The sequence below is a fragment of the Coregonus lavaretus genome, assembly GCF_964263955.1.
Source record: "Coregonus lavaretus genome assembly, chromosome: 8".
In the NCBI taxonomy this organism is placed as follows: domain Eukaryota; kingdom Metazoa; phylum Chordata; class Actinopteri; order Salmoniformes; family Salmonidae; genus Coregonus; species Coregonus lavaretus.
The window spans coordinates 62,939,552-63,186,017 of record NC_139995.1 but is presented as its reverse complement, the minus strand read 5'-3'; the positions used below and the strand labels follow the sequence as shown (position 1 = coordinate 63,186,017).

The window sequence follows — 246,466 nt, the reverse complement described above, 5'->3', positions numbered from 1 at the left end:
TTTTGTGTAGTCTTTAAATGAAAATGATTACATCCTAAATCCACCAGATGGCAGTGAGAGTTTACTCCTTGAGAGTTCACCTGTAAAAGTGAGTGTTTGTTAGATTGAGTGTGGTTTCTAGTTCTCTTCCCAGTCCGGTCATTAATCATTGTGTGTTTTATGTAAACCCCTTTTTTTTTTTTAAACCTACCCTACCCTTCCTCTTTTTCTATGCTTGTTTTAGATAGGGATCTTTAAATGCTTACCTTACCTGTTTACATTGTTTTTAGCCATCAGCCTTAGAGACAACAGATGCCAATATGTCTGTCCCTCTCCACAATAGCTATGGGAGTTTGGCTCGGAATATTGACTTGGGTGAGTGCACCCCAGCCCTTACCATGAACATAAGGGAGAGACAGATTATTAATAGACCTATGGCCCCTGTAGATCTGGTACTTACCAAAAAGTACTTTAAGTTACTGCAGGCTCTACACCATTCAGAGATTTTGGCCAACTCTGTTACTATGGGTTCTTGCCCCCCTGGGATGCTTAGACAGGTTGCTAAGCTATCTGCTTTTATTAAACCCTCTTCACCTACTATAGACACTTTAGAGAAGGTTAAGCAGAATACTGCACAGTGGATGGAGGTTAACATGAGTATATTACGGGAACATTATGATATGGTGATAGCGCTGGGTTTAGAGGAACTTCATGATTTTCACCTGGAGGCCTTTAATAAGGCAGTAGTTTGGGGAAAAGCCAGATATAGGCACAAGTTTACTATAACTTCAGTGGATACATTGAGATCCATGCTACAGGCCCGTCGAGTAGCTCCATCTACTCAGACACCTTTAACATTGTGTCCTATGGAGTTTCCACCTTTGCCTAAGATTTCCCAACCTTTGAGGCCCAAATCGATGGACATCTACGGCCTCCCAGGAGTACAACAAAACAAACCCCAGCTCCCCACGACATTACCTTCTCCACATACAGAATTGGACAGGGGTGTCCAATTGAGTTTTTATCCCTGTACCCTATGTGCAAAAAACATAACCAAATTTTGAAATCCACCTAGCCCCCTCCAAAGCACATCGATTGACATCTACGGCCTCCCAGGAGTACAGCAAAACAAACCCCAGCTCCCCACGACATTACCTTCTCCACATACAGAATTGGACAGGGGTGTCCAATTGAGTTTTTATCCCTGTACCCTATGTGCTAAAAACATAACCACATTTTGAAATCCACCTAGCCCCCTCCAAAGCACATCAATGGACATCTACGGCCTCCCAGGAGTACAACAAAACAAACCCCAGCTCCCCACGACATTACCTTCTCCACATACAGAATTGGACAGGGGTGTCCAATTTAGTTTTTATCCCTGTACCCTAACCCTAACCCTAACCCTAACCCCTAAACCCTAAACCCTAACCCTAACCCTAACCCTAACCCTAACCCTAACCCTAACCCCTAACCCTAACCCTAACCCCTAACCCTAACCCTAACCCCTAACCCTAACCCTAACCCCTAACCCTAACCCTAACCCCTAACCCCTAACCCTAACCCCTAACCCTAACCCTAACCCTAACCCCTAAACCCTAACCCTAACCCGTGCCATTGTTGTGGTGACCCTCCACCGTTGTAAATGCTTTTCACATTGGATGTTCGCTGCCTACTGGGGACCCAGGTTTGTGCCCACCGAGAAAACAATTATGTTTCCACTGTGATTAACAACTCTTTCCACAACAGAACCACACCAAAGGAGTCCAACACCAAAACAATATGGAACCCCAATCACAATGCCCATTTCCTCTGTCATTTAATTTGGTTTATTTCTTTGATTTTGTCTCAAAAAAACTCATTTCCAGGATCACCCCATCACTTACCTCAATATATCCGGCTTACAGTCATATTCTGGGTGGACCAGTGGGCGGCGAAAAGCAGTGGAACGTGGGTAGATAAGAGATCTTCAAACAATTACACCCACCGGTCTGAATGAGAGTTTTTAACCAGTTAGATGGGATCAATCGAAAGGGATAGCACTTGTTTACAGGGATCTCAAGGAGGTGAAAGAAGGATGCACTATTCAAACAAAAAATAAAGTTTAAGTGGGTTTGTCTAATATTTAATATTTGCATGCTTATCTTAAATAGTTTTATTCCTTCCTTTTTTAGGTATTTGATTTTGTTTTGACATTTTAGCACTTTATCTCTTAGCACTTTGTCTTCTAGCGCTTATATATGTGTATATCATTTTATATATGTATTATTAAAGCATCTATCCCCTGATCCCTTGTATATTTTAATATCTCAGTCCCTTCATGGTCCTAGATAACCACTCAGACTATCATTTAGAAACAATAATAACCTACTTACTTTTGGTAAGGTTTGTAGGGGGTAATCTAGATAATTTTAACAGTTGAATGGTTTATAGCATTATATTGGAGGGGCACACAACAATAGGCCTGCGCACCACAAGACAAACCAGTCTCTTTTTAACCCTACCCTAATTCAAAACCTAACCCTAACCCTAACCCTAACCCTCCTCTGGTCATCCTGGTATTGGTCGGACAGTGCACTGCCTTAGTGGGAAGTGCTGGTGGCCCACTTTAGCTAAGGACGTGAGGGTTTATGTTTCCTCCTGCTCGGTGTGTGCCCAGTGTATGGCGCCTAGACACCTGCCCAGAGGGAAGTTACAACCCCTACCCGTTCCACAACGGCCGTGGTCTCACCTATCGGTGGATTTTGTCACGGACCTTTCCCCCTCCCAGGGGAACACGACGATCTTGGTCGTTGTGGATCGGTTTTCGAAGGCCTGCCGTCTCATTCCTATGCCAGGTCTCTCTACTGCCCTACAAACTGCTGACGCCCTATTCACACATGTCTTCCGGCACTACGGTGTGCCTGAGGATATATTGTCTGATCGGGGTCCCCAGTTCACCTCTAGAGTCTGGAGGGTGTTTATGGAACGTCTGGGGGTCTCGATTAGCCTTACCTCAGGTTTTCACCCCGAGAGTAATGGGCAGGTGGAGAGACTGAACCAGGATGTGGGTAGGTTTCTGAGGTCCTATTGCCAGGACCGGCAGGAGGAGTGGTCGGGGTATATTCCCTGGGCAGAGATAGCCCAAAACTCACTCCGTCACTCCTCCACTAACCTTACACCTTTTCAGTGTGTGCTAGGTTATCAGCCGGTCCTGGCACCTTGGCATCAGAGCCAGATCGAAGCCCCTGCAGTGGACGAGTGATTTCGGCGCTCGGAAGAAACCTGGAACGCTGTGCATGTCCATCTGCAGCGGGCTATCAGGCGGCAAAAGGCGAGCGCCGATCGCCACCGCAGTGAGGCTCCGGTGTATGCACCGGGAGATCGGGTCTGGCTCTCGACCTGAAACCTGCCCCTTCGCCTGCCCTGCCAGAAGCTGGGTCGGCGGTTTGTGGGGCCATTTAAAGTCCTGAGGATATTGAACGAGGTATGTTATAGGTTACAACTGCCCATTAATTACCGCATTAACCCCTTGTTCATCTCCGTAGAACAGCGCCGGAGAAGATGGCTGCCGTTTTACAGCCCTCTAACCAATTGTACTATTATGTGTGTTTTTCTGCGTTATTTGTAATTTATTTTGTACATAATGTTTCTGCCATCGTCTCTTATAACCAAAAAGAGCTTCTGGATATCAGGACAGCGATTACTCACCTCGCATTGGACGAAGATTTTTTCTTCAACGAGGCGGCCGCGAAGGATATCCTACAAACACCCGACAAGGCCCAAATCCCCGTCATTCGCGTGAGGAAGAGACGGAGATATCGCGGACGCAGATCCGGGTGCCTTGTAAGGATCCGACGGCGAGCGAGTAAACTGCCTCTCCCATCAATCCTATTAGCCAACGTTCAAGCTTTTGAGAATAAAATGGACGATTTAAGATTACGGTTATCCTACCAACGAGACATTAAAAACTGTAATATCTTATGTTTCACGGAGTCGTGGCTGAACGACAACAATGATAACATTCAGCTAGCAGGCTATACGCTACATCGACAGGACAGAACGGCAGACTCCGGTAAGACAAGGGGTGGCGGTCTGTGTATATTTGTAAACAACAGCTGGTGCACAAAATCAAATACTAAGGAAGTCTCGAGGTTTTGCTCGCCTGAGGTAGAGTATCTTATGATAAGCTGTAGACCACACTATTTACCAAGAGAGTTTTCATCTATATTTTTCATAGCTGTCTATTTACCACCACAAACCAATGCTGGCATTAAGATTGCACTGAATGAGTTGTACAAGGCCATTAATCAACAGGAAAACGCTCATCCAGATGCAGCGCTCCTAGTGGCCGGGGACTTTAATGCAGGGAAACTTAAATCCGTTCTACCTAATTTCTACCAGCATGTTAAATGTGCAACCAGAGGGAAAAAAACTCTAGACCACCTTTACTCCACACACAGAGACGCATACAAAGCTCTCCCTCGCCCTCCATTTGGCAAATCTGACCATAACTCTATCCTCCTGATTCCTGCTTATAAGCAAAAACTGAAGCAGGAAGCACCAGTGATTCGGTTAATAAAAAAGTGGTCAGATGACGCAGATGCTAAGCTACAGGACTGTTTTGCTAGCACAGACTGGAACATGTTCCGGGATTCTTCAGACAGCATTGAGGAGTACACCACATCAGTCACTGGCTTCATCAATAAGTGCATCGATGATGTCGTCCCCACAGTGACCGTACGTACATACCCCAACCAGAAGCCATGGATTACAGGAAACATCCGCACTGAGCTAAAGGGTAGAGCTGCCGCTTTCAAGGAACGGGACTCTAACCCGGACGCTTATAAGAAATCCCGCTATGACCTCCGACGAACCATCAAACAGGCAAAGAGTCAATATAGGTCTAAGATTGAATCATACTACACTGGCTCTGACGCTCGTCGGATGTGGCAGGGCTTGAAAACTATTACAGACTACAAAGGGAAGCACAGCCGCGAGCTGCCCAGTGACACAAGCCTACCAGACGAGCTAAACCACTTCTATGCTCGCTTCGAGGCAAGCAACACTGAAGCATGCATGAGAGCACCAGCTGTTCCGGATGACTATGTGATCACGCTCTCCGTAGCCGATGTGAGTAAGACTTTTAAGCAGGTCAACATTCACAAGGCCGCAGGGCCAGACGGACTACCAGGACGTGTACTCCGAGCATGTGCTGACCAACTGGCAAGTGTCTTCACTGACATTTTCAACATGTCCCTGACTGAGTCTGTAATACCAACATGTTTCAAGCAGACCACCATAGTCCCTGTGCCCAAGAACTCTAAGATAACCTGCCTAAATGACTACCGACCCGTAGCACTGACGTCTGTAGCCATGAAGTGCTTTGAAAGACTGGTCATGGCTCACATCAACAGCATAATCCCAGAAACCCTAGACCCACTCCAATTTGCATACCGCCCCAACAGATCCACAGATGATGCAATCTCTATCGCACTCCACACTGCCCTTTCCCACCTGGACAAGAGGAACACCTACGTGAGAATGCTATTCATTGACTACAGCTCAGCATTCAACACCATAGTGCCCTCTAAGCTCATCACTAAGCTAAGGATCCTGGGACTAAACACCTCCCTCTGCAACTGGATCCTGGACTTCCTGACGGGCCGCCCCCAGGTGGTAAGGGTAGGTAACAACACATCTGCCACACTGACCCTCAACACGGGGGCCCCTCAGGGGTGCGTGCTCAGTCCCCTCCTGTACTCTCTGTTCACCCATGACTGCATGGCCAGGCACGACTCCAACACCATCATTAAGTTTGCCGACGACACAACAGTGGTAGGCCTGATCACCGACAACGATGAGACAGCCTATAGGGAGGAGGTCAGAGATCTGGCCGTGTGGTGCCAGGACAACAACCTCTCCCTCAACGTGACCAAGACAAAGGAGATGATTGTGGACTACAGGAAAAAAAAGAGGACTGAGCACGCCCCCATTCTCATCGACGGGGCTGTAGTGGAACAGGTTGAGAGCTTCAAGTTCCTTGGTGTCCACATCACCAACGAACTATCATGGTCCAAACACACCAAGACAGTCGTGAAGAGGGCACGACAAAGCCTATTCCCCCTCAGGAGACTAAAAAGATTTGGCATGGGTCCTCAGATCCTCAAAAAATTCTACAGCTGCACCATCGAGAGCATCCTGACTGGTTGCATCACCGCCTGGTATGGCAACTGCTTGGCCTCTGACCGCAAGGCACTACAGAGGGTAATGCGTACGGCCCAGTACATCACTGGGGCAAAGCTTCCTGCCATCCAGGACCTCTATACCAGGCGGTGTCAGAGGAAGGCCCTCAAAATTGTCAAAGACTCCAGCCACCCTAGTCATAGACTGTTCTCTCTGCTACCGCACGGCAAGCGGTACCGGAGTGCCAAGTCTAGGTCCAAAAGACTTCTCAACAGCTTCTACCCCCAAGCCATAAGACTCCTGAACAGCTAATCATGGCTACCCAGACTATTTGCACTGCCCCCCCACCCCATCCTTTTTACGCTGCTGCTACTCTGTTAAATATTTATGCATAGTCACTTTAACTCTACCCACATGTACATATTACCTCAACTACCTCAACTAGCCGGTGCCCCCGCACATTGACTCTGCAACGGTACCCCCCTGTATATATAGCCTCCCTACTGTCACTTTATTTTACTTCTGCTCTTTTTTTTCTCAACACTTTTTTTGTTGTTGCTTTATTCTTACTTTTTTGTTTAAAATAAATGCACTGTTGGTTAAGGGCTGTAAGTAAGCATTTCACTGTAATGTCTGCACCTGTTGTATTCGGCGCATGTGACCAATAAAATTGGATTTGATTTGATTTGATTTGATTTGTTCCATGTGTCTCTCCTCAGGCCGGTGGTGGCTGGTCCACTCCAGGAGAATGAGGTATGAGAGGCTCCTCCGCTCCCATTGGACATCGAGGGGGCACCGGCGTACTCAGTCCGTTCCATCTTGGCTTCGAGGCGTCGGATGGGGGGCCTGCAGTATCTCGTGGAGTGGGAGGGGTACGGTCCGGAGGAGCGGTGCTGGGTCCCTAGGAGGGACATCCTAGATCCCTCCCTCTTGACGGAGTTCCACCGGAGTCATCCGACTCGCCCTGCTCCGCATCCTCCTGGCCGTCCCAGAGGCCAGGGTCGGCGCACGGCTGGAGCCGCGCGTCAAGGGGGGTTACTGTCACGGAATCAGCCGAGGCTGCTCCTCCTCCTTGCTCGGGCAGGCTTCGGCGTTCGTCGTCCCCGGAGTACTAGCTGCCACCGATCTATGTTTCGGTGTTTGTCTTGATTGTTTTCACCTGTTTCCCATTATGTTACATTGTATTCCCTTTATAACCCCCTGTCTCTCATTGGTTATTGTGTGTGATTGTTTTCCGTGAGATCGGCAGTGTTCGGGTGTATGCGTATTTTGTTCCTTCCTGTTTGGAGGTTTTGTTTGTATTTTTGATTACTGTGCAAGTAAAGTTTGTCTGCCAGTAGCTCTGTGTCCTGCGCTTGACTTCGCTCACAGCATACACATCGCCCTGACACTTTATTAAGAAATTCTTCACACTTTTTTTGTCATGTTCTAATTCTGAACTATAAAGTTCAATATAAAAGGTACGAAATACTTAATTAATTTGAGTGGGATCAGATAAAACAACACCTGCTTTAGATGTAATGGTGTATATATCAGCAAACTGCTAATTTAATCTGTGTGTCATTGCTAGCAGGTGACTGGGTCCAGAGCTATGGAAATAAGACCTTTGCCTAGTCGTGTGTATTTGAATTTGTGGTAGATTTCGCTGTTATTTATTGTGGTAGATTTATCTGATTTATTGTGCTAGATTTCTCTAACTGATTTATTGTGCTAGATTTCTCTAACTGATTTATTGTGCTAGATTTCTCTCTAACTGATTTATTGTGCTAGATTTCTCTAACTGATTTGTGGTTGATTTCTCTAACTGATTTATTGTGCTAGATTTCTCTAACTGATTTATTGTGCTAGATTTCTCTAACTGATTTATTGTGGAAGATGCAACAGCTACAAAGTATAGACTAATAGCATAGCCATAACAGCTTGTGCATGTTCCCCAAATAATGTAATTATTTTGACTTTAATTCTCACTTTTAATCAATTTATCACAAAGTCATCAGTGATCACCTCATGATAATGTCACTCTAATCATGATGTGCAATCAAGTCATTTTCTGCACTCACAAGCGCATGTTAGAAACTATAGGATAATTGTTCAGTAATTACTATCAACAGGTCTGAAGGCAGATTGACTCTTCCTTCCGCGTTGTTCCATGTGATCCCAGTAGGTGTTCCAGAGAGGGAGGGGAAACTAATCGCGATTTATCTACAACACGAGTTGGTAGGGCATGACTACTGTCATTATCCCTGTTCCTCCGGCAATACTACATGTTATCATCCTGCATACCAAGCAGTGTAGCCCGGTCCTGTCGTTGCTGATTGACTGCCTGCTGAGACAAATAAAGACAACGAGAGGCTCCAGAGCGGGACCCGCTGCGCGGAGAGTGAACAAAGAAGAGACGAACAGGTAGCAGCGACTAAAGAAGGAAACGGCATCGCACCTTATTTGATCTCTTATTCAGGTCAGTCGTTTTTAAATTTCTTAACCTACGGAGAGGAGGGGGATCAATTACGCTGCCTGTCAACACATTGGCAAGGGTAGGCCTACTTTCATTTAAAACATTACAGTGGATGCCTATTGGTGGGGAAATGAATAAAAGTGTATAGGACATGCACATGATGAACCTACCCGCTGGGGTACAGGTCAGTTTTTAAAAGTGTATAGGACATGCACATGATGAACCTACCCGCTGGGGTACAGGTCAGTTTTTATTCAATTCACCAAATTAATTCTGAAAAACGTTTTCCAAATTTGCAGCATGTGCGGATAATTTCAGGGGCTCACACATTGGCAGATTTGCAATTATAAAAAATGTTTTGACATTGTAATAATTTATCATAATAACCCTTCATCATCAGGAATAGCTATGAAACTTGTTACATTTGAGTTTAAATTATAGACTGGTAGTATTGCACTGAATTAGCGGGTAAATCTCAGTCCTGCGCGGCAGCAGCGCTGGGTAGGAACTAGTGGTGCGCTGGTTAGCTGTTCTTCACCTACACCCGCCCGCAATTGCTAATAACCCATCAGCAATTACCCAACTACATGTGATAAAGTGACAATCCCAGGCCAACACCCGACCCTAACCCTAACCCGCTTATATAGAACATGCATCTAGGCTACATGGGGCGCAGGATTTTTTTTGTTGCCCGATTTGCATATGTTTCTGTTTATAATCTCCGACGTTTTGGTAGGCTATTTGTTAGTCAACTTGTCTATAATTAGATATATGCAGCTTCTCTTCTGTCATTATATGTTGCCCTAGTAGACTAAATAAACCCTTGCTCACCAGAATAATGTCATAAATCGATAGAATGAATGTTTTAATATAGTTGAGGTCAGTAAAGCTCTCTCATCTTTGCTTCTTTCAGGGAGCAAATCCGTTTAGAGACCTGAGAGAAAATGCAATAACTGACAAAAAAAAGTGATGTGCAACATTTCCAAATTACATCAGTTTGACCAGTTGTAAGTAAAGGAATGCTGTGAAAATGACCCAACATGTTTCTGATAAGATTTCAGTCTTGCATATTTTATGTGGTTTACATACTATCAGCTTGTATGATGCTGATAGAGAAGCACCTTTACAGAAGGTATCTGTAGAGGTGCATTCGCATTATCTCAAGATGCTGAAAGAAATCAATCATATTTCTCCCCTCATGTTCCCGGGTCAACATTTAGCCTACATTTGGTGTATCATTTTACTGGAAGAAGTGCTTAATTCTGCAGGAGTTATTATTAAGGCTACGTGAGAGGTTATAGACCTACAGTCAGTGTCCAGATTTCAGTTTCCATTTAACCATCTGAACAGTTCCCTTGATGTGCCATCGGCTTATTTGAAGTCCCGTCTTGTGACAGTCTAATTTGTATAGCGCCTCACATCATCACACATAACATAGCAGCACTGCTATCATCCTCTTTTACCATAAAATCTTTCCAAACATAACTTTTCTGTCCCTCCCTTCTCTTTATTTTCAACTATCCATCACACAACTTTTCTCTTAATGAATTCAACTCCAACATTGTCCTTTTTGCCTTCAAATGAATTCATCTCTGATATTGTCCTTTTTGCCTCTGTGGATCAACTTGAACTTTTTCTGCCCCTTCCATTGAGCATTTGGCTATTTGGTGTGCGTATACAGTTAGGCCCTAACGTTTAGGCTTAAGCACTAATGAAACAGCCTAAAATAATAAAAGAAAAACCTCAATGTAGCCCATAGATATAAATTGCACAATAATGATGCATTTATGGATTTTTTAAAGGTAAGCCTATTGGTTTTATCTTTGTTCAACCCGTCCGCCACACACCCGCCCGATATCCACACAATATTTAATGACCCTAAATCTGAAATGTGTATTCTTGATCGAAATAGGGTGTATAAGGTCATAGCATCATCTGAGGCCTACAGTGGTAGTCATGACAGGTCAGCATGATATGTCCTCATGTAATGACTTAAAATAAACCACTTATTTAAGGACATGACTGAATAACTTATGATAAAACATTTGTAAAGCTATTTTTGGAAAATGGTTGTGACATGAACAGTATTTTGAAGAAGCGAGAACTAGTCTGTGTTTACTGAAAGTGATACTTCAGGTTCAGTTTCACAACATTTCCCTCACAAAGACAGAGAACACAGTTTTCACCAGTGGTGTAAAGTATTTTAGAAAAAATACTTTAAAGTACTACTTAAGTAGTTTCTTAGGTTATCTGTACTTTACTTTACTATTTCTCTTTTTGACAACTTCTACTCCACTACATTACTGAAGAAAATAATTTACTTTTTACTACATACATCTTCCCTGACACCCAAAAGTACTCGTTACATTTTGAATGCTTAACAAGACAGGAAAATGGTCCAACTCACATACTTGAGTATATTTAAAACCAAATACTTTTAATCAAGTAGTATTTTACTGGATGACTTTCACTTTTACTTGAGTCATTTTCTATTAAGGTATCGTTACTTTTACTCAAGTATGACAATTTAGTACTTTTTGCACCACTGGTTTTCACTAGACTACAGTATAAGGAGAGGGTAGTGGGCCTACACCGTTTATTCCTCATTATAGTCTCATGTTTAGCATTTCTCCCTCCATGGGCTACATTAGAACCTTCTATAAGGTCAATCTAGCAGGAACTATCAAGGCTGTATCTACAGTAGGACTCTTTATAACCTGATATAACAGTGATGTAATGGGTGGATATTAGAGCAAAAGGACTGAATTAAAAAGAGGGAGACTTTACTTCAGAGTTTCATATTGGGTTATATAATTCCTAAAGAGCTGTGTGTGTGTGTGTATGTTGGACTTTGCTCTGTTGTCATAAATGGAAGGAGTGTCTACAGAGACAAAGCTGAGTTTACATTGGGCCTTTATATTGGGCCTAACCTGGCCTCAAATACATCTACATAGTACTACCTATACAATACCTCAAATACATCTACATAGTACTACCTATACAATACAGCAAATACATCTACATAGTACTACCTATACAATACAGCAAATACATCTACATAGTACTACCTATACAATACAGCAAATACATCTACATACAGTGCATTCAGAAAGTATTCAGACCCCTTGACTTTTTCCACATTTTGTTACGCTACAGCCATATTCTAAAATTGATGAAATTATTTTTTCCCCTCATCAATCTACACACAATACTCCATAATGATTAAGCAAATGTTTTAGACATTTTTTCTAATTTATATTGAAAAAAACAACGAAATATTAAATTTACATAAGTATTCAGACCCTTTGTCAGCGATTACAGCCTCAAGTCTTCTTGGGTATGACGCTACAAGCTTGGCACACCTGTATTTGGGGAGTTTCTCCCATTCTTCTCTGCAGATCCTCTCAAGCTCTGTCAGGTTGGATGGGGAGCGTTGCTGCACAGCTATTTTCAGGTCTCTCCAGAGATGTTTGATCGGGTTCAAGTCCGGGCTCTGGCTGGGCCACTCAAGGATATTCAGAGACTTGTCCTGAAGCCACTCCTGAGTTGTCTTGGCTGTGTGCTTAGGGTCGTTGTCCTGTTGGAAGGTGAACCTTCGCCCCAGTGAGGTCCTGAGCACTCTGGAGCAGGTTTTCATCAAAGATCTCTCTGTACTTTGCTCCGTTCATCTTTCCCTCGATCCAGACTAGTCTCCCAGTCCCTGCCGCTGAAAAACATCCCCACAGCCTGATGCTGCCACCACCATGCTTCACCGTAGGGATGGATTTTAATATATTTGCAAACATTTCTAATCAACTGTTTTCACTTTGTCATTATGGGGTATTGTGTGTAGATTGATGAGGGGGAAAACAACTATTTAATCAATTTTAGAATAAGGCTGTAACGTAACAAAATGTGGAAAAAGTAAAGGGGTCTGAAAACTTTCAGAATGCACTGTAGTACTATCTATACAATACATCAAATACACCTACATAGTACTACCTAGAAAATACATCAAATACATCTACAGAGTACTACCTCCGCATAACCCCTAACCCTAACCCTAACCCATCTACAGAGTACTACCTCCGCATAGCAATAAAGCATATTCTTTATCAGAGACTGCTGTGTTCTGATTGTGATTTACATGAACTCATTCCCCACACTGAGAGATTACATGAACTCATTCCCCACACTGAGAGATTACATGAACTCATTCCCCACACTGAGAGATTACATGAACTCATTCCCCACACTGAGAGATTACATGAACTCATTCCCCACACTGAGAGATTACATGAACTCATTCCCCACACTGAGAGATTACATGAACTCATTCCCCACACTGAGAGATTACATGAACTCATTCCCCACACTGAGAGATTACATGAACTCATTCCCCACACTGAGAGATTACATGAACTCATTCCCCACACTGAGAGATTACATGAACTCATTCCCCACACTGAGAGATTACATGAACTCATTCCCCACACTGAGAGATTACATGAACTCATTCCCCACACTGAGAGATTACATGAACTCATTCCCCACACTGAGAGATTACATGAACTCATTCCCCACACTGAGAGATTACATGAACTCATTCCCCACACTGAGAGATTACATGAACTCATTCCCCACACTGAGAGATTACATGAACTCATTCCCCACACTGAGAGATTACATGAACTCATTCCCCACACTGAGAGAGGCTATGAGGGGTGGCCAGTCCTCTTCTGGGTGTGCCGGGTGGAGATTATAACAGAACCATGCCAAGATGGGACAGGTAGGGGTTTCGTACATGAACTCATTCCCCACACTGAGAGATTACATGAACTCATTCCCCACACTGAGAGATTACATGAACTCATTCCCCACACTGAGAGATTACATGAACTCATTCCCCACACTGAGAGATTACATGAACTCATTCCCCACACTGAGAGATTACATGAACTCATTCCCCACACTGAGAGATTACATGAACTCATTCCCCACACTGAGAGATTACATGAACTCATTCCCCACACTGAGAGATTACATGAACTCATTCCCCACACTGAGAGATTACATGAACTCATTCCCCACACTGAGAGATTACATGAACTCATTCCCCACACTGAGAGATTACATGAACTCATTCCCCACACTGAGAGATTACATGAACTCATTCCCCACACTGAGAGATTACATGAACTCATTCCCCACACTGAGAGATTACATGAACTCATTCCCCACACTGAGAGATTACATGAACTCATTCCCCACACTGAGAGATTACATGAACTCATTCCCCACACTGAGAGATTACATGAACTCATTCCCCACACTGAGAGATTACATGAACTCATTCCCCACACTGAGAGATTACATGAACTCATTCCCCACACTGAGAGATTACATGAACTCATTCCCCACACTGAGAGAGTGTTTCTAATGCTCTGGTCAGACTGACCAACACAGGGATGTTCCGGTCATTTCCATTGATTTCCACTGTTGTCCAGTGATGCTTTATTCTTTTTTGTATTGATTTCCAGTGATTTCTAGTGTTTTTCCAGTGATTTCGTAGTGCTTTTCCAGTGATTTCTAGTGTTTTTTCAGTGCTATTCTGATTTCCAATGCGTTAGAGCAGAACTCATTGGTAGTGAATAAACAAGAAGATTCCTAACATATTGTTACCTTAACCAGCTGAAAGGAAAATAATAGGATTCAGCCTCAATAAAAAGACAGTCCTGTTTTATTGCAACAGCAGTACCTCCCCTCTGTCTCTATAACTAGGACAGAATTACACTTTTGTTCTGGTGTTATACTTTGTTATAATTCCATGTTATAGAGAAGCTTCTCATTAACACAGAACACTTTATTTCATGAGGATAGGACTTACCATTGTTGAGATCTTATTTTCAAGTGGTCGGAAAAGGTCGTGGACTGGTCAATGTTAATTCCTAGTCAATTGCACCAAATCACCTGTCTGGGTTAGGGTTAGGGTTAGGGTTAGGGTTATAAAGGAGTTATAAAGTTTTGTCCAATAAAGGAAGGGTGGTCATATTGTTATGACATTTTCAGGGTTGATGTAGAACACAGAGATGATTACAATAAAATGTAATTAATGAAATTAAATTGCGCTATTATACAAATGTGGTACTTAATATGCAAATGATACAGTACGGAAAACATCATTCCAGTAACTTAAGACCAATACTGTAAGGTAGGGTGGTCATATTATTAAGACCAATACTGTAAGGTAGGGTGGTCATATTATTAAGACCAATACTGTAAGGTAGGGTGGTCATATTATTAAGACCATTATTAGAGTTAGCAGCAGCTAGTGGGGTTAGGGTTAGTAGCAGCTAGAGGGGTTAGGGTTAGTAGCAGCTAGAGGGGTTAGGGTTAGCAGCAGCTAGAGGGGTTATGGTTATCAGTAGCTAGAGGGGTTAGTAGCAGCTAGAGGGGTTAGGGTTATCAGTAGCTAGAGGGGTTAGGGTTAGTAGCAGCTAGAGGGGTTAGGGTTAGCTGTAGCTAGAGGGGTTAGGGTTAGCAGCAGCTAGAGGGGTTAGGGTTAGTAGCAGCTTGTGGGGTTAGGGTTAGTAGCAGCTAGAGGGGTTAGGGTTAGTAGCAGCTAGAGGGGTTAGGGTTAGTAGCAGCTAGAGGGGTTAGGGTTAGCTGTAGCTAGAGGGGTTAGGGTTAGTAGCAGCTAGAGGGGTTAGGGTTAGTAGCAGCTAGAGGGGTTAGGGTTAGTAGCAGCTAGAGGGGTTAGGGTTAGTAGCAGCTAGAGGGGTTAGGGTTAGGGTTAGGGTTAGGGTTAGCAGCAGCTAGAGGGGTTAGCAGCAGCTAGTGGGGTTAGGGTTAGTAGCAGCTAGAGGGGTTAGGGTTAGTAGCAGCTAGAGGGGTTAGGGCTAGTAGCAGCTAGAGGGGTTAGGGTTAGTAGTAGCTAGAGGGGTTAGGGTTAGCTGTAGCTAGAGGGGTTAGGGTTAGCAGCAGCTAGAGGGGTTAGGGTTAGTAGCAGCTTGTGGGGTTAGGGTTAGTAGCAGCTAGAGGGGTTAGGGTTAGCTGTAGCTAGAGGGGTTAGGGTTAGTAGCAGCTAGAGGGGTTAGGGTTAGTAGCAGCTAGAGGGGTTAGGGTTAGTAGCAGCTAGAGGGGTTAGGGTTAGTAGCAGCTAGAGGGGTTAGGGTTAGTAGCAGCTAGAGGGGTTAGGGTTAGGGTTAGGGTTAGGGTTAGGGTTAGCAGCAGCTAGAGGGGTTAGGGTTAGCAGCAGCTAGAGGGGTTAGCAGCAGCTAGCGGGGTTAGGGTTAGCAGCAGCTAGAGGGGTTAGGGTTAGTAGCAGCTAGAGGGGTTAGGGTTAGTAGCAGCTAGAGGGGTTAGGGTTAGCTGTAGCTAGAGGGGTTAGGGTTAGCAGCAGCTAGAGGGGTTAGGGTTAGTAGCAGCTTGTGGGGTTAGGGTTAGTAGCAGCTAGAGGGGTTAGGGTTAGTAGCAGCTAGAGGGGTTAGGGTTAGCTGTAGCTAGAGGGGTTAGGGTTAGTAGCAGCTAGAGGGGTTAGGGTTAGTAGCAGCTAGAGGGGTTAGGGTTAGCTGTAGCTAGAGGGGTTAGGGTTAGTAGCAGCTAGAGGGGTTAGGGTTAGCAGCAGCTAGAGGGGTTAGGGTTAGCAGCAGCTAGAGGGGTTAGGGTTAGCAGCAGCTAGAGGGGTTAGGGTTAGTAGCAGCTAGAGGGGTTAGGGTTAGTAGCAGCTAGAGGGGTTAGGGTTAGTAGCAGCTAGAGGGGTTAGGGTTAGTAGCAGCTAGAGGGGTTAGGGTTAGGGTTAGCAGCAGCTAGAGGGGTTAGGGTTAGCAGCAGCTAGAGGGGTTAGCAGCAGCTAGTGGGGTTAGGGTTAGCAGCAGCTAGAGGGGTTAGGGTTAGTAGCAGCTAGAGGGGTTAGGGTTAGCAGCAGCTAGAGGGGTTAGGGTTAGTAGCAGCTAGAGGGGTTAGGGTTAGCAGCAGCTAGAGGGGTTAGGGTTAGTAGCAGCTAGAGGGGTTAGGGTTAGCAGCAGCTAGAGGGGTTAGGGTTAGTAGCAGCTAGAGGGGTTAGGGTTAGCAGCAGCTAGAGGGGTTAGGGTTAGTAGCAGCTAGAGGGGTTAGGGTTAGTAGCAGCTAGAGGGGTTAGGGTTAGCAGTAGCTAGAGGGGTTAGGGTTAGCTGTAGCTAGAGGGGTTAGGGTTAGTAGCAGCTAGAGGGGTTAGGGTTAGCTGTAGCTAGAGGGGTTAGGGTTAGCAGCAGCTAGAGGGGTTAGGGTTAGTAGCAGCTAGAGGGGTTAGGGTTAGCAGCAGCTAGAGGGGTTAGGGTTAGTAGCAGCTAGAGGGGTTAGGGTTAGTAGCAGCTAGAGGGGTTAGGGTTAGTAGCAGCTAGAGGGGTTAGCAGCAGCTAGAGGGGTTAGGGTTAGTAGCAGCTAGTGGGGTTAGGGTTAGTAGCAGCTAGTGGGGTTAGGGTTAGTAGCAGCTAGTGGGGTTAGGGTTAGTAGCAGCTAGAGGGGTTAGGGTTAGCTGTAGCTAGAGGGGTTAGGGTTAGTAGCAGCTAGAGGGGTTAGGGTTAGCAGCAGCTAGAGGGGTTAGTAGCAGCTAGAGGGGTTAGGGTTAGTAGCAGCTAGAGGGGTTAGGGTTAGTAGCAGCTAGAGGGGTTAGGGTTAGTAGCAGCTAGAGGGGTTAGGGTTAGCAGCAGCTAGAGGGGTTAGGGTTAGTAGCAGCTAGAGGGGTTAGGGTTAGTAGCAGCTAGAGGGGTTAGGGTTAGCAGCAGCTAGAGGGGTTAGGGTTAGTAGCAGCTAGAGGGGTTAGGGTTAGCAGCAGCTAGAGGGGTTAGTAGCAGCTAGAGGGGTTAGGGTTAGTAGCAGCTAGAGGGGTTAGTAGCAGCTAGAGGGGTTAGGGTTAGCAGCAGCTAGAGGGGTTAGTAGCAGCTAGAGGGGTTAGGGTTAGTAGCAGCTAGAGGGGTTAGGGTTAGCAGCAGCTAGAGGGGTTAGGGTTAGCAGCAGCTAGAGGGGTTAGGGTTAGCTGTAGCTAGAGGGGTTAGGGTTAGCTGTAGCTAGAGGGGTTAGGGTTAGCAGCAGCTAGAGGGGTTAGCAGCAGCTAGTGGGGTTAGGGTTAGCAGCAGCTAGAGGGGTTAGGGTTAGTAGCAGCTAGAGGGGTTAGGGCTAGTAGCAGCTAGAGGGGTTAGGGTTAGCAGCAGCTAGAGGGGTTAGGGTTAGTAGCAGCTAGAGGGGTTAGGGTTAGTAGCAGCTAGAGGGGTTAGGGTTAGCAGCAGCTAGAGGGGTTAGGGTTAGTAGCAGCTAGAGGGGTTAGGGTTAGCAGCAGCTAGAGGGGTTAGGGTTAGTAGCAGCTAGAGGGGTTAGGGTTAGTAGCAGCTAGAGGGGTTAGGGTTAGCAGCAGCTAGAGGGGTTAGGGTTAGCAGCAGCTAGAGGGGTTAGGGTTAGTAGCAGCTAGAGGGGTTAGGGTTAGTAGCAGCTAGAGGGGTTAGGGTTAGTAGCAGCTAGAGGGGTCAGGGCTAGTAGCAGCTAGAGGGGTTAGGGTTAGCAGCAGCTAGAGGGGTTAGGGTTAGCAGCAGCTAGAGGGGTTAGGGTTAGCTGCAGCTAGAGGGGTTAGGGTTAGCAGCAGCTAGAGGGGTTAGGGTTAGTAGCAGCTTGTGGGGTTAGGGTTAGTAGCAGCTAGAGGGGTTAGGGTTAGGGTTAGGGTTAGGGTTAGGGTTAGGGTTAGGGTTAGCAGCAGCTAGAGGGGTTAGGGTTAGCAGCAGCTAGAGGGGTTAGGGTTAGCAGTAGCTAGAGGGGTTAGGGTTAGTAGCAGCTTGTGGGGTTAGGGTTAGCAGCAGCTAGAGGGGTTAGTAGCAGCTAGATAGGGTTAGTAGCAGCTAGAGGGGTTAGTAGCAGCTAGAGGGGTTAGGGTTATCAGTAGCTAGAGGGGTTAGGGTTAGCAGCAGCTAGAGGGGTTAGTAGCAGCTAGATAGGGTTAGTAGCAGCTAGAGGGGTTAGTAGCAGCTAGAGGGGTTAGGGTTATCAGTAGCTAGAGGGGTTAGGGTTAGTAGCAGCTTGTGGGGTTAGGGTTAGTAGCAGCTAGAGGGGTTAGGGTTAGCAGCAGCTAGAGGGGTTAGGGTTATTGGCAGCTAGAGGGGTTAGGGTTAGTAGCAGCTAGAGGGGTTAGGGTTAGCAGCTAGTGGGGTTAGGGTTAGCAGCAGCTAGAGGGGTTAGCAGCAGCTAGAGGGGTTAGGGTTAGCTGTAGCTAGAGGGGTTAGGGTTAGCAGCAGCTAGAGGGGTTAGCAGCAGCTAGTGGGGTTAGGGTTAGCAGCAGCTAGAGGGGTTAGGGTTAGTAGCAGCTAGAGGGGTTAGGGTTAGCAGCAGCTAGAGGGGTTAGCAGCAGCTAGTGGGGTTAGGGTTAGCAGCAGCTAGAGGGGTTAGGGTTAGTAGCAGCTAGAGGGGTTAGGGTTAGTAGCAGCTAGAGGGGTTAGGGCTAGTAGCAGCTAGAGGGGTTAGGGTTAGGGTTAGCAGCAGCTAGAGGGGTTAGGGTTAGTAGCAGCTAGAGGGGTTAGGGTTAGCAGCAGCTAGAGGGGTTAGCAGCAGCTAGAGGGGTTAGGGTTAGGGTTAGGGTTAGGGTTAGGGTTAGGGTTAGTAGCAGCTAGAGGGGTTAGGGTTAGTAGCAGCTAGAGGGGTTAGGGTTAGGGTTAGGGTTAGGGTTAGGGTTAGGGTTAGTAGCAGCTAGAGGGGTTAGGGTTAGTAGCAGCTAGAGGGGTTAGGGTTAGTAGCAGCTAGAGGGGTTAGGGTTAGCTGTAGCTAGAGGGTTTAGGGTTAGCTGTAGCTAGAGGGGTTAGGGTTAGTAGCAGCTAGAGGGGTTAGGGTTAGCAGCAGCTAGAGGGGTTAGCAGCAGCTAGAGGGGTTAGGGTTAGTAGCAGCTAGAGGGGTTAGGGTTAGTAGCAGCTAGAGGGGTTAGGGTTAGTAGCAGCTAGAGGGGTTAGGGTTAGCAGCAGCTAGAGGGGTTAGGGTTAGTAGCAGCTAGAGGGGTTAGGGCTAGTAGCAGCTAGAGGGGTTAGGGTTAGCAGTAGCTAGAGGGGTTAGGGTTAGCAGCAGCTAGATAGGTTAGGGTTAGGGTTATGGTTATCAGCAGCTATAGGGGTTAGGTTTAACAGCAGCTAGAGGGTTTAGGGTTAGCTGTAGCTAGAGGGGTTAGGGTTAGTAGCAGCTAGAGGGGTTAGCAGCAGCTAGAGGGGTTAGGGTTAGCAGCAGCTAGAGGGGTTAGCAGCAGCTAGAGGGGTTAGGGTTAGTAGCAGCTAGAGGGGTTAGCTGTAGCTAGAGGGGTTAGGGTTAGTAGCAGCTAGAGGGGTTAGGGTTAGCAGCAGCTAGAGGGGTTAGGGTTAGTAGCAGCTAGAGGGGTTAGGGTTAGTAGCAGCTAGAGGGGTTAGGGTTAGTAGCAGCTAGAGGGGTTAGGGTTAGTAGCAGCTAGAGGGGTTAGGGTTAGCTGTAGCTAGAGGGGTTAGGGTTAGTAGCAGCTAGAGGGGTTAGCAGCAGCTAGAGGGGTTAGGGTTAGTAGCAGCTAGAGGGGTTAGGGTTAGTAGCAGCTAGAGGGGTTAGGGTTAGTAGCAGCTAGAGGGGTTAGCAGCAGCTAGAGGGGTTAGGGTTAGCAGCAGCTAGAGGGGTTAGTAGCAGCTAGAGGGGTTAGGGTTAGTAGCAGCTAGAGGGGTTAGGGTTAGCAGCAACTAGAGGGGTTAGGGTTAGTAGCAGCTAGAGGGGTTAGGGTTAGTAGCAGCTTGTGGGGTTAGGGTTAGTAGCAGCTAGAGGGGTTAGGGTTAACAGCAGCAGGTAGCGGGGTTAGGGTTAGTAGCAGCTAGAGGGGTTAGTAGCAGCTAGAGGGGTTAGGGTTAGTAGCAGCTAGAGGGGTTAGCAGCAGCTAGAGGGGTTAGGGTTAGCAGCAGCTAGAGGGGTTAGGGTTAGTAGCAGCTAGAGGGGTTAGGGTTAGTAGCAGCTAGAGGGGTTAGGGTTAGTAGCAGCTAGAGGGGTTAGGGTTAGTAGCAGCTAGAGGGGTTAGGGTTAGTAGCAGCTAGAGGGGTTAGCAGCAGCTAGAGGGGTTAGGGTTAGCAGTAGCTAGAGGGGTTAGGGTTAGTAGCAGCTAGAGGGGTTAGTAGCAGCTAGAGGGGTTAGGGTTAGTAGCAGCTAGAGGGGTTAGGGTTAGTAGCAGCTAGAGGGGTTAGTAGCAGCTAGAGGGGTTAGGGTTAGTAGCAGCTTGTGGGGTTAGGGTTAGTAGCAGCTAGAGGGGTTAGGGTTAGCTGTAGCTAGAGGGGTTAGGGTTAGTAGCAGCTAGAGGGGTTAGGGTTAGTAGCAGCTAGAGGGGTTAGGGTTAGCTGTAGCTAGAGGGGTTAGGGTTAGTAGCAGCTAGAGGGGTTAGTAGCAGCTAGAGGGGTTAGGGTTAGCAGTAGCTAGAGGGGTTAGGGTTAGTAGCAGCTAGAGGGGTTAGGGTTAGTAGCAGCTAGAGGGGTTAGGGTTAGCAGTAGCTAGAGGGGTTAGGGTTAGTAGCAGCTTGTGGGGTTAGGGTTAGTAGCAGCTAGAGGGGTTAGGGTTAGCAGCAGCTAGAGGGGTTAGGGTTAGTAGCAGCTAGAGGGGTTAGGGTTAGCAGCAGCTAGAGGGGTTAGGGTTAGCAGCAGCTAGAGGGGTTAGGGTTAGCAGCAGATAGCGGGGTTAGAGTTATCAGTAGCTAGAGGGGTTAGGGTTATCAGTAGCTAGAGGGGTTAGTAGCAGCTAGAGGGGTTAGGGTTATCAGTAGCTAGAGGGGTTAGTAGCAGCTAGAGGGGTTAGGGTTATCAGTAGCTAGAGGGGTTAGGGTTATCAGTAGCTAGAGGGGTTAGTAGCAGCTAGAGGGGTTAGGGTTAGTAGCAGCTAGAGGGGTTAGGGTTAGTAGCAGCTAGAGGGGTTAGGGTTAGTAGCAGCTAGAGGGGTTAGCAGCAGCTAGAGGGGTTAGGGTTAGCAGCAGCTAGAGGGGTTAGGGTTAGGGTTAGGGTTAGGGTTAGGGTTAGGGTTAGCAGCAGCTAGAGGGGTTAGGGTTAGCAGCAGCTAGAGGGGTTAGGGTTAGCAGCAGCTAGAGGGGTTAGGGTTAGTAGCAGCTAGAGGGGTTAGGGTTAGCAGCAGCTAGAGGGGTTAGGGTTAGTAGCAGCTAGAGGGGTTAGGGTTAGTAGCAGCTAGAGGGGTTAGGGTTAGTAGCAGCTAGAGGGGTTAGGGTTAGTAGCAGCTAGAGGGGTTAGGGTTAGCAGCAGATAACGGGGTTAGAGTTAGCAGCAGCTAGAGGGCTTAGCAGCAGCTAGCAGTGTTAGAGTTAGCATCAGCAGCAGCAGGAAGTGGGCTTAGCAGCAGCTAACGGGGTGAAGATTATAATATATTCAATTATATTTGTTTATATTAGGTATTATGTTAGGTTATATTAGGGTTAGTCCTGCAGAGGGTTGGGGTTAGAGTTATGGTTAAAATGAAGGGTTAGGGTTAAGGTAATGGTTAGACCTGAGGAGGCTGTGGCCTTTACCCCAGGCCTGGAGAGGACTATAGGACTAAAATAAAACCTTTAGGGGACAGAAACCCAAACAGACTCTCAGGTCAAAACTTCACCTCTCTAGTGAGAATGGTGGAGGGATGTTACTATAACACAATGTACATGTTTTATCCGTTTAGCACACTTCCGTCTTTTCCTGTGTGTGTGTTTTCCTTTCTGCCTCGAGGAACATCCCCCTGCCTCCCCAGTAGGACAGCTAGAGCAGAGGAGACCTTGACATCGTGTGTGTGTGTGTAGCTCCTTCCTTCTCCTTGGAGGAAGCTCTGCTTAAAGCCCATGGGAGCAATCAACCATTAACTCACTCCTATTCAAATAAATTGGGGAAAAGTTCACGTCCTAAAAAATTGTGCAAACTCTTATTCCCAGGGAGCTGCTGGAGGTGGGGGCAGGAGAGTGGGGAGCGGGCTGCTGGGGGGGCAGGAGACTGGGGAGGGGGCCGCTGGGGGGGCAGGAGACTGGGGAGCGGGCCGCTGGAGGGGCAGGAGAGTGGGGAGGGGGCCGCTGGGGGGGCAGGAGAGTGAGGAGCGGGCTGCTGGGGGGGCAGGAGACTGGGGAGCGGACCGCTGGGGGGGCAGGAGACTGGGGAGCGGGCCGCTGGGGGGGCAGGAGAGTCGGGAGGGTGCCGCTGGGGGGGCAGGAGAGCGGGGAGCGGGCTGCTGGGGGGGCAGGAGACTGGGGAGCGGGCCGCTGGGGGGGCAGGAGACTGGGGAGCGGGCCGCTGGGGGGGCAGGAGAGCGGGGAGCGGGCCGCTGGGGGGGCAGGAGACTGGGGAGCGGGCCGCTGGGGGGGCAGGAGAGCGGGGAGCGGGCCGCTGGGGGGGCAGGAGAGCGGGGAGCGGGCCCCTGGGGGGGCAGGAGAGCGGGGAGCGGGGAGCGGGCCCCTGGCCAGGAGCGTGTTGTTGTAACGGGTCTAGTATGTTCTTAATGTTTCTCCCTAGAGGGTCTTAATAGGAGAATGAGTCCCTACAGCAAAATCATCCTCCCATAGACAAGACTCAACTCAGGTCTCTACAGCAACATCAAATACACTGGATAGCCTGAACACAGAAAACACAACATGTATGACCAAATCTAACAGCGAGATTATCTTGTTTATATAAACACTATATTGAGCATGTCATATATTCTATATTGAGCATGTCATATATTCTATATTGAACATGTCATACATTCTATATTGAACATGTCATACATTCTATATTGAACATGTCATACATTCTATATTGAACATGTCATACATTCTATATTGAACATGTCATACATTCTATATTGAGCATGTCTTACGTTGTTAAAGCTGTGTTGGGGTATGTTAAACACTGTTCTAAAGCTGTGTTGGGGTATGTTAAACACTGTTCTAAAGCTGTGTTGGGGTATGTTAAACACTGTTCTAAAGCTGTGTTGGGGTATATTAAACACTGTTCTAAAGCTGTGTTGGGGTATGTTAAACACTGTTCTAAAGCTGTGTTGGGGTATATTAAACACTGTTCTAAAGCTGTGTTGGGGTATATTAAACACTGTTCTAAAGCTGTGTTGGGGTATATTAAACACTGTTCTAAAGCTGTGTTGGGGTATATTAAACACTGTTCTAAAGCTGTGTTGGGGTATATTAAACACTGTCCTAAAGCTGTGTTGGGGTATGTTAAACACTGTTCTAAAGCTGTGTTGGGGTATATTAAACACTGTTCTAAAGCTGTGTTGGGGTATGTTAAACACTGTTCTAAAGCTGTGTTGGGGTATGTTAAACACTGTTCTAAAGCTGTGTTGGGGTATGTTAAACACTGTTCTAAAGCTGTGTTGGGGTATGTTAAACACTGTTCTAAAGCTGTGTTGGGGTATGTTAAACACTGTTCTAAAGCTGTGTTGGGGTATATTAAACACTGTTCTAAAGCTGTGTTGGGGTATATTAAACACTGTCCTAAAGCTGGGTTGGGGTATATTAAACACTGTTCTAAAGCTGTGTTGGGGTATGTTAAACACTGTTCTAAAGCTGTGTTGGGGTATGTTAAACACTGTTCTAAAGCTGTGCTGGGGTATATTAAACACTGTTCTAAAGCTGTGTTGGGGTATATTAAACACTGTTCTAAAGCTGTGTTGGGGTATATTAAACACTGTCCTAAAGCTGTGTTGGGGTATATTAAACACTGTTCTAAAGCTGTGTTGGGGTATGTTAAACACTGTTCTAAAGCTGTGTTGGGGTATGTTAAACACTGTTCTAAAGCTGTGTTGGGGTATGTTAAACACTGTTCTAAAGCTGTGTTGGGGTATATTAAACACTGTTCTAAAGCTGTGTTGGGGTATATTAAACACTGTCCTAAAGCTGTGTTGGGGTATATTAAACACTGTTCTAAAGCTGTGTTGGGGTATGTTAAACACTGTTCTAAAGCTGTGTTGGGGTATATTAAACACTGTTCTAAAGCTGTGTTGGGGTATATTAAACACTGTTCTAAAGCTGTGTTGGGGTATATTAAACACTGTCCTAAAGCTGTGTTGGGGTATATTAAACACTGTTCTAAAGCTGTGTTGGGGTATGTTAAACACTGTTCTAAAGCTGTGTTGGGGTATATTAAACACTGTTCTAAAGCTGTGTTGGGGTATATTAAACACTGTTCTAAAGCTGTGTTGGGGTATATTAAACACTGTCCTAAAGCTGGGTTGGGGTATATTAAACACTGTCCTAAAGCTGGGTTGGGGTATATTAAACACTGTTCTAAAGCTGTGTTGGGGTATATTAAACACTCTTTACTTCTACACATGATAACGTTGCTGTGTGTGTGTGTGTGTGTGTGTGTGTCTTTGTACACGTGTGCATGCCCTAAAGTACTCTCATGCCTGCATGTATTTTGAAAGCGTCTTGAGAAAACGTGTTATTGGTTTGGCCCCTGACCCTGACCCCTGACCCCTGACCCTGACGCTCACCTGTAGGATGGAGAGGCCCTAATCAGTACCATTATAATATGACAGGTCCAGTACCATTATAATATGACAGGCCCAGTACCATTATAATATGACAGGCCCAGTACCATTATAATATGACAGGTCCAGTACCATTATAATATGACAGGCCCAGTACCATTATAATATGGCAGGCCCAGTACCATTATAATGTGACAGGCCCAGTACCATTATAATGTGACAGGCCCAGTACCATTATAATGTGACAGGCCCAGTACCATTATAATATGACAGGCCCAGTACCATTATAATATGACAGGCCCAGTACCATTATAATATGACAGGCCCAGTACCATTATAATATGACAGGCCCAGTACCATTATAATGTGACAGGCCCAGTACCATTATAATATGACAGGCCCAGTACCATTATAATATGACAGGCCCAGTACCATTATAATGTGACAGGCCCAGTACCATTATAATATGACAGGCCCAGTACCATTATAATGTGACAGGCCCAGTACCATTATAATGTGACAGGCCCAGTACCATTATAATATGACAGGCCCAGTACCATTATAATGTGACAGGCCCAGTACCATTATAATATGACAGGCCCAGTACCATTATAATATGACAGGCCCAGTACCATTATAATATGACAGGTCCAGTACCATTATAATATGACAGGCCCAGTACCATTATAATATGACAGGTCCAGTACCATTATAATATGACAGGCCCAGTACCATTATAATGTGACAGGCCCAGTACCATTATAATGTGACAGGCCCAGTACCATTATAATATGACAGGCCCAGTACCATTATAATATGACAGGCCCAGTACCATTATAATATGACAGGTCCAGTACCATTATAATATGACAGGCCCAGTACCATTTATAATATGACAGGTCCAGTGTGATTATAGAACAATAATCAGTACCATTATAATATGACAGGTCCAGTGTGATTATAGAACAATCATCAGTACCATTATAATATGATGCTACCACACCCACAACAGAAGCCCAATCATGGCCTCGGTTTCGCAGGTGGAGGAATTCTGTGAGAGGTTGCTGTTATGCCTGAATTCCACCCAAAACCAAGGAGGAAGTATGCTGCAGTGCTGAGTGTGGTTGTATGAAACCAGTACATAAATACATAAATAAACAGATTTACCATACATAAATCAGTACATCAAGCAAAGTTGTTAACCATGCCAGTCCGCTCTTAATTTCTATTCAGTTCGACTCACCATAATTTCAGCGCAGTGATAATATTGGCTCTATTTTAGTCACTCTTTTTGTTGAAGAAATGTACACTGGTTCAGCGTCTGAACTGTGTGTTAGTTAATAGACAGACAGTGAGAGACGCAGATAGAAAGACCGAGACAGAGAGAGACAGAGAGAAAGACAGAGAGACGCAGAGAGAAAGACCGAGACAGAGACAGAGAGACGCAGAGAGAAAGACTGAGACAGAGAGAGACAGAGTGACAGAGAGAAAGACTGAGACAGAGAGAGACAGAGACGCAGAGAGAAAGACAGAGACAGAGAGACGCAGAGAGAAAGACTGAGACAGAGAGACGCAGAGAGAAAGACTGAGACAGAGAGACGCAGAGAGAAAGACTGAGACAGAGAGACGCAGAGAGAAAGACTGAGACAGAGAGACGCAGAGAGAAAGACAGAGACAGAGAGACGCAGAGAGAAAGACAGAGACAGAGAGACGCAGAGAGAAAGACAGAGACAGAGAGACGCAGAGAGAAAGACAGAGACAGAGAGACGCAGAGAGAAAGACAGAGACAGAGAGACGCAGAGAGAAAGACAGAGACAGAGAGACGCAGAGAGAAAGACAGAGACAGAGAGACGCAGAGAGAAAGACAGAGACAGAGAGACGCAGAGAGAAAGACAGAGACAGAGAGACGCAGAGAGAAAGACAGAGACAGAGAGACGCAGAGAGAAAGACAGAGACAGAGAGACGCAGAGAGAAAGACAGAGACAGAGAGACGCAGAGAGAAAGACAGAGACAGAGAGACGCAGAGAGAAAGACAGAGACAGAGAGACGCAGAGAGAAAGACAGAGACAGAGAGACGCAGAGAGAAAGACAGAGACAGAGAGACGCAGAGAGAAAGACAGAGACAGAGAGACGCAGAGAGAAAGACAGAGACAGAGAGACGCAGAGAGAAAGACAGAGACAGAGAGACGCAGAGAGAAAGACAGAGACAGAGAGACGCAGAGAGAAAGACAGAGACAGAGAGACGCAGAGAGAAAGACAGAGACAGAGAGACGCAGAGAGAAAGACAGAGACAGAGAGACGCAGAGAGAAAGACAGAGACAGAGAGACGCAGAGAGAAAGACAGAGACAGAGAGACGCAGAGAGAAAGACAGAGACAGAGAGACGCAGAGAGAAAGACAGAGACAGAGAGACGCAGAGAGAAAGACAGAGACAGAGAGACGCAGAGAGAAAGACAGAGACAGAGAGACGCAGAGAGAAAGACAGAGACAGAGAGACGCAGAGAGAAAGACAGAGACAGAGAGACGCAGAGAGAAAGACAGAGACAGAGAGACGCAGAGAGAAAGACAGAGACAGAGAGACGCAGAGAGAAAGACAGAGACAGAGAGACGCAGAGAGAAAGACAGAGACAGAGAGACGCAGAGAGAAAGACAGAGACAGAGAGACGCAGAGAGAAAGACAGAGACAGAGAGACGCAGAGAGAAAGACAGAGACAGAGAGACGCAGAGAGAAAGACAGAGACAGAGAGACGCAGAGAGAAAGACAGAGACAGAGAGACGCAGAGAGAAAGACAGAGACAGAGAGACGCAGAGAGAAAGACAGAGACAGAGAGACGCAGAGAGAAAGACAGAGACAGAGAGACGCAGAGAGAAAGACAGAGACAGAGAGACGCAGAGAGAAAGACAGAGACAGAGAGACGCAGAGAGAAAGACAGAGACAGAGAGACGCAGAGAGAAAGACAGAGACAGAGAGAGGCAGAGAGAAAGACAGAGACAGAGAGAGGCAGAGAGAAAGACAGAGACAGAGAGAGGCAGAGAGAAAGACAGAGACAGAGAGACGCAGAGAGAAAGACAGAGACAGAGAGACGCAGAGAGAAAGACAGAGACAGAGAGACGCAGAGAGAAAGACAGAGACAGAGAGACGCAGAGAGAAAGACAGAGACAGAGAGACGCAGAGAGAAAGACAGAGACAGAGAGAGACAGAGAGACGCAGAGAGAAAGACAGAGACAGAGAGACGCAGAGAGAAAGACAGAGACAGAGAGAGACAGAGAGAAAGACAGAGACAGAGAGAGACAGAGAGAAAGACAGAGACAGAGAGAGACAGAGAGACGCAGAGAGAAAGACAGAGACAGAGAGACGCAGAGAAAGACAGAGACAGAGAGAGACAGAGAGACGCAGAGAGAAAGACAGAGACAGAGAGACGCAGAGAGAAAGACAGAGACAGAGAGAGACAGAGAGAAAGACAGAGACAGAGAGAGACAGAGAGAAAGACAGAGACAGAGAGAGACAGAGAGACGCAGAGAGAAAGACAGAGACAGAGACAGAGAGACGCAGAGAGAAAGACAGAGACAGAGAGACGCAGAGAGAAAGACTGAGACAGAGAGACGCAGAGTGAAAGACTGAGACAGAGAGAGACAGAGAGAAAGACTGAGACAGAGAGACGCAGAGAGAAAGACAGAGACAGAGACAGAGAGACGCAGAGAGAAAGACAGAGACAGAGAGACGCAGAGAGAAAGACTGAGAGAGACAGTGACAGAGAGAAAGACTGAGACAGAGAGACGCAGAGAGAAAGACTGAGACAGAGAGACGCAGAGAGAAAGACTGAGACAGAGAGACGCAGAGAGAAAGACAGAGACAGAGAGACGCAGAGAGAAAGACTGAGACAGAGAGACGCGGAGAGAAAGACTGAGACAGAGAGAGACAGAGAGACGCAGAGAGAAAGACAGAGACAGAGAGACGCAGAGAGAAAGACAGAGACAGAGAGAGAGAGAAAGACAGAGACCGAGAGACGCAGAGAGAAAGACAGAGAGAGACAGAGAGACGCAGAGAGAAAGACAGAGACAGAGACAGAGAGACGCAGAGAGAAAGACAGACAGAGAGAGACAGAGAGACGCAGAGAGAAAGACAGACAGAGAGACGCAGAGAGAGACAGAGACAGAGAGAGAGAGAGAGAGAGACAGAGACACGCAGAGAGAAAGACAGAGACAGAGAGAGACAGAGAGACGCAGAGAGAAAGACAGAGACAGAGACAGAGAGACGCAGAGAGAAAGACTGAGACAGAGAGACGCAAAGAGAAAGACCGAGACAGAGAGAGACAGAGAGACGCAGAGAGAAAGACAGAGAGAGACAGAGAGACGCAGAGAGAAAGACTGAGAGAGACAGTGACAGAGAGAAAGACTGAGACAGAGAGACGCAGAGAGAAAGACTGAGACAGAGAGACGCAGAGAGAAAGACTGAGACAGAGAGACGCAGAGAGAAAGACAGAGACAGAGAGACGCAGAGAGAAAGACTGAGACAGAGAGACGCGGAGAGAAAGACTGAGACAGAGAGAGACAGAGAGACGCAGAGAGAAAGACAGAGAGAGACAGAGAGACGCAGAGAGAAAGACTGAGAGAGACAGTGACAGAGAGAAAGACTGAGACAGAGAGACGCAGAGAGAAAGACTGAGACAGAGAGACGCAGAGAGAAAGACTGAGACAGAGAGACGCAGAGAGAAAGACAGAGACAGAGAGACGCAGAGAGAAAGACTGAGACAGAGAGACGCGGAGAGAAAGACTGAGACAGAGAGAGACAGAGAGACGCAGAGAGAAAGACAGAGACAGAGAGACGCAGAGAGAAAGACAGAGACAGAGAGAGAGAGAGAAAGACAGAGACAGAGAGACGCAAAGAGAAAGACCGAGACAGAGAGAGACAGAGAGACGCAGAGAGAAAGACAGACAGAGACAGAGAGACGCAGAGAGACAGAGAGAGAGAGAGAAAGACAGAGACAGAGAGACGCAGAGAGAAAGACTGAGACAGAGAGAGACAGAGAGACGCAGAGAGAAAGACAGAGACAGAGAGAGACAGAGACAGAGAGACGCAGAGAGAAAGACTGAGACAGAGAGAGACAGAGAGACGCAGAGAGAAAGACTGAGACAGAGAGAGACGCAGAGAAAAAGACTGAGACAGAGAGAGACAGAGTGACAGAGAGACAGACCAAGACAGAGAGAGACAGAGAGACGCAGAGAGAAAGACCGAGACAGAGAGAGACAGAGTGACAGAGAGACAGAGGCCGTGGTCATATAGTTCTGATCATGGAATTCCAAACATGTCATGCATCTACACCTACATTTAAATGTGTCTACCATGTCCACAGTGTGTCCGGATTCCCTTTTCCCGCGCTATATTCAAATGCCAATAGTATGCATTCTACAAACTGTGAAATAAGCAAAATATGATAACACAACAACTGATGGCTATCCAACAACTACCCCATCCAACTACCTCATCCCCATATTGTTATTTATTTTGCTAATTTGCACCCCAGTATCTCTATTTGCACATCATCTTTTGCACATCTATCATTCCAGTGTTAATACGAAATTGTAACTATTTTGCACTATGGCCTATTTATTGCCTTACCTCCATAATTTACTACATTTGCACACACTGTATATATATTTTCTGTGGTATGTTTTACTTTATGTTTGTTTACCCCATATGTAACTCTGTGTTGTTGTTTTTATCGCACTGCTTTGCTTTATCTTGGCCAGGTCACAGTTGTAAATGAGAACTTGTTCTCAACTGGCTTACCTGGTTAAATAAAAGTTAAATAAATAAAATAAAATGGCAGTAGCTAACTACCATAGCTAACTAGCCAGCTAACCTCTGTAGCTAGCAAGCAACGCTAAAGGGATTGCAAACGGGTTAACATAACTCTAGCCAAACCATTTTTTTTTAATTTTTTATATTAGCTAGCTGGCTAGCATTTGAGACCAGCAAACACGTTCCTCACATGCTAGGAACGTATTTCTTCCAATGTTATAATGAAAAGTTGCCTCTCGCTCCCAAAACACTTGTGGGAGGAGTGCTGATGACGTCGCCAAGTGTATGCATTTTTGGTAGCCTGATTGCGTCCAGACTGAGGAGAAATCCGCACACAATGCATCCCTGACCACCACCTGAAGTGGTCAGCCAGATCTGAACACAATGCATCCCTGACCACCTCCTGAAGTGGTCAGCCAGATCTGAACACAATGCATCCCTGACCACCTCCTGAAGTGGTCAGCCAGATCTGAACACAATGCATCCCTGACCACCTCCTGAAGTGGTCAGCCAGATCTGAACACAATGCATCCCTGACCACCTCCTGAAGTGGTCAGCCAGATCTGAACACAATGCATCCCTGACCACCTCCTGAAGTGGTCAGACAGATCTGACCACAATGCATCCCTGACCACCTCCTGAAGTGGTCAGCCAGATCTGAACACAATGCATCCCTGACCACCTCCTGAAGTGGTCAGCCAGATCTGAACACAATGCATCCCTGACCACCTCCTGAAGTGGTGAGGCAGATCTGAACACAATGCATCCCTGACCACCTCCTGAAGTGGTCAGCCAGATCTGAACACAATGCATCCCTGACCACCTCCTGAAGTGGTGAGGCAGATCTGACCACAATGCATCCCTGACCACCTCCTGAAGTGGTCAGCCAGATCTGAACACAATGCATCCCTGACCACCTCCTGAAGTGGTCAGCCAGATCTGAACACAATGCATCCCTGACCACCTCCTGAAGTGGTGAGGCAGATCTGACCACAATGCATCCCTGACCACCTCCTGAAGTGGTCAGCCAGATCTGAACACAATGCATCCCTGACCACCTCCTGAAGTGGTCAGCCAGATCTGAACACAATGCATCCCTGACCACCTCCTGAAGTGGTGAGGCAGATCTGAACACAATGCATCCCTGACCACCTCCTGAAGTGGTCAGCCAGATCTGAACACAATGCATCCCTGACCACCTCCTGAAGTGGTGAGGCAGATCTGAACACAATGCATCCCTGACCACCTCCTGAAGTGGTCAGCCAGATCTGAACACAATGCATCCCTGACCACCTCCTGAAGTGGTCAGCCAGATCTGAACACAATGCATCCCTGACCACCTCCTGAAGTGGTCAGCCAGATCTGAACACAATGCATCCCTGACCACCTCCTGAAGTGGTCAGCCAGATCTGAACACAATGCATCCCTGACCACCTCCTGAAGTGGTCAGCCAGATCTGAACACAATGCATCCCTGACCACCTCCTGAAGTGGTCAGCCAGATCTGAACACAATGCATCCCTGACCACCTCCTGAAGTGGTCAGCCAGATCTGAACACAATGCATCCCTGACCACCTCCTGAAGTGGTCAGCCAGATCTGAACACAATGCATCCCTGACCACCTCCTGAAGTGGTCAGCCAGATCTGAACACAATGCATCCCTGACCACCTCCTGAAGTGGTCAGCCAGATCTGAACACAATGCATCCCTGACCACCTCCTGAAGTGGTCAGCCAGATCTGAACACAATGCATCCCTGACCACCTCCTGAAGTGGTCAGCCAGATCTGAACACAATGCATCCCTGACCACCTCCTGAAGTGGTCAGCCAGATCTGAACACAATGCATCCCTGACCACCTCCTGAAGTGGTCAGACAGATCTGAACACAATGCATCCCTGACCACCTCCTGAAGTGGTCAGCCAGATCTGAATACGATCAGACCACAAAGCAACTTTTGTGCATCTAGACCCGTCTTTTCAATGCGATCTTCATATTCTGATAGCAGAAGACACTTACATGCGACAAGTGTAGACATGACCAGAGACACAAAGAGACAGAGAGACATTGGGGATGTCAGTCTTCATGAATCAGACTGCTGACCTCAGCACGATGCAGTAAAAGTAGAAAAATGCTGGACTCTGTGAAAGTCTGCTGTAGCTTTGAAGAATAGTGATTTCCAAGACCTTCTCATTATGATACTATAAGACCCATGACTTCTAAATCTAGAATTACTTAGTATTACTTCATACAATATATCGGGACTTCAAATAATATCAACTGTATATTTTTAGATACATTTAAACAGTCTAATAAGAAGCCAAGCTGCCTACATGATATTCCTTAGAATAAGGAGTGAGCTCAGTGTCTCTTAGCGTAGAGAAGTGGAACCAGAAACAGCGTCAGAACAGAATGTAGCAACAGGAAGTCATAAGGCTGCTCTAACACACACAACACTACACCAGACCACCTTATTACCACATGACCCTGAGCTGTCTTCTCTGTCTGGCTGCTCTCCGAAGTGAAACTATCTGCTGTCAGAGGAAAATGAATCCTCTAGGTTCTTTTAAACCAGTCACATCCCCAGGAAAAGGCATGATCCAACCTCTTAACCACAAGGTCCTCATGACTAGTTCATCTCTCCTGACTAGTAGTTCATCCCTTCTGACTAATTAATCCTTCCTGACTAGTAGTTCATCCCTCCTGACTAGTTCAGCTCTACTGACTAGTTCATTCCTAATGACGAGTAGTTGATCCCTCCTGACTAGTAGTTCATCCCTCCTTACTAGTAGTTGATCCTTCCTGACGAGTAGTTCATCCCTCCTGACTAGTAGTTTATCCCTCCTGACTAGTAGTTTATCCCTCCTGACTAGTAGTTCATCCCTCCTGACTAGTAGTTCATCCTTCCTGACTAGTTCATCCCTCCTGACTAGTAGTTCATCCATCCTGACTAGTAGTTCATCCCTCCTGACTAGTAGTTGATCCCTCCTGACTAGTAGTTGATCCCTCCTGACTAGTAGTTCATCCTTCCTGACTAGTAGTTCATCCCTCCTGACTAGTAGTTCATCCCTCCTGACTAGTAGTTCATCCTTCCTGACTAGTAGTTCATCCTTCCTGACTAGTAGTTCATCCTTCCTGACTAGTAGTTCATCCCTCCTGACTAGTAGTTCATCCTTCCTGACTAGTAGTTCATCCCTCCTGACTAGTAGTTCATCCTTCCTGACTAGTAGTTGATCCCTCCTGACTAGTAGTTCATCCCTCCTGACTAGTAGTTCATCCTTCCTGACTAGTAGTTCATCCTTCATGACTAGTAGTTGATCCCTCCTGACTAGTAGTTGATCCCTCCTGACTAGTAGTTGATCCCTCCTGACTAGTAGTTGATCCCTCCTGACTAGTAGTTGATCCCTCCTGACTAGTAGTTGATCCCTCCTGACTAGTAGTTGATCCCTCCTGACTAGTAGTTCATCCTTCCTGACTAGTAGTTCATCCCTCCTGACTAGTAGTTCATCCTTCCTGACTAGTAGTTCATCCCTCCTGACTAGTAGTTCATCCCTCCTGACTAGTAGTTGATCCCTCCTGACTAGTAGTTGATCCCTCCTGACTAGTAGTTGATCCCTCCTGACTAGTAGTTGATCCCTCCTGACTAGTAGTTGATCCCTCCTGACTAGTAGTTCATCCTTCCTGACTAGTAGTTCATCCTTCCTGACGAGTAGTTCATCCCTACTGACTAGTAGTTCATTCCTCCTGACTAGTAGTTCAACCCTCCTGACTAGTAGTTCATCCCTAATGACTAGTAGTTCATCCCTCCTGACTAGTAGTTCATCCTTCCTGACTAGTAGTTCATCCCTCCTGACTAGTAGTTCATCCCTCCTGACTAGTAGTTCATCCATCCTGACTAGTTCATCCCTCCTGACTAGTAGTTCATCCATCCTGACTAGTAGTTCATCCCTCTTGACTAGTAGTTGATCCCTCCTGACTAGTAGTTGATCCCTCATGACTAGTAGTTGATCCCTCCTGACTAGTAGTTCATCCTTCCTGACTAGTAGTTCATCCCTCCTGACTAGTAGTTCAGCCCTCCTGACTAGTAGTTCATCCCTCCTGACTAGTAGTTCATCCTTCCTGACTAGTAGTTGATCCCTCCTGACTAGTAGTTCATCCCTCCTGACTAGTAGTTGATCCCTCCTGACTAGTAGTTCATCCCTCCTGACTAGTAGTTCATCCCTCCTGACTAGTAGTTCATCCCTCCTGACTAGTAGTTCATCCTTCCAGACTAGTAGTTCATCCTTCCTGACTAGTAGTTCATCCCTCCTGACTAGTAGTTCATCCCTCCTGACTAGTAGTTCATCCCTCCTGACTAGTAGTTGATCCCTCCTGACTAGTAGTTGATCCCTCCTGACTAGTAGTTCATCCCTCCTGACTAGTAGTTGATCCCTCCTGACTAGTAGTTGATCCCTCCTGACTAGTAGTTCATCCCTCCTGACTAGTAGTTCATCCCTCCTGACTAGTAGTTCATCCCTCCTGACTAGTAGTTCATCCCTCCTGACTAGTAGTTCATCCCTCCTGACTAGTAGTTGATCCCTCCTGACTAGTAGTTGATCCCTCCTGACTAGTAGTTCATCCCTTCTGACTAGTAGTTCATCCCTCCTGACTAGTAGTTCATCCCTCCTGACTAGTAGTTGATCCCTCCTGACTAGTAGTTCATCCTTCCTGACTAGTAGTTCATCCCTCCTGACTAGTAGTTCATCCCTCCTGACTAGTAGTTGATCCCTCCTGACTAGTAGTTGATCCCTCCTGACTAGTAGTTCATCCCTCCTGACTAGTAGTTCATCCCTCCTGACTAGTAGTTCATCCCTCCTGACTAGTAGTTGATCCCTCCTGACTAGTAGTTCATCCTTCCTGACTAGTAGTTCATCCTTCCTGACGAGTAGTTCATCCCTACTGACTGGTAGTTCATCCCTCCTGACTAGTAGTTCATCCCTCCTGACTAGTAGTTCATCCCTCCTGACTAGTAGTTGATCCCTCCTGACTAGTAGTTCATCCCTCCTGACTAGTAGTTCATCCTTCCTGACTAGTAGTTCATCCCTCCTGACTAGTAGTTCATCCTTCCTGACTAGTAGTTCATCCCTCCTGACTAGTAGTTCATCCCTCCTGACTAGTAGTTCATCCTTCCTGACTAGTAGTTCATCCCTCCTGACTAGTAGTTCATCCTTCCTCACTAGTAGTTCATCCCTCCTGACTAGTAGTTCATCCTTCCTGACTAGTAGTTCATCCCTCCTGACTAGTAGTTCATCCTTCCTGACTAGTAGTTCATCCCTCCTGACTAGTAGTTCATCCCTCCTGACTAGTAGTTGATCCCTCCTGACTAGTAGTTGATCCCTCCTGACTAGTAGTTGATCCCTCCTGACTAGTAGTTGATCCCTCCTGACTAGTAGTTCATCCTTCCTGACTAGTAGTTCATCCCTCCTGACTAGTAGTTCATCCTTCCTGACGAGTAGTTCATCCCTACTGACTAGTAGTTCATTCCTCCTGACTAGTAGTTCAACCCTCCTGACTAGTAGTTCATCCCTCCTGACTAGTAGTTCATCCCTCCTGACTAGTAGTTCATCCTTCCTGACTAGTAGTTCATCCCTCCTGACTAGTAGTTCATCCCTCCTGACTAGTAGTTCATCCATCCTGACTAGTTCATCCCTCCTGACTAGTAGTTCATCCATCCTGACTAGTAGTTCATCCCTCTTGACTAGTAGTTGATCCCTCCTGACTAGTAGTTGATCCCTCATGACTAGTAGTTGATCCCTCCTGACTAGTAGTTCATCCTTCCTGACTAGTAGTTCATCCCTCCTGACTAGTAGTTCAGCCCTCCTGACTAGTAGTTCATCCCTCCTGACTAGTAGTTCATCCTTCCTGACTAGTAGTTGATCCCTCCTGACTAGTAGTTCATCCCTCCTGACTAGTAGTTCATCCCTCCTGACTAGTAGTTCATCCCTCCTGACTAGTAGTTCATCCCTCCTGACTAGTAGTTCATCCCTCCTGACTAGTAGTTCATCCTTCCAGACTAGTAGTTCATCCTTCCTGACTAGTAGTTCATCCTTCCTGACTAGTAGTTCATCCCTCCTGACTAGTAGTTCATCCCTCCTGACTAGTAGTTCATCCCTCCTGACTAGTAGTTGATCCCTCCTGACTAGTAGTTGATCCCTCCTGACTAGTAGTTCATCCCTCCTGACTAGTAGTTCATCCCTCCTGACTAGTAGTTCATCCCTCCTGACTAGTAGTTGATCCCTCCTGACTAGTAGTTGATCCCTCCTGACTAGTAGTTCATCCTTCCTGACTAGTAGTTCATCCTTCCTGACGAGTAGTTCATCCCTCCTGACTAGTAGTTCATCCCTCCTGACTAGTAGTTCATCCCTCCTGACTAGTAGTTGATCCCTCCTGACTAGTAGTTCATCCCTCCTGACTAGTAGTTCATCCCTCCTGACTAGTAGTTCATCCTTCCTGACTAGTAGTTCATCCTTCCTGACTAGTAGTTCATCCCTCCTGACTAGTAGTTCATCCCTCCTGACTAGTAGTTCATCCCTCCTGACTAGTAGTTCATCCCTCCTGACTAGTAGTTCAGCCCTCCTGACTAGTAGTTCATCCTTCCTGACTAGTAGTTCATCCTTCCTGACTAGTAGTTCATCCATCCTGACTAGTTCATCCCTCCTGACTAGTAGTTCATCCCTCTTGACTAGTAGTTGATCCCTCCTGACTAGTAGTTGATCCCTCATGACTAGTAGTTGATCCCTCCTGACTAGTAGTTGATCCCTCCTGACTAGTAGTTCATCCCTCCTGACTAGTAGTTCATCCCTCCTGACTAGTAGTTGATCCCTCCTGACTAGTAGTTCATCCCTCCTGACTAGTAGTTCATCCCTCCTGACTAGTAGTTCATCCCTCCTGACTAGTAGTTCATCCTTCCTGACTAGTAGTTCATCCCTCCTGACTAGTAGTTCATCCCTCCTGACTAGTAGTTCATCCCTCCTGACTAGTAGTTGATCCCTCCTGACTAGTAGTTGATCCCTCCTGACTAGTAGTTCATCCCTCCTGACTAGTAGTTCATCCTTCCTGACTAGTAGTTCATCCCTCCTGACTAGTAGTTGATCCCTCCTGACTAGTAGTTTATCCCTCCTGACTAGTAGTTCATCCCTCCTGACTAGTAGTTCATCCTTCCTGACTAGTAGTTCATCCCTCCTGACTAGTAGTTAATCCTTCCTGACTAGTAGTTTATCCCTCCTGACTAGTAGTTCATCCCTCCTGACTAGTAGTTCATCCTTCCTGACTAGTAGTTCATCCCTCCTGACTAGTAGTTCATCCCTCCTGACTAGTAGTTCATCCTTCCTGACTAGTAGTTCATCCTTCCTGACTAGTAGTTCATCCCTCCTGACTAGTAGTTCATCCCTCCTGACTAGTAGTTCATCCCTCCTGACTAGTAGTTGATCCCTCCTGACTAGTAGTTGATCCCTCCTGACTAGTAGTTGATCCCTCCTGACTAGTAGTTGATCCCTCCTGACTAGTAGTTCATCCCTCCTGACTAGTAGTTTATCCTTCCTGACTAGTAGTTCATCCCTCCTGACTAGTAGTTCATCCTTCCTGACTAGTAGTTCATCCCTCCTGACTAGTAGTTAATCCCTCCTGACTAGTAGTTGATCCCTCCTGACTAGTAGTTCATCCCTCCTGACTAGTAGTTCATCCTTCCTGACTAGTAGTTCATCCCTCCTGACTAGTAGTTCATCCTTCCTGACTAGTAGTTCATCCTTCCTGACGAGTAGTTCATCCCTACTGACTAGTAGTTCATCCCTACTGACTAGTAGTTCATCCCTCCTGACTAGTAGTTCATCCCTCCTGACTAGTAGTTGATCCCTCCTGACTAGTAGTTGATCCCTCCTGACTAGTAGTTCATCCTTCCTGACTAGTAGTTCATCCCTCCTGACTAGTAGTTCATCCTTCCTGACTAGTAGTTCATCCCTCCTGACTAGTAGTTCATCCCTCCTGACTAGTAGTTCATCCCTCCTGACTAGTAGTTCATCCCTCCTGACTAGTAGTTCATCCCTCCTGACTAGTAGTTCAGCCCTCCTGACTAGTAGTTCATCCTTCCTGACTAGTAGTTCATCCTTCCTGACTAGTAGTTCATCCATCCTGACTAGTTCATCCCTCCTGACTAGTAGTTCATCCCTCTTGACTAGTAGTTGATCCCTCCTGACTAGTAGTTGATCCCTCATGACTAGTAGTTGATCCCTCCTGACTAGTAGTTCATCCTTCCTGACTAGTAGTTCATCCCTCCTGACTAGTAGTTCATCCCTCCTGACTAGTAGTTCATCCCTCCTGACTAGTAGTTAATCCTTCCTGACTAGTAGTTTATCCCTCCTGACTAGTAGTTCATCCCTCCTGACTAGTAGTTCATCCCTCCTGACTAGTAGTTCATCCCTCCTGACTAGTAGTTCATCCTTCCTGACTAGTAGTTCATCCTTCCTGACTAGTAGTTCATCCCTCCTGACTAGTAGTTCATCCCTCCTGACTAGTAGTTCATCCCTCCTGACTAGTAGTTGATCCCTCCTGACTAGTAGTTGATCCCTCCTGACTAGTAGTTGATCCCTCCTGACTAGTAGTTGATCCCTCCTGACTAGTAGTTGATCCCTCCTGACTAGTAGTTTATCCTTCCTGACTAGTAGTTCATCCCTCCTGACTAGTAGTTCATCCTTCCTGACTAGTAATTCATCCCTCCTGACTAGTAGTTAATCCCTCCTTCTGCAGCAACCAGGCCAGTAGGCTTCTGAACCACAGAGAGAGAGGACAGGGTCAGTCCTGGACTTTAGATATCTCACTGCTTCTTTATTAGTTGGGTGTATATGTTCTAGAAAAATAAAAAGAGCTCAGATGCAATCTGGCTACATAGGCTTACAAACATTTACAATGAATAGCAAAATCACAATAATCACAAGAATGGCTTCAGATCAAAGTCTACGTTGAGACCGAAGGGAGCAAGGGTCTTAAGCCATTCTTGTATGCCATCCATCTGTGAATTAACCAATGATATCAGGCCACACCCGGCCATGATTACAGACACCTGTGTGTGTCCTACTCTGCTAGCCAGCACCTCTCCTAAACAGGTGTTCTACTCTGCTAGCCAGCACCTCTCCTAAACAGGTGTTCTACTCTGCTAGCCAGCACCTCTCCTAAACAGGTGTTCTACTCTGCTAGCCAGCACCTCTCCTAAACAGGTGTTCTACTCTGCTAGCCAGCACCTCTCCTAAACAGGTGTTCTACTCTGCTAGCCAGCACCTCTCCTAAACAGGTGTTCTACTCCGCTAGCAGCACCTCTCCTAAACAGGTGTTCTACTCTGTTAGCCAGCACCTCTCCTAAACAGGTGTTCTACTCTGCTAGCCAGCACCTCTCCTAAACAGGTGTTCTACTCTGCTAGCCAGCACCTCTCCTAAACAGGTGTTCTACTCTGTTAGCCAGCACCTCTCCTAAACAGGTGTTCTACTCTGCTAGCCAGCACCTCTCCTAAACAGGTGTTCTACTCTGCTAGCCAGCACCTCTCCTAAACAGGTGTTCTACTCTGCTAGCCAGCACCTCTCCTAAACAGGTGTTCTACTCTGCTAGCCAGCACCTCTCCTAAACAGGTGTTCTACTCTGCTAGCCAGCACCTCTCCTAAACAGGTGTTCTACTCTGCTAGCCAGCACCTCTCCTAAACAGGTGTTCTACTCTGCTAGCCAGCACCTCTCCTAAACAGGTGTTCTACTCTGCTAGCCAGCACCTCTCCTAAACAGGTGTTCTACTCTGCTAGCCAGCACCTCTCCTAAACAGGTGTTCTACTCTGCTAGCCAGCACCTCTCCTAAACAGGTGTTCTACTCTGCTAGCCAGCACCTCTCCTAAATAGGTGTTCTACTCTGCTAGCCAGCACCTCTCCTAAACAGGTGTTCTACTCTGCTAGCCAGCACCTCTCCTAAACAGGTGTTCTACTCTGCTAGCCAGCACCTCTCCTAAACAGGTGTTCTACTCTGCTAGCCAGCACCTATCCTAAACAGGTGTTCTACTCTGCTAGCCAGCACCTCTCCTAAACAGGTGTTCTACTCTGTTAGCCAGCACCTCTCCTAAACAGGTGTTCTACTCTGCTAGCCAGCACCTCTCCTAAACAGGTGTTCTACTCTGCTAGCCAGCACCTCTCCTAAACAGGTGTTCTACTCTGCTAGCCAGCACCTCTCCTAAACAGGTGTTCTACTCTGCTAGCCAGCACCTCTCCTAAACAGGTGTTCTACTCTGCTAGCCAGCACCTCTCCTAAACAGGTGTTCTACTCTGCTAGCCAGCACCTCTCCTAAATAGGTGTTCTACTCCGCTAGCCAGCACCTCTCCTAAACAGGTGTTCTACTCTGCTAGCCAGCACCTCTCCTAAACAGGTGTTCTACTCTGCTAGCCAGCACCTCTCCTAAACAGGTGTTCTACTCCGCTAGCCAGCACCTCTCCTAAACAGGTGTTCTACTCCACTAGACAGCACCTCGCCTAAATAGGGGTGTGTTTCTTTTCGCTTCCAACTGAATCTGTATATGTTCTAGAACACTCAGCATCTGTAAATCAGCTTTCTTGGGTATCAATGTTCTAGAACACTCAGCATCTGTAAATCAGCTTTCTTGGGTATCAATGTTCTAGAACACTCAGCATCTGTAAATCAGCTTTCTTGGGTATCAATGTTCTAGAACACTCAGCATCTGTAAATCAGCTTTCTTGGGTATCAATGTTTTAGAACACTCGGCATCTGTAAATCAGCTTTCTTGGGTAACAATGTTCTAGAACACTCAGCATCTGTAAATCAGCTTTCTTGGGTATCAATGTTCTAGAACACTCAGCATCTTTAAATCAGCTTTCTTGGGTATCGATGTTCTAGAACACTCAGCATCTGTAAATTAGCATTCTCCTTTCCCGTATGTAAAGTAGATAAGATAAGAATTTACTCAAGTAAGTCAGAGCAATCTGAAGTGGTTTTGATTCTGGTTTGAGTCAGAATGATGCCAGCCTGCTGAGGTTGTGGTCGCCAGCCTCGCCTGTATAATGCTTTGATCTGTTTCTGTCCTGCTTCTGCCCTGTATCTACCCCGGCTGGCTGCATTGTTTCTGCCCTGTCTGTCTGGAGTGATGACTGAGCTGTGTACCAGCTACCGGGTGAGTGGGCCGTCTCTCAGACTCTCAGGTCTATAGAGAGGCCACTGGAATGACCTTGGGTATCCTGGTGTTGTTCTTGAGACTGACTGACTGACTGACTGACTGACTCAGTTAGCATCAGGAAAAAAACACTCTGAAACCTCTGGTCTCAGAGGACTCCTTCTCAAAAACATGTTAGTCTCTGATGTGTTTTTTGGGGGCAGCCAGCCTATCACTTACATTTCAGCATGAATTGTAGTGCTCAGTGTGTGCAGTTAAAGTTCATTTGGAGCAGGGCTTCTGTTTTAGTTGTGAATCTGTGAAGATAAGCATGGAGTTGTTGATGAATGCAGTGAGGCAGGTTTATGTTTTGTTTACCCCATATGTAACTCTGTGTTGTTGTTTTTATCGCACTGCTTTGCTTTATCTTGGCCAGGTCGCAGTTGTAAATGAGAACTTGTTCTCAACTGGCTTACCTGGTTAAATAAAGGTGAAATAAAATAAATAAAAAGGTTATTCTGCTGTTGTCATGGCTTCTTTCTGGTGTTTCCATAGCTACTGCAGCAGTGATGAACTGTCTGGATTGCCTGTAACATTGTGCTACCGTCTCTGGAATGACACCAAGTCTGGTCCGAGCACACACTGTCTACATGACTGACATCAAGTCAGGTCCAAACACACACAGAGAGAACTGTAATGAAATGTTAGACCAAGCAGGAAACATCTTCAGAATGTTTTATTTTGTCTGTCCTATGTAAATAAATCCACAAGTGCATTTGAGCATATACAGCATTACTCTTAAATGTAAATAATTCAAGATGAACTAGAATATAGAATGTTGAGGGTAAACTCTAGAAAACAGATGTTATAGCGGGTGTAGGTAAATGCTTGTGTTCCTAGCTCCAACAGTGCAGTAATATCTAACAATTCACAACAATACACAAATCTAAAAGTAAAAGAATGGAATTAAGAAATATATAAATATTAGGAAGAGAAATGTCGGAGTGGCATTGACTAAAATACAGTAGAATAGAATACAGTATGTACAGTGGGGAGAACAAGTATTTGATACACTGCCGATTTTGCAGTTTTCCTACTTACAAAGCATGTAGAGGTCTGTCATTTTTATCATAGGTACACATCAACTGTGAGAGACAGAATCTAAAACAAAAATCCAGAAAATCACATTGTATGATTTTTGTAATTCATTTGCATTTTATTGCATGACATAAGTATTTGATACATCAGAAAAGCAGAACTTAATATTTGGTACAGAAACCTTTGTTTGCAATTACAGAGATCATACGTTTCCTGTAGGTCTTGACCAGGTTTGCACACACTGCAGCAGGGATTTTGGCCCACTCCTCCATACAGACCTTCTCCAGATCCTTCAGGTTTCGGGGCTGTTGCTGGGTAATACGGACTTTCAGCTCCCTCCAAAGATTTTCTATTGGGTTCAGGTCTGGAGACTGGCTAGGTCACTCCAGAACCTTGAAATGCTTCTTACGGAGCCACTCCTTAGTTGCCCTGGCTGTGTGTTTCGGGTCGTTGTCATGCTGGAAGACCCAGCCACGACCCATCTTCAATGCTCTTACTGAGGGAAGGAGGTTGTTGGCCAAAACCTCGCGATACATGGCCCCATCCATCCTCCCCTCAATACGGTGCAGTCATCCTGTCCCCTTTGCAGAAAAGCATCCCTAAAGAATTATGTTTCCACCTCCATGCTTCACGGTTGGGATGGTGTTCTTGGGGTTGTACTCATCCTTCTTCTTCCTCCAAACACGGCGAGTGGAGTTTAGACCAAAAAGCTATATTTTTGTCTCATCAGACCACATGACCTTCTCCCATTCCTCCTCTGGATCATCCAGATGGTCATTGGCAAACTTCAGACGGGCCTGGACATGCGCTGGCATGAGCAGGGGGACCTTGCGTGCGTTGCAGGATTTTAATCCATGATGGCGTAGTGTGTTACTAATGGTTTTCTTTGAGACTGTGGTCCCAGCTCTCTTCGGGTCATTGACCAGGTCCTGTCGTGTAGTTCTGGGCTGATCCCTCACGTTCCTCATGATCATTGATGCCCCACGAGGTGAGATCTTGCATGGAGCCCCAGACCGAGGGTGATTGACCGTCATCTTGAACTTCTTCAATTTTCTAATAATTGTGCCAACATTTGTTGCCTTCTCACCAAGCTGCTTGCCTATTGTCCTGTAGCCCATCCCAGCCTTGTACAGGTCTACAATTTTATCCCTGATGTCCTTACACAGCTCTCTGGTCTTGGCCATGTGGAGAGGTTGGAGTCTGTTTGATTGAGTGTGTGGACAGGTGTCTTTTATACAGGTAACGAGTTCAAACAGGTGCAGTTAATACAGGTAATGAGTGGAGAACAGGAGGGCTTCTTAAAGAAAAACAAACAGGTCTGTGAGAGCCGGAATTCTTACTGGTTGGTAGGTGATCAAATACTTATGTCATGCAATAAAATGCAAATTAATTACTTAAAAATCATACAATGTGATTTTCTGGATTTTTGTTTTAGATTCTGTCTCTCACAGTTGATGTGTACCTATGATAAAAATTACAGACCTATACATGCTTTGTAAGTAGGAAAACCTGCAAAATCGGCAGTGTATCAAATACTTGTTCTCCCCACTGTACATATGAGATGAGTAAAACAGTATGTAAACATTATTAAAGTGACTAGTGTTCCATTATTAAAGTGACCAGTGTTCCATTATTAAAGTGACTAGTGTTCCATTATTAAAGTGACCAGTGATTCCATGTCTATCTATATAGGGCAGCAGCCTCTAAGGTGCAGGGTTGAGTAACCGGGTGGTAGCCTGCTAGTGATGGCTATTTAACAGTCTGATGGCCTTGAGATAGAAGCTGTTTTTCAGTCTCTCTGTCCCAGCTTTGATGCACCTGTACTGACCTCGCCTTCTGGATGAAACAGGGGGGGGAACAGGCCGTGGCTCGGGTGGTTGATGTCCTTGATGATCTTTTTGGCCTTCCTGTGACATCGAGTGCTGTAGGTGTCCTGGAGGGCAGGCAGCGTGCCCCCGGTGATGCGTTGGGCAGACCGCACCACCTTCTGGACAGCCCTGCGGTTGCGGGCGGTGCAGTTACCGTACTAGACGGTGATACAGCCCGACAGGATGCTCTGAATTGTGCATCTGTAAAGGTTTGTGAGGTTCTTAGGGGCCAAGCCAAATGTCTTCAGCCTCCTGAGGTTGAAGAGGCGCTGTTGCGTTGTTGGTGTTATCCTCAAAGCAGGCGAAGAAGGTGTTTAACTTGTCCGGGAGCAAGACATCGGTGTTTGCGACGTGACTGGTTTTCCCTTTGTAATCCATGATTTTCTGTAGACCCTGCCACATACGTCTCGTGTCTGAGCCGTTGAATTGTGATTCCACTTTGTCTCTGTACTGACGTTTTGCCTGTTTGATTGCCTTACGGAGGGAATAACTACACTGTTTGTATTCAACCATGTTCCCAGTCACCTTGCCATGGTTAAATGCGGTGGTTCGTCTTTTCAGAACGCTGCCATCTAACCACTTGTTCTGGTTTGGGTAAGTTTTAATAATCAACCTCTAAACACTTCCTGATGAACTCAGTCACCGTGTCCGTGTATACGTCAATGTTATTCTCAGCGGCTACCCGGAACATATCCCAGTCCACGTGATCAAAACAATATTGAAGCATGGATTCCGATTGGCCAGACCAGCGCTGAATAGACCTTAGCATGGGTACTTCCTGTTTGAGTTTCTGCCTATAGGAAGGGAGGAGCAAAATGGAGTCGTGATCTGATTTGCCGAAGGGAGGGCGGGGGAGGGCCTTGTAGACTTCTCGGAGAGGCAAGTAGCAGTGATCTAGTGTTTTCCCTAAGCGAGTACTACAGTGAATGTGTTGATAGAACTTTGGTAGCGTTTTCCTCAAATTTGCTTTGTTAAAATCTCCAGCTACAATAAATGCGGCCTCAGGATATGTGGTTTCCAGTTTGCATAAACTCCAGTGTATTTCCTTGAGGGCCGTCGTGGTATCGGCTTGAGGGGGAATGTACATGGCTGTACACTATAACCGAAGAGAATTCTCTTGGGAGGTAATACGGTCAGCATTTGATTGTGAGGTATTCTAGGTCGGGTGAACAAAAGGACTTGAGTTTCTTATGTTATCACAATTACATCATGAGTAGTTAATCATGAAATATACACCACCGCCTTTCTTCTTCCCGGAGAGTTCTTTATTCCTGTCTGCGTGATGAACTGAGGACCCAGCTGGCTGTATGGACGGGGACAGTATATCCCGAGAGAGCCATGATTCTGTGAAACAGAGTATGTTACAGTCCCTGATGTTTCTCTGGAAGGAGATCCTTGCCCTGAGCTCGTCTACTTTATTGTCCAGAGACTGAACATTAGCGAGTAATATATTCGGAAGCAGTGGATGGTGTGCATGCCTCCTGAGTCTGACTAGAAGTCCACTCCGAATACCTCTTCTCCACCGGTGGCGTCTTGGAGCAGCCTCTGGGATAATTTCAATTGCCCTGGGGGGTACAAACAAGGGAACCGCCGCTCTGAAATCCAAAGGTTATTTCCGGCTGTATGTAATAACACAAAAAACATTCTGGGCTAATAATGTAAGAAATAACACACAAAAAACAAAATACTGCAAAGTTGCTTAGGAGCAGAGCTGCCATGTCTGTCGGCGCCATCTGTAACGCTGTAACGCTAAGTCGTTCAGGCCGTGGTGTCCAGGTTTATGCTAGATCGTTCAGGCCGTGGTGTCCAGGTTTATGCTAGATCGTTCAGGCCGTGGTGTCCAGGTTTATGCTAGATTGTTCAGGCCGTGGTGTCCAAGTTTATGCTAGATCGTTCAGGCCGTGGTGTCCAAGTTTATGCTAGATCGTTCAGGCCGTGGTGTCCAGGTTTATGCTAGATTGTTCAGGCCGTGGTGTCCAAGTTTATGCTAGATCGTTCAGGCCGTGGTGTCCAAGTTTATGCTAGATCGTTCAGGCCGTGGTGTCCAGGTTTATGCTAGATCGTTCAGGCCGTGGTGTCCAGGTTTATGCTAGATCGTTCAGGCCGTGGTGTCCAGGTTTATGCTAGATCGTTCAGGCCGTGGTGTCCAGGTTTATGCTAGATCGTTCAGGCCGTGGTGTCCAGGTTTATGCTAGATCGTTCAGGCCGTGGTGATTAGTAGAGCATCACATTCCTGTTGCAACAACATCCCTAATGAGAACATTCCACAATATAACATCACATTCCTGTTGCAACAATGTCACACCCTGCTGTAGGAACGTAACTAGTCTTGTAAAACACACCCACATATATCGACGTAGCTAGTCTGGTAAAACACACCCTGCTATAGCGACTTAACTAGTCTGGTAATACACACCCTGCTATAGCAACGTAACTATAGCAACATAACTAATCTTGTAAAACACACCCTCCTAAAGCAACGTAACAAGTCTGGTAAAAAACACACTGCTATAGCAACGTAACTATAGCAACATAACTAGTCTTGTAAAACACACCCTCCTAAAGCAACGTAACAAGTCTTGCAAAACACACCCTCCTATACCAATTTAGCTAGTTTGGAAAACGACACCCTGCTATAGCAACGTAACTGTAGTCTGGTAAAACACACCCTGCTATAGCAACGTGACTGTAGTCTGGTAAAATACACCCTGCTATAGCAACGTAACTGTAATCTGGTAAAACACACCCTGCTATAGCAACGTAACTAGTCTGGTAAAACACACCCTGCTATAGCAACGTAACTGTAGTCTGGTAAAATACACCCTGCTATAGCAACGTAACTGTAGTCTGGTAAAATACACCCTGCTATAGCAACGTAACTGTAGTCTGGTAAAATACACCGTGCTATAGCAACGTAACTGTAGTCTGGTAAAACACACCCTGCTATAGCAACGTAACTGTAATCTGGTAAAACACACCCTGCTATAGCAACGTAACTAGTCTGGTAAAACACACCCTGCTATAGCAACGTAACTGTAGTCTGGTAAAACACACCCTGCTATAGCAACGTATCTGTAGTTTGGTAAAATACACCCTGCTATAGCAACGTATCTGTAGTTTGGTAAAATACACCCTGCTATAGCAACGTATCTGTAGTTTGGTAAAATACACCCTGCTATAGCAACGTAACTGTAGTCTGGTAAAACACACCCTGCTATAGCAACGTAACTGTAATCTGGTAAAACACACCCTGCTATAGCAACGTAACTGTAGTCTGGTAAAACACACCCTGCTATAGCAACATAACTAGTCTGGTAAAATACACCCTGCTATAGCAACGTAACTGTAGTCTGGTAAAACACACCCTGCTATAGCAACGTAACTGTAGTCTGGTAAAATACACCCTGCTATAGCAACGTATCTGTAGTCTGGTAAAACACACCCTGCTATAGCAACGTAACTGTAGTCTGGTAAAATACACCCTGCTATAGCAACGTAACTAGTCTGGTAAAACACACCCTGCTAAAGCAACGTAACTGTAGTCTGGTAAAACACACCCTGCTATAGCAACGTAACGAGTGTGGTAAAACACACCCTGCTATAGCAACGTAACTGTAGTCTGGTAAAATACACCCTGCTAAAGCAACGTAACTGTAGTCTGGTAAAATACACCCTGCTAAAGCAACGGAACTGTAGTCTGGTAAAATACACCCTGCTATAGCAACGTAACTGTAGTCTGGTAAAATACACCCTGCTAAAGCAACGTAACTGTAGTCTGGAAAAATACACCCTGCTATAGCAACGTAACTGTAGTCTGGTAAAATACACCCTGCTATAGCAACGTAACTGTAGTCTGGTAAAATACACCCTGCTATAGCAACGTAACTGTAGTCTGGTAAAATACACCCTGCTAAAGCAACGTAACTGTAGTCTGGTAAAACACACCCTGCTATAGCAACGTAACGAGTGTGGTAAAACACACCCTGCTATAGCAACGTAACTGTAGTCTGGTAAAATACACCCTGCTAAAGCAACGTAACTGTAGTCTGGTAAAATACACCCTGCTAAAGCAACGTAACTGTAGTCTGGTAAAATACACCCTGCTATAGCAACGTAACTGTAGTCTGGTAAAACACACCCTGCTATAGCAACGTAACTGTAGTCTGGTAAAATACACCCTGCTATAGCAACGTAACTGTAGTCTGGTAAAACACACCCTGCTATAGCAACGTAACTAGTCTGGTAAAATACACCCTGCTATAGCAACGTAACTGTAGTCTGGTAAAACACACCCTGCTATAGCAACGTATCTGTAGTCTGGTAAAATACACCCTGCTATAGCAACGTAACTGTAGTCTGGTAACACACACCCTGCTATAGCAACGTAACTGTAGTCTGGTAAAATACATCCTGCTATAGCAACGTAACTGTAGTCTGGTAAAATACACCCTGCTATAGCAACGTAACTGTAGTCTGGTAAAATACACCCTGCTATAGCAACGTAACTGTAGTCTGGTAAAACACACCCTGCTATAGCAACGTAACTGTAGTCTGGTAAAACACACCCTGCTATAGCAACGTAACGAGTGTGGTAAAACACACCCTGCTATAGCAACGTAACTGTAGTCTGGTAAAATACACCCTGCTATAGCAACGTAACGAGTGTGGTAAAACACACCCTGCTATAGCAACGTAACTGTAGTCTGGTAAAACACACCCTGCTATAGCAACGTAACTAGTCTGGTAAAACACACCCTGCTATAGCAACTTAACGAGTCTGGTAAAACACACCCTGCTATAGCAACGTAACTGTAGTCTGGTAAAACACACCCTGCTATAGCAACGTAACTAGTCTGGTAAAACACACCCTGCTATAGCAACGTAACTAGTCTGGTAAAACACACCCTGCTATAGCAACGTAACTGTAGTCTGGTAAAACACACCCTGCTATAGCAACGTAACTAGTCTGGTAAAACACACCCTGCTATAGCAACGTAACTGTAGTCTGGTAAAACACACCCTGCTATAGCAACGTAACTGTAGTCTGGTAAAACACACCCTGCTATAGCAACGTAACTGTAGTCTGGTAAAATACACCCTGCTATAGCAACGTATCTGTAGTCTGGTAAAATACACCCTGCTATAGCAACGTATCTGTAGTCTGGTAAAACACACCCTGCTATAGCAACGTAACTAGTCTGGTAAAATACACCCTGCTATAGCAACGTAACTGTAGTCTGGTAAAATACACCCTGCTATAGCAACGTATCTGTAGTCTGGTAAAATACACCCTGCTATAGCAACGTAACTGTAGTCTGGTAAAACACACCCTGCTATAGCAACGTAACTAGTCTGGTAAAACACACCCTGCTATAGCAACGTAACTGTAGTCTGGTAAAACACACCCTGCTATAGCAACGTAACTAGTCTGGTAAACCACACCCTGCTATAGCAACGTAACTGTAGTCTGGTGAAACACACCCTGCTATAGCAACGTAACTGTAGTCTGGTAAAATACACCCTGCTATAGCAACGTAACTAGTCTGGTAAAACACACCCTGCTATAGCAACGTATCTAGTCTGGTAAAACACACCCTGCTATAGCAACGTAGCTCGTCTTGTAAAACACACCCATCTACACCAACGTAACTAGTCTGGTAACACACACCCTAGTTACGTTGCTATAGCTAACAATGTAACTGTAGTCTGGTAAAATCCAGCCTGCTATAGCAACGTAACTGTAGTCTGGTAAAATACACCCTGCTATAGCAACGTATCTGTAGTCTGGTAAAATACACCCTGCTATAGCAACGTAACTGTAGTCTGGTAAAACACACCCTGCTATAGCAACGTATCTGTAGTCTGGGAATGACAAGATTAAGACACAGTGCTGTCAGCATCATTGAAATGTTGTGGTTCCACTGAAGGACTCCTTCCTGCAGGTTTGAAGGTGTACACCACAGACTACACATTTACATTTTAGTCATTTAGCAGACGCTCTTATCCAGAGCGACTTACAGTTAGTGTGTACATACATTTCTTTTCATACTGGTCCCCCGTCGGAAACGAACCCACAACCCTGGCGTTGCAAACGCCATGCTCTACCAACTGAGCTAAACGGGACTATATACAATACAGACTACACACTACAGACTACACACTATAGACTCCACACTCCACACTATAGACTACACGCTACAGACTACACACTACACACTCCACACTATAGACTAGACACTACAAAATAGACTACAGACTACACACTACACACTACACACTACAGACTAGACACTACAGACTACACACTATAGACTACACACTACAGACTACACACTCCACACTACAGACTACACACTCCACACTATAGACTACACACTACAGACTCCACACTCCACACTACAGACTAGACACTACAGACTACACACTACAGACTACACACTCCACACTATAGACTACACACTACAAAATAGACTACAGACTGCACACTACAGACTACATACTATAGACTACACACTACAGACTACACACTACACACTAAACACTATAGCCTCCACACTACAGACTACACACTACAGACTCCACACTATAGACTAACACTACAGACTACACACTACAGACTACACACTCCACACTATAGACTACACACTACAAAATAGACTACACACTACACACTACAGACTACATACTACACACTATCGACTACACACTTCACACTACAGACTACAGACTACAGACTGTAGACCCTACACTATAGACACTACACTACACACTACAGACTACAGATTACACAGTAGAGACTACAGACTACACAGTAGAGACTACAGATTACACAGTAGAGACTACAGATTACACAGTAGAGACTACAGATTACACAGTAGAGACTACAGATTACACAGTAGAGACTACATATTACACAGTAGAGACTACAGATTACACAGTAGAGACTACATATTACACAGTAGAGACTACAGATTACACAGTAGAGACTACAGATTACACAGTAGAGACTACAGATTACACAGTAGAGACTACAGATTACACAGTAGAGACTACAGATTACACAGTAGAGACTACAGATTACACAGTAGAGACTACATATTACACAGTAGAGACTACAGATTACACAGTAGAGACTACAGATTACACAGTAGAGACTACAGATTACACAGTAGAGACTACAGATTACACACTATATACTATAGATTACACTGTAGAGACTACAGATTACACAGTAGAGACTACAGATTACACAGTAGAGACTACATATTACACAGTAGAGACTACATATTACACAGTAGAGACTACAGATTACACAGTAGAGACTACAGATTACACAGTAGAGACTACAGATTACACAGTAGAGACTACAGATTACACAGTAGAGACTACAGATTACACAGTAGAGACTACAGATTACACAGTAGAGACTACAGATTGCACAGTAGAGACTACAGATTACACAGTAGAGACTACAGATTACACAGTAGAGACTACATATTACACAGTAGAGACTACAGACTGCACAGTAGAGACTACATATTACACAGTAGAGACTACATATTACACAGTAGAGACTACATATTACACAGTAGAGACTACATATTACACAGTAGAGACTACAGATTACACAGTAGAGACTACATATTACACAGTAGAGACTACAGATTACACAGTAGAGACTACAGATTACACAGTAGAGACTACATATTACACAGTAGAGACTACAGATTACACAGTAGAGACTACATATTACACAGTAGAGACTACAGATTACACAGTAGAGACTACAGATTACACAGTAGAGACTACAGATTACACAGTAGAGACTACAGATTACACAGTAGAGACTACAGACTGCACAGTAGAGACTACAGACTGCACAGTAGAGACTACAGATTACACAGTAGAGACTACAGATTACACAGTAGAGACTACAGATTACACAGTAGAGACTACAGATTACACAGTAGAGACTACAGATTACACAGTAGAGACTACAGACTGCACAGTAGAGACTACAGACTGCACAGTAGAGACTACAGACTGCACAGTAGAGACTACATATTACACAGTAGAGACTACATATTACACAGTAGAGACTACATATTACACAGTAGAGACTACATATTACACAGTAGAGACTACAGATTACACAGTAGAGACTACAGATTACACAGTAGAGACTACATATTACACAGTAGAGACTACAGATTACACAGTAGAGACTACAGATTACACAGTAGAGACTACATATTACACAGTAGAGACTACAGATTACACAGTAGAGACTACAGATTACACAGTAGAGACTACATATTACACAGTAGAGACTACAGACTGCACAGTAGAGACTACAGATTACACAGTAGAGACTACATATTACACAGTAGAGACTACAGATTACACAGTAGAGACTACAGATTACACAGTAGAGACTACATATTACACAGTAGAGACTACATATTACACAGTAGAGACTACAGATTACACAGTAGAGACTACAGATTACACAGTAGAGACTACAGATTACACAGTAGAGACTACAGATTACACAGTAGAGACTACAGATTACACAGTAGAGACTACAGATTACACAGTAGAGACTACAGATTACACAGTAGAGACTACAGATTACACAGTAGAGACTACAGATTACACAGTAGAGACTACAGATTACACAGTAGAGACTACAGATTACACAGTAGAGACTACATATTACACAGTAGAGACTACATATTACACAGTAGAGACTACATATTACACAGTAGAGACTACAGATTACACAGTAGAGACTACATATTACACAGTAGAGACTACAGACTGCACAGTAGAGACTACAGATTACACAGTAGAGACTACATATTACACAGTAGAGACTACATATTACACAGTAGAGACTACAGATTACACAGTAGAGACTACAGATTACACAGTAGAGACTACAGATTACACAGTAGAGACTACAGATTACACAGTAGAGACTACAGATTACACAGTAGAGACTACATATTACACAGTAGAGACTACATATTACACAGTAGAGACTACAGATTACACAGTAGAGACTACATATTACACAGTAGAGACTACAGACTGCACAGTAGAGACTACAGATTACACAGTAGAGACTACATATTACACAGTAGAGACTACAGATTACACAGTAGAGACTACAGATTACACAGTAGAGACTACAGATCACACAGTAGAGACTACAGATCACACAGTAGAGACTACAGATTACACAGTAGAGACTACATATTACACAGTAGAGACTACAGATTACACAGTAGAGACTACAGACTGCACAGTAGAGACTACAGACTGCACAGTAGAGACTACAGATTACACAGTAGAGACTACAGATTACACAGTAGAGACTACAGATTACACAGTAGAGACTACAGATTACACAGTAGAGACTACAGATTACACAGTAGAGACTACAGATTACACAGTAGAGACTACAGATTGCACAGTAGAGACTACAGACTGCACAGTAGAGACTACAGACTGCACAGTAGAGACTACAGATTACACAGTAGAGACTACAGATTACACAGTAGAGACTACATATTACACAGTAGAGACTACAGATTACACAGTAGAGACTACATATTACACAGTAGAGACTACAGATTACACAGTAGAGACTACAGATTACACAGTAGAGACTACATATTACACAGTAGAGACTACAGACTGCACAGTAGAGACTACAGATTACACAGTAGAGACTACATATTACACAGTAGAGACTACAGATTACACAGTAGAGACTACAGATTACACAGTAGAGACTACATATTACACAGTAGAGACTACAGATTACACAGTAGAGACTACAGATTACACAGTAGAGACTACAGATTACACAGTAGAGACTACAGATTACACAGTAGAGACTACATATTACACAGTAGAGACTACAGATTACACAGTAGAGACTACAGATTACACAGTAGAGACTACAGATTACACAGTAGAGACTACAGATTACACAGTAGAGACTACAGATTACACAGTAGAGACTACAGATTACACAGTAGAGACTACAGATTACACAGTAGAGACTACATATTACACAGTAGAGACTACAGATTACACAGTAGAGACTACAGATTACACAGTAGAGACTACAGATTACACAGTAGAGACTACAGATTACACAGTAGAGACTACAGACTGCACAGTAGAGACTACAGATTACACAGTAGAGACTACAGATTACACAGTAGAGACTACATATTACACAGTAGAGACTACAGATTACACAGTAGAGACTACAGATTACACAGTAGAGACTACAGATTACACAGTAGAGACTACAGATTACACAGTAGAGACTACAGATTACACAGTAGAGACTACAGATTACACAGTAGAGACTACAGATTACACAGTAGAGACTACAGACTGCACAGTAGAGACTACAGACTGCACAGTAGAGACTACAGATTACACAGTAGAGACTACAGACTGCACACTACAGACTACACAATGGACTACACACTACAGACTATAGACTAGACTACACACTATAGACTACACACTATAGACTACACCTTACTACTACAGACTACAAACTACAGACTACACAGTACTGACTATGCATTACAGACTACACATTTCGGTCTTCACACTACACATATCACACTTCTAACTACACACTACAGACTACACATTACTACTACAGACTGCACAATATAGTTTACACACTACAGACTACACACTATAGACTACACACTATAGACTACACACTATAGACTACACACTACAGACTATACACTATAGACTACACACTACACACTATAGACTACACACTAGACTACAGACTTCACACTATAGACTAGACACTATAGACTACAAACTAAACTACAGATTACAGAATAGACTACACACTACAGACTACACAATATACACTACAGACTACACATTACAGACTACACATTACAGACTACACACTTCACACTGTAGAGTATAGACTATAGACTACACACTACAGACTACACAATATAGACTACAAACTACACACTACACACTACAGACTACAAACTACGGACTACGGACTATAGACTAGACACTATAGACGACACACTAAACTACAGATTACAGAATAGACTACACACTACAGACTACACAATACATACTACAGACTACACACTACAGACTACACACTTCACACTTCAGACTACAAACTATGGACTTTGAACTATAGACTACACACTATAGACTAACACACTTTAGACTAACACACTTTAGACTACACACTATAGACTAACACTATAGACTACAGACTAAACAATATATTTACTACACACTGTACACTACAGACTACAAATTACACACTACACAGTACAGACTACAAACTACAGATACTCACTACACACTAATGACTATGGAAATCAGACTACATACTACACACTACACACTTCACACTATGGACTACACACTAAGGAGTGGTGACTATAGACTACACACTGTAGACCAACACACGGTAGACTACACACTATAGACTAGACTACACACTTCACACTACAGACTACATACTACAGACTACACACTATAGACTACAGACTACATACTACAGACCACACACTATAGACTACAGACTACATACTACAGACCACACACTTTAGACTAACACACTTTAGACTACACACTATAGACTAACACTATAGGCTACAGACTAAACAGTAGACTACACAGTACAGACTACACAGTACAAACTACAGACTACGTAATTCAGACTACATTCTGCAGACTATGGAATTCAGACTACAGACTACACACTACACAGTACAGACTACAAACTACACACTACTCACTACACACTACAGACTATACACTAAAGACTATGGAAATCAGACTACACACTATAGACTACATATTACAGACTACACATTACACGTAACACACTACGAACTACAGACTACACATTACAGACTGCACACTACAGACAACACACTATAGATCATAGACTACACACTACAGACTACACACCACACACTACATTCTACACATTGCGGACTTCACACTATGGACTACAGACCACAGACTACAGACTACACACTACAGACTCCACAGTACAGACTACACTCTACAGTCTACATTGTACAGACTACAGACCACACACTATAGATCATAGACTACACAGTACAGACTACACAGTACAGACTACACACTAGAGACTACCCAGCAAACCGGAAACATTCCCAGAAAATTAGCTAAGATTCCCATTACGTTTTTGTGTGGATTTTATCTAACATTTGCAAATGTTTTAAATGAAATATCCTTGTAATGTTCTCCTAAAATGTACTAAAATGTTGTGCACAACATCTTTAACAACTACCTCTGAACATTCCCCAAACGTTTTCTTTAGGGTTCCAGGAAAAGAACAGACTAAATGTGTTCTGGGAGTGTTCTTGCAACATCAGACGAATGTTTTATATAAACATTGTATAATCATCAGCACAACTGGACAGTTTTTGAGTTATGAGAACATTTGGAAAAAATTAATGTTCTTGGAACTTTTACAGAACCAATTTGGGTTTTCTGGCTGTATTCAACTAACTGTTTTAGTACTAATCTCCTCGTCCTATTTCTGTATAGAGGGATCCATGTACAGTATATTGTAAATGCTTGTAAATTTCCACCCTCCTAATGGATCTAGTCTTTACGGGTCACGTGTCTCCTGGGTGTCCATGGTTGAGAGCAGGCTGGGACAGACATACAGTGTCTCCATCTGATGATGAGGACTGTTCTAATACTAGGCCTCCAGGGAGTCATTCAGGGCCTTTAGATGGTCTGGGGAGTTTCTCTCAGCAACCCCCCCCCCCCCCCCCCCCTCTCGCTCTCTGTGGGTGTGTGTATCAAGGCTTTGCCAATCAGAGCAAAAGTCCATCCGCATTAAAAGCCTGTTTACCAGATATCGAACAGAATAGATGTCCATTGGACTGCTGGACGGAAACCTGTGTGAAGCTATTAATAATAGTGACTTGCCTAGTGTCTCCAGAACAGAACCTTTCTATAGGGCAGTTGGCTTCTCTCCTCCTTTCCCTGTTTGGAACAATGTGCCAGTTACCGTAAGCTGAAGTGGACTCCCGTTAACTTCTGTTGTCCACATTCCACCCATTCAGTTTAAAGGAAACAATAAGTCATTTAAAGGAGGATGTTTTTACCACCTTTTATTCTGGAAGTCATTGACAGTTATTTTGACCCATTTTAGTTTATCCTCTAACTACTGAATTATAATGCTGTCCTATTAATATACATGGCATACTTGGCATCGTCACTCTACTGATCTATTTAAAAGTGCCCTGAACACCTTTTAAAGTGTTTTACTGTTACATTTCATCTCAACACTGTCCAATAATAATAATAATAATAATAATAATAATAATAATAATAATTTAAACTGAACAAAAATATAAACGCAACATGTAAAGTGTTGGTCCCATGTTTCATGAGCTGAAATAAAAGATCCCAGAAATTTTCCTTATGCACAAAAAGCATATTTCTCTCAGGTTTTGTGCACAAATCTGTTTACATCCCTGTTAGTGAGCATTTCTCCTTTGCCAAGATAATCCATCCACCTGACAGGTGTGGCATATCAAGAAGCTGATTAAACAGCATGATCATTACACAGGAGCACCTTGTGCTGGGGACAATAAAATGCCACTCTAAAATGTGCAGTTTTGTCACACAACACAATGCCACAGATGTCTCAAGATTTAAGGGAGCATGCAATTGCCATGCTGACTGCAGGAATGTCCACCAGAGCTGTTGCCAGAGAATTTAATGTTCATTATTGCATCTGAGCTCCTAGAGTGTGCAGCTCTCCTTTTCTTTTTCAAATGTTCATTTATCTACCATAAACCGCCTCCAACGTCATTTTAGAAAATTTGGCAGTACGTCCAACCGGCCTCACTACCGCAGACCATGTGTAACCACGCCAGCCCAGGACCTCCACATTAGGCTTTTTTCACCTGCGGGATCATCTGAGAGCAGCCAGCCGGACAGCTGATGAAACTGAGGAGTATTTCTGTCTCTAATAAAGCCATTTTGTGGGGAAAAACTCATTCTGATTGGCTGGGCCTGGCTCCCCAGTGGCTGGGTCTGGCTCCCTAGTGGCTGGGTCTGGCTCCCTAGTGGCTGGGCCTGGCTCCCTAGTGGCTGGGCCTGGCTCCCTAGTGGCTGGGCCTGGCTCCCCAGTGGCTTGGCCTGGCTCCCTAGTGGCTGGGCCTGGCTCCCTAGTGGCTGGGCCTGGCTCCCTAGTGGCTGGGCCTGGCTCCCCAGTGGCTGGGCCTGGCTCCCCAGTGGCTGGGCCTGGCTCCCCAGTGGCTGGGCCTGGCTTCCTAGTGGCTGGGCCTGGCTTCCTAATGGCTGGGCCTGGCTCCCTAGTGGCTGGGCCTGGCTCCCCAGTGGCTTGGCCTGGCTCCCCAGTGGCTGGGCCTGGCTTCCTAGTGGCTGGGCCTGGCTCCCCAGTGGCTGGGCCTGGCTCCCCAGTGGCTGGGCCTGGCTCCCCAGTGGCTGGGCCTGGCTCCCCAGTGGCTGGGCCTGGCTCCCCAGTGGCTGGGCCTGGCTCCCCAGTGGATGGGCCTGGCTCCCCAGTGGCTGGGCCTGGCTCCCCTAGTGGCTGGGCCTGGCTCCTCAGTGGCTGGGCCTGGCTCCCCAGTGGCTGGGCCTGGCTCCCCAGTGGCTGGGCCTGGCTCCCCAGTGGCTGGGTCTAAGACCTCTTAGACCCACCCATGGCTCCTTGCCCAGTCATGTGAAATCCATAGATTAGGGCCTAATTTATTTATTTCAATTGATTGATTTCTTTATATGAACTGTAACTCAGTAAATTTGTTTCAATTGTTTCATGTTGCGTTTATATTTTTTGTTTAGTATATTTCATGTCTATAGCGCTTTTCATAACAATTTCAAAGCGCTTCAAAAGCAAAAAACAAACAAGCAATACATCATCATGAGTAGGCTAGCTATAGTTAGCTAGCTCAACCAATACATCATCATGAGTAGCCTAGCTATAGTTAGCTAGCTCAACCAATACATCATCATGAGTAGCCTAGCTATTTATAGCTAGCTCAACCAATACATCATCATGAGTAGCCTAGCTATAGTTAGCTAGCTCAACCAATACATCATCATGAGTAGCCTAGCTATAGTTAGCTAGGTCAACCAATACATCATCATGAGTAGCCTGGCTATAGTTGGCTAGGTCAACCAATACATCATCATGAGTAGCCTAGCTATAGTTGGCTAGCTCAACCAATACATCATCATGAGTAGCCTAGCTATAGTTGGCTAGGTCAACCAATACATCATCATCAGTAGCCTAGCTATAGTTAGCTAGCTCAACCAATACATCATCATGAGTAGCCTAGCTATAGTTAGCTAGCTCAACCAATACATCATCATGAGTAGCCTAGCTATAGTTAGCTAGCTCAACCAATACATCATCATGAGTAGCCTAGCTATAGTTAGCTAGCTCAACCAATACATCATCATGAGTAGCCTAGCTATAGTTAGCTAGCTCAACCAATACATCATCATGAGTAGCCTAGCTATAGTTAGCTAGCTCAACCAATACATCATGATGAGTAGCCTAGCTATAGTTAGCTATCTCAACCAATACATCATCATGAGTAGCCTAGCTATAGTTAGCTAGCTCAACCAATACATCATCATGAGTAGCCTAGCTATAGTTAGCTAGCTCAACCAATACATCATCATGAGTAGCCTAGCTATAGTTGGCTAGGTCAACTAACAGAGGCCAAGTCTTTGAGTGCATGCATCCTCCAAAGATGCAGCAGGACAGTTCATGGCTTGTTCAGGTTGATGAAGATGGAGTCTGGTAGAGGGTTACTCTGGGAACCAGCCCGAGTCATGTGTAGCACCCACTTGGGTGATGCTTCAGCAGCTCTGGGTGGCAGAAAGCTCACCACACACAGTTCAGAATAGTAGCCACCTGTCCTCACTACGTATTTTTGTATTTATTTTGTATTTATTTTGTATTTATTTTGTATCATTAGCTGTTGCTAATCTCCTCCATATAGCCAAACTCTCACACACTCGCATGCACACACACATTTGAACAAAACATGTTTTATTTTTTTGTGCGTGATTAGTGATCAATTAATTTATACATTTATAATTAGTAGGTTTTGTTATCTGTTTTAACAAACCTCATTCACGCTGCTCGTTCTGTGGGTAAGCGAATCCTCTTACCACTGACTCTCCCAAGCATCTTCGACCTGTGTTTTGGCTTACTGCCCCGCATACTGCTTGTATCCACAGCACTAACTTGTGAGTTGGTGATATCCTGCTTATTTAGGTCCCTTGTGCCTCGGTTGGTAGAGCATGGCGCTTGCAACGCCAGGGTTGTTGGTTTGATTCCCACAGGGTGACCAGTTGGGGTGGGGGGGGGGTGTATTTAAATGTATGCACTCAGTACTGTAAGTTGCTCTGGATAAGAGTGTCTGCTAAATGACAAAACATGTAGTAAAGTGCAGCCAGAATCCATACAGTGAGTAAATTCTCTGCCTTCTCTCTGTTTATCGATCTTGTGTGTGTTTGCCATTTCACTGGTGGAGCTTGTTTTCGGGAGGCTGGGTGTGGGAAGTGTTTGGGAACTTATTTTAGCTCACAACAAGCTTGTAGCATGGCTAATACTAGACAGAAAAATGCTGCACAGCTCAATGTGGAAGAGAAATACGTATCAACTACTCAATCAACAACTGCTGCCACGACTAATTGAAGAATGAAAGAAAGGAACTGCTGCCACGACTAATTGGAGAATTAAAGAAAGGAACTGCTGCCACGACTAATTGGAGAATGAAAGAAAGGAACTGCTGCCACGACTAATTGGAGAATGAAAGAAAAGAACTGCTGCCACGACTAATTGGAGAATGAAAGAAAGGAACTGCTGCCACGACTAATTGGAGAATGAAAGAAAGGAACTGCTGCCATGACTAATTGGAGAATGAAAGAAAGGAACTGCTGCCACGACTAATTGGAGAATGAAAGAAAGGAACTGCTGCCACGACTAATTGAAGAATGAAAGAAAGGAACTGCTGCCACGACTAATTGGAGAATTAAAGAAAGGAACTGCTGCCACGACTAATTGGAGAATGAAAGAAAGGAACTGCTGCCACGACTAATTGGAGAATGAAAGAAAAGAACTGCTGCCACGACTAATTGGAGAATGAAAGAAAGGAACTGCTGCCACGACTAATTGGAGAATGAAAGAAAGGAACTGCTGCCATGACTAATTGGAGAATGAAAGAAAGGAACTGCTGCCACGACTAATTGGAGAATGAAAGAAAGGAACTGCTGCCACGACTAATTGGAGAATGAAAGAAAGGAACTGCTGCCATGACTAATTGGAGAATGAAAGAAAGGCAACAAGACATCCCTGAAGTATGATCAGCTGGTCGTTTACCCCCCCCTCTCTGCATCTATCAGCCTCCTGATTCTGACATCGGTAGTTTCACTGATATCCTTGCATCAACCTTGGATTTGATTAATAATGAAGATAAGATGTGATTTCTATTGGGTGATTACAACATAAATGGATTTAAATGTGAAAACCACTCACTGACATCTGACTTTTTGAATACTTTTTATTTTATTTCACCTTTATTTAAACAGGTAAGGGTTAGCTGGCTAGTTAGCTATGGTAGTTAGCTACTGCCTTTTTATTTTATTTCACCTTTATTTTACCAGGTAAGGGTTAGCTGGCTAGTTAGCTATGGTAGTTAGCTACTGCCTTTTTATTTTATTTCACCTTTATTTTACCAGGTAAGGGTTAGCTGGCTAGTTAGCTATGGTAGTTAGCTACTGCCTTTTTATTTTATTTCACCTTTATTTAACCAGGTAAGGGTTAGCTGGCTAGTTAGCTATGGTAGTTAGCTACTGCCTTTTTATTTTATTTCACCTTTATTTAACCAGGTAAGGGTTAGCTGGCTAGTTAGCTATGGTAGTTAGCTACTGCCTTTTTATTTTATTTCACCTTTATTTAACCAGGTAAGGGTTAGCTGGCTAGTTAGCTATGGTAGTTAGCTACTGCCTTTTTATTTTATTTCACCTTTATTTAACCAGGTAAGGGTTAGCTGGCTAGTTAGCTATGGTAGTTAGCTACTGCCTTTTTCTTTTATTTAACCTTTATTTAACCAGGTAAGCCAGTTGAGAACAAGTTCTCATTTACAACTGCAACCTGGCCAAGATAAAGCAAAGCAGTGCAATAAAAACAACAACACAGAGTTACATATGGGATAAAACAAAACATAAAATCAAAAATACAACAAAATATATATATACAGTGTGTGCAAATGTAGTAAGTTATGGAGGTAAGGCAATAAATAGGCTATAGTGCAAAATAATTACAATTAGTATTAACACTGGAATGATAGATGTGCAAGAGATGATGTGCAAATAGAGATACTGGGGTACAAATGAGCAAAATAAATAACAATATAGGGATGAGGTAGTTGGGCGGGCTAATTTCAGATGGGCTGTGTACAGGTGCAGTGATCGGTAAGGTGCTCTGACAACTGATGCTTAAAGTTAGTGAGGGAGATAAGTGTCTCCAGCTTCAGAGATTTTTGCAATTTGTTCCAGTCATTGGCAGCAGAGAACTGGAAGGAATGGCGGCCAAATGAGGTGTTGGCTTTGGGGATGACCAGTGAGATATACCTGCTGGAGTGCAGACTACGGGTGGGTGTTGCTATGGTGACCAATGAGCTAAGATAAGGCGGGGATTTGCCTAGCAGTGATTTATAGATGGCCTGGAGCCAGTGGGTTTGGCGACGAATACGTAGTGAGGACCAGCCAACAAGAGCGTACAGGTCACAGTGGTGGGTAGTATATGGGGCTTTGGAGACAAAACGGATGGCACTGTGATAGACGACATCCAATTTGCTGAGTAGAGTGTTGGAGGCTATTTTGTAAATGACATCGCCGAAGTCAAGGATCGGTAGGATAGTCAGTTTTACGGGGGCATGTTTGGCAGCATGAGTGAAGGAGGCTTTGTTGCGAAATAGGAAACCGATTCTAGATTTAACTTTGGATTGGAGATTCTTAATGTGAGTCTGGAAGGAGAGTTTACAGTCTAACCAGACACCTAGGTATTTGTAGTTGTCCACATACTCTAGGTCAGACCCGTCGAGAGTAGTGATTCTAATCGGGTGGGCGGGTGCAAGCAGCGTTCGGTTGAAGAGCATGCATTTAGTTTTACTAGTGTTTAAGAGCAGTTGGAGGCTACTGAAGGAGTGTTGTATGGCATTGAAGCTCGTTTGGAGGTTTGTTAACACAGTGTCCAATGAAGGGCCAGATGTATACAAAATGGTCGTCTGCGTAGAGGTGGATCTGAGAGTCACCAGCAGCAAGAGCGACATCATTGATATACACGGAGAAAAGAGTCGGCCCAAGAATTGAACCCTGTGGCACCCCCATAGAGACTGCCATAGGTCCAGACAACAGGCCCTCCGATTTGACACATTGAACTCTATCTGAGAAGTAGTTGGTGAACCAGGCGAGGCAGTCATTTGAGAAACCAAGGCTATTTAGTCTGCCAATAAGAATACGGTGGTTGACAGAGTCGAAAGCCTTGGCCAGGTCGATGAAGACGCCTGCACAGTACTGTCTATTATCGATCGCGGTTATAATATCGTTTAGGCCCTTGAGCGTGGCTGAAGTGCACCCATGACCAGCTCGGAAACCGGATTGCATAGCGGAGAAGGTACGGTGGGATTCGAAATGGTCGGTGATCTGTTTGTTAACTTGGCTTTCAAAAACTTTCGAAAGGCAGGGCAGGATGGATATGGGTCTGTAACAGTTTGGATCTAGAGTGTCACCCCCTTTGAAGAGGGGGATGACCGCGGCAGCTTTCCAATCTCTGGGGATCTCAGGCGTTACGAAAGAGAGGTTGAACAGGCTAGTAATAGGGGTTGCAACAATTTCGGCGGCTAGTTTTAGAAAGAAAGGGTCCAGATTGTCTAGCCCAGATGATTTGTAGGGGTCCAGATTTTGCAGCTCTTTCAGAACATCAGCTGTCTGGATTTGTGTGAAGGAGAAGCGGGGGGGGGGGGGGGGGGCATGGGCAAGTTGCAGTGGAGGGTGCAGAGCTGGTGGCCGGGGTAGTGGTAGCCAGGTGGAAAGCATGGCCAGCCGTAGCAAAATGCTTGTTGAAATTCTCGATTATTGTAGATTTATCGGTAGTGATAGTGTTCCCTAGCCTCAGTGCAGTGGGCAGCTGGGAGGAAGTGCTCTTATTCTCCATGGACTTTACAGTGTCCCAAAACTCTTTGGAGTTAGTGCTACAGGATGCAAATTTCTGTTTGAAAAAGTTAGCCTTTGCTTTCCTAACTGCTTGTGTATATTGGTTCTTAACTTCCCTGAAAAGTTGCATATCGCGGGGGCTATTTGATGCTAATGCAGTACGCCACAGGATGTTTTTGTGCTGGTCAAGGGCAGTCAAGTCTGAGGAGAACCAGGGGCTATATCTGTTCTTAGTTCTGTATTTTTTGAATGGGGCATGTTTATTTAAGATTGAGAGGAAATTACTTTAAAAGAACAACCAGGCATCCTCTACTGACGGAATGAGATCTATATCCATCCAGGATACCTGGGCCAGGTCAATTAGGAAGGCCTGCTCGCTGAAGTGTTTTAGGGAGCGTTTGACAGTGATGAGGGGTGGTCGTTTGACCACGGACCCGTTACGGATGCAGGCAATAAGGCAGTGATCGCTGAGATCCTGGTTGAAGACAGCGGAGGTGTATTTAGAGGGTAAGTTAGTCAGGATGATATCTATGAGGGTATCCATGTTTACGGATTTAGGGTTGTACCTGGTAGGTTCGTTGATAATTTGTGTGAGATTGAGGGCATCTAGTTTAGATTGTAGGATGGCCGGGGTGTTAAGCATATCCCAATTTAGGTCACCAAGCAGTACGAACTCTGAGGATAGATGGGGGGCAATCAATTCACATATGGTGTCCAGGGCACAGCTGGGGGCTGAGGGGGGTCTGTAGCAAGCGGCAACAGTGAGAGATTTATTTCTGGAAAGGTGGATTTTTAGAAGTAGAAGCTTAAACTGTTTGGGCACAGACCTGGATAGTATGATAGAGCTCTGCAGGCTATCTCTACAGTAGATTGCAACTCCACCCCCTTTGGCAGTTCTATCTAGACGGAAAATGTTATAGTTGGGGATGGAAATTTCAGAATTTTTGGTGGCCTTCCTAAGCCAGGATTCAGACACTGCTAGAACATCAGGGTTGGCGGAGTGTGCTAACGCAGTGAATAACTCAAACTTAGGAAGGAGGCTTCTGATATTTACGTGCAGAAAACCAAGGCTTTTACGGTTACAGAAGTCAACAAATGATAGCTCCTGGGGAGTAGGAGTGATACTGGGGGCTGCAGGGCCTGGGTTAGCTTCTACATCACCAGAGGAACAGAGGAGGAGTAGAATAAGGATACGACTAAAGGCTTTAAGAACTGGTCTTCTAGTGCCTTGGGTACAGAGAATAAAGGGGGCAGATTTCCGGGCGTTGTAGAAAAGATTCAGGGCATTATGTACAGAAAAGGATATGGAAGGATATGAGTACAGTTGAGGTAAACCTAAGCGTTGGGTAACAATGAAAGAGGTAGCATCACTGGAGGCACCGATTGAGCCGGTCTCGGCGTGTATGGGGGGTGGAACAAAGGAACTATTTGAGGCAGTTTGAGAGGGACTTGGGGTTCTACAGTGAAATTGTATAATAAGAACTAACCCAAACAGCAATAGGCAAGGCATATTGACATGGGAGAGAGGCATAAAGCAATCACAGGTGTTATTAGAGAGAGCTAAGACAACAACTGGTAATAGCGATAAAGATTGGGCTGAGGCTAAACAGAATAAACAGGACAGGGTACCGTGTAAAGGAACAGTCCAGCAGGCATCAGCTGTGCAGCTGAGTGATCATAAGGTCCAGTGAACAGCAATATGTGAGTCCGAGAGCAGTTCAAATTGGTGCTTCAGCACAGCTAGCAGGAAGCACAGTTGTAGTTTGCGTGTGCTAGCGGGCCGGGGCTAGCAGATGGATCTTCGTGGTCGTCGCAACGGGAAGCCTGTTGAAACCACATCAGACGATTTCGTCGGCAAACCAGTCGTGTTGGATCGGCGGGGCTCAGTGTCAACACTAGGAGGTCCCGTCCGGTTGACAGAGAGGTAGATAGCCGGGAGATGGGCCTGAGACTAGCTCAAGGCTAACTGGTGCTTGCTATGGGGCAATGGTAATTAGCCAACAACAGGTTGCAGCTAGCTGGTTGCGGTGATCCGGCGCTAGGGTCCAGTGACTCCGGCAGAAAGTCCGATATGCTCTGGGTCGATAGCATGCTGTGCAGACTGGCCGATGAATTGTCCAGGCAAGAGCTAGAGCTGGCTGGTGGGTAGTGCAGGCCACGGACAATGGTGAAGACGCTAACGGTGACTAATAGCAAGTAGCCATTCAGTTGCAGCTAGACTAGTTTCAGCTTAAGGTTCTTGATGAAAGTTATAAATAAATAATAGAATCCTTTCCACGTTGGGTGAGGCGGGTTGCAGGAAAGTATATTTAGTTAAAGAATGAAAAGTAAAATTGAGAAATATATACAAAACAGACAAAAAAAACAAGAAACTGGATATTTACACTAGGACACAGAATAAAACCACGACCGCACTGCTACGCCATCTTGGATTTATACTCCAGCTATCTGTATCCCCTCATCTATAAGCCCACTAGAGTGAACAGTTCATCTGCCACCCTTATTGATCAAATTTGTACAAATTATTTTAATAATGTGGCTAACAGGTATACTTTATACTGACATATCTGACCACTTTCCAATTTTCCACTTCTCTTTGGCAGCTGGAAATGAACAGATGGGAATGATTAATAGCAATACATTTAGAATATTTAACTAAAGTAATTGTGCGCGCTTTAAGAAGTTGATTGATGATATTTCATGGGAAAATGTTTATAATCAGGCTGATGTGGAACCTGCTTACCAGACTTTTCTCACATCTTTCAACTCTGTATTTCACCACTACTTTCCCTTAGTTAAACCACGTAAGAGAGCAGCAGAAGGGTTCTGGAAACCTTAGTTTACAACCTTGGTCTCAAAACATCCTCAGTTAAAAAAAACTAGTTGTATGAAAGGTTTCTCACAAATCCCTCTACCCTGAATTCTGCAAATTACAAAAATATAAGAACAAATTTGGATATCCCAAAAAATATATTTTACTAACAAATTCCAAGAATCCTTAAATAATATAAAGTAAACTTGGAAAATCATCAATCAACTGTTGAATAAGAGAAAGGCATCTCCAACTATCCATCTCTATTTATTGTTGGAAATAAGACCTATATGGATCCTGATGTTATTTCATGTGAATTTAAGAATTTTTTTGTGAATGTGGAATCCTCTTTGTCAAAGAAAGTAGAGAAAACTGCATCAGTTTGATGCTGCTGATGTAATGGAGGTGATGGAGGTAATTGGTAATTTAAAGATATTAGCAGCAGGTCATGATGAGATTGGCGCCTCTTTGGTGAAATCAGTGTCTTCCTCGATTACTGAACCTCTAACGTATATCTTCACCAAATCTATGCAAACTGGTATTGTTCCTAAAGATGTGAAAATTGCCAAAGTTATCCCCCTCTATACATCTGGGGATCCAAGATCTTTTACAAATTATCGCCCAATATCTGTACTACCATGTTTTTTTATCTGTATATGAGCACCAATATGGTTTCAACACTGTATTCTATATGAGCACCAATATGGTTTCAACACTGTATTCTATATGAGCACCAATATGGTTTCAACACTGTATTCTATATGAGCACCAATATGGTTCCAACACAGTATTCTATATGAGCACCAATATGGTTTCAACGCTGTATTCTATATGAGCACCAATATGGTTTCAACACTGTATTCTATAAGAGCACCAATATGGTTTCAACACTGTATTCTATATGAGCACCAATATGGTTTCAACGCTGTATTCTATATGAGCACCAATATGGTTTCAACGCTGTATTCTATATGAGCACCAATATGGTTTCAACACTGTATTCTATATGAGCACCAATATGGTTTCAACACTGTATTCTATATGAGCACCAATATGGTTTCAACACTGTATTCAATATGAGCACCAATATGGTTTCAACACTGTATTCTATATGAGCACCAATATGGTTTCACACACAGAAATAAATGTTAAAAAATCAAACTTTATTGTATTCACTAGTAATGGAAGCCTCTCCAACAAAATTCAGGTAGAATCAGGAATTCCCCAGGGCAGCTGTCTAGGCCCCTTACTTTTTTCAATCCTTACTAACGACATGCCACTGGCTTTGAGTAAAGCAAGTGGCATGTCGTTAGTAAAGGAATAAAGGGTGGCATGGAATAAGTTAGTCTTAAATATTTCAAAAACTAAAAACATTGAATTTGGGACAAATCATTTACTAAACCCTAAACCTCACTAAATCTTGTAATGAATAATGTGGAGATTGACAAGTTGAGGTGACTAAACTGCTTGGAGTAACCCTGGATTGTAAACTCTCATGGTCAAAACATATTGATACAACAGTAGCTAGGATGGGGAGAAGTCTGTCTATAATAAAGAGCTGCTCTACCTTCTTAACAGCACTATCAACAAGGCAGGTCCTACAGGCCCTAGTTTTGTCGCACCTGGACTACTTTTCTAAGGTCTAAGGCACTGAATCGCAGTGCTAGCTGTGCCACTAGAGATCCTGGTTCGAATCCAGGCTCTGTTGTAGATGTAACATCACTGCTCTAGAGGAGATCTGCATGGAGGAATGGGCCAAAATACCAGCAACAGTGTGTGAAAACCTTGTGAAGACTTACAGAAAACGTTTGACCTGTGTCATTGCCAACAAAGGGTATATAACAAAGTATTGAGAAACTTTTGTTATTGACCAAATACTTATTTTCCACCATAATTTGCAAATAAATTCATTAAAAATCCTACAATGTGATTTTCTGGATTTTTTTCCCTCAATTTGTCTGTCATAGTTGACGTGTACCTATGATGAAAATTACAGGCCTCTCATCTTTTTAAGTGGGAGAACTTGCACAATTGGTGGCTGACTAAATACTTTTTTCCCCCACTGTACTTCCTGACACAAATGAGAGAACAGCTCACTGACCATTTTACTCGCCCTAGCAGAGCTGGTTAGGCTGTTTTTATGTTATCTTGAGTGTTGGTGACTGCAACTGTGCTGCTGGCAACAATGTACGCTTTTTAGCCAACGTTTACTGAAACCAGCCATATTCAACGGGTGTTGAGCGTTCGTAAATTCGTCAGTTATTCTGCGCTCTGGCACACTCAGATGAGAGTGCTCTGAAATCGGGGTCTTCACCGACATTTTCAACATGTCCCTGACTGAGTCTGTAATACCAACATGTTTCAAGCAGACCACCATAGTCCCCGTGCCCAAGGACACTAAGATAACCTGCCTAAATGACTACCGACCCGTAGCACTGACGTCTGTAGCCATGAAGTGCTTTGAAAGGCTGGTCATGGCTCACATCAACACCATTATCCCAGAAACCTTAGACCCCACTCCAATTTGCATACCGCCCCAACAGATCCACAGATGATGCAATCTCTATTGAACTCCACACTGCCCTTTCCCACCTGGACAAGAGGAACACCTACGTGAGAATGCTATTCATTGACTAAAGCTCAGCATTCAACACCATAGTGCCCTCAAAGCTCATCACTAAGCTAAGGATCCTGGGACTAAACACCTCCCTCTGGACTGGATCCTGGACTTCCTGACGGGCCGCCCCCTGGTGTTAAGGGTAGGTAACAACACATCTGCCACGCTGATCCTCAACACGGGGGCCCCTCAGTGGTAGGCCTGATCACCGACAATGATGAGACAGCCTATAGGGAGGAGGTCAGAGACCTGGCCGTGTGGTGCCAGGATAACAACCTCTCCCTCAACGTGACCAAGACAAAGGAGATGATTGTGGACTACAGGGAAAAAAGAGGACTGAGCACGCCCCCATTCTCATCGACAGGGCTGTAGTGGAACAGGTTGAGAGCTTCAAGTTCCTTGGTGTCCACATCACCAACGAACTATCATGGTCCAAACACACCAAGACAGTTGTGAAGAGGGCACGACAAAGCCTATTCCCCCTCAGGAGACTGAAAAGATTTGGCATGGGTCCTCAATTCCTCAAAAATTATTCAGCTGCAACATCGAGAGCATCCTGATTGGTTGCATCACCGCCTGGTATGGCAACTGCTCGGCCTCCAACCGCAAGTCACTACAGAGGGTAGTGCGTACGGCCCAGTACATCACTGGGGCCAAGCTTCCTGCCATCCAGGACCTCTATACCAGGCGGTGTCAGAGGAAGGCCCTCAAAATTGTCAAAGACTCCAGCCACCCTAGTCATAGACTGTTCTCTCTGCTACCGCACGGCAAGCGGTACTGGAGCGCCAAGTCTAGGTCCAAAAGGCTTCTTAACAGCTTCTACCCCCAAGCCATAAGACTCCTGAACAGCTAATCATGGCTACTCTGACTATTTGCACCCCCACCCCATCTTTTTACGCTGCTACTACTCTGTTAATTATTTATGCATAGTCACTTTAAGTCTACCCACATGTACATATTACCTCAACTACCTCAACTAGCCGGTGCCCCTGCACATTGACTCTGCACCGGTACCCCCCTGTATATAGCCTCCCTACTGTTATTTTATTTTACTTCTGCTCTTTTTTTCTCAACACTTTTTTGTTGTTGTTTTATTTTACTTTTTTATTAAGAAATAAATGCATTGTTGGTTAAGGGCTGTAAGTAAGCATTTCACGGTAATGTCTACACCTGTTGTATTCGGCGCATGTGGCAAATACAATTTTATTTTATTTTATTTGTGATAACCAGAGCGAATTTACCAGCTATGTCTATCAACAGTTGTCGCAGTGACATTCTATTGAAATGGTTACTTGCATAGTGGAGTATTTTGTTAAGACATGTATCTAGCTAGCTAGCTAGGTAAACAATGAACCATAATCCCAACTCATGACGTTACTACCCTCCATTAATCTGCAGGTAGCTCACTAACCAGGTTCAATGTTAGCTAGCTAGCTAACATTAGGCTATAACTAGCAAAGCAAATGGCTTTGAGATACGAATAATATTACTACACAGATCATACACGTAACGTTAGCTAGCGAGCCAGCCAGCTAACGTAACCTAGCTAGCTAATAGTACACTTTAATTTGAAATGAAAAAGACTTTCTGCCAAAATTAGAAATGTGTGATATCTGAAAATGTAGCTAGCTAGACTATCTTACCTGTATACATCATGGATGGACGCTTCTCCCTGTCACGGATGCCATGGTTGCCCTTAGTTTGATTGAAGATTTAATCCGGAGACTGCTGTTTTCTACTACGCAATATATTTTTAAATAAGCAGCGTTAGACAGGATTACCTACACATACTGACCAGCTCAAATAGGCAGACCAATCCGAACCCATCTCTCGTCATGTCCATCCCACTCATTATCTCAGCCAATCATGGCTAGCGGGAAGGTTGCTGTCTTTATCTGTGGCTAAACCAACTAGGCTCATAATTTAAGAATTGTATTCGTATTTACAGATGGCATACAAGTTTGTTATTAAGGCACATGAAAGTTCACATGTTCCAGAAGGCATTTCTGCCAAAAAACGCATTTTGATTTTTATTTTTTTAGTTTACGTTCAATTGGCTCTCCTGTGAAGTAGTGACCCGCGACATACAACTAGTTTCCTGAAACGAGTCACATATCTAATTTACTGTAATATTGTCTGGGCCAGTACATATGCCTTCTACCTACACAAATTACTCATCATACAAAATACATTTGCAAGACTAGCCACCTCCTCTAATTACCTGGTTCCATCTGCATCTTGTTTAAGAAACTCAATATCTTGTCTATTTACGACATTAGTGTCCACCAATTAGGTATTTTCAGCTCCAAACACTCATACCTCCCAGACAGTTTACCTAAACCCTTCAATGAATTCTTCCAGGTTAATTCTGAAATCCATCTATATAACACAAGACACTGCGATAACCTTCACCCTCCCCACTGCCACACCTCACATAGTCAATTCTCTATCAGATACAGGGGTACCATACTCTGGGATTCTTATCTTCACATTGCCAAAACCTCATATCCCTCAATAGCTCAATTGGTAGAGCATGGCGCTTGTAACGCCAGGATAGTGGGTTTGATCCCCGGGACCACCCATATGTAAAAATGTAGGCACACATGACTGTAAATCGCTTTGGATAAAACCGTCTGCTAAATGGCATATTATTATTATTATAATAACTTAAAGCGAAGACTGGGGGTCAACCTGATGAACCAAACTACCCAATAATCCCCTCCATGAAGACTGGGGGGTCAGCCTGATGAACCAAACTACACAAAATCCCCTCCATGAAGACTGGGGGTCAGCCTGATGAACCAAACTACCCAATAATCCCCTCCATGAAGACTGGGGGTCAGCCTGATGAACCAAACTACCCAATAATCCCCTCCATGAAGACTGGGGGTCAGCCAGATGAACCAAACTACCCAATAATCCCCTCCATGAATACTGGGGGTCAGCCTGATTAACCAAACTACCCAATAATCCCCTCCATGAAGACTGGGGGTCAGCCTGATGAACCAAACTACCCAATAATCCCCTCCATGAAGACTGGGGGTCAGCCAGATGAACCAAACTACCCAATAATCCCCTCCATGAATACTGGGGGTCAGCCTGATTAACCAAACTACCCAGTAATCCCCTCCATGAAGACTGGGGGTCAGCCAGATGAACCAAACTACCCAATAATCCCCTCCATGAATACTGGGGGTCAGCCTGATGAACCAAACTACCCAATAATCCCCTCCATGAATACTGGGGGTCAGCCTGATGAACCAAACTACCCAATAATCCCCTCCATGAAGACTGGGGGTCAGCCTGATGAACCAAACTACCCAATAATCCCCTCCATGAAGACTGGGGGTCAGCCAGATGAACCAAACTACCCAATAATCCCCTCCATGAAGACTGGGGGTCAGCCTCATGAACCAAACTACCCAATAATCCCCTCCATGAACACTGGGGGTCAGCCTGATGAACCAAACTACCCAATAATCCCCTCCATGAAGACTGGGGGTCAGCCTCATGAACCAAACTACCCAATAATCCCCTCCATGAACACTGGGGGTCAGCCTGATGAACCAAACTACCCAATAATCCCCTCCATGAACACTGGGGGTCAGCCTGATGAACCAAACTACCCAATAATCCCCTCCATGAAGACTGGGGGTCAGCCTCATGAACCAAACTACCCAATAATCCCCTCCATGAACACTGGGGGTCAGCCTGATGAACCAAACTACCCAATAATCCCCTCCATGACGACTGGGGGTCAGCCTGATGAACCAAACTACCCAATAATCCCCTCCATGAAGACTGGGGGTCAGCCTGATGAACCAAACTACCCAGTAATCCCCTCCATGAAGACTGGGGGTCAGCCAGATTAACCAAACTACCCAATAATCCCCTCCATGAAGACTGGGGGTCAGCCTGATGAACCAAACTACCCAGTAATCCCCTCCATGAAGACTGGGGGTCAGCCAGATTAACCAAACTACCCAATAATCCCCTCCATGAAGACTGGGGGTCAGCCTGATGAACCAAACTACCCAATAATCCCCTCCATGAAGACTGGGGGTCAGCCTCATAAACCAAACTACCCAATAATCTCCTCCATGAAGACTGGGGGTCAGCCTGATGAACCAAACTACCCAGTAATCCCCTCCATGAAGACTGGGGGTCAGCCTGATGAACCAAACTACCCAATAATCCCCTCCATGAAGACTGGGGGTCAGCCTCATGAACCAAACTACCCAATAATCCCCTCCATGAAGACTGGGGGTCAGCCTGATGAACCAAACTACCCAATAATCCCCTCCATGAAGACTGGGGGTCAGCCTGATGAACCAAACTACCCAATAATCCCCTCCATGAAGACTGGGGGGTCAGCTTGATTAACCACAATACTCAGTAATCTCCTCCATGAAGACTGGGGGTCAGCCTGATGAACCAAACTACCCAATAATCCCCTCCATGAAGACTGGGGGTCAGCCTCATGAACCAAACTACCCAATAATCCCCTCCATGAAGACTGGGGGTCAGCCTCATGAACCAAACTACCCAATAATCCCCTCCATGAAGACTGGGGGTCAGCCTGATGAACCAAACTACCCAATAATCCCCTCCATGAAGACTGGGGGTCAGCCTCATAAACCAAACTACCCAATAATCCCCTCCATGACTGGGGGTCAGCCTGATGAACCAAACTACCCAATAATCCCCTCCATGTAGCCTAACTCTCACAGACACATGCACACACACACATAATCAACCATGTTTTTTCCTGTTTACTACGTATAATATGTACAATTAGAATTAATAAGATTTGTTTAACTGATTGAACCAACTTTTTGTTTTGTTCTTCTATTTGTGGTTTTCATATTAGCCCTTTTGGGTTTCCAACCTCACCTGCATACCATTTTACCCGTTTTTTTTAAAATCTGTACTGTTTTGTCTTTTCTTTGGTGCGAATAAATACAACCTGAAAAGCTTTTTTATTTTTGTGCTTATGTATATATTTGTTTTGTGGTGTGGTTTTTGTATAAGCCCTTGGCTTTCCAACCACACCTGCACATAGTTTTTTCAATTGTTTTTTTTAATCTGTATTGTTGTCTACCACTTGTCGTCTTTGGTGCAAATAAATAAACTAAATAAATAAAAATAAAACTACTCTTCCTGGGGTCCACACACGCTGAAGATTGCGTGCCTCTAGCCAAAATCATGTAAAAGTTATGCCCAATATTACCGGAGCTATGTTGTTTTTTTCTGCCGCGGATTCGTGCTCATGTCATGAGCCATTTGAAACTACTTGGGAGCTGCTATTTTTTGGTTTGTTAACTAACAACATTGTTTAGCTAGCTAGTCATGTTACCTAGCTAGCTAGCAACCTGATAACTTGACCACTGACTAGGCTATGCACAAATTCGGATGACACAGGTAGAACTGAAAAGGAATAGGCTACTCAAAGAGATGCATCAAAGGTAGGCTGCATATGCTAGAGTGGGATGTGTGTGTGCGTGTGCGTGTGCGTGTGCGTGTGCGTGTGCGTGTGTGTGTGTGTGTGTGTGTGTGTGTGTGTGTGTGTGTGTGTGTGTGTGAGATCGGGAGTAAGTGAGAAAGAGAGGGTGTGGGAGGGAGGGAGAGTGTGTAGGCCTATGTGTGTAAAGTTATCTGAACAGTACAGATGTAACCGATGATTAGTGTTTTCATAATATCGTTGGACAAGCAGTACAGATGTAACCGATGATTACAGTGTTTTCATAATATCGTTGGACAAGTGTAGCCCTTTCCTGCAGTCAAATGGCTAGTGGCTTCATGGGTGGAATGTTATTAATATTTTTCATAATTTCCAAATTAATAAACAAAATTTTTTTTAAACATCCGAAAATCCGGTGTTTCTATGTCAAACTGTTTTGTTATATTTAAGTCTTCTGTGATGTATATAAAGTGTAATATTGGAATACAAACTCAAAATTGAAAACATTTCAACTTTATATCTGACATGGTACAGGTCTCTTTTTTTAAAGCCCATAACTATATGTGTATACTTTGGTCTCAAAGTATATTTGTTTAAGACTACCAACAATCACTCTGGGTGACCCTGATTTAGCCCACTGCAGTAAAAGGTTAAAAGATATTTGTATCCATAGAGATGGTTATTTTTTCATATATTCACACTAATTTAGAATGCCTGAAGCTTTAACAGTATGAGAGAGAGAGAGAGAGAGAGAGGTGTTAAACTTCAAGAACATTGATAAGAGGGAGTAGGCCTACTGAAACATATGGAGCATTAATAGCTAGCTGTATGTTACAGTGACTTTTGTGTTGTTTATGGTGACATTTTTGGGTAAAATTTGAGAAAATGTGATAATTTTAATTTAATCACTCTAAATTATTTTAATTGTTTGAGAGCCCTAGTCACTATACATTTCTTCTTATGTAATCATATAAAGCATGCATGTTCAAGATAGCATGCATAGGTTGTCACAGGTCTGTGAAGTTCTTCACAATTGCTGTAATAATCTGTGCAGAATCTTGAACGCCATTGATCACTGGCACCATGTACTTTTAATGCAATCTCAACTGCAATCCAGGTCATTTGGTTCTGTTATTATATGAAGCACAGTGATAACACATGAATCTGTTCTATAAATAAACAAAATATCTGACATTTTATTCCCATTTGAACTTTGCTGTGCTTTTAGATGGTTGAAAGTACAGTGATAACACATTGGAAATTCAACTAATTTTTGGCTGTCTTTTTGAGTGGGTGAATATAGGTTGTAATCTCATTGATCAATGTCTCAACCAAATATTACCCAATTATCCATGTTGAAATGACACTGTGTGCCCAGTGGGAAGTTCCCTTTAATATAGACCACATGGAGATTTATTTCATTTATTATTTTACATTTTTAATATGAATAAAGACTTGCTAAAGTGCCAAAATTCAGCATTTTGACATGTCCCTCCGTGCCCCCTCTGTGACTTCTTGGAAGATTTTAACATACTTAACCCCAAAATGTATCTAAGTTTTCACCATCATTGTAATGCCATAGTTATTGTGTTGCTTTGACAGTCATTTCTGAAGACTATTACTAATTTCATGTGATTAGTGATTAATTTACGTCTGTCCCCCATTTTAAGGTCAAACCTGTTACGTGAACTGAACTCTTTTTAATATGGTGAAACTATTCCTTTTTAAATAATTGTTTTCAAAATAAACATTTAACATCTAATAGTCAAATCCTAGCGTGAAAGCAGGTGAGCTGGCAATTTTCTGTTTTTTTTTTGTGGTGGAAAACTGAGTCGATCGAGCATAATAAGCCAAACCTGTTACCCATAGATAGACAAGCTAGATTTCTCTTTATTTTTTTCAATGTTAACTTTTTTTGTGAAGCTTGCATTCGATTGCCTCTCCCTGTTGCACACAAGCTTCCATTCCCCTGTCACAACGAGATTCATGTCTGATTTAAGATGAAATCGTCAAACCTGTTACGGTCAACCCTGTTACTTTATTTGGCACTTCATAGTCACTTACTATTGCCATTTTATTTTGTATCTCTTGAGATGAGAAAACTTAAGTTGATCATGTGCATGGGGCGGCGCACAATTGGCTCAGCGTCGTCCAGGGTAGGGGAGGGAATGACCGGCAGGGATGTAGCTCAGTTGGTATAGCATGGCGTTTGCAACGCCAGGGTTGTGGGTTCGATTCCCATGGGGGGCCAGTATAAAAATAATAATAATAATGTATGCACTAACTGTAAGTCGCTCTGGATAAGAGCGTCTGCTAAATGACTAAAATGTAAATGTAAATGTAATGACATATTACAGAACATTAATAGACAAGAACAGCTCAATGACAGAACTACATACATTTTAAAATGGCACACATAGCCTACATATCAATACATACACACAATCTATCTAGGTCAATTAGGGGAGAGGCGTTGTGCTGTGAGGTGTTGCTTTATCTGTTTTTTTAAACCAGGTTTGCTGTTAATTTGAGCAATATGAGATGGAAGGGAGTTCCATGCAATAATGGCTCTATATAATACTGTATGCTTTCTTGAATTTGTTCTGGATTTGGGGTCTATGAAAAGACCCCTGATGGCATGTCTGGTGGGGTACGTGTGTGTGTCAGAGCTGTGTGTAAGTTGACTATGCAAACAATTGGAATTTTCAACACATTTATGTTTCTTATAAAAACAAGAAGTGACGCAGTCAGTCTCTCCTCAACTCTTAGCCAAGAGAGACTAGCATGCATAGTATTTATATCAGCCCTCTGATTAGCTTGGTACTGTTAGATTTAATCTCAACACTGTCCCATATTATACATGATCTCTCTTCTTAGACTAATACTAGGGCTTGGTACTGATGGATCCCATGTTATACATGATCTGTTTGTTATGAGGAGTAGTATTTGCCCTGGTGTCTGTTAATAATGAATGATAGCCTTGGTTATATAAAGTTGAGTCTAACGTCACATGGGTTCAGAGCAGTGGGTTTCATCAGTCACTGATTGGGGGATCAACCAAGTTAGAGTTCAGTTCACAATCTCACAGGATATCTTCAGTTCGGAGATTGAACACAGTTCTGTAGACTACACTCGGAGGTTCCCTACTATGAACACAGATCTGTAGACTACACTCAGAGGTTCCCTACTATGAACACAGATCTGTAGACTACACTCGGAGGTTCCCTGTTATGAACACAGATCTGTAGACTACACTCGGAGGTTCCCTGCTATGAACACAGATCTGTAGACTACACTCGGAGGTTCCCTGCTATGAACACAGATCTGTAGACTACACCCGGAGGTTCCCTGCTATGAACACAGTTCTGTAGACTACACTCAGAGGTTCCCTGCTATGAACACAGATCTGTAGACTACACCCGGAGGTTCCCTGCTATGAACACAGTTCTGTAGACTACACTCGGAGGTTCCCTGCTATGAACACAGTTCTGTAGACTACACTCGGAGGTTCCCTGTTATGAACACAGTTCTGTAGACTAAGAGGGTATGAAATGGTATTGATGGCCAGCATGCAGAAGGTTTATTACAGTACAACAAAGAGCTCACAAAGATGTTTTCAATCTGTCTGAAATGGTCTCACAGTGACAACAAGCCTGAGGGAAACAGAAGGGAGGACTTGTATCAGAGTTCTTCTTTTACCACAGAGTCACACTGTTTACTAGATAACACAGACATCTGGACCCCTGGGTTTACACACACACACACACACACACACACACACACACATACACACACACACACACACACACACACACACACACACACAGATCCTGACTCTCTCTCTCTCTCTCCCCCTCTCGTCCCCTCCCTCCCCCCCTCCCCCCTCCCCCCCTCCATCCCTCCCTCCCTCCCTCCCTCCCTCACCCCCTCTCCCCCCTCCCTCCCTCCCTCCCTCCCTCCCTCCCTCCCTCCCTCCCCCCTCTCTCTCTCTCTCCCCCTCCCTCCCCCCTCTCTTCTCCTCCCTCCCTCCCTCCCTCCCTCCCTCCCTCCCTTCCCCCTCTCTCTCTCTCTCCCCCTCTCGTCCCCCCCTCCCTCCCCCCTTTCTTCCTCTCTCACCCCCTCTCTCCCCCTCCCCCCTCTCTTCCTCTCTCTCTCTCTCTCTCTAACAGACATGGTGGATACCCAGCTCCTCGCATGGCCGATGGGCTTCAGTCTGACCCCTGTAAACCTGGAGGAGCTTGATGACAGTTCTCACTCTCTGGATATGAAACCATTCACCACCCTGGACTACACTAGCCTGGACTACGAACACGGACCCACCAGCTCCAGACCCAGACCCACCCAGGCCCACCACTACCAAGCCAGCCCCAGCCCCAGACCCAGACCCAGACCCACCCAGGCCCACCACTACCAAGCCAGCTACAGCCCCAGTCACCTCAGCCCTAGACCTGGCCAGGGTTACCAGCCCTGCCCCAGCCCTAGTCACCTCAGCCCTAGACCTGGCCAGGGTTACCAGCCCTGCCCCAGCCCTGGCTCCAGCCCTGACCTGGGCCACCACCTCACATACATGGACTACATGTACAACCACAGCCAGGTTCAAGAGGGACACGGTGAGACCTGTGTGTGGGTTAGGGTTAGCCTAACCCTAACCCTAACCCTAACCCTAAATATAACAAACACAACAACATCTATTCTATATGAATGTGCATGTTGTGTGACCCTGCTCTGTCTGTGTGTCAGTGTGTCTGTCTGTTCTGTCCCCCAGGTTGTATAAAGCTCTGTGTCTGTTCTGTCCCTCAGGCTGTATAAAGCTCTGTGTCTGTTCTGTCCCTCAGGCTGTATAAAGCTCTGTGTCTGTTCTGTCCCCCAGGCTGTATAAAGCTCTGTGTCTGTTCTGTCCCTCAGGCTGTATAAAGCTCTGTGTCTGTTCTGTCCCTCAGGCTGTATAAAGCTCTGTGTCTGTTCTGTCCCCCAGGTTGTATAAAGCTGGAGCCAGAGTCTCCTTCCCAGTACTCAGACAGCAGTCCTCTCTACTCCAAGCTACAGGACGACGCCACAGCTTCCCTACTCAACATAGAGTGTAGAGTCTGTGGAGATAAAGCTTCTGGCTTCCACTACGGAGTCCATGCCTGTGAAGGGTGTAAGGTACGACTACTGTGAGTGTGTGTGTGAGAGTGTGTGTGAGAGTGTGTGTGTGTGTGTGTGAGAGTGTGTGAGTGTGTGTGTCCCCTTATTCTCCTTTGTTAACCTGTGTGGTCTAACCCAACCTCACCTCACCTAACCTCACCTCACATAACCTCACCTAACCTAACCTCACCTAACCTAACCTCACCTCACCTCACCTAACCTCACCTAACGTCACCTAACCTCACCTAACCTCACCTAAATTCACCTAAGCTAACCTCACCTCACCTAACCTAACCTCACCTCACCTCACCTCACCTCACCTCACCTAACCTAAACTAACCTCACCTAACCTAACCTCACCGAACCACACCTCACACCCTAAAGTGGGTTAAATTCATGCAGACAGACAGACAGGGTCAAAGGTTGCCTGCTCTCAACCAAGTGAAACATTTCTTACACTTCATGTGTGTCTGTCTGTCACTTTAACCACAACTCATAGATGACTTCCTTCCCCCATTCTGCTCTGAGTAGCACAGCCTGCAATGGCAGAACATTCTAGACAGACTGACACAACGTCTCTGAATAAAAATAATCATACGAAGGGCGACCAGAGGTGTGAGGCATATTTCCACTGTTCATTCTCTGAAACAGATCTTATCTTCCGATAAATATTTGGTCGCTTTCAAGAAAACATAAATGTGTTTACAGTCATTCATGTATCAATACACTGTGCCAGTCAGTGTGGTTAGCAGTGTGTGTATCTACTGGAAGGCAGAATGTTAGCAGTGTGTGTAACTACTTCAAAGCAGAGTGTTAGCAGTGAGTCAGTAGTCATTGTTCTGTTGTCTTGTGATACGTTAGTACTAGGATCAGGATAGAAGCCAGGAGCTGCTGGGGTCAGCCAACCAGGGTCAGACGTTTAAAACATTATTTATTGAGGTGGAGCCTCAGTCTCTCCCCAGTTTCCTCTTTCTATGTTGGGTCCTTGAAAATCACTATATAAATACCAGGTATTATAATTATAATTATACTTTTATTATTGGTTAGGGAGTCAATATACAGGCTAGATACAGGGTTAGGGTTAGGGAGTCAATATACAGGCTAGATACAGGGTTAGGGTTAGGGAGTCAATATACAGGCTAGATTTAGGGTTAGGGAGTCAATATACAGGCTAGATACAGGGGGTACCGGTACAGAGTCAATATACAGGCTATATACAGGCTATATACAGGGGGTACCAGTACAGAGTCAATATACAGACTATATACAGGGGTACCGGTACAGAGTCAATATACAGGCTATATACAGGGGGTACCGGTACAGAGTCAATATACAGGCTATATACAGGCTATATACAGGGGGTACCAGTACAGAGTCAATATACAGGCTATATACAGGCTATATACAGGGGGTACCGGTACAGAGTCAATATACAGGCTATATACAGGGGGTACCAGTACAGAGTCAATATACAGGCTATATACAGCTATATACAGGGGTACCGGTACAGAGTCAATATACAGGCTATATACAGGCTATATACAGGGGGTACCAGTACAGAGTCAATATACAGGCTATATACAGGCTATATACAGGGGGTACCAGTACAGAGTCAATATACAGGCTATATACAGGCTATATACAGGGGGTACCGGTACAGAGTCAATATACAGGCTATATACAGGGGGTACCAGTACAGAGTCAATATACAGGCTATATACAGCTATATACAGGGGTACCGGTACAGAGTCAATATACAGGCTATATACAGGCTATATACAGGGGGTACCAGTACAGAGTCAATATACAGGCTATATACAGGCTATATACAGGGGGTACCAGTACAGAGTCAATATACAGACTATATACAGGGGTACCGGTACAGAGTCAATATACAGGCTATATACAGCTATATACAGGGGTACCCTGTATATGATTAGTAAAGGGAAGGTAGCGGCAGGTAGCTTAGTGGTTAAGAGCGTTGTGCCAGTAACCGAAAGGTCGCTGGTTCTAATCCCCGAGCCGACTAGGTGAAAAATCTGCCGATGTGCCCTTGAGCAAGGCACTTAACCCTAATTGCTCCTGTAAGTCGCTCTGGATAAGAGCGTCTGCTAAATGACTAAAATGTAAATGTAAATGTAAATGTACCGGTACAGAGTCAATATACAGGCTATATACAGGGGGTACCAGTACAGAGTCAATATACAGGCTATATACAGGGGGTACCGGTACAGAGTCAATATACAGGCTATATACAGGGGTACCGGTACAGAGTCAATATACAGGCTATATACAGCTATATACAGGGGGTACCGGTACAGAGTCAATATACAGGCTATATACAGGGGGTACCAGTACAGAGTCAATATACAGGCTATATACAGCTATATACAGGGGGTACCGGTACAGAGTCAATATACAGGCTATATACAGCTATATACAGGGGGTACCGGTACAGAGTCAATATACAGGCTATATACAGGCTATATACAGGGGGTACCAGTACAGAGTCAATATACAGGCTATATACAGCTATATACAGGGGGGTACCGGTACAGAGTCAATGTGCGGGGGCACCGGTTAGTCGAGGTAATTAAGGTAATATGTACATGTACTGTAGGTAAAGTTAAAGTGACTATGCATTGATAATAAACAGAGAGTAGCAGCAGTGTAAAAGATGGGGTGGGGGGACAATGCAAATAGTACAGGTAGCCCTTTGATTAGCTGTTCAGGAGGCTTATGGCTTCGGGGTAGAAGCTGTTAAGAAGCCTTTTGGACCTAGACTTGGTGCTCCGGTACCGCTTGCTGTGCGGTAGCAGAGAGAACAGTCTATGACTTGGGTGGCTGGATTCTTTGACAATTTTTAGGGCTTCCTCTGACACCGCCTGGTATAGAGGTCCTGGATGGCAGGAAGCTTGGCCCCAGTGATGTACTGGGCCATACGCCCTACCCTCTGTAGTGACTTGCGGTCGGAGGCCAAGCAGTTGCCATACCAGGCGGTGATGCAACCAGTCAGGATGCTCTCGATGGTGCAGCTGTATAACTTTTTGAGGATCTGAGGACCCATGCCAAATCTTTTCAGTCTCCTGAGGGGGAATAGGCATTTGTTGTGCCCTCTTCATGACTGTCTTGGTGTGTTTGGACCATGATAGTTTGTTGCTGATGTGGACACCAAGGAACTTGAAGCTCTCAACCTGCTCCACTACAGCCCCGTCGATGAGAATTGGGGCGTGCTCAGTCCTCTTTTTCCTGTATTCCACAATCAAGGAGCTGATCGTGGACTTCAGAGGGAGCATGCCCCTATCCACATCGACGGGACCGCAGTGGAGAAGGTGAAGTGCTTCAAGTTCCTTGGCGTACACATTACTGACAATCTGAAATGGTCCACCGACACAGACAGTGTGGTGAAGAAGGCTCAACAGCGCCTCTTCAACCTCAGGAGGCTGAATAAATTCAGTTTGGCCCCTAAGAACCTCACAAACCTTTACAGATGCACAATTCAGAGCATCCTGTCAGGCTGTATCACCGCCTGGTACAGCAACTGCACCGCCCGCAACCGCAGGGCTCTCCAGAGGGTGGTGCGGTCTGCCCAACACATCACCGGGGGCACACTGTCTGCCCTCCAGGACACCTCCAGCACCCGATGTCACAGGAAGGCCAAAAAGTTCATCAAGGACATCAACCACCCGAGCCACGGCCTGTTCACCCCGTTATCTTCCAGAAGGCGAGGTCAGTACAGGTGCATCAAAGCTGGGACCGAGAGACTGAAAAACAGCTTCTATCTCAAGGCCATCAGACTGTTAAATAGCCATCACTAGCTGGCGACCACACGGTTACTCAACCCTGCACCTTAGAGGCTGCTACCCTATGTACATAGACATGGAATCACTGGTTACTTTAATAATGGAACACTGGTACCTTTAATAATGTTTACATACTGCTTTACTCATTTCATATGTACAGTGAGGGAAAAAAGTATTTGATCCCCTGCTGATTTTGTACGTTTGCCCACTGACAAAGAAATGATCAGTCTATAATTTTAATGGTAGGTTTATTTGAACAGTGAGAGAGAGAATAACAACAACAAAATCCAGAAAAACGCATGTCAAAAATGTTATAAATTGATTTGCATTTTAATGAGGGAAATAAGTATTTGACCCCCTCTCAATCAGAAAGATTTCTGGCTCCCAGGTGTCTTTTATACAGGAACGAGCTGAGATTAGGAGCACACTCTTAAAGGGAGTGCTCCTAATCTCAGTTTTTTACCTGTATAAAAGACACCTGTCCACAGAAGCAATCAATCAATCAGATTCCAAACTCTCCACCATGGCCAAGACCAAAGAGCTCTCCAAGGATGTCAAGGACAAGATTGTAAACCTACACAAGGCTGGAATGGGCTACAAAACCATCGTCAAGCAGCTTGGTGAGAAGGTGACAACAGTTGGTGCGATTATTCCCAAATGGAAGAAACACAAAAGAACTGTCAATCTCCCTCGGCCTGGGGCTCCATGCAAGATCTCACCTCGTGGAGTTGCAATGATCTTGAGAACGGTGTGGAATCAGCCCAGAACTACACGGGAGGATCTTGTCAATGATCTCAAGGCAGCTGGGACCATAGTCACCAAGAAAACAATTGGTAACACACTACGCAGTGAAGGACTGAAATCCTGCAGCGCCCGCAAGGTCCCCCTGCTCAAGAAAGCACATATACAGGCCCGTCGGAAGTTTGCCAATGAACATCTGAATGATTCAGAGGAGAACTGGGTGAAAGTGTTGTGGTCAGATGAGACCAAAATGGAGCTCTTTGGCATCACCTCAACTCGCCGTGTTTGGAGGAGGAGGAATGCTGCCTATGACCCCGAGAACACCATCCCCACCGTCAAACATGAAGGTGGAACCATTATGCTTTGGGGGTGTTTTTCTGCTAAGGGGACAGGACAACTTCACCGCATCAAAGGGACGATGGACGGGGCCATGTACCGTCAAATCTTGGGTGAGAACCTCCTTCCCTCAGCCAGGGCATTGAAAATGGGTCGTGGATGGGTATTCCAGCATGACAATGACCCAAAACACACAGCCAAAGCAACAAAGGAGTGGCTCAAGAAGAAGCACATTAAGGTCATGGAGTGGCCTAGCCAGTCTTCAGACCTTAATCCCATAGAAAATCTGTGGAAGGAGCTGATGGTTTGAGTTGCCAAACGTCAGTCTCGAAACCTTAATGACTTGGAGAAGATCTGCAAAGAGGAGTGGGACAAAATTCCTCCTGAGATGTGTGCAAACCTTGTGGCCAACTACAAGAAACGTCTGACCTCTGTGATTGCCAACAAGGGTTTTGCCACCAAGTACTAAGTCATGTTTTGCAGAGGGGTCAAATACTTATTTCCCTCATTAAAATGCAAATCAATTTATAACATTTTTGACATGCGTTTTTCTGGATTTTTTTGTTGTTGTTATTCTGTCTCTCACTGTTCAAATAAACCTACCATTAAAATTATAGACTGATCATGTCTTTGTCAGTGGGCAAACGTGCAAAATCAGCAGAGGATCAAATACTTTTTTCCCTCACTGTATATAATGTTTCTATTCTACTGTATTTAGTCAATGGCACTCCAACATTGCTCATCCTAATATTTCTATATTTCTTAATTGCATTATTTTACTTTTATATTTGTGTGTATTTGTATTTATATTTGTATTTATTAAGGATCCCCATTCCCACTCTTCCTGGGGTCCTGCAACATTAAGGCAGTTATATACAATTTAAAACTATATTATATTTCATAACACTTTACCCAATCCATTTAGTGTGTTCCCTCAGGCCACTACTCCACTATCACATGTTTACAATACAACATCCATGTTTACGTGTGTGTAGAGTGAATGTCTATATGTATGTGTGTATGTACCTGTGTGTGTGTCTCTTCACAGTCCCCGCTGTTCCACAAGGTGTATTTTTACCTGTTTTTTAAATCTGATTTAACTGCTTGCATCAGTTACCTGATGTGGACCTGCCTTGTTAATAGTGTTGTTAAGAAGGCAGAGCAGCGCTTAATTATGGACATACTTCTCCCCATCTTAGCTACTGTTGTATCAATATGTTTTGACCATGACAGTCTACAATCCAGGGTTACTCCAAGCAGTTTAGTCACCTCAACTTGCTCAATTTCCACATTATTCATTACGAGATGTAGTTGAGGTTCATGGTTTATTGAATGATTTGACCCAAATACAATGCTTTTAGTTTTGGAAATATTCAGAACTAACTTATTCCTTGCCACCCATTCCGAAACTAACTGCAACTCTTTGTTAAGTGTTGCAGTTATTTCAGTTGCTGTATTAGCTGATGTGTATAGTGTTGAGTCATCTGCATACATAGAGACACTGGCTTTACTCAAAGCCAGTGGCATATTGTTAGTAAAGATGGAAAAAAGCAAGGGGCCTAGACAGCTGCCCTGGGGAATTCCTGATTCTACCTGGATTATGTTTGAGAGGCTTCCATTAAAGAACACCCTCTGTGTTCTGTTAGACAAGTAACTCTTTATCCACATTATAGCAGGGGGTGTAAAGCCATAACACATACGTTTTTCCAGCAACAGACTATGATCGATAATGTCAAAAGCCACACGGAAGTCTAACAAAACAGCCCCCACAATCTTTTTATCATCAATTTCTCTCAGCCAATCATCAGTCATTTGTGTAAGTGCTGTGCTTGTTGAATATCCTTTTCTATAAGCATGTTGTCAATTTGTTTACAGTAAAATAGCATTGTATCTGGTCAAACACATTTTTTTTCAATAGTTGACTAAGGGTTGGTAACAGGCTAATTGGTCAGCTGTTTGAGCCAGTAAAGGGGGCTTTACTATTCTTAGGTAGCGGAATTACTTTTGCTTCCCTCCAAGCCTGGGGGCACACACTTTCTAGTAGGCTTAAATTGAAAATATGGCAAATAGGAGTGGCAATATCGTCCGCTATTATCCTCAGCAATTTTCCATCCAAGTTGTCAGACAACAATAATTTGTTCACCTCTTCCACACTCACTTTACGGAATTCAAAATTACAACGCTTGTCTTTCATAATTTGGTCAGATATACTTGGATGTGTAGTGTCAGCAATTGTTGCTGGCATGTCACACCTAAATTTGCTAATGATTTCTCAATTTACAGTACGTTTGTCAATCGGTTGTGCAGTCAGACCTATTTGCCATTCCTTTTGCCTCATCCCTCTCAACCATACAATTTCTCACTTCCTCATCAATCCACGGGGATTTAACAGTTTTTACAGTCAATTTCTTAATTGGTGCATGCTTATTAGTAACTGGAATAAGCAATTTCATAAATGTGTCAAGTGCAGTGTATGTTTGTGTCAGAAGCGACGTGTATGTGGTGAGTGAAGTCAAGCGCAGGACACAGAGATACTAGCAGACGTACTTTACTAATAGAGATACTAGCAGACGTACTTTACTAATAGAGATACTAGCAGACGTACTTTACTAATAGAGATACTAGCAGACGTACTTTACTAATAGAGATACTAGCAGACGTACTTTACTAATAGAGATACTAGCAGACGTACTTTACTAATAGTAAAGAACAAAACAAAACCTCTGAACCGGGAGGAAAAACACAACACACGTAACGCGATGCCAATACCGCCTAGACACAAACAATAACACACAAATACCAAACGTGAGACATGGGTAAATATAGGATCTACAATCAAACATAATAGACAACAGGTGTAACCACTCAAGACAGAACAAGACAAACACCGATCGGCAGTAGCTAGTACTCCGGGGACGATGAACGCTGAAGCCTGCCCGAGCAAGGAGGAGGAGCAGCCTCGGCAGAATCCGTGACAGTTTGCTCCTCATTACACACCACGGACCAACAAATATTCAACAACATAGGAATCACTACAAAACTTATTGTATGACCTCTTATACACAATATTAGGCCCAGCCTTTGGAGCTTTGGTTTTCCTAGATATGTATTGAATTAATTGTTAGATATTACTGCATTGTTGGAGCTAGGAACACAAGCATTTCGCTACACCCACAATAACATTTGCTAAATATGTGTATGTGACCAATACAATTTGATTTGATTTGATTTTGTGGTCCTCTGTAGCTCAATTGGTAGATCATTGCACTTGTAACGCCAGATAGTGGGTTCAATTCCCGGGACCACCCATACGTAAAAATGTATGCACACATGACTGTAAGTCGCTTTGGATAAAATTGTCTGCTAAATGGCATATTATATTATATTATTATTATTTTGATTTGGTTTTACATGGTCAAAATACTGACAGCTCTTATGTAAAAAGATCAATCACTGAATAAGACACCCATATATATTTGCATTTGCTCGACATACTGAAATAAATAAATCTTAACATATTGCTCCACTTTTCCCAAGACAAAAATAACATTTGGTGTATCATTGTACTGCAAGAAATACTTAATTCTGCAGGAGTTAATTTCATATTCGGCTATATGTGAGATGTTATAGGCATGTCAGTGTCTGCATTTCAGGTAGTATTCCATTTAACCCATCTCAAAGGTATCATTTTAGCGCTCTCATTTGCTGGCAAAGTAAACATGTTATGTGATACTGTATATTAGTATCTCACAATATTACAATATTACACAATAAACAAGTCATTCACAATAATACTCAAAGTAGGCATAGTAATAGAGACAGTCTTTCAATGTCAAATATTTAAGTAGGCATAGTAATAAACTCAGTTTATTTGTTGTGAAGATACAGGATAGTTCACACTTAAATAGTAGCCATACAGACAGTAATGGCAGTGTAGTACAATACAAGGAATACTTGTACAGTTGGTGCAGTAGAGGCAACAGTGGTGTGGCTGTAGAGATGTGCAGAGTCATCTTCAGACAGGAACATGGAGAGAATAAATAATGGAAATGTTTAGTCTGCTTCTCCCAACACCCTGCAGCACCCCTGGCTGGAGAGCAATTGTGGGGGTTAAGTGCCTTGCTCAAGGGTACAATGGCACAGTGTCGTCCTGGGCTTGAATCATTGTAGTCATTCAGTGGTCCCGTAATAGCCTATCCCTAGAGCAGTGTTTCCTGATCCTGGTCCTAGGCACCCAAAGGGGTGCACATTTTCACCTTAGCACTACATTTACATTTACATTTACGTAATTTAGCAGACGCTCTTATCCAGAGCGACTTACAAATTGGTGCATTCACCTTATAGCCAGTGGGATAACCACTTTACAATATGTTTTTTTTTCTTTCTTTTTTTTCTTTGGGGTGGGGTAAGGGGGGGGGGGGGGGGGGGTAGAATGATTACTTTATCCTATCCCAAGTATTCCTTAAAGAGGTGGGGTTTCAAGTGTCTCCGGAAGGTGGTCAGTGACTCCGCTGTCCTGGCGTCGTGGGGGAGCTTGTTCCACCATTGGGGTGCCAGAGCAGCAAACAGTTTTGACTGGGCTGAGCGGGAACTGTGCTTCCGCAGAGGTAGGGGGGCCAGCAGGCCAGAGGTGGATGAACGTAGTGCCCTCGTTTGGGTGTAGGGACTGATCAGAGCCTGAAGGTACGGAGGTGCCGTTCCCCTCACAGCTCCGTAGGCAAGCACCATGGTCTTGTAGCAGATGCGAGCTTCAACTGGAAGCCAGTGGAGGGTGCGGAGGAGCGGGGTGACATGAGAGAACATGGGAAGGTTGAACACCAGACGGGCTGCGGCATTCTGGATGAGTTGTAGGGGTTTAATGGCACAGGCAGGGAGCCCAGCCAACAGCGAGTTGCAGTAATCCAGACGGGAGATGACAAGTGCCTGGATTAGGACCTGTGCCGCTTCCTGTGTAAGGCAGGGTCGTACTCTCCGAATGTTGTAGAGCATGAACCTACAGGATCGGGTCACCGCCTTGATGTTAGCGGAGAACGACAGGGTGTTGTCCAGGGTCACGCCAAGGCTCTTCGCTCTCTGGGAGGAGGACACAACAGAGTTGTCAACCGTGATGGCGAGATCATGGAACGGGCAGTCCTTCCCAGGGAGGAAGAGCAGCTCCGTCTTGCCGAGGTTCATCTTGAGGTGGTGATCCGTCATCCACACTGATATGTCTGCCAGACATGCAGAGATGCGATTCGCCACCTGGTTATCAGAAGGGGGAAAGGAGAAGATTAGTTGTGTGTCGTCTGCGTAGCAATGATAGGAGAGGCCACTACACATCTGATTACATTTTTTAAATGCTTGATACATTGATAATTTGATTCAACTGTATAGTGTTAGGAAACAAATAGAATATGCACCCCTTTGGGACCTGGATGGGGAAACAGAGGTTGGAGAGGCAGACCAGCAGTCCTGGGCTGGGCCGTCGGCCTATTTTTAGCGCAACTGCGGATGTCTAGTTAGGGGCCGTCCATTTGCCATATGACATTTCTCATCGATCATACGGCAAATGCCGTTGGTGTCCCTTATGTAGGGAATGGAACTGAACTGGCAGCTGGAAGGTTGATGGTTTAAGCCCAGGCCCGGGCAACACAAATGGGAATGGAACTGAACTGGCAGCTGGAAGACTGCTGGTCATTGATCCCATGTACTATCTGCTGCCATTGTGCCTTTGAGCAAGGCACCTAACCCCCCACAATTGCTGTCCATCCAGGGGCTCTGCCCTGCTGCTGACCCTGTCAACTTGTGTGTATTTGTTGTTGTTGAGAAAGGGAGAAGGCACATTTTTCATTCTAACCAAAGGATTATAAAGTTGTATTAAATTCCTCTTTAGAAAGAGTCATCCATGTCTTTATCCAGCATATTGTCCAACTAGAGAGGGATAGACAGCCATGACAACACTAGCTGGTTCCTCATGTAGTCCAGGAACAATATGTCTGCCATCGAGCATTATTGTCTGAAAAAAGGACAACACAGACTCTGCACAGGCATTTGTTTAAATATATCAGCACTATGTTGATGGAACACATTTCACTTTGATTATAACCCACAGACCCCAAGATGACTATGAATTGTTAGCCCAGGCAGGATATAGTGTATGAGCGCCATGCACTATCTGATGCCTAGGATAATGCCAAATCATCCTCTCAGTTACTCGTCCTCATCAATATCATTTCTTCAAAATAAGAATGTAGCCAAGTCCTCTACTTTCTGTAGTTAGTTAGCTAGCTAGGTCCATTACATGGTTAACTGGGAAAGCCTCCCCATCACCTTTCACAGGTCAGAGTGAGAATTACACAGACAAAGGGGGCAGGGATGGGGAGCTAGCTACAACTTGTTGACGGTGTGTTAGAGCCGATTTGGGCATATTTTGTATAAAAGACTGAACATACTGAGCTCCATGTACATTTGTGTAAATATATTAAATATTAATGTATATGATGAAATATTAGGTACGTACCTTTATGATTTATTTACCGGATTGAGATATATTCATTTGTTATTAGTGTAACTCAGTTTTTGCCCCCCCCTCTTGCCCATTCATTGTACTGTGTTAATTGTGTTAGTATAAAGGCAGGAAGTTGGGCCTTCGGGGGGAGGAGTCCTTGCTAGATGCGGGAGCGGTATAGTTTTTTGACCATATAGACATACAGAAATACAGACAGACAGGTCATATTATATTATGTATTTGCATTTCAAGTAATCTCTGCTTTAAGTTGATTGGAGAATACCTTTTTGTTAGATAAGAAGAATAAACATTTTTTGTTGCACTATATCCCTGGATCTCATTGAATGTTTGGCCGTTTGGAAACGTTGAGTGTGGACTGTATGCGTCCGAAACAACCCCGCTTCAGGCAAGGGCAGTGGCTATGGTAAAGAGGAAAGGAAGCCACTACACGGTGCTCACTACAATCAAAACAACACAACTCGCTCCATACCACAAGAAGTGGCCAAGATTCAACAATCAATAGTTCTAGATTTTTTTTCAAAAAAGGTATATTTATAGGAAAGAGCTGATATGAGAAGGTTGGACAGATATTTCTTTACTAATGCCATTACTGGTCTTACCGTCATTACTGGTCTTGAGAAGGGGTTTTAAAGAAAGCATTCTGGCCCAAGTCAATCCCTTTGAATCTTTCTTTTAGAAATTTGCCCTGTAAATACAACATAAATATACACATTGTACCCAAACATATACACATTAAAATACAAAAATACAATAATGGGAAGCACAAATGAAACATCACAAATCCCCCAGAAAAACAGTTACATTCCTCCACAAATACTTCCCCAATCAATACATCAAGATGAAATGTATTTTGAATTTTGTTCAGCAACAATATGGTGCATTAAAACTAAAAGCAGATTTACCTAGCTCGGTGGAGTCCCTAGGAACCTCAGGAGTTAACCAATCCTGTGAACGGGTTAGACAACTCAGGTGTTTATACTTCAACAGCAAAGTTAGATAAGACAGATGTTTATGAAGTAGGGCCTTGTAAACAAAAAGGGAGTAATGTAGAGATCTACGGGTCTTTAGTGAAGTCCAACCAACCTTTTGGTACAGGATGCAGTGATGAGTATCAAACTGTCCCCTGTAACAAAACGAAAGGCACTATGGTAGATGGCATCCAAAGGGTTATGAGTAGTAGCAGCTGCACTTTGATAAATAATAATCCATAATCAGGAACAGATCAAAAGGTTGACTGAATATTCTGCTTCCTACTGCTTAGAGCAAGGCATAGAACAACCAAGAGAAAAAAACACCAGAAGAATTGTTAAGTTGTGCCCATTTACAATTAATATTTTATCTCATGTTTCTCCCTTTCTTCTCTAATAAACCCTGTGTGTCTCTATGTCCAGGGGTTCTTCCGCCGGACCATCCGGTTGAAGCTGGTTTATGACCACTGTGACCTGCACTGTCGCATCCACAAGAAGAGCCGCAACAAGTGTCAGTACTGTCGCTTTCAGAAGTGCCTGGTGGTGGGCATGTCTCACAATGGTAAGAACCAACATTACAATCAATCAGTCAAATGTACTTATAAAGGGGCCTCCCGAGTGGCGCAGCGGTCTAAGGCACTGCATTGCAGTTCTTGAGGCGTCCCTACAGCCCCGGGTTCGATCCCAGGCTGTGTTACAGCCGGCCGTGACTGGGAGACCCATGAGGCGACGCACAATTGGCCCAGCGTCGTCCATTTTAGGGGAGGGATTGGCCGGCCGGGATTTCCTTGTCCCATCGCGCTCTAGCGACTCCTTGTGGCGGGCTGGGCGCCTGCAAGCTGACTTCAGTTGCCAGTTGTACGGTGTTTCCTCCGACACATTGGTGCGGCTGGCTTTAGGGTTAAGCGTGCAGTGTGTCAAGAAGCAGTGCGGTTTGGCAGGGTCGTGTTGCGGAGGACGCATGGCTCTCGACATTCGCCTCTCCCGAGTCCGTAGGGGAGTTGCAGTGATGGGACAAGACTGTATTTGTATTTATTAAGGATCCCCATTCCCACTCTTCCTGGGGTCCTGCAACATTAAGGCAGTTATATACAATTTAAAATATTACATGACATTATACACTGCTCAAAATAATGAAGGGAACACTAAAATAACACATCCTAGATCTGAATGAATGAAATAATCTTATTAAATACTTTTTTCTTTACATAGTTGAATGTGCTGACAACAAAATCACACAAAAATTATCAATGGAAATCAAATTTATCAACCCATGGAGGTCTGGATTTGGAGTCACCCTCAAAATTAAAGTGGAAAACCACACTACAGGCTGATCCAACTTTGATGTAATGTCCTTAAAACAAGTCAAAATGAGGCTCAGTAGTGTGTGTGGCCTCCACATGCCTGTATGACCTCCCTACAATGCCTGGGCATGCTCCTGATGAGGTGGCGGATGGTCTCCTGAGGGATCTCCTCCCAGACCTGGACTAAAGCATCCGCCAACTCCTGGACAGTCTGTGGTGCAACGTGGCGTTGGTGGATGGAGCGAGACATGATGTCCCGAATGTGCTCAATTGGATTCAGGTCTGGGGAACGGGCGGGCCAGTCCATAGCATCAATGCCTTCCTCTTGCAGGAACTACTGACACACTCCAGCCACATGAGGTCTAGCATTGTCTTGCATTAGGAGGAACCCAGGGCCAACCGCACCAGCATATGGTCTCACAAGGGGTCTGAGGATCTCATCTCGGTACCTAATGGCAGTCAGGCTACCTCTGGCGAGCACATGGAGGGCTGTGCGGCCCCCCAAAGAAATGCCACCCCACACCATGACTGACCCACCGCCAAACCGGTCATGCTGGAGGATGTTGCAGGCAGCAGAACGTTCTCCACGGCGTCTCCAGACTCTGTCACGTCTGTCACATGTGCTCAGTGTGAACCTGCTTTCATCTGTGAAGAGCAAAGGGCGCCAGTGGCGAATTTGCCAATCTTGGTGTTCTCTGGCAAATGCCAAACGTCCTGCACGATGTTGGGCTGTAAGCACAACCACCACCTGTGGACGTCGGGCCCTCATACCACCCTCATGGAGTCTGTTTCCGACCGTTAGCAGACACATGCACATTTGTGGCCTGCTGGAGGTCATTTTGCAGGGCTCTGGCAGTGCTCCTCCTGCTCCTCCTTGCACAAAGACGGAGGTAGCAGTCCTGCTGCTGGGTTGTTGCCCTCCTATGGCCTCCTCCACATCTCCTGATGTACTGGCCTGTCTCCTGGTAGCACCTCCATGCTCTGGACACTACGCTGACAGACACAGCAAACCTTCTTGCCACAGCTCGCATTGATGTGCCATCCTGGATGAGCTGCACTACCTGAGCCACTTGTGTGGGTTCTAGACTCCGTCTCATGCTACTACTAGAGTGAAAGCACCGCCAGCATTCAAAAGTGACCAAAACATCAGCCAGGAAGCATAGGAACTGAGAAGTGGTCTGTGGTCACCACCTGCAAAACCAGTCCTTTATTGGGGGTGTCTTGCTAATTGCCTATAATTTCCACTTGTTGTCTATTCCATTTGCACAACAGCATGTGACATTTATTGTCAATCAGTGTTGCTTCCTAAGTGGACAGTTTGATTTCACAGAAGTGTGATTGACTTGGAGTTACATTGTGTTGTAACTCTTTACCCAATACATTTAGTGTGTTCCTTCAGGCCACTACTCCACTATCACATATTTACAATACAACATCCATGTGTACATGTGTGTAGAGTGAGTGTCTATATGTATGTGTGTATGTACCTGTGTGTATGTCTCTTCACAGTCCCCGCTGATCCACAAGGTGTATTTTACCTGTTTTTTAAATCTGATTCTACTGCTTGCATCAGTTACCTGATGTGGAATAGAGTTGTAGTCTATGTAGTACTGTGCGCCTCCCATAGTCCATTCTGGACTTGGGGACTGTGAAGAGACCTCTGGTGGCATGTCTTGTGGGGTATGCATGGGTGTCTGAGCTGTGTGCCAGTATTCCAAACAGACAGCTCGATACATTCAGCTCGTCGACACCTCTCACAAAAACAAGCAGTTATGAAGTTAATCTCTCTTCCACTCTGAGCCAGGAGAGACTGACATGCATGTCATCAATGTTAGCTCTCCGTGTACTTTTAAGGGCCAGCCGTGCTGCCCTGTTCTGAGCCAACTGCAATTTTCCCAAGTCCCTCTTTGTGGCACCTGACCACACAACTGAACAGTAGTCTAGGTGCGACAAAACTAGGGCCTGTAGGAACTGCCTTGTTGATAGTGTTGTTAAGAAGGTAGAGCAGTGCTTTATTATGGACAGACTTCTCCCCATCTTAGCTACTGTTGTATCAATATGTTTTGACCATGACAGTTTACAATCCAGGGTTACTCCAAGCAGTTTAGTCACCTCAACTTGCTCAATTTCCACATGATTCATTACGAGATGTAGTTGAGGTTCAGGGTTTAGTGAATGATTTGACCCAAATACAATGCTTTTAGTTTTGGAAATATTCAGGACTAACTTATACCTTGCCACCCATTACGAAACTAACTGCAACTCTTTGTTAAGTGTTGCAGTTATTTCAGTTGCTGTAGTAGCTGACGTGTATAGTGTTGAGTTTTTTTCAATAGTTTACTAAGGGTTGGTAACAGGCTAATTGGTCGGCTGTTTGAGCCTGTAAAAGGGGCTTTACTATTCTTAGGTAGCGGAATGACTTTTGCTTCCCTCCAGGCCTGAGGGCACACACTTTCTAGTAGGCTTAAATTGAAAATATGGCAAATAGGAGTGGCAATATCGTCCACTATTATCCTGAGTAATTTTCCATCCAAGTTGTCAGACCCCGGTGGCTTGTCATTGTTAATAGACAACAATAATTTTTTCACCTCTTCCACACTCACTTTACAGAATTCAAAATTACAATTCTCGTCTTTCATAATTTGGTCAGATATACTTGGATGTGTAGTGTCAGCGTTTGTTGCTTGCATGTCATGCCTAAGTTTGCTAATCTTGCCAATGAAAAAATTATTTAAGTAGTTGGCAATATCAGTGGGTTTTGTGATGAATGAGCCATCTGATTCAATGAATGATTTCAAAATTTCGTTTAAGGTTCTCCAAAGCTTTTTACTATCAATCCACTGGGATTTAACAGTTTTTACAGTCATTTTCTTAATGGGTGCATGCTTATTAGTAACTGGAATAAGCAATTTCAATTTCATAAATGTGTCAAGTGCAGTGTCTGTTTGCTCCTCAATACACACCTCGTAGCCGGCCGCGACCGGGAGACCCATGGGGCGGCGCACAATTGGCACAGTGTCGTCCAGGGTAGTGGAAGGAATGGCCGGCAGGGATGTAGCTCAGTTGGTAGAGCATGGCGTTTGCAACGCCAGGGTTGTGGGTTCAATTCCCACAGGGGGCCAGTATGAAAAAAAAATGTAGGCACTCAATAACTGTAAGTCGCTCTGGATAAGAGCGTCTGCTAAATGACAAAAAAAATAAAAAAATGTAAATGTAATATTATTTACATCAACAACATAGGAATCACTACAAAACTTATTGTAGGACTTCTTATATACAATATTAGGCCCAGCCTTTGGAACTTTGGTTTTCCTAGATATGGCTAGTATATTTGTCACGGATTCAGCCGAGGCTGCTCCTCCTCCCTGCTAGGGCAGGCTTCGGCGTTCGTCGTCCACGGAGTACCAGCTGCCACCGATCAATGTTTCGGTGTTTGACTTGTTGTGTCTGATTGTGTACACCTGTTCCCCATTATGTTGTATTGTATTCCCTATTTAACCCTCTGTCGTGCATTGTATGTTGTGTGTTATTGTTTTGTGTCATCCACAGTGTACCGGTTGTTAGTTTTCTCCGTTGTTTGGAGACTGTTCACTGGCGACTTTTATTAAAGTACGATTTCCAGTAGCTCTGTGTCCTGCGTGTGACTTCGCCTACCGCATTTCACTGTCGCCGTTTCTGACAATATTGTGATCTCTACATCCAATGGAATTGTGATACTGCTTTCAAACAAATCTCTGCAACATTAGTAAAGATATGATCAATACATGTTGATGATTTAATTCCTGTACTGTTTGTAACCACCCTGGTAGGTTGACTGATAACCTGAACCAGGTTGCAGGCACTGGTTACAGTATGAAGCTCTCACTTGAGTGGGTAGCTTGATGACAGCCAGTCAATATTTAAATCACCCAGAAAGTATACCTCTCTATTGATATCACATACATTATCAAGCATTTCACACATGTTATCCAGATACTGACTGTTAGCACTTGGTGGTCTATAGCAGCTTCCCACCAGAATGGGCTTTAGGTGAGGCAGATGAACCTGTAGCCATATTACTTTAACAGTATTTAACATGAGATCCTCTCTAATCTTCACAGGAATGTGTTTCTGAATATAAACAGCAACACCTCCACCATTGGCATTTCTATATTTTCTGTAGATGTTATAACCTTGTATTGCTACCACTGTATCATCAAAGATATTATCTAAGTGAGTTTCAGAGATAGTCAGAATATGAATGTCATCTGTTACTAGCAAATTATTGATTTCATGAACCTTGTTTCTTAAGCTACATATGTTAACGTGGGCTATTTCGAGCACTTTTCTTCTGGGATTCTTACTTGTTTTTATTGCTTTACTGGGAAGCTTAGCAGCAGTAGATGTGCTCATGTTCTTTATGTTAGTGCAGGGTGAGCTGCACACAGTGGACTGCCTCCTCAGGCACACCGCCTCAGTGCTAACAGTATAAATCAAGTTCATAGGCACATGATTACTGCATCCAATAGCTGTAGGATCAGCAGAGGCATTCAGGGCAGTTAGAGGGACATCAATTAGGTTACTTATATTGTGACTACCGATGCCCCTGATGTAATGTACATTTGCTGAAGCATTTTGACAACTCTGCGTCACAATGGTAGGGATTAGCTGAGCTGGGCTTGGGTCATTGCTAAGTCATTGTCTCAACGCAGCCTTATAATGGGTTAGGGTTAGCCCTAACCCTGTGAAAGGATCCAGGAACCCAAATTATTTGGGTGGATCCCATCCTCTTTATAAAAGGTGGCTTGTTTCCAAAAGGTATCAAAAGGTTTTGTTTCCATTAAGGCTAGATCATTCTTCAAGATGTCCAAACGTTCATAGATGACCAGCAGGGTGAAATAATACATTGATTACAGACTGGGTACTTAACATGGGTCGTCTGCACTGTCCCTCTGAGCTAAAGTCATGTCTCTTCATGTTCTGACACTGTGTTGTGGTGTATCTGCAGCTACCAGCTTTCAACCCAGGCAGGTGGCTTTCTGTTTCTGAACCGCTGGCTCTCTCGGAGGTCTGACTAGCTCTCTAGCTGAAAGGCCATCTTACAGTATATTAGACAGTAAAGAGACATTTTGTCAAGTCAGTTTAACATGTGAATAGTTGGCCATGCTGAGGACAGGTTAAGAGCTAGAGGTCCATTGTTTTTAAACAGGGTTAGGGTTAGTCACATTGAGATTAAAAATCTATTTTACAAGAGAGCCCTGTATACATTACAGTAAAAACAGAATAATAAAACAACATACACATTTACATTGACATTTTAGTCATTTAGCAGACGCTCTTATCCAGAGCGACTTACAGGAGCAATTAGGGTTAAGTGCCTTGCTCAAGGGCACATCGACAGATTTTTCACCTAGTTGGCTCGGGGATTAGAACCAGCAACCTTTCGGGTACTGGCACAACGCTCTTAACCACTAAGCACATGTGTATAAAACAATATCATTCAGCACACAATAACAAAATAAACATATTTGATAACATCACATTCAACTACATAGAGGTCCTCAATCAATCATTTAAACTGCCTGACAGGCACCAGCACGTCTAACTGCAGTGAACTCTGCAGATTGTTCCACAAATTAGGGGCAAAAAAACAATAAACGCAGATTTTCCCAAATCTGTGGAGACTGAAGGGATCTCTAGTGTTATCCATTCCTGAGAACGGGTTTGGTAACTTATGATTCTTAACTTTATTAATGAAGTTACATATAGAGGGAGTTTCTGTCAGATTGATTTATAAATAAATAAAAGAGAATGCAGCTCTCTTCTTACAGACAGAGAGGTCCATCCCACATTTTTATACAGACTACAATGATGAGTCCTGAAATTGTCCCCTGTGATAAAACGTATTACGGAATGGTAGACTGGTCCAACGGGTTGCCGCGTTGTCCCCTGTGATAAAACGTATTGCGGAATGGTAGACTGGTCCAACGGGTTGCCGCGTTGTCCCCTGTGATAAAACGTATTATGGGATGGTAGACTGGTCCAAGGGGTTGCCGCGTTGTCCCCTGTGATAAAACGTATTATGGGATGGTAGACTGGTCCAACGGGTTGCCGCGTTGTCCCCTGTGATAAAACGTATTATGGGATGGTAGACTGGTCCAAGGGGTTGCCGCGTTGTCCCCTGTGATAAAACGTATTATGGGATGGTAGACTGGTCCAACAGGTTGCCGCGTTGTCCCCTGTGATAAAACGTATTATGGGATGGTAGACTGCGTCCAACGGTTTCAAAACAGAGGTTGCCGCTTGCATGTAAATAATATCACCAAATTCCAACACAGGGAGAAGTGTTGTTTGGACCAATCCAACACAGGGAGAAGCGTTGTTTGGACCAATCCAATACAGGGAGAAGTGTTGTTTGAACCAATCCAACACAGGGAGAAGCGTTGTTTGGACCAATCCAATACAGGGAGAAGCGTTGTTTGGACCAATCCAATACAGGGAGAAGTGTTGTTTGAACCAATCCAACACAGGGAGAAGCGTTGTTTGGACCAATCCAATACAGGGAGAAGCGTTGTTTGGACCAATCCAATACAGGGAGAAGCGTTGTTTGGACCAATCCAATACAGGGAGAAGCGTTGTTTGGACCAATCCAACACAGGGAGAAGCGTTGTTTGGACCAATCCAATACAGGGAGAAGCGTTGTTTGGACCAATCCAATACAGGGAGAAGCGTTGTTTGGACCAATCCAATACAGGGAGAAGCGTTGTTTGGACCAATCCAATACAGGGAGAAGTGTTGTTTGGACCAATCCAACACAGGGAGAAGCATTGTTTGGACCAATCCAATACAGGGAGAAGCGTTGTTTGGACCAATCCAATACAGGGAGAAGCGTTGTTTGGACCAATCCAATACAGGGAGAAGCGTTGTTTGGACCAATCCAATACAGGGAGAAGCGTTGTTTGGACCAATCCAATACAGGGAGAAGCGTTGTTTGGACCAATCCAATACAGGGAGAAGCGTTGTTTGGACCAATCCAATACAGGGAGAAGCGTTGTTTGGACCAATCCAATACAGGGAGAAGCGTTGTTTGGACCAATCCAATACAGGGAGAAGCGTTGTTTGGACCAATCCAATACAGGGAGAAGCGTTGTTTGGACCAATCCAATACAGGGAGAAGCGTTGTTTGAACCAATCCAATACAGGGAGAAGCGTTGTTTGAACCAATCCAACACAGGGAGAAGCGTTGTTTGGACCAATCCAATACAGGGAGAAGCGTTGTTTGGACCAATCCAATACAGGGAGAAGCGTTGTTTGGACCAATCCAATACAGGGAGAAGCGTTGTTTGGACCAATCCAATACAGGGAGAAGTGTTGTTTGGACCAATCCAATACAGGGAGAAGCGTTGTTTGGACCAATCCAATACAGGGAGAAGCGTTGTTTGAACCAATCCAATACAGGGAGAAGCGTTGTTTGAACCAATCCAATACAGGGAGAAGCGTTGTTTGGACCAATCCAATACAGGGAGAAGCGTTGTTTGAACCAATCCAATACAGGGAGAAGCGTTGTTTGAACCAATCCAATACAGGGAGAAGCGTTGTTTGGACCAATCCAATACAGGGAGAAGCGTTGTTTGAACCAATCCAATACAGGGAGAAGTGTTGTTTGAACAATCTTTCTCCTATTTTCAATACTGAGGCATGATTTATTTCGATATTAAAAAACAATCTTAGCTTCAGCTTCTTAGTCATATTTTCTATATGTGTTACGAATGACAACTTGTAATCAATCCAGACACCCAGGTACTTATATTGAGAAACAAGCTCAATTTGGGCTCCATTTATAGCGCAAATATGCAGGTCCTCAGGGTCAACATTTCGTGCCCTAGAGAACAGCATGAGCTTGGTTTTACTTGTATTTAACACTAATGTAAGATCTGTAAGTGATTTCTGAAATGAATCAAAGTCATGCTGAAGTTCACGAATGGCCTGCTGCACTGAGGTGGCACAGGAATACAAAACTGTCATCTGCATAGAGATGAATGTTACAAGTATTAACAGTGTTTCCTCTGTCATTATTATACAAGGTGAACGATAACAGACCCAAAATAGAACCCTGAGGAACACCTTTTAGAATCTCAAGAAATTCAGGACTAACCCCTTCTGTCAAGATGGCCTGAGTACTGTCGCTAAGATAATTCTGAAACCATAAACAGGCTGTATATCCCAGGACTATTTATGATAACTTCTTCAGCAAAACAGAATGATCAACAGTGTCGAATGCCTTTGACAGGTCAATAAACAAGGCAGCACAGCTCTTTTTAGCTTCAAAGGCATCGACAAGATCATTAATCAATGCCTCAGGTCAACTCTGGATCTGGAGTCTTGATCCGAGGTTAGGTTTAAAGTTGTCTGCTAACACAAACATTCCAGCAGCCAAATGGAATACAATGGAATATAATAGATCAATGTAGAATATGTTGCTAGTATTATGTGCATCTCCCAGCAGCCTGGTCTCAGATAAATAAAAAACATTATATTTAACTAAAATCCATGCCACTCCATTTAGTATGATATGTTACTTTACGTTAGGTTACATTACGTTACATTGACTAAACGTAAAATAGTAAACGTAAATCTGGAATAACGTTTGGACAATAGGTTACGTAGACCCCTTTGCTGAAGTCGAATGACCAAATCGCCCTCTAGTGGCCTCATGGGTGGAATGTTATTAATATTTTTCATAATTAATCAACATTATTTAAAAAAACTGCAGAAAATCCGGTGTTTCTTTGTCAAACGGTTTTGTTATTTTTCTGTGATGTATATAAAGTGTAATATTGGGACGCAAACTCAAAATGGAATACATTTCAACTCTATATCTGACATGGTACAGGTGTTTTTTTGTTTTTTTATCCGATAACCATGTGTGTGAGGTGTATACTTTTGTTTAAAAGTAGATTTGTTTAAGACTACCAAGAAACACTCTGTGTAATTTAGCCCAATGCAGTAAAAAGTTAAGGCAAAAACTAAAGTAGGGTGGTTGGTCGGGGTGGATGTTGTGTGTTCAAATCTCATCACGGACAACTTTAGCATTTTGGCTAACTAGGAACTTTGCAACTACTTGCAAATTTTTTGCTACTTTGCAACTACTTAGCATGTTAGCTAACCCTGCCCCTAACCCTAACCTTAACCATTTAAACTAACTCCTAACCCTAACTCCTAAGCCTAACCTTAAAGGATAATGGCGCCGGAGGGGATGGCTGCCGTTTTACGGGCTCCTAACCAACTGTGCTATTTTGTTAGTTTTTTCGCAATTGTTTGTAACTTATCTTTTACATAATGTTGCTGCTACCGTCTCTTATGACCGAAAAGAGCTTCTCTATATCAGAACAGTGATTACTCACCTCGAACTGGACAAAGGTGTTTTCTTTAATGAGTCCAACGCGAAGGATATACTGCTTCCCCGAGACCAGGCCCAAATCCCTGTCATTCGCGTTAAGAGGGCGGAGATCAGGGTGTGAGAATTCGTCGTCGTGTGGGTAACCCGCCTCTACCATCCGTTCTGTTGACCAACGTGCAATCACTGGAAAATAAACTGGATGATCTCCGTTCGAGATTGGATGATCTCCTGAGGTAGAGTACCTTATGATAAGCTGTAGACCCACTATCTACCAAGAGAGTTCTCATCTATATTATTCGTAGCTGTCTATTTACCACCATAAACCGATGCTGGCACTAAGACTGCACTCAACGAGCTGCATAAGGCCATAAGCAAACAAGAAAATGCTCATCCAGAAGAGGCGCTCCTAATGGCTGGGGACTTTTATGCAGGCAAACTTAAATCCATTTTACCTCATTTCTACCAGCATGTCACATGTGCAACCAGAGAAAAAAACTACTCTAGACTACCCTTTACTCCACACACAGAGACGCGTACAAAGCTCTCCCTCACCTCCATTTGGCAAATCTGACGATAATTCTATCCTCCTGATTCCTGCTTACAAGCAAAATATGAATATGATCCGGGATTCATCCAATGACATTGAGGAGTATACCACCTCAGTCACCGGCTTCATCAATAAGTGCATCGACGATGTCGTCCCCATAGTGACCGTGCGTACATACAGTGGGGGAAAAAAGTATTTAGTCAGCCACCAATTGTGCAAGTTCTCCCACTTAAAAAGATGAGAGTGGCCTGTAATTTTCATCATAGGTACACGTCAACTATGACAGACAAAATGAGATTTTTTTCTCTCCAGAAAATCACATTGTAGGATTTTTTATGAATTTATTTGCAAATTATGGTGGAAAATAAGTATTTGGTCAATAACAAAAGTTTCTCAATACTTTGTTATATACCCTTTGTTGGCAATGACACAGGTCAAACGTTTTCTGTAAGTCTTCACAAGGTTTTCACACACTGTTGCTGGTATTTTGGCCCATTCCTCCATGCAGATCTCCTCTAGAGCAGTGATGTTTGTTGTAAAGTGGTTATCCCACTGGCTATAAGGTGAATGCACCTATTTGTAAGTCGCTTGGATAAGACGAGTTGAGTCTTTTACCAAAAAGTTATATTTTGGTTTCATCTGACCATATGACATTCTCCCAATCCTCTTCTGGATCATCCAGAATGCCCTTGCTGATGGAAGGAGGTTTTCACTCAAAATCTCACGATACATGGCCCCATTCATTCTTTCCTTTACACAGATCAGTCGTCCTGGTCCCTTTGCAGAAAAACAGCCCCAAAGCATGATGTTTCCACCCCCATGCTTCACAGTAGGTATGGTGTTCTTTGGATGCAACTCAGCATTCTTTGTCCTCCAAACACGACGAGTTGAGTTTTTACCAAAAAGTTCTATTTTGGTTTCATCTGACCACATGACATTCTCCCAATCCTCTTCTGGATCATCCAAATGCACTCTAGCAAACTTCAGACGGGCCTGGACATGTACTGGCTTAAGCAGGGGGACACGTCTGGCACTGCAGGATTTGAGTCCCTGGTGGCGTAGTGTGTTACTGATGGTAGGCTTTGTTACTTTGTTCCCAGCTCTCTGCAGGTCATTCACTAGGTCCACCCGTGTGGTTCTGGGATTTTTGCTCACCGTTCTTGTGATCATTTTGACCCCACGGGGTGAGATCTTGCGTGGAGCCCCAGATCGAGGGAGATTATCAGTGGTCTTGTATGTCTTCCATTTCCTAATAATTGCTCCCACAGTTGATTTCTTCAAACCAAGCTGCTTACCTATTGCAGATTCAGTCTTCCCAGCCTGGTGCAGGTCTACAATTTTGTTTCTGGTGTCCTTTGACAGCTCTTTGGTCTTGGCCATAGTGGAGTTTGGAGTGTGACTGTTTGAGGTTGTGGACAGGTGTCTTTTATACTAATATCAAGTTCATACAGGTGCCATTAATACAGGTAACGAGTGGAGGACAGAGGAGCCTCTTAAAGAAGAAGTTACAGGTCTGTGAGAGCCAGAAATCTTGCTTGTTTGTAGGTGACCAAATACTTATTTTCCACCATAATTTGCAAATAAATTCATTAAAAATCCTACAATGTGATTTTCTGGAAAAAAAATGCTCAATTTGTCTGTCATAGTTGACGTGTACATATGATGAAAATTACAGGCCTCTCTCATCTTTTTAAGTGGGATAACTTGCACAATTGGTGGCTGACTAAATACTTTTTCCCCCACTGTATACCAACCAGAAGCCATACAGGCAACATCCGCACCGAGCTAAAGGCTAGAGCTGCCGCTTTCAAGGAGCGGGACACTAATCCGGATGCTTATAAGAAATCCCGCTATGCCCTCCGACGAACCATCAAACAGGCAAAGCGTCAATTCAGCACTAAGATTGAATCCTACTACACTGGCTCTGACGCTCATCGGATGTGGCAGGGCTTGCAAACTATTACGAATTACAAAGGGAAATCCAGCCGCGAGCTGCCCAGTGATGCGAGCCTACCAGACGAGCTAAATGCCTTTAATGCTCGCTTCGAGGCAAGCAACACTGAAGCACACATGAGAGCACAAGCTGTTCAGGATGACTGTTTGATCACGCTCTCCGTAGCCGATGTGAGCAAGACCTTTAAACAGGTCAACATTCACAAGGCCGCAGGGCCAGACGGATTACCAGGACGTGTACTCAGAGCATGCTAGCAGATACCCATACACTTCCAGTCATTGTGCTAACTCTAGTTAGCATTGGCTCACAAAACTAACCTCTAACTTCCTTCATACTGGACACAGAGACATAAAAATGGTATCCACGAGTTGATTTGACTCTGGGGAAGTAGATAAATGACATCATTGGCAAAATCCCGAAGTATCCGGGACGTAGCATATCATACTAAAGGAGTCTAACATAATACATCATATTAAAGCAGTCGAACATAAAATATCATACTAAAGCAGTCGAAAGTAATATATCATACTAAAGCAGTCTAACGTAATAAATCATACTAAAGCAGTTGAACATAGTATATCATATTAAAGCAGTCGAACATAATATATCTTACTAAAGCATCAAACCTAATATACCTTACTAAACGAGTCAAAGCAAACTGGTGCGATCAAGACGTAGGATACTATACGATATGCTATTGTACAACCGCTATTACATTGGTAGGCCAATGTAATGTAACCTAACGTAAAGTAACATATCATACTAAATGGAGTGGCACGGATTTGAGTAAAATACGCTTTGCTCTGAGACAAGGTTGCTCCCAGAGAGAGTCATGTGGTTCTAGTCCAGGTGTAGTCCCTGTAGTGGCAGGGTCATCTGAGTTGCTCCTTATATACTCACTCACTCACTCTCACATCCCATCCCATAAGCTGTAGTGGCTAGTGAAATCTGTGTTTTCATCAATGATTCACAGAGGTTTACACATGTAGGCACACACGCTGGCGCTAGGTGGCTGGCTGTAGATTCTGCTGTGTCATGGTGCTTGGCTGGGTGCCCAGGTGTAGGAGGAGCAACATATACATTTACAAAAGGTGTGATGGCTGATAGACCAGATAATGTATTACTCTGCAAGTCACCATTATGCAACAACAGGTTTAGACCTAACCCTAACCCTCGCCATATATAACAGGCCAACTGAATACTGTTGACTTCTACTAAATGAAACAGCTTTGTCCCGCCGTCTGACTGACGCAGAGGAGATGGGAATATAATCCTGTATTAGACATATAATGTAATATACTGTAAACCTGTGTTAGAGACGTGTTGGTAAATCCACAGACTGGTTTTGTGTCTGACTTACCTCCATTCATAAAGCTCCAGTTCAACCTATCCCTATCCCTAACCCTAACCCTATCCCTAACCCTAACCCTATCCCTATCCCTAACCCTATCCCTAACCCTAACCCTAACCCTAACCCTAACCCTATCCCTAACCCTAACCCTAACCCTAACCCTAACCCTAACCCTAACCCTAACCCTAACCCTAACCCTAACCCTATCCCTAACCCTAACCCTAACCCTATCCCTAACCTATCCATTCTATCTATCCATTCTATCTATCAGAGGAAAAAACATGATTTTCTAGGAATTCTGTCTCTCTCTATATATAACTCTGGTTATATCACCTCTGTCTACCTAAACTTGATGATATTTGTCATTTAATGACACTTGAGACTGTGGTCAACAACTTATACTGGTATTTGACTGTAATGGCAGACTGTAGAAAGGTGTATAAAGGTACAACATTTGATAGGAAGTCATATAATAATCAGTAGTATAGTCACTCTTTGAGTCAGTATTTATCAATATTTATTTGTTACTGATTATTATGATCAGTTTTAATCATCATATTTATAGAAAACTAGAAACATGTACAGTGAGGGGAAAAAAGTATTTGATCCCCTGCTGATTTTGTACGTTTGCCCACTGACAAAGAAATGATTAGTCTATAATTTTAATGGTAGGTGTATTTGAACAGTGAGAGACAGAATAACAACAAAAAAAATCCAGAAAAACGCATGTAAAAAATGTTATGAATTGATTTGCATTTTAATGAGGGAAATAAGTATTTGACCCCTTCTCAATCAGAAAGATTTCTGGCTCCCAGGTGTCTTTTATACAGGTAACGAGCTGAGATTAGGAGCACACTCTTAAAGGGAGTGCTCCTAATCTCAGCTTGTTACCTGTATAAAAGACACCTGTCCACAGAAGCAATCAATCAATCAGATTCCAAACTCTCCACCATGGCCAAGACCAAAGAGCTCTCCAAGGATGTCAAGGACAAGATTGTAGACCTACACAAGGCTGGAATGGGCTACAAGACCACCGCCAAGCAGCTTGGTGAGAAGGTGACAACAGTTGGTGCGATTATTCGCAAATGGAAGAAACACAAAATAACTGTCAATCTCCCTCGGCCTCGTGGAGTTGCAATGATCATACGAACGGTGAGGAATCAGCCCAGAACTACACAGGAGGATCTTGTCAATGATCTCAAGGCAGCTGGGACCATAGTCACCAAGAAAACAATTGGTAACACACTACGCCGTGAAGGACTGAAATTGTGCAGCGCCCGCAAGGTCCCCCTGCTCAAGAAAGCACATATACATGCCCGTCTGAAGTTTGCCAATGAACATCTGAATGATTCAGAGGAGAACTGGGTGAAAGTGTTGTGGTCAGATGAGACCAAAATGGAGCTCTTTGGCATCAACTCAACTCGCCGTGTTTGGAGGAGGAGGAATGCTGCCTATGACCCCAAGAACACCATCCCCACCGTCAAACATGGAGGTGGAAACATTATGCTTTGGGGGTGTTTTTCTGCTAAGGGGACAGGACAACTTTACTGCATCAAAGGGATGTGTACCGTCAAATCTTGGGGGAGAACCTCCTTCCCTCAGCCAGGGCATTGAAAATGGGTCGTGGATGGGTATTCCAGCATGACAATGACCCAAAACACATGGCCAAGGCAACAAAGGAGTGGCTCAAGAAGAAGCACATTAAGGTCCTGGAAGGCCTAGCCAGTCTCCAGACCTTAATCCCATAGAAAATCTGTGGAGGGAGCTGAAGGTTCGAGTTGCCAAACATCAGCCTCGAAACCTTAATGACTTGGAGAAGATCTGCAAAGAGGAGTGGGACAGAATCCCTCCTGAGATGTGTGCAAACCTGGTGGCCAACTACAAGAAACGTCTTACCTCTGTGATTGCCAACAAGGGTTTTGCCACCAAGTACTAAGTCATGTTTTGCAGAGGGGTCAAATACTTATTTCCCTCATTAAAATGAAAATCAATTTATAACATTTTTGACATGCGTTTTTCTGGATTTTTTTGTTGTTGTTATTCTGTCTCTCACTGTTCAAATAAACCTACCATTAAAATTATAGACTGATCATGTCTTTGTCAGTGGGCAAACGTACAAAATCAGCAGGGGATCAAATACTTTTTTCCCTCACTGTATACAGTGGGGAAAAAAAGTATTTAGTCAGCCACCAATTGTGCAAGTTCTCCCACTTAAAAAGATGTCCAGAAAATCACATTGTAGGATTTTTAATGAATTTATTTGCAAATTATGGTGGAAAATAAGTATATGGTCACCTACAAACAAGCAAGATTTCTGGCTCTCACAGACCTCTAACTTCTTCTTTAAGAGGCTCCTCTGTCCTCCACTCGTTACCTGTATTAATGGCACCTGTTTGAACTTGTTATCAGTATAACAGAGACCTGTCCACAACCTCAAACAGTCACACTCCAAACTCCACTATGGCCAAGACCAAAGAGCTGTCAAAGGACACCAGAAACAAAATTGTAGACCTGCACCAGGCTGGGAAGACTGAATCTGCAAATGGTAAGCAGCTTGGTTTGAAGAAATCAACTGTGGGAGCAATTATTAGGAAATGGAAGACATACAAGACCACTGATAATCTCCCTCGATCTGGGAATCCACGCAAGATCTAACCCCGTGGGGTCAAAATGATCACAAGAACGGTGAGCAAAAATCCCAGAACCACACGGGTGGACCTAGTGAATGACCTGCAGAGAGCTGTGACCAAAGTAACAAAGCCTACCATCAGTAACACACTACGCCGCCAGGGACTCAAATCCTGCAGTGCCAGACGTGTCCCCCTGCTTAAGCCAGTACATGTCCAGGCCCGTCTGAAGTGTGCTAGAGTGCATTTGGATGACCCAGAAGAGGATTGGGAGAATGTCATTTGGTCAGATGAAACCAAAATATAACTTTTTGGTAAAAACTCAACTCGTCGTGACCTTCTCCAGATCCTTCAGGTTTCGGGGCTGTCGCTGGGCAATACGGACTTTCAGCTCCCTCCAAAGATGTTCTATTGGGTTCAGGTCTGGAGACTGGCTAGGCCACTCCAGGACCTTGAGATGCTTCTTACGGAGCCACTCCTTAGTTGCCCTGGCTGTGTGTTTCGGGTCGTTGTCATGCTGGAAGACCCAGCCACGACCCATCTTCAATGCTCTTACTGAGGGAAGTTGGCCAAGATCTCGCGATACATGGCCCCATCCATCCTCTCCTCAATACGGTGCAGTCGTCCTGTCCCCTTTGCAGAAAAGCATCCCCAAAGAATGATGTTTCCACCTCCATGCTTCACGGTTGGGATGGTGTTCTTGGGGTTGTACTCATCCTTCTTCTTCCTCCAAACACGGCGAGTGGAGTTTAGACCAAAAAGCTCTATTTTTGACTCATCAGACCACATGACCTTCTCCCATTCCTCCTCTGGATCATCCAGATGGTCATTGGCAAACTTCAGACGGGCCTGGATATGCGCTGGCTTGAGCAGGGGTTTAATCCATGACGGCGTAGTGTGTTACTAATGGTTTTCTTTGAGACTGTGGTCCCAGCTCTCTTCAGGTCATTGACCAGGTCCTGCCGTGTAGTTCTGGGCTGATCCCTCACCTTCCTCATGATCATTGATGCCCCACGAGGTGAGATCTTGCATGGAGCCCCAGACCGAGAGTGATTGACTGTCATCTTGAACTTCTTCCATTTTCTAATAATTGGGCCAACAGTTGTTGCCTTCTCACCAAGCTGCTTGCCTATTGTCATGTAGCCCATCCCAGCCTTGTGCAGGTCTACAATTTTATCCCTGATGTCCTTACACAGCTCTCTGGTCTTGGTCATTGTGGAGAGATTGGAGTCTGTTTGATTGAGTGTGTGAACAGGTGTCTTTTATACAGGTAATGAGTTCAAACATGTGCAGTTAATACAGGTAATGAGTGGAGAACAGGAGGGCTTCTTAAAGAAAAACTAACAGGTCTGTGAGAGCCGGAATTCTTACTGGTTGGTAGGTGATCAAATACTTATGTCATGCAATAAAATGCAAATTAATTACTTAAAAATCATACAATGTGATTTTCTGGATTTTTGTTTTAGATTCCGTCTCTCACAGTTGAAGTTACCTATGATCAAAATTACAGACCTCTACATGCTTTGTAAGTAGGAAAACCTGCAAAATCGTCAGTGTATCAAATACTTGTTCTCCCCACTGTGTGTGTATATATATATATATATATATATATATATATATATATATACAGTGGGGGAAAAAAGTATTTAGTCAGCCACCAATTGTGCAAGTTCTCCCACTTAAAAAGATGAGAGAGGCCTGTAATTTTCATCATAGGTACACGTCAACTATGACAGACAAAATTTGACAAAAAAATCCAGAAAATCACATCGTAGGATTTTTAATGAATTTATTTGCAAATTATGGTGGAAAATAAGTATTTGGTCAATAACAAAAGTTTCTCAATACTTTGTTATATACCCTTTGTTGGCAATGACACAGGTCAAATGTTTTCTGTAAGTCTTCACAAGGTTTTCACACACTGTTGCTTGTATTTTGGCCCATTCCTCCATGCAGATCTCCTCTAGAGCAGTGATGTTTTGGGGCTGTCGCTGGGCAACACGGACTTTCAACTCCCTCCAAAGATTTTCTATGGGGTTGAGATCTGGAGACTGGCTAGGCCACTCCAGGACCTTGAAATGCTTCTTACGAAGCCACTCCTTCGTTGCCCGGGCGGTGTGTTTGGGATCATTGTCCTGCTGAAAGACCCAGCCACGTTTCATCTTCAATGCCCTTGCTGATGGAAGGAGGTTTTCACTCAAAATCTCACGATACATGGCCCCATTCATTATTTCCTTTACACGGAACAGTCGTCCTGGTCCCTTTGCAGAAAAACAGCCCCAAAGCATGATGTTTCCACCCCCATGTTTCACAGTAGGTATGGTGTTCTTTGGATGCAACTCAGCATTCTTTGTCCTCCAAACACGACGAGTTGAGTTTTTACCAAAAAGTTATATTTTGGTTTCATCTGACCACATGACATTCTCCCAATCCTCTTCTGGATCATCCAAATGCACTCTAGCAAACTTCAGACGGGCCTGGACATGTACTGGCTTAAGCAGGGGGACACGTCTGCCACTGCAGGATTTGAGTCCCTGGCGGCGTAGTGTGTTACTGATGGTAGGCTTTGTTACTTTGGTCCCAGCTCTCTGCAGGTCATTCACTAGGTCCACCCGTGTGGTTCTGGGATTTTTGCTCACCGTTCTTGTGATCATTTTGACCCCACGGGGTGAGATCTTGCGTGGAGCCCCAGATCGAGGGAGATTATCAGTGGTCTTGTATGTCTTCCATTTCCCAATAATTGCTCCCACAGTTTATTTCTTCAAACCAAGCTGCTTACCTATTGCAGATTCAGTCTTCCCAGCCTGGTGCAGGTCTACAATTTTGTTTCTGGCGTCCTTTGACAGCTCTTTGGTCTTGGCCATAGTGGAGTTTGGAGTGTGACTGTTTGAGGTTGTGGACAGGTCTCTTTTATACTGATAACAAGTTCAAACAGGTGCCATTAATACAGGTAACGAGTGGAGGACAGAGGAGCCTCTTAAAGAAGAAGTTACAGGTCTGTGAGAGCCAGAAATCTTGCTTGTTTGTAGTTGATCAAATACTTATTTTCCACCATAATTTGCAAATAAATTCATTAAAAATCCTACAATGTGATTTTCTGGATTTTTTTTCTCAATTTCTCTGTCATAGTTGACGTGTACCTATGATGAAAATTATAGGCCTCTCTCATCTTTTTAAGTGGGAGAACTTGCACAATTGGTGGCTGACTAAATACTTTTTTCCCCACTGTGTATATATATATATATATATATATATATATATATATATATATATATATATATATATATATATATATATATATATATATATATATATATATATATATACATATATATATATATACATACATATATACATACATATATATATACACATACATACATATAAATACATATACATACATATACATATCCTTTAAAAAAATATATTTCCCTTTATTACTTTCCAACCCCACCACCCCTTCCCTAATTGGAGTAAACTAGTGAACAACAACGCTTAGGCCTCTACTTCCAGCTTATACATACTATAAACATTTTATGGACAGTCAACTTTACAAAAGTTATATTTTGTTTGTTTTTACTCCTGAACTTCCTCTACCCTCAACCTCTTCGATCATTTTCATGATGTCCATCCGCAGCTTAAGTAGGTCTTTCTTTGCAGCACTTGACCACATGACTGGACAATAATCAAGATAAGACAAAACTAGAGCCTGCAGGACTTGCTTTGTGGAGTGTGGTCTCAAAAAAGCAGAGCATCACTTCACTATTGTCAGAAACGGCGACAGTGAAATGCGGTAGGTGAAGTCACACGCAGGACACAGAGCTACTGGAAATCGTACTTTAATAAAAGTCGCCAGTGGCGCAGTGGTCTAAGGCACTGCATCGCAGTGCTAACTGTGCCACTAGAGATCCTGGTTCGAATCCAGGCTCTGTCGTAGCTGGCCGCGACCGGGAGACCCACACAATTGGCTCAGCGTCGTCCAGGGTAGGGTAGGGGAGGGAATGGCTGGCAGGGAGGTAGCTCAGTTGGTAGAGCATGGCGTTTGCAACGCCAGGGTTGTGGGTTCGATTCCCATGGGGGGCCAGTATAAAAATAATAATAATAATAATAATAAAAAAAAATCTACAAAATTATAATGTATGCACTAACTGTAAGTCGCTCTGGATAAGAGCATCTGCTAAATGACTAAAATGTAAATGTAAAATGAAATAAACAGTCTCCAAACAACGGAGAAAACTAACAACCGGTACACTGTCGATGACACAAAACAATAACACACAATGCACGACAGAGGGTTAAATAGGGAATACAATACAACATAATGGGGAACAGGTGTACACAATCAGACACAACAAGTCAAACACCGAAACATAGATCGGTGGCAGCTAGTACTCCGGGGACGACGAACGCCGAAGCCTGCCCGAGCAGGGAGGAGGAGCAGCCTCGGCTGAATCCGTGACAACTATGGTCATACCTCTTCCCGTCTTTACAACCATTGAATCTAAATGTTTTGACCATGACAGTTTACAATCTAAGGTAACACCAAGTAATTTAGTCTCCTCAACTTGTTCAACTGCCACACCATTCATTACCAGATTTGTACCAAATACAATGTTCTTAGTTTTAGAGATGTTCAGGACCAGTTTATTACTGGCCACCCCATTCCAAAACTGACTGCAACTCCTTGTTAAGAGTTTCAGTGACTTCATTAGCTATGGTTGCTGACACGTACACGACCAGTCAAAAGTTTGGACACACCTACTCATTGAAGGGTTTTTCTTTATTTTTTTACTATTTTCTACATTGTAGAATAATAGTGAAGACATCAAAACTATGAAATAACACATATGGAATCATGTAGTAACCAAAAAAGTGTTAAACAAATCAAAATATATTTGAGATTCTTCAAATAGCCAACCTTTTGTCAGTAGAAAAAGTACTTTTGACTGGTACTGTATATGGTTGAATCGTCAGCATACATGGACACACATGCTTTGTTTAATGCCAGTGGCAGGTCAAAAGAGTAGTGGGCCTAATCAAATCAAGCGATTGTACGTTGGCCAATAGTACCGTACACAAAAAAAATTATGCACGCATGACTGTAAGTCGCTTTGGATAAAAGCGTCTGCTAAATGGCATATTATTATTATTATTATTACCGATGGCAAAGGCAGATTAGCCACTCGTCGCCAGCTCCTTACCAGGCACCCCGATCTCCTTCCGCAATATCTCTGTCTCTTTCTCCTGCGAATTACGGGGATAAGGGTCCTGTCGGGTGTCTGGAGCAAATCCCTCTCGTCCAACTCATTAAAGAAAAATTATTTGTCCAGTTCACGCTGAGTAATCGCTGTTCTGATGTCCAGAAGCTCTTTTCGGTCATAAGAGACGGTAGCAGCACCATTATGTACAAAATAAGTTACAAACAATGCGAAAAAACAAACCAAATAGCACGGTTGGTTAAGAGTCCATAAAACGGCAGCCATCCCCTCCGGCGCCATTCCACTAAAATTTGTCCTGCAATGGAAGCCTAGAGAGCTGCCCTGCAGTACACCCAACTTTACATGTTTGACATTAGAGAGGCTTCCATTAAAGAAAACCCTCTGAGTTTTATTAGATCGATAGCTCTGAATCCACGATATAGCAGAGGTTGAAAAGCCATAAAACATACGTTTTTATCAACAACAGGATATGGTCAATAATATCAAAGGCTGCACTGAAATCTAACAGTACAGCTCCCACAATCTTCTTCTTATCAATTTCTTTCAACCAATCATCAGTAATGTGTGTCAGTGCAGTACATGTTGAGTGCCCTTCTCTATAAGCATGCTGAAAGTCTGTTGTCAATTTGTTTACAGAGAAATAGCATTGTATTTGGTCAAACGCCATTTTTTCCAACAGTTTGCTAAGAGCTGGCAGCAAGCTGATAGGTCTGCTGTTAGAACCAGTAAAGGCTGCTTTACCACTCTTGGGTAGCGGAATGACTTATGCTTCCTTCTAGGCCTGAGGACAAACACTTTCCTCTAGGCTCAGATTAAAGATATGACAGATAGGAGTGGCCATAGAGTCCGCTACCATCCTCAGTAGCTTTCCATCTAAGTTGTCAATGCCAGGAGGTTTGTCATTATTGATCTGATAATGTTGTGCTGTCTGTGTTGTTTCCCATTCAGCCATTCGTTTTGGCCGGATGCCCCAGGCTGAGAAGGAGAAGCTCCTAGCTGAGTTCTCTACTGACATGGACACCATGCACCCTGAGGCTGCCGACCTGAGGAGCCTGGGCAAGCTGCTGCTGGAGTCCTATCTCAAATACTTCCCCCTCACTAAGGCCAAGGCCAGGGCCATCCTGTCTGGGAAGACTGGGGACAACGCGGTACGTACCAGACCTATCATGGCACAGTAGCTACTAGCTATTCCCTATTACAGTCCCAACCATACTAACATGCCACAGTAGTTATTCGCTATCACAACCAAGCTGAGATATCTGCCATGCAGAGATGCATATCAGGTTTCAGCCACATGGGTGGTACTAGCAGAAAGACTTGACTTACTAGGAGAAAGAGTTTCAGGTTTATGACCTGTCCACACTAATAAAACATGGAGTAGAATGTTATGCTAGTACAGTAGCATGTTATGCCAGTACAGTAGAATGTTATGCCAGTACAGTAGAATGTTATGCCAGAGTACAGTAGAATGTTATGCCAGTACAGTAGAATGTTATGCCAGAGAACAGTAGAATGTTATGCCAGAGTACAGTAGAATGTTATGCCAGTACAGTAGAATGTTATGACAGAGTACAGTAGAATGTTATGACAGAGTACAGTAGAATGTTATGACAGAGTACAGTAGAATGTTATGACAGAGTACAGTAGAATGTTATGCCAGTACAGTAGAATGTTATGCCAGAGTACAGTAGAATGTTATGCCAGAGTACAGTAGAATGTTATGCCAGAGTACAGTAGAATGTTATGCCAGAGTACAGTAGCATGTTATGCCAGAGTACAGTAGCATGTTATGCCAGAGTACAGTAGAATGATATGCCAGAGTACAGTAGAATGATATGCCAGAGTACAGTAGAATGTTATGCCAGAGTACAGTAGAATGTTATGCCAGAGTACAGTAGAATGTTATGACAGAGTACAGTAGAATGTTATGCCAGAGTACAGTAGAATGTTATGACAGAGTACAGTAGAATGTTATGCCAGTACAGTAGAATGTTATGCCAGAGTACAGTAGAATGTTATGCCAGAGTACAGTAGAATGTTATGCCAGAGTACAGTAGAATGTTATGACAGAGTACAGTAGAATGTTATGCCAGTACAGTAGAATGTTATGCCAGTACAGTAGAATGTTATGACAGAGTACAGTAGAATGTTATGCCAGTACAGTAGAATGTTATGCCAGAGTACAGTAGAATGTTATGCCAGAGTACAGTAGAATGTTATGCCAGTACAGTAGAATGTTATGCCAGAGTACAGTAGAATGTTATGCCAGAGTACAGTAGAATGTTATGACAGAGTACAGTAGAATGTTATGACAGAGAACAGTAGAATGTTATGCCAGAGTACAGTAGAATGTTATGCCAGAGTACAGTAGAATGTTATGACAGAGAACAGTAGAATGTTATGCCAGTACAGTAGAATGTTATGACAGAGAACAGTAGAATGTTATGCCAGAGTACAGTAGAATGTTATGCCAGAGTACAGTAGAATGTTATGCCAGAGTACAGTAGAATGTTATGACAGAGAACAGTAGAATGTTATGACAGTACAGTAGAATGTTATGACAGAGTACAGTAGAATGTTATGCCAGTACAGTAGAATGTTATGACAGAGTACAGTAGAATGATATGCCAGTACAGTAGAATGTTATGACAGAGTACAGTAGAATGTTATGCCAGAGTACAGTAGAATGTTATGCCAGAGTACAGTAGAATGTTATGCCAGAGTATAGTAGAATGTTATGACAGAGAACAGTAGAATGTTATGACAGAGTACAGTAGAATGTTATGACAGAGAACAGTAGAATGTTATGACAGAGTACAGTAGAATGTTATGACAGAGTACAGTAGAATGTTATGACAGAGAACAGTAGAATGTTATGCCAGAGTACAGTAGAATGTTATGACAGAGAACAGTAGAATGTTATGACAGAGTACAGTAGAATGTTATGCCAGAGTACAGTAGAATGTTATGCCAGAGTACAGTAGAATGTTATGACAGAGTACAGTAGAATGTTATGCCAGAGTACAGTAGAATGTTATGCCAGAGTACAGTAGAATGTTATGCCAGAGTACAGTAGAATGTTATGACAGAGAACAGTAGAATGTTATGACAGAGTACAGTAGAATGTTATGCCAGTACAGTAGAATGTTATGACAGAGTACAGTAGAATGTTATGCCAGAGTACAGTAGAATGTTATGCCAGAGTACAGTAGAATGTTATGACAGAGTACAGTAGAATGTTATGCCAGAGTACAGTAGAATGTTATGCCAGAGTACAGTAGAATGTTATGCCAGAGTACAGTAGAATGTTATGCCAGTACAGTAGAATGTTATGACAGAGAACAGTAGAATGTTATGACAGAGTACAGTAGAATGTTATGACAGAGAACAGTAGAATGTTATGACAGAGAACAGTAGAATGTTATGCCAGAGTACAGTAGAATGTTATGACAGAGTACAGTAGAATGTTATGCCATTCCATTCACAGCTGGGGGGCAAGCGCAGCATGCTCCAATGCATTTCAGTGCAGAAACAGAGCTGGATTACACCTTTCTATCTCAACATTGGCCACCACTAATTGGAGATTTAAGTGACATAAAAATGTGCTATACCTGACAAGTATGTGTGGTTTAGGTTAATAATCTCCACCCGGCACAGCCAGAAGAGGACTGGCCACCCCTCATAGCCTGGTTCCTCTCTAGGTTTCTTCCTAGGTTTTGCCTTTCTAGGGAGTTTTTCCTAGCCACCGTGCTTCTACACCTGCATTACTAGCTGTTTGGGGTTTTAGGCTGGGTTTCTGTACAGCACTTCGAGATATTAGCTGATGTAAGAAGGGCTATATAAAATAAAATTGATTGATTGATTGAATTGTCCATCCTTTATGAGCCCTGCCTGTCAAGCTAGCTAGCTAGCTAGCTAATAATGTTGACAAGCTAGTACCAGTAGAAGTCATGTAATGTGTATAGCTAGCTAATAATGTTGACAAGCTAGTACCAGTAGAAGTCATGTAATGTGTATAGCTAGCTAATAATGTTGACAAGCTAGTACCAGTAGAAGTCATGTAATGTGTATCGCTAGCTAATAATGTTGACAAGCTAGTACCAGTAGAAGTCATGTAATGTGTATAGCTAGCTAATAATGTTGACAAGCTAGTACCAGTAGAAGTCATGTAATGTGTATAGCTAGATAATAATGTTGACAAGCTAGTACCAGTAGAAGTCATGTAATGTGTATAGCTAGCTAATAATGTTGACAAGCTAGTACCAGTAGAAGTAATGTAATATGTAGCTAATAATGTTGACAAGCTTGTACCAGTAGAAGTCATGTAATGTGTATAGGTAGATAATAATGTTTCAAATAATGTTGACAAGCTAGTACCAGTAGAAGTCATGTAATGTGTATAGGTAGCTAATAATGTTGACAAGCTAGTACCAGTATAAGTCATGTAATGTGTATAGGTAGCTAATAATGTTGACAAGCTAGCACCAGTAGAAGTCATGTAATGTGTATAGCTAGATAATAATGTTGACAAGCTAGTACCAGTAGAAGTCATGTAATGTGTATAGGTAGCTAATAATGTTGACAAGCTAGTACCAGTAGAAGTCATGTAATGTGTATAGGTAGCTAATAATGTTGACAAGCTAGTACCAGTAGAAGTCATGTAATGTGTATAGCTAGATAATAATGTTGCTAATAATGTTGGCAAGCTAGTACCAGTAGAAGTCATGTAATGTGTATAGGTAGCTAATAATGTTGACAAGCTAGTACCAGTAGAAGTCATGTAATGTGTATAGGTAGCTAATAATGTTGACAAGCTAGTACCAGTAGAAGTCATGTAATGTGTATAGCTAGATAATAATGTTGCTAATAATGTTGGCAAGCTAGTACCAGTAGAAGTCATATAATGTGTATAGGTAGCTAATAATGTTGACAAGCTAGTACCAGTAGAAGTCATGTAATGTGTATAGCTAGATAATAATGTTGCTAATAATGTTGACAAGCTAGTACCAGTAGAAGTCATGTAATGTGTATAGCTAGCTAATAATGTTGACAAGCTAGTACCAGTAGAAGTCATATAATGTGTATAGGTAGCTAATAATGTTGACAAGCTAGTACCAGTAGAAGTCATGTAATGTGTATAGCTACATAATAATGTTGACAAGCTAGTACCAGTAGAAGTCATGTAATGTGTATAGGTAGCTAATAATGTTGACAAGCTAGTATCAGTAGAAGTCATGTAATGTATATAGATAGCTAATAATGTTGACAAGCTAGTACCAGTAGAAGTCATGTAATGTGTATAGGTAGATAATAATGTTGCTAATAATGTTGATAAGCTAGTACCAGTAGAAGTCATGTAATGTGTATAGGTAGCTAATAATGTTGACAAGCTAGTACCAGTAGAAGTCATGTAATGTGTATAGCTAGCTAATAATGGTGACAAGCTAGTACCAGTAGAAGTCATGTAATGTGTATAGGTAGCTAATAATGTTGACAAGCTAGCACCAGTAGAAGTCATATAATGTGTATATCTAGATAATAATGTTGCTAATAATGTTGACAAGCTAGTACCAGTAGAAGTCATGTAATGTATATAGCTAGCTAATAATGTTGACAAGCTAGTACCAGTAGAAGTCATGTAATGTGTATTGCTAGATAATAATGTTGCTAATAATTTTGACAAGCTAGTACCAGTAGAAGTCATGTAATGTATATAGCTAGCTAATAATGTTGACAAGATAGTACCAGTAGAAGTCATGTAATGTGTATAGCTAGATAATAATGTTGACAAGCTAGTACCAGTAGAAGTCATGTAATGTGTATAGGTAGCTAATAATGTTGACAAGCTAGTACCAGTAGAAGTCATGTAATGTGTATAGCTAGATAATAATGTTGCTAATAATGTTGACAAGCTAGTACCAGTAGAAGTCATGTAATGTACAGTGGGGAAAAAGTATTTAGTCAGCCACCAATTGTGCAAGTTCTCCCACTTAAAAAGATGAGAGAGGCCTGTAATTTTCATCAGAGGTACACGTCAACTATGACAGACAAAATTAGGATAAAAATCCAGAAAATCACATTGTAGGATTTTTTATAAATTTATTTGCAAATTATGGTGGAAAATAAGTATTTGGTCAATAACAAAAGTTTCTCAATACTTTGTTATATACCCTTTGTTGGCAGTGACACAGGTCAAACGTTTTCTGTAAGTCTTCACAAGGTTTTCACACACTGTTGCTGGTATTTTGGCCCATTCCTCCATGCAGATCTCCTCTAGAGCAGTGATGTTTTGGGGCTGTCGCTGGGCAACACAGACTTTCAACTCCCTCCAAAGATTTTCTATGGGGTTGAGATCTGGAGACTGGCTAGGCCACTCCAGGACCTTGAAATGCTTCTTACGAAGCCACTCCTTCGTTGCCCGGGCGGTGTGTTTGGGATCATTGTCATGCTGAAAGACCCAGCCACGTTTCATCTTCAATGCCCTTGCTGATGGAAGGAGGTTTTCACTCAAAATCTCACGATACATGGTCCCATTCATTCTTTCCTTTACACGGATCAGTCGTCCTGGTCCCCTTGCAGAAAAACAGCCCCAAAGCATGATGTTTCCACCCCCATGCTTCACAGTAGGTATGGCGTTCTTTGGATGCAACTCAGCATTCTTTGTCCTCCAAACACGACCAGTTGAGTTTTTACCAAACATTTATATTTTGGTTTCATCTGACCATATGACATTCTCCCAATCCTCCTCTGGATCATCCAAATGCACTCTAGCAAACTTCAGACGGGCCTGGACATGTACTGGCTTAAGCAGGGGGACACGTCTGGCACTGCAGGATTTGAGTCCCTGGCGGCGTAGTGTGTTACTGATGGTAGGCTTTGTTACTTTGGTCCCAGCTCTCTGCAGGTCATTCACTAGGTCCCCCCGTGTGGTTCTGGGATTTTTGCTCACCGTTCTTGTGATCATTTTGACCCCACGGGGTGAGATCTTGCGTGGAGCCCCAGATTGAGGGAGATTATCAGTGGTCTTGTATGTCTTCCATTTCCTAATAATTGCTCCCACAGTTGATTTCTTCAAACCAAGCTGCTTACATATTGCAGATTGTCTTCCCAGCCTGGTGCAGGTCTACAATTTTGTTTCTGGTGTCCTTTGACAGCTCGTTGGTCTTGGCCATAGTGGAGTTTGGAGTGTGTCTGTTTGAGGTTGTGGACAGGTGTCTTTTATACTGATAACAAGTTCAAACAGGTGCCATTAATACAGGTAACGAGTGGAGGACAGAGGAGCCTCTTAAAGAAGAAGTTACAGGTCTGTGAGAGCCAGAAATTTTGCTTGTTTGTAGGTGACCAAATACTTATTTTCCACCATAATTTGCAAATAAATTCATTAAAAATCCTACAATGTGATTTTCTGGATTTTATTTTCTCAATTTGTCTGTCATAGTTGACGTGTACCTATGATGACAATTACAGGCCTCTCTCATCTTTTTAAGTGGGAGAACTTGCAAAATTGGTGGCTGACTAAATACTTTTTTTCCCCACTGTATATAGCTAGCTAATAATGTTGACAAGCTAGTACCAGTAGAAGTCATGTAATGTGTATAGCTAGATAATAATGTTGCTAATAATGTTGACAAGCTAGTACCAGTAGAAGTCATGTAATCTGTATAGGTAGCTAATAATGTTGACAAGCTAGTACCAGTAGAAGTCATGTAATGTGTATAGGTAGCTAATAATGTTGACAAGCTAGTACCAGTAGAAGTAATTGAATGTATATAGCTAGCTAATAGTGTTGCTAATAATTTTGGCAAGCTAGTACCAGTAGATGTAATTGAATGTATATTGCTAGCTAATAATGTTGACAAGCTAGTACCAGTAGAAGTAATTGAATGTGTATAGCTAGCTAATAATGTTGCTAATAATTTTGGCAAGCTAGTACCAGTAGAAGTTATTGAATGTGTATTGCTAGCTAATAATGTTGACAAGCTAGTACCAGTAGAAGTCATGTAATATGTATAGGTAGCTAATAATTTTGACAAGCTAGTACCAGTAGAAGTCATGTAATGTGTATAGCTAGCTAATAATGTTGACAAGCTAGTACCAGTAGAAGTCATGTAATATGTATAGGTAGCTAATAATTTTGACAAGCTAGTACCAGTAGAAGTAATTGAATGTGTATTGTTAGCTAATAATGTTGACAAGCTAGTACCAGTAGCAAGAAACTTTGTCAGTTGGCTAAACATAGTGGTAAGTTATGTACTTTTTTCTCCAACCAACGTACCTAAGTTGGCTAACTAATACTATCCCCTTTTCAACATTGTTTTTAATTGAGTTTAAAATGCTGCTGACAGATATATGATAGGCTACATTGATTGATGGACCACGTCAAATTGGCTAGTTAACAAGCTAACTTTCAGGGATAAACTAGACAGATAGCCGTCTATTAACCAAATGTACTTGCCAGCTATTAGTGGTGATGACAGTAGTCAGACTGACAACTTTACCAGGATGAGTTTTGACTCAAATACTTGCCAATGTCAAGATCTTTCCAAAACAAAAGATGACGAAGGAAGATAAATGACAAGTTGTTTGCTTAGCCAGCTAGCTACATGCCAAATGGATAGGCTACCCATCTGAAACTACATGATCAATTGATGTTTACTGATCATGAAAAGCTTGCAGTTACTTGCTGTATAACTCTAATGATAGAGCTAAATGTGCACAATTGTTTTGCATGGAATAATCGGAAATTAGTAGTTCTGACTGCTCTTCAAGAGGTGATCATATTACAACCAAGTAGTTGTAACATTTATTTGACAATCCCTTGAAAATGTCACACAGTTGGTTTTAGCGGAGCTGGAGATCTCCTTGCCCCACAGAAGACACATCAAAAATCTGTACCGTATTGTGACATTTATTGATAACCGTTGCTGACAGGTGTATGTTATGACAGAGTACAGTAGATTATACAGTACAATGGACTAGATCAGAATAGAACGAGAGGCCACATTCTGATACATGTCAATAGAAGTTTGTTTTGAGTTGATAGAGTTGACCAGAGGAAGCATGGCAGGAAACAGCAGCATGTTGTTATTTAACAAACTAAACTGAGTAAACCCTCAGTCTGACCTCTGATCTGTGTTTTAGTTCCAGCATCATGGCCTTGCAGATCTCACTCCTCTCCTCGCGCTACATATTAGTCATTTAGCAGACAGTCATCCACAGCGACTTAGTTAGTGCATTCATCTTAAGATACACTATATATACGAAAGTATGTGGACACTCCTTCAAATTATTGGACTCTGCTATTTCAGCCACACCTGTTGCTCACAGGTGTATAAAATCAAGCACACCCCCATGCAATCTCCATAGACAAACATTTGCAGTAGAATGGCCTTACTGAAGAGCTCAGTGACTTTCAACGTGGCACCGTCATAGGATGCAACCTTTCCAACAAGTCAGTTCATCAAATTTCTGCCCTGCTAGAGCTGCCCCGGTCAACTGTAAGTGCTGTTATTGTGAAGTGGAAATGTCTAGGAGCAACAACGGCTCATCCGCAAAGTGGTAGGCACACAAGATCACAGAACCGCCGAAGAACTGAAGCGCGTAGCGAGTAAAAATCGTCTGTCCTCAGTTGCAACACTCACTACCGAGTTCCAAATTGCCTCTGGAAGCAACGTCAGCACAATAACTTTGTCGAGAGCTTAATGAAATGGGTTTCCATGGCCGAACAGCCACACACAAGCCTAAGATCACCATGCGCAATGCCAAGCGATGGCTGGTGGTGTAAAGCTCGCCACCATTGGACTCTGGAGCAGTGAAAACACGTTCTCTGGAGTGATGAATCACGCTTCACCATCTGGCAGTCAAACGGACAAATCTGGGTTTGGCAGATGCCAGGAGAACGCTACCTGCCCTAATGCATAGTGACAACTGTAACGTTTGGTGGAGGAGGAATAATGGTCTTGGGCCCATTCCAGGACCAGGGAGCGGGCAGCGTCTGGGACAAAGATCCGGTTAGCCGGGCCCCCCCATTCAGGGTCCGGCTGGGAACGGTGCGCGTCACGATGAGTACCTACTGACGAGCCTGGTCTTTTAATGGACAGGTAGACACGTAATGACCGGTAGTCCCGCAATTCAGACAACTCTTGGTGTTAAGTCAGCGTAAACGTTCAGCTGGAGACAACCTAGCTCTGCCGAGTTGCATCGGCTCCAGGAAGAGGCGAGTCGGCAGACCTCGGAGACTCTCAGGGGAACTTGGGTAACCTCGGATTCTCTCGGGAAAGGTGGCTTCTTGGGAGGAGACGGCGTTGCGGAGCTGGTCCGAGTCTGCTGGGTCAGTCATGGCCAGTTCAAATGATCAGAACTCAGGATAAGACCCAGACGCAGACACAGGAAACGGAAGGTTCAATATACACAGTCGTTTATTAAAACCTCAGGAGGCAGGCGAAGGGCAGGTCGAGGACAGGCAGAAGTTCATAAACCAGGTCAGAGTCAGATAGGGACAGGACGGCAGGCAGGCTCAGGGTCAGGTCAGGCAGGAGTTCGTAAACCAGGTCCGAGTCTGATAGGGACAGGACGGCAGGCCGGCTCGGGTTGTCTCCAGATAGTCATCATGTTTTAACACAGTGTTGTCTCCAGATAGTCATCATGTTATAACAGGATGTTGTCTCCAGATAGTCATCATGTTATAACAGGATGTTGTCTCCAGATAGTCATCATGTTTTAACACAGTGTTGTCTCCAGATAGTCATCATGTTATAACAGGATGTTGTCTCCAGATAGTCATCATGTTTTAACACAGTGTTGTCTCCAGATAGTCATCATGTTTTAACACAGTGTTGTCTCCAGATAGTCATCATGTTTTAACACAGTGTTGTCTCCAGATAGTCATCATGTTTTAACACAGTGTTGTCTCCAGATAGTCATCATGTTTTAACACAGTGTTGTCTCCAGATAGTCATCATGTTTTAACAGGATGTTGTCTCCAGATAGTAATCATGTTTTAACACAGTGTTGTCTCCAGATAGTCATCATGTTTTAACACAGTGTTGTCTCCAGATAGTCATCATGTTATAACAGGATGTTGTCTCCAGATAGTCATCATGTTTTAACACAGTGTTGTCTCCAGATAGTCATCATGTTTTAACAGGATGTTGTCTCCAGATAGTCATCATGTTTTAACACAGTGTTGTCTCCAGATAGTCATCATGTTATAACAGGATGTTGTCTCCAGATAGTCATCGTGTTTTAACACAGTGTTGTCTCGTGAGAGTCATCATGTTTTAACACAGTGTTGTCTCCAGATAGTCATCATGTTATAACAGGATGTTGTCTCCAGATAGTCATCGTGTTTTAACACAGTGTTGTCTCCAGATAGTCATCATGTTTTAACAGGATGTTGTCTCCAGATAGTCATCATGTTTTAACAGGATGTTGTCTCCAGATAGTCATCATGTTTTAACACAGTGTTGTCTCCAGATAGTCATCATGTTATAACAGGATGTTGTCTCCAGATAGTCATCGTGTTTTAACACAGTGTTGTCTCCAGATAGTCATCATGTTTTAACACAGTGTTGTCTCCAGATAGTCATCATGTTATAACAGGATGTTGTCTCCAGATAGTCATCATGTTATAACAGGATGTTGTCTCCAGATAGTCATCATGTTATAACAGGATGTTGTCTCCAGATAGTCATCATGTTATAACAGGATGTTGTCTCCAGATAGTCATCATGTTTTAACACAGTGTTGTCTCCAGATAGTCATCATGTTATAACAGGATGTTGTCTCCAGATAGTCATCGTGTTTTAACACAGTGTTGTCTCCAGATAGTCATCATGTTTTAACAGGATGTTGTCTCCAGATAGTCATCATGTTTTAACACAGTGTTGTCTCCAGATAGTCATCATGTTATAACAGGATGTTGTCTCCAGATAGTCATCGTGTTTTAACACAGTGTTGTCTCCAGATAGTCATCATGTTATAACAGGATGTTGTCTCCAGATAGTCATCATGTTATAACAGGATGTTGTCTCCAGATAGTCATCATCTTATAACAGGATGTTGTCTCCAGATAGTCATCATGTTTTAACACAGTGTTGTCTCCAGATAGTCATCATGTTATAACAGGATGTTGTCTCCAGATAGTCATCGTGTTTTAACAGGATGTTGTCTCCAGATAGTCATCATGTTATAACAGGATGTTGTCTCCAGATAGTCATCATGTTATAACAGGATGTTGTCTCCAGATAGTCATCATGTTATAACAGGATGTTGTCTCCAGATAGTCATCATGTTATAACAGGATGTTGTCTCCAGATAGTCGTCATGTTTTAACACAGTGTTGTCTCCAGATAGTCATCATGTTATAACAGGATGTTGTCTCCAGATAGTCATCATGTTTTAACACAGTGTTGTCTCCAGATAGTCATCATGTTTTAACACAGTGTTGTCTCCAGATAGTCATCATGTTTTAACACAGTGTTGTCTCCAGATAGTCATCATGTTTTAACACAGTGTTGTCTCCAGATAGTCATCATGTTTTAACACAGTGTTGTCTCCAGATAGTCATCATGTTTTAACACAGTGTTGTCTCCAGATAGTCATCATGTTTTAACACAGTGTTGTCTCCAGATAGTCATCATGTTTTAACAGGATGTTGTCTACAGATAGTAATCATGTTTTAACACAGTGTTGTCTCCAGATAGTCATCATGTTATAACAGGATGTTGTCTCCAGATAGTCATCATGTTTTAACACAGTGTTGTCTCCAGATAGTCATCATGTTTTAACACAGTGTTGTCTCCAGATAGTCATCATGTTTTAACACAGTGTTGTCTCCAGATAGTCATCATGTTTTAACAGGATGTTGTCTACAGATAGTAATCATGTTTTAACACAGTGTTGTCTCCAGATAGTCATCATGTTTTAACACAGTGTTGTCTCCAGATAGTCATCATGTTTTAACACAGTGTTGTCTCCAGATAGTCATCATGTTATAACAGGATGTTGTCTCCAGATAGTCATCGTGTTTTAACACAGTGTTGTCTCCAGATAGTCATCATGTTTTAACACAGTGTTGTCTCCAGATAGTCATCATGTTATAACAGGATATTGTCTCCAGATAGTCATCATGTTATAACAGGATGTTGTCTCCAGATAGTCATCATGTTATAACAGGATGTTGTCTCCAGATAGTCATCATGTTATAACAGGATGTTGTCTCCAGATAGTCATCATGTTTTAACACAGTGTTGTCTCCAGATAGTCATCATGTTATAACAGGATGTTGTCTCCAGATAGTAATCGTGTTTTAACACAGTGTTGTCTCCAGATAGTCATCATGTTATAACAGGATGTTGTCTCCAGATAGTCATCGTGTTTTAACACAGTGTTGTCTCCAGATAGTCATCATGTTTTAACACAGTGTTGTCTCCAGATAGTCATCATGTTATAACAGGATGTTGTCTCCAGATAGTCATCATGTTATAACAGGATGTTGTCTCCAGATAGTCATCATCTTATAACAGGATGTTGTCTCCAGATAGTCATCATCTTATAACAGGATGTTGTCTCCAGATAGTCATCATGTTATAACAGGATGTTGTCTCCAGATAGTCATCATCTTATAACAGGATGTTGTCTCCAGATAGTCATCATGTTTTAACACAGTGTTGTCTCCAGATAGTCATCATGTTATAACAGGATGTTGTCTCCAGATAGTCATCGTGTTTTAACAGGATGTTGTCTCCAGATAGTCATCATGTTATAACAGGATGTTGTCTCCAGATAGTCATCATGTTTTAACACAGTGTTGACTCCAGATAGTCATCATGTTATAACAGGATGTTGTCTCCAGATAGTCATCGTGTTTTAACAGGATGTTGTCTCCAGATAGTCATCATGTTATAACAGGATGTTGTCTCCAGATAGTCATCATGTTATAACAGGATGTTGTCTCCAGATAGTCATCATGTTTTAACACAGTGTTGTCTCCAGATAGTCATCATGTTTTAACACAGTGTTGTCTCCAGATAGTCATCATGTTTTAACACAGTGTTGTCTCCAGATAGTCATCATGTTTTAACACAGTGTTGTCTCCAGATAGTCATCATGTTTTAACACAGTGTTGTCTCCAGATAGTCATCATGTTATAACAGGATGTTGTCTCCAGATAGTCATCATGTTTTAACACAGTGTTGTCTCCAGATAGTCATCATGTTTTAACAGGATGTTGTCTCCAGATAGTCATCATGTTTTAACACAGTGTTGTCTCCAGATAGTCATCATGTTATAACAGGATGTTGTCTCCAGATAGTCATCGTGTTTTAACACAGTGTTGTCTCCAGATAGTCATCATGTTTTAACACAGTGTTGTCTCCAGATAGTCATCATGTTATAACAGGATGTTGTCTCCAGATAGTCATCGTGTTTTAACACAGTGTTGTCTCCAGATAGTCATCATGTTTTAACAGGATGTTGTCTCCAGATAGTCATCATGTTTTAACAGGATGTTGTCTCCAGATAGTCATCATGTTTTAACACAGTGTTGTCTCCAGATAGTCATCATGTTATAACAGGATGTTGTCTCCAGATAGTCATCGTGTTTTAACACAGTGTTGTCTCCAGATAGTCATCATGTTTTAACACAGTGTTGTCTCCAGATAGTCATCATGTTATAACAGGATGTTGTCTCCAGATAGTCATCATGTTATAACAGGATGTTGTCTCCAAATAGTCATCATGTTATAACAGGATGTTGTCTCCAGATAGTCATCATGTTATAACAGGATGTTGTCTCCAGATAGTCATCATGTTTTAACACAGTGTTGTCTCCAGATAGTCATCATGTTATAACAGGATGTTGTCTCCAGATAGTAATCGTGTTTTAACACAGTGTTGTCTCCAGATAGTCATCATGTTATAACAGGATGTTGTCTCCAGATAGTCATCGTGTTTTAACACAGTGTTGTCTCCAGATAGTCATCATGTTTTAACACAGTGTTGTCTCCAGATAGTCATCATGTTATAACAGGATGTTGTCTCCAGATAGTCATCATGTTATAACAGGATGTTGTCTCCAGATAGTCATCATCTTATAACAGGATGTTGTCTCCAGATAGTCATCATGTTATAACAGGATGTTGTCTCCAGATATTCATCATGTTATAACAGGATGTTGTCTCCAGATAGTCATCATCTTATAACAGGATGTTGTCTCCAGATAGTCATCATGTTTTAACACAGTGTTGTCTCCAGATAGTCATCATGTTATAACAGGATGTTGTCTCCAGATAGTCATCGTGTTTTAACAGGATGTTGTCTCCAGATAGTCATCATGTTATAACAGGATGTTGTCTCCAGATAGTCATCATGTTTTAACATAGTGTTGACTCCAGATAGTCATCATGTTATAACAGGATGTTGTCTCCAGATAGTCATCGTGTTTTAACAGGATGTTGTCTCCAGATAGTCATCATGTTATAACAGGATGTTGTCTCCAGATAGTCATCATGTTATAACAGGATGTTGTCTCCAGATAGTCATCATGTTTTAACACAGTGTTGTCTCCAGATAGTCATCATGTTTTAACACAGTGTTGTCTCCAGATAGTCATCATGTTTTAACACAGTGTTGTCTCCAGATAGTCATCATGTTTTAACACAGTGTTGTCTCCAGATAGTCATCATGTTTTAACACAGTGTTGTCTCCAGATAGTCATCATGTTATAACAGGATGTTGTCTCCAGATAGTCATCATGTTTTAACACAGTGTTGTCTCCAGATAGTCATCATGTTTTAACAGGATGTTGTCTCCAGATAGTCATCATGTTTTAACACAGTGTTGTCTCCAGATAGTCATCATGTTATAACAGGATGTTGTCTCCAGATAGTCATCGTGTTTTAACACAGTGTTGTCTCCAGATAGTCATCATGTTTTAACACAGTGTTGTCTCCAGATAGTCATCATGTTATAACAGGATGTTGTCTCCAGATAGTCATCGTGTTTTAACACAGTGTTGTCTCCAGATAGTCATCATGTTTTAACAGGATGTTGTCTCCAGATAGTCATCATGTTTTAACAGGATGTTGTCTCCAGATAGTCATCATGTTTTAACACAGTGTTGTCTCCAGATAGTCATCATGTTATAACAGGATGTTGTCTCCAGATAGTCATCGTGTTTTAACACAGTGTTGTCTCCAGATAGTCATCATGTTTTAACACAGTGTTGTCTCCAGATAGTCATCATGTTATAACAGGATGTTGTCTCCAGATAGTCATCATGTTATAACAGGATGTTGTCTCCAAATAGTCATCATGTTATAACAGGATGTTGTCTCCAGATAGTCATCATGTTATAACAGGATGTTGTCTCCAGATAGTCATCATGTTTTAACACAGTGTTGTCTCCAGATAGTCATCATGTTATAACAGGATGTTGTCTCCAGATAGTAATCGTGTTTTAACACAGTGTTGTCTCCAGATAGTCATCATGTTATAACAGGATGTTGTCTCCAGATAGTCATCGTGTTTTAACACAGTGTTGTCTCCAGATAGTCATCATGTTTTAACACAGTGTTGTCTCCAGATAGTCATCATGTTATAACAGGATGTTGTCTCCAGATAGTCATCATGTTATAACAGGATGTTGTCTCCAGATAGTCATCATCTTATAACAGGATGTTGTCTCCAGATAGTCATCATGTTATAACAGGATGTTGTCTCCAGATATTCATCATGTTATAACAGGATGTTGTCTCCAGATAGTCATCATCTTATAACAGGATGTTGTCTCCAGATAGTCATCATGTTTTAACACAGTGTTGTCTCCAGATAGTCATCATGTTATAACAGGATGTTGTCTCCAGATAGTCATCGTGTTTTAACAGGATGTTGTCTCCAGATAGTCATCATGTTATAACAGGATGTTGTCTCCAGATAGTCATCATGTTTTAACACAGTGTTGACTCCAGATAGTCATCATGTTATAACAGGATGTTGTCTCCAGATAGTCATCGTGTTTTAACAGGATGTTGTCTCCAGATAGTCATCATGTTATAACAGGATGTTGTCTCCAGATAGTCATCATGTTATAACAGGATGTTGTCTCCAGATAGTCATCATGTTATAACAGGATGTTGTCTCCAGATAGTCATCATGTTATAACAGGATGTTGTCTCCAGATAGTCATCATGTTATAACACAGTGTTGTCTCCAGATAGTCATCATGTTTTAACACAGTGTTGTCTCCAGATAGTCATCATGTTTTAACAGGATGTTGTCTCCAGATAGTCATCATGTTTTAACACAGTGTTGTCTCCAGATAGTCATCATGTTATAACAGGATGTTGTCTCCAGATAGTCATCATGTTATAACAGGATGTTGTCTCCAGATAGTCATCATGTTATAACAGGATGTTGTCTCCAGATAGTCATCATGTTATAACACAGTGTTGTCTCCAGATAGTCATCATGTTTTAACAGGATGTTGTCTCCAGATAGTCATCATGTTTTAACACAGTGTTGTCTCCAGATAGTCATCATGTTTTAACACAGTGTTGTCTCCAGATAGTCATCATGTTATAACAGGATGTTGTCTCCAGATAGTCATCATGTTATAACACAGTGTTGTCTCCAGATAGTCATCATGTTATAACACAGTGTTGTCTCCAGATAGTCATCATGTTATAACAGGATGTTGTCTCCAGATAGTCATCATGTTTTAACACAGTGTTGTCTCCAGATAGTCATCATGTTTTAACACAGTGTTGTCTCCAGATAGTCATCATGTTTTAACAGGATGTTGTCTCCAGATAGTCATCATGTTTTAACACAGTGTTGTCTCCAGATAGTCATCATGTTATAACAGGATGTTGTCTCCAGATAGTCATCATGTTTTAACACAGTGTTGTCTCCAGATAGTCATCATGTTTTAACACAGTGTTGTCTCTAGATAGTCATCATGTTATAAAAGGATGTTGTCTCCAGATAGTCATCATGTTTTAACACAGTGTTGTCTCCAGATAGTCATCATGTTATAACACAGTGTTGTCTCCAGATAGTCATCATGTTATAACACAGTGTTGTCTCCAGATAGTCATCATGTTATAACACAGTGTTGTCTCCAGATAGTCATCATGTTTTAACACAGTGTTGTCTCCAGATAGTCATCATGTTATAACAGGATGTTGTCTCCAGATAGTCATCATGTTATAACAGGATGTTGTCTCCAGATAGTCATCATTTTATAACACAGTGTTGTCTCCAGATAGTCATCATGTTATAACACAGTGTTGTCTCCAGATAGTCATCATGTTTTAACACAGTGTTGTCTCCAGATAGTCATCATGTTATAACAGGATGTTGTCTCCAGATAGTCATCATGTTATAACAGGATGTTGTCTCCAGATAGTCATCATGTTATAACACAGTGTTGTCTCCAGATAGTCATCATGTTATAACACAGTGTTGTCTCCAGATAGTCATCATGTTTTAACCGGATGTTGTCTCCAGAAAGTCATCATGTTTTAACACAGTGTTGTCTCCACATAGTCATCATGTTTTAACACAGTGTTGTCTCCAGATAGTCATCATGTTTTAACACAGTGTTGTCTCCAGATAGTCATCATGTTTTAACACAGTGTTGTCTCCAGATAGTCATCATGTTTTAACAGGATGTTGTCTCCAGATAGTCATCGTGTTTTAACACAGTGTTGTCTCCAGATAGTCATCATGTTTTAACACAGTGTTGTCTCCAGATAGTCATCATGTTTTAACACAGTGTTGTCTTTTTTTTTTTTTTTTTTTTTTTTCCACCTTTATTTAACCAGGTAAGCCAGTTGAGAACAGGTTCTCATTTACAACTGCGACCTGGCCAAGATAAAGCAAAGTAGTGCAATAAAAACAACACAGAGTTACATATGGGGTAAAAAAAAAACATAAAGTCAGAAATACAACAGAAAATATATATACAGTGTGTGCAAATGTAGCAAGTTATGGAGGTAAGGCAATAAATAGGCTATAGTGCAGAATAATTACAATAGTATTAACACTGGAATGCTAGATGTGCAAGAGATGATGTGCAAATAGAGATACTGGGGTGCAAAAGAGCAAAATAAATAACAATATAGGGATGAGGTAGTTGGGTGGGCTAATTTCAGATGGGCTGTGTACAGGTGCAGTGATCGGTAAGGTGCTCTGACAACTGATGCTTAAAGTTATTGAGGGAGATAAGAGTCTCCAGCTTCAGAGATTTTTGCAATTCGTTCCAGTCATTGGCAGCAGAGAACTGGAAGGAATGGCGGCCAAAGGAGGTGTTGGCTTTGGGAATGACCAGTGAGATATACCTGCTGGAGCGCAGACTACGGGTGGGTGCTGCTATGGTGACCAATGAGCTAAGATAAGGCGGGGATTTGCCTAGCAGTGATTTATAGATGGCCTGGAGCCAGTGGGTTTGACGACGAACATGTAGTGAGGACCAGCCAACAAGAGCGTACAGGTCACAGTGGTGGGTAGTGTATGGGGCTTTGGAGACAAAACGGATGGCACTGTGATAGACTACATCCAATTTGCTGAGTAGAGTGTTGGAGGCTATTTTGTAAATGACATCACCGAAGTCAAGGATCGGTAGGATAGTCAGTTTTACGAGGGCATGTTTGGCAGCATGAGTGAAGGAGGCTTTGTTGCGAAATAGGAAGCCGATTCTAGATTTAACTTTGGATTGGAGATTCTTTATGTGAGTCTGGAAGTTGAGTTTACAGTCTAACCAGACACCTAGGTATTTGTAGTTGTCCACATACTCTAGGTCAGACCCGTCAAGAGTGGTGATTCTAGTCGGGTGGGCGGGTGCTAGCAGCGTTCGATTGAAAAGCATGCATTTAGTTTTACTAGTGTTTAAGAGCAGTTGAAGGCTACTGAAGGATTGTTGTATGGCATTGAAGCTCGTTTGGAGGTTTGTTAACACAGTGTCCAATGAAGGGCCAGATGTATACAAAATGGTGTCGTCTGCGTAGAGGTGGATCTGAGAGTCACCAGCAGCAAGAGCGACATCATTGATATACACGGAGAAAAGTGTCGGCCCAAGAATTGAACCCTGTGGCACCCCCATAGAGACTGCCATAGGTCCAGACAACAGGCCCTCCGATTTGACACACTGAACTCTATCTGAGAAGTAGTTGGTGAACCAGGCGAGGCAGTCATTTGAGAAACTATGTCTCCAGATAGTCATCATGTTTTAAGACAGTGTTGTCTCCAGATAGTCATCATGTTTTAACACAGTGTTGTCTCCAGATAGTCATCATGTTTTAACAGGATGTTGTCTCCAGATAGTCATCGTGTTTTAACACAGTGTTGTCTCCAGATAGTCATCATGTTTTAACACAGTGTTGTCTCCAGATAGTCATCATGTTTTAACAGGATGTTGTCTCCAGATAGTCATCGTGTTTTAACACAGTGTTGTCTCCAGATAGTCATCATGTTTTAACACAGTGTTGTCTCCAGATAGTCATAATGTTTTAACAGGATGTTGTCTCCAGATAGTCATCGTGTTTTAACACAGTGTTGTCTCCAGATAGTCATCATGTTATAACACAGTGTTGTCTCCAGATAGTCATCATGTTATAACACAGTGTTGTCTCCAGATAGTCATCATGTTATAACAGGATGTTGTCTCCAGATAGTCATCATGTTTTAACACAGTGTTGTCTCCAGATAGTCATCATGTTTTAACACAGTGTTGTCTCCAGATAGTCATCATGTTTTAACAGGATGTTGTCTCCAGATAGTCATCATGTTTTAACACAGTGTTGTCTCCAGATAGTCATCATGTTATAACAGGATGTTGTCTCCAGATAGTCATCATGTTTTAACACAGTGTTGTCTCCAGATAGTCATCATGTTTTAACACAGTGTTGTCTCTAGATAGTCATCATGTTATAAAAGGATGTTGTCTCCAGATAGTCATCATGTTTTAACACAGTGTTGTCTCCAGATAGTCATCATGTTATAACACAGTGTTGTCTCCAGATAGTCATCATGTTATAACACAGTGTTGTCTCCAGATAGTCATCATGTTATAACACAGTGTTGTCTCCAGATAGTCATCATGTTTTAACACAGTGTTGTCTCCAGATAGTCATCATGTTATAACAGGATGTTGTCTCCAGATAGTCATCATGTTATAACAGGATGTTGTCTCCAGATAGTCATCATGTTATAACACAGTGTTGTCTCCAGATAGTCATCATGTTATAACACAGTGTTGTCTCCAGATAGTCATCATGTTTTAACACAGTGTTGTCTCCAGATAGTCATCATGTTATAACAGGATGTTGTCTCCAGATAGTCATCATGTTATAACAGGATGTTGTCTCCAGATAGTCATCATGTTATAACACAGTGTTGTCTCCAGATAGTCATCATGTTATAACACAGTGTTGTCTCCAGATAGTCATCATGTTTTAACCGGATGTTGTCTCCAGAAAGTCATCATGTTTTAACACAGTGTTGTCTCCACATAGTCATCATGTTTTAACACAGTGTTGTCTCCAGATAGTCATCATGTTTTAACACAGTGTTGTCTCCAGATAGTCATCATGTTTTAACACAGTGTTGTCTCCAGATAGTCATCATGTTTTAACAGGATGTTGTCTCCAGATAGTCATCGTGTTTTAACACAGTGTTGTCTCCAGATAGTCATCATGTTTTAACACAGTGTTGTCTCCAGATAGTCATCATGTTTTAACAGTGTTGTCTTTTTTTTTTTTTTTTTTTTTTTTCCACCTTTATTTAACCAGGTAAGCCAGTTGAGAACAGGTTCTCATTTACAACTGCGACCTGGCCAAGATAAAGCAAAGTAGTGCAATAAAAACAACACAGAGTTACATATGGGGTAAAAAAAAAACATAAAGTCAGAAATACAACAGAAAATATATATACAGTGTGTGCAAATGTAGCAAGTTATGGAGGTAAGGCAATAAATAGGCTATAGTGCAGAATAATTACAATAGTATTAACACTGGAATGCTAGATGTGCAAGAGATGATGTGCAAATAGAGATACTGGGGTGCAAAAGAGCAAAATAAATAACAATATAGGGATGAGGTAGTTGGGTGGGCTAATTTCAGATGGGCTGTGTACAGGTGCAGTGATCGGTAAGGTGCTCTGACAACTGATGCTTAAAGTTATTGAGGGAGATAAGAGTCTCCAGCTTCAGAGATTTTTGCAATTCGTTCCAGTCATTGGCAGCAGAGAACTGGAAGGAATGGCGGCCAAAGGAGGTGTTGGCTTTGGGAATGACCAGTGAGATATACCTGCTGGAGCGCAGACTACGGGTGGGTGCTGCTATGGTGACCAATGAGCTAAGATAAGGCGGGGATTTGCCTAGCAGTGATTTATAGATGGCCTGGAGCCAGTGGGTTTGACGACGAACATGTAGTGAGGACCAGCCAACAAGAGCGTACAGGTCACAGTGGTGGGTAGTGTATGGGGCTTTGGAGACAAAACGGATGGCACTGTGATAGACTACATCCAATTTGCTGAGTAGAGTGTTGGAGGCTATTTTGTAAATGACATCACCGAAGTCAAGGATCGGTAGGATAGTCAGTTTTACGAGGGCATGTTTGGCAGCATGAGTGAAGGAGGCTTTGTTGCGAAATAGGAAGCCGATTCTAGATTTAACTTTGGATTGGAGATTCTTTATGTGAGTCTGGAAGTTGAGTTTACAGTCTAACCAGACACCTAGGTATTTGTAGTTGTCCACATACTCTAGGTCAGACCCGTCAAGAGTGGTGATTCTAGTCGGGTGGGCGGGTGCTAGCAGCGTTCGATTGAAAAGCATGCATTTAGTTTTACTAGTGTTTAAGAGCAGTTGAAGGCTACTGAAGGATTGTTGTATGGCATTGAAGCTCGTTTGGAGGTTTGTTAACACAGTGTCCAATGAAGGGCCAGATGTATACAAAATGGTGTCGTCTGCGTAGAGGTGGATCTGAGAGTCACCAGCAGCAAGAGCGACATCATTGATATACACGGAGAAAAGTGTCGGCCCAAGAATTGAACCCTGTGGCACCCCCATAGAGACTGCCATAGGTCCAGACAACAGGCCCTCCGATTTGACACACTGAACTCTATCTGAGAAGTAGTTGGTGAACCAGGCGAGGCAGTCATTTGAGAAACTATGTCTCCAGATAGTCATCATGTTTTAAGACAGTGTTGTCTCCAGATAGTCATCATGTTTTAACACAGTGTTGTCTCCAGATAGTCATCATGTTTTAACAGGATGTTGTCTCCAGATAGTCATCGTGTTTTAACACAGTGTTGTCTCCAGATAGTCATCATGTTTTAACACAGTGTTGTCTCCAGATAGTCATCATGTTTTAACAGGATGTTGTCTCCAGATAGTCATCGTGTTTTAACACAGTGTTGTCTCCAGATAGTCATCATGTTTTAACACAGTGTTGTCTCCAGATAGTCATAATGTTTTAACAGGATGTTGTCTCCAGATAGTCATCGTGTTTTAACACAGTGTTGTCTCCAGATTGTCATCATGTTTTAACACAGTGTTGTCTCCAGATAGTCATCATGTTATAACACAGTGTTGTCTCCAGATAGTCATCATGTTATAACAGGATGTTGTCTCCAGATAGTCATCATGTTTTAACACAGTGTTGTCTCCAGATAGTCATCATGTTTTAACACAGTGTTGTCTCCAGATAGTCATCATGTTTTAACAGGATGTTGTCTCCAGATAGTCATCATGTTTTAACACAGTGTTGTCTCCAGATAGTCATCATGTTTTAACACAGTGTTGTCTCCAGATAGTCATCATGTTTTAACAGGATGTTGTCTCCAGATAGTCATCATGTTTTAACAGGATGTTGTCTCCAGATAGTCATCATGTTTTAACACAGTGTTGTCTCCAGATAGTCATCATGTTTTAACACAGTGTTGTCTCCAGATAGTCATCATGTTATAATAGGATGTTGTCTCCAGATAGTCATCATGTTATAACACAGTGTTGTCTCCAGATAGTCATCATGTTATAACAGGATGTTGTCTCCAGATAGTCATCATGTTTTAACACAGTGTTGTCTCCAGATAGTCATCATGTTTTAACACAGTGTTGTCTCCAGATAGTCATCATGTTTTAACAGGATGTTGTCTCCAGATAGTCATCATGTTTTAACACAGTGTTGTCTCCAGATAGTCATCATGTTTTAACACAGTGTTGTCTCCAGATAGTCATCATGTTTTAACAGGATGTTGTCTCCAGATAGTCATCATGTTTTAACACAGTGTTGTCTCCAGATAGTCATCATGTTTTAACACAGTGTTGTCTCCAGATAGTCATCATGTTATAATAGGATGTTGTCTCCAGATAGTCATCATGTTATAACACAGTGTTGTCTCCAGATAGTCATCATGTTATAACAGGATGTTGTCTCCAGATAGTCATCGTGTTTTAACACAGTGTTGTCTCCAGATAGTCATCATGTTTTAACAGGATGTTGTCTCCAGATAGTCATCATGTTTTAACACAGTGTTGTCTCCAGATAGTCATCATGTTATAACAGGATGTTGTCTCCAGATAGTCATCGTGTTTTAACACAGTGTTGTCTCCAGATAGTCATCATGTTTTAACACAGTGTTGTCTCCAGATAGTCATCATGTTATAACAGGATGTTGTCTCCAGATAGTCATCATGTTATAACAGGATGTTGTCTCCAGATAGTCATCATCTTATAACAGGATGTTGTCTCCAGATAGTCATCATGTTTTAACACAGTGTTGTCTCCAGATAGTCATCATGTTATAACAGGATGTTGTCTCCAGATAGTCATCGTGTTTTAACAGGATGTTGTCTCCAGATAGTCATCATGTTATAACAGGAAGTTGTCTCCAGATAGTCATCATGTTTTAACACAGTGTTGACTCCAGATAGTCATCATGTTATAACAGGATGTTGTCTCCAGATAGTCATCATGTTTTAACACAGTGTTGTCTCCAGATAGTCATCATGTTTTAACACAGTGTTGTCTCCAGATAGTCATCATGTTTTAACACAGTGTTGTCTCCAGATAGTCATCATGTTTTAACAGGATGTTGTCTCCAGATAGTAATCATGTTTTAACACAGTGTTGTCTCCAGATAGTCATCATGTTTTAACACAGTGTTGTCTCCAGATAGTCATCATGTTATAACAGGATGTTGTCTCCAGATAGTCATCATGTTTTAACACAGTGTTGTCTCCAGATAGTCATCATGTTTTAACAGGATGTTGTCTCCAGATAGTCATCATGTTTTAACACAGTGTTGTCTCCAGATAGTCATCATGTTATAACAGGATGTTGTCTCCAGATAGTCATCGTGTTTTAACACAGTGTTGTCTCCAGATAGTCATCATGTTTTAACACAGTGTTGTCTCCAGATAGTCATCATGTTATAACAGGATGTTGTCTCCAGATAGTCATCGTGTTTTAACACAGTGTTGTCTCCAGATAGTCATCATGTTTTAACAGGATGTTGTCTCCAGATAGTCATCATGTTTTAACAGGATGTTGTCTCCAGATAGTCATCATGTTTTAACACAGTGTTGTCTCCAGATAGTCATCATGTTATAACAGGATGTTGTCTCCAGATAGTCATCGTGTTTTAACACAGTGTTGTCTCCAGATAGTCATCATGTTTTAACACAGTGTTGTCTCCAGATAGTCATCATGTTATAACAGGATGTTGTCTCCAGATAGTCATCATGTTATAACAGGATGTTGTCTCCAGATAGTCATCATGTTATAACAGGATGTTGTCTCCAGATAGTCATCATGTTATAACAGGATGTTGTCTCCAGATAGTCATCATGTTTTAACACAGTGTTGTCTCCAGATAGTCATCATGTTATAACAGGATGTTGTCTCCAGATAGTAATGGTGTTTTAACACAGTGTTGTCTCCAGATAGTCATCATGTTATAACAGGAAGTTGTCTCCAGATAGTCATCGTGTTTTAACACAGTGTTGTCTCCAGATAGTCATCATGTTTTAACACAGTGTTGTCTCCAGATAGTCATCATGTTATAACAGGATGTTGTCTCCAGATAGTCATCATGTTATAACAGGATGTTGTCTCCAGATAGTCATCATCTTATAACAGGATGTTGTCTCCAGATAGTCATCATGTTATAACAGGATGTTGTCTCCAGATAGTCATCATGTTATAACAGGATGTTGTCTCCAGATAGTAATCATCTTATAACAGGATGTTATCTCCAGATAGTCATCATGTTTTAACACAGTGTTGTCTCCAGATAGTCATCATGTTATAACAGGATGTTGTCTCCAGATAGTCATCGTGTTTTAACAGGATGTTGTCTCCAGATAGTCATCATGTTATAACACAGTGTTGTCTCCAGATAGTCATCATGTTTTAACACAGTGTTGTCTCCAGATAGTCATCATGTTTTAACAGGATGTTGTCTCCAGATAGTCATCATGTTTTAACACAGTGTTGTCTCCAGATAGTCATCATGTTATAACAGGATGTTGTCTCCAGATAGTCATCATGTTATAACAGGATGTTGTCTCCAGATAGTCATCATGTTATAACAGGATGTTGTCTCCAGATAGTCATCATGTTATAACACAGTGTTGTCTCCAGATAGTCATCATGTTTTAACAGGATGTTGTCTCCAGATAGTCATCATGTTTTAACACAGTGTTGTCTCCAGATAGTCATCATGTTTTAACACAGTGTTGTCTCCAGATAGTCATCATGTTATAACAGGATGTTGTCTCCAGATAGTCATCATGTTATAACACAGTGTTGTCTCCAGATAGTCATCATGTTATAACACAGTGTTGTCTCCAGATAGTCATCATGTTATAACAGGATGTTGTCTCCAGATAGTCATCATGTTTTAACACAGTGTTGTCTCCAGATAGTCATCATGTTTTAACAGGATGTTGTCTCCAGATAGTCATCATGTTATAAAAGGATGTTGTCTCCAGATAGTCATCATGTTTTAACACAGTGTTGTCTCCAGATAGTCATCATGTTATAACACAGTGTTGTCTCCAGATAGTCATCATGTTATAACACAGTGTTGTCTCCAGATAGTCATCATGTTATAACACAGTGTTGTCTCCAGATAGTCATCATGTTTTAACACAGTGTTGTCTCCAGATAGTCATCATGTTATAACAGGATGTTGTCTCCAGATAGTCATCATGTTTTAACACAGTGTTGTCTCCAGATAGTCATCATGTTTTAACACAGTGTTGTCTCCAGATAGTCATCATGTTATAACAGGATGTTGTCTCCAGATAGTCATCATGTTATAACAGGATGTTGTCTCCAGATAGTCATCATGTTATAACACAGTGTTGTCTCCAGATAGTCATCATGTTATAACACAGTGTTGTCTCCAGATAGTCATCATGTTTTAACACAGTGTTGTCTCCAGATAGTCATCGTGTTTTAACACAGTGTTGTCTCCAGATAGTCATCATGTTTTAACACAGTGTTGTCTCCAGATAGTCATCATGTTATAACAGGATGTTGTCTCCAGATAGTCATCATGTTATAACAGGATGTTGTCTCCAGATAGTCATCATGTTATAACACAGTGTTGTCTCCAGATAGTCATCATGTTTTAACAGGATGTTGTCTCCAGATAGTCATCATGTTTTAACACAGTGTTGTCTCCAGATAGTCATCATGTTATAACAGGATGTTGTCTCCAGATAGTCATCATGTTATAACACAGTGTTGTCTCCAGATAGTCATCATGTTATAACACAGTGTTGTCTCCAGATAGTCATCATGTTATAACAGGATGTTGTCTCCAGATAGTCATCATGTTTTAACACAGTGTTGTCTCCAGATAGTCATCATGTTTTAACAGGATGTTGTCTCCAGATAGTCATCATGTTATAAAAGGATGTTGTCTCCAGATAGTCATCATGTTTTAACACAGTGTTGTCTCCAGATAGTCATCATGTTATAACACAGTGTTGTCTCCAGATAGTCATCATGTTATAACACAGTGTTGTCTCCAGATAGTCATCATGTTATAACACAGTGTTGTCTCCAGATAGTCATCATGTTTTAACACAGTGTTGTCTCCAGATAGTCATCATGTTATAACAGGATGTTGTCTCCAGATAGTCATCATGTTTTAACACAGTGTTGTCTCCAGATAGTCATCATGTTTTAACACAGTGTTGTCTCCAGATAGTCATCATGTTATAACAGGATGTTGTCTCCAGATAGTCATCATGTTATAACAGGATGTTGTCTCCAGATAGTCATCATGTTATAACACAGTGTTGTCTCCAGATAGTCATCATGTTATAACACAGTGTTGTCTCCAGATAGTCATCATGTTTTAACACAGTGTTGTCTCCAGATAGTCATCGTGTTTTAACACAGTGTTGTCTCCAGATAGTCATCATGTTTTAACACAGTGTTGTCTCCAGATAGTCATCATGTTTTAACAGGATGTTGTCTCCAGATAGTCATCATGTTATAACAGGATGTTGTCTCCAGATAGTCATCATGTTATAACACAGTGTTGTCTCCAGATAGTCATCATGTTATAACACAGTGTTGTCTCCAGATAGTCATCATGTTTTAACACAGTGTTGTCTCCAGATAGTAATCGTGTTTTAACACAGTGTTGTCTCCAGATAGTCATCATGTTTTAACACAGTGTTGTCTCCAGATAGTCATCATGTTTTAACAGGATGTTGTCTCCAGATAGTCATCGTGTTTTAACACAGTGTTGTCTCCAGATAGTCATCATGTTTTAACACAGTGTTGTCTCCAGATAGTCATCATGTTTTAACAGGATGTTGTCTCCAGATAGTCATCGTGTTTTAACACAGTGTTGTCTCCAGATAGTCATCATGTTTTAACACAGTGTTGTCTCCAGATAGTCATAATGTTTTAACAGGATGTTGTCTCCAGATAGTCATCGTGTTTTAACACAGTGTTGTCTCCAGATTGTCATCATGTTTTAACACAGTGTTGTCTCCAGATAGTCATCATGTTATAACACAGTGTTGTCTCCAGATAGTCATCATGTTATAACAGGATGTTGTCTCCAGATAGTCATCGTGTTTTAACACAGTGTTGTCTCCAGATAGTCATCATGTTTTAACACAGTGTTGTCTCCAGATAGTCATCATGTTATAACAGGATGTTGTCTCCAGATAGTCATCATGTTATAACAGGATGTTGTCTCCAGATAGTAATCGTGTTTTAACACAGTGTTGTCTCCAGATAGTCATCATGTTATAACAGGATGTTGTCTCCAGATAGTCATCGTGTTTTAACACAGTGTTGTCTCCAGATAGTCATCATGTTTTAACACAGTGTTGTCTCCAGATAGTCATCATGTTATAACAGGATGTTGTCTCCAGATAGTCATCATGTTATAACAGGATGTTGTCTCCAGATAGTCATCATCTTATAACAGGATGTTGTCTCCAGATAGTCATCATGTTATAACAGGATGTTGTCTCCAGATAGTCATCATGTTTTAACACAGTGTTGTCTCCAGATAGTCATCATGTTATAACAGGATGTTGTCTCCAGATAGTAATCGTGTTTTAACACAGTGTTGTCTCCAGATAGTCATCATGTTATAACAGGATGTTGTCTCCAGATAGTCATCGTGTTTTAACACAGTGTTGTCTCCAGATAGTCATCATGTTTTAACACAGTGTTGTCTCCAGATAGTCATCATGTTATAACAGGATGTTGTCTCCAGATAGTCATCATGTTATAACAGGATGTTGTCTCCAGATAGTCATCATCTTATAACAGGATGTTGTCTCCAGATAGTCATCATGTTATAACAGGATGTTGTCTCCAGATATTCATCATGTTATAACAGGATGTTGTCTCCAGATAGTCATCATCTTATAACAGGATGTTGTCTCCAGATAGTCATCATGTTTTAACACAGTGTTGTCTCCAGATAGTCATCATGTTATAACAGGATGTTGTCTCCAGATAGTCATCGTGTTTTAACAGGATGTTGTCTCCAGATAGTCATCATGTTATAACAGGATGTTGTCTCCAGATAGTCATCATGTTTTAACACAGTGTTGACTCCAGATAGTCATCATGTTATAACAGGATGTTGTCTCCAGATAGTCATCGTGTTTTAACAGGATGTTGTCTCCAGATAGTCATCATGTTATAACAGGATGTTGTCTCCAGATAGTCATCATGTTATAACAGGATGTTGTCTCCAGATAGTCATCATGTTTTAACACAGTGTTGTCTCCAGATAGTCATCATGTTTTAACACAGTGTTGTCTCCAGATAGTCATCATGTTTTAACACAGTGTTGTCTCCAGATAGTCATCATGTTTTAACACAGTGTTGTCTCCAGATAGTCATCATGTTTTAACACAGTGTTGTCTCCAGATAGTCATCATGTTATAACAGGATGTTGTCTCCAGATAGTCATCATGTTTTAACACAGTGTTGTCTCCAGATAGTCATCATGTTTTAACAGGATGTTGTCTCCAGATAGTCATCATGTTTTAACACAGTGTTGTCTCCAGATAGTCATCATGTTATAACAGGATGTTGTCTCCAGATAGTCATCGTGTTTTAACACAGTGTTGTCTCCAGATAGTCATCATGTTTTAACACAGTGTTGTCTCCAGATAGTCATCATGTTATAACAGGATGTTGTCTCCAGATAGTCATCGTGTTTTAACACAGTGTTGTCTCCAGATAGTCATCATGTTTTAACAGGATGTTGTCTCCAGATAGTCATCATGTTTTAACAGGATGTTGTCTCCAGATAGTCATCATGTTTTAACACAGTGTTGTCTCCAGATAGTCATCATGTTATAACAGGATGTTGTCTCCAGATAGTCATCGTGTTTTAACACAGTGTTGTCTCCAGATAGTCATCATGTTTTAACACAGTGTTGTCTCCAGATAGTCATCATGTTATAACAGGATGTTGTCTCCAGATAGTCATCATGTTATAACAGGATGTTGTCTCCAAATAGTCATCATGTTATAACAGGATGTTGTCTCCAGATAGTCATCATGTTATAACAGGATGTTGTCTCCAGATAGTCATCATGTTTTAACACAGTGTTGTCTCCAGATAGTCATCATGTTATAACAGGATGTTGTCTCCAGATAGTAATCGTGTTTTAACACAGTGTTGTCTCCAGATAGTCATCATGTTATAACAGGATGTTGTCTCCAGATAGTCATCGTGTTTTAACACAGTGTTGTCTCCAGATAGTCATCATGTTTTAACACAGTGTTGTCTCCAGATAGTCATCATGTTATAACAGGATGTTGTCTCCAGATAGTCATTATGTTATAACAGGATGTTGTCTCCAGATAGTCATCATCTTATAACAGGATGTTGTCTCCAGATAGTCATCATGTTATAACAGGATGTTGTCTCCAGATATTCATCATGTTATAACAGGATGTTGTCTCCAGATAGTCATCATCTTATAACAGGATGTTGTCTCCAGATAGTCATCATGTTTTAACACAGTGTTGTCTCCAGATAGTCATCATGTTATAACAGGATGTTGTCTCCAGATAGTCATCGTGTTTTAACAGGATGTTGTCTCCAGATAGTCATCATGTTATAACAGGATGTTGTCTCCAGATAGTCATCATGTTTTAACACAGTGTTGACTCCAGATAGTCATCATGTTATAACAGGATGTTGTCTCCAGATAGTCATCGTGTTTTAACAGGATGTTGTCTCCAGATAGTCATCATGTTATAACAGGATGTTGTCTCCAGATAGTCATCATGTTATAACAGGATGTTGTCTCCAGATAGTCATCATGTTATAACAGGATGTTGTCTCCAGATAGTCATCATGTTATAACAGGATGTTGTCTCCAGATAGTCATCATGTTATAACACAGTGTTGTCTCCAGATAGTCATCATGTTTTAACACAGTGTTGTCTCCAGATAGTCATCATGTTTTAACAGGATGTTGTCTCCAGATAGTCATCATGTTTTAACACAGTGTTGTCTCCAGATAGTCATCATGTTATAACAGGATGTTGTCTCCAGATAGTCATCATGTTATAACAGGATGTTGTCTCCAGATAGTCATCATGTTATAACAGGATGTTGTCTCCAGATAGTCATCATGTTATAACACAGTGTTGTCTCCAGATAGTCATCATGTTTTAACAGGATGTTGTCTCCAGATAGTCATCATGTTTTAACACAGTGTTGTCTCCAGATAGTCATCATGTTTTAACACAGTGTTGTCTCCAGATAGTCATCATGTTATAACAGGATGTTGTCTCCAGATAGTCATCATGTTATAACACAGTGTTGTCTCCAGATAGTCATCATGTTATAACACAGTGTTGTCTCCAGATAGTCATCATGTTATAACAGGATGTTGTCTCCAGATAGTCATCATGTTTTAACACAGTGTTGTCTCCAGATAGTCATCATGTTTTAACACAGTGTTGTCTCCAGATAGTCATCATGTTTTAACAGGATGTTGTCTCCAGATAGTCATCATGTTTTAACACAGTGTTGTCTCCAGATAGTCATCATGTTATAACAGGATGTTGTCTCCAGATAGTCATCATGTTTTAACACAGTGTTGTCTCCAGATAGTCATCATGTTTTAACACAGTGTTGTCTCTAGATAGTCATCATGTTATAAAAGGATGTTGTCTCCAGATAGTCATCATGTTTTAACACAGTGTTGTCTCCAGATAGTCATCATGTTATAACACAGTGTTGTCTCCAGATAGTCATCATGTTATAACACAGTGTTGTCTCCAGATAGTCATCATGTTATAACACAGTGTTGTCTCCAGATAGTCATCATGTTTTAACACAGTGTTGTCTCCAGATAGTCATCATGTTATAACAGGATGTTGTCTCCAGATAGTCATCATGTTATAACAGGATGTTGTCTCCAGATAGTCATCATGTTATAACACAGTGTTGTCTCCAGATAGTCATCATGTTATAACACAGTGTTGTCTCCAGATAGTCATCATGTTTTAACACAGTGTTGTCTCCAGATAGTCATCATGTTATAACAGGATGTTGTCTCCAGATAGTCATCATGTTATAACAGGATGTTGTCTCCAGATAGTCATCATGTTATAACACAGTGTTGTCTCCAGATAGTCATCATGTTTTAACACAGTGTTGTCTCCAGATAGTCATCATGTTTTAACAGGATGTTGTCTCCAGATAGTCATCGTGTTTTAACACAGTGTTGTCTCCAGATAGTCATCATGTTTTAACACAGTGTTGTCTCCAGATAGTCATCATGTTTTAACACAGTGTTGTCTTTTTTTTTTTTTTCTTTTTTTTTTCCACCTTTATTTAACCAGGTAAGCCAGTTGAGAACAGGTTCTCATTTACAACTGCGACCTGGCCAAGATAAAGCAAAGTAGTGCAATAAAAACAACACAGAGTTACATATGGGGTAAAAAAAAAACATAAAGTCAGAAATACAACAGAAAATATATATACAGTGTGTGCAAATGTAGCAAGTTATGGAGGTAAGGCAATAAATAGGCTATAGTGCAGAATAATTACAATAGTATTAACACTGGAATGCTAGATGTGCAAGAGATGATGTGCAAATAGAGATACTGGGGTGCAAAAGAGCAAAATAAATAACAATATAGGGATGAGGTAGTTGGGTGGGCTAATTTCAGATGGGCTGTGTACAGGTGCAGTGATCGGTAAGGTGCTCTGACAACTGATGCTTAAAGTTATTGAGGGAGATAAGAGTCTCCAGCTTCAGAGATTTTTGCAATTCGTTCCAGTCATTGGCAGCAGAGAACTGGAAGGAATGGCGGCCAAAGGAGGTGTTGGCTTTGGGAATGACCAGTGAGATATACCTGCTGGAGCGCAGACTACGGGTGGGTGCTGCTATGGTGACCAATGAGCTAAGATAAGGCGGGGATTTGCCTAGCAGTGATTTATAGATGGCCTGGAGCCAGTGGGTTTGACGACGAACATGTAGTGAGGACCAGCCAACAAGAGCGTACAGGTCACAGTGGTGGGTAGTGTATGGGGCTTTGGAGACAAAACGGATGGCACTGTGATAGACTACATCCAATTTGCTGAGTAGAGTGTTGGAGGCTATTTTGTAAATGACATCACCGAAGTCAAGGATCGGTAGGATAGTCAGTTTTACGAGGGCATGTTTGGCAGCATGAGTGAAGGAGGCTTTGTTGCGAAATAGGAAGCCGATTCTAGATTTAACTTTGGATTGGAGATTCTTTATGTGAGTCTGGAAGTTGAGTTTACAGTCTAACCAGACACCTAGGTATTTGTAGTTGTCCACATACTCTAGGTCAGACCCGTCAAGAGTGGTGATTCTAGTCGGGTGGGCGGGTGCTAGCAGCGTTCGATTGAAAAGCATGCATTTAGTTTTACTAGTGTTTAAGAGCAGTTGAAGGCTACTGAAGGATTGTTGTATGGCATTGAAGCTCGTTTGGAGGTTTGTTAACACAGTGTCCAATGAAGGGCCAGATGTATACAAAATGGTGTCGTCTGCGTAGAGGTGGATCTGAGAGTCACCAGCAGCAAGAGCGACATCATTGATATACACGGAGAAAAGTGTCGGCCCAAGAATTGAACCCTGTGGCACCCCCATAGAGACTGCCATAGGTCCAGACAACAGGCCCTCCGATTTGACACACTGAACTCTATCTGAGAAGTAGTTGGTGAACCAGGCGAGGCAGTCATTTGAGAAACTATGTCTCCAGATAGTCATCATGTTTTAAGACAGTGTTGTCTCCAGATAGTCATCATGTTTTAACACAGTGTTGTCTCCAGATAGTCATCATGTTTTAACAGGATGTTGTCTCCAGATAGTCATCGTGTTTTAACACAGTGTTGTCTCCAGATAGTCATCATGTTTTAACACAGTGTTGTCTCCAGATAGTCATCATGTTTTAACAGGATGTTGTCTCCAGATAGTCATCGTGTTTTAACACAGTGTTGTCTCCAGATAGTCATCATGTTTTAACACAGTGTTGTCTCCAGATAGTCATAATGTTTTAACAGGATGTTGTCTCCAGATAGTCATCGTGTTTTAACACAGTGTTGTCTCCAGATAGTCATCATGTTATAACACAGTGTTGTCTCCAGATAGTCATCATGTTATAACACAGTGTTGTCTCCAGATAGTCATCATGTTATAAAAGGATGTTGTCTCCAGATAGTCATCATGTTTTAACACAGTGTTGTCTCCAGATAGTCATCATGTTATAACACAGTGTTGTCTCCAGATAGTCATCATGTTATAACACAGTGTTGTCTCCAGATAGTCATCATGTTATAACACAGTGTTGTCTCCAGATAGTCATCATGTTTTAACACAGTGTTGTCTCCAGATAGTCATCATGTTATAACAGGATGTTGTCTCCAGATAGTCATCATGTTATAACAGGATGTTGTCTCCAGATAGTCATCATGTTATAACACAGTGTTGTCTCCAGATAGTCATCATGTTATAACACAGTGTTGTCTCCAGATAGTCATCATGTTTTAACACAGTGTTGTCTCCAGATAGTCATCATGTTATAACAGGATGTTGTCTCCAGATAGTCATCATGTTATAACAGGATGTTGTCTCCAGATAGTCATCATGTTATAACACAGTGTTGTCTCCAGATAGTCATCATGTTATAACACAGTGTTGTCTCCAGATAGTCATCATGTTTTAACCGGATGTTGTCTCCAGAAAGTCATCATGTTTTAACACAGTGTTGTCTCCACATAGTCATCATGTTTTAACACAGTGTTGTCTCCAGATAGTCATCATGTTTTAACACAGTGTTGTCTCCAGATAGTCATCATGTTTTAACACAGTGTTGTCTCCAGATAGTCATCATGTTTTAACAGGATGTTGTCTCCAGATAGTCATCGTGTTTTAACACAGTGTTGTCTCCAGATAGTCATCATGTTTTAACACAGTGTTGTCTCCAGATAGTCATCATGTTTTAACACAGTGTTGTCTTTTTTTTTTTTTTTTTTTTTTTTTCCACCTTTATTTAACCAGGTAAGCCAGTTGAGAACAGGTTCTCATTTACAACTGCGACCTGGCCAAGATAAAGCAAAGTAGTGCAATAAAAACAACACAGAGTTACATATGGGGTAAAAAAAAAACATAAAGTCAGAAATACAACAGAAAATATATATACAGTGTGTGCAAATGTAGCAAGTTATGGAGGTAAGGCAATAAATAGGCTATAGTGCAGAATAATTACAATAGTATTAACACTGGAATGCTAGATGTGCAAGAGATGATGTGCAAATAGAGATACTGGGGTGCAAAAGAGCAAAATAAATAACAATATAGGGATGAGGTAGTTGGGTGGGCTAATTTCAGATGGGCTGTGTACAGGTGCAGTGATCGGTAAGGTGCTCTGACAACTGATGCTTAAAGTTATTGAGGGAGATAAGAGTCTCCAGCTTCAGAGATTTTTGCAATTCGTTCCAGTCATTGGCAGCAGAGAACTGGAAGGAATGGCGGCCAAAGGAGGTGTTGGCTTTGGGAATGACCAGTGAGATATACCTGCTGGAGCGCAGACTACGGGTGGGTGCTGCTATGGTGACCAATGAGCTAAGATAAGGCGGGGATTTGCCTAGCAGTGATTTATAGATGGCCTGGAGCCAGTGGGTTTGACGACGAACATGTAGTGAGGACCAGCCAACAAGAGCGTACAGGTCACAGTGGTGGGTAGTGTATGGGGCTTTGGAGACAAAACGGATGGCACTGTGATAGACTACATCCAATTTGCTGAGTAGAGTGTTGGAGGCTATTTTGTAAATGACATCACCGAAGTCAAGGATCGGTAGGATAGTCAGTTTTACGAGGGCATGTTTGGCAGCATGAGTGAAGGAGGCTTTGTTGCGAAATAGGAAGCCGATTCTAGATTTAACTTTGGATTGGAGATTCTTTATGTGAGTCTGGAAGTTGAGTTTACAGTCTAACCAGACACCTAGGTATTTGTAGTTGTCCACATACTCTAGGTCAGACCCGTCAAGAGTGGTGATTCTAGTCGGGTGGGCGGGTGCTAGCAGCGTTCGATTGAAAAGCATGCATTTAGTTTTACTAGTGTTTAAGAGCAGTTGAAGGCTACTGAAGGATTGTTGTATGGCATTGAAGCTCGTTTGGAGGTTTGTTAACACAGTGTCCAATGAAGGGCCAGATGTATACAAAATGGTGTCGTCTGCGTAGAGGTGGATCTGAGAGTCACCAGCAGCAAGAGCGACATCATTGATATACACGGAGAAAAGTGTCGGCCCAAGAATTGAACCCTGTGGCACCCCCATAGAGACTGCCATAGGTCCAGACAACAGGCCCTCCGATTTGACACACTGAACTCTATCTGAGAAGTAGTTGGTGAACCAGGCGAGGCAGTCATTTGAGAAACTATGTCTCCAGATAGTCATCATGTTTTAAGACAGTGTTGTCTCCAGATAGTCATCATGTTTTAACACAGTGTTGTCTCCAGATAGTCATCATGTTTTAACAGGATGTTGTCTCCAGATAGTCATCGTGTTTTAACACAGTGTTGTCTCCAGATAGTCATCATGTTTTAACACAGTGTTGTCTCCAGATAGTCATCATGTTTTAACAGGATGTTGTCTCCAGATAGTCATCGTGTTTTAACACAGTGTTGTCTCCAGATAGTCATCATGTTTTAACACAGTGTTGTCTCCAGATAGTCATAATGTTTTAACAGGATGTTGTCTCCAGATAGTCATCGTGTTTTAACACAGTGTTGTCTCCAGATAGTCATCATGTTATAACACAGTGTTGTCTCCAGATAGTCATCATGTTATAACACAGTGTTGTCTCCAGATAGTCATCATGTTATAACAGGATGTTGTCTCCAGATAGTCATCATGTTTTAACACAGTGTTGTCTCCAGATAGTCATCATGTTTTAACACAGTGTTGTCTCCAGATAGTCATAATGTTTTAACAGGATGTTGTCTCCAGATAGTCATCATGTTTTAACACAGTGTTGTCTCCAGATAGTCATCATGTTATAACAGGATGTTGTCTCCAGATAGTCATCATGTTTTAACACAGTGTTGTCTCTAGATAGTCATCATGTTATAAAAGGATGTTGTCTCCAGATAGTCATCATGTTTTAACACAGTGTTGTCTCCAGATAGTCATCATGTTATAACACAGTGTTGTCTCCAGATAGTCATCATGTTATAACACAGTGTTGTCTCCAGATAGTCATCATGTTATAACACAGTGTTGTCTCCAGATAGTCATCATGTTTTAACACAGTGTTGTCTCCAGATAGTCATCATGTTATAACAGGATGTTGTCTCCAGATAGTCATCATGTTATAACAGGATGTTGTCTCCAGATAGTCATCATGTTATAACACAGTGTTGTCTCCAGATAGTCATCATGTTATAACACAGTGTTGTCTCCAGATAGTCATCATGTTTTAACACAGTGTTGTCTCCAGATAGTCATCATGTTATAACAGGATGTTGTCTCCAGATAGTCATCATGTTATAACAGGATGTTGTCTCCAGATAGTCATCATGTTATAACACAGTGTTGTCTCCAGATAGTCATCATGTTATAACACAGTGTTGTCTCCAGATAGTCATCATGTTTTAACCGGATGTTGTCTCCAGAAAGTCATCATGTTTTAACACAGTGTTGTCTCCACATAGTCATCATGTTTTAACACAGTGTTGTCTCCAGATAGTCATCATGTTTTAACACAGTGTTGTCTCCAGATAGTCATCATGTTTTAACACAGTGTTGTCTCCAGATAGTCATCATGTTTTAACAGGATGTTGTCTCCAGATAGTCATCGTGTTTTAACACAGTGTTGTCTCCAGATAGTCATCATGTTTTAACACAGTGTTGTCTCCAGATAGTCATCATGTTTTAACACAGTGTTGTCTTTTTTTTTTTTTTTTTTTTTTTTCCACCTTTATTTAACCAGGTAAGCCAGTTGAGAACAGGTTCTCATTTACAACTGCGACCTGGCCAAGATAAAGCAAAGTAGTGCAATAAAAACAACACAGAGTTACATATGGGGTAAAAAAAAAACATAAAGTCAGAAATACAACAGAAAATATATATACAGTGTGTGCAAATGTAGCAAGTTATGGAGGTAAGGCAATAAATAGGCTATAGTGCAGAATAATTACAATAGTATTAACACTGGAATGCTAGATGTGCAAGAGATGATGTGCAAATAGAGATACTGGGGTGCAAAAGAGCAAAATAAATAACAATATAGGGATGAGGTAGTTGGGTGGGCTAATTTCAGATGGGCTGTGTACAGGTGCAGTGATCGGTAAGGTGCTCTGACAACTGATGCTTAAAGTTATTGAGGGAGATAAGAGTCTCCAGCTTCAGAGATTTTTGCAATTCGTTCCAGTCATTGGCAGCAGAGAACTGGAAGGAATGGCGGCCAAAGGAGGTGTTGGCTTTGGGAATGACCAGTGAGATATACCTGCTGGAGCGCAGACTACGGGTGGGTGCTGCTATGGTGACCAATGAGCTAAGATAAGGCGGGGATTTGCCTAGCAGTGATTTATAGATGGCCTGGAGCCAGTGGGTTTGACGACGAACATGTAGTGAGGACCAGCCAACAAGAGCGTACAGGTCACAGTGGTGGGTAGTGTATGGGGCTTTGGAGACAAAACGGATGGCACTGTGATAGACTACATCCAATTTGCTGAGTAGAGTGTTGGAGGCTATTTTGTAAATGACATCACCGAAGTCAAGGATCGGTAGGATAGTCAGTTTTACGAGGGCATGTTTGGCAGCATGAGTGAAGGAGGCTTTGTTGCGAAATAGGAAGCCGATTCTAGATTTAACTTTGGATTGGAGATTCTTTATGTGAGTCTGGAAGTTGAGTTTACAGTCTAACCAGACACCTAGGTATTTGTAGTTGTCCACATACTCTAGGTCAGACCCGTCAAGAGTGGTGATTCTAGTCGGGTGGGCGGGTGCTAGCAGCGTTCGATTGAAAAGCATGCATTTAGTTTTACTAGTGTTTAAGAGCAGTTGAAGGCTACTGAAGGATTGTTGTATGGCATTGAAGCTCGTTTGGAGGTTTGTTAACACAGTGTCCAATGAAGGGCCAGATGTATACAAAATGGTGTCGTCTGCGTAGAGGTGGATCTGAGAGTCACCAGCAGCAAGAGCGACATCATTGATATACACGGAGAAAAGTGTCGGCCCAAGAATTGAACCCTGTGGCACCCCCATAGAGACTGCCATAGGTCCAGACAACAGGCCCTCCGATTTGACACACTGAACTCTATCTGAGAAGTAGTTGGTGAACCAGGCGAGGCAGTCATTTGAGAAACTATGTCTCCAGATAGTCATCATGTTTTAAGACAGTGTTGTCTCCAGATAGTCATCATGTTTTAACACAGTGTTGTCTCCAGATAGTCATCATGTTTTAACAGGATGTTGTCTCCAGATAGTCATCGTGTTTTAACACAGTGTTGTCTCCAGATAGTCATCATGTTTTAACACAGTGTTGTCTCCAGATAGTCATCATGTTTTAACAGGATGTTGTCTCCAGATAGTCATCGTGTTTTAACACAGTGTTGTCTCCAGATAGTCATCATGTTTTAACACAGTGTTGTCTCCAGATAGTCATAATGTTTTAACAGGATGTTGTCTCCAGATAGTCATCGTGTTTTAACACAGTGTTGTCTCCAGATTGTCATCATGTTTTAACACAGTGTTGTCTCCAGATAGTCATCATGTTATAACACAGTGTTGTCTCCAGATAGTCATCATGTTATAACAGGATGTTGTCTCCAGATAGTCATCATGTTTTAACACAGTGTTGTCTCCAGATAGTCATCATGTTTTAACACAGTGTTGTCTCCAGATAGTCATCATGTTTTAACAGGATGTTGTCTCCAGATAGTCATCATGTTTTAACACAGTGTTGTCTCCAGATAGTCATCATGTTTTAACACAGTGTTGTCTCCAGATAGTCATCATGTTTTAACAGGATGTTGTCTCCAGATAGTCATCATGTTTTAACACAGTGTTGTCTCCAGATAGTCATCATGTTTTAACACAGTGTTGTCTCCAGATAGTCATCATGTTATAATAGGATGTTGTCTCCAGATAGTCATCATGTTATAACACAGTGTTGTCTCCAGATAGTCATCATGTTATAACAGGATGTTGTCTCCAGATAGTCATCATGTTTTAACACAGTGTTGTCTCCAGATAGTCATCATGTTTTAACACAGTGTTGTCTCCAGATAGTCATCATGTTTTAACAGGATGTTGTCTCCAGATAGTCATCATGTTTTAACACAGTGTTGTCTCCAGATAGTCATCATGTTTTAACACAGTGTTGTCTCCAGATAGTCATCATGTTTTAACAGGATGTTGTCTCCAGATAGTCATCATGTTTTAACACAGTGTTGTCTCCAGATAGTCATCATGTTTTAACACAGTGTTGTCTCCAGATAGTCATCATGTTATAATAGGATGTTGTCTCCAGATAGTCATCATGTTATAACACAGTGTTGTCTCCAGATAGTCATCATGTTATAACAGGATGTTGTCTCCAGATAGTCATCGTGTTTTAACACAGTGTTGTCTCCAGATAGTCATCATGTTTTAACAGGATGTTGTCTCCAGATAGTCATCATGTTTTAACACAGTGTTGTCTCCAGATAGTCATCATGTTATAACAGGATGTTGTCTCCAGATAGTCATCGTGTTTTAACACAGTGTTGTCTCCAGATAGTCATCATGTTTTAACACAGTGTTGTCTCCAGATAGTCATCATGTTATAACAGGATGTTGTCTCCAGATAGTCATCATGTTATAACAGGATGTTGTCTCCAGATAGTCATCATCTTATAACAGGATGTTGTCTCCAGATAGTCATCATGTTTTAACACAGTGTTGTCTCCAGATAGTCATCATGTTATAACAGGATGTTGTCTCCAGATAGTCATCGTGTTTTAACAGGATGTTGTCTCCAGATAGTCATCATGTTATAACAGGAAGTTGTCTCCAGATAGTCATCATGTTTTAACACAGTGTTGACTCCAGATAGTCATCATGTTATAACAGGATGTTGTCTCCAGATAGTCATCATGTTTTAACACAGTGTTGTCTCCAGATAGTCATCATGTTTTAACACAGTGTTGTCTCCAGATAGTCATCATGTTTTAACACAGTGTTGTCTCCAGATAGTCATCATGTTTTAACAGGATGTTGTCTCCAGATAGTAATCATGTTTTAACACAGTGTTGTCTCCAGATAGTCATCATGTTTTAACACAGTGTTGTCTCCAGATAGTCATCATGTTATAACAGGATGTTGTCTCCAGATAGTCATCATGTTTTAACACAGTGTTGTCTCCAGATAGTCATCATGTTTTAACAGGATGTTGTCTCCAGATAGTCATCATGTTTTAACACAGTGTTGTCTCCAGATAGTCATCATGTTATAACAGGATGTTGTCTCCAGATAGTCATCGTGTTTTAACACAGTGTTGTCTCCAGATAGTCATCATGTTTTAACACAGTGTTGTCTCCAGATAGTCATCATGTTATAACAGGATGTTGTCTCCAGATAGTCATCGTGTTTTAACACAGTGTTGTCTCCAGATAGTCATCATGTTTTAACAGGATGTTGTCTCCAGATAGTCATCATGTTTTAACAGGATGTTGTCTCCAGATAGTCATCATGTTTTAACACAGTGTTGTCTCCAGATAGTCATCATGTTATAACAGGATGTTGTCTCCAGATAGTCATCGTGTTTTAACACAGTGTTGTCTCCAGATAGTCATCATGTTTTAACACAGTGTTGTCTCCAGATAGTCATCATGTTATAACAGGATGTTGTCTCCAGATAGTCATCATGTTATAACAGGATGTTGTCTCCAGATAGTCATCATGTTATAACAGGATGTTGTCTCCAGATAGTCATCATGTTATAACAGGATGTTGTCTCCAGATAGTAATGGTGTTTTAACACAGTGTTGTCTCCAGATAGTCATCATGTTATAACAGGAAGTTGTCTCCAGATAGTCATCGTGTTTTAACACAGTGTTGTCTCCAGATAGTCATCATGTTTTAACACAGTGTTGTCTCCAGATAGTCATCATGTTATAACAGGATGTTGTCTCCAGATAGTCATCATGTTATAACAGGATGTTGTCTCCAGATAGTCATCATCTTATAACAGGATGTTGTCTCCAGATAGTCATCATGTTATAACAGGATGTTGTCTCCAGATAGTCATCATGTTATAACAGGATGTTGTCTCCAGATAGTCATCATCTTATAACAGGATGTTATCTCCAGATAGTCATCATGTTTTAACACAGTGTTGTCTCCAGATAGTCATCATGTTATAACAGGATGTTGTCTCCAGATAGTCATCGTGTTTTAACAGGATGTTGTCTCCAGATAGTCATCATGTTATAACACAGTGTTGTCTCCAGATAGTCATCATGTTTTAACACAGTGTTGTCTCCAGATAGTCATCATGTTTTAACAGGATGTTGTCTCCAGATAGTCATCATGTTTTAACACAGTGTTGTCTCCAGATAGTCATCATGTTATAACAGGATGTTGTCTCCAGATAGTCATCATGTTATAACAGGATGTTGTCTCCAGATAGTCATCATGTTATAACAGGATGTTGTCTCCAGATAGTCATCATGTTATAACACAGTGTTGTCTCCAGATAGTCATCATGTTTTAACAGGATGTTGTCTCCAGATAGTCATCATGTTTTAACACAGTGTTGTCTCCAGATAGTCATCATGTTTTAACACAGTGTTGTCTCCAGATAGTCATCATGTTATAACAGGATGTTGTCTCCAGATAGTCATCATGTTATAACACAGTGTTGTCTCCAGATAGTCATCATGTTATAACACAGTGTTGTCTCCAGATAGTCATCATGTTATAACAGGATGTTGTCTCCAGATAGTCATCATGTTTTAACACAGTGTTGTCTCCAGATAGTCATCATGTTTTAACACAGTGTTGTCTCCAGATAGTCATCATGTTTTAACAGGATGTTGTCTCCAGATAGTCATCATGTTATAAAAGGATGTTGTCTCCAGATAGTCATCATGTTTTAACACAGTGTTGTCTCCAGATAGTCATCATGTTATAACACAGTGTTGTCTCCAGATAGTCATCATGTTATAACACAGTGTTGTCTCCAGATAGTCATCATGTTATAACACAGTGTTGTCTCCAGATAGTCATCATGTTTTAACACAGTGTTGTCTCCAGATAGTCATCATGTTATAACAGGATGTTGTCTCCAGATAGTCATCATGTTTTAACACAGTGTTGTCTCCAGATAGTCATCATGTTTTAACACAGTGTTGTCTCCAGATAGTCATCATGTTATAACAGGATGTTGTCTCCAGATAGTCATCATGTTATAACAGGATGTTGTCTCCAGATAGTCATCATGTTATAACACAGTGTTGTCTCCAGATAGTCATCATGTTATAACACAGTGTTGTCTCCAGATAGTCATCATGTTTTAACACAGTGTTGTCTCCAGATAGTCATCGTGTTTTAACACAGTGTTGTCTCCAGATAGTCATCATGTTTTAACACAGTGTTGTCTCCAGATAGTCATCATGTTTTAACAGGATGTTGTCTCCAGATAGTCATCATGTTATAACAGGATGTTGTCTCCAGATAGTCATCATGTTATAACACAGTGTTGTCTCCAGATAGTCATCATGTTATAACACAGTGTTGTCTCCAGATAGTCATCATGTTTTAACACAGTGTTGTCTCCAGATAGTAATCGTGTTTTAACACAGTGTTGTCTCCAGATAGTCATCATGTTTTAACACAGTGTTGTCTCCAGATAGTCATCATGTTTTAACAGGATGTTGTCTCCAGATAGTCATCGTGTTTTAACACAGTGTTGTCTCCAGATAGTCATCATGTTTTAACACAGTGTTGTCTCCAGATAGTCATCATGTTTTAACAGGATGTTGTCTCCAGATAGTCATCGTGTTTTAACACAGTGTTGTCTCCAGATAGTCATCGTGTTTTAACACAGTGTTGTCTCCAGATTGTCATCATGTTTTAACACAGTGTTGTCTCCAGATAGTCATCATGTTATAACACAGTGTTGTCTCCAGATAGTCATCATGTTATAACAGGATGTTGTCTCCAGATAGTCATCATGTTTTAACACAGTGTTGTCTCCAGATAGTCATCATGTTTTATGACAGTGTTGTCTCCAGATAGTCATCATGTTTTAACAGGATGTTGTCTCCAGATAGTCATCATGTTTTAACACAGTGTTGTCTCCAGATAGTCATCATGTTTTAACACAGTGTTGTCTCCAGATAGTCATCATGTTTTAACAGGATGTTGTCTCCAGATAGTCATCATGTTTTAACACAGTGTTGTCTCCAGATAGTCATCATGTTTTAACACAGTGTTGTCTCCAGATAGTCATCATGTTATAATAGGATGTTGTCTCCAGATAGTCATCATGTTATAACACAGTGTTGTCTCCAGATAGTCATCATGTTATAACAGGATGTTGTCTCCAGATAGTCATCATGTTTTAACACAGTGTTGTCTCCAGATAGTCATCATGTTTTAACACAGTGTTGTCTCCAGATAGTCATCATGTTTTAACAGGATGTTGTCTCCAGATAGTCATCATGTTTTAACACAGTGTTGTCTCCAGATAGTCATCATGTTTTAACACAGTGTTGTCTCCAGATAGTCATCATGTTTTAACAGGATGTTGTCTCCAGATAGTCATCATGTTTTAACACAGTGTTGTCTCCAGATAGTCATCATGTTTTAACACAGTGTTGTCTCCAGATAGTCATCATGTTATAATAGGATGTTGTCTCCAGATAGTCATCATGTTATAACACAGTGTTGTCTCCAGATAGTCATCATGTTATAACAGGATGTTGTCTCCAGATAGTCATCGTGTTTTAACACAGTGTTGTCTCCAGATAGTCATCATGTTTTAACAGGATGTTGTCTCCAGATAGTCATCATGTTTTAACACAGTGTTGTCTCCAGATAGTCATCATGTTATAACAGGATGTTGTCTCCAGATAGTCATCGTGTTTTAACACAGTGTTGTCTCCAGATAGTCATCATGTTTTAACACAGTGTTGTCTCCAGATAGTCATCATGTTATAACAGGATGTTGTCTCCAGATAGTCATCATGTTATAACAGGATGTTGTCTCCAGATAGTCATCATCTTATAACAGGATGTTGTCTCCAGATAGTCATCATGTTTTAACACAGTGTTGTCTCCAGATAGTCATCATGTTATAACAGGATGTTGTCTCCAGATAGTCATCGTGTTTTAACAGGATGTTGTCTCCAGATAGTCATCATGTTATAACAGGAAGTTGTCTCCAGATAGTCATCATGTTTTAACACAGTGTTGACTCCAGATAGTCATCATGTTATAACAGGATGTTGTCTCCAGATATTCATCATGTTTTAACACAGTGTTGTCTCCAGATAGTCATCATGTTTTAACACAGTGTTGTCTCCAGATAGTCATCATGTTTTAACACAGTGTTGTCTCCAGATAGTCATCATGTTTTAACAGGATGTTGTCTCCAGATAGTAATCATGTTTTAACACAGTGTTGTCTCCAGATAGTCATCATGTTTTAACACAGTGTTGTCTCCAGATAGTCATCATGTTATAACAGGATGTTGTCTCCAGATAGTCATCATGTTTTAACACAGTGTTGTCTCCAGATAGTCATCATGTTTTAACAGGATGTTGTCTCCAGATAGTCATCATGTTTTAACACAGTGTTGTCTCCAGATAGTCATCATGTTATAACAGGATGTTGTCTCCAGATAGTCATCGTGTTTTAACACAGTGTTGTCTCCAGATAGTCATCATGTTTTAACACAGTGTTGTCTCCAGATAGTCATCATGTTATAACAGGATGTTGTCTCCAGATAGTCATCGTGTTTTAACACAGTGTTGTCTCCAGATAGTCATCATGTTTTAACAGGATGTTGTCTCCAGATAGTCATCATGTTTTAACAGGATGTTGTCTCCAGATAGTCATCATGTTTTAACACAGTGTTGTCTCCAGATAGTCATCATGTTATAACAGGATGTTGTCTCCAGATAGTCATCGTGTTTTAACACAGTGTTGTCTCCAGATAGTCATCATGTTTTAACACAGTGTTGTCTCCAGATAGTCATCATGTTATAACAGGATGTTGTCTCCAGATAGTCATCATGTTATAACAGGATGTTGTCTCCAGATAGTCATCATGTTATAACAGGATGTTGTCTCCAGATAGTCATCATGTTATAACAGGATGTTGTCTCCAGATAGTCATCATGTTTTAACACAGTGTTGTCTCCAGATAGTCATCATGTTATAACAGGATGTTGTCTCCAGATAGTAATGGTGTTTTAACACAGTGTTGTCTCCAGATAGTCATCATGTTATAACAGGATGTTGTCTCCAGATAGTCATCGTGTTTTAACACAGTGTTGTCTCCAGATAGTCATCATGTTTTAACACAGTGTTGTCTCCAGATAGTCATCATGTTATAACAGGATGTTGTCTCCAGATAGTCATCATGTTATAACAGGATGTTGTCTCCAGATAGTCATCATCTTATAACAGGATGTTGTCTCCAGATAGTCATCATGTTATAACAGGATGTTGTCTCCAGATAGTCATCATGTTATAACAGGATGTTGTCTCCAGATAGTCATCATCTTATAACAGGATGTTATCTCCAGATAGTCATCATGTTTTAACACAGTGTTGTCTCCAGATAGTCATCATGTTATAACAGGATGTTGTCTCCAGATAGTCATCGTGTTTTAACAGGATGTTGTCTCCAGATAGTCATCATGTTATAACACAGTGTTGTCTCCAGATAGTCATCATGTTTTAACACAGTGTTGTCTCCAGATAGTCATCATGTTTTAACAGGATGTTGTCTCCAGATAGTCATCATGTTTTAACACAGTGTTGTCTCCAGATAGTCATCATGTTATAACAGGATGTTGTCTCCAGATAGTCATCATGTTATAACAGGATGTTGTCTCCAGATAGTCATCATGTTATAACAGGATGTTGTCTCCAGATAGTCATCATGTTATAACACAGTGTTGTCTCCAGATAGTCATCATGTTTTAACAGGATGTTGTCTCCAGATAGTCATCATGTTTTAACACAGTGTTGTCTCCAGATAGTCATCATGTTATAACAGGATGTTGTCTCCAGATAGTCATCATGTTTTAACACAGTGTTGTCTCCAGATAGTCATCATGTTATAACAGGATGTTGTCTCCAGATAGTCATCATGTTATAACAGGATGTTGTCTCCAGATAGTCATCATGTTATAACACAGTGTTGTCTCCAGATAGTCATCATGTTATAACAGGATGTTGTCTCCAGATAGTCATCATGTTATAACACAGTGTTGTCTCCAGATAGTCATCATGTTATAACACAGTGTTGTCTCCAGATAGTCATCATGTTATAACAGGATGTTGTCTCCAGATAGTCATCATGTTTTAACACAGTGTTGTCTCCAGATAGTCATCATGTTTTAACACAGTGTTGTCTCCAGATAGTCATCATGTTTTAACAGGATGTTGTCTCCAGATAGTCATCATGTTATAAAAGGATGTTGTCTCCAGATAGTCATCATGTTTTAACACAGTGTTGTCTCCAGATAGTCATCATGTTATAACACAGTGTTGTCTCCAGATAGTCATCATGTTATAACACAGTGTTGTCTCCAGATAGTCATCATGTTATAACACAGTGTTGTCTCCAGATAGTCATCATGTTTTAACACAGTGTTGTCTCCAGATAGTCATCATGTTATAACAGGATGTTGTCTCCAGATAGTCATCATGTTTTAACACAGTGTTGTCTCCAGATAGTCATCATGTTTTAACACAGTGTTGTCTCCAGATAGTCATCATGTTATAACAGGATGTTGTCTCCAGATAGTCATCATGTTATAACAGGATGTTGTCTCCAGATAGTCATCATGTTATAACACAGTGTTGTCTCCAGATAGTCATCATGTTATAACACAGTGTTGTCTCCAGATAGTCATCATGTTTTAACACAGTGTTGTCTCCAGATAGTCATCGTGTTTTAACACAGTGTTGTCTCCAGATAGTCATCATGTTTTAACACAGTGTTGTCTCCAGATAGTCATCATGTTTTAACAGGATGTTGTCTCCAGATAGTCATCATGTTATAACAGGATGTTGTCTCCAGATAGTCATCATGTTATAACACAGTGTTGTCTCCAGATAGTCATCATGTTATAACACAGTGTTGTCTCCAGATAGTCATCATGTTTTAACACAGTGTTGTCTCCAGATAGTCATCGTGTTTTAACACAGTGTTGTCTCCAGATAGTCATCATGTTTTAACACAGTGTTGTCTCCAGATAGTCATCATGTTTTAACAGGATGTTGTCTCCAGATAGTCATCATGTTTTAACACAGTGTTGTCTCCAGATAGTCATCATGTTTTAACACAGTGTTGTCTCCAGATAGTCATCATGTTTTAACAGGATGTTGTCTCCAGATAGTCATCGTGTTTTAACACAGTGTTGTCTCCAGATAGTCATCATGTTTTAACACAGTGTTGTCTCCAGATAGTCATCATGTTATAACAGGGTGTTGTCTCCAGATAGTCATCATGTTTTAACACAGTGTTGTCTCCAGATAGTCATCATGTTTTAACACAGTGTTGTCTCCAGATAGTCATCATGTTTTAACACAGTGTTGTCTCCAGATAGTCATCATGTTTTAACAGGATGTTCTCTCCAGATAGTCATCATGTTTTAATACAGTGTTGTCTCCAGATAGTCATCATGTTTTAACACAGTGTTGTCTCCAGATAGTCATCATGTTTTAACACAGTGTTGTTTCCAGATAGTCATCATGTTTTAACACAGTGTTGTCTCCAGATAGTCATCATGTTTTAACAGGATGTTGTCTCCAGATAGTCATCATGTTTTAACACAGTGTTGTCTCCAGATAGTCATCATGTTATAACAGGATGTTGTCTCCAGATAGTCATCATGTTATAACAGGATGTTGTCTCCAGATAGTCATCATGTTATAACAGGATGTTGTCTCCAGATAGTCATCATGTTATAACACAGTGTTGTCTCCAGATAGTCATCATGTTTTAACAGGATGTTGTCTCCAGATAGTCATCATGTTTTAACACAGTGTTGTCTCCAGATAGTCATCATGTTTTAATAGGATGTTGTCTCCAGATAGTCATCATGTTTTAACACAGTGTTGTCTCCAGATAGTCATCATGTTATAACAGGATGTTGTCTCCAGATAGTCATCATGTTTTAACACAGTGTTGTCTCCAGATAGTCATCATGTTTTAACACAGTTTTGTCTCTAGATAGTCATCCTGTTATAAAAGGATGTTGTCTCCAGATAGTCATCATGTTTTAACACAGTGTTGTCTCCAGATAGTCATCATGTTATAACACAGTGTTGTCTCCAGATAGTCATCATGTTATAACACAGTGTTGTCTCCAGATAGTCATCATGTTATAACACAGTGTTGTCTCCAGATAGTCATCATTTTTTTACACAGTGTTGTCTCCAGATAGTCATCATGTTTTAACACAGTGTTGTCTCCAGATAGTCATCATGTTTTAACACAGTGTTGTCTCCAGATAGTCATCATGTTATAACAGGATGTTGTCTCCAGATAGTCATCATGTTATAACAGGATGTTGTCTCCAGATAGTCATCATGTTTTAACACAGTGTTGTCTCCAGATAGTCATCATGTTTTAACCGGATGTTGTCTCCAGATAGTCATCATGTTTTAACACAGTGTTGTCTCCAGATAGTCATCATGTTTTAACACAGTGTTGTCTCCAGATAGTCATCATGTTTGAAAACAGTGTTGTCTCCAGATAGTCATCATGTTTTAACACAGTGTTGTCTCCAGATAGTCATCATGTTTTAACAGGATGTTGTCTCCAGATAGTCATCGTGTTTTAACACAGTGTTGTCTCCAGATAGTCATCATGTTTTAACACAGTGTTGTCTCCAGATAGTCATCATGTTATAACAGGATGTTGTCTCCAGATAGTCATCATGTTATAACAGGATGTTGTCTCCAGATAGTCATCATCTTATAACAGGATGTTGTCTCCAGATAGTCATCATGTTATAACAGGATGTTGTCTCCAGATAGTCATCATGTTATAACAGGATGTTGTCTCCAGATAGTCATCATCTTATAACAGGATGTTGTCTCCAGATAGTCATCATCTTATAACAGGATGTTATCTCCAGATAGTCATCATGTTTTAACACAGTGTTGTCTCCAGATAGTCATCATGTTATAACAGGATGTTGTCTCCAGATAGTCATTGTGTTTTAACAGGATGTTGTCTCCAGATAGTCATCATGTTATAACACAGTGTTGTCTCCAGATAGTCATCATGTTTTAACACAGTGTTGTCTCCAGATAGTCATCATGTTTTAACAGGATGTTGTCTCCAGATAGTCATCATGTTTTAACACAGTGTTGTCTCCAGATAGTCATCATGTTATAACAGGATGTTGTCTCCAGATAGTCATCATGTTATAACAGGATGTTGTCTCCAGATAGTCATCATGTTATAACAGGATGTTGTCTCCAGATAGTCATCATGTTATAACACAGTGTTGTCTCCAGATAGTCATCATGTTTTAACAGGATGTTGTCTCCAGATAGTCATCATGTTTTAACACAGTGTTGTCTCCAGATAGTCATCATGTTTTAACACAGTGTTGTCTCCAGATAGTCATCATGTTATATCAGGATGTTGTCTCCAGATAGTCATCATGTTATAACACAGTGTTGTCTCCAGATAGTCATCATGTTATAACACAGTGTTGTCTCCAGATAGTCATCATGTTATAACAGGATGTTGTCTCCAGATAGTCATCATGTTTTAACACAGTGTTGTCTCCAGATAGTCATCATGTTTTAACACTGTGTTGTCTCCAGATAGTCATCATGTTTTAACAGGATGTTGTCTCCAGATAGTCATCATGTTATAAAAGGATGTTGTCTCCAGATAGTCATCATGTTTTAACACAGTGTTGTCTCCAGATAGTCATCATGTTATAACACAGTGTTGTCTCCAGATAGTCATCATGTTATAACACAGTGTTGTCTCCAGATAGTCATCATGTTATAACACAGTGTTGTCTCCATATAGTCATCATGTTTTAACACAGTGTTGTCTCCAGATAGTCATCATGTTATAACAGGATGTTGTCTCCAGATAGTCATCATGTTATAACAGGATGTTGTCTCCAGATAGTCATCATGTTATAACAGGATGTTGTCTCCAGATAGTCATCATGTTATAACACAGTGTTGTCTCCAGATAGTCATCATGTTTTAACACAGTGTTGTCTCCAGATAGTCATCATGTTTTAACAGGATGTTGTCTCCAGATAGTCATCATGTTTTAACACAGTGTTGTCTCCAGATAGTCATCATGTTATAACAGGATGTTGTCTCCAGATAGTCATCATGTTATAACAGGATGTTGTCTCCAGATAGTCATCATGTTATAACAGGATGTTGTCTCCAGATAGTCATCATGTTATAACACAGTGTTGTCTCCAGATAGTCATCATGTTTTAACAGGATGTTGTCTCCAGATAGTCATCATGTTTTAACACAGTGTTGTCTCCAGATAGTCATCATGTTTTAACACAGTGTTGTCTCCAGATAGTCATCATGTTATAACAGGATGTTGTCTCCAGATAGTCATCATGTTATAACACAGTGTTGTCTCCAGATAGTCATCATGTTATAACACAGTGTTGTCTCCAGATAGTCATCATGTTATAACAGGATGTTGTCTCCAGATAGTCATCATGTTTTAACACAGTGTTGTCTCCAGATAGTCATCATGTTTTAACACAGTGTTGTCTCCAGATAGTCATCATGTTTTAACACAGTGTTGTCTCCAGATAGTCATCATGTTTTAACAGGATGTTGTCTCCAGATAGTCATCATGTTTTAACACAGTGTTGTCTCCAGATAGTCATCATGTTATAACAGGATGTTGTCTCCAGATAGTCATCATGTTTTAACACAGTGTTGTCTCCAGATAGTCATCATGTTTTAACACAGTGTTGTCTCTAGATAGTCATCATGTTATAAAAGGATGTTGTCTCCAGATAGTCATCATGTTTTAACACAGTGTTGTCTCCAGATAGTCATCATGTTATAACACAGTGTTGTCTCCAGATAGTCATCATGTTATAACACAGTGTTGTCTCCAGATAGTCATCATGTTATAACACAGTGTTGTCTCCAGATAGTCATCATGTTATAACAGGATGTTGTCTCCAGATAGTCATCATGTTTTAACACAGTGTTGTCTCCAGATAGTCATCATGTTTTAACACAGTGTTGTCTCCAGATAGTCATCATGTTTTAACACAGTGTTGTCTCCAGATAGTCATCATGTTTTAACAGGATGTTGTCTCCAGATAGTCATCGTGTTTTAACACAGTGTTGTCTCCAGATAGTCATCATGTTTTAACACAGTGTTGTCTCCAGATAGTCATCATGTTATAACAGGATGTTGTCTCCAGATAGTCATCATGTTATAACAGGATGTTGTCTCCAGATAGTCATCATCTTATAACAGGATGTTGTCTCCAGATAGTCATCATGTTATAACAGGATGTTGTCTCCAGATAGTCATCATGTTATAACAGGATGTTGTCTCCAGATAGTCATCATCTTATAACAGGATGTTGTCTCCAGATAGTCATCATCTTATAACAGGATGTTATCTCCAGATAGTCATCATGTTTTAACACAGTGTTGTCTCCAGATAGTCATCATGTTATAACAGGATGTTGTCTCCAGATAGTCATTGTGTTTTAACAGGATGTTGTCTCCAGATAGTCATCATGTTATAACACAGTGTTGTCTCCAGATAGTCATCATGTTTTAACACAGTGTTGTCTCCAGATAGTCATCATGTTTTAACAGGATGTTGTCTCCAGATAGTCATCATGTTTTAACACAGTGTTGTCTCCAGATAGTCATCATGTTATAACAGGATGTTGTCTCCAGATAGTCATCATGTTATAACAGGATGTTGTCTCCAGATAGTCATCATGTTATAACAGGATGTTGTCTCCAGATAGTCATCATGTTATAACACAGTGTTGTCTCCAGATAGTCATCATGTTTTAACAGGATGTTGTCTCCAGATAGTCATCATGTTTTAACACAGTGTTGTCTCCAGATAGTCATCATGTTTTAACACAGTGTTGTCTCCAGATAGTCATCATGTTATATCAGGATGTTGTCTCCAGATAGTCATCATGTTATAACACAGTGTTGTCTCCAGATAGTCATCATGTTATAACACAGTGTTGTCTCCAGATAGTCATCATGTTATAACAGGATGTTGTCTCCAGATAGTCATCATGTTTTAACACAGTGTTGTCTCCAGATAGTCATCATGTTTTAACACAGTGTTGTCTCCAGATAGTCATCATGTTTTAACAGGATGTTGTCTCCAGATAGTCATCATGTTATAAAAGGATGTTGTCTCCAGATAGTCATCATGTTTTAACACAGTGTTGTCTCCAGATAGTCATCATGTTATAACACAGTGTTGTCTCCAGATAGTCATCATGTTATAACACAGTGTTGTCTCCAGATAGTCATCATGTTATAACACAGTGTTGTCTCCATATAGTCATCATGTTTTAACACAGTGTTGTCTCCAGATAGTCATCATGTTATAACAGGATGTTGTCTCCAGATAGTCATCATGTTATAACAGGATGTTGTCTCCAGATAGTCATCATGTTATAACAGGATGTTGTCTCCAGATAGTCATCATGTTATAACACAGTGTTGTCTCCAGATAGTCATCATGTTTTAACACAGTGTTGTCTCCAGATAGTCATCATGTTTTAACAGGATGTTGTCTCCAGATAGTCATCATGTTTTAACACAGTGTTGTCTCCAGATAGTCATCATGTTATAACAGGATGTTGTCTCCAGATAGTCATCATGTTATAACAGGATGTTGTCTCCAGATAGTCATCATGTTATAACAGGATGTTGTCTCCAGATAGTCATCATGTTATAACACAGTGTTGTCTCCAGATAGTCATCATGTTTTAACAGGATGTTGTCTCCAGATAGTCATCATGTTTTAACACAGTGTTGTCTCCAGATAGTCATCATGTTTTAACACAGTGTTGTCTCCAGATAGTCATCATGTTATAACAGGATGTTGTCTCCAGATAGTCATCATGTTATAACACAGTGTTGTCTCCAGATAGTCATCATGTTATAACACAGTGTTGTCTCCAGATAGTCATCATGTTATAACAGGATGTTGTCTCCAGATAGTCATCATGTTTTAACACAGTGTTGTCTCCAGATAGTCATCATGTTTTAACACAGTGTTGTCTCCAGATAGTCATCATGTTTTAACACAGTGTTGTCTCCAGATAGTCATCATGTTTTAACAGGATGTTGTCTCCAGATAGTCATCATGTTTTAACACAGTGTTGTCTCCAGATAGTCATCATGTTATAACAGGATGTTGTCTCCAGATAGTCATCATGTTTTAACACAGTGTTGTCTCCAGATAGTCATCATGTTTTAACACAGTGTTGTCTCTAGATAGTCATCATGTTATAAAAGGATGTTGTCTCCAGATAGTCATCATGTTTTAACACAGTGTTGTCTCCAGATAGTCATCATGTTATAACACAGTGTTGTCTCCAGATAGTCATCATGTTATAACACAGTGTTGTCTCCAGATAGTCATCATGTTATAACACAGTGTTGTCTCCAGATAGTCATCATGTTTTAACACAGTGTTGTCTCCAGATAGTCATCATGTTATAACAGGATGTTGTCTCCAGATAGTCATCATGTTATAACAGGATGTTGTCTCCAGATAGTCATCATGTTATAACACAGTGTTGTCTCCAGATAGTCATCATGTTATAACACAGTGTTGTCTCCAGATAGTCATCATGTTTTAACCGGATGTTGTCTCCAGAAAGTCATCATGTTTTAACACAGTGTTGTCTCCACATAGTCATCATGTTTTAACACAGTGTTGTCTCCATATAGTCATCATGTTTTAACACAGTGTTGTCTCCAGATAGTCATCATGTTTTAACACAGTGTTGTCTCCAGATAGTCATCATGTTTTAACAGGATGTTGTCTCCAGATAGTCATCGTGTTTTAACACAGTGTTGTCTCCAGATAGTCATCATGTTTTAACACAGTGTTGTCTCCAGATAGTCATCATGTTTTAACACAGTGTTGTCTTTTTTTTTTTTTTTTTTTTTTTTTCCACCTTTATTTAACCAGGTAAGCCAGTTGAGAACAGGTTCTCATTTACAACTGCGACCTGGCCAAGATAAAGCAAAGTAGTGCAATAAAAACAACACAGAGTTACATATGGGGTAAAAAAAAAACATAAAGTCAGAAATACAACAGAAAATATATATACAGTGTGTGCAAATGTAGCAAGTTATGGAGGTAAGGCAATAAATAGGCTATAGTGCAGAATAATTACAATAGTATTAACACTGGAATGCTAGATGTGCAAGAGATGATGTGCAAATAGAGATACTGGGGTGCAAAAGAGCAAAATAAATAACAATATAGGGATGAGGTAGTTGGGTGGGCTAATTTCAGATGCGCTGTGTACAGGTGCAGTGATCGGTAAGGTGCTCTGACAACTGATGCTTAAAGTTATTGAGGGAGATAAGAGTCTCCAGCTTCAGAGATTTTTGCAATTCGTTCCAGTCATTGGCAGCAGAGAACTGGAAGGAATGGCGGCCAAAGGAGGTGTTGGCTTTGGGAATGACCAGTGAGATATACCTGCTGGAGCGCAGACTACGGGTGGGTGCTGCTATGGTGACCAATGAGCTAAGATAAGGCGGGGATTTGCCTAGCAGTGATTTATAGATGGCCTGGAGCCAGTGGGTTTGACGACGAACATGTAGTGAGGACCAGCCAACAAGAGCGTACAGGTCACAGTGGTGGGTAGTGTATGGGGCTTTGGAGACAAAACGGATGGCACTGTGATAGACTACATCCAATTTGCTGAGTAGAGTGTTGGAGGCTATTTTGTAAATGACATCACCGAAGTCAAGGATCGGTAGGATAGTCAGTTTTACGAGGGCATGTTTGGCAGCATGAGTGAAGGAGGCTTTGTTGCGAAATAGGAAGCCGATTCTAGATTTAACTTTGGATTGGAGATTCTTTATGTGAGTCTGGAAGTTGAGTTTACAGTCTAACCAGACACCTAGGTATTTGTAGTTGTCCACATACTCTAGGTCAGACCCGTCAAGAGTGGTGATTCTAGTCGGGTGGGCGGGTGCTAGCAGCGTTCGATTGAAAAGCATGCATTTAGTTTTACTAGTGTTTAAGAGCAGTTGAAGGCTACTGAAGGATTGTTGTATGGCATTGAAGCTCGTTTGGAGGTTTGTTAACACAGTGTCCAATGAAGGGCCAGATGTATACAAAATGGTGTCGTCTGCGTAGAGGTGGATCTGAGAGTCACCAGCAGCAAGAGCGACATCATTGATATACACGGAGAAAAGTGTCGGCCCAAGAATTGAACCCTGTGGCACCCCCATAGAGACTGCCATAGGTCCAGACAACAGGCCCTCCGATTTGACACACTGAACTCTATCTGAGAAGTAGTTGGTGAACCAGGCGAGGCAGTCATTTGAGAAACTATGTCTCCAGATAGTCATCATGTTTTAAGACAGTGTTGTCTCCAGATAGTCATCATGTTTTAACACAGTGTTGTCTCCAGATAGTCATCATGTTTTAACAGGATGTTGTCTCCAGATAGTCATCGTGTTTTAACACAGTGTTGTCTCCAGATAGTCATCATGTTTTAACACAGTGTTGTCTCCAGATAGTCATCATGTTTTAACAGGATGTTGTCTCCAGATAGTCATCGTGTTTTAACACAGTGTTGTCTCCAGATAGTCATCATGTTTTAACACAGTGTTGTCTCCAGATAGTCATAATGTTTTAACAGGATGTTGTCTCCAGATAGTCATCGTGTTTTAACACAGTGTTGTCTCCAGATTGTCATCATGTTTTAACACAGTGTTGTCTCCAGATAGTCATCATGTTATAACACAGTGTTGTCTCCAGATAGTCATCATGTTATAACAGGATGTTGTCTCCAGATAGTCATCATGTTTTAACACAGTGTTGTCTCCAGATAGTCATCATGTTTTAACACAGTGTTGTCTCCAGATAGTCATCATGTTTTAACAGGATGTTGTCTCCAGATAGTCATCATGTTTTAACACAGTGTTGTCTCCAGATAGTCATCATGTTTTAACACAGTGTTGTCTCCAGATAGTCATCATGTTTTAACAGGATGTTGTCTCCAGATAGTCATCATGTTTTAACACAGTGTTGTCTCCAGATAGTCATCATGTTTTAACACAGTGTTGTCTCCAGATAGTCATCATGTTATAATAGGATGTTGTCTCCAGATAGTTATCATGTTATAACACAGTGTTGTCTCCAGATAGTCATCATGTTATAACAGGATGTTGTCTCCAGATAGTCATCATGTTTTAACACAGTGTTGTCTCCAGATAGTCATCATGTTTTAACACAGTGTTGTCTCCAGATAGTCATCATGTTTTAACAGGATGTTGTCTCCAGATAGTCATCATGTTTTAACACAGTGTTGTCTCCAGATAGTCATCATGTTTTAACACAGTGTTGTCTCCAGATAGTCATCATGTTTTAACAGGATGTTGTCTCCAGATAGTCATCATGTTTTAACACAGTGTTGTCTCCAGATAGTCATCATGTTTTAACACAGTGTTGTCTCCAGATAGTCATCATGTTATAATAGGATGTTGTCTCCAGATAGTCATCATGTTATAACACAGTGTTGTCTCCAGATAGTCATCATGTTATAACAGGATGTTGTCTCCAGATAGTCATCGTGTTTTAACACAGTGTTGTCTCCAGATAGTCATCATGTTTTAACAGGATGTTGTCTCCAGATAGTCATCATGTTTTAACACAGTGTTGTCTCCAGATAGTCATCATGTTATAACAGGATGTTGTCTCCAGATAGTCATCGTGTTTTAACACAGTGTTGTCTCCAGATAGTCATCATGTTTTAACACAGTGTTGTCTCCAGATAGTCATCATGTTATAACAGGATGTTGTCTCCAGATAGTCATCATGTTATAACAGGATGTTGTCTCCAGATAGTCATCATCTTATAACAGGATGTTGTCTCCAGATAGTCATCATGTTTTAACACAGTGTTGTCTCCAGATAGTCATCATGTTATAACAGGATGTTGTCTCCAGATAGTCATCGTGTTTTAACAGGATGTTGTCTCCAGATAGTCATCATGTTATAACAGGAAGTTGTCTCCAGATAGTCATCATGTTTTAACACAGTGTTGTCTCCAGATAGTCATCATGTTTTAACACAGTGTTGTCTCCAGATAGTCATCATGTTTTAACACAGTGTTGTCTCCAGATAGTCATCATGTTTTAACAGGATGTTGTCTCCAGATAGTAATCATGTTTTAACACAGTGTTGTCTCCAGATAGTCATCATGTTTTAACACAGTGTTGTCTCCAGATAGTCATCATGTTATAACAGGATGTTGTCTCCAGATAGTCATCATGTTTTAACACAGCGTTGTCTCCAGATAGTCATCATGTTTTAACAGGATGTTGTCTCCAGATAGTCATCATGTTTTAACACAGTGTTGTCTCCAGATAGTCATCATGTTATAACAGGATGTTGTCTCCAGATAGTCATCGTGTTTTAACACAGTGTTGTCTCCAGATAGTCATCATGTTTTAACACAGTGTTGTCTCCAGATAGTCATCGTGTTTTAACACAGTGTTGTCTCCAGATAGTCATCATGTTTTAACACAGTGTTGTCTCCAGATAGTCATCATGTTATAACAGGATGTTGTCTCCAGATAGTCATCGTGTTTTAACACAGTGTTGTCTCCAGATAGTCATCATGTTTTAACAGGATGTTGTCTCCAGATAGTCATCATGTTTTAACAGGATGTTGTCTCCAGATAGTCATCATGTTTTAACACAGTGTTGTCTCCAGATAGTCATCATGTTATAACAGGATGTTGTCTCCAGATAGTCATCGTGTTTTAACACAGTGTTGTCTCCAGATAGTCATCATGTTTTAACACAGTGTTGTCTCCAGATAGTCATCATGTTATAACAGGATGTTGTCTCCAGATAGTCATCATGTTATAACAGGATGTTGTCTCCAGATAGTCATCATGTTATAACAGGATGTTGTCTCCAGATAGTCATCATGTTATAACAGGATGTTGTCTCCAGATAGTCATCATGTTTTAACACAGTGTTGTCTCCAGATAGTCATCATGTTATAACAGGATGTTGTCTCCAGATAGTAATGGTGTTTTAACACAGTGTTGTCTCCAGATAGTCATCATGTTATAACAGGATGTTGTCTCCAGATAGTCATCGTGTTTTAACACAGTGTTGTCTCCAGATAGTCATCATGTTTTAACACAGTGTTGTCTCCAGATAGTCATCATGTTATAACAGGATGTTGTCTCCAGATAGTCATCATGTTATAACAGGATGTTGTCTCCAGATAGTCATCATCTTATAACAGGATGTTGTCTCCAGATAGTCATCATGTTATAACAGGATGTTGTCTCCAGATAGTCATCATGTTATAACAGGATGTTGTCTCCAGATAGTCATCATCTTATAACAGGATGTTATCTCCAGATAGTCATCATGTTTTAACACAGTGTTGTCTCCAGATAGTCATCATGTTATAACAGGATGTTGTCTCCAGATAGTCATCGTGTTTTAACAGGATGTTGTCTCCAGATAGTCATCATGTTATAACACAGTGTTGTCTCCAGATAGTCATCATGTTTTAACACAGTGTTGTCTCCAGATAGTCATCATGTTTTAACAGGATGTTGTCTCCAGATAGTCATCATGTTTTAACACAGTGTTGTCTCCAGATAGTCATCATGTTATAACAGGATGTTGTCTCCAGATAGTCATCATGTTATAACAGGATGTTGTCTCCAGATAGTCATCATGTTATAACAGGATGTTGTCTCCAGATAGTCATCATGTTATAACACAGTGTTGTCTCCAGATAGTCATCATGTTTTAACAGGATGTTGTCTCCAGATAGTCATCATGTTTTAACACAGTGTTGTCTCCAGATAGTCATCATGTTTTAACACAGTGTTGTCTCCAGATAGTCATCATGTTATAACAGGATGTTGTCTCCAGATAGTCATCATGTTATAACACAGTGTTGTCTCCAGATAGTCATCATGTTATAACACAGTGTTGTCTCCAGATAGTCATCATGTTATAACAGGATGTTGTCTCCAGATAGTCATCATGTTTTAACACAGTGTTGTCTCCAGATAGTCATCATGTTTTAACACAGTGTTGTCTCCAGATAGTCATCATGTTTTAACAGGATGTTGTCTCAAGATAGTCATCATGTTATAAAAGGATGTTGTCTCCAGATAGTCATCATGTTTTAACACAGTGTTGTCTCCAGATAGTCATCATGTTATAACACAGTGTTGTCTCCAGATAGTCATCATGTTATAACACAGTGTTGTCTCCAGATAGTCATCATGTTATAACACAGTGTTGTCTCCAGATAGTCATCATGTTTTAACACAGTGTTGTCTCCAGATAGTCATCATGTTATAACAGGATGTTGTCTCCAGATAGTCATCATGTTTTAACACAGTGTTGTCTCCAGATAGTCATCATGTTTTAACACAGTGTTGTCTCCAGATAGTCATCATGTTATAACAGGATGTTGTCTCCAGATAGTCATCATGTTATAACAGGATGTTGTCTCCAGATAGTCATCATGTTATAACACAGTGTTGTCTCCAGATAGTCATCATGTTTTAACACAGTGTTGTCTCCAGATAGTCATCGTGTTTTAACACAGTGTTGTCTCCAGATAGTCATCATGTTTTAACACAGTGTTGTCTCCAGATAGTCATCATGTTTTAACAGGATGTTGTCTCCAGATAGTCATCATGTTATAACAGGATGTTGTATCCAGATAGTCATCATGTTATAACACAGTGTTGTCTCCAGATAGTCATCATGTTATAACACAGTGTTGTCTCCAGATAGTCATCATGTTTTAACACAGTGTTGTCTCCAGATAGTCATCGTGTTTTAACACAGTGTTGTCTCCAGATAGTCATCATGTTTTAACACAGTGTTGTCTCCAGATAGTCATCATGTTTTAACAGGATGTTGTCTCCAGATAGTCATCGTGTTTTAACACAGTGTTGTCTCCAGATAGTCATCATGTTTTAACACAGTGTTGTCTCCAGATAGTCATCATGTTTTAACAGGATGTTGTCTCCAGATAGTCATCGTGTTTTAACACAGTGTTGTCTCCAGATTGTCATCATGTTTTAACACAGTGTTGTCTCCAGATAGTCATCATGTTATAACAGGGTGTTGTCTCCAGATAGTCATCATGTTTTAACACAGTGTTGTCTCCAGATAGTCATCATGTTTTAACACAGTGTTGTCTCCAGATAGTCATCATGTTTTAACACAGTGTTGTCTCCAGATAGTCATCATGTTTTAACAGGATGTTCTCTCCAGATAGTCATCATGTTTTAATACAGTGTTGTCTCCAGATAGTCATCATGTTTTAACACAGTGTTGTCTCCAGATAGTCATCATGTTTTAACACAGTGTTGTTTCCAGATAGTCATCATGTTTTAACACAGTGTTGTCTCCAGATAGTCATCATGTTTTAACAGGATGTTGTCTCCAGATAGTCATCATGTTTTAACACAGTGTTGTCTCCAGATAGTCATCATGTTATAACAGGATGTTGTCTCCAGATAGTCATCATGTTATAACAGGATGTTGTCTCCAGATAGTCATCATGTTATAACAGGATGTTGTCTCCAGATAGTCATCATGTTATAACACAGTGTTGTCTCCAGATAGTCATCATGTTTTAACACAGTGTTGTCTCCAGATAGTCATCGTGTTTTAACACAGTGTTGTCTCCAGATAGTCATCGTGTTTTAACACAGTGTTGTCTCCAGATAGTCATCATGTTTTAACACAGTGTTGTCTCCAGATAGTCATCATGTTTTAACAGGATGTTGTCTCCAGATAGTCATCGTGTTTTAACACAGTGTTGTCTCCAGATAGTCATCATGTTTTAACACAGTGTTGTCTCCAGATAGTCATCATGTTTTAACAGGATGTTGTCTCCAGATAGTCATCGTGTTTTAACACAGTGTTGTCTCCAGATTGTCATCATGTTTTAACACAGTGTTGTCTCCAGATAGTCATCATGTTATAACAGGGTGTTGTCTCCAGATAGTCATCATGTTTTAACACAGTGTTGTCTCCAGATAGTCATCATGTTTTAACACAGTGTTGTCTCCAGATAGTCATCATGTTTTAACACAGTGTTGTCTCCAGATAGTCATCATGTTTTAACAGGATGTTCTCTCCAGATAGTCATCATGTTTTAATACAGTGTTGTCTCCAGATAGTCATCATGTTTTAACACAGTGTTGTCTCCAGATAGTCATCATGTTTTAACACAGTGTTGTTTCCAGATAGTCATCATGTTTTAACACAGTGTTGTCTCCAGATAGTCATCATGTTTTAACAGGATGTTGTCTCCAGATAGTCATCATGTTTTAACACAGTGTTGTCTCCAGATAGTCATCATGTTATAACAGGATGTTGTCTCCAGATAGTCATCATGTTATAACAGGATGTTGTCTCCAGATAGTCATCATGTTATAACAGGATGTTGTCTCCAGATAGTCATCATGTTATAACACAGTGTTGTCTCCAGATAGTCATCATGTTTTAACACAGTGTTGTCTCCAGATAGTCATCGTGTTTTAACACAGTGTTGTCTCCAGATAGTCATCATGTTTTAACACAGTGTTGTCTCCAGATAGTCATCATGTTTTAACAGGATGTTGTCTCCAGATAGTCATCGTGTTTTAACACAGTGTTGTCTCCAGATAGTCATCATGTTTTAACACAGTGTTGTCTCCAGATAGTCATCATGTTTTAACAGGATGTTGTCTCCAGATAGTCATCGTGTTTTAACACAGTGTTGTCTCCAGATTGTCATCATGTTTTAACACAGTGTTGTCTCCAGATAGTCATCATGTTATAACAGGGTGTTGTCTCCAGATAGTCATCATGTTTTAACACAGTGTTGTCTCCAGATAGTCATCATGTTTTAACACAGTGTTGTCTCCAGATAGTCATCATGTTTTAACACAGTGTTGTCTCCAGATAGTCATCATGTTTTAACAGGATGTTCTCTCCAGATAGTCATCATGTTTTAATACAGTGTTGTCTCCAGATAGTCATCATGTTTTAACACAGTGTTGTCTCCAGATAGTCATCATGTTTTAACACAGTGTTGTTTCCAGATAGTCATCATGTTTTAACACAGTGTTGTCTCCAGATAGTCATCATGTTTTAACAGGATGTTGTCTCCAGATAGTCATCATGTTTTAACACAGTGTTGTCTCCAGATAGTCATCATGTTATAACAGGATGTTGTCTCCAGATAGTCATCATGTTATAACAGGATGTTGTCTCCAGATAGTCATCATGTTATAACAGGATGTTGTCTCCAGATAGTCATCATGTTATAACACAGTGTTGTCTCCAGATAGTCATCATGTTTTAACAGGATTTTGTCTCCAGATAGTCATCATGTTTTAACACAGTGTTGTCTCCAGATAGTCATCATGTTTTAATAGGATGTTGTCTCCAGATAGTCATCATGTTTTAACACAGTGTTGTCTCCAGATAGTCATCATGTTATAACAGGATGTTGTCTCCAGATAGTCATCATGTTATAACACAGTGTTGTCTCCAGATAGTCATCATGTTATAACACAGTGTTGTCTCCAGATAGTCATCATTTTTTTACACAGTGTTGTCTCCAGATAGTCATCATGTTTTAACACAGTGTTGTCTCCAGATAGTCATCATGTTTTAACACAGTGTTGTCTCCAGATAGTCATCATGTTATAACAGGATGTTGTCTCCAGATAGTCATCATGTTATAACAGGATGTTGTCTCCAGATAGTCATCATGTTTTAACACAGTGTTGTCTCCAGATAGTCATCATGTTTTAACCGGATGTTGTCTCCAGATAGTCATCATGTTTTAACACAGTGTTGTCTCCAGATAGTCATCATGTTTTAACACAGTGTTGTCTCCAGATAGTCATCATGTTTTAACACAGTGTTGTCTCCAGATAGTCATCATGTTTTAACACAGTGTTGTCTCCAGATAGTCATCATGTTTTAACAGGATGTTGTCTCCAGATAGTCATCGTGTTTTAACACAGTGTTGTCTCCAGATAGTCATCATGTTTTAACACAGTGTTGTCTCCAGATAGTCATCATGTTATAACAGGATGTTGTCTCCAGATAGTCATCATGTTATAACAGGATGTTGTCTCCAGATAGTCATCATGTTATAACAGGATGTTGTCTCCAGATAGTCATCATGTTATAACAGGATGTTGTCTCCAGATAGTCATCATGTTATAACAGGATGTTGTCTCCAGATAGTCATCATGTTATAACACAGTGTTGTCTCCAGATAGTCATCATGTTTTAACAGGATGTTGTCTCCAGATAGTCATCATGTTTTAACACAGTGTTGTCTCCAGATAGTCATCATGTTTTAACACAGTGTTGTCTCCAGATAGTCATCATGTTATATCAGGATGTTGTCTCCAGATAGTCATCATGTTATAACACAGTGTTGTCTCCAGATAGTCATCATGTTATAACACAGTGTTGTCTCCAGATAGTCATCATGTTATAACAGGATGTTGTCTCCAGATAGTCATCATGTTTTAACACAGTGTTGTCTCCAGATAGTCATCATGTTTTAACACAGTGTTGTCTCCAGATAGTCATCATGTTTTAACAGGATGTTGTCTCCAGATAGTCATCATGTTATAAAAGGATGTTGTCTCCAGATAGTCATCATGTTTTAACACAGTGTTGTCTCCAGATAGTCATCATGTTATAACACAGTGTTGTCTCCAGATAGTCATCATGTTATAACACAGTGTTGTCTCCAGATAGTCATCATGTTATAACACAGTGTTGTCTCCATATAGTCATCATGTTTTAACACAGTGTTGTCTCCAGATAGTCATCATGTTATAACAGGATGTTGTCTCCAGATAGTCATCATGTTTTAACACAGTGTTGTCTCCAGATAGTCATCATGTTTTAACACAGTGTTGTCTCCAGATAGTCATCATGTTATAACAGGATGTTGTCTCCAGATAGTCATCATGTTATAACAGGATGTTGTCTCCAGATAGTCATCATGTTATAACACAGTGTTGTCTCCAGATAGTCATCATGTTATAACACAGTGTTGTCTCCAGATAGTCATCATGTTTTAACACAGTGTTGTCTCCAGATAGTCATCGTGTTTTAACACAGTGTTGTCTCCAGATAGTCATCATGTTTTAACACAGTGTTGTCTCCAGATAGTCATCATGTTTTAACAGGATGTTGTCTCCAGATAGTCATCGTGTTTTAACAGGATGTTGTCTCCAGATAGTCATCGTGTTTTAACACAGTGTTGTCTCCAGATTGTCATCATGTTTTAACACAGTGTTGTCTCCAGATAGTCATCATGTTATAACAGGGTGTTGTCTCCAGATAGTCATCATGTTTTAACACAGTGTTGTCTCCAGATAGTCATCATGTTTTAACACAGTGTTGTCTCCAGATAGTCATCATGTTTTAACAGGATGTTGTCTCCAGATAGTCATCATGTTTTAACACAGTGTTGTCTCCAGATAGTCATCATGTTTTAACACAGTGTTGTCTCCAGATAGTCATCATGTTTTAACAGGATGTTCTCTCCAGATAGTCATCATGTTTTAACACAGTGTTGTCTCCAGATAGTCATCATGTTTTAACACAGTGTTGTCTCCAGATAGTCATCATGTTTTAACACAGTGTTGTTTCCAGATAGTCATCATGTTTTAACACAGTGTTGTCTCCAGATAGTCATCATGTTTTAACACAGTGTTGTCTCCAGATAGTCATCATGTTTTAACACAGTGTTGTCTCCAGATAGTCATCATGTTATATCAGGATGTTGTCTCCAGATAGTCATCATGTTATAACACAGTGTTGTCTCCAGATAGTCATCATGTTATAACACAGTGTTGTCTCCAGATAGTCATCATGTTATAACAGGATGTTGTCTCCAGATAGTCATCATGTTTTAACACAGTGTTGTCTCCAGATAGTCATCATGTTTTAACACAGTGTTGTCTCCAGATAGTCATCATGTTTTAACAGGATGTTGTCTCCAGATAGTCATCATGTTATAACACAGTGTTGTCTCCAGATAGTCATCATGTTATAACACGATGTTGTCTCCAGATAGTCATCATGTTTTAACACAGTGTTGTCTCCAGATAGTCATCATGTTTTAACACAGTGTTGTCTCCAGATAGTCATCATGTTTTAACACAGTGTTGTCTCCAGATAGTCATCATGTTTTAACAGGATGTTGTCTCCATATAGTCATCATGTTTTAACACAGTGTTGTCTCCAGATAGTCATCATGTTATAACACGATGTTGTCTCCAGATAGTCATCATGTTTTAACACAGTGTTGTCTCCAGATAGTCATCATGTTTTAACACAGTGTTGTCTCCAGATAGTCATCATGTTATAACAGGATGTTGTCTCCAGATAGTCATCATGTTATAACAGGATGTTGTCTCCAGATAGTCATCATGTTATAACACAGTGTTGTCTCCAGATAGTCATCATGTTATAACACAGTGTTGTCTCCAGATAGTCATCATGTTTTAACACAGTGTTGTCTCCAGATAGTCATCGTGTTTTAACACAGTGTTGTCTCCAGATAGTCATCATGTTTTAACACAGTGTTGTCTCCAGATAGTCATCATGTTTTAACAGGATGTTGTCTCCAGATAGTCATCATGTTTTAACAGGATGTTCTCTCCAGATAGTCATCATGTTTTAACACAGTGTTGTCTCCAGATAGTCATCATGTTTTAACACAGTGTTGTCTCCAGATAGTCATCATGTTTTAACACAGTGTTGTTTCCAGATAGTCATCATGTTTTAACACAGTGTTGTCTCCAGATAGTCATCATGTTTTAACAGGATGTTGTCTCCATATAGTCATCATGTTTTAACACAGTGTTGTCTCCAGATAGTCATCATGTTATAACACGATGTTGTCTCCAGATAGTCATCATGTTTTAACACAGTGTTGTCTCCAGATAGTCATCATGTTTTAACACAGTGTTGTCTCCAGATAGTCATCATGTTATAACAGGATGTTGTCTCCAGATAGTCATCATGTTATAACAGGATGTTGTCTCCAGATAGTCATCATGTTATAACACAGTGTTGTCTCCAGATAGTCATCATGTTATAACACAGTGTTGTCTCCAGATAGTCATCATGTTTTAACACAGTGTTGTCTCCAGATAGTCATCGTGTTTTAACACAGTGTTGTCTCCAGATAGTCATCATGTTTTAACACAGTGTTGTCTCCAGATAGTCATCATGTTTTAACAGGATGTTGTCTCCAGATAGTCATCATGTTTTAACAGGATGTTCTCTCCAGATAGTCATCATGTTTTAACACAGTGTTGTCTCCAGATAGTCATCATGTTTTAACACAGTGTTGTCTCCAGATAGTCATCATGTTTTAACACAGTGTTGTTTCCAGATAGTCATCATGTTTTAACACAGTGTTGTCTCCAGATAGTCATCATGTTTTAACAGGATGTTGTCTCCAGATAGTCATCATGTTTTAACACAGTGTTGTCTCCAGATAGTCATCATGTTATAACAGGATGTTGTCTCCAGATAGTCATCATGTTATAACAGGATGTTGTCTCCAGATAGTCATCATGTTATAACAGGATGTTGTCTCCAGATAGTCATCATGTTATAACACAGTGTTGTCTCCAGATAGTCATCATGTTTTAACAGGATGTTGTCTCCAGATAGTCATCATGTTTTAACACAGTGTTGTCTCCAGATAGTCATCATGTTTTAACAGGATGTTGTCTCCAGATAGTCATCATGTTTTAACACAGTGTTGTCTCCAGATAGTCATCATGTTATAACAGGATGTTGTCTCCAGATAGTCATCATGTTTTAACACAGTGTTGTCTCCAGATAGTCATCATGTTTTAACACAGTTTTGTCTCTAGATAGTCATCATGTTATAAAAGGATGTTGTCTCCAGATAGTCATCATGTTTTAACACAGTGTTGTCTCCAGATAGTCATCATGTTATAACACAGTGTTGTCTCCAGATAGTCATCATATTATAACACAGTGTTGTCTCCAGATAGTCATCATGTTATAACACAGTGTTGTCTCCAGATAGTCATCATTTTTTTACACAGTGTTGTCTCCAGATAGTCATCATGTTTTAACACAGTGTTGTCTCCAGATAGTCATCATGTTTTAACACAGTGTTGTCTCCAGATAGTCATCATGTTATAACAGGATGTTGTCTCCAGATAGTCATCATGTTATAACAGGATGTTGTCTCCAGATAGTCATCATGTTTTAACACAGTGTTGTCTCCAGATAGTCATCATGTTTTAACCGGATGTTGTCTCCAGATAGTCATCATGTTTTAACACAGTGTTGTCTCCAGATAGTCATCATGTTTTAACACAGTGTTGTCTCCAGATAGTCATCATGTTTTAACACAGTGTTGTCTCCAGATAGTCATCATGTTTTAACACAGTGTTGTCTCCAGATAGTCATCATGTTTTAACAGGATGTTGTCTCCAGATAGTCATCGTGTTTTAACACAGTGTTGTCTCCAGATAGTAATCATGTTTTAACACAGTGTTGTCTCCAGATAGTCATCATGTTATAACACAGTGTTGTCTCCAGATAGTCATCATGTTATAACAGGATGTTGTCTCCAGATAGTCATCATGTTTTAACACAGTGTTGTCTCCAGATAGTCATCATGTTTTAACACAGTGTTGTCTCCAGATAGTCATCATGTTTTAACACAGTGTTGTCTCCAGATAGTCATCATGTTTTAACACAGTGTTGTCTCCAGATAGTCATCATGTTTTAACAGGATGTTGTCTCCAGATAGTCATCGTGTTTTAACACAGTGTTGTCTCCAGATAGTCATCATGTTTTAACACAGTGTTGTCTCCAGATAGTCATCATGTTTTAACAGGATGTTGTCTCCAGATAGTCATCGTGTTTTAACACAGTGTTGTCTCCAGATAGTCATCATGTTTTAACACAGTGTTGTCTCCAGATAGTCATCATGTTTTAACAGGATGTTGTCTCCAGATAGTCATCGTGTTTTAAAACAGTGTTGTCTCCAGATAGTCATCATGTTATAACACAGTGTTGTATCCAGATAGTCATAATGTTTTAACAGGATGTTGTCTCCAGATAGTCATCGTGTTTTAACACAGTGTTGTCTCCAGATTGTCATCATGTTTTAACACAGTGTTGTCTCCAGATAGTCATCATGTTATAACACAGTGTTGTCTCCAGATAGTCATCATGTTATAACAGGATGTTGTCTCCAGATAGTCATCATGTTTTAACACAGTGTTGTCTCCAGATAGTCATCATGTTTTAACACAGTGTTGTCTCCAGATAGTCATCATGTTTTAACAGGATGTTGTCTCCAGATAGTCATCATGTTTTAACACAGTGTTGTCTCCAGATAGTCATCATGTTTTAACACAGTGTTGTCTCCAGATAGTCATCATGTTTTAACACAGTGTTGTCTCCAGATAGTCATTATGTTTTAACAGGATGTTGTCTCCAGATAGTCATCATGTTTTAACATTATTTTGTTTGTTTGTTTGTTGTTTGTCTCTGCAGCCATTTGTAATCCATGACATGAAGTCTCTTCAGGAAGGAGAGCGGTTTATCAACTGCAGACAGATGCCGGTCCATGTTGTCCAGGAGACCAGGCCTGGGACTGGGACTGGGACTGGGACTGGCTGTGGTCCAGGTATTATAATGTTGTTAGTATCCTCTGTGGGGTTGGGGTTGGGGCTGGCTGTGGTCTAGGTATTATAATGTTGTTAGTATCCTCTGTGGGGTTGGGGCTGGCTGTGGTCTAGGTATTATAATGTTGTTAATATCCTCTGTGGGGTTGGGGCTGGCTGTGGTCTAGGTATTATAATGTTGTTAATATCCTCTGTGGGGTTGGGGCTGGCTGTGGTCTAGGTATTATAATGTTGTTAATATCCTCTGTGCGGTTGGGGCTGGCTGTGGTCTAGGTATTATAATGTTGTTAATATCCTCTGTGGGGTTGGGGCTGGCTGTGGTCCAGGTATTATAATGTTGTTAGTATCCTCTGTGGGGTTGGGGTTGGGGCTGGCTGTGGTCTAGGTATTATAATGTTGTTAATATCCTCTTTGGGGTTGGGGCTGGCTGTGGTCTAGGTATTATAATGTTGTTAATATCCTCTGTGGGGTTGGGGCTGGCTGTGGTCTAGGTATTATAATGTTGTTAATAACCTCTGTGGGGTTGGGGCTGGCTGTGGTCTAGGTATTATAATGTTGTTAATATGCTCTGTGGGGTTGGGGCTGGCTGTGGTCTAGGTATTATAATGTTGTTAATATCCTCTGTGGGGTTGGTGCTGGCTGTGGTCTAGGTATTATAATGTTGTTAATATCCTCTGTGGGGTTGGGGCTGGCTGTGGTCTAGGTATTATAATGTTGTTAATATCCTCTGTGGGGTTGGGGCTGGCTGTGGTCTAGGTATTATAATGTTGTTAATATCCTCTGTGGGGTTGGGGCTGGCTGTGGTCTAGGTATTATAATGTTGTTACTATCCTCTTTGGGGTTGGGGTTGGTGCTGGCTGTGGTCTAGGTATTATAATGTTGTTAATATCCTCTGTGGGGTTGGGGTTGGGGCTGGCTGTGGTCCAGGAATTATAATGTTGTTAATATCCTCTGTGGGGTTGGGGTTGGGGCTGGCTGTGGTCTAGGTATTATAATGTTGTTAATATCCTCTGTGGGGTTGGGGTTGGGGCTGGCTGTGGTCCAGGAATTATAATGTTGTTAATATCCTCTGTGGGGTTGGGGTTGGGGCTGGCTGTGGTCTAGGTATTATAATGTTGTTAATATCCTCTATGGGGTTGGGGCTGGCTGTGGTCCAGGTATTATAATGTTGTTAATATCCTCTGTGGGGTTGGGGCTGGCTGTGGTCTAAGTATTATAATGTTGTTAATATCCTCTGTGGGGTTGGGGCTGGCTGTGGTCTAGGTATTATAATGTTGTTAATATCCTCTGTGGGGTTGGGGCTGGCTGTGGTCCAGGTATTATAATATTGTTAGTATCCTCTGTGGGGTTGGGGCTGGCTGTGGTCTAGGTATTATAATGTTGTTAATATCCTCTGTGGGGTTGGGGCTGGCTGTGGTCTAGGTATTATAATGTTGTTAATATCCTCTGTGGGGTTGGGGCTGGCTGTGGTCTAGGTATTATAATGTTGTTAATATCCTCTGTGGGGTTGGGGCTGGCTGTGGTCCAGGTATTATAATGTTGTTAATATCCTCTGTAGGGTTGGGGTTGGGGCTGGCTGTGGTCCAGGTATTATAATGTTGTTAATATCCTCTGTGGGGTTGGGGTTGGGGCTGGCTGTGGTCTAGGTATTATAATGTTGTTAATATCATCTGTGGGGTTGGGGCTGGCTGTGGTCCAGGTATTATAATGTTGTTAATATCCTCTGTGGGGTTGGGGCTGGCTGTGGTCTAGGTATTATAATGTTGTTAATATCCTCTATGGGGTTGGGGCTGGCTGTGGTCTAGGTATTATAATGTTGTTATTATCATCTGTGGGGTTGGGGTTGGGGCTGGCTGTGGTCCAGGTATTATAATGTTGTTAATATCCTCTGTGGGGTTGGGGCTGGCTGTGGTCTATGTATTATAATGTTGTTAATATCCTCTGTGGGGTTGGGGCTGGCTGTGGTCTAGGTATTATAATGTTGTTAATATCCTCTGTGGGGTTGGGGCTGGCTGTGGTCTAGGTATTATAATGTTGTTAATATCCTCTGTGGGGTTGGGGTTGGGGCTGGCTGTGGTCTAGGTATTATAATGTTGTTAATATCCTCTGTGGGGTTGGGGCTGGCTGTGGTCTAGGTATTATAATGTTGTTAATATCCTCTGTGGGGTTGGGGCTGGCTGTGGTCTAGGTATTATAATGTTGTTAATATCCTCTGTGGGGTTGGTGCTGGCTGTGGTCTAGGTATTATAATGTTGTTAATATCCTCTGTGGGGTTGGGGCTGGCTGTGGTCTAGGTATTATAATGTTGTTAATATCCTCTGTGGGGTTGGGGCTGGCTGTGGTCTAGGTATTATAATGTTGTTAATATCCTCTGTGGGGTTGGGGTTGGGGCTGGCTGTGGTCTAGGTATTATAATGTTGTTAATATCCTCTGTGGGGTTGGGGTTGGGGCTGGCTGTGGTCTAGGTATTATAATGTTGTTAATATCCTCTGTGGGGTTGGGGCTGGCTGTGGTCCAGGTATTATAATGTTGTTATTATCCTCTGTGGGGTTGGGGTTGGGGCTGGCTGTGGTCCAGGTATTATAATGTTGTTAATATCCTCTGTGGGGTTGGGGCTGGCTGTGGTCTAGGTATTATAATGTTGTTAATATCCTCTGTGGGGTTGGGGCTGGCTGTGGTCTAGGTATTATAATGTTGTTAATATCCTCTGTGGGGTTGGGGTTGGGGCTGGCTGTGTTCCAGGTATTATAATGTTGTTAATATCCTCTGTGGGGTTGGGGCTGGCTGTGGTCTAGGTATTATAATGTTGTTAATATCATCTGTGGGGTTGGGATTGGGGCTGGCTGTGGTCTAGGTATTATAATGTTGTTAGTATCCTGTGTGGGGTTGGGGCTGGCTGTGGTCTAGGTATTATAATGTTGTTAATATCCTCTGTGGGGTTGGGGCTGGCTGTGGTCTAGGTATTATAATGTTGTTAATATCCTCTGTGGGGTTGGGGTTGGGGCTGGCTGTGGTCTAGGTATTATAATGTTGTTAATATCCTCTGTTGGGTTGGGGCTGGCTGTGGTCTAGGTATTATAATGTTGTTAATATCCTCTGTGGGGTTGGGGTTGGTGCTGGCTGTGGTCTAGGTATTATAATGTTGTTAATATCCTCTGTGGGGTTGGGGCTGGCTGTGGTCTAGGTATTATAATGTTGTTAATATCCTCTGTGGGGTTGGGGTTGGCTGTGGTCTAGGTATTATAATGTTGTTAATATCCTCTGTGGGGTTGGGGCTGGCTGTGGTCTAGGTATTATAATGTTGTTAATATCCTCTGTGGGGTTGGGGCTGGCTGTGGTCTAGGTATTATAATGTTGTTAATATCCTCTGTGGGGTTGGGGCTGGCTGTGGTCCAGGTATTATAATGTTGTTAATATCCTCTGTGGGGTTGGGGCTGGCTGTGGTCTAGGTATTATAATGTTGTTAATATCCTCTGTGGGGTTGGGGCTGGCTGTGGTCTAGGTATTATAATGTTGTTAATATCCTCTGTGGGGTTGGGGTTGGGGCTGGCTGTGGTCCAGGTATTATAATGTTGTTAATATCCTCTGTGGGGTTGGGGCTGGCTGTGGTCTCGGTATTATAATGTTGTTAATATCCTCTGTGGGGTTGGGGTTGGGGCTGGCTGTGTTCCAGGTATTATAATGTTGTTAATATCCTCTGTGGGGTTAGGGCTGGCTCTGGTCTAGGTATTATAATGTTGTTAATATCCTCTGTGGGGTTGGGGTTGGGGCTGGCTGTGGTCCAGGTATTATAATGTTGTTAATATCCTCTGTGGGGTTGGGGCTGGCTATGGTCTAGGTATTATAATGTTGTTAATATCCTCTGTGGGGTTGGGGCTGGCTGTGGTCTAGGTATTATAATGTTGTTAATATCCTCTGTGGGGTTGGGGCTGGCTGTAGTCCAGGTATTATAATGTTGTTAATATCCTCTGTGGGGTTGGGGCTGGCTGTGGTCCAGGTATTATAATGTTGTTAATATCCTCTGTGGGGTTGGGGCTGGCTGTGGTCCAGGAATTATAATGTTGTTAATATCCTCTGTGGGGTTGGGGTTGGGGCTGGCTGTGGTCTAGGTATTATAATGTTGTTAATATCCTCTGTGGGGTTGGGGTTGGGGCTGGCTGTGGTCCAGGTATTATAATGTTGTTAATATCCTCTGTGGGGTTAGGGCTGGCTCTGGTCTAGGTATTATAATGTTGTTAATATCCTCTGTGGGGTTGGGGCTGGCTGTGGTCTAGGTATTATAATGTTGTTAATATCCTCTGTGGGGTTGGGGCTGGCTGTGGTCCAGGTATTATAATGTTGTTAATATCCTCTGTGGGGTTGAGGCTGGCTGTGGTCTAGGTATTATAATGTTGTTAATATCCTCTGTGGGGTTGGGGCTGGCTGTGGTCCAGGTATTATAATGTTGTTAGTATCCTCTGTGGGGTTGGGGGTGGGGCTGGCTGTGGTCTAGGTATTATAATGTTGTTAATATCCTCTGTGGGGTTGGGGCTGGCTGTAGTCCAGGTATTATAATGTTGTTAATATCCTCTGTGGGGTTGGGGCTGGCTGTGGTCTAGGTATTATAATGTTGTTAATATCCTCTATGGGGTTGGGGCTGGCTGTGGTCTAGGTATTATAATGTTGTTAATATCCTCTGTGGGGTTGGGGTTGGGGCTGGCTGTGTTCCAGGTATTATAATGTTGTTAATATCCTCTGTGGGGTTGGGGCTGGCTGTGGTCTAGGTATTATAATGTTGTTAATATCATCTGTGGGGTTGGGATTGGGGCTGGCTGTGGTCTAGGTATTATAATGTTGTTAGTATCCTGTGTGGGGTTGGGGCTGGCTGTGGTCTAGGTATTATAATGTTGTTAATATCCTCTGTGGGGTTGGGGCTGGCTGTGGTCTAGGTATTATAATGTTGTTAATATCCTCTGTGGGGTTGGGGTTGGGGCTGGCTGTGGTCTAGGTATTATAATGTTGTTAATATCCTCTGTTGGGTTGGGGCTGGGGCTGGCTGTGGTCTAGGTATTATAATGTTGTTAATATCCTCTGTGGGGTTGGGGTTGGTGCTGGCTGTGGTCTAGGTATTATAATGTTGTTAATATCCTCTGTGGGGTTGGGGCTGGCTGTGGTCTAGGTATTATAATGTTGTTAATATCCTCTGTGGGGTTGGGGCTGGCTGTGGTCCAGGTATTATAATGTTGTTAATATCCTCTGTGGGGTTGGGGCTGGCTGTGGTCCAGGTATTATAATGTTGTTAATATCCTCTGTGGGGTTGGGGCTGGCTGTGGTCTAGGTATTATAATGTTGTTAATATCCTCTGTGGGGTTGGGGCTGGCTGTGGTCCAGGAATTATAATGTTGTTAATATCCTCTGTGGGGTTGGGGTTGGGGCTGGCTGTGGTCTAGGTATTATAATGTTGTTAATATCCTCTGTGGGGTTGGGGTTGGGGCTGGCTGTGGTCCAGGTATTATAATGTTGTTAATATCCTCTGTGGGGTTAGGGCTGGCTCTGGTCTAGGTATTATAATGTTGTTAATATCCTCTGTGGGGTTGGGGCTGGCTGTGGTCTAGGTATTATAATGTTGTTAATATCCTCTGTGGGGTTGGGGCTGGCTGTGGTCCAGGTATTATAATGTTGTTAATATCCTCTGTGGGGTTGAGGCTGGCTGTGGTCTAGGTATTATAATGTTGTTAATGTCCTCTGTGGGGTTGGGGCTGGCTGTGGTCCAGGTATTATAATGATGTTAGTATCCTCTGTGGGGTTGGGGTTGGGGCTGGCTGTGGTCTAGGTATTATAATGTTGTTAATATCCTCTGTGGGGTTGGGGCTGGCTGTAGTCCAGGTATTATAATGTTGTTAATATCCTCTGTGGGGTTGGGGTTGGGGCTGGCTGTGGTCTAGGTATTATAATGTTGTTAATATCCTCTGTGGGGTTGGGGCTGGCTGTAGTCCAGGTATTATAATGTTGTTAATATCCTCTGTGGGGTTGGGGCTGGCTGTGGTCTAGGTATTATAATGTTGTTAATATCCTCTATGGGGTTGGGGCTGGCTGTGGTCTAGGTATTATAATGTTGTTAATATCCTCTGTGGGGTTGGGGCTGGCTGTGGTCCAGGTATTATAATGTTGTTAATATCCTCTGTGGGGTTGGGGTTGGGGCTTGCTGTGGTCCAGGTATTATAATGTTGTTAATATCCTCTGTGGTGTTGGGGTTGGGGCTGTCTGTGGTCTAGGTATTATAATGTTGTTAATATCCTCTGTGGGGTTGGGGCTGGCTGTGGTCTAGGTATTATAATGTTGTTATTATCCTCTGTGGGGTTGGGGTTGGGGCTGGCTGTGGTCTAGGTATTATAATGTTGTTAATATCCTCTGTGGGGTTGGGGTTGGGGCTGGCTGTGGTCTAGGTATTATAATGTTGTTAATATCCTCTGTGGGGTTGGGGTTGGGGCTGGCTGTGGTCCAGGTATTATAATGTTGTTAATATCCTCTGTGGGGTTGGGGCTGGCTGTGGTCTAGGTATTATAATGTTGTTAATATCCTCTGTGGGGTTGGGGCTGGCTGTGGTCCAGGTATTATAATGTTATAAATATCCTCTGTGGGGTTGGGGCTCGCTGTGGTCTAGGTATTATAATGTTGTTAATATCCTCTGTGGGGTTGGGGCTGGCTGTGGTCTAGGTATTATAATGTTGTTAATATCCTCTGTGGGGTTGGGGCTGGCTGTGGTCCAGGTATTATAATGTTGTTAGTAACCTCTGTGGGGTTGGGGTTGGGGCTGGCTGTGGTCTAGGTATTATAATGTTGTTAATATCCTCTGTGGGGTTGGGGCTGGCTGTAGTCCAGGTATTATAATGTTGTTAATATCCTCTGTGGGGTTGGGGCTGGCTGTGGTCTAGGTATTATAATGTTGTTAATATCCTCTGTGGGGTTGGGGTTGGGGCTGGCTGTGGTCCAGGTATTATAATGTTGTTAATATCCTCTGTGGGGTTGGGGCTGGCTGTGGTCTAGGTATTATAATGTTGTTAATATCCTCTGTGGGGTTGGGGCTGGCTGTGGTCTAGGTATTATAATGTTGTTAATATCCTCTGTGGGGTTGGGGCTGGCTGTGGTCTAGGTAATATAATGTTGTTAATATCCTCTGTGGGGTTGGGGCTGGCTGTAGTCCAGGTATTATAATGTTGTTAATATCCTCTGTGGGGTTGGGGCTGGCTGTGGTCTAGGTATTATAATGTTGTTAATATCCTCTGTGGGGTTGGGGCTGGCTGTGGTCTAGGTATTATAATGTTGTTAATATCCTCTGTGGGGTTGGGGCTGGCTGTGGTCCAGGTATTATAATGTTGTTAATATCCTCTGTGGGGTTGGGGTTGGGGCTGGCTGTGGTCCAGGTATTATAATGTTGTTAATATCCTCTGTGGGTTTGGGGTTGGGGCTGTCTGTGGTCTAGGTATTATAATGTTGTTAATATCCTCTGTGGGGTTGGGGCTGGCTGTGGTCCAGGTATTATAATGTTGTTAGTATCCTCTGTGGGGTTGGGGCTGGCTGTGGTCCAGGTATTATAATGTTGTTAATATCCTCTGTGGGGTTGGGGCTGGCTGTGGTCTAGGTATTATAATGTTGTTAATATCCTCTGTGGGGTTGGGGTTGGGGCTGGCTGTGGTCCAGGTATTATAATGTTGTTAGTATCCTCAGTGGGGTTGGGGTTGGGGCTGGCTGTGGTCTAGGTATTATAATGTTGTTAATATCCTCAGTGGGGTTGGGGCTGGCTGTGGTCTAGGTATTATAATGTTGTTAATATCCTCTGTGGGGTTGGGGCTGGCTGTGGTCCAGGTATTATAATGTTGTTAATATCCTCTGTGGGGTTGAGGCTGGCTGTGGTCTAGGTATTATAATGTTGTTAATATTCTCTGTGGGGTTGGGGCTGGCTGTGGTCCAGGTATTATAATGATGTTAGTATCCTCTGTGGGGTTGGGGTTGGGGCTGGCTGTGGTCTAGGTATTATAATGTTGTTAATATCCTCTGTGGGGTTGGGGCTGGCTGTAGTCCAGGTATTATAATGTTGTTAATATCCTCTGTGGGGTTGGGGTTGGGGCTGGCTGTGGTCTAGGTATTATAATGTTGTTAATATCCTCTGTGGGGTTGGGGCTGGCTGTAGTCCAGGTATTATAATGTTGTTAATATCCTCTGTGGGGTTGGGGCTGGCTGTGGTCTAGGTATTATAATGTTGTTAATATCCTCTATGGGGTTGGGGCTGGCTGTGGTCTAGGTATTATAATGTTGTTAATATCCTCTGTGGGGTTGGGGCTGGCTGTGGTCCAGGTATTATAATGTTGTTAATATCCTCTGTGGGGTTGGGGTTGGGGCTTGCTGTGGTCCAGGTATTATAATGTTGTTAATATCCTCTGTGGTGTTGGGGTTGGGGCTGTCTGTGGTCTAGGTATTATAATGTTGTTAATATCCTCTGTGGGGTTGGGGCTGGCTGTGGTCTAGGTATTATAATGTTGTTATTATCCTCTGTGGGGTTGGGGTTGGGGCTGGCTGTGGTCTAGGTATTATAATGTTGTTAATATCCTCTGTGGGGTTGGGGTTGGGGCTGGCTGTGGTCTAGGTATTATAATGTTGTTAATATCCTCTGTGGGGTTGGGGTTGGGGCTGGCTGTGGTCCAGGTATTATAATGTTGTTAATATCCTCTGTGGGGTTGGGGCTGGCTGTGGTCTAGGTATTATAATGTTGTTAATATCCTCTGTGGGGTTGGGGCTGGCTGTGGTCCAGGTATTATAATGTTATAAATATCCTCTGTGGGGTTGGGGCTCGCTGTGGTCTAGGTATTATAATGTTGTTAATATCCTCTGTGGGGTTGGGGCTGGCTGTGGTCTAGGTATTATAATGTTGTTAATATCCTCTGTGGGGTTGGGGCTGGCTGTGGTCCAGGTATTATAATGTTGTTAGTAACCTCTGTGGGGTTGGGGTTGGGGCTGGCTGTGGTCTAGGTATTATAATGTTGTTAATATCCTCTGTGGGGTTGGGGCTGGCTGTAGTCCAGGTATTATAATGTTGTTAATATCCTCTGTGGGGTTGGGGCTGGCTGTGGTCTAGGTATTATAATGTTGTTAATATCCTCTGTGGGGTTGGGGTTGGGGCTGGCTGTGGTCCAGGTATTATAATGTTGTTAATATCCTCTGTGGGGTTGGGGCTGGCTGTGGTCTAGGTATTATAATGTTGTTAATATCCTCTGTGGGGTTGGGGCTGGCTGTGGTCTAGGTATTATAATGTTGTTAATATCCTCTGTGGGGTTGGGGCTGGCTGTGGTCTAGGTAATATAATGTTGTTAATATCCTCTGTGGGGTTGGGGCTGGCTGTAGTCCAGGTATTATAATGTTGTTAATATCCTCTGTGGGGTTGGGGCTGGCTGTGGTCTAGGTATTATAATGTTGTTAATATCCTCTGTGGGGTTGGGGCTGGCTGTGGTCTAGGTATTATAATGTTGTTAATATCCTCTGTGGGGTTGGGGCTGGCTGTGGTCCAGGTATTATAATGTTGTTAATATCCTCTGTGGGGTTGGGGTTGGGGCTGGCTGTGGTCCAGGTATTATAATGTTGTTAATATCCTCTGTGGGTTTGGGGTTGGGGCTGTCTGTGGTCTAGGTATTATAATGTTGTTAATATCCTCTGTGGGGTTGGGGCTGGCTGTGGTCCAGGTATTATAATGTTGTTAGTATCCTCTGTGGGGTTGGGGCTGGCTGTGGTCCAGGTATTATAATGTTGTTAATATCCTCTGTGGGGTTGGGGCTGGCTGTGGTCTAGGTATTATAATGTTGTTAATATCCTCTGTGGGGTTGGGGTTGGGGCTGGCTGTGGTCCAGGTATTATAATGTTGTTAGTATCCTCAGTGGGGTTGGGGTTGGGGCTGGCTGTGGTCTAGGTATTATAATGTTGTTAATATCCTCTGTGGGGTTGGGGCTGGCTGTGGTCTAGGTATTATAATTTTGTTAATATCCTCTGTGGGGTTGGGGTTGGGGCTGGCTGTGGTCCAGGTATTATAATGTTGTTAATATCATCTGTGGGGTTGGGGTTGGGGCTGGCTGTGGTCTAGGTATTATAATGTTGTTAATATTCTCTGTGGGGTTGGGGCTGGCTGTGGTCTAGGTATTATAATGTTATTAATATCCTCTGTGGGGTTGGGGCTGGCTGTGGTCTAGGTATTATAATGTTGTTAATATCCTCTGTGGGGTTGGGGCTGGCTGTGGTCCAGGTATTATAATGTTGTTATTATCCTCTGTGGGGTTGGGGTTGGGGCTGGCTGTGGTCCAGGTATTATAATGTTGTTAATATCCTCTGTGGGGTTGGGGCTGGCTGTGGTCTAGGTATTATAATGTAGTTAATATCCTCTGTGGGGTTGGGGCTGGCTGTGGTCCAGGTATTATAATGTTGTTACTATCCTCTGTGGGGTTGGGTTTGGGGCTGGCTGTGGTCTAGGTATTATAATGTTGTTAATATCCTCTGTGGGGTTGGGGTTGGGGCTGTCTGTGGTCCAGGTATTATAATGTTGTTAATATCCTCTGTGGGGTTGGGGCTGGCTGTGGTCTAGGTATTATAATGTTGTTAATATCCTCTGTGGGGTTGGGGCTGGCTGTGGTCCAGGTATTATAATATTATTAATATCCTCTGTGGGGTTGGGGCTCGCTGTGGTCTAGGTATTATAATGTTGTTAATATCCTCTGTGGGGTTGGGGCTGGCTGTGGTCTAGGTATTATAATGTTGTTAATATCCTCTGTGGGGTTGGGGCTGGCTGTGGTCCAGGTATTATAATGTTGTTAGTATCCTATGTGGGGTTGGGGTTGGGGCTGGCTGTGGTCTAGGTATTATAATGTTGTTAATATCCTCTGTGGGGTTGGGGCTGGCTGTAGTACAGGTATTATAATTTTGTAAATATCATCTGTGGGGTTGGGGTTGGGGCTGGCTGTGGTCTAGGTATTATAATGTTGTTAATATCCTCTGTGGGGTTGGGGCTGGCTGTAGTCCAGGTATTATAATGTTGTTAATATCCATTTACATTTACATTTTAGTCATTTAGCAGACGCTCTTATCCAGAGCGACTTACAGGAGCAATTAGGGTTAAGTGCCTTGCTCAAGGGCACATTTACGTCATTTAGCAGACGCTCTTATCCAGAGCGACTCACCAATTGGTGCGTTCACCCTATAGCCAGTGGGATAGTCACTTTACAATTTTTTGGGGGGGGGGGGGGGGGGGGGGGTAGAAGGGTTACTTTATCCTATCCCAGGTATTCCTTAAAGAGGTGGGGTTTCAAATGTCTCCGGAAGGTGGTGAGTGACTCCGCTGTCCTGGCGTCGTGAGGGAGCTTGTTCCACCATTGGGGTGCCAGAGCAGCGAACAGTTTTGACTGGGCTGAGCGGGAACTATGCTTCCGCAGAGGAAGGGGAGCCAGCAGGCCAGAGGTGGATGAACGCAATGCCCTCGTTTGGGTGTAGGGACTGATCAGAGCCCGAAGGTACAGAGGTGCCGTTCCCCTCACTGCTCCATAGGCAAGCACCATGGTCTTGTAGCGGATGCGAGCTTCAACTGGAAGCCAGTGGAGTGTGCGGAGGAGGGGGGTGACGTGAGAGAACTTGGGAAGGTTGAACACCAGACGGGCTGCGGCATTCTGGATGAGTTGTAGGGGTTTAATGGCACAGGCAGGGAGGCCAGCCAACAGCGAGTTGCAGTAGTCCAGACGGGAGATGACAAGTGCCTGGATTAGGACCTGTGCCGCTTCCTGTGTAAGGCAGGGTCGTACTCTCCGAATGTTGTAGAGCATGAACCTGCAGGAGCGGGTCACCGCCTTGATGTTGGCGGAGAACGACAGGGTGTTGTCCAGGGTCACGCCTAGGCTCTTCGCACTCTGGGAGGAGGACACAGCGGAGTTGTCAACCGTGATGGCGAGATCATGGAACGGGCAGTCCTTCCCCGGGAGGAAGAGCAGCTCCGTCTTGCCAGGGTTCAGCTTGAGGTGGTGATCCGTCATCCATACTGATATGTCTGCCAGACATGCAGAGATGCGATTCGCCACCTGGTTATCAGAAGGGGGAAAGGAGAAGATTAGTTGTGTATCGTCAGCGTAGCAATGATAGGAGAGGCCATGTGAGGATATGACAGAGCCAAGTGACTTGGTGTATAGGGAGAAAAGGAGAGGGCCTAGAACTGAGCCCTGGGGGACACCAGTGGTGAGAGCACGTGGTGCGGAGACAGCTTCTCGCCACGCCACTTGGTAGGAGCGACCGGTCAGGTAGGACGCAATCCAGGAGTGAGCCGCGCCGGAGATGCCCAGCTCGGAGAGGGTGGAGAGGAGGATCTGATGGTTCACAGTATCAAAGGCAGCAGACAGGTCTAGAAGGACAAGAGCAGAGGAGAGAGAGTTAGCTTTAGCAGTGCGGAGAGCCTCCGTGACACAGAGAAGAGCAGTCTCAGTTGAATGACCAGTCCTGAAACCTGACTGGTTTGGATCAAGAAGGTCATTCTGAGAGAGATAGCAAGAGAGTTGGCTAAAGACGGCACGCTCAATAGTTTTGGAAAGAAAAGAAAGATGGGATACTGGTCTGTAGTTGTTGACATCAGTGGGATCGAGTGTTGGTTTTTTGAGAAGGGGAGCAACTCTCGCTCTCTTGAAGACGGAAGGGACATGGCCAGCGGTCAAGGATGAGTTGATCAGCGAGGTGAGGTAGGGGAGAAGGTCACCGGAGATGGTCTGGAGAAGAGAGGAGGGGATGGGGTCAAGCGGGCAGGTTGTTGGGCGGCCTGCAGTCACAAGTCGCAGGATTTTATCTGGAGAGAGAGGGGAGAAAGAAGTCAAAGCATAGGGTAGGGCAGTGTGAGTAGGACCAGCAGTGTCATTAGACTTAACAAACGAGGATCAGATGTCGTCAACCTTCTTTTCAAAGTGGTTGACGAAGTCATCCACAGAGAGAGAGGAGGGCGGGGCGGGGGGGGGAGGATTCAGGAGGGAGGAAAATGTGGCAAAGAGCTTCCTAGGGTTAGAGGCAGATGCTTGGAATTTAGAGTGGTAGAAAGTGGCCTTAGCAGCAGAAACAGATGAAGAAAATGTAGAGAGGAGGGAGTGAAAAGATGCCAGGTCGGCAGGGAGTTTAGTTTTCTTCCATTTCCGCTCCGCTGCCCGGAGCTCTGTTCTGTGAGCTCGCAATGAGTCATCAAGCCACGGAGCTGGAGGGGAGGACCGAGCCGGCCGGGAGGATAGGGGACACAGAGAGTCAAAGGATGCAGAAAGGGAGGAGAGGAGGGTTGAGGAGGCAGAATCAGGAGATTGGAGGGAGAAGGATTGAGCTGAGGGAAGAGATGATAGGATGGAAGAGGAGAGAGTAGTGGGAGAGAGAGAGCGAAGGTTGCGGCGGCGCATTACCATCTGTGTAGGGGCAGAGTGAGTAGTGTGGGAGGAGAGCGAGAGAGAAAAGGAAACAAAGTAGTGGTCGGAGACATGGAGGGGAGTTGCAGTGAGATTAGTAGAAGAGCAGCATCTAGTAAAGATGAGGTCAAGCGTATTGCCTGCCTTGTGAGTAGGGGGGGACGGTGAGAGGGTGAGGTCAAAAGAGGAGAGAAGTGGAAAGAAGGAGGCAGAGAGAAATGAGTCAAATGTGGACATAGGGAGGTTGAAATCCCCCAAAACTGTGAGGGGTGAGCCATCCTCAGGAAAGGAACTTATCAAGGCGTCAAGCTCATTGATGAACTCTCCAAGGGAACCTGGAGGGCGATAGATGACAAGGATATTAAGCTTAAATGGGCTAGTGACTGTGACAGCATGGAATTCAAATGAGGAGATAGACAGATGGGTTAGGGGAAAAATTGAGAATGTCCACTTGGGAGAGATGAGGATTCCTGTGCCACCACCCCTCTGACCAGATGCTCTCGGGGTATGCGAGAACACATGGTCAGACGAGGAGAGAGCAGTAGGAGTAGCAGTGTTTTCAGTGGTAATCCATGTTTCCGTCAGCGCCAGGAAGTCGAGGGACTGGAGATTAGCATAGGCTGGGATGAAGTCAGCTTTGTTGGCAGCAGAACGGCAGTTCCAGAGGCTGCCTGAGACCTGGAACTCCAGGTGTGGGGTGCGTGCAGGGACCACCAGGTTAGGGAGGCAGCAGCCACGCGGTGTGGGGCGTTTGTGTAGCCTGTGCAGAGAGGAGAGAACAGGGATAGGCAGAGGCATAGTTGACAGGCTGTAGCAAATGGCTACAATAATGCAGAGGAGATCGGAATGAAATGCACTAAACATCTGGGAGAGTAGAGAGCAGGGCCTCCCTCACCAAAAACTTCTACTTCTAACAACTATAATTGTTTCACTGAACCACCTGAACAAAAACTCTACCAACTTCCACCTTTAGAAATCAGAATTGTTGTGAACCACAGCGGTTCAATGTTTAAAGGAATAGGCTCAACCCACTTTATTCAGCTAGCTAACTATGACACCATAGCTAACTAGCATGCTAGCATCCAAAAACACACAGTTTAGCACCAACACTTGCATCCAAAAACACACAGTTTAGCGCCAACACTTGGTCACAACAAACCACCAATAGTGTGTTAACACACTAAGCAGATAATTCGTGTCCGTGTCTGTTGGCTAGCTAGCAATGGCCACTGTGTTGACCTTGTTTGAAGAACGGCTAGCTAGCTAGCTTCGTGTTACCCCCTTTCCGAACAACAATGCCAACCCACAGTAACTAACCACAACAGCCCAGGATGCCTAGCTATGACGCCATAGCTAACTAGCATGCTAGCATCCAATAACACACAGTTTAGCACCAATACTTGGTTACAACAAACCACCAAGAGTGTGTTAACACACTAAACAGATAATTCATGTCCGTGTCTAGTTTCTTTCGTAACGCAGCAAAAATTAAACGTTGGTTAGCTAGCACATTAACATTGGAAACCACTCTCCACCATTGCACTAAACAGATAATAACCAATAAACGTTACCAGTAGCTACCCGCTAGCTAGCTAGCCTCGTGCTTCGCCGGGCTCCGCCGTAACAATACTTAAACAATACGTAAACAGTACTTACCTACAATAATTGCCTACGGAAACCTACAATAACTACCTAAATAAACTAACTACAATACTTAAACAATACGTAAACAGTACTTACCTACAATAATTGCCTACGGAAACCTACAATAACTACCTAAATAAACTAACTACCTACGATCTAAATACATGGTTTAAGCTTTACTCAACACCATATGAGAAGCCAAGCTTACCTCCTCTGTGTGGTTGGGGCTGGCTGTGGTCTAGGTATTATAATGTTGTTAATATCCTCTGTGGGGTTGGGGCTGGCTGTGGTCCAGGTATTATAATGTTGTTAATATCCTCTGTGGGGTTGGGGTTGGGGCTGGCTGTGGTCTAGGTATTATAATGTTGTTAATATCCTCTGTGGGGTTGGGGCTGGCTGTGGTCTAGGTATTATAATGTTGCTAATATCCTCTGTGGGGTTGGGGCTGGCTGTGGTCTAGGTATTATAATGTTGTTAATATCCTCTGTGGGGTTGGGGCTGGCTGTGGTCCAGGTATTATAATGTTGTTAATATCCTCTGTGGGGTTGGGGTTGGGGCTGGCTGTGGTCTAGGTATTATAATGTTGTTAATATCCTCTGTGGGGTTGGGGCTGGCTGTGGTCCAGGTATTATAATGTTGTTAATATCCTCTGTGGGGTTGGGGTTGGGGCTGGCTGTGGTCCAGGTATTATAATGTTGTTAATATCCTCTGTGGGTTTGGGGTTGGGGCTGTCTGTGGTCTAGGTATTATAATGTTGTTAATATCCTCTGTGGGGTTGGGGCTGGCTGTGGTCCAGGTATTATAATGTTGTTAGTATCCTCTGTGGGGTTGGGGCTGGCTGTGGTCCAGGTATTATAATGTTGTTAATATCCTCTGTGGGGTTGGGGCTGGCTGTGGTCTAGGTATTATAATGTTGTTAATATCCTCTGTGGGGTTGGGGCTGGCTGTGGTCTAGGTATTATAATGTTGTTAATATCCTCTGTGGGGTTGGGGCTGGCTGTGGTCTAGGTATTATAATGTTGTTAATATCCTCTGTGGGGTTGGGGTTGGGGCTGGCTGTGGTCCAGGTATTATAATGTTGTTAATATCCTCTGTGGGGTTGGGGTTGGGGCTGGCTGTGGTCTAGGTATTATAATGTTGTTAATATCCTCTGTGGGGTTGGGGCTGGCTGTGGTCTAGGTATTATAATGTTGTTAATATCCTCTGTGGGGTTGGGGCTGGCTGTGGTCTAGGTATTATAATGTTATTAATATCCTCTGTGGGGTTGGGGCTGGCTGTGGTCTAGGTATTATAATGTTGTTAATATCCTCTGTGGGGTTGGGGTTGGGGCTGGCTGTGGTCTAGGTATTATAATGTTGTTAATATCCTCTGTGGGGTTGGGGCTGGCTGTGGTCTAGGTATTATAATGTTGTTAATATCCTCTGTCTGGTTGGGGCTGGCTGTGGTCTAGGTATTATAATGTTATTAATATCCTCTGTGGGGTTGGGGCTGGCTGTGGTCTAGGTATTATAATGTTGTTAATATCCTCTGTGGGGTTGGGGCTGGCTGTGGTCTAGGTATTATAATGTTGTTAATATCCTCTGTGGGGTTGGTGTTGGGGCTGGCTGTGGTCTAGGTATTATAATGTTGTTAATATCCTCTGTGGGGTTGGGGCTGGCTGTGGTCCAGGTATTATAATGTTGTTATTATCCTCTGTGGGGTTGGGGTTGGGGCTGGCTGTGGTCCAGGTATTATAATGTTGTTAATATCCTCTGTGGGGTTGGGGCTGGCTGTGGTCTAGGTATTATAATGTTGTTAATATCCTCTGTGGGGTTGGGGTTGGGGCTGGCTGTGGTCCAGGTATTATAATGTTGTTAATATCCTCTGTGGGGTTGGGGCTGGCTGTGGTCTAGGTATTATAATGTTGTTAATATCCTCTGTGGGGTTGGTGCTGGCTGTGGTCTAGGTATTATAATGTTGTTAATATCCTCTGTGGGGTTGGGGCTGGCTGTGGTCTAGGTATTATAATGTTGTTAATATCCTCTGTGGGGTTGGGGCTGGCTGTGGTCCAGGTATTATAATGTTGTTAATATCCTTTGTGGGGTTGGGGCTGGCTGTGGTCTAGGTATTATAATGTTGTTAATATCCTCTGTGGGGTTGGGGCTGGCTGTGGTCCAGGAATTATAATGTTGTTAATATCCTCTGTGGGGTTGGGGTTGGGGCTGGCTGTGGTCTAGGTATTATAATGTTGTTAATATCCTCTGTGGGGTTGGGGTTGGGGCTGGCTGTGTTCTAGGTATTATAATGTTGTTAATATCCTCTGTGGGGTTGGGGCTGGCTGTGGTCCAGGTATTATAATGTTGTTAATATCCTCTGTGGGGTTGGGGCTGGCTGTGGTCTAGGTATTATAATGTTGTTAATATCCTCTGTGGGGTTGGGGCTGGCTGTGGTCCAGGAATTATAATGTTGTTAATATCCTCTGTGGGGTTGGGGTTGGGGCTGGCTGTGGTCTAGGTATTATAATGTTGTTAATATCCTCTGTGGGGTTGGGGTTGGGGCTGGCTGTGTTCTAGGTATTATAATGTTGTTAATATCCTCTGTGGGGTTGGGGCTGGCTGTGGTCTAGGTATTATAATGTTGTTAATATCCTCTGTGGGGTTAGGGCTGGCTCTGGTCTAGGTATTATAATGTTGTTAATATCCTCTGTGGGGTTGGGGCTGGCTGTGGTCTAGGTATTATAATGTTGTTAATATCCTCTGTGGGGTTGGGGCTGGCTGTGGTCCAGGTATTATAATGTTGTTAATATCCTCTGTGGGGTTGAGGCTGGCTGTGGTCTAGGTATTATAATGTTGTTAATATCCTCTGTGGGGTTGGGGCTGGCTGTGGTCTAGGTATTATAATGTTGTTAATATCCTCTGTGGGGTTGGGGTTGGGGCTGGCTGTGGTCTAGGTATTATAATGTTGTTAATATCCTCTGTGGGGTTGGGGCTGGCTGTGGTCTAGGTATTATAATGTTGTTAATATCCTCTGTGGGGTTGGGGTTGGGGCTGGCTGTGGTCTAGGTATTGTAATGTTGTTAATATCCTCTGTGGGGTTGGGGCTGGCTGTGGTCCAGGTATTATAATGTTGTTAATATCCTCTGTGGGGTTGGGGCTGGCTGTGGTCTAGGTATTATAATGTTGTTAATATCCTCTGTGGGGTTGGGGCTGGCTGTGGTCCAGGTATTATAATGTTGTTATTATCCTCTGTGGGGTTGGGGTTGGGGCTGGCTGTGGTCCAGGTATTATAATGTTGTTAATATCCTCTGTGGGGTTGGGGCTGGCTGTGGTCTAGGTATTATAATGTTGTTAATATCCTCTGTGGGGTTGGGGTTGGGGCTGGCTGTGGTCCAGGTATTATAATGTTGTTAATATCCTCTGTGGGGTTGGGGCTGGCTGTGGTCTAGGTATTATAATGTTGTTAATATCCTCTGTGGGGTTGGTGCTGGCTGTGGTCTAGGTATTATAATGTTGTTAATATCCTCTGTGGGGTTGGGGCTGGCTGTGGTCTAGGTATTATAATGTTGTTAATATCCTCTGTGGGGTTGGGGCTGGCTGTGGTCCAGGTATTATAATGTTGTTAATATCCTTTGTGGGGTTGGGGCTGGCTGTGGTCTAGGTATTATAATGTTGTTAATATCCTCTGTGGGGTTGGGGCTGGCTGTGGTCCAGGAATTATAATGTTGTTAATATCCTCTGTGGGGTTGGGGTTGGGGCTGGCTGTGGTCTAGGTATTATAATGTTGTTAATATCCTCTGTGGGGTTGGGGTTGGGGCTGGCTGTGTTCTAGGTATTATAATGTTGTTAATATCCTCTGTGGGGTTGGGGCTGGCTGTGGTCCAGGTATTATAATGTTGTTAATATCCTCTGTGGGGTTGGGGCTGGCTGTGGTCTAGGTATTATAATGTTGTTAATATCCTCTGTGGGGTTGGGGCTGGCTGTGGTCCAGGAATTATAATGTTGTTAATATCCTCTGTGGGGTTGGGGTTGGGGCTGGCTGTGGTCTAGGTATTATAATGTTGTTAATATCCTCTGTGGGGTTGGGGTTGGGGCTGGCTGTGTTCTAGGTATTATAATGTTGTTAATATCCTCTGTGGGGTTGGGGCTGGCTGTGGTCTAGGTATTATAATGTTGTTAATATCCTCTGTGGGGTTAGGGCTGGCTCTGGTCTAGGTATTATAATGTTGTTAATATCCTCTGTGGGGTTGGGGCTGGCTGTGGTCTAGGTATTATAATGTTGTTAATATCCTCTGTGGGGTTGGGGCTGGCTGTGGTCCAGGTATTATAATGTTGTTAATATCCTCTGTGGGGTTGAGGCTGGCTGTGGTCTAGGTATTATAATGTTGTTAATATCCTCTGTGGGGTTGGGGCTGGCTGTGGTCTAGGTATTATAATGTTGTTAATATCCTCTGTGGGGTTGGGGTTGGGGTTGGGGCTGGCTGTGGTCTAGGTATTATAATGTTGTTAATATCCTCTGTGGGGTTGGGGCTGGCTGTGGTCTAGGTATTATAATGTTGTTAATATCCTCTGTGGGGTTGGGGTTGGGGCTGGCTGTGGTCTAGGTATTGTAATGTTGTTAATATCCTCTGTGGGGTTGGGGCTGGCTGTGGTCCAGGTATTATAATGTTGTTAATATCCTCTGTGGGGTTGGGGCTGGCTGTGGTCTAGGTATTATAATGTTGTTAATATCCTCTGTGGGGTTGGGGCTGGCTGTGGTCTAGGTATTATAATGTTGTTAATATCCTCTGTGGGGTTGGGGCTGGCTGTAGTCCAGGTATTATAATGTTGTTAATATCCTCTGTGGGGTTGGGGTTGGGGCTGGCTGTGGTCTAGGTATTATAATGTTGTTAATATCCTCTGTGGGGTTGGGGCTGGCTGTAGTCCAGGTATTATAATGTTGTTAATATCCTCTGTGGGGTTGGGGCTGGCTGTGGTCTAGGTATTATAATGTTGTTAATATCCTCTGTGGGGTTGGGGCTGGCTGTGGTCCAGGTATTATAATGTTGTTAATATCCTCTGTGGGGTTGGGGCTGGCTGTGGTCCAGGTATTATAATGTTGTTAATATCCTCTGTGGGGTTGCGGCTGGCTGTGGTCTAGGTATTATAATGTTGTTAATATCCTCTGTGGGGTTGGGGCTGGCTGTGGTCTAGGTATTATAATGTTGTTAATATCCTCTGTGGGGTTGGGGCTGGCTGTGGTCCAGGTATTATAATGTTGTTAATATCCTCTGTGGGGTTGGGGTTGGGGCTGGCTGTGGTCCAGGTATTATAATGTTGTTAATATCCTCTGTGGGGTTGGGGCTGTCTGTGGTCTAGGTATTATAATGTTGTTAATATCCTCTGTGGGGTTGGGGCTGGCTGTGGTCTAGGTATTATAATGTTGTTAATATCCTCTGTGGGGTTGGGGTTGGGGCTGGCTGTGGTCTAGGTATTATAATGTTGTTAATATCCTCTGTGGGGTTGGGGCTGGCTGTGGTCCAGGTATTATAATGTTATTAATATCCTCTGTGGGGTTGGGGCTGGCTGTGGTCTAGGTATTATAATGTTGTTAATATCCTCTGTGGGGTTGGGGCTGGCTGTGGTCCAGGTATTATAATGTTGTTAATATCCTCTGTGGGGTTGGGGCTGGCTGTGGTCTAGGTATTATAATGTTGTTAATATCCTCTGTGGGGTTGGGGCTGGCTGTGGTCCAGGTATTATAATGTTGTTAGTATCCTCTGTGGGGTTGGGGTTGGGGCTGGCTGTGGTCTAGGTATTATAATGTTGTTAATATCCTCTGTGGGGTTGGGGTTGGGGCTGGCTGTGGTCTAGGTATTATAATGTTGTTAATATCCTCTGTGGGGTTGGGGTTGGGGCTGGCTGTGGTCCAGGTATTATAATGTTGTTAATATCCTCTGTGGGGTTGGGGCTGGCTGTGGTCTAGGTATTATAATGTTGTTAATATCCTCTGTGGGGTTGGGGCTGGCTGTGGTCCAGGTATTATAATGTTATTAATATCCTCTGTGGGGTTGGGGCTGGCTGTGGTCTAGGTATTATAATGTTGTTAATATCCTCTGTGGGGTTGGGGCTGGCTGTGGTCTAGGTTTTATAATGTTGTTAATATCCTCTGTGGGGTTGGGGCTGGCTGTGGTCCAGGTATTATAATGTTGTTAGTATCCTCTGTGGGGTTGGGGCTGGCTGTGGTCCAGGTATTATAATGTTGTTAATATCCTCTGTGGGGTTGGGGCTGGCTGTGGTCTAGGTATTATAATGTTGTTAATATCCTCTGTGGGGTTGGGGCTGGCTGTGGTCTAGGTATTATAATGTTGTTAATATCCTCTGTGGGGTTGGGGCTGGCTGTGGTCTAGGTATTATAATGTTGTTAATATCCTCTGTGGGGTTGGGGTTGGGGCTGGCTGTGGTCCAGGTATTATAATGTTGTTAATATCCTCTGTGGGGTTGGGGTTGGGGCTGGCTGTGGTCTAGGTATTATAATGTTGTTAATATCCTCTGTGGGGTTGGGGCTGGCTGTGGTCTAGGTATTATAATGTTGTTAATATCCTCTGTGGGGTTGGGGCTGGCTGTGGTCTAGGTATTATAATGTTATTAATATCCTCTGTGGGGTTGGGGCTGGCTGTGGTCTAGGTATTATAATGTTGTTAATATCCTCTGTGGGGTTGGGGTTGGGGCTGGCTGTGGTCTAGGTATTATAATGTTGTTAATATCCTCTGTGGGGTTGGGGCTGGCTGTGGTCTAGGTATTATAATGTTGTTAATATCCTCTGTCTGGTTGGGGCTGGCTGTGGTCTAGGTATTATAATGTTGTTAATATCCTCTGTGGGGTTGGGGCTGGCTGTGGTCTAGGTATTATAATGTTGTTAATATCCTCTGTGGGGTTGGTGCTGGCTGTGGTCTAGGTATTATAATGTTGTTAATATCCTCTGTGGGGTTGGGGCTGGCTGTGGTCTAGGTATTATAATGTTGTTAATATCCTCTGTGGGGTTGGGGCTGGCTGTGGTCCAGGTATTATAATGTTGTTAATATCCTTTGTGGGGTTGGGGCTGGCTGTGGTCTAGGTATTATAATGTTGTTAATATCCTCTGTGGGGTTGGGGCTGGCTGTGGTCCAGGAATTATAATGTTGTTAATATCCTCTGTGGGGTTGGGGTTGGGGCTGGCTGTGGTCTAGGTATTATAATGTTGTTAATATCCTCTGTGGGGTTGGGGTTGGGGCTGGCTGTGTTCTAGGTATTATAATGTTGTTAATATCCTCTGTGGGGTTGGGGCTGGCTGTGGTCCAGGTATTATAATGTTGTTAATATCCTCTGTGGGGTTGGGGCTGGCTGTGGTCTAGGTATTATAATGTTGTTAATATCCTCTGTGGGGTTGGGGCTGGCTGTGGTCCAGGAATTATAATGTTGTTAATATCCTCTGTGGGGTTGGGGTTGGGGCTGGCTGTGGTCTAGGTATTATAATGTTGTTAATATCCTCTGTGGGGTTGGGGTTGGGGCTGGCTGTGTTCTAGGTATTATAATGTTGTTAATATCCTCTGTGGGGTTGGGGCTGGCTGTGGTCTAGGTATTATAATGTTGTTAATATCCTCTGTGGGGTTAGGGCTGGCTCTGGTCTAGGTATTATAATGTTGTTAATATCCTCTGTGGGGTTGGGGCTGGCTGTGGTCTAGGTATTATAATGTTGTTAATATCCTCTGTGGGGTTGGGGCTGGCTGTGGTCCAGGTATTATAATGTTGTTAATATCCTCTGTGGGGTTGAGGCTGGCTGTGGTCTAGGTATTATAATGTTGTTAATATCCTCTGTGGGGTTGGGGCTGGCTGTGGTCTAGGTATTATAATGTTGTTAATATCCTCTGTGGGGTTGGGGTTGGGGCTGGCTGTGGTCTAGGTATTATAATGTTGTTAATATCCTCTGTGGGGTTGGGGCTGGCTGTGGTCTAGGTATTATAATGTTGTTAATATCCTCTGTGGGGTTGGGGTTGGGGCTGGCTGTGGTCTAGGTATTGTAATGTTGTTAATATCCTCTGTGGGGTTGGGGCTGGCTGTGGTCCAGGTATTATAATGTTGTTAATATCCTCTGTGGGGTTGGGGCTGGCTGTGGTCTAGGTATTATAATGTTGTTAATATCCTCTGTGGGGTTGGGGCTGGCTGTGGTCCAGGTATTATAATGTTGTTATTATCCTCTGTGGGGTTGGGGTTGGGGCTGGCTGTGGTCCAGGTATTATAATGTTGTTAATATCCTCTGTGGGGTTGGGGCTGGCTGTGGTCTAGGTATTATAATGTTGTTAATATCCTCTGTGGGGTTGGGGTTGGGGCTGGCTGTGGTCCAGGTATTATAATGTTGTTAATATCCTCTGTGGGGTTGGGGCTGGCTGTGGTCTAGGTATTATAATGTTGTTAATATCCTCTGTGGGGTTGGTGCTGGCTGTGGTCTAGGTATTATAATGTTGTTAATATCCTCTGTGGGGTTGGGGCTGGCTGTGGTCTAGGTATTATAATGTTGTTAATATCCTCTGTGGGGTTGGGGCTGGCTGTGGTCCAGGTATTATAATGTTGTTAATATCCTTTGTGGGGTTGGGGCTGGCTGTGGTCTAGGTATTATAATGTTGTTAATATCCTCTGTGGGGTTGGGGCTGGCTGTGGTCCAGGAATTATAATGTTGTTAATATCCTCTGTGGGGTTGGGGTTGGGGCTGGCTGTGGTCTAGGTATTATAATGTTGTTAATATCCTCTGTGGGGTTGGGGTTGGGGCTGGCTGTGTTCTAGGTATTATAATGTTGTTAATATCGTCTGTGGGGTTGGGGCTGGCTGTGGTCCAGGTATTATAATGTTGTTAATATCCTCTGTGGGGTTGGGGCTGGCTGTGGTCTAGGTATTATAATGTTGTTAATATCCTCTGTGGGGTTGGGGCTGGCTGTGGTCCAGGAATTATAATGTTGTTAATATCCTCTGTGGGGTTGGGGTTGGGGCTGGCTGTGGTCTAGGTATTATAATGTTGTTAATATCCTCTGTGGGGTTGGGGTTGGGGCTGGCTGTGTTCTAGGTATTATAATGTTGTTAATATCCTCTGTGGGGTTGGGGCTGGCTGTGGTCTAGGTATTATAATGTTGTTAATATCCTCTGTGGGGTTAGGGCTGGCTCTGGTCTAGGTATTATAATGTTGTTAATATCCTCTGTGGGGTTGGGGCTGGCTGTGGTCTAGGTATTATAATGTTGTTAATATCCTCTGTGGGGTTGGGGCTGGCTGTGGTCCAGGTATTATAATGTTGTTAATATCCTCTGTGGGGTTGAGGCTGGCTGTGGTCTAGGTATTATAATGTTGTTAATATCCTCTGTGGGGTTGGGGCTGGCTGTGGTCTAGGTATTATAATGTTGTTAATATCCTCTGTGGGGTTGGGGTTGGGGTTGGGGCTGGCTGTGGTCTAGGTATTATAATGTTGTTAATATCCTCTGTGGGGTTGGGGCTGGCTGTGGTCTAGGTATTATAATGTTGTTAATATCCTCTGTGGGGTTGGGGTTGGGGCTGGCTGTGGTCTAGGTATTGTAATGTTGTTAATATCCTCTGTGGGGTTGGGGCTGGCTGTGGTCCAGGTATTATAATGTTGTTAATATCCTCTGTGGGGTTGGGGCTGGCTGTGGTCTAGGTATTATAATGTTGTTAATATCCTCTGTGGGGTTGGGGCTGGCTGTGGTCTAGGTATTATAATGTTGTTAATATCCTCTGTGGGGTTGGGGCTGGCTGTGGTCCAGGTATTATAATGTTGTTAATATCCTCTGTGGGGTTGGGGTTGGGGCTGGCTGTGGTCTAGGTATTATAATGTTGTTAATATCCTCTGTGGGGTTGGGGCTGGCTGTAGTCCAGGTATTATAATGTTGTTAATATCCTCTGTGGGGTTGGGGCTGGCTGTGGTCTAGGTATTATAATTTTGTTAATATCCTCTGTGGGGTTGGGGCTGGCTGTGGTCCAGGTATTATAATGTTGTTAATATCCTCTGTGGGGTTGGGGCTGGCTGTGGTCCAGGTATTATAATGTTGTTAATATCCTCTGTGGGGTTGCGGCTGGCTGTGGTCTAGGTATTATAATGTTGTTAATATCCTCTGTGGGGTTGGGGCTGGCTGTGGTCTAGGTATTATAATGTTGTTAATATCCTCTGTGGGGTTGGTGCTGGCTGTGGTCTAGGTATTATAATGTTGTTAATATCCTCTGTGGGGTTGGGGCTGGCTGTGGTCTAGGTATTATAATGTTGTTAATATCCTCTGTGGGGTTGGGGCTGGCTGTGGTCCAGGTATTATAATGTTGTTAATATCCTTTGTGGGGTTGGGGCTGGCTGTGGTCTAGGTATTATAATGTTGTTAATATCCTCTGTGGGGTTGGGGCTGGCTGTGGTCCAGGAATTATAATGTTGTTAATATCCTCTGTGGGGTTGGGGTTGGGGCTGGCTGTGGTCTAGGTATTATAATGTTGTTAATATCCTCTGTGGGGTTGGGGTTGGGGCTGGCTGTGTTCTAGGTATTATAATGTTGTTAATATCCTCTGTGGGGTTGGGGCTGGCTGTGGTCCAGGTATTATAATGTTGTTAATATCCTCTGTGGGGTTGGGGCTGGCTGTGGTCTAGGTATTATAATGTTGTTAATATCCTCTGTGGGGTTGGGGCTGGCTGTGGTCCAGGAATTATAATGTTGTTAATATCCTCTGTGGGGTTGGGGTTGGGGCTGGCTGTGGTCTAGGTATTATAATGTTGTTAATATCCTCTGTGGGGTTGGGGTTGGGGCTGGCTGTGTTCTAGGTATTATAATGTTGTTAATATCCTCTGTGGGGTTGGGGCTGGCTGTGGTCTAGGTATTATAATGTTGTTAATATCCTCTGTGGGGTTAGGGCTGGCTCTGGTCTAGGTATTATAATGTTGTTAATATCCTCTGTGGGGTTGGGGCTGGCTGTGGTCTAGGTATTATAATGTTGTTAATATCCTCTGTGGGGTTGGGGCTGGCTGTGGTCCAGGTATTATAATGTTGTTAATATCCTCTGTGGGGTTGAGGCTGGCTGTGGTCTAGGTATTATAATGTTGTTAATATCCTCTGTGGGGTTGGGGCTGGCTGTGGTCTAGGTATTATAATGTTGTTAATATCCTCTGTGGGGTTGGGGTTGGGGTTGGGGCTGGCTGTGGTCTAGGTATTATAATGTTGTTAATATCCTCTGTGGGGTTGGGGCTGGCTGTGGTCTAGGTATTATAATGTTGTTAATATCCTCTGTGGGGTTGGGGTTGGGGCTGGCTGTGGTCTAGGTATTGTAATGTTGTTAATATCCTCTGTGGGGTTGGGGCTGGCTGTGGTCCAGGTATTATAATGTTGTTAATATCCTCTGTGGGGTTGGGGCTGGCTGTGGTCTAGGTATTATAATGTTGTTAATATCCTCTGTGGGGTTGGGGCTGGCTGTGGTCTAGGTATTATAATGTTGTTAATATCCTCTGTGGGGTTGGGGCTGGCTGTAGTCCAGGTATTATAATGTTGTTAATATCCTCTGTGGGGTTGGGGTTGGGGCTGGCTGTGGTCTAGGTATTATAATGTTGTTAATATCCTCTGTGGGGTTGGGGCTGGCTGTAGTCCAGGTATTATAATGTTGTTAATATCCTCTGTGGGGTTGGGGCTGGCTGTGGTCTAGGTATTATAATTTTGTTAATATCCTCTGTGGGGTTGGGGCTGGCTGTGGTCCAGGTATTATAATGTTGTTAATATCCTCTGTGGGGTTGGGGCTGGCTGTGGTCCAGGTATTATAATGTTGTTAATATCCTCTGTGGGGTTGCGGCTGGCTGTGGTCTAGGTATTATAATGTTGTTAATATCCTCTGTGGGGTTGGGGCTGGCTGTGGTCTAGGTATTATAATGTTGTTAATATCCTCTGTGGGGTTGGGGCTGGCTGTGGTCCAGGTATTATAATGTTGTTAATATCCTCTGTGGGGTTGGGGTTGGGGCTGGCTGTGGTCCAGGTATTATAATGTTGTTAATATCCTCTGTGGGGTTGGGGCTGTCTGTGGTCTAGGTATTATAATGTTGTTAATATCCTCTGTGGGGTTGGGGCTGGCTGTGGTCTAGGTATTATAATGTTGTTAATATCCTCTGTGGGGTTGGGGTTGGGGCTGGCTGTGGTCTAGGTATTATAATGTTGTTAATATCCTCTGTGGGGTTGGGGCTGGCTGTGGTCCAGGTATTATAATGTTATTAATATCCTCTGTGGGGTTGGGGCTGGCTGTGGTCTAGGTATTATAATGTTGTTAATATCCTCTGTGGGGTTGGGGCTGGCTGTGGTCCAGGTATTATAATGTTGTTAATATCCTCTGTGGGGTTGGGGCTGGCTGTGGTCTAGGTATTATAATGTTGTTAATATCCTCTGTGGGGTTGGGGCTGGCTGTGGTCCAGGTATTATAATGTTGTTAGTATCCTCTGTGGGGTTGGGGCTGGCTGTGGTCTAGGTATTATAATGTTGTTAATATCCTCTGTGGGGTTGGGGCTGGCTGTGGTCCAGGTATTATAATGTTGTTAGTATCCTCTGTGGGGTTGGGGTTGGGGCTGGCTGTGGTCTAGGTATTATAATGTTGTTAATATCCTCTGTGGGGTTGGGGTTGGGGCTGGCTGTGGTCTAGGTATTATAATGTTGTTAATATCCTCTGTGGGGTTGGGGTTGGGGCTGGCTGTGGTCCAGGTATTATAATGTTGTTAATATCCTCTGTGGGGTTGGGGCTGGCTGTGGTCTAGGTATTATAATGTTGTTAATATCCTCTGTGGGGTTGGGGCTGGCTGTGGTCCAGGTATTATAATGTTATTAATATCCTCTGTGGGGTTGGGGCTGGCTGTGGTCTAGGTATTATAATGTTGTTAATATCCTCTGTGGGGTTGGGGCTGGCTGTGGTCTAGGTTTTATAATGTTGTTAATATCCTCTGTGGGGTTGGGGCTGGCTGTGGTCCAGGTATTATAATGTTGTTAGTATCCTCTGTGGGGTTGGGCTTGGGGCTGGCTGTGGTCTAGGTATTATAATGTTGTTAATATCCTCTGTGGGGTTGGGGTTGGGGCTGGCTGTGGTCTAGGTATTTTAATGTTGTTAATATCCTCTGTGGGGTTGGGGCTGGCTGTGGTCCAGGTATTATAATGTTGTTAATATCCTCTGTGGGGTTGGGGCTGGCTGTGGTCTAGGTATTATAATGTTGTTAATATCCTCTGTGGGGTTGGGGCTGGCTGTGGTCCAGGTATTATAATGTTGTTAATATCCTCTGTCTGGTTGGGGCTGGCTGTGGTCTAGGTATTATAATGTTGTTAATATCCTCTGTGGGGTTGGGGCTGGCTGTGGTCTAGGTATTATAATGTTGTTAATATCCTCTGTGGGGTTGGGGCTGGCAGTGGTCTAGGTATTATAATGTTGTTAATATCCTCTGTGGGGTTGGGGCTGGCTGTGGTCTAGGTATTATAATGTTGTTAATATCCTCTGTGGGGTTGGGGCTGGATGTGGTCCAGGTATTATAATGTTGTTAATATCCTCTGTGGGGTTGGGGCTGGCTGTGGTCTAGGTATTATAATGTTGTTAGTATCCTCTGTGGGGTTGGGGTTGGGGCTGGCTGTGGTCCAGGTATTATAATGTTGTTAATATCCTCTGTGGGGTTGGGGCTGGCTGTGGTCTAGCTATTATAATGTTGTTAATATCCTCTGTGGGGTTGGGGCTGGCTGTGGTCTAGGTATTATAATGTTGTTAATATCCTCTGTGGGGTTGGGGCTGGCTGTGGTCTAGGTATTATAATGTTGTTAATATCCTCTGTGGGGTTGGGGTTGGCTGTGGTCTAGGTATTATAATGTTGTTAATATCCTCTGTGGGGTTGGGGTTGGGGCTGGCTGTGGTCTAGGTATTATAATGTTGTTATTATCCTCTGTGGGGTTGGGGTTGGGGCTGGCTGTGGTCTAGGTATTATAATGTTGTTAATATCCTCTGTGGGGTTGGGGTTGGGGCTGGCTGTGGTCTAGGTATTATAATGTTGTTAATATCCTCTGTGGGGTTGGGGTTGGGGCTGGCTGTGGTCCAGGTATTATAATGTTGTTAATATCCTCTGTGGGGTTGGGGTTGGGGCTGGCTGTGGTCCAGGTATTATAATGTTGTTAATATCCTCTGTGGGGTTGGGGCTGGCTGTGGTCTAGGTATTATAATGTTGTTAATATCCTCTGTGGGGTTGGGGTTGGGGCTGGCTGTGGTCTAGGTATTATAATGTTGTTAATATCCTCTGTGGGGTTGGGGTTGGGGCTGGCTGTGGTCCAGGTATTATAATGTTGTTAATATCCTCTGTGGGGTTGGGGCTGGCTGTGGTCTAGGTATTATAATGTTGTTAATATCCTCTGTGGGGTTGGGGTTGGGGCTGGCTGTGGTCTAGGTATTATAATGTTGTTATTATCCTCTGTGGGGTTGGGGTTGGGGCTGGCTGTGGTCTAGGTATTATAATGTTGTTAATATCCTCTGTGGGGTTGGGGCTGGCTGTGGTCTAGGTATTATAATTTTGTTAATATCCTCTGTGGGGTTGGGGTTGGGGCTGGCTGTGGTCTAGGTATTATAATGTTGTTAATATCCTCTGTGGGGTTGGGGCTGGCTGTGGTCTAGGTATTATAATGTTGTTAATATCCTCTGTGGGGTTGGGGCTGGCTGTGGTCTAGGTATTATAATGTTGTTAATATCCTCTGTGGGGTTGGGGTTGGGGCTAGCTGTGGTCCAGATATTATAATGTTAATATCCTCTGTGGGGTTGGGGCTGGCTGTGGTCTAGGTATTATAATGTTGTTAATATCCTCTGTGGGGTTGGGGTTGGGGCTGGCTGTGGTCTAGGTATTATAATGTTGTTAATATCCTCTGTGGGGTTGGGGCTGGCTGTGGTCTAGGTATTATAATGTTGTTAATATCCTCTGTGGGGTTGGGGCTGGCTGTGGTCTAGGTATTATAATGTTGTTAATATCCTCTGTGGGGTTGGGGTTGGGGCTGGCTGTGGTCTAGGTATTATAATGTTGTTAATATCCTCTGTGGGGTTGGGGCTGGCTGTGGTCTAGGTATTATAATGTTGTTAATATCCTCTGTGGGGTTGGGGTTGGCTGTGGTCTAGGTATTATAATGTTGTTAATATCCTCTGTGGGGTTGGGGTTGGCTGTGGTCTAGGTATTATAATGTTGTTAATATCCTCTGTGGGGTTGGGGCTGGCTGTGGTCTAGGTATTATAATGTTGTTAATATCCTCTGTGGGGTTGGGGCTGGCTGTGGTCTAGGTATTATAATGTTGTTAATATCCTCTGTGGGGTTGGGGCTGGCTGTGGTGTAGGTATTATAATGTTGTTAATATCCTCTGTGGGGTTGGGGTTGGGGCTGGCTGTGGTCTAGGTATTATAATGTTGTTAATATCCTCTGTGGGGTTGGGGCTGGCTGTGGTCCAGGTATTATAATGTTGTTAATATCCTCTGTGGGGTTGGGGCTGGCTGTGGTCTAGGTATTATAATGTTGTTAATATCCTCTGTGGGGTTGGGGCTGGCTGTGGTCTAGGTATTATAATGTTGTTAATATCCTCTGTGGGGTTGGGGCTGGCTGTGGTCTAGGTATTATAATGTTGTTAATATCCTCAGTGGGGTTGGGGCTGGCTGTGGTCTAGGTATTATAATGTTGTTAATATCCTCAGTGGGGTTGGGGCTGGCTGTGGTCTAGGTATTATAATGTTGTTAATATCCTCTGTGGGGTTGGGGCTGGCTGTGGTCCAGGTATTATAATGTTGTTAATATCCTCTGTGGGGTTGGGGCTGGCTGTGGTCTAGGTATTATAATGTTGTTAATATCCTCTGTGGGGTTGGGGCTGGCTGTGGTCTAGGTATTATAATGTTGTTAATATCCTCTGTGGGGTTGGGGCTGGCTGTGGTCCAGGTATTATAATGTTGTTAATATCCTCTGTGGGGTTGGGGCTGGCTGTGGTCCAGGTATTATAATGTTGTTAATATCCTCTGTGGGGTTGGGGCTGGCTGTGGTCTAGGTATTATAATGTTGTTAATATCCTCTGTGGGGTTGGGGCTGGCTGTGGTCTAGGTATTATAATGTTGTTAATATCCTCTGTGGGGTTGGGGCTGACTTTGGTCTAGGTATTATAATGTTGTTAATATCCTCTGTGGGGTTGGGGCTGGCTGTGGTCCAGGTATTATAATGTTGTTAATATCCTCTGTGGGGTTGGGGTTGGGGCTGGCTATGGTCTAGGTATTATAATGTTGTTAATATCCTCTGTGGGGTTGGGGTTGGGGCTGGCTGTGGTCTAGGTATTATAATGTTGTTAATATCCTCTGTGGGGTTGGGGTTGGGGCTGGCTGTGGTCTAGGTATTATAATGTTCTTAATATCCTCTGTGGGGTTGGGGCTGGCTGTGGTCTAGGTATTATAATGTTCTTAATATCCTCTGTGGGGTTGGGGTTGGGGCTGGCTGTGGTCTAGGTATTATAATGTTGTTAATATCCTCTGTGGGGTTGGGGCTGGCTGTGGTCTAGGTATTATAATGTTGTTAATATCCTCTGTGGGGTTGGGGCTGGCTGTGGTCCAGGTATTATAATGTTGTTAATATCCTCTGTGGGGTTGGGGTTGGGGCTGGCTGTGGTCCAGGTATTATAATGTTGTTAATATCCTCTGTGGGGTTGGGGCTGGCTGTGGTCCAGGTATTATAATGTTGTTAATATCCTCTGTGGGGTTGGGGCTGGCTGTGGTCTAGGTATTATAATGTTGTTAATATCCTCTGTGGGGTTGGGGCTGGCTGTGGTCCAGGTATTATAATGTTGTTAATATCCTCTGTGGGGTTGGGGCTGGCTGTGGTCTAGGTATTATAATGTTGTTAATATCCTCTGTGGGGTTGGGGCTGGCTGTGGTCCAGGTATTATAATGTTGTTAATATCCTCTGTGGGGTTGGGGTTGGGGCTGGCTGTGGTCCAGGTATTATAATGTTGTTAATATCCTCTGTGGGGTTGGGGTTGGGGCTGGCTGTGGTCTAGGTATTATAATGTTGTTAATATCCTCTGTGGGGTTGGGGTTGGGGCTGGCTGTGGTCCAGGTATTATAATGTTGTTAATATCCTCTGTGGGGTTGGGGTTGGGGCTGGCTGTGGTCCAGGTATTATAATGTTGTTAATATCCTCTGTGGGGTTGGGGTTGGGGCTGGCTGTGGTCTAGGTATTATAATGTTGTTAATATCCTCTGTGGGGTTGGGGCTGGCTGTGGTCTAGGTATTATAATGTTGTTAATATCCTCTGTGGGGTTGGGGTTGGGGCTGGCTGTGGTCTAGGTATTATAATGTTGTTAATATCCTCTGTGGGGTTGGGGCTGGCTGTGGTCTAGGTATTATAATGTTGTTAATATCCTCTGTGGGGTTGGGGCTGGCTGTGGTCCAGGTATTATAATGTTGTTAATATCCTCTGTGGGGTTGGGGCTGGCTGTGGTCTAGGTATTATAATGTTGTTAATATCCTCTGTGGGGTTGGGGTTGGGGCTGGCTGTGGTCTAGGTATTATAATGTTGTTAATATCCTCTGTGGGGTTGGGGCTGGCTGTGGTCTAGGTATTATAATGTTGTTAATATCCTCTGTGGGGTTGGGGCTGGCTGTGGTCCAGGTATTATAATGTTGTTAATATCCTCTGTGGGGTTGGGGCTGGCTGTGGTCTAGGTATTATAATGTTGTTAATATCCTCTGTGGGGTTGGGGTTGGGGCTGGCTGTGGTCTAGGTATTATAATGTTGTTAATATCCTCTGTGGGGTTGGGGCTGGGGCTGGCTGTGGTCTAGGTATTATAATGTTGTTAATATCCTCTGTGGGGTTGGGGCTGGCTGTGGTCTAGGTATTATAATGTTGTTAATATCCTCTGTGGGGTTGGGGCTGGCTGTGGTCCAGGTATTATAATGTTGTTAATATCCTCTGTGGGGTTGGGGCTGGCTGTGGTCTAGGTATTATAATGTTGTTAATATCCTCTGTGGGGTTGGGGCTGGCTGTGGTCTAGGTATTATAATGTTGTTAATATCCTCTGTGGGGTTGGGGCTGGCTGTGGTCTAGGTATTATAATGTTGTTAATATCCTCTGTGGGGTTGGGGCTGGCTGTGGTCCAGGTATTATAATGTTGTTAATATCCTCTGTGGGGTTGGGGCTGGCTGTGGTCTAGGTATTATAATGTTGTTAATATCCTCTGTGGGGTTGGGGCTGGCTGTGGTCTAGGTATTATAATGTTGTTAATATCCTCTGTGGGGTTGGGGCTGGCTGTGGTCTAGGTATTATAATGTTGTTAATATCCTCTGTGGGGTTGGGGCTGGCTGTGGTCTAGGTATTATAATGTTGTTAATATCCTCTGTGGGGTTGGGGTTGGGGCTGGCTGTGGTCTAGGTATTATAATGTTGTTAATATCCTCTGTGGGGTTGGGGTTGGGGCTGGCTGTGGTCCAGGTATTATAATGTTGTTAATATCCTCTGTGGGGTTGGGGCTGGCTGTGGTCTAGGTATTATAATGTTGTTAATATCCTCTGTGGGGTTGGGGTTGGGGCTGGCTGTGGTCCAGGTATTATAATGTTGTTAATATCCTCTGTGGGGTTGGGGCTGGCTGTGGTCTAGGTATTATAATGTTGTTAATATCCTCTGTGGGGTTGGGGCTGGCTGTGGTCCAGGTATTATAATGTTGTTAATATCCTCTGTGGGGTTGGGGCTGGCTGTGGTCTAGGTATTATAATGTTGTTAATATCCTCTGTGGGGTTGGGGCTGGCTGTGGTCTAGGTATTATAATGTTGTTAATATCCTCTGTGGGGTTGGGGTTGGGGCTGGCTGTGGTCTAGGTATTATAATGTTGTTAATATCCTCTGTGGGGTTGGGGCTGGCTGTGGTCTAGGTATTATAATGTTGTTAATATCCTCTGTGGGGTTGGGGCTGGCTGTGGTCTAGGTATTATAATGTTGTTAATATCCTCTGTGGGGTTGGGGCTGGCTGTGGTCTAGGTATTATAATGTTGTTAATATCCTCTGTGGGGTTGGGGCTGGCTGTGGTCTAGGTATTATAATGTTGTTAATATCCTCTGTGGGGTTGGGGTTGGGGCTGGCTGTGGTCTAGGTATTATAATGTTGTTAATATCCTCTGTGGGGTTGGGGTTGGGGCTGGCTGTGGTCTAGGTATTATAATGTTGTTAATATCCTCTGTGGGGTTGGGGCTGGCTGTGGTCTAGGTATTATAATGTTGTTAATATCCTCTGTGGGGTTGGGGCTGGCTGTGGTCTAGGTATTATAATGTTGTTAATATCCTCTGTGGGGTTGGGGCTGGCTGTGGTCCAGGTATTATAATGTTGTTAATATCCTCTGTGGGGTTGGGGCTGGCTGTGGTCCAGGTATTATAATGTTGTTAATATCCTCTGTGGGGTTGGGGCTGGCTGTGGTCTAGGTATTATAATGTTGTTAATATCCTCTGTGGGGTTGGGGCTGGCTTTGGTCTAGGTATTATAATGTTGTTAATATCCTCTGTGGGGTTGGGGTTGGGGCTGGCTGTGGTCTAGGTATTATAATGTTGTTAATATCCTCTGTGGGGTTGGGGTTGGGGCTGGCTGTGGTCTAGGTATTATAATGTTGTTAATATCCTCTGTGGGGTTGGGGCTGGCTGTGGTCTAGGTATTATAATGTTGTTAATATCCTCTGTGGGGTTGGGGCTGGCTGTGGTCTAGGTATTATAATGTTGTTAATATCCTCTGTGGGGTTGGGGCTGGCTGTGGTCTAGGTATTATAATGTTGTTAATATCCTCTGTGGGGTTGGGGCTGGCTGTGGTCTAGGTATTATAATGTTGTTAATATCCTCTGTGGGGTTGGGGCTGGCTGTGGTCCAGGTATTATAATGTTGTTAATATCCTCTGTGGGGTTGGGGTTGGGGCTGGCTGTGGTCTAGGTATTATAATGTTGTTAATATCCTCTGTGGGGTTGGGGTTGGGGCTGGCTGTGGTCTAGGTATTATAATGTTGTTAATATCCTCTGTGGGGTTGGGGTTGGGGCTGGCTGTGGTCTAGGTATTATAATGTTGTTAATATCCTCTGTGGGGTTGGGGTTGGGGCTGGCTGTGGTCCAGGTATTATAATGTTGTTAATATCCTCTGTGGGGTTGGGGCTGGCTGTGGTCTAGGTATTATAATGTTGTTAATATCCTCTGTGGGGTCGGGGTTGGGGCTGGCTGTGGTCTATGTATTATAATGTTGTTAATATCCTCTGTGGGGTTGGGGCTGGCTGTGGTCTAGGTATTATAATGTTGTTAATATCCTCTGTGGGGTTGGGGCTGGCTGTGGTCTAGGTATTATAATGTTGTTAATATCCTCTGTGGGGTTGGGGCAGGCTGTGGTCTAGGTATTATAATGTTGTTAATATCCTCTGTGGGGTTGGGGCTGGCTGTGGTCTAGGTATTATAATGTTGTTAATATCCTCTGTGGGGTTGGGGCTGGCTGTGGTCTAGGTATTATAATGTTGTTAATATCCTCTGTGGGGTTGGGGCTGGCTGTGGTCTAGGTATTATAATGTTGTTAATATCCTCTGTGGGGTTGGGGTTGGCTGTGGTCTAGGTATTATAATGTTGTTAATATCCTCTGTGGGGTTGGGGTTGGGGCTGGCTGTGGTCTAGGTATTATAATGTTGTTAATATCCTCTGTGGGGTTGGGGCTGGCTGTGGTCTAGGTATTATAATGTTGTTAATATCCTCTGTGGGGTTGGGGCAGGCTGTGGTCTAGGTATTATAATGTTGTTAATATCCTCTGTGGGGTTGGGGCTGGCTGTGGTCTAGGTATTATAATGTTGTTAATATCCTCTGTGGGGTTGGGGCTGGCTGTGGTCTAGGTATTATAATGTTGTTAATATCCTCTGTGGGGTTGGGGCTGGCTGTGGTCTAGGTATTATAATGTTGTTAATATCCTCTGTGGGGTTGGGGTTGGCTGTGGTCTAGGTATTATAATGTTGTTAATATCCTCTGTGGGGTTGGGGTTGGGGCTGGCTGTGGTCTAGGTATTATAATGTTGTTAATATCCTCTGTGGGGTTGGGGCTGGGGCTGGCTGTGGTCTAGGTATTATAATGTTGTTAATATCCTCTGTGGGGTTGGGGCTGGGGCTGGCTGTGGTCTAGGTATTATAATGTTGTTAATATCCTCTGTGGGGTTGGGGCTGGCTGTGGTCTAGGTATTATAATGTTGTTAATATCCTCTGTGGGGTTGGGGCTGGCTGTGGTCCAGGTATTATAATGTTGTTAATATCCTCTGTGGGGTTGGGGCTGGCTGTGGTCCAGGTATTATAATGTTATTAATATCCTCTGTGGGGTTGGGGTTGGGGCTGGCTGTGGTCTAGGTATTATAATGTTGTTAATATCCTCTGTGGGGTTGGGGCTGGCTGTGGTCTAGGTATTATAATGTTGTTAATATCCTCTGTGGGGTTAGGGTTAGGGTTAGGGTTGGGTTAGGGTTGGGGTTAGGGGCTGGGTTAGGGGCAGCCTGTTATCCCTCTACCTTTTTTTCTCCTATTTTTGTTACTTTTTTTGTAGAGTGGGTTAGGGTTAGGGTTAGGGTTAGTGACCTTTCTACACTGAACAAAAATATAAACGCAACATGCAACAATTTCTAAGACTTTACCGAGTTACAGTTTATAGAAGGAATTCATTCAATTGAAAGATATTAATTAGGCCCTAATCTATGGATTTCACATGACTGGGAATACAGATACGGATCCGTTGGTTCAGATACCTAAAAAAAAAGAGATAGGGGTGTTGATTGTGGGCTGTGGAATGTTTTCCCTCTCTTCTTCAATGGCTTTGTGAAATTGCTGGATATTGGCAGGAACTGGAACACGCTGTCGTACACGTCGATCCAGAGCATCCCAAACATGCTCAATGGGTGACATGTCTGGTGAGTATGCAGGCCATGGAAGAACTGGGACATTTTCAGCCTCCAGGAATTGTGTCCAGATCCTTGTGACATGGGGCTGTGCATTATCATGCTGAAACATGAGGTGATGGCAACGGATGAATGGCACGACAATGGGTCTCAGGATCTCGTCACGGTATCTCTGTGCATTCAAATTACCATTGATAAAATGCAATTGTGTTCGTTGTCCGTAGCTTATGCCTGCCCATACCATAACCTCACCGCCACCATGGGACATCAGCAAACCGCTCGCCCACACGAGCCATCTGCCCGGTACAGTTGAAATCGGGATTCATCCATTAAGAACACACTTCTCCATCTTGCCAGTGTCCATCGAAGGTGAGCATTTGCCCACTGAAGTCAGTTACGACACCGAACTGCAGTCAGGTCAAGACCCTGGTGAGGACCACGAGCGCGCAGATGAGATTCCCTGAGACGGTTTCTGATAGTTTGTGCAGAAATTATTTGGTTGTGCAAACCCACAGTTTCATCAGCTGTCCGGGTGTCTGGCCTCAGACCATGCCGCAGGTGACGAAGCTGGATGTGGAGTTCCTGGGCTGGTATGGTTACATGTGGTCTGCTGTTGTGAGGCCGGTTGGACGTACTGCCAAATTCTCTATGGTAGAGAAATGAAGATTAAATTCTCTGGCAATTGCTCTGGTGGACATTCCTGCAGTCAACATGCCAATTGCATGTTCTCTCAAAACTTAAGACATCTGTGGCATTGTGTTGTGAGATAAAACTGCACATTTAATTGGCCTTTTGCAGTCCCCAGCACAAGGTGCAGCTGTGTAATGATCATGCTGTTTAATTAACTTCTTGATATGCCACACCTTTTTGTGCATATGGAAGATTTCTGGGATCTTTTATTTCAGCTCATGAATCATGGGACCAACACTTTACATGTTGCGTTATATATTTTTGTTCAGTGTATATGAAATAACACTTAAACTATGTTGATTTGCTGCAGGTGGATGTCTGGCAGTAAGTGAAGGTCTGGGTGGAGGTGTTGGTCTGGTCCAGGAGCCCACTGACGAGGTGCAACTCAGGTTCTTCTACAGCTGTCAGTCGCGCTCCGCCGAGGCCGTCCGAGAGGTCACAGAGTTCGCAAAGAGCATCCCTGGCTTCGTGGGATTGGACCTGAATGATCAGGTGACTCTGCTGAAGTACGGCGTCATCGAGGTGCTCATCATCATGTGGGCTCCGCTCATGAACAAAGATGGTACGCTGATCTCCTATGGACAGATCTTCATGACCAGAGAGTTCCTGAAGAGCCTGAGGAAACCCTTCTGTGATATGATGGAGCCCAAGTTTGAGTTCTCTGTCAAGTTCAACACCCTGGAGCTGTATGACAGTGATATGGCTCTCTTCCTCGCCGTCATCATCCTCAGTGGAGGTTAGTACTATAATAATATTATTATCATCATTATATCATGACAACAACCAAAATATTATATTATTACTACAACTACTACAACTACTACTACTACTACTACTACTACTAATACTACTAATACTAATACTACTACTAATACTAATACTACTACTAATAATAATAATAATAATAATAATAATATGGTCATCATCCTCAGAGGAGGTGGGTGGGGCTTAGTCATCATCCTCAGCAGAGGTGGGTGGGGCTTTACAGTCTAGAAAAGTGGTATTCCAATTTTTTAAGCGGGGACCCTATTTTTTCATCAACAAATAACTTTCAATTCATTATATTTTCAAGAAACGAATAAAAACATTTACTCAATAAGATTTTATTTTTAAATTGATCTTTCTCAAAAACGTTTATGATGATTTTTTTTTTTTTATTGGTCGCGACCCCGACTTTGTCTAGAATAAACTCAAATTCAATTAAATTCAACATCTCTCAAAATCTCTGTTGGACATTATATTAGGGTTATATTAGTTATATTAGGGTTAGGGTTAATCAGCATCTAATCTCTGTTGGACATTATATTAGTTATATTAATTATATTAGTTATATTAGGGTTAGGGTTAATCAGCATCTAATCTCTGTTGGACATTATATTAGTTATATTAGTTATATTAATTATATTAGTTATATTAGGGTTAGGGTTAATCAGCATCTAATCTCTGTTGGACATTATATTAGTTATATTAGTTATATTAGGGTTAGGGTTAATCAGCATCTAATCTCTGTTGGACATTATATTAGGGTTATATTAGTTATATTAATTATATTAGTTATATTAGGGTTAGGGTTAATCAGCATCTAATCTCTGTTGGACATTATATTAGGGTTATATTAGTTATATTAATTATATTAGTTATATTAGGGTTAGGGTTAATCAGCATCTAATCTCTGTTGGACATTATATTAGGGTTATATTAGTTATATTAGGGTTAGGATTAATCAGCATCTAATCTCTGTTGGACATTATATTATGGTTATATTAGTTAAATTATTTATATTAGTTATATTAGGGTTATTAGGGTTATATTAGTTATATTAAGGTTATATTAGTTATATTAGGGTTATTAGTTATATTAGGGTTATATTAGTTATATTAGTTATATTAGTTATATTAGGGTTATATTAGTTATATTAGTTATATTAGTTATATTAGGGTTATATTAGTTATATTAGGGTTATAATTGTTATATTATGGTTATATTAGTTATATTAGTTATATTAGTTATATTAGTTATATTAGTTATATTAGTGTTTGGGTTAATCAGCATCTAATCTCTGTTGGACAGGCATTACACAGCGACACCTAGCGTATCTCACACAGACAAGTTTGACCTGTTTAATAGAAGCAGCATGGATTTAGGGTTAGGGTTAATACATACAGTAAGTGGAGTTGGATATCTATATATATATAGTTATATTAGTTATTACACCTGTTCTATAGTTGGCAGCATATTACATACAGTAAGTGGAGTTGGATATATATATATATATATATATAGTTATATTAGTTATTACACCTGTTCTATAGTTGGCAGCATATTACATTACATACAGTAAGTGGAGTTGGATATATATATATATATAGTTATATTAGTTATTACACCTGTTCTATAGTTGGCAGCATATTACATTACATACAGTAAGTGGAGTTGGAAGTATTTTATATACAGTAAGTGGAGTTGGCAGTATATTACATACAGGAAGTGGAGTTGGCAGTATATTATATACAGTAAGTGGAGTTGGCAGTATATTATATACAGTAAGTGGAGTTGGCAGTATATTATATACAGTAAGTGGAGTTGGCAGTATACTATATACAGTAAGTGGAGTTGGCAGTATATTACATAAGTGGAGTTGGCAGTATATTATATACAGTAAGTGGAGTTGGCAGTATACTATATACAGTAAGTGGAGTTGGCAGTATATTATATACAGTAAGTGGAGTTGGCAGCATATTACATAAGTGGAGTTGGCAGTATATTACATACAGGAAGTGGAGTTGGCAGTATATTATATACAGTAAGTGGAGTTGGCAGTATATTATATATAGTAAGTGGAGTTGGCAGTATATTATATACAGTAAGTGGAGTTGGCAGTATATTATATACAGTAAGTGGAGTTGGCAGTATATTATATACAGTAAGTGGAGTTGGCAGTATATTATATACAGTAAGTGGAGTTGGCAGTATATTATATACAGTAAGTGGAGTTGGCAGCATATTATATACAGTAAGTGGAGTTGGCAGTATATTATATACAGTAAGTGGAGTTGGCAGTATATTATATACAGTAAGTGGAGTTGGCAGTATATTATATACAGTAAGTGGAGTTGGCAGTATATTATATACAGTAAGTGGAGTTGGCAGTATACTATATACAGTAAGTGGAGTTGGCAGTATATTACATAAGTGGAGTTGGCAGTATATTACATACAGGAAGTGGAGTTGGCAGTATATTATATACAGTAAGTGGAGTTGGCAGTATATTATATACAGTAAGTGGAGTTGGCAGTATATTATATACAGTAAGTGGAGTTGGCAGTATATTATATACAGTAAGTGGAGTTGGCAGTATACTATATACAGTAAGTGGAGTTGGCAGCATATTACATAAGTGGAGTTGGCAGTATATTATATACAGTAAGTGGAGTTGGCAGTATATTATATACAGTAAGTGGAGTTGGCAGTATATTATATACAGTAAGTGGAGTTGGCAGTATATTACATAAGTGGAGTTGGCAGTATATTATATACAGTAAGTGGAGTTGGCAGTATATTATATACAGTAAGTGGAGTTGGCAGTATACTATATACAGTAAGTGGAGTTGGCAGCATATTATATACAGTAAGTGGAGTTGGCAGTATATTATATACAGTAAGTGGAGTTGGCAGTATATTATATACAGTAAGTGGAGTTGGCAGTATATTATATACAGTAAGTGGAGTTGGCAGTATATTATATAGAGTAAGTGGAGTTGGCAGTATACTATATACAGTAAGTGGAGTTGGCAGCATATTACATAAGTGGAGTTGGCAGTATATTATATACAGTAAGTGGAGTTGGCATTATATTATATACAGTAAGTGGAGTTGGCAGTATATTATATACAGTAAGTGGAGTTGGCAGTATATTACATAAGTGGAGTTGGCAGTATATTATATACAGTAAGTGGAGTTGGCAGTATATTATATACAGTAAGTGGAGTTGGCAGTATACTATATACAGTAAGTGGAGTTGGCAGCATATTATATACAGTAAGTGGAGTTGGCAGTATATTATATACAGTAAGTGGAGTTGGCAGTATATTATATACAGTAAGTGGAGTTGGCAGTATATTATATACAGTAAGTGGAGTTGGCAGTATATTATATAGAGTAAGTGGAGTTGGCAGTATACTATATACAGTAAGTGGAGTTGGCAGCATATTACATAAGTGGAGTTGGCAGTATATTATATACAGTAAGTGGAGTTGGCATTATATTATATACAGTAAGTGGAGTTGGCAGTATATTATATACAGTAAGTGGAGTTGGATATATATATATATATATATATATATATATATATATATATATATATATATATATATAGTTATATTAGTTATTACACCTGTTCTATAGTTGGCAGCATATTACACTACATACAGTACGTGGAGTTGGAAGTATTTTATATACAGGAAGTGGAGTTGGCAGTATATTACATACAGTAACTGGAGTTGGAAGTATATTACATACAGGAAGTGGAGTTGGCAGTATATTATATACAGTAAGTGGAGTTGGCAGTATATTATATACAGTAAGTGGAGTTGGCAGTATATTATATACAGTAAGTGGAGTTGGCAGTATACTATATACAGTAAGTGGAGTTGGCAGTATATTATATACAGTAAGTGGAGTTGGCAGTATATTATATACAGTAAGTGGAGTTGGCAGCATATTACATAAGTGGAGTTGGCAGTATATTACATACAGGAAGTGGAGTTGGCAGTATATTATATACAGTAAGTGGAGTTGGCAGTATATTATATACAGTAAGTGGAGTTGGCAGTATACTATATACAGTAAGTGGAGTTGGCAGCATATTACATAAGTGGAGTTGGCAGTATATTATATACAGTAAGTGGAGTTGGCAGTATATTATATACAGTAAGTGGAGTTGGCAGTATATTATATACAGTAAGTGGAGTTGGCAGTATATTACATAAGTGGAGTTGGCAGTATATTATATACAGTAAGTGGAGTTGGCAGTATATTATATACAGTAAGTGGAGTTGGCAGTATATTATATACAGTAAGTGGAGTTGGCAGTATATTATATACAGTAAGTGGAGTTGGCAGTATACTATATACAGTAAGTGGAGTTGGCAGCATATTACATAAGTGGAGTTGGCAGTATATTATATACAGTAAGTGGAGTTGGCAGTATATTATATACAGTAAGTGGAGTTGGCAGTATATTATATACAGTAAGTGGAGTTGGCAGTATACTATATACAGTAAGTGGAGTTGGCAGCATATTACATAAGTGGAGTTGGCAGTATATTATATACAGTAAGTGGAGTTGGCAGTATATTATATACAGTAATTGGAGTTGGCAGTATATTACATAAGTGGAGTTGGCAGTATATTATATACAGTAAGTAGAGTTGGCAGTATATTATGTACAGTAAGTGGAGTTGGCAGCAAATTACGTACAGTAAGTGGGGTTGGCAGTATATTATATAAGTGGAGTTGGCAGTATATTATATACAGTAAGTGGAGTTGGCAGTATATTACATAAGTGGAGTTGGCAGTATATTATATACAGTAAGTGGAGTTGGCAGTATATTATATACAGTAAGTGGAGTTGGCAGTATATTATATACAGTAAGTGGAGTTGGCAGCATATTATATACAGTAAGTGGAGTTGGCAGTATATTATATACAGTAAGTGGAGTTGGCAGTATATTACATACAGTAAGTGGAGTTGGCAGTATATTATATACAGTAAGTGGAGTTGGCAGCATATTACATAAGTGGAGTTGGCAGTATATTATATACAGTAAGTGGAGTTGGTAGTATATTATACACAGTAAGTGGAGTTGGCAGTATATTATATACAGTAAGTGGAGTTGGCAGTATACTATATACAGTAAGTGGAGTTGGCAGTATATTATATATAGTAAGTGGAGTTGGCAGTATATTATATACAGTAAGTTGCTGTAGTCAATGAATAGCATTCTCACGTAGGTGTTCCTTTTGTCCAAGTGTGAAAGGGCAGTGTGGAGTGCAATAGAGATTGCGTCATCTGTGGATCTGTTGGGGTGGTATACGAATTGGAGTGGGTCTAGGGTTTCTGGGATGATGGTGTTGATGTGAGCCATGACCAGCCTTTCTAAGCATTTCATGGCTACAGACGTGAGTGCTACAGGTCGGTAGTCATTTAGACAGGTTACCTTAGTGTTCTTGGGTACAGGAACTATGGTCGTCTGCTTGAAACATGTTGGTATTACAGACTCAGTCAGGGACATGTTGAAAATGTCAGTGAAGACACTTGCCAGCTGGTCAGTGCATGCTCTGAGTACACGTCCTGGTAATCCGTCTGGCACTGCAGCCTTGTGAATGTTGACCTGTTTAAAGGTCTTACATCGGCTACAGAGAGCGAGATCACACAGTCATCCGGAACAGCTGGTGTTCTCATGCATGCTTCAGTGTTGAGGGGTCCAGGTGGAGCTTGTCCACATCAAGAGTGGCGCAGTGGTCTAAGGCACTGCATCGCAATGCTAGCTGTGCCACTAGAGATCCTGGTTCGAATCCAGGCTCTGTCGTAGCCGGCCGCGACCGGGAGACCCATGGAGCGGCGCACAATTGGCCCAGGGTAGGGGAGGGAATGGCCGGCAGGGATGTAACTCAGTTGGTAGAGCATGGTGTTTGCAACGCCAGGGTTGTGGGTTCGATTCCCACGGGGGGCCAGTAAGAAAAATGAATTAAAAAATAAATAAATGTATGCACTCACTAACTGTAAGTCCCTCTGGATAAGAGCGTCTGCTAAATGACTAAAAAAATAAAATAAACATGTACTGTACACTACATGACCAAAGGTATGTGGACACCTGCTTGTAGAACATCTAATTCCAAAATCATGGACATTAATATGGAGTTGGTCCCCCCTTTGCTGCTATAACAGCCTCCACTCTTCTGGGAAGGCTTTCCACTAGATGTTGGAACATTGCTGTGGGGACTTGCTTCCATTCAGCCACAAGAGCATTAGTGAGGTCGGGCACTGATGTTGAGTGATTAGGCCTGGCTCGCAGTCGGCGTTCCAATATTTTTATTTATTTTTATTTTTTATTTAACCTTTATTTAACCAGGTAAGCCAGTTGAGAACAAGTTCTCATTTCCAACTGCGACCTGGCCAAGATAAAGCAAAGCAGTGCGATAAAAACAACAACACAGAGTTACATATGGGGTAAAACAAAACATAAAGTCAAAAATACAACAGAAAATATATATACAGTGTGTTCAAATGTAGTAAGTTATGGAGGTAAGGCAATAAATAGGCCATAGTGCAAAATAGTTACAATTTCGTATTAACACTGGAATGATAGATGTGCAAAAGATGATGTGCAAATAGAGATACTGGGGTGCAAATGAGCAAAATAAATAACAATATGGGGATGAGGTAGTTGGGTGGGCTAATTTCAGATGGGCTGTGTACAGGTGCAGTGATCGGTAAGGTGCTCTGACAACTGATGCTTAAAGTTAGTGAGGGAGATAAGAGTCTCCAGCTTCAGAGATTTTTGCAGTTCGTTCCAGTCATTGGCAGCAGAGAACTGGAAGGAATGGCGGCCAAAGGAGGTGTTGGCTTTGGGGATGACCAGTGAGATATACCCGCTGGAGCGCAGACTACGGGTGGGTTTTTGCTCTGACATGCACTGTCAACTGTGCAACCTTATATAGACAGGTGTGTGCCTTTCCAAATCATGTCCAATCAATTGAATTTACCACAGGTAGACTCCAAGTTGTAGAAACATCTCAAGGATGATCAATGGAAACAGGATGCACCTGATCTCAATTTCGAGTCTCATAGCAAAGGGTCTGAATACTTATGTAAATAAGGTATTTCTGTGTTTTAGTTTTAATACATTTGCAAAAATTTGTAAAACCTGTTTTTGCTTTGTCATTATGGGGTATTGTGTGTAGATTGCTGAGGATTGTTATTTATTTGATCCATTTTAGAATAATGCTGTAACGTAACAAAATGTGGAAAAAAGGAAGGGGTCTGAAAACTTTCCAAATGCACTGTATCAACCTCAGCTCTCAGTCCTGCATTAAACCAGCTGTGCTAAAAGCCTCAAGCTGACACATCCTGTGTGTGTGTGTGTGTGTGTGTGTGTGTGTGTGTGTGTGTGTGTGTGTGTGTGTGTGTGTGTGTGTGTGTAGATCGTCCAGGCCTGCTGAATGTGAAGCCCATTGAGGAACTACAGGAAACAGTCCTACACTCTCTGGAGCTCCAGCTGAAACTTAACCACCCAGACTCCCTGCAGCTCTTCGCCAAGGTATTACCATGTACCAATATACAGTATACTGTAGAATACTCTGATGGGTTCTGAAGATATACAGTAGAATACTCAAATGGGTTCTGATTCTAGTTCTAACACTCTAATGGGTTCTAATTCTAGTTCTAACACTCTAATTGGTTCTAATTCTAGTTCTAACACTCTAATGGGTTCTAATTCTAACACTCTAATGGGTTCTAATTCTAGTTCTAACACTCGAATGGGTTCTAATTCTAGTTCTAACACTCGAATGGGTTCTAATTCTAGTTCTAACACTCTAATGGGTTCTAATTCTAGTTCTAACACTCTAATGGGTTCTAATTCTAGTTCTAACACTCTAATGGGTTCTAATTCTAGTTCTAATACTCTAATAGTCCCAATCGGTATTAGATAGAATGCTCGCCAGTGGGGAAAACCTGTGGTTACCTAAGTTACTTTACTGGCTCACAGCAAAAGCTTGACCCTTTTCAAATGCAAATGTTTTGTTGTCTGCTTATTTTAATCAATTACAAAACTACATTTAAGAAAAGTAAAACATGTTTAAAGATTATGTTTCAACATTGCCTGCTCCAGAGCATTCTCATTACTTAGAAAAACATAATATTGTAGGGCTACCCTCATGCCCCTTTTCGTGATGTGCTAGCAGCCAAGTGAGTGAGTGCTAGCTAGCTACCGACCAGAACATTATGCTAGCCAGGACCAACAACACAAACAAACAGACTATACAGCTACAAGTAGTGAGTGGAGTTACAAACAGACTATACAGCTACAAGTAGTGAGTGGAGTTACAAACAGACTATACAGCTACAAGTAGTGAGTGGGGTTACAAACAGACTATACTAAACAAGTTAAATGTCTTATACAGATGAAATATTTTCCTCACACATAGCCTACTTGGACACTGCGTCCCCCCATTTCCCACTCTCCCACATCGAATAGCCTGAAGCCACAGGGCTCTTCCCCCAGGCTCTGTTTCCCTACGCGGTAGCATTGGGATCCGTAGGGCTCTATTTCCCTACGCGGTAGCATTGGGATCCGTAGGGCCCTGTTTCCCTACGCGGTAGCATTGGGATCCGTAGGGCCCTGTTTCCCTACGCGGTAGCATTGGGATCCGTAGGGCCCTGTTTCCCTACGCGGTAGCATTGGGATCCGTAGGGCTCTATTTCCCTACGCGGTAGCATTGGGATCCGTAGGGCCCTGTTTCCCTACGCGGTAGCATTGGGATCCGTAGAGCCCTGTTTCCCTACGCGGTAGCATTGGGATCCGTAGGGCCCTGTTTCCCTACGCGGTAGCATTGGGATCCGTAGGGCCCTGTTTCCCTACGCGGTAGTCGCTCTGGATAAGAGCGTCTGCTAAATGACTAAAATGTAAATGTAAATTGCGATCCGTAGGTTGGGATTTTTGACCTGTTTACATGTACTGTACATGTACACAGTAGCTTTGCAGCATGTTTTCTTTTCTCTTCTATATAACTAAAAATCAACAACGAAGTTGGCTCTTTTACACTTTGGGTGAATGGGGAAGAATGTTTGTTTTTCCCCAATTTGGGGGCGTGGTCCTTATTATTACGTGAATATCGACTCGGAGTGTGGGTTCTGGAGATATACTGTAGAATACTCTAATGAGTTCTGGAGATATACTGTAGAATACTCTAATGAGTTCTGGAGATATACTGTAGAATACTCTAATGGGTTCTGGAGATATACTGTAGAATACTCTAATGGGTTCTGGAGATATACTGTAGAATACTCTAATGAGTTCTGGAGATATACTGTAGAATACTCTAATGAGTTCTGGAGATATACTGTAGAATACTCTAATGAGTTCTGGAGATATACTGTAGAATACTCTAATAGGTTCTAATTCTAGTTCTACTACTATAAAATTCTAAATCTATTCCTGTGGGTATTCCCCTGCTCTCAACCCAACTTCCTGTGTTTGTTTAACCTTTTTTTTTTTTTTTTTTACGTATTTGATCATTTTAATTCATTGGCTGTCTATAAAAGGCTCCTAACAAATGAAACATTATATTATGTATGGTTTAGGTTCTGCAGAAGATGACAGACCTGAGGCAGATTGTAACGGACCACGTCCACCTGATCCAGCTATTGAAGAAGACTGAAGTGGACATGTGTCTCCACCCCCTGCTGCAGGAGATCATGAGAGACCTCTACTAGTAGGGTCAATATGAAAAATGAAATGGCACCCTATATTCCCTATATAGTGCACTGCTTTTGCGCAATATATGAAATAGTTTTCCATCCAAGGTTACGGAAAGATACTGGTTGAAAACAGCATATGTATGTGTTAGTCCTATTGATGACACTGATGAGGCATATTGGAATAATATATTAGGGACTAGTAGTTACCTGAGATGTTAACCTGTCTGAGGTTATAGATTCTCAATGGTCCTATTGGCGCTGTTGGAAAGAAAAAAAAACTGTGATTATTATGAGCCGTAAACTGTAGTTCTCTGTATATCACCACCACAAATGAATATACGTTATGATAGATTCTGTTCATTACAGAGTTTATAAACAAACACTTACATACTTTTCCATCTATAATATCAAGATGTAACTGTCTTAAAGATGTTTCCCCATAGAACCAAATCGGCTACACTAGGTAACAGGCAGAAGGTCTACCTGTGAGATCTGATCTCAGTTGACTCACCTGCAACTTAGAGAGTGAACCTTCATAAGGGGTTCTATAGGGTTTCTATAGGGTTTCTATAGGGTTTCTATAGGGTTAGGGTTTCTATAGGGTTTCTATAGGGTTAGGGTTTCTATAGGGTTTCTATAGGGTTAGGGTTTCTATAGTGTTTCTATAGGGTTTCTATAGGGTTTCTATAGTGTTAGTGCTTCTATAGGGTTTCTATAGGGTTTCTATAGGGTATAGGGTTTCTATAGGGTTTCTATAGGGTTTCTATAGTGTTTCTATAGTGTTTCTATAGGGTTTCTATAGGGTATAGGGTTTCTATAGTGTTTCTATTGGGTTTCTATAGGGTTTCTATAGGGTTTCTATAGGGTTTCTATAGTGTTTCTATAGTGTTTCTATAGTGTTTCTATAGGGTTTCTATAGGGTTTCTATGGGGTTTCTATAGTGTGTGAGCTCATTATGTAAGATGAATATACAATATTGTGCATCATATGATATTTTGAATAATTTGCCAGCTGTATAATTTGTACTTTGTATACAATGAGTGTGTGAAATAAAAGCCATATAAATAAATACACATTTTTGTACATACATAGATGGATAAATAAATACTAAATCTCAGAGCTTAGTTTAAAGTGCTGTACTTGTTGTATTTCAAATAACAGTATTTTTCTGATTTTTATGTTGATGTTATTTGCTACTATTTTTTATTGTAGAAACAAACATTTTTATTTTCAAAGTGCAAATGGACTAATAAATAAATAAATATTTTCTATTTGTCTCTTTTTCTTTTTCATTTATTAATTATATTATTACATATATTATACCATATATTATATCACCATTATGTCGGGAAAATATTTAAAAAAGATGTAACCAGATTTTTAGCAGACAAACATGACATCAGTTATCATGCTAACATCAGGTGAGCCATAATGGCTTCCCACAGTGTTATCATGCTACATCTAAACCCTAACTGCTTCCTGCCATGTTGTAGAGCTGGTAGTGTTCGTGCAGTTTAAACACACTAAGCTATTTTACAGCCATGACATCAGCTCTATAACGTGCCTTCCCATGACACACCCTGTTGTGTTGCAACATTACTGAACTCTGCTGAACTAGACAAGATACACATCTGATGGCTTCAATATGATTTCCAGCTGCAGACAGAGCAGTCAGGCTTTCACACAATCATTTCTAAATCTAGAAAACAGATTTCACACTTTTTATTCAGTACATTTCATTTATTTTTATCTGATCTTTATTTATCTAGGGTAGTGTCATTTCGATCATCACATTGCTACAGTGGAGAAATTATTCTAGATCATCACATTGCTACAGTGGAGTAATCATTTAGATCAGGGTGGCACGCCCTGGCCTTGAGAGGCCTGTTGTCTTTAGTTGGTTTGGTCAGGGCGTGAGTTTCTATGTTATATATTCTATGTATATGTTCTAGTTAGTCTATTTCTATGTTGCAGTTCTAGGTTGTGTTGCTAGGTTTGGCCGGGTGTGATTCCCAATCAGAGACAGCTGTCGCTCGTTGTCTCTGATTGGGGATCATCCTTAAGTAGCCCATTGCCTGCTGTGGATTGTGGGATGTTGTTCCTGTTAGTCTGGTGTGTATTGTGGGATGTTGTTCCTGTTAGTCTGGTGTGTGTATAGCCCTTTGGACTTCACGTTACGTTGTTTTCTTGTATGTTTATTTGAGTTAATAATGTACGCTTTTCACGCTGCACCTTGGTCCGACCCGTCTCTCAACGTTCGTGACACAGGGGTACTCAAGTACTATTTGAGAAGGTCCGGTAACACAAATATCCTACATAATGAATATGAATTCGGAGGACAGAAATTATTAAATATTAAAGCATTAGACCTATCACTAAAAGCTTCAGTCAATCAAAAGTTACACTTAAATCCAAACTGGTTCTCTAGCAAATTAGGAAGATTGTCTCACCCCATGTTCAAGAATGGCCTTTTTCCCTTTATTCAGATTACAACCTCTCACTTTCAGTTATTTGATAAGGAAATAATCTCCCAAATATCACTATTTCTAAAACAAGCCATAGAAAGTTGGTTGCAATTTCAATTTAATCCTCCAGAAACGACAGAACAAATAATGCAACAAATATTGTGGTTAAACTCAAATATACTAATTGATAAAAAAACATTATTTTTAGATTTTTTTTTTTACAAAAGGTATAATCTTCGTAAATTATATCATTGGTAGAACTGGTGGAGTTATGTCACACATGCAGCTAACAAAAACATATGGAAATGTCTGCTCTACCCAAAATTACAACCAAATAATTGCAGCATTACCGCAAAAATGGAAGAGGAAAGTGGAAGGGGGAAAAAGTACGGATTTTGTCTGTCGGCCACATTAAAGACCATAATTGGTTAAAGAAAATTGTGATAAATAAAAAAGTTTACCAGTTTCATTTAAGGACCAAAGGCTTGAAAGCCGTCCCATATAGATTGCAAAATAGTTGGGAAGAGATTTTTGATGTACCGATTCCATGGCAAATGGTTTATGAACTGATACACAAAACGACGCCGGATTCAAAACTTAGAATTTTTCCATTTAAATTATTATACAAAATTCTTGCAACCAATAGAATGTTATTTACAATCTTCCCAGCTCTGCAGATTTTGCTGCGAAGAGACAGAATCATTAGATCATTTGTTTTGTTTTGGTACTGTGCATTTGTAGCTTGTCCAGGAATGGCTGAAGGATTGCAATATTTACCTGGAGCTAACCCTGCAGATAGCATTACTGGGTGATCTGAAAAGTCATAGTCAATCGATCAATAATATAATAATACTTTTAGCAAAAATGTTTATTTTCAATTTACAATCTGTAGAAACAATGAGAATAGAAATTTTCAGAACTTTTGTGAAACATCACAGTACAGTTGAAAAATATATGGCAAATAGAAATCCAATATGGATGGTGTTAAGAGATAGATGGGAGGGGTTGAATGGAGCTGAAGGTTGGGACTAATAACTAATAACACAAAATAACTAATGTAAAACATACTGTGTCCATAATCAGTACATACAGTGAGGGAAAAAAAGTATTTGATCCCCTGCTGATTTTGTACGTTTGCCCACTGACAAAGACATGATCAGTCTATAATTTTAATGGTAGGTTTATTTGAACACTGAGAGACAGAATAACAACCAAAAAATCCAGAAAAACGCATGTCAAAAAGGTTATACATTTATTTGCATTTTAATGAGGGAAATAAGTATTTGACCCCTCTGCAAAACATGACTTAGTACTTGGTGGCAAAACCCTTGTTGGCAATCACAGAGGTCAGACGTTTCTTGTAGTTGGCCACCAGGTTTGCACACATCTCAGGAGGGATTTTGTCCCCCTCCTCTTTGCAGATCTTCTCCAAGTCATTAAGGTTTCGAGGCTGGCAACTCGAACCTTCAGCTCCCTCCACAGATTTTCTATGGGATTAAGGTCTGGAGACTGGCTAGGCCACTCCAGGACCTTAATGTGCTTCTTCTTGAGCCACTCCTTTGTTGCCTTGGCCTTGTGTTTTGGGTCATTGTCATGCTGGAATACCCATCCAAAACCCATTTTCAATGCCCTGGCTGAGGGAAGGAGGTTGTCACCAACGATTTGACGGTACATGGCTCCATCCATCGTCCCTTTGATGCGGTGAAGTTGTCCTGTCCCCTTGGCAGAAAAACACCCCCAAAGCATAATGTTTCCACCTCCATGTTTGACGTTGGGGATGGTGTTCTTGGGGTCATAGGCAGCATTCCTCCTCCTCCAAACACGGCGAGTTGAGTTGATGCCAAAGAGCTCCATTTTGGTCTCATCTGACCACAACACTTTCACCCAGTTCTCCTCTGAATCATTCAGATGTTCATTGGCAAACTTCATACGGGCATGTATATGTGCTTTCTTGAGCAGGGGGACCTTGCGGGTGCTGCAGGATTTCAGTCCTTCACGGCATAGTGTGTTACCAATTGTTTTCTTGGTGACTATGGTCCCAGCTGCCTTGAGATCATTGACAAGATCCTCCCGTGTAGTTCTGGGCTGATTCCTCACCGTTCTCATGATCTTTGCAACTCCACGAGGTGAGATCTTTCATGAAGCCCCAGGCCGAGGGAGATTGCAGGTCTTTTGTGTGTCTTCCATTTGCGAATAATCGCACCAACTGTTGTCACCTTCTCACCAAGCTGCTTGGCGATGGTCTTGTAGCCCATTCCAGCCTTGTGTAGGTCTACAATCTTGTCCCTGATATCCTTGGAGAGCTCTTTGGTCTTGGCCATGGTGGAGAGTTTGGAATCTGATTGATTGATTGCTTCTGTGGACAGATGTCTTTTATACAGGTAACAAGCTGAGATTAGGAGCACTCCCTTTAAGAGTGTGCACCTAATCTCAGCTCGTTACCTGTATAAAAGACATCTGGGAGCCAGAAATCTTTCTGATTGAGAGGGGGTCCAATACTTATTTCCCTCATTAAAATGCAAATCAATTTATAACATTTTTGACAAACGTTTTTCTGGATTTTTTTGTTGTTATTCTGTCTCTCACTGTTCAAATAAACCTACCATTAAAATTATAGACTGATAATGTCACGGATTCAGCCGAGGCTGCTCCTCCTCCTTGCTTGGGCAGGCTTCGGCGTTCGTCGTCCCCGGAGTACTAGCTGCTGCCGATCGATGTTTCGGTGTTTGTCTTGTTTGGTCTTTATTGTTTACACCTGTTTCCCATTATGTTTTATTGTGTTCCCTTTATGACCCTCTGTTTCTCATTGTGTATTGTGCGTAATTGTTTTGGTCTTTGCGGCAGTTGCCCATGTGTGCGGGTCATATTATTTCCTCTCTGTTTGAGGTTGCCTTTGTACTTTGTATTTGCACTGCATCCAGTAAAGTTTCTGCCAGTAGCTCGGTGTCCTGCTCTTGACTTCGCCTACCGCATACACGTCGCTGTGACAGAATTACGCACCTTTAGACATGGAGTCAGCAGGAGCGGCGGTGCCAGCTGGATCAATAGAAGAGCGCGTAGAACAACAAGCGGCTATGATCCAGGCTCTCGGCACCGCCATGGAACAGGTGGTGAAAACCGTGGAGCGATGGGAAAGAAGAAGTTGGTCTACACCTCCTCTGACGATACCACCACCATCAGCTATGCCCATCGCTTCATCTCCGGGGTCCAGTGGGATTCGGCTCTCGCTCCCGAGGGCTTATGATGGCACAGCTGCCGGGTGTCAGGGTTTCCTGCTCCAGGTGGAACTCTACCTGGCAACCATCCACCCGGCGCCCTCGGGATACGAGAGCGTGTCCGCCCTCATCTCCTGTCTGTCCGGCAAGGCGCTGGAGTGGGCCAACGCTGAGTGGGGGGGAATAGACGCCGCTACCGTCAACTATGCGGAGTTCACACTGGACTTCCGGACACTGGCTGCCAACGCGGGATGGAATGAGAGGGCCCTCATCGACCACTACAGATGTAGCCTGAGGGAGGACGTGCGTCGGGAATTGGCCTGCAGGGACACCAACCTAAACTTCGATCAACTGGTGGACATGTCGATTCGCCTGGACACCCTGTTGGCTACCCGCGGACGTCCGGACTCAGGGCCGTCCATTCCATCCCCCAGCACTTCCGAGCCGACCCCTATGGAGCTCGGAGGTGCTGGTACTAGGAGACCAGAGACCAGGAGAGAGGCCGTCCCCTGCACCAACTGTGGCCGCAGAGGACACACTGCTGGTCGGTGCTGGGGAGGGTCTCCTCGGAATCGAGGCAGTAGGCCACGCACTGATGAGTCATTCCAGGTGAGTAGGCGCCCAACTCACCCAGAGCTCCCTGTTGCGCATATGTGTATTAAAGTTGTGTTTCCCGAGGTTTCTCCTCATTCCCAGCATAAGGCGCTAGTCGATTCAGGCGCAGCTGGGAATTTTATCGATCGCCAATTCACCTATAAGTTAGGGATTCCTATAGTTCCAGTGGATGTGCCCTTCCCCATCCATGCCCTAGATAGCCGCCCTTTGGGGTCAGGATTGATTAGGGAAGTCACAGCGCCTCTCAGGATGAAGACGCAGGAGGGCCATGAGGAGATACTACGTTTGTATTTGATTGATTCTCCAGCGTTTCCCGTGGTGTTGGGGCTTCCCTGGTTGACGTCTCATGACCCCAACATTTCATGGCAACAGAGGGCTCTCAAGGGATGGTCTGATCAGTGTGTCGGGAGGTGTGTGGGTGTTTCCGTAGGGGCCACGATGGTGGAAAGTCCGAACCAAGTTCCCACCATGCACATTCCACCTGAATATGCCGATTTGTCTCTCGCCTTCTGTAAAAAGAAGGCGACTCAATTACCACCCCATCGACAGGGGCATTGTGCGATAAACCTCCAAGTAGGCGCTGCGCTTCCCCGTAGCCATGTGTATCCTCTGTCTCAGGCGGAGACGGCGGCTTTGGAAACATATGTCGCCGAATCGCTGAGAAAGGGATACATACGGCCGTCCACTTCCCCTGCGTCCTCGAGTTTCTTTTTTGTGAAGAAGAAAGATGGGGGTTTACGCCCGTGTATTGACTACCGTGGTCTCAATCAGATCACCATCAAATACAGCTATCCTCTCCCTCTGATTGCTAGTATGACGGAGTCATTACACGGGGCGCGATTCTTCACAAAATTGGATCTCAGGAGCGCGTACAACCTGGTGCGCATTAGGGAGGGAGATGAGTGGAAGACAGCATTCAGTACCACCTCGGGTCACTATGAGTACCTCGTCATGCCATACGGTTTAATGAATGCTCCTTCAGTCTTCCAATCGTTTGTGGATGAGATTTTCCGGGACTTGCATGGACAGGGTGTAGTGGTGTATATTGATGACATTCTAATATACTCCGCTACCCGCGCAGAGCATGTGTCCCTGGTTCGTCGGGTGCTTGGTAGACTGTTGGAGCATGACCTGTATGCAAAGGCGGAGAAATGTCTGTTCTTCCAGGAGTCCATCTCCTTCCTGGGACACCGGTTGTCCGCATCAGGGGTGGAGATGGAGATTGACGTAATTGGCCGACTCCCTCCACGGTGAAGGAGGTGCAGCGGTTCTTGGGTTTTGCCAATTACTACCGGAGGTTTATCCGGGGCTTTGGGCAGGTAGCAGCTCCCATTACCTCCCTGCTAAAGGGGGGTCCGGTGCGTCTGCAGTGGTCGGCTGAGGCGGACAGGGCTTTTAGGCATCTGAAGGACCTGTTTACCTCGGCTCCGGTGCTGGCACATCCGGATCCCTCTTTGGCGTTCCAAGTTGAGGTGGATGCGTCCGAGGCTGGGATCGGTGCTGTACTGTCTCAGCGCTCGGGTACGCCACCTAAACTCCGCCCCTGTGCTTTCTTTTCTAAGAAGCTCAGTCCGGCGGAGCGCAATTATGATGTGGGGGACAGGGAGCTGTTAGCTGTGGTGCAAGCCCTGAAGGTGTGGAGGCATTGGCTTGAGGGGGCTAAACACCCTTTTCTCATTTTGACTGACCATCGTAACCTGGAGTACATCCGGGCGGCGAGGAGGCTGAACCCTCGCCAGGCTAGGTGGGCTATGTTTTTCACCCGATTTGTATTTACGCTCACCTATAGACCAGGGTCACAGAACGCTAAGGCAGACGCCCTGTCCCGACTATATGACACAGAGGAGAGGTCCATTGAGCCTACTCCCATACTTCCGGAGTCTTGTCTGGTGGTACCAGTGGTATGGGAGGTTGATGCGGACATCGAGCGGGCGTTACGTACCGATCCTACTCCCCCACAGTGTCCAGAGGGTCGGAAGTACGCGCTGCTCGAGGTTCTTGATCGATTAATATATTGGGCTCACATGTCACCTTCCTCTGGCCATCCTGGTATTGGACGGACAGTGCACTGCTTTAGTGGAAAGTACTGGTGGGCCACTTTGGCTAAGGACGTGAGGGTTTATGTTTCCTCCTGCTCGGTGTGCGCTCAGTGTAAGGCGCCTAGACACCTACCCAGAGGGAAATTACAACCCCTACCCGTTCCACAACGACCGTGGTCTCACCTCTCTGTGGATTTCGTCACGGACCTTCCCCCCTCCCAGGGGAATATGACGATCTTGGTCATTGTGGATCGGTTATCAAAGGCCTGCTGTCTCATTCCTATGCCAGGTCTCCCTACTGCCCTACAGACCGCTGAGGCTTTGTTCACCCACGTCTTCCGGCACTACGGGGTACCTGAGGATATAGTGTCTGATCGGGGTCCCCAGTTCACCTCTAGAGTCTGGAGGGCGTTTATGGAACGTCTGGGGGTCTCGATTAGCCTTACCTCAGGGTTTCACCCCGAGAGTAATGGGCAGGTGGAGAGAGTGAACCAGGATGTGGGTAGGTTTCTGAGGTCCTATTGCCAGGACCGGCAGGGGGAGTGGTCGGAATATATCCCCTGGGAAGAAATAGCCCAAAACTCACTTCGCTACTCCTCAACTAACCTTACGCCTTTTCAGTGTGTGCTAGGTTATCAGCCGGTCCTGGCACCTTGGCATCAGAGCCAGATCGAAGCCCCTGCGGTGGACGAGTGCTTTATAACCCTCTGTTTCTCATTGTGTATTGTGCGTAATTGTTTTGGTCTTTGCGGAAGTTGCCCATGTGTGCGTGTCTTATTATTTCCTCTCTGTATGAGGTTGCCTGTGTACTTTGTATTTGCACTGCATCCAGTAAAGTATCTGCCAGTAGCTCGGTGTTCTGCTCTTGACTTCCCCTACCGCATACACGTCGCTGTGACAGATAATTTCTTTGTCAGTGGGCAAACGTACAAATCAGCAGGGAATCAAATACTTTTTTCCCTCACTGTAGGTTGAGAACTTTTGTGAAAGAGCACAGTTTGGGGGATATGGTATGTAGAGGCAAACCGGATGGACATCATGAAAATGATCGGAGAGGTTGAGGGTAGAGGAAGTTCAGGAGTAAAAACAAACAAAATATATAATTATTGTAAAATTGACTGTGTCCATGAAATTTATATAGAAAGTATAAGCTGGAAGTAGAGGCCTGAACAATGTTGTTCACTAGTTTACTCCAATTAGGGGAGGGGTGGTGGGGTTGGAAAGTAATAAAGAAGAATAAAAAAAAAGAAACAAATCCTAGGTGGCAAAGGTCCGGATGGAAAATGTAATTTATCGGTGTAGTAACAAACCCCTTGTCACGGTTTCGGCCGAGGCGGCCTCTCTCCCTTGTTCGGGCAGGCTTCGGCGTTCGTCGTCTCCGGAATTCTAGCTGCCACCGTTCTATGTTCTGTGTTTCCTGTTTGATTAGTTTTGTCTGTTAGCCACACCTGTTTTGTGTTAGGTATCATTATGCACCCTATTTAGTTCCCTGTTTGTGTGTATAGTGTTGTGTGTAATTGTCGCTTGTCAGATGGTTGCGTAGCTGTGTTATTTTCCAGTACGCCAGTATTAGTAGTGTCCTCCTCTGTTGAGGAGAGTTTTGCGCACTGTGTTTTCGTGCGATCGTGTGTTGACGCCTGTGCGCGTCTGTTTGGCCTCCTGCCGTTTGTGGATTATTTTGCATAGTAAAGTCTTGTTGGACTGTACCTCTGCTTCTGCGCCTGATTCCCCACCACACCATCACTACATCGTTGACAGAATTACACACCTTAAACATGGAATCAGCGGGAGCCGAAGCAGCGCCGACGAGACTGGAGGTCCAGGTTCGGGAGCAACAGGAACAGATCCTCCAGATGGGAACCGTCCTGCAGGAGGTAATCACCACGCTCCGAGGCTGGGGCGCACCTCCACCACCTTCCTCACCGCCAGCCCAGCCAGCACCATCGGCCAGCCTGCCCATTCCAGCGCCAGAACACCGAGGTATCCGACTCGCTCTCCCGAGGGCCTACGACGGAACCGCGGCTGGGTGTCAGGGATTCCTCCTCCAGGTGGAGTTGTACCTGGCCACCGTACACCCGGCCCCCTCGGGGCATGAGAGCGTGTCTGCCCTGATATCCTGCCTGTCCGGGAAGGCGTTGGAATGGGCCAACGCGGAGTGGAGGAAGATCGACGCCGCGAGTATCACCTACGACGAGTTCTCCCGTCGCTTTAGGGCGGTGTTCGACCATCCCCCGGAGGGGAGAGCGGCGGGGGAGCGTCTGGTCTTCCTCCGGCAGGGGAGGAGGAGTGCTCAGGAATTCGCGCTTGAATTCCGTACTCTAGCGGCTGACGCAGGGTGGAATGAGCGGGCCCTCGTCGATATATATCGATGTAGCCTAAGGGAGGACGTCCGTAGGGAGCTGGCCTGTAGGGACACCAGTCTCTCTTTCGACCAGCTGGTCGACATGTCAATCAGGTTAGATAACCTATTGGCCACCCGCGGACGTCCTGAGGGGGGTCCGTCCATTTCACCCTCCAGCGCATCCGAGCCGTGTCCTATGGAGCTCGGGGGCGCTGGCGCTAGAGATAGGAGGAGTCGGCAGGTGAGGGGGTCCATCCACTGCACCAACTGTGGTCGGGGAGGACACACCGCGGCTAGGTGCTGGGGATGGCCTCCTCGGGGAGATGACGACAGGTCCCGCACTGGGGATTCCCTCCAGGTGAGTAGGCGCCCCACTCACCCAGAGCTCACTGTTGCCCATTTTTGTATGCCTGTGCGTTT

The 246,466-nt window shown here is 42.8% G+C and overlaps 1 protein-coding gene across 1 annotated transcript; it reads left to right on the top strand.

The window, feature by feature from the left end:
• The first annotated feature begins 8,278 nt into the window (after positions 1-8,278).
• Positions 8,279-235,636, top strand: pparg (peroxisome proliferator-activated receptor gamma). The gene is made up of 9 exons (XM_084167902.1): positions 8,279-8,602; positions 80,305-80,745; positions 81,111-81,280; positions 94,042-94,180; positions 116,948-117,147; positions 187,083-187,215; positions 225,199-225,624; positions 233,094-233,209; positions 235,255-235,636. The coding sequence occupies exons 2-9, from the start codon at positions 80,307-80,309 to the stop codon at positions 235,384-235,386; spliced, it is 1,755 nt and encodes a 584-aa protein (XP_084024028.1). The 5' UTR covers positions 8,279-8,602; positions 80,305-80,306; the 3' UTR covers positions 235,387-235,636.
• Positions 235,637-246,466: the final 10,830 nt, after the last annotated feature.

What these genes read in the sequence shown, in the direction of transcription:
- pparg (XM_084167902.1), top strand. Translation starts at nt 80,307, where the DNA reads ATGGTGGATACCCAGCTCCTCGCATGGCCGATGGGCTTCAGTCTGACC. An exon ending in CGTCATCATCCTCAGTGGAG is followed by an intron (nt 225,625 to 233,093) that starts GTTAGTACTATA and finishes GTGTGTGTGTAG; the next exon opens with ATCGTCCAGGCCTGCTGAAT. An exon ending in CCCTGCAGCTCTTCGCCAAG is followed by an intron (nt 233,210 to 235,254) that starts GTATTACCATGT and finishes TGTATGGTTTAG; the next exon opens with GTTCTGCAGAAGATGACAGA.